At 37.4% G+C, this 288,358-nt stretch overlaps 1 protein-coding gene across 8 annotated transcripts; it reads left to right on the top strand.

The window, feature by feature from the left end:
- The first annotated feature begins 66,192 nt into the window (after positions 1-66,192).
- On the top strand, positions 66,193-285,058 carry KLHL13 (kelch like family member 13). 8 transcript variants are annotated; one of them, XM_055106640.1, is made up of 10 exons: positions 69,922-70,009; positions 126,595-126,652; positions 153,740-153,902; positions 154,340-154,413; positions 237,314-237,455; positions 262,457-262,589; positions 263,109-263,305; positions 272,727-273,522; positions 280,930-281,043; positions 283,474-285,058. In XM_055106640.1, exons 4-10 carry the CDS (start codon positions 154,364-154,366, stop codon positions 283,959-283,961), a joined length of 1,920 nt encoding a protein of 639 aa, XP_054962615.1. In that variant the 5' UTR covers positions 69,922-70,009; positions 126,595-126,652; positions 153,740-153,902; positions 154,340-154,363; the 3' UTR covers positions 283,962-285,058. The 8 variants fall into 8 exon arrangements, with proteins under 8 accessions (XP_003814328.2, XP_063457730.1, XP_003814332.1 ...); XM_063601660.1 differs by lacking the exons at positions 69,922-70,009; positions 126,595-126,652; positions 153,740-153,902; positions 154,340-154,413 and adding exons at positions 66,253-66,584; positions 197,872-197,937; XM_003814284.3 differs by lacking the exons at positions 69,922-70,009; positions 126,595-126,652; positions 153,740-153,902 and adding an exon at positions 66,461-66,584.
- The last annotated feature ends 3,300 nt before the right edge of the window (positions 285,059-288,358 follow it).

The following is a 288,358-nucleotide window of genomic DNA, read 5'->3' as shown; positions in this document are numbered from 1 at the left end:
AAGTGCTGGGATTACAGGCGTGAGCCACTGCATCCGGCCCAGGCTTGTTTTTTTAGTAGCTGCTGGCTAGATATTATTTGAATCTATATTTGTTTCAGTTGATAATTTATTTACATATTCAACAAATATTTATTGAGGGTCTTTTAACGTGACTGACACCATTTGGTTGTTATTGGCTTTGTTCCTTTTGGTGTTGTTTTGTTTTTTAAGCAATATCTTGAGCTTAAAATCTGTTTTCTTTTTCTGGAGCTCATAATTATAAATACAAACAATTCCCAGAACAGAACTTCTAAGTAACAAATGTAAGCAATTTTCTAGATTAAACTATAAACTGGATTAATCATATTCCTTAAGTAGGTGGTAAGTGATTTAGTGGTTCACATACATCTTGAGTTAACAGACCAACAAAATTCAAAGAAAAAAAATAGACCGACCAGCAGTTGCCAATTTTTTTGTTATGCTAAGTGAGGATGTTAAAAAGAGACAACTGCCACAAAAAAATAAAGAACATTTCATTGCCAAGAAAAAGAAATGGAAAGGAAATACTCATAATAGACTTATAATATAGGAAAGTCTTTAAAACTGAATGTAAATTTAAAGTCATGAAACATTCCCTTCATTATCTTCTTGTTTGTCTTTAAATTTTGCCATGGACTTGTGAAAACATTGTCACAGACCAGTTGAAGTCTGTGGACTGGTGTTCGGGACTCACCATTTTAGGACGGGAACTGCATTTTATTCTGACTTGTGTTCTCACTGTGGTAGGCTCCAAGAAATAATTGACAAATTCAATAGAAGTCCATCTTGGAGTTAATGTGTTTTAACAAAAGCATTATTGTTTTAACTTAGGAGGTGATGTGTTATGCTCTGAATGAACTGTTGAAGTATAATGGCTTTGTACACAGTTTAAGTATTTGTAGCCCAGATTTTACAGATGATGAGACACAGAAAGGTTAAATGAGTTAGTCCCCTCACTCGGTGAGTCAGTAAAAGAGACAAGAATAGAACAAGACTCTGGACTTTAAGGACCACATAATCACTTAATTACAATCAGAAATTGGAACAGATTAACTGTTTATGTGATTTGCAACAGTGTTGGCTGAATAATTACCCTAATGATGCAGCATGACTTTTCTAAGAAATATGCATGAGTTTATACCCTAGTCCCAGGCTGAAATTAGCTTTATCCTCATTACACTTGGCTGCGGACTAAATTCACATTTTGCTCCAGCTATGGAGAAGAGGATGAATTTTAGCAATGGTCTTTCAAAGTCCCAATCTGTGAAGATGTACAGATACATGGGATCTTGACAATGAGTGATTTTCTCTAGCATCCTTGAAGCTCACTACTGCAAACTGGACTAGTCTTAAAAGACTCTCTCAGCTCAGAGATCCTAGAATTCTATGATTTTCTACATCTTCTGACCTACAGGCCAATACTCAGAGTCCACTAAATCAGGGATTGTCCATTTTAACAAGGTATTTCCAAAATGTCTTGAAATGTGTGAAGATTTTGTGTATATTCGTGTCCAAAGCCATGTTTTCATCAGGAGAATCACTGGGAAGATTTTGTTTTGTTTTAATTTTTGTTCTTTCTTTTGTTTTTGGCACAAACATATGAAGAGTTTGCAGGGAAGTATGTTAGATCCCATGACATATTATTAGAAATAATATCATATTATTCTCTCTAATCCTAATCTAAGAATTCTATGAGGTTAAATTTTGTCCCTTTTTGAGAAGAGAAAGCTGAGTCTCAGAAAGGTGAAATTTCAAGTAGCTCTTGGAGGATGGTAAGGCTGTCAATAGACGGGTGTTAAGCAATGACTACCACCCCATCACCCAACCCAGTCTCTCCTCATCAGAGGATGTGGTCTCTTTAAGACTAGGAGGGGCTACCAGGGAAGACCTGAGCTAAAAATAAGGCCAAGATCCACAGACTTTGTTGGCATGGCCTTATTTCTTAGTCATTCTTTCTTTCTTTCTTTTTTTTTTAACCGTAATTTCCCTGGCATGAATCCCAGTCAGTTCGGCCTAGCAGGTGCCAGCCTCAGCTTGTATTTGCTCATGTCAGCTTGAGAATCCTTGGTCGCCATTTTATCCTGAACCTACCTACATATTCACTCCCAACTCTTAAAGCTATGTCTGCCTCATCCTAGCCCTGGGTTTTATATAGCTTCCATTAGGTTGAGGAGCATAATTGGTTATTTAACCCATATCTGTTCATTGACATTTATTTATGCACATCCATTCATTCAACATACATTCGTTGAGTACCTATTAGTCACTGTGGTTGGCACTGAGGACAAAGCAGTGAAAAAGACAGTCATGGTCCCTGCACTCGCGGAGTTTAAAACTTAGCAAGGGAAATGGCCATTAATCTAATAATCACACTAATGAATATATAAATATAAACTGAGATGACTTCTCTGAAGGAAAGTTTACTTTGATTGGGGTGGAGGGTTGGGGTCAGGAAAGGTGTCTCTTATAAAGTGATCCTTGAGCTTAGATTTGTGGAAGAAGAACTGATAGAGAAGATTCTAATGGGGGCCATTAGAATGTGCCTGGAAGACCTCCTAAAATAGAAAGTGTAATTGACAGAGGGCCTCAGCTGCTGTGTTCTGGCGCTTCCTATGGGCTGTCGCCTCCCATAACTGAGTACTGTGGAGAGAGTAAGACAGACTCATTCCTGGGCGACATGTGGACACCTTTGTTGGGCAAATTTGGCTCAAGAATTTGCAGAAGCTTCTTTAGTCTACCCAATAGTCTAGGATGCTTCCACCCAACCTCCTCTTCCTCTCCCTCATTCAGGGTCAGACTTTCATCATAGCTCCCTCCTGATTTTCTTTCATACGGGCATTTCTCCTGATACCATCTTTCCATGTTTAATATGGTCTTGACATATACTCCTTGGAGGAACTGGAAAAACACAAGTGAAGTGGGTATTTTAGATGTAGGGAACAGTGTTTATTTCCAAGGGCTAGATATGACTTGCATGACCTGGTGTAATCCTGAAAAGAACACCGAAAACTGTGAGGCTCCAAAAAAACTAATTGTTGATAGCTGTATGTGCAGGGCCAGATTATCAGGAATAAAGTCAAGAGAGGTGAGGGGTAGATGCTGTGGGCTGACAGTAAGCCCTGCCATCCCTTCTGCCATTCAAAGGCTAGGGAAAGGTCTCTGAGCGGTAGGCTTGGGGACACTGCTGTCTTTACCCGCCACCATCTTGCATTGCTTGCTCTGGTCTGCCTTTTTGGCCACAGCTGTTACTCTTTTGCTCCAGCCGAGTTGCTACAATTACCGAGTGAGGAAATACTGATAACAGGGAATTTAGAGTTCCAGGCTTTACTGCTTTCCTAAAGGTTATCTTAGTCAAAGCCTGCCTTTCAGCTTCCTAAGGTCTTTTTTTGTTTTTTGGTTTGAACTTTTCCACAAGTTCTTTGCCATATATTTTGTCTTTCTAAGCCTGAAATGTTCTCTTTTCTTCACTTAATTTAAATGCCCTTCGGCTTTCAACTCTCTACTTGAAGAGGCAGTGAGTGTTCTAGACAGAGTTCAAACTCAAAGTCAGACCAGAGATGAAACCCCAGCTCCATCTCTTTCTATATGTGAGTCTTTGGGCAAGTTATTTAATTTTTGATTCTAAATTTTGTTATTCATAAAATAGAGATATTGGGATTGCTGTGAGAATTACCTGTGAGAATTACACGAGTTATAGTATATAAAAGGGCCTGGTATTGGCACTCAGTAAGTGTTGGTTCCCTTTTAGCTCACTTCCACCCTTCCTCTTGGCATTCTTTACTTTTCTTCTCTCCTTGGATGCCTGGCTCTCACAGCAGATTTCCCCTTACCAAGACAATGAGAGCCCTGGGAGAGCTATTTCCTTTTAGATTTTTCCACGTCTTATTTATCTAAGCACAAATACGTCCTTTCCCTTATTCATTACCTTTCATTATTCAAAACTTTGGTGCATTCAAAACTCATATAAAAGGATTCAACTCATCATAGAGATGGAGCTTACAGGGCAGCAGAATTTAAAAATGGAAAACTACTGATGATAAATAGAACTCATTCATTCATTCATTCACCAAATATTTCTTTTTTTCTTTTCTCTGTTTTTAGCAGTCCTTATCCCAACACTGAAATATTTAATTCTCTATTATGTCTCCACTGCATAGGGTATAAATGTTACAAGCTTTACTTTTTCAGGATAAATCACAGTATAGAGTAGGAGCAATGTAAAATTTGATATAAAATATCAGGGTTCCAGAAGATTCCTGGCCACATCCTATTATAAAGAATTGTTGCAGTACTTTCTCCTTAGTTCAGCTAAAACTGGGCTCTTGTCACATGACCAAGAAAGATTAGGCTCACCGACAGATAGAAGGGTGAGGAAAATGGAATTTATTAGGCAAAAAGAAAAATAAAAAATAGCTCTTAGCGAAGCGAGAGAGAGTCCTGCTAGCAGGTTTCCTGCGTCACAGATTGAATCCCAGGTCACTACACAGGAACAGGAAAGGCCAGGCTCCTCCCACCTGCAAGGGGTGAGAACTTCCCGAGGCGCCACCCTATGCTCCCAGTGCGCAGGTGGTGGCCTTATTCAGAAAGAATCAGTTAGGAAAGGGTGGGCTTCATCCCAGTCCAGCAGTCCAGTTTTTCAGCCTTCAGGCTGTTTTAGGCTTGAAGGCGCAGTTTCTCTGGGGGACCCTTGGCTGTCTTCTGTCTCTATAAAGAATGTCCTACTGGTAGCTCGCTCTCTTGTTAGGCCCTAGTATCCCACCATGTTGTGGGGGGCTGCTCTTACTCCACAGCTTTTCCATTTCCTAGCTAGGGCAAGTTGCTTAACCTTGAAGACTTCATTTTTTTTTCATTTGTAAAATAGAGTGAATTAAAATATTTTCCCCACAGTGTTGTTATGAGGAGTAAATGAACTGACTTGTGTACAATGCTTAGCACAGTGTTTAGCACATAATGAGCACCCAATACCTGTCAGCCTATTGCGAACATTGTTATCAATGTTATTATTCAGGTGAAGTGAACCTAAGAGCTTGTAGGCCCAGATTTTGAATGTTCACACTATTTCCCCCTTTCATTTGGAGAAGTTAGAGGGGGAGACAAGTATGACTGCCCACTCTGTTACTTAGTATCTGTGAGATCTTCAGTAAGTCATATAATGTCACTGAACTACAACTTACAGATCTGCAAAATGAAGAGACTAATGGTCACTATTTCATAAGACTGTTAGGAAGATTGAATGAAGTAATGTGGAAAGGCACTTAGCCCCATGCCTGGAAGAACATAGTAAACATGCACTGGAAGTTAGCTATTAGAATTACACAGTTAATTTTTTACCATCTTCATCCTCTCTTCTTGCACTCTCTTTCCAGCTCCTATTTCTGGGGCTCTGTTCAGGGGAAGCAAAAATAATTTTGCACAAGAACAATCTCTTTATCCCGAGAAAGTTCTCCTTTCTACTTTGTTATGCAGGCAGTTAGACCCCTTTGACTAAATCTCCCCATTTCAGACTGTGCCTCAGGCTTTGACTTTATCACCAAAGCGTGTATAATGGTGTTGTACTAGACAGACAGAAGAACAGCATCTCTCCTACTCCCTCCAGGTAAATTCTACTGCCCCCTTTCCCATGTGGAATATATATGTATATAAAAATTTTTAAAATTTTTTTTTATTTTTGAGACCGAGTCTTGCTCTGTCACCCTGGCTGGAGTGCAGTGGCGTGATCTCAGCTCACTGCAACCTCTGCCTCCTGGGTTCAAGCGATTCTCCTGTCTCAGCCTCCCAAGTAGCTGGGATTATAGGCACCCGCCACCACACCTGGCTAATTTTTGTATTTTTGGTAGAGACGGGGTTTCACCACGTTGGCCAGCCTGGTCTTGAACTCCTGACCTCAAGTGATCCACCCACTTCAGTCTCCCAAAGTGCTGGGATTACAGGTGTGAGCCACATGCCGGACCTAGATTTTATATACTTTTAAGAGCAGTTTTCCCTTCATGCAATACAATGGATCAGTAAAGATGAGATTTCAGGCATCAGTCTCAGACCAAGAGGCCTCATTAACTACACTGTGAATTCTCCCCACCTTCACCAATTTCAATCTAGAAGCACCTCTGACCCATTAATGTCAAATGCAATGTGCTTAGCCTCCAACAATCTCCACCAGTCTGTGTGAGGAGGCTTTGGCCTTCAGGTGCATTCATGCCATTCTGATGGACAGAAACCTTCTAGCCAGGGTGTGTGGGGAGAGAGGAGAAAAGTGTATATGTGGCAATGGGGGTGGGAGAAGAACAGAAATTACTGAATTATAAAGCACATACTTGCCAGGTTATAAGAAACATTAAACTAAATAGCCTGAACAGTCCATTTGCTGAAAAGACATTTAATTATTTCAGCAAGAACTAGTCAGAGATGAGAGCCCATAAAATAAGCAAAAAGACACTAGTATTTGATTTTAATGTCTTTCTATTTTGCCACAGGCCACAATTTAATTAAAATTCTGAATAGAAATTTTAAGACAACACATTCTCCTCCCTAGAAGCCAGACAATGAAGATAAAACATCCCCAATATCTTCCTGGAATTTTGGCCTTTTTAGCTAAATGCCCAAAGCTAGGCAATCTTTGCCAGCTGCCCCCACTCCCACCTCCCAATAACGAAGGCATTGATGAGAGATGTTTGCAGTTACTAAGCCAAGTGCCCAAGGGTCATAGAGTCATAGACACTTTGTTATTTATTTTAGAGAAAAATGTAGAACTGATTATTGAAAAACTGATCAAAAGAGGTAGTAGAGGTGAGTGCAGATGTTGGGGAGAGATGTGGTTTTATCTGTGTGATTTTCATTGGTACAGAGAGTGCTGAATTCTGGGTTCTAACCCTGGCTCTAATAGTTGAAAGTTGTATTTTAAACTTCTTGTCACTTCAATTTTGCCATCTGTGAAATGGGATAGGATAGGCCAGTGATCCCTTATGGTCCCCCTGTCCTAATATATCATGCTTTAAATATAGTAAGATAAATATGGCCTTAAATATAAATTACCACAAACCCAAATATGTTGGAAAAGATGGCAGTTCTTCTAACTGTGTTGATCAAGTTTCAGAAAGAATTACATAAACATCGTTTTTTTTTCTTGCTCATTGTACCAAGAGCCAAAAATACATCTTTTTTTGTTGTTGTTGTTAACATCCAGTGACTAGAGCAATGCCTGGCTCATATAGGTGCTCCATAAATATTTGTTGACTGAATATATGAATCATCCATGAGTTTTAGCTCTCAGTTTTAATTACATATCTTCCTAGCCCATATTGTGAAGATGTTAAAGATGTTTTCATGTACTTAGTAAGAAAAATAGGCCAGGTGTGGTAGCTCCCGCCTGTAATCCCAGCACTTTGGTAGGCTGAAGCAGGAGGATCGCTTGAGTTTGAGATCAGCCTGGACAAGATGGTGAGACCCTGTCTCTAAAACAAACAATAAAAGAAGTATGTTAAATAATAAATTATAGGCCTTTTTAAAGAGACAGAGTCACTTGCCATGTTGCCTAGGCTGGTCCTGAATTCCTGGGCTCAAGTGATCCTCCCGAGTAGCTGGGCCTACAGCCATGCATCACCATACCGGACTGGGCCACTGCATTTTAACTTGTTTTTTCTGTCAGTAAATTGCAGCCACACAGGATTTTAGAAATTCTATCTAGACACCAAATCTGTAAAATCCTAGAAAGACAAATGATTTGTATCCTACCTTTGCATAGGTTGTGTTTTTGTTTAGCCTTTTAGGCCTTTAAAAACCAAAGGCCTAAAAATGGTTTCTGTTGCATTCTCACTTTCCAATCATTTTTTATATTTACAGCAATAAATGTATTTAATTTTTTTTTTGTTCCACCTTGACAGTTCAGGAAGCTCCTCTGAACCTGAGAAAACCTTTATGTTGGAAGCTCCAGCCATATCACCCTTTATCGGCAGGAATCATAAAATCTCTGTCTTAAAAGTTATTTTGGCCGGTATTTAATCAGATACCTGGCTCCATTTTACAACACCTCCAGTGGAATAATATTTTCTGGCAATGTTATATACCATCGTATGCACAGCCCCTTTTAGCTATGGTTTTCCCCTCTAGATATTCTGTTTCCTTTCTTCCTGCTCTAGCTAAGCTAACTACTTGCCTCTGCTTCCTCACTCCCGTTCACTCTTTAATGTGTTGTGATCTAGTACTGACACTGTTCTCACTAAGGTCACCAGTGACCTCCATATTGCCAAACCACTGGACAGTTTTCTTATCTTGCAATGCATTACAGCATACGAAATATTAACCACTCCTTCTTTAAAAATCTTCCCTCCTTTGGCTTCTGTGATAATCTTTGGTTTTTGTTTATTTATCTTACCTCTTACCTCATTCTCTGGCTCCTCTTCCTTGGCTGACACCTTCAGTGTTGTTTCACAAAGCTCTAACCTTGGCCTTGTACTCTGTCCTGTATTTCTCCCTGAACAGTCTAAACACGATCTTTTATATACATGTGACTCTGAAGCTTAACTTTAGCCCAGTTTTCTAAGCTCCAAACCTGCATGTCTGACTGCCTATAGAATATCTCCACTTGGATGTTCTATAGGCATCTCATCAGGCCCCCACTGGATCATTGCAGCAGTCTTCAGTTTCACCCCTATTTTATTAAGTTCTCCACACTGCTGGAAGAGTAACTTTTAAAAAATACAAATCTGTTTGGGTCATTCTCGAAGTCGAAATTCTTTAGTTTTGTGGTTCTCCATTGCCTATGGTATAAATCTAAACTTCTTTGTAGGTCATATAAAGTCCTTCATGATCTGGGCTTTATCTTTTTCTCTAGCGTTATCTCCTCTACATCTATCTTTTCATGCTGTAGCAACATTGAGCTGAGTCCCCAGATAATTCCATGTCCTTTCATATATCCAAACCTATGCCAATGCTGTTCCCCCTTTTTTCTTTCTTTCTCTCTTTCTTTCTTCCTTCCTTCCTTCCTTCCTTCCTCCCTCCCTCCCTCCCTCCCTTCCTTCTTTTCTTTTTTTTTTTTTGAGACGGAGCTCGCTCTGTTGCCCAGGCTGGAGGGCAGTGGCGCGATCTCGCCTCACTGAAACCCCCGCCTCCCGGGTTCAAGCAATTCTCCACCTTCCGAGTAGCTGGGATTACAGGCGCCTGCCACCACGCACAGCTAAGTTTTGTAGTTTTAGTAGAGACGGGGTTTCACCATTTTGGCCAGGCTGGTCTTGAACTCCTGACCTCATGATCACCCACCTTGGCCTCCCAAAGTGCTGGGATTACAGACGTGAGTCACCGCACCTGGCCGCTGTTCCCTCTTTCAAATGAACCCAAGCACAGCTTCCTCTGGGAAGGATTTTTGCACTCAGATTCTCCTTCCTCTTGTATCCCATTGTACCATGTATCAACCTTCATTATAGTTGATATTGTGTAATGATTGCTTCTATTATGTGTTGGTTTGATTATATACTCATTCCTTCATTGCACAGGTGAAGCAAAGAGCAGTCTTGTTAGATGGGTGGACCTTTAGAGCACGACACAGATTCACAGTGTATGGAGAGAGCACAAGCAAATTTGATGATACCCTCCATTCTCCTGAGTTCCAGTGGAGAAGATAAAGGGACATTCTCTAACCCAAAGGGAAAATAAGGGTGACATTTTCATTCTGCTTCAAGTGAGGCATGCTGTTAATAGGGTAACAGATTAGGTGGAGTTGTCCTAAATACCCCATGGGCTCTCAAACAAAGCTGAGTCCTTTCTTGGCCCTCTAGCAAAGTGATAACACTTTGTCAGTAAGTTCCAACAGTGGAATAAACCTTATTTGTGTCTGTTTCCTCTGGCTTTCCCTCCTTTTAGTGACAGCTGGATGTTGTTATGGAGGAGGGAGAATAGTCAGAAAAATAGTCTGAGCAGCCTGAGCACATTGAAGATGGCAAAATATTTAGGGGTTGGGCTGCCCAAGTACATTGAAGAAGGTCCAGTATTCAGGAGCTGGAGCTCCCCAGACAAATCTAACTCCCCAGTGCTAAAAAAACATAAAAAGACTATTACGTGAGATCAAAATAGTGGTTACTTCATTGTGGTGCAGATGGGATTGATCTTGTGGTACAAGAGAGGTTTCTGGTGTGCTATAATATTTTCTAGCTTGATGTGGGCAGTGGTTACATGGGTATACACATAAGTAAAATTTTATTGAGTGATTCACTTGAGATTTGTGCACTTTACTGTATGTAGGTTATATCCCAATAAAACTTAAAAAAGAAATGAGGGGAAAATATATATGGCAGAAAAAAGTAGCCTATCACAATTTATATTTCAAACACAGCATTGGCACCTCAATTCAAACTGCTGTATTATGTTTTACCTAAGGCCTTTTAGGCTTTAGCAACTTTAGGGGGAGAAACTGGTGACCAAAGAAAGAGAGATTCTTTACAAAATGATATTTCCTTAGAGGTGCTTAGGCCCTTGCAGAGAGTTGTAATTGTCTATTTACTCCCATTATATTGTCTTTCTAGTTCAGGGAGCATGTCTTTCTACCTGTCTCAAGTGTGCAACACACAGTAAATGCTTCATCAAGTTCCCTCTGTAACAATTACACTCTGTTCTGCAAAAGAGTGAAGCAGACAAGGCTATTTTTTTTTTTTTACCTTTTACTCTTTTTGTATAATTTATTTGAGACAGGGTCTCACTTTGTCACCCAGGCTGGAGTGCAGTGGTGCAATCACAACTCACTGCAGCCTCAAACTCCTGGGCTCAAGCGATCCTCCCACCTCAGCCTCCCAAGTAGCTGGGACCACAGGCACGTGTCACTATCACTGGCTAATTTTAAAACATTTTTTATAGACACTAGGTCTCCCTCTGTTGCTCAGGCTAGTCTTGACCTCTGGGCCTCAAGCGGTCCTCTCAAAGTGCTGGGGTTACAAGTATGAGCCACCGCTCCCGTCTGCTTTTTTGCCTTTTACTTTTCCATGTTCCTCTCCTGCATCTTGGTGCCCCTGTGCCCTGCCTGTCACCTCCAGTTCCCTGCTGTTACAGACATAGAAACCACTTACCTGGTGGAGGGACACTGTTCCTGTCACATAACAGGCACTTAATAGATACTTGTTGACTGAGGCAGATAAGCAAGGATCTGGGGCGTTGCTGTAACTGGAAGGCTGAGTGAGTTGAGGAAGTCAGTGGAAAGCTGTATTGGACCACAGGTGGAGCTGCTGCCAGAACCAGCACACTAGAGGAGAAAGTTCACGAAAGAGCACTAAGACCTAGAACCTAAGACCAAGCCTGGGGCTCTGGAACCTGAAATGCCAATCCAGAGTATCCGGTCATAGAGGCCAAAGCCAAGAAGAGCCAGGGACAACCAGAGGAGATTCATGCTAAAGTGTTAGCCTGCCTGAAGAGACTCAGTCAGGTGGTGGCCATCTCTGCCCAGGCTGACAGTTTTGAATTGCCTGTGACATAATTCGTGCGTGTGTGTATGTGTGTGTGTGATGGGGTCTCACTATGTTGTGAGGCTGGTCTTGAACCTTGAACTCCTGGGCTCAGGTGATTCTTCCACTTCAGCCTCCTGAGTAGCTGGAACTACAGGCATGTACCACCATGCCTAGCTTGTGACATAATTCTGTTTTGGACTATGCCTTGTTGGTCTATCCACCTTAAACTGGCTGCATACATTTCTCTGGTTGTTAACTAACTTATCTAATCTTACCAGAGGTTTAGCTGATCACAATAATACCTTATAGTTGTATAATCTTTTAAAGTCTGCAAAATGCTTTTGCAACCATTAAATTCCAATGACAATCCCATGAGGGAGTTGCAGAAGGTGTTAGCATTGCCATTTAACAGATAAAGAAACCAAGATCCACTTGTTTTGCCCAAGGTCACATAGGTAATAATTGACAGAGTCAGAATTAGAACCCCTCTTCTAACTGGAAGCCCAATTTACTGTTTTAAAAATCACACTGTAGATGCCTGATAATTATTTAAGAGATTACCTTTCTCAGTGACACCTTTTCATAGGGGATTTTTGAAAATGGAAAAGACTCTAAGATATAGAAAAGTGACTTCCTTTTTTTTTTTTTTTTCTTTGAGACAGAGTCTTGCTCTGTCACCCAGACTGGAGTGTAGTGGCACGATCTCGGCTCACTGCAACCTCCTCTTCCCAGGTTCAAGCAATTCTCCTGTCTCAGCCTCTGGAGTAGCTGGGGTTACAGGCGCCCAACACCACGCCTGGTTAATTTTTGTATTTTTAATAGAGACAGGGTTTCACCATGTTGGTCAGGCTGGTCTCGCACTCCTGACCTCAGGTGAACCACCCACCTCGGCCTCCCAAAGTGCTGGGATTACAGGCGTGAGCCACCGCGCCTGGCTGAGAAGTGACTTTCTAATGGTGGAAATTTGGGGTATTTTTGCAGGAGGCGAGAGAGATTTTTGGGCAGGAGATCCTGTCCAGCTCTTCTCAAATTATAACATGTAGTTGGTAGCCTAGTATGTGTTCTTTTGATAATCACCCTGCTATCTGGGCTATATGTTATATGCCATCTGAACCAACGTGCATAATACAGGATAGTTAGTCCTTTGCCTCTTGCTCTACAGATCAGAAAGCATAATGTAATTGTTAAAAGCAAACACTCTGGAGCCAAACAGCTTGGGTTGAAATTGCCGCTTTGCCATGTATTGACTGTGAAACTCATGGCGAGTCCCTTTACTTCTCTGTGCCTCAGTTTTCTCATCTGTGAAATGGCAATAATAACAATATTTACCTCATGAGGATTAATTATTTAATATATGTAATGAGCTTAGAATAGCTCTTGGCACACAATAAGTGCTATGGAAGTGTTACCTATTTTTAATTATTTTTAGTACATATTAGATGTCTTTCTGGTGAGAGCTGTGTTGAATACATGTGTAAATATGTGTGGTCTCTGGCAGGCCAAATCAGGTAGGGTGAGAAGTAGGGTCTTTAGACAGATATGCACCTTGGTAGGGAACCCAGCCTATGACCCCATACATACCTCAGGACTCTTGAACATCAGTTCTGCCAAGAGTTAAGGCACCTGAGCAAGTTATAGACACAGTTTCCCGGGCTACAGACAACAGATCATTTCAGGGGCAGTTGCTTCCATCCTAGTGAAAGCCATGCAATTATAGTCGCCAACATTTGACCCCTCTGGACCCCAAATGGCCAAATGTTTTCACTTATCAGGTATAAAGATTTAAATTTAATCTCCTGAAATTTTTATGAGATGGGATGTTCGTTCATTTGCTGAGTAGCTGTATGGGAAACAGGCTCCCTTTTTACCAAGCTTCTGGGAGGGTAGGCATGATCACTGAGAAACAATAGTGGAAAATAAGTCATTCAGGCATGCAGAATTCCAGCCTTCTCTTCTCTGGCTTGCTCCAGGAAAACTTTCCCAGTTGCTACAGTGCCCAGTGATCCCTCTGCCTCTGATCTCTGAGAGCACTGACTGCCACTCAGTTTGGCACTTAATTATTTACCACCTAAGGGAAATCTCCCCAATTATAGCCCAGTTCAAGTACACCCCTGTTCTCTCAGTGAAAGACTGACTGAGACAGTTGATATTTGAGAGGGAGAGTCAAAGGCATAAATTTACCACTTATTCCCCAGGATTCTCTAAGTTATATCCCTGTATTTAGTCCATTCACCAGAAATGCTACCCAGCTGAACTATGTTGCTTTGTTCTCCACCCTCATTACACCCCATCCCCTTAAAATTGCCATTGTAGAATTGTGTTTCGGCTGGGAGCGGTGGCACATGCCTGCAGTCCTAGCGACTCAGGAGGCTGAGGCAGGAGGATCTCTTGTGTCCAGGAGTTCAAGACCAGCCTGGGCAATATAGCAAGATCTTGTCTCAAAAAACTCCCAAAGTTGTGTTTATCGTTCTCTTCTGTTGTTTTCTGTTTTCAAATGAAAGCTATCCCAAATCCTTGATAGGAGAAAGGAGCCTATACATAAATATTCAAAGTGAATTATTGTTTAAATTAGACAAAATTAATCCTACCATTTGAGTCCTGTACATGTTAACAAAGATGAGAAACTCTGAAGGGTTTGTTTGGTGGGTAAGCTGGAAGCAGGCAGAGAGAGAGAGCTGTCAGGAAATGTGGGGCTTTTGGATGCCTGTGGCTTCTGAAATATCAAAAAGTATAAAGAAGTTGTAAAAAGTAGAAAAAACTTAGGGCAGTAAATGGGACAAGGTGCTGGCTGCCTGGGAAAGGGTGAGAAAACTTCTCTTTCTTCATCTCATTCCTTCTAAATATCTCCCAGCTCAGTAATTCTAAATTGGACTGCTGCTCTCTCCCTCCTGGCTTCCAGACATCCCCTGTGGAAAATTTGGCTGCCGTTTACCAGTGACTCCAGTGTATGTTGGCCCATTCACACGTTGTTGATTGCACTAGAATGTAAGTGTCCTGCAGCCATCTTGGGTGCCACATTTGGTGCCACTTTTGGCACATGATTCTAGCATTTATCCCTCTGATTAGAATGTGTACCTTTACCTGGTATATGATCTGTGATCTGTGCTTGGAATAGGCATAAAAATATCTCTGTGGCCAGCTTGGTCATTTTTTTGGTAGTCTTGGTTCTGGGGTGGTAGCTTATTTTAGATCTGTTGTAGAGTGGGATCCTGATTGTCAAGGCCTTTTGAGATTCTATGGCACTATGTGTCAGTAACCAGGAACTGAGACAATTCTAGCTGATTGTTGCTATAATGCAGAAATGATAAGATTCTGGCATGATCTGGTCATGATTTTGTACTTCTGGGAATTGGTAGAAAATATGTTACCATTTTTCCCTTAAAGTAAAAGCAATGTGTGGAAATCCAAATTTTGCAAATAAATTAATGGGTGGTTATTTGCTGTACAAAGTGTCTGACAGAGTTTCCTTTAAATAGCAAGCTCCTCTGGCGTGCTTAAAATGTGGGCCAATTTATTTTTAAAAAGCCTTTTCACGTGCAGCACATTTAGAAACAAGTCTGTTATATAAAGAAAGATACATATGCATGATGGTTTGGGGTTTGGTTTTGAACCAACAGACTTCACTTGTCCGAATGAATTCACTTCTATCTTTGTCCAGGAAAGTCTTATTTTGACTTGAGAACTGAAGGTAATTGGATTAGGATCCTTAAGAAAATCAACAGAGAAGTACCATTCATTCTGCCTCCTGTGGTGGTCTCAGACAAGCAGATTCTTGTTACGGGAGAGTCATAATGGTCTCAATAGTCCTTTCTATGTACTTCTTCTCTGGGGGGTGTTAGTAGAAAGTGTAATATTTAAAAACTTTTGCTGAAATATGTAGACACTCAAAAGGAAGTCAGAGACCTCTGGTAATGTGTGAATCACATGGAAAAAAATATGATTGTGTTTTAGACAAAAGGTAACCTCCTTGAACATCCCAGGAAGATTGGTACTTAGTCTTAAATTCTTTTTGAAGTTAGCGTTAAGATCTTTGTTAGTGTCAGCCACTCTGAAAGTCATGAGACCACCATTACCTGAATGTCTTGTTCTGTCTTTTAAGTCAAACCCATATGTACTCAGCTGTGAGGCATGCTGAGATTCAGTGGAGATGGGGAGGAGGCCAAGATTGAGCTGAATCAGCAGTTAAGGCTCTCATCCAAGGATAGTTGCCTGCTATCCACATCCCAGCATCTGAGGAGATGGGGCAAATTTCACCTGGAATTGGCAAGTATGTCCAGAGGGTCTCATCTGATGGTTTGGGCCTAGTAGCACAGGTGGAGCTATGACTGAGGCACATGGCAATATCATGCTTTGGGGTAGATGGCTGGGTATGGATGACCATCTAATTTCAGCAGGAATTCAGCTAGTAGCTAGGGGGAGAGAGAGAGAGAGAGAGAGAGAGAGAGAGAGAGAGAGAGAGACAGGTCTAGTCCAAGAAGAAAAGCAGTGGTTAGGGTTAGATGGGGACTGAGGGTCATAGCCAACCTGGTTGGGGTTCTGACAGAAGACACTGGGCATGATTCAGGAACCATGGAAGAAGCAGTCATGCAACTAATAGTAATAGCTGTTCTTTATTAATCACTAATCTGTATATCACAGGTTATTTTATTTAATCCTCACAACAACTCTGTGAGGTAGTCTATTTTTTGTGTGTGTCTTGTTCTGCCTTTTAAGTCAAACCCATATGTACTCAGCTGTGAGGCATGCTGAGATTCAGTGGAGATGGAGAGGAGGCCAAGATTGAGCTGTATCTGGTGTCAAATACAGCAAATACAGGATGTATTTTTTCAAACACACACAAAAAAGTCTCCAATTCACTGTGGTCATCAACTGGGTGTCCAACAATTCAATTAAATTCTGACACTAGCTACCTGAAGTTAGTCCAAACCTCACAGTTTAAGGGCTTCATCACACAAAACTGCCCCCACTTCAGAAACCAGCCACAAATGGGATTCTCAGATGACCTACACTTCTGCCCAGCTGTCTACCAGTTCAGGGATTCCCACAACCCCTCTCAGCTTCAATAATTCCATAATTCACAGAACTCAGGCCAGGCGCGGTGGATCATTCCTGTAATCCCAGCACTTTGGGAGGCCAAGGCAGGCAGATCACTTGAGGTCATAAGTTTGAGACCAGCCTGGCCAACATGGCAAAACCCTGTCTCTACTAAAAATACAAAAATTAGCCAGGCGTGGTGGCGGGTACCTATAATCCCAGCTACTCGGGAGGCCGAGACACAAGAATCGCTTGAACCCGGGAGATGGAGGTTGCAGTGAGCTGATGTAGTGTCCCCGCACTCTGGGCAACAGAGTGAGACTCCGTCTCAAAAAAACAAAAACAAAAACAAAAAACCAACCAACCAACCAAACAAACAAAAACTCAAATAACTCAGGAAAACATTTTACTTATGATTACTGGTTTATTATGCAACTTGGGAACAGCCAAATGAAAGAAATGACATGAGGGCCTGGGGTGGGGCCTACATGGAGCTTCCATGCCCTCCTGCCCAGCACATCAACATGTTAACCAACCCAGAAGCTCTCCAGATCTCCTTTTCCAAGAGTTTTTATAGAACATAATTTCCAGCCCTCTTCCCTTCCCTGGAGGTCTGGGAGTGGGACTGAAAGTTCCAACACTCTAGTCACATTTAGTCTTTCTTGTGACCAGCTCCCATCCAGAAGCTATCTAGGGGTCCTACCCTGCATCAGTTGAATAGAATAAACCCAGGTCTGTTTGAAAAAGATTCGTTATGAATAACAAGACACTCCTATCACTCAGGAAATTCCAAGGGTTTTAGGAGCTTTGTGCCAGGAACCGGGGACGGAGTCAAGTATATTTTTTTCTTATACCACTGGTAGGTATTGTTGTTATTCTTATTTTATAGATAAGGAATCTTGGGCACAAAAAAGTGAAATAACTTAAGGTCACACAGCTGGGAAGTAAGTGGTAGAGCCAAGAATTGAACCCAAGTCTGGTAGCTGTCAAAGCCCTCCACTTAGCTAGCATCTTGCCTGTACTATGTTGTATATGTCATGGCTGAGGTTGGAGGGAAGGATTGCCAAAACTCAGGCAGCCTCCTACACTTATACTGCTTAGGGCAGGCAAGGTCATATGTATCAGAAAATGGAGAAAATACAAACCCCAAGCCAACAAAGCAAAAACCAAAGTCAGCACTGCTAAAAATCCAGCATACCAAAAGTCATAATGCTGAAGACCATCTTTCTTTTGCATTTATTTATTTATTTATTGATATGGAGTCTTGCTCTGTTGCCAGGCTGGAGTGCAGTGGCACGATCTCGGCTCTGCAACCTCCACCTCCTGAGTTCAAGCAATTCTCCTGCCTCAGCCTCCTGAATAACTGGGACTACAGGCACATGCCACCACGCCTGGCTATTTTTTTTTTTTTTTTTTTGGATTTTAGTAGAGACGGAGTTTCACCATGTTGCCCAGGCTGGTCTCGAACTCCTGAGCTCAGGCAATCTGCCTGCCTCGGCCTCCCAAAGTGCTAGGATTACAGGAGTGAGCCACCACGCCCAGCCTCCTTTTCTTTTAAATTTAAGGATAACTGAACTCCATACGACTCCCAGTCACATGTCCTGGAGAAGATTGGGAAGCAGATTTCAAGTAGCAAGAGGAAGTTGAGTTAATTACACCTTTGCGGAGTGCTTGCCGGCTATTTGCCAGGCACTCTGCTAAGGTTGTCCAGTGAAGAAAGGTAAAATGAAGAAGAAATCAGGCAGAAGTTAAACCTATAAAAAACTCTAGTAAAACGTGACCAGATCGTTAGGATCAAAACCAGTCTCTCTCTCTCTCTCTCTCTCTCTCTTTGGTAGAGACAGAATCTCACTATATTGCCCAGGCTGATCTTGAATTCTTGGCCTCAAGTGATCATCCCACTTTGGCCTCCCAAAGTGCTGGGATTTAAAACCAGTCTTTTAAAAATTATTATTATTATACTTTAAGTTCTGGGGTACATGTGCAGAATGTGCAGTTTTGTTACATAGGTATACATGTGCCATGGTGGTTTGCTGCACCCATCAACCTGTCACCTACATTAGGTATTTCTCCTAATGCTATCCCTCCCCTAGCCCCTTACCCCCCAAGAGGCCCCGTTGTGTGATGTTCCCCTCCATGTGTCCATGTGTTCTTGTTCAACTCCCACTTATGAGTGAGAACATGCAGTGTTTGGGTTTCTGTTCTTGTGATAGTTTGCTGAGAATGATGGTTTCCAGCTTCATCCATGTCCCTGCAAAGGACATGAACTCATCCTTTTTAAGAGCTGTATTACTCATCATCAGTCATCAGCTTGTGAACTAGTCTTGCCTTTCCTAAGCAATGGGCTCCCTAAGTCTCAACTTCCCAACCCCTATAGTTGCTGTTGTGTAGGAAGGTCCTGAGAATGGGTCAATCTAAATTGGTTGTTATCCAAGGATGCATGAGGCTCCGTTGTCAATACAGAGAGGCAAAGTTGTAGTTACTCATTTGATCCATTAGTCTGCAATTCCACACTGAATAGTTACCGAGGGCCAGATACCACAGATTATTACCAGGAGGAAAATAACATTATGTAGCTGTAAAGGGTTAGGTGGATACAGAATATGATGAGTAGCAGAGCCAGCAGCCAGTATAGTTTAGAGGTGAAAAGAGCTGGAGCCCTGGTGCAGACAAGGCAAACAGTTGAGAATGTATCCTTTTGGGGAGGGCCTGGCTGCTTAAAAGACCCTTAATGGTGTGTATACACATCTCAAATTGTTAGGCCAGACATGTTAATAATTTTTTACAGCCTCAAGCTCAATAGAGTCTATTCAAATATAAAGATGTGCCCAGAAGCAGCATGGTATAGAAGAAGGAGCACTGGATTGGGAGCCAGGAAATTTGGATGCTAATTCAACCTATGCCACTAATGTTTTGTATAATTTGGAACAAATTTCTTAACCTGCATGGCTCCTAGATTTTCCCTTTGTAATAAGAAGAGGTTTGGGTTTCATTGATCTTTCCAAACAGCCAGTCCATAATAGAGCAAGTCAACATTTTAAATCAACTCCTGGCTCTTGCCTTGCCCTTCCTCACCTTCCCTATCTTATTCCTGCTGTCCAGGGTAAAGAATTTCAATATTAACCTGGACCACAATACAATCTAAGTTGGGAAACCTTGGACTAGGTGATATTGATATTTCAGGTACTCTCCAGCTCTAGAATTCCATGATTTTGTGTCAGTCTAACTGTGGGCTTTAGATATATTAATTTCATCATTTGTAAAGATTGGCAGTTGACCAGAAGTTATGTTCAGGCCAGATATGGGGTCGGGGGTGGGGGATAGGGCTGGCCAAGTAAAAGACCTTGCAGAAAAAATTGGAATTATTGTACCTAAGTTGATGGAAACACAGCAAGTGTGAGGATCTCATCTGTCCAGGTGGATATAAATTAAGTGGAGAAAACTCATAATTGTCATTGCTGTTATCATTTTTAGTTATCTTTTAATAATCACCTACTGTGTGGCAAGCACCCAGCCAGGTTCTCTATATTAAAATTACATCTTTCATTCTCGTGATAAATCTATGAGATATTTATTGTTTTCTTATCCCCATTTTTCAGATGAGGAAATTGAGACTTAGAGAGGATGGAAACTTTCCCCACACAGCAAGAGAAAGGAAGCTTGTTAAAGAAGGGCTGACAGCTCCAGGGACCTTGGTAGATCAGGCTTAGGTGACTGAGGAGAAGATGCCTTGTGTTTGAACAAGGATAGGACCTGGCATCCTCGAGGGAGGGCTTGTGTCTCCAATGACTGGGTTAAATGTTAGCTGATTAACCTGGAGAAGAAACAATAAGAATCTAATGGTTGTGAGTCAGACTTATGTGTGAAGATATCGAATTTGTTTGACTTTGTTTTGCTTGGAGGTCCCATCATTTTCTTCAAAAGACTATTTTTTGTTTTCATTGTGAATTCTTTGTTAGTAATAGAATACATAAACTGGATTTCTATGGCTTGCCTGTAGAGAGGAATGTACTGTTTCTGTACAGACATGTTTGCCCACGTAGATGAAGTATTGAGTCTAATGATAATTCCCCATTAGGGATACACTATACTAAATTTATTGTCTGACTAGATGTTCACTACAGTTTTGGTGCCATTTAAATTCATTGATCTTTAGAGTCATGCTTTGTAGCTTATGTCTGGGCAGCAATCAATAATTTTATATTTAGTGTGAATTTGACTGTAACCAAAAGATGGAGTGCTACTTTGTCATGGTTCTTTATTGTAAGTAGAATTTGTGCTTTCTATGTAGTGTCAGAATAAATGAGAAGTGAAGTTTTCAGTATTCCTACTATGCTCTCTGAAAAGTCACAACCACTCATTCACAGTCAGGCTAGGAGGTGGTGAATTCAACTTGTCATGAATATGAAATTTATAGATTCGGCTTAAGTGTGAAGGAAATTATTTAGGAATATGGTGCTCATCATACTACTCTATTTCAAAAGATCCTTTAAAAAATCTCTCATTAATACCATTAAGAAAAAATGCATCTGCTTTGATAAGAGCTTAATTATACTAATTTGATTCATTGTTCATGAATATACTTTATAATTTCCCTTATGTGTTTATTTTTGTTACCTGCTGAAAAATGTCTATTTTCTCTGATCTTTAATGGATGCCAATAGGAGAGAGTATATACTATTCATGAATTTGTTCATATATTGATTGTAATACATTCTATATTCTACTTGTATAAAGTAATTTTCAGAATTCTCAACAAGGTTATACATTACTGCTAATCAGCTCAGCCTCCAACACTTTTGATCATCCCGAGAAGTCTAGTCTGGCCCACCTCTCCTCTGGTCACTCCCAGTGACCCCCACTTCTTGATCTGCTCTGACATTCTCACCGTAAAGTAACTCTGGAAGGCCATGCTAGAATAAAAAGATATTCGCTGGAAAAGGGAGGTGGATCCTGATTATCATTTTCTAGCCATTTCAAGATGGTTTATCAGATTAGCTGATTGTTACCTTGGAAGACACAAAGTGCTTAACCCTGTAAAGATTTGCTGTGTCGTGAATGATGGTTGGAAAATCAGGAGATCTAGAGTGTAGGCTCTGCCTGCCACTAACTGAGTACTTGACCTGGGCCAGGTCACTACCCCTTTCTGGACCCCAAACTTTTCATTTATTGTGGTAGGCTGAATAATGCCCCTTTCCAATATGTCCATGTCCTAATCGTTGGAAGATGTGACTGTTACCTTATACAGTAAAAGGGACATTGTAGATGTGATTAAATTAAGCATCTCGATATGGTGGGATCAGCCTAGATTATCTGGGTGAGACCAGTATAATCACAATGGTCATTATAAAAAGAGGCAAGAGGATTCAGAGGAGGAGGAGGAAGCAGTGTGATGATGGAAGTAGAGGGTGGAGTGATGTGCTTTGAAAATAGAGAAAGGAGCCACCAGCCAAGGAATACAGGTAATCACTAGAAGCTGAAAAAGTCAAGGAGAAGGGTTCTCTCCTAGAGCCTCCAGAAGGAACCAGCACTGCCAACACTTGGACTTTAGCCCAGTGTGACTGCTTTTGGACTTCTAGCCTTATGAACTATAAGAAAATAAATTTGTGTTAAGTCACTAAGTTTGTGGTAATTTGTTAGAGCATCAATAAGGAACTAACACATTGTAAAATGAGGGAGTTGGACTAGGCAATCTCTAAAATTGTTTCTGGCTATAATGGTCTATGGTCTAGGATAAATCTAGGATAAATGTTTTGGTGGATAGGAACAAGGACCATTTGAATGGATGGAAAGGAATAAGATATAGAAACCAGGTATAGTCTTAGTAACCACTTATGGTTTTATCCATACCTGGCAGAACTAACTACTAATAAAAATGACTGTAGAAGAGGTAATCTTTAAAAAATAAGCATGACTGGGAAGGGTGGCTCATATCTGTAATCCCAACACTTTGTGAGGCGGAGGCAGGAGTATTTCTTGAACCCAGGAGTTTATGACCAGCCTGAGCAACATAGTGAGACCCTGTCTCTACAAAAAAATAAAAGAATAGCCAGGAGTGGTGGAATGCATCTGTGGTCCCAGCTACTTGGGAGGCTGAGGTGGAGGATGGCTTCAGCTCAGGAGGTTGAGGCTGCAGTGAGCTGTGATCACGCCACTGCACTCCAGTTGGGGCAACAGAGTGAGATCCTGTCTCAAAAAATAAAAATAAATAAAAAATTGAAAAGCATAATTAGTGTTAGCAAACTTTATAGTACATTGAAACATGGTCTACTCTAAAAGTAATCAAAGGACAGAATTTGGATACCAACAAACTATGTTCTCTCCAAAATTTATATCCTCAATTGTATTGTAAGTTGTTGGGCCAAGGTTGGGTGGAAACAGAGCCCAGTATTTTAGGCAGTGCCTTTTAGAACTAGTGTTCACAGGAGATGATTACGAGGCTGAACTAAGAGACAAATTACTGGTGAAACAGCCTGCTGGGGTGAGGTAGATCTCAGAGTAGCAGGTGACTTTGATCATGACTGACTGAATGGTCTTATATATCTATATCTGTGTTGAACTAAGGAACTGTATTTATGCCTCATCTAAGTGTGAAAAACTCATTTTTTCTTTACTACCTTCACTTGCTTTTGTAGCCAGATTTTTAACTCCACCTACAGGTCCTCAAAGGAGAAATGATGAAGCAAGAGAACAAAATGGTTAAGCAGTGATGGATGATGAGAGAGAGTCATTCATTCTCTCATCCATCCATCCATCCATCCATCCATCCATCCATCCATCCAATATAGTTTGAGTACCTGCGCAGGGCAAGTCTCTGTACTACGTGCCATGAGAACATCAAGATGAACTAGACACAAATAATATTTTCAGCCAACTTGAGGTTGAATGGGAGAGTTACAAACTGTCTAATACGTAATAGAAAAATGATATATACTATAAAAGAGTTCTGGGCAAAATATTAAGCATATAGGAGTATATCCGTGCTTGTCAGTATTTCGTGCCCTCTTATTGTGGAAGATACCAAAGAGCAGCATAGCATCATTTAAATTCCACCCTCAGAGTGAGAGTTTATTATACAGATAAAATCAACTAGAGGGTGTGTGTGTGTGTGTGTGTGTGTGTGTATTCCTTGTGGCATTAGATACATTAGATAATCCTAAAATGGATTAGATATGCCTACACAACTGGGGCATTTTAAATAAAAAGGATCAGCACCATAGGAAAGGTAAACAAATAAAAAAATTAAAAGGAAAGAGGTCTTTCCTTTTTTCTTCCTTTCCCTTCCTCCTTCCCTCCCCCCTCCCTCCCTCCCTCCTTCCCTCCCTTCCTTCCTCCCTCCCTCCATCCCTCCCTCCTTTCTCTTTCTCTCTCCCCTTCCCTTCCCTTCCCTTCCCTTCCCTTCCCTTCCCTTCCCTTCCCTTCCCTTCCCTTTCCTTTCCTATTTCCCTCCTTCCTTCCTTTTCTTGTAAGAGACAGGGTCTCACTCGAGTGCTCAGGCTGGAGTGCAGTAGAACGATCATAGCTCACTGAAGCCTCGAACTCCTGGGCTCAAGGGTTCCTCCTGTCTCAGCTTCCTGAGTAGCTGAGACTATAGGTGGGCACTACCCTGCCCAGCTAAGGAAAGAGTTTTATTGCCTAATTTCCTGAGTCAGCATCTGTTTAAATAATAGAACAGAAGAAAATTCTGGAATCTAAGTAGGCACTGTCCTCTTAGCTGCAAAGGGCACTAGGACTAATATTTGTTCATTTAAAGCAGAAGTGGCAACTCAGATGCCTGTCAGGGCAGATAGGTAATTTAAATGAGTGACGCCAGCCAGATTGTATTTTCATGAAAGACACATTTGTTTTGCATATCGAATATATAGTAATATTCTTCACTTCTGTAAAAAGTGCTCTTCTCCCCATTTTTTTCTTGAAATACAGAGTCCATATTTATCTTTTGTTTTCTTATTTTTGTTAGGCATGGATAGGAGAAATATTTCACCTTCTTTACTGGAAGGAAAAGAACAGTTCAAAATGCAATGATAAAGGGCTCCTGATACCCAACTGCAGTGTCAAGGAGGCAGTAGGGAATGGCAAGGAATGTGGCTACCTCACCACATGCACAGAGAATACACGTCTGGTCTAATGGGGCAGCTTCTTTTCAGCTCTGGCCAATCATTGCCACAGGAAAATATGGGCTCAGTATTGCCTGACTTTCTGATTTTTCAAGAAAAGATGGAAATATAGATTTTCATGTGAAATCTCCCACTTTTTAAATGTTAGTACCTTTTACAAAAAAGATACAATAAACCATGTGCACCACATAGACAATGCCTGTAGGCCTCCAATTTGCATCATTTGATTTAAATAATATTTTATAATTTTTATCTTTTCTATGCCAGCTTCCATCACTGCCAAGTACAAATTCTAGTGTCTTAGTTTGAGATGAGAGTGGGAATAAAAGCCAGCCTGTGTTAGAGGTAAGAAATGAAGTTTGAGGCCCATTGCAGTGGCTTGTGTCTGTATTCCCAGCACTTTGAAAGGCCAAGGCAGGAGGATCACTTGAGTTTAGGAGTTTGAAACCAGCCCAGGCAAGATGATGAGACCCCTGTCTCCTCCCCGCTCCACCAAAAAAAAAAATTAGCTAGGCATGATGCTGTGTGCCTACAGTTCCAACTACTCGGGAGGCTGAGGTGAGCGGATCGCTTGAGCCCAGGAGATTGAGGCTGAAGTGAGCTGTGTTCATGCTACTGCACTCGAGTCTGGGCAACAGAGTGAGACCCTGTCTCTATTTATTAAAAAAAATAAATTTGAGGGGAAGAAAAAGAAAAAAACCTGAGATACTTTTGTTCATCTCCTCACCAAATAAATATTGTCAGGACTGTCTTGTTCTCCTCGTGGAGAACTAATATATGTCTCGGCCTAGTACTTACATTTTTGAAACAACAAATTGGGACACGTGATCTGACAGTAGGACATAGTATTGAAATGTGGGAATGTCCAGGACAATCTGGGACACATGGCAGACATTCTTACAGAAACCCAAATAAAGTACCTTAGTGACTCACTACGTTGCTTACTTTCCAGGCAGCAGCCTTCTGTCACCAGGTCTTTTTGTATTTTTGTCTTTTTCAATATCTTGGTAACTAAAACCCCTTGGATGGACCTGCCTTCTAGTGAACTGCAAATACACAGAGGCTCCTGTGTTTGCATGACTGTCTGAACCTTCAGCTCTGGCTGTTGGCAGCACCGAAACACCTTGCTGACCCCACCGTGGCTTGCACTGGTCCCCTGTCTGCAATGGAGAGAAAGACCCATGGGTTAGTACATAGGCCCACTTGAAAGTGCTTTCCCACATTTGTTGCAATGCCAAAGTATAGAAGGAAGTGCAGGGGGAAGTACTGTCAGGCCCAAATTAAGAGTCTTCTCAGAGAAGGCTTGAGCTGATTTTGGATAGCGGCTGGTGAAAAGGCTGGTGGCTGCAAGGGGAGGGAGACTAGAGGGCAGCAGTAGTGTCATGGGAAAGTCTGGTCTCTGTCTTAGCTCAAACTCAAGAGTGTTTTGGCCCCAGGCTATTCAGTGGAAGTCCAGGACTGGTGACTACCTGGAAGAACAGGAGGGCTTGTGCTGTTATCAAATATATTTTTAAAATCCACCATTTCTTTAAATCTATGCTGATCTCACAAAACGTGCTGAATACAATCCACTTGCTACCAGTTGGAGCCCTGGCCTAGTTCCTCTCTGAGGGCCCTCTAGCTATGACCCCTCATTATTTGGTAGTATTTTAAAAACCCAACCTGAAAGCTAAATGCTTTAAACCCCTGAAATGAGGTCAGGTGGGTGTGTGGCCAGACAGCATCTAGAAAGAAATGCTGTTGCTCTCAGAGAAAACTGAAGCGGAGCCAAGGACTGAGCAGGCATCCACTTCTTTTCCCATGTGGACTTTCTCACCTTCCTATGTGGGCCTGTGTTCTCTTAACTTTTTGTTTAGACCATGGTAGATTTAAATCCAGATCATATCTAAATCTTTAATAGTAATTGACCACATTCTGTTCAATGCTTTCCCACGTCTGCCAACATGCCAAGTGGGGTTTGGTAGATTGGATCTGGACTTGTGACAATCTCTGATATGACTTTTGAAGTGCTAAAGAATAATCTTTTGTTGGAATGGGGTGGGAGGAGGGTGAAGTGGTGCTGTTTCTTGGAATTTGAACTCTTTCTCCTCTCTGTTGACAATGAGAATATGGAGTAAAGTCCATTTGTTTAACGGGGTTTTCCCTGACTGCGTATTCGCTTACACAGTGGTGGTGGTTGTTAACTGTTTCAGATATGTACATGCACTGAGTGGCTTGGCTATGAATGTGGGTTTTATAGACTCATAGAATATCAGAGCTAGAAGGAATATTTGAGAGATCTTATCCACCGAAGTCCTCATTTTACTGATGAGGAAACTGAGGCCTAGGGAGGGAAAGTGACACAGTGATTTAGTGGCAGAGCTAGTACAAGAGCTGGGGTTTCTTTCTTTTTTTCAATCCAGAGCTCTTCATCTTTATTATTTGCGACTGTGGAAGAGCTACATAGATCAGTTGTGGAGATCAATCATCCCCTCATCCATGACTCTGGTACTTTCCTTCCTAAGAAGTCAATAAATAATTATGAACCCACTATAAATGAGAGCCACTATGAAAAATGCTGCCAGTAAAAATTATGCTTCCTAGATGCAGACTTATTATAGCCAATGAGTTCACAGACTTATCAATCAGTAGGGACACTTAAGATGTTCATATATTTGCCAGCTCCACTGTCCCTAATTGCTACCAGCACTGTTTTTAGTTGGTTAGATAACTATAATTGTGGTAACTGTTAAAAACATTTTCATGTTTAAAAAACCATGTTTGGTGAGTAGGTTGACCAAAAAAAGAAAAAAAAAAAAACCTTTCATGTTATACTTTTTGCATTTTAGTACTGAATATGGAGTAGGTACTCAGTAAGTATGTATTGAATGAAATAAATGCTTCACTGCAATTTCAGGGTTTTGCTGTTCTTTCCGCTGGCCCAGGCTTCTTTGGGGAAGTAGTTCTGCCTACATTCTCTTAAGGCCTCCAACTACAACATATTTTCTTTAAAAATTTTTTTAAATGTATTTTTTATTTTATCTTTTATTTATTTATTTATTTGTTTATTTATTTATTTATTTTTAGCAATGAGGTCTCTTTCACCGAGGCTGGAGTGCAGTGGTACCATCATAGCTCACAGCATCCTTGAACTCCTGGGCTTGAGCCATCCTCACACCTCAGTCTCCGGAGTAGCTGGGACCACAGGAACATGCCACTACAGCTGATTAATTTTTTATTTTTGTAGAGACAGGGTCTTGCTATGTTGCCCACATTGATCTCGAACTCCTGGGCTCAAGTGATCCTCCTGCCTTGGCCTCCCAAAGTGCGTGGATTATAGGTGTGAGCCACTGCACTTAGCCTGACACCTCTTTATTTCTAATCTCCTCTGTTCCCCTCACAGTTCAGAAGTTTACCTGGACATAGTGCTTCTCAAATAATTCTACTTCTTCTAATGGTAAGGGAAAGTATATACCCTCTGGCGAGTCAAGGAGTAGTTTAAAGTGGCTTCTTGCAAGTACTTAATTTCTGTTAAAGCTTGTCTTTTACTGTCTAAATATATGAGAACTTTTAATTCTGCTTCATCCTTTGTTTGAATAGAAAATTATTATTTACTCTCAAATTTTGGGGTAAAATTGCTGCTCAGGAAAATGTGTCATTTTAATATTCCATGGCATTCCCTAGGACTCCCAAGCCACATCATAGGATCCCAATTTGAGGAACATGGAACTAGAAAGTATCTAGTATAGCTGGATGCAGTGGCACATGCTAAGATGGGAGGATCACTTGAGGCCAGGAGTTCAAGTCCAGCTTGAGCAACATAGTGAGAGCCTGTCTCTTGAGGAAAATAATTTTTTAAAAAAGGAAATATCTGGTGGATCCAGCCCCTTGAAGCAAGGTCATTGTTCTTAGCCTGGGGAGGTTATGATATCTAATTTCTTTGGAATTAGAGCAGTAGTTTTCAAAAAAAAAAAAAAAACTGGCTGGGCATGCTGGCTCATGCCTGTAATCCCAGCACTTTGGGAGGTTGAGGCGGGCAGATCACGAGGTCAGGAGATTGAGACCATCCTGGCTAACATGGTGAAACCCCGTCTCTACTAAAAATACAGAAAATTAGCCAGGCATGGTGGCACGCACCTGTATTCCCAGCTACTCGGGAGGCTGAGGCAGGAGAATCACTTGAACCCGGGAGGCAGAGGTTGCAGTGAGCCAAGATTGCACCACTGCACTCTGGCCTGGGTGATAGAGCGAGACTCCATCTCAAAACAAAACAAAACAAAAAATACTATCCAAGTAATGTTTCCTTTAAAATAAGGCTGGCATGGAAGACCAATATGTAAGATTTGGGTCTTTTCTGGTAAAGGCAGGGGATTGGAGGTCCAGAACCTTACTCCTTTGGGTCCCTTCCCCATGTAGTCTCTGAAAGCAGTTTAAAAAGTTTTAAACTAGGGTGAAACCATTCTTCATTCAAATCTGGCATCTTTCATTCATTCAACATTTATTCACTTGATGTTTGTTGAGTGATTACTGTGTGTGAGCTAGCTTTGTGGAGATCTGGTGAAAGAGCCTTCCAGGTGGAGGGAAGAGCAAGTACAAAACCTTGAGGTGGAAGGGAAAAGAGAAAAGAGGAGACAAGAATGGCACTAAGGTTTGTTTTTTCCCCAAATATATTACCATATTAGACACTAAAGTTTTTGATCTGAGCAATCAGAAGAATGAGGTTGCCCTTAGCTGAGATAAGAAGACTGAGGGAAGAGAAGGGTTTGTGTCTAGGGGGTGGGGTAGGTGGGGGCAGAGGGAATATCAGGAACTCATTTAGACATGTTAAATTTGAGATGTCTGTCCTATATCCAGTTAAAGATGTCTGGTAAGCGGTTGGATGTATAAATCTTGAATTCAAGGCAAAGTTCAGGCTGGAGATTGACATTTTCCCACATCCCTGTAATAAGAATGTGGAAATACATCAGAAATACATCAGCAAACTGTCTTTCCACAAATGGCATGCACCCAGAAGGTTCATGGCTTCTAGTCCTAGTCACTTGAGGCTGCTGCATTCCAGTTGGCATATGTACAGACAATCCATTGCTTTCACCCTTAACAAGTGAGTTGGATAAACATGTCCGCACTTTCTTTCAAGGATCCCTAGGGATGACTTGTGAAGCTCAGAAACACAGTTCCAATGGAACTACATTTCATGATCTCAGATCCAGAACATTGCTTTTCAGTTGTAATGGCCTCCTTAGAGGGCCACAAAAACTTTGAAATAAAGCAAAGAAAATTTGTTTAGCCACCAAGGCTGTCCTTGCAGAACCCAGGACAGATCACAAAACTGGCATTATCGCACATTATGAATGACTTATCAAGAGGAAATCCTCTTCAAAGGAATGTCAAGGGCAGGCTTGAGGGGAAAAGAAGTTAAAAAAGCAACAGGGAGCCCTGGGAGCAGGGGTGCAGTGTTGGGGGGGTGGGGGGAGGAGTGGCAGATTGGCTTTGCCAAGATCGCAGAAGGAACAGTTTTCTTGACTTGTGTGCAGAGGAGCTCCAGTTTTTACTTAGTATCAGAGCACCAAGCCACCTCCCTCTATCCCAGTAGCTGCATCCTAGAGTAACTGCTCAACCCCAGGTCCAAAGCGTGGGAACTGGAGAAAGGCCACTAGTCACTCAGCACTGACAAATATAGTAAACTCCTGCTGTCTTTGTCAGAGTGTGGGAGGCTGGGGAAGGGAGGAGGGTGATACAGGATAAGGGAGTAGATGAAAAAGTACAGGAAAGAGTATTATTGGGCGTTCTAGAAGGGAGAGCTGAAAATGGGTTAGAGAAGACTTTCAGGAGTAGGTGGCATTTAAATGACAAGCAGGATTTGACTAGGCAGAAATGGAGAAAAGGGAAATCCTAGCAAAGGAAATGGCATGAGCAGAGGGAGATGTCTTCAGGGAATAGTAAATTAAAGTGGGCAGAGTTAAAGTAAGTGAAAGAGGGCACGAAAAGGAAAGCCATACAGTGTTGTGGTTAAATACATAGTCTCTGGAGTCAGACACATTGGTGTGAAGCCAGGCTCTGCAATTTACTATGTGACCTTGGGCAAGTTACTCAACCTATTTTATCCTCTGTTTCCTTAATGTAAAATGAAAATAATAAAATTAATTGCATAATAGGGTGTTTGTGAGTATTTAATGAGATAATATCTAAGTGCTTGGCACAGTTCTATTTAAGTGCTTGGCATAGTTCTCTATAACCTAACTATCAATCATACTATGAAGGAAATTACACTAAAACATTTATAGTAGTTATACTTGGGTTTAGGGATTAAGGGGAATTTTTCTCTGTTTTATTATTTTCTTTTCTTACATATACATTCTCACAGCAATAATTAGAAAAAGCAAAACAACTTTTCTTTCTTTTTAAGCATGTGTGAAAGGGCCGGGCGCAGTGGCTCATGCCTGTAATCCCAGTACTTTGGGAGGTCAATGCGGGCGAATCACTTGAGATCAGGAGTTCGAGACTGCCTGGCCAACATGGCGAAATGCTTTCTCTACCAAAAAATGCAAAAATTAGCCAAGCGTGGTGAGACATGTCTGTAGTCCCAGCTACACTGGAGATTGAGGCATCAGAGTTGCTTGAACCTGGAAGGTGGAGGTTGCAGTGAGCTGAGATTGAGCCACTGCACTCCAGCCTGGGTGACAGAGTGAGACCCTGTCTCATTACAAAATATGTGTAAAAGGCAATAGAAAACAATAAGATAAGAAAAATAGATTGAGGCTAGGCCGTCAAGCACATTCTTTTATGGCAAGGGTTTCAAATTACATTTCATGAGCTCTAAGATTCTATATAAGTGCTTCTGGAGTCTACAGATACTTGGTTTAAATTTCTCCTTTAAAAATATATGGTGAGGCCAGCGTGGTGGCTCATGCCTGTAATCCCAGTACTTTGGGAGGCTGAGGCAGGTGGATGGTTTGAGCTCAGGAGTTCGAGGCCAGCCTGAGCAACATGTCGAAACCCTGTCTCTACAAAAAATACAAAAATTAGTTGGGTGTGGTGGCGTGTGCCTGTAGTCCCAGCTAGTCGGGAGGCTGAGGCAGCAGCATTGCTTGAGCCCAGAAGATGGAGGCTGCAGTGAGCCCAGATTATGGCACTGCACTCGAGCCTGGGCAACAGAGCCAGATCCTGTCTCAAAGTATATATATATATTTTCAAACTCTAATAAAATTAAAACTATGTAAAATACATAACAATTAGCATAGTAGAGACAATTAAAATTATGCTACCTCTTGACCCATTTTGTGTAGACTTTATAGTAAAGTGTCTTGTACAAATAAAGTATCTTACAAGATGAACTGCTAAAATTGTTAGCATTTGCAGCTACTTATCTATGGGTAAGAATTTTCTCAATACTGTACCACCAAAATAAAAAAACAGAAATAAGTGGGGCATGGTGGGGCATACCTGTAGTTGCAGCCACTCGGGAGATTGAGGATTGCTTAAGCCCAGGAGCTCCAGGCTGCAGTGCGCTATGATAGTGCCTGTGAATAGCCATTGCACTCCAGCCTAAGACCCAGCTCTATTATAAAACAGAAGCAAAAACAGAATCAAATTGGATGTTAATATAAGAATGTAGTTCCCTAGCCCTTGATTTCAGGTTTTTGTGTTTATCAAAAGAGCCCCATTTTTCTCACTGATTGATTTCAAAATACATAGATGTAATGATTTTTAACTTACAAAAGAAATTCATGTTAATAATGTAATCACCCAATGGGCTCACCTTGCCTGCTGCCTAGACAGAGCCGATTTCTCAAGACAGGGGAATTGCAAGAGAGAAAGAGTAATTCGTGCAGAGCTGGCTGTGCCTGAGACTGGAGTTTTATCATTACTCAATTCAGTCTCCCTGAGTATTCAGGGATCAGAGGATAATTTGGTGGGTGAGGGAAGGCCAGTGAGTCAAGAGTGCTTATTGGTTGGGTCAGAGATGAAATCATGGGAAGTTGAAGCTGTCCTCTCTTGCTGAGTCAGTTGCTGGGTGGGGGACACAAGATCAGATGAGCCAGTTTATTGATCTGGGTGGTATCAGCTGATCCATCAAGTGCAGGGTCTGCAAAATATCTCAAGCACTGATCTTAGGAGCAGTTTAGGGAGGGTCAGAATCTTGTAGCCTTCAGCTGCGTGACTCCTAAACCATAACTTGTAATTCTGTGGCTAATTTGTTAGTCCTACAAAGACAGTCTAGTCCACAGGCAAGAAGGTTTGTTTTGGGAAAGGGCTATTATCATCTTTGTTTTAAACTATATACTGTAAACTAAGTTCCTCCCAAAGTTATTTCAGCCTACACCCAGGAATGAACAAGGACAGCTTGGAGGCCAGAAGCAAGATGGAGTTGGTTAGGTCAGATCTCTTTCACTGTCTCAGCCACAAACCTGCAATGGCAGTTTCAATAAGATATCACTTTTTTGTGTTTTATACACCGGAGTTCTGTGACAGGTTTTTGTCTAAGATAGCATTCATTTGATTTTGAAAAATAAAAATGTCTGAAAACCAATATTCTATAGGAATTGGGGGCCTCTGAAAGTTTTGGGGTTGGGGAATATAAATCTTATATCTGTGCGTCTGGAAAGTTTATTTGGCAGCAATGTGAGAGATGGATTGATGGGGAGAAATTGGAGACTAGAATTAGGGAGAATAGTGCCTAACTAGAGGATAGGGCAGTGGATACGGGGAGAAGATGGATGACAGAGATGCTGAGGGGCAGATTGACATGACTTGACAGAACATGACAACTGATTACTTATGAGAAAGGGGAGTCAAAGATGATGTGCTGAAGTTTAAAACCCAAGTCCCCAAGATGAAAGCATTGCTGTCCTCAGACATCATAGACACAGGAAGAGGAATAGATTTAAGGAACAGAGGCAGGAGATGATGAGTTCATTTTGGAGTATGTTGAGTCTCAGGGGTCTATGGACAGAAAAGTAGAAGAGATGCCATTCAGCAGTGGGAGATATGAGTCTAGAACTCAGGAGATTATTCTGAACTGGAGATGGAGATGAAGATTTGGGAGTGATCCACTTAGAATAGATAAGGCCCAAAAATTGGTAATGCAAACTATGAATAGAAGTATAGTGAGATTATTGTTTTTTAAAAACTTTTTTTTTTTTTTTTTTTAGAGACAAAGTCTCACTCTGTTGCCCAGGCTGGAGTGCAGGGGCAGGATCACAGCTTACCATAAGCTTGAACTCCTGGGCTCCAGCAGTTCTCCTGCCTTGGCCTGCCAAAGTGTAGGATTACAGACATGAACCACCATGCCTGGCCTTGGCCAATACTCTTTGTGTAAAATTGCGTCATGATGCCAATTTACAAAGTTTTATTTCATCTTAAATGAAGTAACATAGTTGCTCTCAGTCTGTGCTAGATAGTGAGTTGGAATTGCACTGGGTAGTGTTTTTCCAGCTTAATTTTAGAGGCAGGACCTAGGTGGACCTTGGAATACCCATGTCAGAACATTGACTCAGCTTCACCTGGTAGAATTAAGTAGGCCTAAGTGGATCACAGATGAAGATAATACAGCTACATGCCCAATCTGCCACAGACTACAAGCGGTTTATGTTTCACTAGTAGGAATATTTAGATAGATGCCAGAATGATGTGAATTATAGATGTCATGCAAAAATCCCGGTGCTGCTAGAGAAAAAGACTTATTTGCTAACAAAGAGCTGTCACTTAACATATTGTGGTATGCTTGCAGTTTAGAATCTGAAAAATAATGAAATTTTAGAACTCAAATGCCCTATGGAGTTCTTTTATTTCAACTTTCTAATTTAACATTTAACCCAAAATCTTACTTGGTAGCAGAGCTCAGAACTGAGGTCAGCCCAGTGTGCTTCCCGTGATATTGCATTCCATCCAATTCCATTCCTTTAATTTTAAACTACAATATAGTAGTTCTCTAATTCAATGAGATTTGAGGCATATAAAGGAAATTAACCTTATCTCTAAAAGGATGTATATGTATCATGCAGTGCTTGACCTGAGGTAAGATGGGGAAGCTACAACTGTTCCATGACTTTTTACCTGTGTGATTAAATTACTTCCTTATTTCTCCTCATATGTATTTGCATTTATAGAATGCAGTTGAAGAATGTGGATTATACAAATGGTAGCTAAATTTGCAAGGAAATAATCTATGCAACTATGTTGGCTGGGTGTGGTGGCTCATGCCTGTAATCCCAGCACTTTGGGAGGCCAAGGTGGGCACATCACTTGACGTCAGGAGTTCAACACCAGCCTGTCCAACATGGTGAAACCCCGTCTCTACTAAAAATACAAAAATTATCTGGGTGTGGTGGTGCACGCCTGTAGTCCCAGCTACGTGGGAGGCTGAGGTGGGAGGATCACTTGAATCTGGGAGGTGGAGGTTGCAGTGAGCCAAGATTGCACCACTGCACTCCACCCTGGACCACAGAGCAGACCCTGTTTGAAAAAAAAAAAAAAAGAATGTCAATATGCTAAAAGTTAAGGGGTGGTTGGTGAGAAGGTGGTAGTCACACTTGAAATGTGTGGAAACAAGCAGTGTGGCTGGACTACCTCTTCCTTCCTTCCTTCTTTCCTTTCCTTTCCTTCCTTCCTTCTTTCTTTCCTTCCTTCCTTCCTTCCTTCTCTCTGTCTCTCTCTCTCTCTCTCTCTCTTTCTTTCTTTCTTTCTTTTTGGGAGTTTCGCTCTTGTCCAGGCTGGAGCGCAATGGTGTGATCTCGGCTCACTGCAACCTCCGCCTCCCAGGTTCAAGTGATTCTTCTGCCTCGGCCTCCTGAGTAGCTGGGATTACAGGCATGCGCCACCACGCCCAGCTAATTTTGTATTTTTAGTAGAGATGGGGTTTCTCCATGTTGGTCAGGCTGGTCTTGAACTCCTGACCTCAGATGATCCACCTGCCTCAGTTTCCCAAACTGCTGGGATTACAGGAGTGAGCCACTGCGCCTGTCCATGGTCTCCTTCTTTCTTCACTAACCCTTACTAAGCCTCTCATTTATAACATCTTAGAAGTGGTACTTATTTCAAGGTGGTGAATGAAATGTAAGACAAACTTAAGTCAAGAGATGGTTGTGTGATCAGAGTGCAATTTGCAATTTTGTCTCAAAAAGAGTACTAATTGGGAGAGACTGACTTTTATTGACCCAAGTTAGAAATAATCAAGTAGCATCTTTACACAATTAAAATAGTATAATCACAGTTAGATTTTCAGTGTCTCTGAACTTTTCTTTTTCACAATCTTTTTTTTTTCTTTTCTTTTTTCATTTTTAGAGATGGTCTCACTGTCACCCAGCCTGGAGTGCAGTGGCACCATCATAGCTCACTGCAGCCTGGGCTCAAACAAGTCTCCTGGGCTCAAGCAAGTCTCCCACCTCAGCCTCCCAAGTAGCTGAGACTACAGCAACGTGCCACCATGCCCAGCTAATTTTTTTTATTTTTATTTTTTGTAGAAACAGGGTTTTGCTATGCTGGCTGGTCTTGAACTCCTGAGTTCGATTGATCCTCCTGCCTCAGTCTTTCAAAGTACCGGGATTAGAGGCATGAGCCACCTCATCTGGCCTTCTTCTGATTTAAAAAACATATAATCATTATAGAACACTTATAAAAACACAGGAAAATATAAGAAGGAAAATAAAGCCCATTCATAATCCCATTTCCCTTGTTTTTTGGTCCGTCGAGGCATTTTATTTGTATGTATTTATTACATGCCTAGAAAAAAAAGTCTCAGGTTTTCCCTCCTGTGTGTTTTCATCTTGTTTCTTCATGGTCCATGATGTTAGCTGAAGTTGTCAGTACAATGAAACCTAACTGACAGATGGGAGCAGATTATTCTGTCATTTTTCTAGATCTTGTTAAGGCCTGAGCAAGAGTACTATCTGCCCTCCCCCCCTCCTTTTTTTTGGTTGTCAAATGATTCTTTATTGAAATATTTTCCTTTGTACTTCTTAACTAGCTGGGCATTCCACTGTACCACTGTTGATGTCCTCTATGATGTCATGACAGTGGTGGCGGCCATCAACATTGCAGCCCACAGATTGGGAAGTCCCCACGATCTCTTTAATGGTACCAGAGAGTTCTCTGGCTAAAGATCAGTGCCACGCCTGTCCAGCAAGTTGATAATCTCATCAAAAGTGATATTTCCATTGTGTCTAATGCTTTTTGTTTCTTTCTGTCTTTTGCTGGTCCCTTGAGGGCTTCGATGACCAGGGCAGAGACAGAAGGTACTGCCTCAGTCTGGGCCTGTCTCTTCTGATGGTCAGTTTCACTGTAATCCTCAGACCCTTCCGGTCACCAGTTCCCTTGGTGATGTCATATCCAGCCTTTTTCTGGAGACAGATCCAGGGTGCTGATCTTGGGAGCCAGGGCAGATGTGTCACCGACTTCATTACTAGTGCACCTCATGTATATGACTTAGATCTCATTGGGGTTGAACTTAGGTGGCATGATGAGGCAGCTGGTGTTAGATGAACCCAGATTCAGGATGACTGAAGAAGGTTGCACCTTGGCCTTCTCTGAGCTGGAAACTGAAAGGGTACCTTTCTGAAATGATAAAATTCACATATAGGAGTGATTAAAAACAGTAAACATAGAAATTCTCAAAGTAAAATTGCAGGCTAAATTTATAAAATAATAAAAGTCCACACTTTTATTGATCCAAGTTAGAAATAATAGTACTTAAATGATTATCATTTGACCTTTAGTATACAGATGCCACCCATCGCAGATCTCCTTCTGGTCCACCTCTCAGGCAGGCAGGAAGGAAGCAGAGTGATACAGAAGCTAGCTGGAGTGTTGCTAACCAGCAGGGTGATCTTTAGGGCCCAACAGCTCATAGGGCACATTGTTATTGAGGTCACTATGGTGGCAGAACAGCCTGGTTCTGCAATGAATCTTTTATCCTGACTGTGTCCTCCCATTTCAACTTTAAGTCAGTCGGTTGACATCTGTTTATTGAGCACAGCTGAGGTAGGCATTTAGGATACAGAAAACATCAAAATCAGATATGTTTCCTGGCTTTATGGAGATTGAAGACTAGTGGGAGTGATCAGCATTAAATAATTACACCAATAAACAGAGTAACAGAATAGATGCACTTCTGTGATTTCTGTTCTGAACAACCTTCCTTTTATGTAGTTAAAATATGGAAAGTTATATTTTCCCTATATAACCTATTATGTATAGAATATTCCTGTTCACAGAATACATTTACATACAAGGTAGTACTTACAAACCAACTATATGCTATTTTATGGGAGATTTAAGTGGTTATTAATAGTAATCTTGACTCTGCTATTTTTACCCCATATGCTGATTTTAGAACTTAACCTTTGGGTAAACTGGAGCTTCATTGTGATAAAGGTCTTAGCACCTGAGGGAACACAGGTGCTAAGAGACAAAGTAACCAAACGACTCTATTTAGATTGGGGAAACAGCAAAGTCTCACTGCTTCTACTCTTTGCCAACCCCTTTGTAGATTCTCAGAGACCCCAACTGGGTCTTTGCCAAGATCTGGAATAATTGTCTCAAAATGTAGCTCTGAAGCAGCAGTTCAGCTTTGTAGGAAAATAAGGTATTAATAGGAATGAGACACTGAAGAGGTATCTCAGGCAGTAGTTCTGAAGGAGTTCAGAAATGTTCAACCCCACTCTTTATACAGAGCTGCTCTTTGTTTCATGTCTGATTTCTTCTACATGAATAATACCCATTCTTGAATTCAGATACAACAATCTGACATTCATTGTCATGATAAAAATAGAAAACGACAGGAATTGATTTTTCATAGCAATTAGTCCTAGGTCTGTTTTCTGATTTCTTGAGCACATATAGGCAAAAGAGGCAGGGCAGTAATATGGAAGAGAGTGCCTCATGCATTTAATAGGAGATCGTTGTGTTGCCAATCAGGAATGATGAAGGATACTTTTTTTCATAGAGTTTTTTTCCTCATTTCAGATTTAATTTTTCCTCATATATAAGCAACATCTTCTGCTAAGAGCAGAATTGTATAGTTAACAACAACAACTTTATCAGGTGTTTTAAAATTCTCTTTTCATGCTTACCATCTGAGGGACCATTTTTCAATCCCATGTGTTTTGATTGTACCAAAAGGACCTGATAAGATCAATTACAATAATGTATAGAGTAGCATTTTTGTAAACGATCACATGTTTTAGGATGATAAGGTACTATTACTCTTCATTCATTTTACAACTATTTATTGAGAGACTACGCTGCACCAAGCACTGCACTAGATGCTTGGAAAAATGCAAAGAACAAGGCAGGCAAAGTCCAATTTGAGACCTCAGAGAAATTACATGTCAGAGGGGGTGACAGCCAGTAACCCAGAGTATGGGATAAATTCTGGAGACTTCACTCCATCATCTAGATAACTTGCCATTCAAAATGCCATTCAATCATTACTTCCCTCAACTAGTATTCCTTCCTACCATGGCGTGTGCACATTTGCATCATAGCACTTATCTCACTATAGTGGGATAGGTCTTGGCTTACCTACCTAGCTCCTCTGTTACATTGTTAGCTCCTGAAAGCCAAGGGACATGTCCCATTATCTCCTTGGTATCTATAATTTTTTACTTGCACATACAATGTACTTAATTAATGTTTGTAGTAATAGATCAGTTAATGCGATGCATGGTGATTAACCTTGGCTCTGAAATTATGGACTATTGCACAAGAACTATAAAATAGGAAGTGCTATCCAAAATCATATAGTCTAGCCTCCCTTCGCATACGAGGAACTTGAGCTCTGCTGATATGCTGTGCTTTGGGCAGAGCAAATCATTCTGTGTTTTAGTGTTCTCAACTGTAAGCTAGAGATAAGAGAATTTTGGAGCTGAAAGAAAGTTCACAAAGATTTCCTTATCCAAACATTTCATTTGAGAGGTGAATAAGTTGAGGCCCAGAAAAATGAAGCAGCTTCTCTAAATTTCCACAGCAAGTTAGTAGCAGAACCCAAAGCAGGTCTTCTGGCACCTATAATAATTCTTATTTCACAATCCCATGTCCTTTCTCCCTGTAAACCTTAGTATTGCCACAAGATTTCTGTGAAGTTACATGGAAAGAATAGGTATGGATACTGTGGCTAGAGTATAAATTAGTGTTACCACTTTCAAAAACACTGGTATTATCTAGTGAAGATGTACATCCTCTACGACCCAATGGTTCAACTCCAGGGAATACTCCTGAGAAATTCTTGTACATGTAAATAAAGAGGCATGTACAAAAATATTTAGAGCAGCTTTGATAATAATAGTAAAAAAAGAGAAATAAACAGCCTCAATGTTCAACACTGATATCCAATGACAGAAAATAGATAAATAAATATATGTATAAACATAAGATGAAACATGATGTGGGAAAGAAAACAAATCTCATAAACATAATATTGAGTGAAAAAGCAATTTCACCTCCAGTGTCAACATCCAGAATGTTTCATGTAGTATAATATCATCTATAGAAAGTTCAGGCTGGGAGACCTTGTCTCTCTAAAAAAAAAAAATTTAGCCAGGCGTGGTGGCACACATCTGTAGTCGCAGCTACTCAGGAGGCTGAGGTGGGAGGATCACTTGAGGCTGTGAGGTCGAAGCTTCAGTGAGCCATGGTTGCACCTCTGCATTCCAGCCTGGGCAACAGAGCAAGTCCCTGTCTCAAAAAAATTATATGTATGTATGTATGTATGTATGTATGTATGTATGTATCTATATCTATATCTATATATATTTAAAAATTAAAAATGGAACGTTCGATTATGAGCAAAGCTAAGCAATATATGTGGTAAAACAATAAATAGCAATAAAGAAATGACAAATACAAAATACTAAAAGGTCTAGTGTAATATTCAGCCCAAACCAAATATCATCATTGTAGAATGAACTTGTGAGATAAAAAAAGTCTGAAACTTCATTTAAAAAATGTATTATTGCTATACTTCCATTATTAAACCGTTTAATATCCAAATTGTTTTAGTTTTACCTTCAGTATAGGAACAGTGTTTTTTTTAACACTGTTAACTGTTAGATTGCTCCTGATCTACACACTTATGAAACTAAATAGATGTTCACTGTCAACTGAGGTCAGTACAGAACCAAGCTATTTTTAGGGTACTTCTATTTTCTTTAATATTTTCATCTTTGTTATACTCTGCATATTCTCTATTATGTATGTGGTTGAAGATGATTTGTCATGGATGTAGTTATAAATGATTTTGGAGTTTTCCTTCTTGTGAAACTTAGAGGTGACAATGCTGATTTTTAATTCATCATCACAAAATACTAAGGCCTCAAATGGGACTTTTCCTTAAAAGGCTTATTTATGGCCTATATGGAATTAGATACTTGAAAGTTAACTTCATTCCTTAAAGATGATGTTGTTTCATGTGGGAAACACAAGTACGTCAAACTAATAAAAAATATTTGAATTACTATCCAATCTAATTTATACTATTTGCTCTGGAATTATTATGTAATTTTTATAAACATTCATTAGCTTGAAAAGTATATAATTTTTTCATATAGTTATCAAGTAAACACACTCTTTTAAAATATTTATACTAACTCTCAACCTATTTGCCTATTGTTCATTTTTAAGAGATAGGATCTTGCTCTGTTGCCCAGGTTAGATTTGAACTCCTGGCGTCAAGTGATTCTCCTGTCTCAGCCTCTGAGTAGCTAGGATTCCCTGTTAATTTAACTACTTGATGTGCATAGTCATTGTGCTTGTACATAAATTTAACAGCTTCCTCAATCATTATTTATTAGTGCAGCATTTTACTCCTGCAATAATAGATGTGTATTTAGGCTCCGAGTGATTGAGAATTTTGACATCTAGAGAACAGAGCCAATTTTCAGTCCAATTATCATCTAGAATGCTTACATTTGAAACTGAATATTTTGATATTTTGATATAATAATTCCAAATGTTGTTCTCTGATCATGCACAAATTCAGGGAAACCGAAATGATGTTGATGTGGGCATTGGCTATTCAGCTTTCCAAAGACCTAGCCCAAAATCAAAACCAAATAGTAGACTTGGCCAGAATACAGAGGCCAAAAGCAGACCTCCGTCATCTCCTTGATGGACATTGGGTTTACAGGTATTATGGCTATACTTTATAATTTGCAGACACATTGCAGACATTCCATTGTAGGTATCTAACATTTAATAATTAAAAATTCTAAGGACCTAGAGGAATTTTGAAAAATAAGAATATCCTATAAGGGTAATCCAAGTTGTAACCCATACCTCCTTTTCCCCCTTTCTTTTTGACATGTTGAAGACAGTTTCTTTCAAAAGGCCCGATCCACCATGACTCTCATATTCAGCACTCTAGTGCTCCCCTATGTTACTCACATCTGGGACTGGCTGGCTCCCCTTGGCAGCAGGTGTGCCACTTAGCAGCATTCATCCTTAGGCTGTGCTCTGGTTGAGACTTACCCTGTACTTCTTTGGGTACCACATATGCCCTGGCAGACATACAGATAGGCATATGAATGTTAATAGACCCTCCCTTACTGCAGATTATTCCTAAGAAGATTTAATGAGCTAAGCATATTAACATTTAATAGCTTAAGCACCATTCATATTTACAGTCATCTCCCTGGAGGTAAAAGAACATTTATGTAGGAATTGGCTGAATACCTTCGAGAAAAGTATTAATATCTGTTTGCTTGTGTTTATGGGCCCAAAGACATAAAGAACAAGCTGGTCAACTCTGTGAGGCAGCCAAGGACATACCAGGTAATCCTCTCCCTCCTTTTTTTTTATATTGGGGGCTGAGGACAAGAGAAGTTTTCTTTTCATGGAAGATGAACTGAGATAGCAACTAACAAGTGGAGAGGGGATTTTTTTTTTGAGAATTTTCTATGGCCTTTGAACTTAAATGTATGCATTGGTAGCAGGAAGAGTCTACTGTGAATATTTTATTGGTATTCTTAGGAGTATGGATTATTAGAAATAGAAGAATAAACTGTTCTTGTTTTTTCTAGAGACAGGATCCTGCTCTGTCACCCAGGCTAGAGTGCAGTGGTGTCATCATAGCTCACTGCAGCCTTGGCTCAAGGCTCAAGTGACAGCCAGGCTCAAGTGATCCTCCCACCTCAGCTTCCCAAATAGCTGGAACTGCATGCACACGCCACCACTCCTGGCTAATTTTTAAAATTTTTTTGTGAGACGAGGATCTCCCTATGTTGTCCAGCCTGATCTTGAACTCCTGGGCTTGAGGGATCCTCCCACCTCAGTTTCCTGAGTCGCTGGGACTATAGGAGCATACGACCATGACTGGCTAATTTTTTCTTTTATTTTTTGGAGAGACAGGGGTCTCACTATGTTGCTCAAGCAGGTCTCAAATTCCTAGCCTCAAGTGATCTTCCTGCCTTGGCCTCCCAAAATGCTGGGATTACAAGAGTGAGCCACTGGCCTGGCCCAGTATGTGTTCTTTATGTGAGGTACTTCTGGATAACAAAGATCCATTATAATCACATGTAGCAGTGGAATACAAAAAGCCAAAACCATGTTTTATTTATTTATTTATTTATTTGGTTGGTTTGAGAGACACAGTGTCTGTCACCCAGGCTGGAGTTAGTGCAGTGGTGTCATCATAACTCACTGTTGCCTCAATCTCCTGGGCTCAAATGATTCTCCCACCCCAGCCTTCTGAGAGCTAGGACTACAGGCTCACACAACCACAACTAGCTAATTGATAATTTTTTTTGCCTGTAATCTCAGCACTTTGGGAGGCTGAGGTGGGTGGATTACAAGGTCAGGAGTTCGAGACCAGCCTGGCCAACATGGTGAAACCCTGTCTCTACTAAAAATACAAAAATTATCCGGGTGTGGTGGTGGGTGCCTGTAATCCCAGCTACTTGGGAGACTGAGGCAGGAGAATTGCTTGAACCAAGGAGGCGGAGGTTGCAGTGAGCTGAGATCGCACCACTGCACTCCAGCCTGGGTGACAGAGCAAGACTCCATCTTGGAAAAAAAAATTTTTTTTTGCAGAGATGGGGTCTTGCTATGTTGACCAGGCTGGTCTTGAACTCCTGGCCTCAAGTGATCCTCCCACCTCTGCCTCCCAAAGGTCTGGGATTACAGGCATAAGCCACACTCAGCCTTGAAACCATGTTTTAAATCAAGAGAAAGAAGAGTCTGAGTTTCGATTCAGACTTTCTTTGAAAGAAGAGTTGGCTAGGTGCGGTGGCTCACGCCTGTAATCCCAGCACTTTGGGAAGCTAAGGCAGGTGGATCACCTGAGGTCAGGAGTTTGAGACCAGCCTGACCAACACGGTGAAACCCCGTCTCTACTAAATACAAAAAATTAGCCAGGAGAATCGCTTGAACCTTGGTGGCGGAGGTTGCAGTGAGCTGAGATTGCGCCATTGCACTCCAGCCTGAGCAACAGCAACAACAACAACAACAACAACAACAACACACACACACACACACACACACACACACACACACACACACACAAAAGAGTCTGAGCTCAGTTGTTGGGGGAGCAATGCTAGAGGAGGAACAAAAAGGAGAAAAGAGTTGGCAGCCATCAGTGAATTATTTTAAGAAAATGGATAGAGGAGGAAGAGGCTGTCAACTCTGTCAACTTAACAATTTGTAAAATATACGAATGTTTACGTAGAAATTGATAAGTTTTAGAGGGATTCAATATGGTACTGGAAGGTCTAACAAGAGTAGTTACGCTGGAAAAAGAAAAGGCATCCAAATTGGACAGAAAGAAGTAAAATGATCGCTGTTCATACATGACATAGTCATATATGTTGAAGACTCCACAAAAAAACCTGTTAGATGAATTTAGCAAAGTTGCAGAATAGAAAATAAACACCCCAAAATCAGTGGCATTTCTATACACCAGTAATGAGCAATGTGAAAAGAAAACACTTTAATTTACCATAGCATCAAAAAGATACTATACTTAGATAAAATACTTAGGAATAAATTTAACCAAGGAGGTGAAAGACTTGTACACTAAAACTACAAACATTGCCAGAAGAAATTAAAAAAGACACCAATAAATGGAAAGACACCCTGTGTTCATGGATTGGAATTCATATGGAATTTCAAGGGACGCTGAATAGCTAAAATAATCTTGAAAAAGAAAAAAGTTGGACATCTCACATTTCCTGATGCCAAAACATATTACAAAGCTGTAGTAATCAAAATGGTGTGGTTCTGACGAAAAGGCAAACACGTAGAACAATGGAATAGAATAGACAGCCCAGAAATAAGCCCTAGTGAATATGGTCAAATGATTTTTGACAAGGGTGCTAGATCACTCAATTGAGAAAGTACAGTCTGTACAAAAAAAAAAAAGGTTTTGGGAAAATAATATCTGCATGCAAAAGAATAAAGTTGGACCCCTACCTTACATTATATACAAAAATTAACTCAAAATGATTAAAGATCTGAATGTAACACCTAGAACTATAAAACTAACCTGCTAGAAGAAAACATAGAGGAAAACTTCATGACATTGCATTTGACAATGGTTTATTGGATATGGCACATAAGTACAGCCAACAAAAGCAAAAATAGACTAAATCAAACTTTAAAACTTTTGTGCATTATAGGTCACAATCATTAGAGTGAAAAGGCAACCTATGGAATGGGAGAAAATATTTGCAAGTCATATATTCAATAAGCGGTTAATATCCAGAATATATAAAGAATTACAACTCAACAACAAAAACAACACAGTTATAAAATGGGCAAATGACTTAAATAGGCATTTCTCCAAAGATGATGGACAAATGGCCAACAGGCACATGAAAAGATGTTCAGCATCACTAATCACTAGAGAAATGCAAATCAAAATGTTAATGAGGTACCTCCTCACGTCTGTTATGATGATTACTCTTAAAAAAAATAGAAAATAAAAGTATTGGTGAAGATATGGGGAAACTGGATCCCTTATACACCGTTGGTGAGAATGTAAAATGGTGTGGTTGCTATGGAAAACAGTATGAAATTTCCTCAAAAAATTGAAAATAGAACTACTGTATGATCCAGCAATTCCACTTCAGACCATATATCTACAAGAATTAAAAGCAGGGTCTCAAAAGAGGTATTTGCACACCCATGTTTATAGAAGCTATTCGTGATAGCCAAGAGGTGGGAGCAAAGTAAATATCCATCAATGAATGAATTGATAAAGAAAATGTAGTGTAGACTGGGCATGGTGGCTCACCCCTGTAATCCCAGTGCTTTGGGAGGCTGAGGCAGGAGGATTGCTTGAGCCCAGGAGTTTGAGACCAGCCTGTGCAACATAGAGACCCAGTCTGTGGGGGGGAAAAAAAAGCCAGGTGTGGTGGTGTGCTCCTGTAGTCCCAGCTACTTGGGAGGCTGAACCAGGAGGATAGCTTGAGCCCAGGAGTTCAAGGTTGCAGTGAAATATGATTATGCTACAGCACTCCAGCCTGGGCAACCGAGTGAGATCCTATCTCTTAAAAAGTTATTTAAAAAAGAAAATGTGGGCCAGCCACGGTGGCTCACATCTGTGATCCCAGCACTTTGGGAGGCCGAGGTGGGTGGATCGCTTGAAGTCAGGAGTTTGAGACCAGCCTGGTCAACATGGTGAAATCCCATCTCTACTAAAAATACAAAAATTAACTGGACTTGGTGGCACACGCCTGTAATTCCAGATACTCAGGAGTCTGAGGCAAGAGAATCGCTTGAACCTGGGAGGCACCGGTTGCAGTGAGCCAAGATTGCACCACTGCACTCCAGCCTGGGCCACAGATCGAGACTCCATCTCAAAAAAAAAAAAAGTGGTGTGTATACATAATAGAATACTATTCAGCCTTAATAAAGAGGAAACCTATTATTTGTGACAACAAGGGTGAAACTTGAGGGCATTATGCTAAGTGAAATAAGCAGCCAGTCACATTTTATTTTTTCATATGGTTGATTATCAGTGTGCAGGAAATAAGCCAGTCATAGAAAGACAAATACTGTATGATTCTACCCATATAAGGTAACTAAAGTCAAATTCTTAGACACAGAATGCAGAATGATGGTTGTCAGGAGCTGGGCAAAGGGGGGAAATGGGGAGTTGTTGTTTAATAGGTATAAAGTTTCAGTCTTTCAAGATGAAAAATTTATGGAAATTTGTTGGACAACAATGTGAATATGCTTGACACCACTGAACGATGCATTTAAAAATGATAAAGTTGGTAAATTTTATGTTATGTGTTCTTTACCACAATTAACATTTAAAAATATTAAAGGAAACTTAGACATTATCTATTTTAACTCACTCATTTTGTAAATGCTAAACTGAGTCTCAGAATAGGGAGGCAAATTGCTTAATGACCTATAGCTACTCTGTCAAAGATTTAGGATTTCTGAACAACATAATAATGAAAAATGTGTGTGTTTGTGCCCTAGGAAAACATTTATGGTGTTAAGTCTCAGTGTTGTTTTGCTCTTCTAAAAAATAATTTATAACAAATCTTGAAACTATAAATGTCATACAGGAAGCAAAAAATAAAAAACAAACAAGCCAAATACCCCAATCCATGTGCTATATGCAACTTTAATTTGGTCTTACATTTCTCGCAAGATGAAAACAAAAAACAAAAAACATCTTTCAAACATAATTAGGCTTTGTTATGGTCCCTGTGCAAACCATTTTTTTTTCAAATGAATTTTGTAGGCATAGACTCAGGATAAAAACTCTCTGACATCAGCAACTTTGGATTCAAATCCTAGGCTCTTAGCTTGAATGTTTGCTTTATTATAAACTGCTATGGTGTGAGCCTCAGAGTCAGAAAAATACATTAGCTGCTCAATTTTTAAAAAGAATCCTTATTAATTTTTTTCTCCCTTTTTTTCCTAGATTTTTCTTTTCCCATCAAAAATAGCTTAGGAGTGATTAAAAACCTGGAAAGTGAAGGACTGTTAAATGCAAATATGCATGTGTGTACACACACACACACACGCATGTGCATGCAACTTTAAAATCCTGCTTAGTTGTTTCGTCGTGATTTAGTGGATTCAACAACCCTCTCTCTTCCACCCTGATTCTCTTATTAGTCTAAACTCCATCTTTCTCTGTCCTGTTTTTCTTTAAACACAATTTTGGTTTAAGAAGTTTAGCTTTGGCCAGGTGTGGTGGCTCATGCCTGTAATCCCAGCACTTTGGGAAGCCTAGGTGGATGGATCATGAGGTCAGGAGATCAAGACCAGCCTGGCCAAGATGGTGAAACCCTGTCTCTACTAAAAATACAAAAATTAGCCAGGCAGGGTGGCAAGTGCCTGTAATCCCAGCTACTTGGCAGGCTGAGGCCAGAGAATTGCTTGAACCCGGGAGGTGGAGGTTGCAGTGAGCTGAGATCCTGTCACTGCACTCCAGTCTGGGTGACAAAGCAAGACTGCATCTCAAAGAAAAAAAAAAAAAAAAAAAGAAAAAAGAAGTTTGGCTTCCACAGTCTGTTTCAAGGCTCAGACCATTTTACAATCTCATCTACAGACATGATTACAACTTTCAATTTCTTTTTTGCTTCCATTTGATCCTTATGCACAAGTGTGGTTCACTCATTCTTTCATTGAGTCTGTCAATTTGTTGAGCACTTATTATGTGCCAGATACGTGCTATATGCTGGTGAGGTAGCAGTGAACAAAAAGTTCCTTACTGTCACGAAACTTACCAACAGGTCAGGAAAGCAAAAACTAATCCTCTAATCATACAAAGAAATAAAAAATGACCACTGTGATATATGTAATACGGGAGAGGTATGTGGCCGCTTCAGAGCATTTTATACATCTTTGGTCAGGAAAGCATTCCTTGGGAAGTGAGGCTTGAGCTGAAAACCAAAGGAAAAGGTGCAGTTACAAAATGGAAGCATTGGTTGGGCGCAGTGGCTCATGCGTGTAATCCCAGCACTTTGGGAGGCCAAGGTGGGTGGATCGCCTGAGATCAGGGGTTTGAGACCAGCCTGGCCAACATGGTGAAACCCCATCTCTACTAAAAATACAAAACTTAGCTGGGTGTGGTGGCAGGTGCCTGTAATTCTAGCTACTCGGGAGGCTGAGACAGGAGAATCACTTGAACCCAGGAGGCGGAGGTTGCGGTGGGATGAGATCGGGCCATTGCACTCCAGGCTAGGTGGCATGAGTGAAACTCCGTCTCAAAAAAGAAAAACAAAAAAGCATTTCAGGCAGGCAGAACAAGGCTATGGGAGGCTATGGGGTGAGAGGAAGCAGATTGGGTGTAAAGGAGTAAGAGAAGGCTAGTAGGCTAGTAGGAAGGTGAAAGAAAGTACAATGGAAAATTCATTTGTGGCTTCATGCTGAAGAAATTCATGCACTGCCTTGTTCTAGTCTATGTTAAGCAGTTTTGACTTTATCTTAAGTGCACTGGGAATCCATCAGAGCGTTCTGTGGGTGCTTGTGTGTAGTGGTGGTGCGGAGGATATGATCATATTTATTTTGGAAAATGGCACTTTGGCTACAGTGTGAATAATGAAGGGGGGTGAGTGAGAATGCAGATAATATTTTAAAAGCTATCATTGATGTAGCACTTACTGCGTTAAGCACTGTTGAAAGGGATTTATATATATTGTCACTGAATCTTTGCAACAACCCAGCAAGGTAGCTACTGTTATTGTCCCCACTTAACCTATGAGGAAATTGAAGTTCAGAGAAGTGAATACACTTGCTGAAGAACACACAGCTGGAATGTGGGAGAGCCAAGATTCTATCCCAGGAGGCTGTTCCAGTATTCAAGATCGGAGGTGGTGGTGTCTGGGACCAGGTTAGTGGTGATGGAGTGAAGTGAATAGATTAAAGAGATATTTACCAGGTAAACTTTATAGTAATTCATGGTAATTTGGACATGGGGCAGGGGTAGAGAAAAATTCTAAGTGTCTAAATTTCTGGTTTGCATAACTAGGTGACTGGTGGTACTGTTCTTTGAGCTAGGGAACATTGAAAGACAATAAAAGGAACTTGCAAGAGAAGACAGAGAAGGAGTAGCCAGAGAGGCAATAGGCAAAGCAGGAGATTCTATCCTGGAAATCTAGGGGAGCGATGGGGGGATGATTCAACAAGAAGTGATGGTGAACAACAATGTCAACTGCTGCTAAGGATTTTCTGTTCAACTTGATTACTCCAAGTTCTGGTGTATGTGCTGCGGGTAATAATTCTCAAAGGTTCAACCCAATTCGTCATATTCTCCAGGGTGCCAAAGTCAAGATGTCCCTTCATTTGTATGTCTAGAGCTGTTTGCCTTTTTGGATGAAATTGCCATCAGGTGCTACCTGTTTCATAGCCCCATTGCTTGCCTCCATAGACAGGAACTAACTTGCTTGCCACCCACTCACAGATCCAATCCCACCTGTGTCCCTGGACCAATCCTGACTTTAGACAGGGGCAAGTCAGGCAGTTCCAGACTAGCCATCTGAGTTTCAGTATTGGGTTATCGTTGTTGCCTTGACATCATTTCACCATTTCTGACAACTGGGCTTCTTGCCTTCTTCCATGTGTCTGAGTCCTCATCTCTGCCAGGTGAAATAATGGCTATGAAAATGCTTTGAGGGCTGGGCGCGGTGGCCCACGCTTCTAATCTCAGCACTTTGGGAGGCCAAGGCAGGCGGATCATCTGAGGTCGGGAGTTCGAGACCAGCCTGACCAACGTGGGGAAACCCCGTCTCTACTAAAAATACAAAATTAGCCGGGCATGGTGGCACTTGCCTGTAATCCCAGCTACTCGGGAGGCTGAGGCAGGAGAATTGCTTGAACCCAGGAGGTGGAAGTTGCAGTGAGCTGAGATCGCACCATTGCATTCCAGCCTGGGCAACAAGAGTGAAACTCCATTTAAAAAAAAAAAATTGTCATCCAGTATATAAAAAATATACATCAGCTAAAAATGTGTCTTTCATAGGTGTCTGATTTACAAACTAGGCACTGTTGGACAAATCTGGTTTAATATTGTATAGAAATGTATTTAAAATGATTTTATTAATCACCTTTGAAAATCTTTTTTTGTAGTACATTTTTGTGTTAAGATCATAATTTTAGAATATGTGATTCTCATACAAAGAAAGTCCCTTCGTGATAGAATTAAAGTAAGACTTATGAAATATATCACATTTGTATTGTTTATAGTGTATACTTCTCAGTTTTGTTCTAGAAGGTGTAGCTGAATCCACACTCAAATATGGATGTACTTGGTTCTGTGAAAATATGATATTCAGGAATCAGATCCTGCAGAATGGATAAGTGAGATTGTTCATTTCACAACTGGATCATTCATTTTTCCCTTTTTCCCTTTTCATATACTTCCATAATCTGTGCAAGCTGGCACAGGCTAGTGGAGAAGGGGTAGAACATGAAAAAGGAAAAAAAAAATTAAAAGAACTAATGGGTCTGTATACTATCTCCCAAGGACAAGGAAACAAAGGGAGTGGTGTTTGGTGAGAAAGCTTTCTAAACAGCTAAACTGTTGTAAATTCTAGCCTTTAGGAACATCCATGTAGTGTTGTTTGGAGTTGGGTAAATAGTTGCTGTTGGTAAGTTGAAACAGCACCAATTCATGGGGGAAGGGGAGCATTTGGGCTCCAGTCAGGTAAAAGCTGGACTTCAGGGCAGGGATTGAACCTCAAATTGAGGAACTGGAGTGAAAAATCAAGAATCCAGGCCAGGTGCGGTGGCTCATACCTGTAATCCCAGTGCTTTGGGAGGCCAAGGCAGGAGGAATGTTTGAGGCTGGGAGTTCAAGACCAGTGTAGGCAGCGTAGCAAGACCCCTGTCTCTCCAAAAAAAAAAAAAAAAAAAAAAAAAAAAGGCCAGACATGTTGGTGCATGCCTGTAGTCCCAGTTACTTGAGAAGCTGAGGTGGGAGGATCGCCTGAGCCCAGGAGTTCAAGGCGAGGCTGCAGTGAGCCATGGTCATGCCACTGCACTCCAGCCTGGAGATAGAGCAAGTTGAGATAGAGCAACTCCTTGACTTTAAAAAGAAAATAATAAAGAGTCCAAAGTTCAAAGCAGTATGCTCAGGCTTCACTTCAGGTCTTCCAGCTTGAGAAGAGCAACAGTTACCTGACCATTAATCTCCCAGGTGTGAAGCATAGGGTAGCTGAATCTACCATTTATTGGGTTGTTTGCCTTTGTTTGGATTCCTCAAAAACTAGCAGGACTGGACTACAGGTGGAAAGACGTTAGTGCATGAAGCCCCATGGGGCTTCTATCTATAAAAATTATATGTATGTACCACTTTCCAGGAATATCTCTATTGCTCAAGAAATATTTGTTGGTGATTGGTTGTTCTGATAGTTAATTTTATGTGTCAGCTTGGCTAGGCCTTGGCACCGAGATATTTAGTTAAACATTATTCTAGATGTTGCTGTGTAGGTATTTTTAAAAATAAGATTAACATTTAAATCAGTAGATTTTGAGTAAAGTAGAATATCTTCCACAATGTGAGTGGACCTCATCCAATCTGTAGACCTGAAGTGAAACCTGAACATACTCACTCCGAGTTATCCTTCTAACCCCGACTTGGTTTGCTCAGTCTAAAGAAGTAGCCTCCTGCTTTGGGTTCTTGATTTTCACTCCAGTTCCTCAATTTGAGGTTCAACCCTTGCCTTGAACTCCAGCTTACATGATCTGACCTACAGACCTTAATAAAGCAAAGACTCACTACCACCCTCCCAAGACGGAAGGACTCTGCCAACAGACTGCCTTCCACTGGAGCTTCAATAGCAACCCTTTCTTGGGTCTCCAGCCTTCCGTCCTCCACAATCAGGTGAGCCAATTCCTTAAAAATAAGTTTCTCTCTCCCTCCCTCTCTCTCTCTCTGTGTGTGTGTGTGTTTGTGTGTGTGTGTGTGTATATATATATTTCCCCTATTGGTTGTATTTCTCTGGAGAACCCTGACTAATACAATTGTGTAATATAAAGTTTACCTGAATTTCACTCCACTGAAAGGCATCACTTGCTTATGTTGTATTCCATCCAAACTATTCCATTAATAGTATCTCTACCTCCCCACAATCTGGTTCTATAAGGATAATAGAAAAAAGTAGCAGAGTTGGGAAACTTCATATGAAGTACATTTTAAAAAATCTACTTTAAAAACCTGCTTGCTTTTGATATCAAAATTTGACCATATTTCTCCTTGCAATTCTATCAAAAAAGGAAAAAAAACCTTCAGTATACTCACAAAAATGGGTGGAAAAGTATTCACTTGAGAATGAGATGCTGAACCCTGAAGGATATTTAAAGACATTGTGGACCTACTTGAACTGATTCAGTTGTGAAAGCTCTTTCACACGACCAGGAGGGGAATACATGGATACATAAATGCGAGTGGTGATCTCTCATGATTGACCAAACCTTTCTTCTGGCATTGTGTGCAGCATGATGTTATGTAGTTGCTTTGCGTTATGATTTCTATCAGGACATACAGTAGTTTGCTAGCCCAATACAGATTAATATTAAAAGTCCTGTGTGGTCTTTGTTTTAAAATGTTTTTGTGTCCATCATATCACCAATGTAGTTAAAAGCTTGAGAAATGAATTAGTATGAGGTAACCTAAAATATGAGTGACTCTATTGTGAATTTAGGCCAGATACTCTCTTAGTAACTAAACTGCTAAATATTGAAACTTTTTCCCTGAAGGCATTTAAATCTTAGTTTTGGTTGGACATCTTCCTGGTGGCTGAAAGCTAATGACTATGGACATTCCTAAAGCTATTTTCCCAAGTTTCCTGTATTTTTCTTTTAACTTCTCATTTACTCTTTCCAGCTGTTTGTATTTGATCAGTTGTTTTCTAAATGTTCACTTTCCTTTAACATATTCAGTAGAAAATTTGGATTTCTTGATTAGAGAATATTGCATTTATAAAAATTGTTTTATTACATATGAAATTAAAGTTATCCATTAAAACCTACTTTTGGTTTCACCATAGTATATTGATAATGTTCTTATATGGAATACATTTATAGCCAGCACCTAGGATCGTGCTTGAGAAGGGACTTAATAAATACATCTTCAGTTACTTAATAAAACCCAGTAGCAAACATGCTATGCAGAAATTGTTCTCTTTTAACAAATGCCATCATATCTTCCCCATTTTGCCCCATTCGCTACTTCAAAAACCATAAAAATATAGTTTTGCTGATTTAGCTCTCAAATAAAAAATACAAATTCTGAAAGAATACATGAGAAATAAATAATAATAGTTATGTAGGAGGGTCATCCTAGGCGGATAGGACAGAAAATTTTAACTAGATAACTAGTTAGTTAACTAGATAACTGATTTTTATTTCACTGACTTTTTTTCACTGTGAAACTGATTAACTGATTTTTTTTCACTATGAAAATGCTTTAATGGTGGTGTCTGTACAGCATGGGATGTGGACAGGGAAAACAGCAATTGCACACACAGCAGGACAGGCCACAGGACAGGCTGGGAGTGAATAAAGAGTTCACACTGCTTCCCTGCTTTCCCGGGTGACTGGAGGCTCTAGGCCATCTCCTCCTCGGCCCCCTCCTTGAACTCATCCTCCTCCTCGGCCGTGGCATCCTGGTACTGCTGGTATTTGAACACCAGGTCGTTCATGTTGCTCTCGGCCTCGGTGAACTCCATCTCGTCCATGTCCTCACCCGTGTACCAGTACAGGAACGCCTTGCGCCGGAACATGGCGGTGAACAGCTCGGAGAGCGCTTGAACAGCTCCTGGATGGCCGTGCTGTTGCGGATGAAGGTGGCAGACACTTTTAGCCCCCGGGGCGGGATGTCACAGGCAGCATTGTTTTCTTAAAATATTGATAATAAACTCAACTCATAACTGGTCAATTCTGTACACAAATGAAAACTAGTGATAAGTATAACTATTGTTGTACTCAGACTTAAGATTTTAGCATCACTTAGTCATTTAAAATACTAAGACAGATCATATCATTGCCTTGCTCCAAAGCTTTCTATGGTTTCTTTTTATTTTTTCTTTTCTTTTTTTGAGATGGAGTCTTTGCTCTTTTGCCCAGGCTGGAGTGCAGTGGTGCAATCTTCACTCACTGCAGCCTCCACCCCCCGGGTTCAAGCGATTCTGCTGTCTCAGCCTCCCCAGTAGCTGGGATTACAGGTGAGGGCCACCACGCCCAGCTAATTTTTGTGTTTTTAGTAGAGACGAGGTTTCACCATGTTGGCCAGGCTGGTCTCGAACTACTGGCCTGAAGTGATCTGCCTGCCTCGGCCTCTCAAAGTGCTGGGACTACAGGTGTGAAACACCGCACCCGGCCTTTCTATGGTTTCTTATTGCAATTAGAATAATATCAAAATCTTCTGATATGGTGCACAGACCCTAAATGATTTTGTTTTGATCGACCTTTATGACATCATGTTCTACCACTCTGCCCATAATTTACCATTCTTCAGCTATAATGGCTGTTTTTTATTTTTTCAATGCATGGAATTCACTCCCACCTCAGGGCTTTTCATTTGCCATTCCTTCTCTGGAATGATTTTCCCTCAGATCTTTGCTTGGATGACTTCCTTTCAGCATTCAGGGCTCGGTGTAAATTTTACTTCTTAAAAGCAGTTTTTCCTGACCACCTCTTCAGAATTAGTTTCTCCCATCCCAGGTCACTCAGTATGTATACTACTCACTTACTATAAACCATTTCCTTGTTTTATTTTGTATGACACATATCATTACCTGGAATTATCATGCTATAGTATTTCTTGATTATTATCTTACCCTCCTAGAATATAAGCTTTTCAAAGTCATAATTTTGTCTCTTCTGCACCATCTCGAATACATAGTTGGTACTCAATAAATATTTGCAGAATTAACTAACTAACTAAATGCCTGGCATACTGAGTGTTGATCCAGAGATCTTCACTTGCAAGATAAAGAGGTTGGATCATCTTTAAGGTTCTTTCCAACTCAAAAATTTAACACTCTTTATTCATATAATTTTTTAAAATTAACATTATTTTTTAAAATTAAAATCTATCTATTAAATATCTATCTATCTACCTATCTATCTATCCATCCATCAATCGGAAGACAGGGTCTCACTCATTTTCCCAGGCTGGAGTGAAAATGATCAAATGATCCTCCTACCTCAGCCTCCCAACTACTTGGGGCTACAGGTGCACACCACCATGCCAGGCTATTTTTGTTTTTTATTTTTAGTGTAGACTAGGTCTTGCTCTGTTGCCCAGGCTGGATTTGAATGCCTGGGCTCAAGCAATCCTCCCGCCTCAGCCTCCTGAGTAGCTGGGATTGCAGGCATGTGCCACCACGCCTGGCATAACTCAGTTTTTATTTTTATGTTTGAGACAGGGTCTCGCTCTATTGCCCAGGCTGGAATGTAGTGGTGCGATCTCGGCTCACCGCAACCTCTGCCTCCTGGGTTCAAGTTCTTCCCTGCCTTAGCCTCCTGAGTGCCTGGGACTACAGGCACCCAGCACCATGCCCAGCTAAATTTTGTAATTTTAGTAGAGACGGGGTTTCACTATGTCGGCCAAGCTGGTCTCAAACTCCTGGCCTCCAGTGATCCACCCACCTAAGCCTCCCAAAATGCTGGGATTAGAGGCATGAGCCACTGTTCCCGGCCTCAGTTTTTAAATGTTAAGTTTGAACATGGAAAAAAGAGCTGTCAATAACAAGGAATGTGGGGATAAATTGATATTCTATATATAATTTTCATGTTGTAAAGAGAATCTTCCATAGTAATTTTCAAATACATAGAGCATAGGTAGAGATTAGGAAGAGGAATGATGATGAAACTTACACTGAAATAAGATAGATGTTCCATTGGCTATGTTTATACCCAATTATCTTCAGTAAAAGTAATATAATTTATTAATTTTTCCTGTTTCACTGAGAAGGCCAGAGCAAAGTGGAAGGTGAGGGAAAGCCCTCCCCTGAGTGACACCAATATACTAACATTTTCATAAAAATGTTGTAGCATAGGCTCTGGAGCTTCCCTGCCCAGGATTGAAGCCCATCTCTGTCTCTTAATACTTGTGAAACCTTAAGGAAGTTATGTAACTTCCTGTGCTTCAGATCTCATCTCTGTGAAGTGGGAACATTAACGGCATCTACCTCACTGGATTGTTTCAAGGACTAAATGAGATAATGTTTTTAAAGGGCTGAGTACAGTATCTGCCATATCATAGCACTTAATAAATAATAAAGTCAACTCATTATTCCCATTATTAAGAATAATCAAGGAAATATCAGTAGATGTCAAACCCAAGAACGACAAGTACTGATTGGTGAGCAGGCTGGGGTGAGGAGTGAGATGGGAGGCCTGGAAGAGTTCAGGACCTTTCTGACACTCAAATGAGGCTACACTTCTAATTAGCATAGTGTTGACGTTGGGCAAGATGAGTGTGGATACTTAAAGAGCAGCCTCTGGCTGGATATAATTTATAATGTAAGGAAACAGTTGTAAAAAAAAACAATTTTACTAAAAGTGCCAATAAATTACAAATGCCATTGAAATGTAATTTCCTGTATCTTGAATGTATGAATGTGGGATTTATACCAAAATTCTGTATTTAGGCGGCTAAGGTACACAGGGCCTGAATCAAAAAGAGTTGCATAGTTAAAATCATTCATGTTGAGTAGACATATCACATTCTGGAACTTTTTAATCCCTGAAATGAAGTGGTTGTTATGAAGTTTCAAGAATAATCTAATCAGGATGCAGTATAGCTTCATTAATGTGTACTTCACTCGTTGAGAGTCTGAGAATATTTAGACAGAAACTGAGATTTTGCCCTATCTGTGGAAAAATAAAAGCATTGCCAAGAACATCAGTATTATAGACAAGATTGTATCGGGAGAGTATAAAGAACTTAGAAGAATAAATACTGTTGATGTCCTCTTTTAGGTACAGTTGGTATGCTAATACAGTTAGTCCATCACACAACGTAATTCTTTAGTGATTTGAGTTAATAAATTAAGTCAACAATATTTATTTGTGCAGTCCCAATGTGACAGGCTTTGTTTCAGACACTGGGATTCAGTAACGGAACAAGACAGACCTGGTCTTCATGGGGCTTACATTCTAGCAAGAAGATAAATAATGGTTTACATTAACAGGATGACATTATGATTTGAGGAGTACAGGGTGCTTTGTGAATATTACAGAAATACTCATTCTAGTCTAAGGTATCAGGAAAGGTCTTCTGGAGAAAAGCACTAAGCTGAGACTTGAAGACTTGTAGAAGTTGTCTAGGCAAATAGGGCTGGGGGATAGTGTCCTTACAGGAAACAATATATGAGAAGACTTGGATACCTTACTTGGCTGATTATCTTTCTGATTAGTATAGCGGGTCTATTAAGGGTTTCTATGAACTCTTAGCCTAATTTGCATTTCTCTATATACTTGAAAGTAATGTAATTTTTTTTTCTTAAAAACATTCTGTGGTTCCAAATCTTCACAAATGTAGACAGAATATTGTTTTATTTTAAAAATGTGTTCAGTTCTGGGCCGGGCGTGGTGGCTCATGCCGGTAATCCCAGCACTTTGGGAGGCCGAGGTGGGCGGATCACGAGGTCAGGAGATCGAGACCATCCTGGCTAATGCAGTGAAACCCCATCTCTACTAAAAATACAAAAAATTAGCCAGGCGTGGTGGTGGGCGCCTGTAGTCGCAGCCACTCGGGAGGCTGAGGCAGGAGAATGGCATGAACCCGAGAGGTGGAGCTTGCAGTGAGCCGAGATCGCGCCACTGCACTCCAGCCTGGGCGACAGAGCGAGACTCCATCTCGAAAAAAAAAAAGTGTTCAGTTCTAAACTTTATATACTCAGTAAGCAGCTCTTGCTGCCTATCTCTCTTCTGACTGGTCAGTAATATAACTGCTGGTGTTTCATGTGCAATGCAAACCCTTTATAATTTTCATTTTTTTTCTATAGAATTCTTAACATTTGGTATAATATGATGTCACTGTAATTTATGAGTGGTATTTAGTAAAATCTCTAATGTATGGACAATAAAATGGCATTTTCTTTACTCGGGAGGCAGGGGAGGGAGGCTCACTTGAGTCCAGAAGTTCGAGGTTACAATGATTTATTTATTTATTTATTTATGTATTTTTGAGACAGTTTCACTGTGTTGCCCAGGCTGGAGTGCAGTGGCACGATCTCAACTCACTGCAACCTCCACCTCCCAGGTTCAAGCAATTCTCCTGCCTCAGCCTCTGGAGTAGCTGGGATTACAGGCACGCACCACCACACCCAGCTAATTTTTATATTGTTAGTAGAGAAGGGGTTTCACCATGCTGGCCAGACTGGTCTCAAACTTCTGACCTCAAGTGATCCACCTGCCTCAGCCTCCCAAAGTGCTGGGATGAGCGCGCCCAGCCTACAATGAGTTCTTATTATGCCACAGCACTCCAGCCTGGGTGACAGAGGGAGACCCTTTGTCTCAAAATAATAAAATAACCCCCTGAACTCTAACATTGTCCATGTCATTTTCTGTGTTCCTAGGGTGTTGTGTGAGGGGAGCAATGACCCCTCTTGCATTAAGTGGCATCCCAGATTTCTTGCTACTTACAACAGTGTAGCTACTTATAGTGAGAATGATATGCCCTTTGTTCAATTTGATTAAAAGCTAGTCTTTCCCATTGTTCTCTATTTAATGGTCCTAACTTCAGAGCATGGGTGGAAAACTATGTGGTAGGGTGACAACAGAAGATAGGAGGCTTCCTTTTTCTTAAATTTCTGGATGCCCCTGTTATGTATTCTACTAAATATGGTAGAATTTGAGTTTACAATGAGGACCATGAAATATGTTTTTATAGCAAGAGGAGGCCTCAGGAGGTCTTTTGGTGAGACCTTAGAAATTGTGGTTGCCTACTTGATGTCTCTAGCTTTTGCCTGATATCTCCATTACAAATGCTAGGTGATTTTGTTAGAACTCTTTTGGTTGCAAATAACAAAAGCCTTCTTGGAGCTAACTGAAGCCTCAATACTGACTTGAAGTCATGACCACTATATCCTCAAGTTATTATTATTATTAGTGTTATTATTATTATTGTGACAGGGTCTTGCTGTGTTGCTCAGGGTGGTTTCCAGTTCCTAGCCTCAAGTGATCCTCCTGCCTCAGCCTCCCTGCTAGCTGGGATTATAGGTGTGAGCTACCATGCCCAGCTTGTTTTCCCAAATTCTTAACAGCTAGGCTAAGACTTTCTCCATCTAGTTTAGATTCAATCTAGGCCAGAGATTGGTTCATTGATCCAGAACTGGGTACCTGATACCAAAATGGCCAGTCAGAGAGCCTCCAGTGGAATATAGAGTTAGGTTTCAGAGATTTCAGCCTCAGTCTGTCTGGTCTGTTGAATAGAGGAGATAAAACCCAGGGATATGTGACCAACTGAGTCCTATCATGCAGCCTGGAAAGCATAAAATCCTCTTCTGTGATAAAAGAGAATAATGAAGTAGATTTCCTGGTACTGTGCAGAAAAGAGACAGAGATAGTCCTGCCGGCACTCTAGTCCCTGATTCCAAACCATTCCTGAGCCTTGACTGTATTCCTGTCTTTGTATTCTTGTTCACAAAAAGGGAGTAAACTAGAGATACTGCAGTTTGTCAAGGCACATGACTAATTTTAACAGCTTTATTGAGGTATCACTGACATACAATAAACTGTGCATATTTAAAGTGTACAATTTGATAAATATTGACATGTTTTGTGAAAACATTACCATAAAAGCAATGAGGAATATACTTATCATCCCTAAAAGTTCTCTTGTACCCAATTGTCCTTTCTGCCCTCCCTCCAATCTCATCCCTAGGCAAACACTGATCTGCATTCTATCACTACAGATTCATTTTCATTTTATAGACTTTTATATAAATGGAATAATACAGTGCATACTTTTTTGTGTGGCATCTTTCGCTTGGATATAGTTATTTTGAGATTCATCCATATTGTTATGCATATCATATTGTAGTACATTCATTCCTTTTTGTGGCTGGGTAGTATTCCAGTGTATGGATGTACTGGTTTATCACTTCACTCGTTGATGGACTTTTGGGTTGTTTCTATTTTTAGTTAATAACTAATACATCTGCTATGAATATTAATGTACAAGTCTTTGTATGGACATATGCTTTCATTTCTCTTGAGTAAATACCTAGGAGTGGAATGGCCGGATGATATGGTAGGTGTATGTTTAACTTTTTAAAAGAATGCCAAATTATTTTCCAAAATGAGTGTACCATTTTTCATTCACAGTAGCAGCATATCAGAGTTGTAGTTCCTTGCAAAAACTTATTATAATTATTCTTTTTAGTGCTAGGTATTCTAGTACATTGTATTGTTATCTCATTGTGGCTTTGATTTGCATTTCCCTAATGACTAATGATGTTGAGAATCTTTTCATGTGCTTGTTTGCCATGCTTCTTTGATGTAACTTCTTTGGTGGTGTCTGTTCAAATAGGTTACCTTTTTTTTTTAAATTTGTTGTTCATCTTCTTGTTATTGAGATTTGAAGGTTCTTTATTCTGTATGCAAGTTTTTTAATATTAGATATGATTTTTGCATATTTTCTACCGGTCTGTAGTTTCTTTTTTCATTCTGTCAACAGTGTCTTTTATAGAAGAGTTGTTTCTTTTCAATTTTTATCAAGTTCAACTTATTAATTTGTCTTTTTGTGGACCATGCTTTTCGTGTCATATCTAAAAAATCTTGGCTTAACCCAAGGTCACAAAGGTTTTTGCCAAAATTCTGGAAATTTTATAGCTCCAGATTTTACATTTAGGTCTATGATGCATTTTGAATTAATTTTTGTAGATGGTATTAGGTATGGATCTTAGTTCACATGGATGTCCAGTTGTTCCAGCACCATTGTTGAAAAAAGCTACCCTTTCTCCACTGAATTGCCTTTAAATTTTTTAAATGGACGAATAATAATTGTGCATATCTGTGGGATACAATGTGAGGTTTGCGTCTATGTATACATTATAGAAAGATTTAATCAAGATAAATAAAGTATCCATCACCTCACCAACTTATCTTTTTTTTGTGGTGAGAATTTTAAAAATCTATTTTAGCAGTTTTGAAATATACACTATTAGCTGCGGTCACCATGCTGTGCAATAGGTCACTAAAATTTATTCTCCAGTCTAACTGAAACTTTGGACCCTTTGATCAACATCCTCACTTTCCCCATGCTTCCTCCTCCTTCCCCTGCCTCTGATAACCATTTTTCTACTTTCTGTTTCTATGAGATTGACTTTTTTAGATTCCACATATAAGTGAGATCATACAGTATTGTCTATGTCTGGCTTATTTCACTTAGCATAATTTCCTCCAATTCTTTCCATGTTGTCATGGATGCAAATGACAGAATTTCTTTTTTAAGGTTGTATAGTATTTCATTGTGTATATGTACTACATTTTCTTTATCCATTCATTCATTGATGGATTCTTAGATTGCTTCCACGTTTTGACTACTATGAATAATGCTGAAATAAACACTGGAGTGCAGATATCTCTTTAACATACTGATTTCAATTCCTTTGAATATATACCCAGAGGGGGGAAAGGAATCTGAGCAGACATTTCTCAAAAGAAGAGATACAAATCGCCAACAAATATATTAAAAAATGTTGAAAATCTCTAATCATCAGGGGAAATGCAAATTAAAACCACAGTGAAATATCACCTCACAGCTGTTAGAATGGCTATTGTCAAAAGGATGAATAGCAGGTATTGACGTGGATGTGGAGACTGTTGGTGGCAATATAAACTGGTGCTCTCACTATGGAAAGAAGTATGGATGTTCCTCAAAAAGCTGAATTGCTTTTGAATATTTGTTGAAAATAACTTGCCCATATATGTTGTGGGTCTGTTTATGGACTCTATTCTGTTTCATTGATCAATACCACACTGTCTTGAATATTGTAGCTTTACAGTAAAAATTGAAATCAGGTAGTATTATCCCCCTAATGCTCTTTTTAAAAGTTGTTTTGGCTATTTTAGTCAATTTCCATATGAACTTTAGAATCAGCTTGTCAATTTCTACAGAAAAAGCCAGCTAGGACTTTGATCGGGGTTGTGCTGTAACTATAAATCAATTAGGAGTGAATTGACATCTTAATGATATCAATTCTTCTGCCCTATGAATACAGTATATTTCTACATTTATTTAAGCCTAAAGTTTTCAGGACAGGTCTTGCACATCTTTAATCAGATTTCTCTCTAACTTCTAAAGCAAGACCCTTCTGTGTATGCTACCCAAAGCCCTGTGAGGGTTTTTTTTAAAATAATAGATTCCATTCAATAATAGGCTCCATTCAATAATTGATGAGATGAGTGTTTTGAGGAAATGCAAATTTACCAGAGAGACAAAATGTATCCTAAATAGTTTTCAATTTGTTTTTTAGTCAGAGTTAATGCAGTTGAAATCTTTTAGTTTCACATTAGGCACACAGCAAGCTTGCAAATGCTTTTAGACCGATTAGGGATCAGCTACCAGCTCTGTGCACTTTGGGGTGTGTGTGTGTGTGTGTGTGTGTGTGTGTGTGTGTGTATGTATGTATGTTATGTGTGTGCCCACATCTGCCTGTATGGTCTCTTAGTTAATTTTTATAATTGTATAATTAATTGGTGCTGTCAAATCTTTGGGGCATGGTAGGGAGAATTCTAAGATGGTCCTAAGATTCTTGTCTTCTCTTATACATTCTCCACTTAGGTATGGTTGGGACCTGTGAATATGCTGGGCTATCACTCTTGTGATTAGGTTACATTATGTGGCAAAGGTGAAGAGATTTTGCAGATGTAATCAAGGCACACAGTTAATTTTTGAGTTAATCAAAAGGGTGATAATCTTGGGTGGGCCTGACTTAATCTGGTAAAAGACCTTAAAAGAGGCACTGGACCCCTCCTGAGGAGAAAGAAGTTTTTCTGTTGGCCTTGGCTAAGTAGAACAACCATGTTGTCAACTGCTAATGGAGAGGGGCTGCCTCTAGATCCAGTAAATGCTACGGGTCTTAATTCTGTAACTGCAAGGAACTGAATTTGGCCAACCATCTGAATGAGTTTGGAAGAAGATTCTGAGTTGCACATGAGAACACAGCCCAGCCAAAAACTTGATTGCAGCCTTGTGAGACCCTGAGCAGTGCACCGAGCTAAACCATACCTGGACTCCTGACACATGCAAACAGATAATTAATGTGTGTGTTTTTAGCAATGAACAATAACTAAGTCAGCGGATACTCTAGCTGGCATTTGAAATGCTTCCCATTATGTTCGTTTGCTAGACCTGCCATAACAAAGTATAACACCATAGACTGGGTAACTTAAACAACAGAAATTTATTTTCTTGTAATTCTGGAAGATCAAGGTGTAGGTAAGTTTGGTTTCTTCTGAAGCCCCATCTTGTCTTGCAAGTGGTTGCCTTCTCACTGCATCCTCACATGGTCCTTCCTCTATGTGCATATATGTCTAAGTCCTAAACTCTTCTTAAAAGGACACCAGTCGTATTGGATTCGGGCCCATCTTAGAGACATTACTTTAACTGAATTACCTCTTTAAAGACCTTTTCTCCAAATGCAACATACTCTCCCATGTGTTATCTTATTCGAAACCCAAAACAATGCTGTGGGGCATATCAGACCAGTATTATTTTGCTCCCCACTGGAAATTTGGGAAAACACTCTCAGAGCACTAACTTAATGTCACATAGCACATAAATTGTCTTCTGACTCTGAGTCTAGTGCTCTATCCAGTAGATTAAGTATTCAGATAAAGCATCCAAACCCAAACAGCAATGGACTTCTATTGGATAAGTATATTTGTAATATATTTTTGCCAGTTCTTTTTCTTTTTTCTTTTTTTTTAAACTGAGAATCTGTGCAAGCTACTGGCAGTTCAAATGCAGATCCTGTAGTTGCCCCCATCTCAACACCCTTGCTATGAGGGTTTTCTCTTTGTGTAGATAAGGGCTGCTTGGCCCACACTGGATTATCCCATTTTTACTGGCATTTCTGTGGGAGAAACTTATTATAAAGTAACCCCACTTTAACCTTTTTATGGCAGGACAAAGCAGTGACTCGAGTGTACACCAGCTCAGTTTGTACTTATTTTTTTTTTAACCTGTGTGCCAGGTTTTTGATACATGCTAAAAGTGATTGTTTGGAATATATCACCTCAGTGAGATTGTAAACTTCTGTACAAGGTGCTTTCTACCCAATAAGTATTTAGTGTGTAAGGTAGGTATACAATAATTATTGAATAAGCATAGTGGAGAAGCCAGTGGAAGCATTCCTGTTAACAAAGGGGAATTGGGTTCAATACACTTGCATGTAAAAGGTAATAATGCAAATTCTATGTATATTTGGAGTTCTTTGATTATTTGGTAAAGTCCAACAATGTGGTATTATCTTTAGTTCTAGCAAGTTTTTGAGTAGCTGATTATTCTCAAATTTACCTAAAACCTACTACTAGAATTTCAGTGTATGTAAGTTGAAATACAAAGTCAGCAATGTTGAAGATCTCAGATCCCAGAGGGAGAAATCCTAGAAAACATAAAGATTCCACACTCACCGCATCACTTCCTTAAGAAGAAGAAAAAAAAACAGCCAAAGAAAAAAAATCACAACAGTGATTAAACTGGTCGCTAAGAGCAAACTCCCTTTATTTTCCCAAGGAGGAGTCTGGAATTATAAGTAGAAAGGGCAAAGGAATAGGTGTAAGAAGGTGGCCCCAGGCTGTAACCGTCAAGAAGGCAAAGAATGAATAGAAGACAAGCAAGGGGAAAAACAGGCTTGACTGGGGTTTTTTTGGGGGCTAGGCTGATAGAGCAGAATCAAGATTCTGACTTAGAAGAGCAGTCCCACCAGAGTTTGGAAGCAGTTTGCATAGTGGTTAAGAGCCTGGGTGCCAGAATCACACCGCTTGGGATCCTGAGTCCCGCTCTGCCACTTACTATTTATGTAACCTCTGGCAACTTGGTTAACCTATACACCTCAGTTTTGTCACTTGTAAAATGGAGACAATAGTGTGTAACTTGTAGAGTAGCTGTGAATTAGGTAAGTTGATGCTTCAGTGCTTGGTTCATAGCAGACGCTCAGTAAAATGTTAAACTGTTATTTGTAGTTTTTATCCTTCCTCTTTCTTAATGTTGTGTGCTGCAGCAGGGAGGGGGAGGGATGAAGCGCTTATCCCACTAGAAGAGTGATATTTGTGTGAGAGCCTGGGTCAGGCTTATTTTGAGACGTGGGCCCCACTGAGGTGAGGTGGCACCGCTTCCAGGGCACACCCTTTGCTCGGGCCCCGCCGTGACTATGAGGAGGCCGAGGCCACGGCTGGCAGAATGCACGGGTGGACCTCCTTGGAGTGGCTAACCCGGGGCGGCTGCACTGTTGTCCCTGGATACTTGACACTTTGCACTTTTTCTGCCTCCCGGCACTAGAATCCATGTGGGCTCACACCAGAGCCTCCCGGTTTCCGAGGCGTGAGGGCCACTTAGCGGTCATTCAGCTTCAGGGTCCGGCCCTGTCACGCTTTGGCTACAGCCTGGGAGTTCCGTTCGGACCCCACACACTGTCCTAGCCCCAGCTCCCCGCCACCCTGCCTCCCGCGCAGGCGCCGCCGGGGCCACCCCCGCCGCCATGTTTCCCCCGCCCGCGCGCTCCCCCCCCCCCCACTGCCCCCTCCCTCCCCAACTGGGTTCCCGCTCCCCTCCCTCAGCAGCCCCCCCACACCCTGGTGAGGTCAGGCGGAGGCTCTGCCGCTGCGGCCGCAGTAGCTCAGCTCCTATTCCTGGGAAGCCTGGAACGGGGACTTTTGAAAATAACTGCAGCGGCATTCGGGTTAGGGTCCGTGCTCTCCGCCTGCGCCAGGACAGCGTGAAGTGGTCGGGGCGAGCAGAGGGTGCGAAGGTGCGGGTGCTCGTGCCTCGCAGCAGGAGGGAGCCCCGGCTGCGCCGCGCGACTCCCTCTTTGGCCCTCGGAGCGCAGCACCCGGCGGACAAGCGGCGGGACGCCAGGACGCGGCGAGCAAGGTGAGGCAGGGTCCTGAAGTCACAGGGGCTCCAGCAGCCGCTTCCCTGCCTTCGGACCCGGCGCTGCGCGGTGCGCGGCGAGGAGTTGCAATCTGTACCAGGGGCAGAGGAGCAGGGAAAACAGCTTCGTTTTGCCCGCCGCCCCCTCTTTTTCTCCCGCGTGCTGGTGCGCGCCCTCATCCTTACACCTTCGCATCCCTTTCTGCGGGTCCCTCTGGCTCCGTCGGACGCCTGGGTTCTTCTAGGACCCCAGAACCCGGCTTTCCTGTGCTTCTTTGTCATCTCTCCAAGATCTTCTCCTCTGGGCCTCGCTGTTGCTGCCCTGACGGTCTGGGGTCCCGCTGCCCGCCCCGGCCCTACTGTCTCTTGCCCTCTAACAGTTTCTGCTTTGTGCCTCCTAATCCATCTCTCCTTCAGAATCTTCTAATTTAGGAGGCTCCTCTGCTGGCTCCCAAGTCAGGAGCACACTCCTCTTCTTCCTCGAAGCTTTTAACTTAGCTCTGAATGTCTTCAGCTCTGAATATTTTGACTTTTTTGTTTGTTTGTTTGTTTAATTACAGTTGACTAATGATTTTCTTGGAGGCTTATAGTCTAGGCTACAGTTTACTGAAAGTGATGAGATCATTCCTTCACTAAATAGCCTTAGTAAATATCAACTAGGGAACTTTAAAGTTTCTTTCTAGGTTTCATTAACTTAGTCCAAGAACAATAGCCACTTAAAATGTATGTATATATGTTGGTACGCAATCTTCGTACATGGTCCTAAATCTGATTCTTCCCTGGCTGCTGAGCAGGCCTGAGAGAGAGGATTGGTGGGAATTGTGATGCCTGGCTCCATTTCTCTAATTGTAAACTAGGATGTTAATCGTTTTAATGTAGTCAGAGGACTTTAGTGGTTTGGGATAAAGTCGCTCAAGTTAGCATAGGCTGGTAACTAAGCACATTGAATGGAGACTAAGAGACGCTGGGATTTAAAACTGTCTCTGGAGGGCACCTGCTTTTTTTTTTTTTGAAGCCACAGTTTCTTAACAGTAGATTTCATGTTTGTATAAACCCTCTAAAAGCAGCATATTTTAAAACCACGTAGTTACAAAAAAGACTACTCACTCTTAGCGATATCGCTTTCTCCCCATGTAGTTGTGGTGTTAGCTCCCATACTGAGGTTCATTTGCTCACTTTCATACTGCAATTAGTGTGTGAAGAAAGCTGAATGGAGAAGCACAAAGTGGAGGCAAATACCAGTGAACAAGCACATGCTGACATACGCAGCTGTGTTTTTGGAAATAGACTGTATCTAGTGTTCAAATTTAAAAACTGAGAAAAATGAAATAATTCAGCATTTATGACATCATTTTACATCTAAAAATATTAGCTCCCTTAACTGCAAGTTCTTATTAATATCCTCATACTTAACGGTAAAAGACTTGTTTGCCTGATGTATGACCAAGTGTTGCCATTGACACAGTGTGCACTAATTGGCAGCAATCTCAGAAGAAACCAGGTTGTGAATGAAGATAATGGCTAAATTTCACTGTCCTGGTAGCACGTCTTATGGCAGTGAGATGAGAGTAGTTTCTGCTGCAACATCAAATGATGTATTTAAAAAACAGATAAATAAGAGCTTCAATTATTAAAAAGCCCAAGGTTTTCAATCTGCCATTTTTATAAGCACACTTCAAAAAGTGTAGTGTGATTATATAAGGCTCAGTTGATGTTCTGAAGAAAGTAGTTTTCACAAGAAAAGTAAAGCCTATTGCTTATCAATTTAGTTAGATAACTTGCAGATGATTTGTAGTTTCCCAATTGATTTGGTAAATTCCTGAGTTTACTTGAGGTTTATTAAAAAATGGAATGTAGTAGGGAAAGGGTACTTATTCTAATAGGCCCACCTTTCTAAGTCTGTAATTTTCTTGGCAAACTATTCTCAAAATACATAAAAACTTACAACTTTTTCAAGGAAAAGAGTTTATACTATTTTCTTACTTTTTTCTTTTCATGCTTATTATTGATACAAAATCTAAGCTAAGATTGCTGCTAATGTGATTGCATAGTAAGACTATTTATATTTGCCAGGAAAAGAATAAAGGTGGATGTGAGTTAGCCATAAGCATTTTGCTCTGAATCTTCAATATGACTCAATATGTGTTTGATAGTCCATCTGGTACACCTAGAGGTTAGCAGACTGGATATTTCTGATATTACTAAATGTAACTGCACTTACTTATTGGATTATCTTCTTTCTCATTTTATGTACATTTCAAATTATGCTTCTTCATGTAATTTGACTTGCAGTAGTGAAATGAGACTGACCAATTTTCAAATTGTTTGATTTTTATTGATGTTTGATAAACCACTAAAACCTCTTGAAAATATGTTTTTCTTAAATCCACTGATTGAAACCGATGTATTTTTATTGCTATGAAATAATACAACAAATTTCCAGGAATTATTTCAGAAAATGTGGACTGTAGAGAAATGAATAGCCCTAGAGAAAATATCTCAAAATTATAAAAATGGCTTTCTCAAGTTACTGATATTCATAACAATCAGGTTTTTATGTATCATTAATTCATTTACTAATTCATTTTACAAAATCTACTGGGTACTTGTGTGCCAAGGCCCTGTGTTAGGCACAATGATAAACCTTATAAGGCATGATCTTTGCTCTTGTGGAGTATCACAGTGCTTATATTCTACCAGAGAATACAGACAATAAACGAGCAAACAAATGAAGAAGATCCTTATAGACTGTAGTAAGAGCAATGAAAATAAGTAGGGGAATATGATACAGATAACTAGGAAGGGCCTACTTTAGTGTGGGAAGTCAGAAAAGGCCTTTCAGAGAAGATGATTGAGCAGAGACCTGAAAGAGAAGAGAGAATAGGCCTACCTTGTCAGGATCTGGGAGAACATTCCCGAGATAACATTCTTGCAGAGAGAAGAGTAAGAGCCAAGGCCTTGAGGGGGGAAAAAGAGACTTGGCGTTTTTGAAGAGCAGAAAGCAAGCCAGCATGGCTGGATCCTAGTGAGCTGGTAATGATTAAAGAAGATGTTACAGAGCCTAGAAGCAGCTCAATAACCGATAAATAGGACTTGGAGGTCCTGAGAAAGAATTTGGGTTTGATTCTCAGAACAATAGGAAGCCACTGAAGAGTCTTTCCTGGGGAAGGTCATTGGCTTAAAAAAATTATCCAGGGAAATTAAAAAAAAAATGTTTTGCAGAGGATAAGTAGAATGTCTACTCATTCAGTCATTTATATTGATACCTGAGAATAAAAAAAACTCTATGATCAGTATGCTAAATAATCATGTAATTCGGTTCCTCTACTCTGTTTAGGTAAAGGGATGGGGGAATGGGAACCCTGAGGTGAGTATGTTAAAAGGCAGTTTACTTTCCACTGTCACATTGTGACTTGTGCTACAAGGTAAGTTGTCACCAACTTTATTAAAAATCAGATCATTGTTCAACTTAAGAATTTATTTTTCAAAGAATGATATCTTATTTTCTCATGGAAATATGTTTCCTTTGGAAGGTTGGAAATTTTATTTTGTATAAAGGAATAACCTAGGTTTTAGAAAGGGCCTTTGGAATTTTAAGAAGGGCTTATCATTTTCTTTTACCTGTTGCCTCTCCAACATTTTCAAATGGCCATACCTTTATTCCTTGAGAGATTAGGGTTACTGTATTTCCTGAGGCTTAAATGAATTTATTGCCCTAAGCCCTTCCTTGAAAGCAATCCAGCTTTGAGGTCTAGTTGGTCCCAAATAGGAATGCAGATGATTATTGACATTCCATAGGAGTAAATCCTAATATTGTGGGGGAATAACCTGCAAAATAACCTTCATCAGTGCCTGCAGGGTCAACTTGATGTGATCCCAGCCCACTTTCCCATATGTTCTTATTATTCCCTTTCACAAATCTCTATTGGTTTAAACTGATTTTCCCCAGTTTGGAACTTTTGTGCTTAGCATTATTCCTGGCATAGAGTACGTGCACAGTGGGTGCTTGTCAAATGGATGCCATGCCTTTCTTTTTTGTCATTTCAAATCCCAGGTCCTATTACACTTTTCCCCATTGAACTAGATCTCCCCCTCTGAAGGTGAGCAGCAGTCACACACTTGCCCTGTTGTGTCATAATTGTGCTTATTTGATGCCTGGCCATCTCCCCACTTGCCTCTGGCTTCATGAAGGCAACCTAGACCTCATCTGGTTTGCTCATTGTATTCTGAGCACCCAGCACATGGTATGCACTTTATAAATAGTTATTGAATAATGAATAAATACTGTCTTGTGATGTTTCTCCTATTAATTTTTTGATGTTAGATCATTTAATACTGTTTTACTTTTCACGTGTTTGGTGTTCCTAAGTGGTTTCTGAGAGAGGTTGTAGAGCATACTTGTTAAGAGCTCAAGCTCTGGAGCTAGGCCACCTAGGTTTCAGTTCCAGCTAGGAGACTTAATAGTTGTGGGACACTGGGTGAGTCAGTAAACCTCCCTGTACCTCAGTTATCTCATATGTAAAAAAGGGATAATAGAACTTGCCTCTTATGGTACTTGCAAAGATTACATGAATTAGCTAGGCCCACTTTTTCTTTTTTTCTTTTTCTTTTTTTTTTAGATGGAGTCTCGCTCTTTCACTCTATCGTTCAGGCTGGAGTGCAGTGGCATGATCCCGGCTCACTGCAACCTCCGCCTCCTGGGTTCAAGCGGTTCTCCTACCTCAGCCTCCCGAGTAGCTGGGACTACAGGTGCATGCCACCACGCCAGGCTAATTTTTTGTATTTTTAGTAGAGACAGGGTTTCACCATGTTAGCCAGGATGGTCTCGATCTTCTGACCTCATGATCCACCTGCCTCGGCCTCCCAAAGTGTTGGGATTACAGGCGTGAGCCACTGCTCCCGGCCTAACTTTTTATTTTTAGTAGAGACAGGGTTTCACCATGTTGGCGAGGCTGGTTTCAAACTCTTGACCTCAGGTGATCCACCCACCTCGGGCTCCCAAAGTGCTGGGATTGCAGGCATGAACCACCTCCCCCGGCCTAGGCCCACAATTTGTTTGCAATTTTTAAATTTCTAAAGCTCTGAAAACTGAAAAAGATTTTATTTGGTAACTTAGATGCCAAAACTCATGTGGTGGCAAAACCTGACTTAAACTGACATAGGGTATTTATAGTCTTTATTCTACTTAATGTTGATCTTTATTTTGTTTTGCTATAGAATTACTAATATGTTTATGGGGTTGCACCATAGACCCTAATGGTGTATTACATAGCATATGGTATATAAAGTATATTTCCTGTCTAAAGGTCTGGACATTTCTAAATTCAGAAACACATCTGGCACCAAGATTTTTCGATGAGATTGTACACCTTGCAGTAAACTGCTTAAATCAGGGCCTTGCACATAGTATGTTGTTGCTGTGGGTGGTGGAGATTAGGGAGGTAAATAAACTACTTTATCTTTCCCAATAGCTTGCTCATAATAGTTACCATGTAAATATATACTGATTTACTCATGAAATAACTGTAAATAGAGGACTGGCTGTGTGGTTCTCATGTCATAGGAAAATAGATATGGCAGGGTCATGTAATTGAAATGAGCCAAGACTCGTCTGTTAGTACTCTCATCTGGTACCATTCAGAGCAGTTTAGTTTTTGTTTTTCTGTTGTTATTTAAACCAACCTATGCTTCTTTAGCACAAGAGAGTCTTTTGTTGGGGTGGGGGTAAGAAATTCAGTTAAGAACTTATTTAATGTGGTTAGACACTTATTTTTTTGCAGTTGTTGAACATTTATTGAACTGCTAATGTGTATAGAAATCTGTATTAAGAGCAAGAGAAGGCCGGGCATGGTGGCTCACGCCTGTAATCCCAGCACTTAAGGAGGCCGAGGCGGGCGGATGATAAGGTTAGGAGATCGAGACCATCCTGACCAACATGGTGAAACCCTGTCTCTACTAAAAATACAAAAATGAGCTGGGCGTGGTGGCATGTGCCTGTAATCCCAGCTACTTGGGAGGCTGAGGCAGGAGAATCGCTTGAGCCAGGGAGTTGGAGGTTGCAGTGAGCCAAGATCGTGCCACTGCACTCCAGCCTGGTGACAGAGCGAGACTCAGTTTCAAAAAAAAAAAAAAAGAAATAGAAAAGTAGAAAAGAGAAAGGTAGAAAACAAATGAGACATGATTCCTGACCTTCCTTAGCCCCAGCGCCCTGCATGGTTACATGGGGACATGAGTGTGCGTTACAATTCTTTATTTTCCTCTGTAAACTTGACATCGTTAAGATTAAAAACATGCAAAGGAAAACCCAAGAGTTAATTGAAAACTCTTCTTAGCGTCCACGATATGAATTGGGTTTTAATTATCCTAACACAACCCCCCTCAGTATTATCTTTATGTAACATCTTGACAGCCTTTTCCTTTCCAACTAAACTAAAACAACATGGATTTTCTTGTTCTTTACCGATATACAATTGGTGTATTTTCTTTTGTTTTTGGTAGAGATGAGGTCTCACTATGTTGCCCGGGCTGGTGTTGAACCCCTGGCCTCAAGTGATCCTCATGCTGTGGCCTCCCAAAGTATTGGGATTACAGGCATGAGCCACTGTACCTGGCCTGTTTTTTTTTTTCCTTCGGTTTTGTGGGGTTGCCAGTAATTACATGTCTCAAAGGATTTTTTCTGCAGTTTTCTTGCAGTTGAAAACTAGTCCTTGAAACTATTCTGCCAATTCATTCAACAAATACTTATTAAGTGCCTATTATATTCCAAGCATTGTGCTAGTCTAAACAAATAGAATCTCTGTCTAGTGCTCTTTCCATTACTTTGGGTCCTTCAAAGTGGAGCACATGTACTGATTGAGCAGGGTGGTGACAAGGTGGTGCGCCCAGGAGCCACAAAATAAAGCAGCTTGTATTTTCTTGAAGCATCTGTTTTACACAGAGATTTAGGAGAACATTAACTGGTAGCTGTTTAAAAATCTTTAAACAAATTCAGATACATTCTGCCTTAGAACGCAATATTCATAGAAAATCTGAGGCAAACCCCAATATTTCAGAGAAAGTCTCTGCTTGCAAGGGCAGCTGTGGTAACCCTGAGATGACCCTTTGGAAAGCACTGAGGTGGTGCTGTACTGCCCGAATCTGTTCTTTTAGTCAAACACCCAAACATTTTCATAGCCATAAATTCCCATGATGACCTGTGGAAAAGTTAATGGACATAAATGTTTTTCTCTGTTGCGCAATTTCAAGGGTACATGTTGGTTACCCTTGGTCTAATGGTCTAAATCTAAACGTGTTGAGTTCTTACAGAGTTTTTAATGTTGGTGGATAATGGCTGAGTGACTATGAAGGACCTGCCTAGGGAATGATATCTTCAGAATAGGGGTTATTAGGCCCGACGCAGTGGCTCACTCCTGTTATCCCAACACTTTGGGACGCCTAGGCGGGAGCATTGCTTGAGCCCAGGAGTTCAAGACCATCCTGGGCAACAAAGCGAGACCCTGTCTCTATAAGAACAAAAAAAATTTAAAAATTAGCTGGGCATGGAGGCACACGCCTATAGTCTCAGCTACTCGAGAGGTTTAGGCAGGAGGATCCCTTGAGCCCAGGAGTTCAAGGTTGCCGTGGGCTACAATCACACCACTGCTCTTCAGTCTGGGTGACAGAGTGAGACCCTGTCTCAAAAAAAAATTCTAAAAAAATTTTTAAAAAAGGCTAGAGGTTATTAGAACACAAGGACCACAAACTTAAAGCAGCACAGTTCATGGTGTCAAAGCTTTGCCTTGTTCTGTGCACACTTGCCTGTCTCACTGATTTGAAGTTCACTTTTGCTAACTTTAAAGCTGCTTTCATTTACAACATAGTATACAAATTGGTTTGTTAATTGCTGGCCACTGAAATAGTTAATACTAGAAGAAAGTTGTCAAGGATTAAGTGCTTTGAGGTTGATAAAAGGTTTCTACAGTTTGAGATGGTTTTGAAAATAGGCCAGCAGAGCATTGGAGGAATGCCTGTTACAACGTGATGGTTTAATTTGCTCCAGATGAGAAAGATGAAGAAGAAAAAGGCAAGTGAAGAAAGGGGGTGAAAGTAAATGGAGTAAGTCAAACACTAAATCTTTCAACTGATTTTCATTATTGCAGTCCCACTTTCATTGTTGTTGTTCCATGCCAGACATAGTTCACAAGGCCTGACATTGTTATATTGTTGTGTTACTGCTCAAAGCTTGTAAGGACATGGGTATAGAGGATTGTGATTAGTGGATGGTCTTTATCGTCTACAGGTGAAGTGCTTTTACAGTCTATTCAGTAAAAGGAGATAAGAGTTTTGCTTGTAGTTTGTAGAGTTTTCTTTCTTGGTCCCACTTTTAACAAAATGGTGATACATTTCTAAAGATCACTTCATTTCAACAAAGTTTTCTGTTCCACTCTTGGATGTTTCTTTTTTCTTTTAAGACAGGGTCTCATTCTGTCACTCAGGCTGGAGTGCAGTGGTGCAAAGTCAAGGCTCACTACAGCTTCAACCTCCCAAGTTCAAGTGATCTTCCCACCTCAGCCTCCCAAGTAGTTGGGACTACAGGTGCATGCCACCACGCCTGGCTAATTTTATGTATTTTTTGTAGAGACAGGGTTTCACCATGTTGCTCAGGCTGGTCCTGGGCTCAAGCAATCCTCCTGCCTCAGCCTCCCAGTTTGCTGGGATTACAGACATGAGCCACTGCACCTGGCCTCACTCTCAGATATTTCTTAGTGGAAAGGCAGTAGAGCTTAATGGCTATGATCTTGAACCCTGGAATCATAGGCTTGGGTTCAAATTCTGACTGCCTTTTGTTGGGCAACTTGCTTCACCTCTCTGAGCCTTGTTTATCTCCCTTGTAAACTATCTCATCTAGTTTAAGGATTAAATTAATAATGCGTATAGAGTGCTAAGCACACTTAAGCCACATATGAAATATAACTATACTTATTATTGACTGTTTTCATAGATTTGTGGCTAAATTACTTGATAACTTGGAGCATACTATAGGACCGTGGCCAATCATATATGAAGCAGAAATGTGAGGGGAAATTGTGTGTCTTCTTTGCTTATATTGTCTTAATCCTAGCTGGAATGCTATTTTTCGAATGTGCATCTCGTAAATGGTGAGTAGACTGTTTAGAAGTAACACTAGTTTTCTGGCAGACAAGAAAGTTTATGGTGAATGTTGGCTTATTACTTACTCAAATATGGCATCACATTGATTCCAAGAAAAATGTCAGTTTTTAATACAATTAGCCCAATATATATTTAAATGTGATACTGTTTGGTTTAATAGGATTTTAAATTTTAATATCCATTTTGAAGGAAAAGGGATATGCAGGATAATGTATACTATGAACAATGTTATCTTTTAAACATGAAAACATTTGGTTTTCTGATAATCACAGGGGTCACACATTTTTCTGATTTATCTCTAATTGTTCCAGATTTTAAGTCCCCAAAGAAGAAAATACTGAAGCATTTGTAATAGTTAAGCCATTGGGAAGAGGTATAATTCTGTTGTGAATAATGTCTTCCTATGGATTTTGAGTTGTTATGGTTATTTCAAGTTTTTATCATGGTTACTGTAATAACAAATCAAATAATACCCTAAGAGAAGATAAAAGTTTGATAGTACCTTTGATAAATGAATGGATAAGTCTAAATGGAGTATTGAGAACAGCTTTAGGTGTTAGAGGGATAGACTAATCTTTTAAGTTGAGAGTACATGAATCTACCTTTCCTACTTTCTTACATGATGCCCTTTAGTTCCAATGTCAGACAAATGATGAGAGAGATAATCCTTGGTTATGAAATGCCACAGGTGCACAGAAGGGAAAAGACCAGGTAACATATTGGTCATATACTGTATATTCACAGGTTTTTATGACCGTTATTAAGATAATGTATATTCAAGTGCTTGAAAAGCTTAGCTCACTATATTGATGAAATATATTATTTATTAGCAGTGATATCTACATTTATAAATAGTGATCATTCTCAGTATCATTTGATGATAAGACAGTGTTCAAATTTATATATTTTTTAGAAAAATTAGACTTACTCTACCATTAGGTCATTAGCTCAAACCTTAAATAAAGATAATACCCTTTATTTTTAGAGCATCTTTCTTTTGAAGCATGATTAACTGTCCTTATTCTGTTTATTCCTGTGGAATATGCACAATGAGTTTAAGTAAATTGCAGAAGGGTTACATCCTGTGAGGTGGAGCTAAGAGTAGGCCTTTAGTTTCTAATCCAATGCTTTTGTACTAATGATATAAAAAGCTCTTGGCCGGGCGCGGTGGCTCATGCCTGTAATCCCAGCACTTTGGGAGGCCAAAGCGGGCGGATCACGAGGTCAGGAGATCGAGACCATGGTGAAACCCTGTTCTACTAAAAATACAAAAAAAAAAAAAAAATAGCTGGGCATGGTGGCAGGCGCCTGTAGTCCCAGCTACTCGGGAGGCTGAGGCGGGAGAATGGCGTGAACCTGGGAGGTGGAGCTTGCAGTAAGCTGAGATCGCGCTACTGCACTCCAGCCTGGGCAACAAGAACAAAACTCCATCTCAAAAAAAAAAAAAAAAGCTGTTTAGACCAAAGGATCCTTTAATATCTGTAGCCTTTCAATTGATGGGGTTAAAGCAAAATGTCAGTAATTGTGATAGCAATTTGGTATTTATCAAAATGAGTTTTGGATTCAGTAAGAATTTTATAAGTACTTTTGGTATCATATAGGTACAGTATCCACGTGAACATTTATGAACAAGCAATTATACGTAAAGCACTCTACTAGGAGGGAGAAAATGTATTCACTGCCCTGAAATAGGTTACAGTCTTGCCAGGGGCAACAGAGAACATGAGTCAATTTGATATCGGCCAATACTAATATTATTACCAAGCAGCCAGTGACTAATAAATCATTATTGCACTCATTATGAGCCTGGGACCCTTCCAAGTGCATCTGATGCATTGATACATTTAAACCACATAACAATACTATGAGGTAGAAACTATTATTAGCCCCACTTTACAGATGAGGAAACTGAGGCACATAGATGCTGGATAACTTGCCTGTGGTTACACACCTAATATGTATAAGAGCTAGGAATAAAATCCATGTAGTCTGATTCTTGAGTCTATGCTTTTAACCACAACACTTCCTTTCATGCTATCTCTGACAGAGGCCATTATATAACAGAGCATGATATCTAAAAAAGGCATGTTAGAAAACAGATTCTAGAGAAATAAAGAGAAATGATCAGATGAGGGTGTTAATGTTGGAAAGATAGTTTGAAGAAGGCACTTTTAAAGGAGGCCTTATTGAAAAGCAAGGAACGTATTTCTGAATATTTCAGTGCCCAAAGCTATGTGTACATATGTGCATGTGTGTGCACAGGTGTGTGTCGGTATATGTGTGTGGGCGTGTTTATTTTAAACTGGAAAAAAACTTTAGAGGTTAAAACAAATTGACAGTCTTTTTACTGACAGCTAATCAGAGCTCTGTTTTTGTCTACAATATTTTGACTTCACAATCCTGTGTCGAAAAAAATATTTAACGGCTTTATTAAGATATAATTCACTCATCATACAATTTACCTGTTTAAAGTAATATAATTCAGTAGTGTTTAGTATACTCACAGAGCTAAGCAGCTGTCACCACAATTTTAGAACATTTTCATCACCTCAGAAAGAGAAATTTGTTTTGAAACAAATGTGGCCACAAAGAGGATGGAACTAGTGTGTCTGTTGGTACTACTGCTTGTCTATCAAAATGTTCATGATTTATGCTCAGTCTAACACAGACCTCATGCTGTTTTTCTGCAGTCTAGCTCCAAATTGCTATAGAGCTCCTCCTCCTTTGAATTTAATTTTGATCGGTGACAGTCTTTCAAGGCATTATGTATTGATCTAATTTTGAATTCTCAATTCAAGTTGATTGTATATTTGTATTTGTCATAAAGGTATTGATCTTAGTTCTAAATAGCAAAGCCAGACTCGTATTTAAAACAAAACTGCTAAACCCACTAGTATGAGTGGCTACCTCCTTGTCTGTGTATGCTCTATAGTGGGCCAGAGCCAAAGATTTCTGAGAAATTTTATGTGTATACACTGATATTTTTAATTACTTCTAAAAGTTATACCTGATACAGGTTACTAGTGGACAGATGGTTGAGGTAAAAGCAACTCCTCCACACCATTTTTTTGGCTGGGGCATAGTATTGGGGTGGTGTGTTATGGAAAATGTCTTTTTTTTGAGACAGGGTTTCATTCTGTTTTCCAGGCTAGAATGCAGTGGCATGATCACAGCTTACTGTAGCCTTGACCTCTGGGGCTCAAATGTTTCTTCCACCTCAACCTCCTGAGTAGCTGGGAACACAGGCGCACATCACCATGCCTGGCATTTTTTTTTTTTTTTTTTTTTTTTTTTTTTTAGTGGAAATGAGGCCTCGGTATGTTGCCCAGGCTGTTCTTGAACTTCTGGGCTCAAGTGGTCCTCCCACCTTGGCCTCCCAAAGTGCTGGGATTACAGGTGTGAGCGACTGCATGTGGCTGAAAAATGTCTTATAAAATGTATTCCATGATACTATGTACAGATAGTATGAAATAACTGGAATTAAAAAAAATTCGGCCACTGACTTTTCAGCTATTTAGGGTTCAAAAAAGATACAGTTAGTGTTTATAGTCAAGGACTGTGTTTCTGTCCAGTGGGAGTTACCAAACCAAATATCTCTGTGTGTGTTGGGAGAGGCAGGCTGTTCCCAGGTCTTCATTAAAGTAATAAGCTACAGTCAGTGTTATCTTTCAGACTAAATAATTACTATTTCCTTTCTATTATTAAAAAATGACCTTCAGACATAATTAAATGTCTTAAAGAACATAGGTGTCTTTTAAAATGTGTTAATCTTAGGTTGCTCTCTTTTTCTTCTTACGATTTTTCTTACTTTTAATTTTACCGAATTTTTCTTTCAGAATGATCTTGAAATGTCATTTTACACTTTTTCAGTATTTTTAAATCCCTATTATCTACTTGGGTTGTTTCTACTCAGGGGCCAAAGTAGTTTTAGTTGAAGTTAAAGTGAGTTGATAAAATGATTTCCTGTGAATCTTAAGTAAAGTTTTTATTTGCATAGATGGAATTTCTGCTTTGCCATGTATGGCAAAAGGTGTAGTGATCTCACAGCTAGTAGGTAGGATAAAATCAATTAAGGTGGCACTGCTGTCACTAGAATAAAAAATCTAAGCATACCTTTATATTAATTAGATGGAAGCTCCTCTTTATCACTAAGCTCAACAGTTGACATCACCTGGAGTCAGGGAGTCAGGTGCCGTGGAGTTAAAAACAAAAAGCATGCTCGATTTAGAAATTCTGGCATATGTGTATGATGCTACCTTTTCTCACAACTAGATTTTGGTTATTAAGCCATTGTGATATTGGGCTATGTTAAAAGACATTAGAAACCTGTTCATTTAAGACAAGCCAAATTGGTCTGATATAAGAGGGTCATGCTGAATGAGAAAGTATCACATAATTTAGGAGAGAGGATTTTGAGTAATGTGAATATTGAGTTTTCTGTGACTTGGTATATCATTTATTGATTTTAAAAAATGAACCCATTACATTATACTCATAAACTATTACTTCACAATAGTTTGATTTTCTGCTTAAATCAGTGCCTAAAATGGTAAAGTCTTAAATGGTTTAGAATGACTCTGCATGTAGGTTAGGTCCATCTACCTGTTTTATATGGGGATCTGCTTTATCTGCACATAAAGAAGATTCGCTAGCTTTAATTAGCCTTACTATGTAGGGCAGCACTTTCTCTAATGAGAGAAAATGAGGTATTTTACACAAATTAATTCAACAGAAATTAGTGACTACCTTCTTTAAACCAGGTGATGGGGATGCAGTGGTGAACAAAGTTCTATCTTCATTCTATGAGGTACTCACAGCATTATATGCACTCTCTTTGTTCTTTTCTAAGAACATTCCATTCAAAGGAATAGGAAAAGTGGCAGGAGAAAACACACTCCTTTCCTTTAAGGATGTAGTTTAGCATTTGCACACATCACATTCACACATATCCCACTGGCCAGAACTTAATCCTATGGTGATACCTAAGCTGGAAAATGTGGCCCTTCACTGCATGGACAAGCAAAAATAATTATTACTATATGAGCCGGGAAGAACAGATATTGGGGAATAACTAATAGTCTCTGCTATACATTGTCCCTAATGTAAACCTTTAATCATTCATCAATTTCTTGACTTATCTGGAGATATTATCTCTATGACATCAGCTACACATTTGCTTCATGGTAAAAATTAAAACTTCTCAACAGAGTATACAAGTCCATCATGACTTGACTCCTGCCTGTCCCTCTAGCACCTCTCTCACCCCATCCAAAGTTGCAGCCTTATGGGGACTACTTGGACTTCCCCAAACTAGCCATGCTTTCTTACCACACATTTGTACTTGCTACTTGTATTAGTTTGTTTTCACACTACTATAAAGAAATACCCAAGACTGGATAATTTATAAAGGAAAGAGTTTTAATTGACTCATAGTTTTGAGGGGAGGCCCTCAGAAAACTTACAATCATGGTGGAAGGTGAAGGGGAAGCAAGCACCTTCTTCACAAGGTGGCAGGAGAGAGAAGAGTGAAGGAGGAACTTCTAAACACTTATAAAACCATCAGATCTCATTAGAACTATCACGAGAACAGCATGGGGAAAACTGCACCCGTGATCCAATCACCTCCTTCCCTTGACACATGGGGATTACAGGTCCCTCCCTCCACACTTGGTTATTATAAATTGAGATGAGATTTGGGTGGGGACACAGAGCCAAACGATATCACTACTCATCCTAAACTGCTGCCTACTTTTTGTCCTTCAGGGTTCAGTTTAGATAGCACCTCTTCTAGGAAGGTTTTCTTGAGCCTCCTGTACCCCACACCCATGTTATGTGTTTCTTTCATGTATTTCCATAGTATTGTTCATGACTCTCTTTAGCAACCTGTATTACAAGTAGTGTTTTTCCTTCTCTGTCTCTCTCCCTGGATTATGAATTCCTTGAGGACAGGGGCTAACTCAGTTATCTGTATTGTCTGGCATGATACCTGCTCCAGAGTTGAGTTTACTTAATGTTCGTTGGTAAGAAAATGAATGAATGAATATTTAGTTTACTAATTATGACTCCTTGATTAAGACGTCAACTCTTCCTATTTACCATCTGGAAACTGCAGTACTTAGAGTATTTTCCAGTAGCTAGGACTGGGTAATTTTGTAAGAGGTATTGATAAAATAATTTGAAATAAACATCAGATGATTAATATATGAATTATAGAAGGCACAAACAATTGATGTGTAAGAGTTAGGAAGAGCCCTAGGGATCATTTAATCCAACCCTTCTAGAAGATTTTAAAAGGACACACGACTAATATATAGAGAGAAGTTAAATTACTTGTTCAAGGGCCTCCACTTTCAAGGATCTTGCAATATCGTTAGACAGATGATATGTATAGACATGAAAGAGGTGATTGAGAAAAAATTGCCGAAGGAGTAGAAATGATTGGAATAGTCAGGGTAGGTTTGATCAAGGATCTTGGCTTTGCAGTGAGCCTTGGTCACTGGGTAGGATTTTGATATGAGAAGACATTCAAGATATAGGCAATGTATAAATAAAAGTGGAAAGACAAGGATATACGGGAGAATTTTGGGATCTCTTTAGTTGAGTGATATTTAGTAGTAAGAGAGAATACAGAAAAATTGGGCCAGAAAATGGAGGGATTTAAATACCAGGCTGCTGAGGGAAACCATTGGCAGTTTTAAGTAGGCGAGTAATACAGTTTTTGTATGTTGTATCTGACTGATAGGTGGGCTGGGTTGAAGGCTGAATGGGTCATGAAACTGGCATATTGTCTAATGTGCCAATTTAAAAATATGAACTTAATGGGTTCTCGTTTTTGCTCAAAAGCAAAAACATGATATACTATCAATTCCCATGATAATTAACATAACAATATCAATGTTTTTCTTAATGGAGAAAGTGAGTGTAAGTAGCAAGCTTATAGTATTAGTATTGCATATGTATTAGTCATGACATACTATAGATAATTGTATAAATTTTCATGTTACGCCAATAAACTGTAAAAATTCCAGAAGTATCTGAGAACGTGGTAGCAGCTGCAGCATCAGCCCATGCTATTTTGCCAGCCATTCGGAGACTGGGTAAATTAACTAGTGGCATGAACTCTCCCGGTGCATTTTGGAGCCATTTTATTCAAAAATTGTTTTGTAGAAAGTGAAAATGTTATACTGTATTTTGGCAAAAATACAAAGAACAATAAGCAGAGCTCTCTTTAGTGTATTAAGCATCATCTAAAAATGAAAAGCGTGAGGGGAGAACCTTTACTTCATGTGCATGTGAGGAAATTTTGACTTTGTATAGACAAAAAGTATGTACACAGAGAAAGATTTGTTATATAAATAGTATAGCTCATTTGTATAGTCAAGGGTGTCTTCCTTTCCTTCCTTCCTTCCTTCCTTCCTTCCTTCCTTCCTTCCTTCCTTCCTTCCTTCTCTCCTTCCTTCCTTCTTTCCTTCCTTCCTTCCTTTCTTCTTTCCTTCCTTCCTTTCTTCTTTCCTTCTTTCCTTTCTTTCTTTGTGACAGAGTCTGGCTCTGTCACCCAGGCTGGAGTGCAGTGGCACCATCTCAGCTCACTGCAACCTCTGCCTCCAGGGCTTAAGGAATCCCCCACCAAGTTGCTGGGACTACAGGTGTGTGCCACCATGCCCAGCTAATATTTTTTTAAAATTTTTATTAGAGAAGAGATGTTGCTGTGTTGCCCAGGCTGGTTGGTCTCGAACTCCTGGCCTCAATTGATCCAGCTGCCTCGGTCTCCCAAAGTGCTGAGATTATAGGTGTGAGCCACTGTGCCCAGCCGAGTGCATTTATTTAATAGCTGTGTACACTTGGACTTAACTCATGGCTTTAACCCATGGCTGGCTTTAACTTAGCCTTTTGAAAGTCTCTAAGTTTATAGCTTCAGACACATATTAATACTTACTTTTTAGGACCTAATGAAAACAGTTTATATTATCATTTGTCTTTCTCCTAGGAGTTGGAAGGAAATTTTCAGTTTAATGAAGTTTTAAGTTGTATTAATTTGAGTCTAGAAAATTTGTACAACTTGTTTTGGGAAACCTTCAAAAGTATTTCTTTCAGATGGTGTAAAATGAAATGCATAAATACCTATTTCCATAATATCTTTGTACTTGAAAATAATATAAAGTTAACTTTATGTACCCTTCTGAAAATTGAAAGCATTTAATAAAGTATAATTTTTTAAAATTTTATTATTATTATACTTTAAGTTTTAGAGTACATGTGCACAACGTGCAGGTTTGTTACATATGTATACATGTGCCATGTTGGTGTGCTGCACCCATTAACTCATCATTTAGCATTAGGTATATCTCCTAATGCTATCCCTCCCCCTCCCCTCTCCCCCCTCCCCCCTTCCCCCACCCCCCTTCCCCCACCCCCCTTCCCCCACCCCACAACAGTCCCCGGTGTGTGATGTTCCCCTTCCTGTGTCCATGTGTTCTCATTGTTCAATTCCCACCTATGAGTGAGAACATGCGGTGTTTGGTTTTTTGTCTTTGCGGTAGTTTGCTGAGAATGATGGTTTCCAGCTTCATCTATGTCCCTACATGTACGTGAACTCATCATTTTTTATGGCTGCATAGTGTTCCATGGTGTATATGTGCCACATTTTCTTAATCCAGTCTATCATTGTTGGACATTTGGCTTGGTTCCAAGTCTTTGCTATTGTGAATAGTGCTGCAATAAACATACGTGTGCATGTGTCTTTATAGCAGCATGATTTATAATCCTTTGGGTATATACCCAGTAATGGGATGGCTGGGTCAAATGTTATTTCTAGTTCTAGATCCCTGAAGAATCCCCACACTGTCTTCCACAATGGTTGAACTAGTTTACAGTCCCACCAACAGTGTAAAAGTGTTCCTATTTCTCCACATCCTCTCCAGCACCTGTTGTTTCCTGACTTTTTAATGATTGCCATTCTAACTGGTGTGAGTTGGTATCTCATAGTGGTTTTGATTTGCATTTCTCTGATGGCCAGTGATGATGAGCATTTTTTCATGTGTCTTTTGGCTGCATAAATATCTTCTTTTGAGAAGTGTCTGTTCATAGCCTTCGTCCACTTTTTGATGGGGTTATTTTTTTCCTGTAAATTTTTTGAGTTCATTGTAGATTCTGGATATTAGCCCTTTGTCCAATGAGTAGGTTGCAAAAATTTTCTCCCATTCTGTAGGTTGCCTGTTCACTCTGATGGTAGTTTCTTTTGCTGTGCAGAAGCTCTTTAGTTGAATTAGATCCCATTTGTCAATTTTGTCTTTTGTTGCCATTGCTTTTGGTGTTTTAGACATGAAGTCCTTGCCCATGCCTATGTTCTGAATGGTATTGCCTAGGTTTCCTTCTAGGGTTTTTATGGTTTTATGTCTAACGTTTAAGTCTTTAATCCATCTTGAATTAATTTTTGTATAAGGTGTAAGGAAGGGATCCAGTTTCAGCTTTCTACATATGGCTAGCCAGTTTTCCCAGCACCATTTATTGAATAGGGAATCCTTTCCCAATTGCTTGTTTTTCTCCAGTTTGTCAAAGATCAGATAGTTGTAGATATGCGGCGTTATTTCTGAGGGCTCTGTTCTGTTCTGTTGGTCTATATCTCTGTTTTGGTACCAGTACCATGCTGTTTTGGTGACTGTAGCCTTGTAGTATAGTTTGAAGTCAGGTAGTGTGATGCCTCCAGCTTTGTTCTTTTGGCTTGGGATCGACTTGGCGATGCGGGCTCTTTTTTGGTTCCATATGAACTTTAAAGTAGTTTTTTCCAATTCTGTGAAGAAAGTCATTGGTAGCTTGATGGGGATGGCATTGAATCTATAAATTACCTTGGGCAGTATGGCCATTTTCACAATATTGATTCTTCCTACCCATGAGCATGGAATGTTCTTTCATTTGTTGGTATCCTCTTTTATTTCCTTGAGCAGTGGTTTGTAGTTCTCCTTGAAGAGGTCCTTCACATCCCTTGTAAGTTGGATTCCTAGGTATTTTATTCTCTTTGAAGCAATTGTGAATGGGAGTTCACTCATGATTTGGCTCTCTGTTTGTTATTGGTGTGTAAGAATGCTTGTGATTTTTGCACATTGATTTTGTATCCTGAGACTTTGCTGAAATTGCTTATCAGCTTAAGGAGATTTTGGGCTGAGACAATGGGGTTTTCTAGATATATAATCATGTCATCTGCAAACAGGGACAATTTGACTTCCTCTTTTCCTAATTGAATGCCCTTTATTTCCTTCTCCTGCCTGATTGCCCTGGCCAGAACTTCCAACACTATGTTGAATAGGAGTGGTGAGAGAGGGCATCCTTGTCTTGTGCCAGTTTTCAAAGGGAATGCTTCCAGTTTTGGCCCATTCAGTATGATATTGGCTGTGGGTTTGTCATAGATAGCTCTTATTATTTTGAGATACGTCCCATCAATACCTAATTTATTGAGAGTTTTTAGCATGAAGCGTTGTTGAATTTTGTCAAAGGCCTTTTCTGCATCTATTGAGATAATCATGTGGTTTTTGTTGTTAGTTCTGTTTATATGCTGGATTACGTTTATTGATTTGCATATATTGAACCAGCCTTGCATCCCAGGGATGAAGCCCACTTGATCATGGTGGATAAGCTTTTTGATGTGTTGCTGGATTCCATTTGCCAGTATTTTATTGAGGATTTTTGCATCGATGTTCATCAGGCATATTGGTCTAAAATTCTCTTTTTTTGTTGTGTCTCTGCCCGGCTTTGGTATCAGGATGATGCTGGCGTCATCAAATGAGTTAGGGTGGATTCCCTCTTTTTCTATTGATTGGAATAGTTTCAGAAGGAATGATACCAGTTCCTCCTTGTACCTCTGGTAGAATTTGGCTGTGAATCCATCTGATCCTGTACTTTTTTTGGTTGGTAAGCTATTAATTATTGCCTCAATTTCGGAGCCTGTTATTGGTCTATTCAGAGATTCAACTTCTTCCTGGTTTAGTCGTGGGAGGGTGTATGTGTCGAGGAATTTATCCTTTTCTTCTAGATTTTCTAGTTTATTTGTGTAGAGGTGTTTATAGTATTCTCTGATGGTAGTTTGTATTTCTGTGGGATCGGCGGTGATACCCCCTTTGTCATTTTTTATTATGTCTATTTGATTCTTCTCTCTTTTCTTCTTTATTAGTCTTGCTAGCAGTCTATCAATTTTGATGATCTTTTCAAAAAACCAGCTCCTGGATTCTTTAATTTTTTGAAGTGTTTTTTGTGTCTGTATTTCCTTCAGTTCTGCTCTGATCTCAGTTATTTATTGCCTTCTGCTAGCTTTTGAATGTGTTTGCTCTTGCTTTTCTAGTTCTTTTAATTGTGATGTTAGGGTGTCAATTTTGGATCTTTCCTGCTTTCTCTAGTGGGCATTTAGTGCTATAAATTTCCCTCTACACACTGCTTTGAATGTGTCCCAGAGATTCTGGTATGTTGTGTCTTTGTTCTCATTGGTTTCAAAGAACATCTTTATTTCTGCCTTCATTTCATTAGGTACCTAGTAGTCATTCAGGAGCAAGTTGTTCAGTTTCCATGTAGTTGAGCGGTTTTGAGTGAGTTTCTTAATCCTGAGTTCTAGTTTGATTGCACTGTGATCTGAGAGACAGTTTGTTATAATTTCTGTTCTTTTACATTTGCTGAGGAGAGCTTTACTTCCAACTGTGTGGTCCATTTTGGAATAGGTGTGGTGTGGTGCTGAAAAGAATGCGTATTCTGTTGATTTGGGGTGGAGAGTTCTGTAGATGTCTATTAGGTCCGCTTGGTGCAGAGCTGAGTTCAATTCTTGGATATCCTTGTTAACTTTCTGTCTCGTTAATCTGTCTAATGTTGACAGTGGGGTGTTAAAGTCTCCCATTATTATTGTGTGGGAGTCTAAGTCTCTTTGTAGGTCACTAAGGACTTGCTTTATGAATCTGGGTCCTCCTGTATTGGGTGCATATATATTTAGGATAGTTAGCTCTTCTTGTTGAATTGATCCCTTTACCATTATGTAATGGCCTTCTTTGTCTCTTTTGATCTTTGTTGGTTTAACGTCTGTTTTATCAGAGACTAGGATTGCAACCCCTGCCTTTTTTTGTTTTCCATTTGCTTGGTAGATCTTCCTCCATCCCTTTATTTTGAGCCTATGTGTCTCTCTGTATGTGAGATGCGTTTCCTGAGTACAGCACAGTGATGGGTCTTGACTCTCTATCGAATTTGCCAGTCTGTGTCTTTTAATTGGAGCATTTAGCCCATTTACATTTAAGGTTAATATTGTTATGTGTGAATTTGATCCTGTCATTATGATGTTAGCTGGTGATTTTGCTCGTTATTTGATGCAGTTTCTTCCTAGCCTTGATGGTCTTTAGAATTTGGCATGTTTTTGCAGTGGCTTGTACCAGTTGTTCCTTTCCATGTTTAGTGCTTCCTTCAGGAGCTCTTTTAGGGCAGGCCTGGTGGTGACAAAATCTCTCAGCATTTGCTTGTCTGTAACGGATTTTATTTCTCCTTCACTTATGAAGCTTAGTTTGGCTGGATATGAAATTCTGGGTTGAAAATTCTTTTCTTTAAGAATGTCGAATAATGGCCCCCACTCTCTTCTGGCTTGTAGAGTTTCTGCCGAGAGATCAGCTGTTTGTCTGATGGGCTTCCTTTTGTGGGTAACCCGACCTTTCTCTCTGGCTGCCCTTAACATTTTTTCCTTCATTTCAACTTTGGTGAATCTGACAATTATGTGTCTTGGAGTTGCTCTTCTCGGGGAGTATCTTTGTGATGTTCTCTGTATTTCCTGAATTTGAATGTTGGCCTGCCTTGCTAGATTGGGGAAGTTCTCCTGGATAATATCCTGCAGAGTGTTTTCCAACTTGGTTCCATTCTCCCTGTCACTTTCAGGTACACCAATCAGACGTAGATTTGGTCTTTTCACATAGTCCCATATTTCTTGAAGGCTTTTTTCATTTCTTTTTATTCTTTTTTCTCTAAACTTCTCTTCTCGCTTCATTTCATTCATTTCGTCTTCCATCGCTGATACCCTTTCTTCCAGTTGATCGCATCGGCTACTGAGGCTTGTGCATTCGTCACATATTTCTCGTGCCGTGGTTTTCAGCTCCATCAGGTCCTTTAAGGACTTCTCTGCATTGGTTATTCTAGTTAGCCAGTCATCTAAGTTTTTTTCAAGGTTTTTAACTTCTTTGCCTTGAACTAAAGGAGGAGGTTCGAACTTCCTCCTTTAGCTCGGAGTAGTTTGATCGTCTGAAACCTTCTTCTCTCAACTCGTCAAAGTCATTCTCTGTCCAGCTTTGTTCCGTTGCTGGTGAGGAGCTGCGTTCCTCAGTTGGAAATGCAGAAATCACCCGTCTTCTGTGTCGCTCACGCTGGGAGATGTAGACTGGAGCTGTTCCTATTCGGCCAGCTTGTCTCCACCCCCGAGAGAAAAAGTATAATTTTTCTGTGATTCCTTTTCCTACTCTGTTGGAACATCTGCTAAACTTTAGCCCATCATACTTCTTATGCTTGTATAACAACATGAAAATCTGTAATAACCAGTTTTTGGCATCATACATTATTATAAGACTTTGTCATAATATTTCAGGGAAGTAATGCTGTTGAATGTACTAATAAGTTACAAAATTAGTTTAGATGATTTCCTAGCTATAACCTATTGAAAATCATTTGTTTTGGTTTCCAATCTGATTGAAATCCTAAAAATACTTAAAATAATTTACAGAGTAGCATGTAATAGGAATCATTCAATATACATCAGCACACATCCTGTGTATTCATTACATGAAATGATACTTGAACATTGTGAATATAAAGTTATGGTATAGTTTTAATTAAGACTGTGGACTCTAAACCTGACCTAAAATCTGATTCTGTCACTTGCTACTTGTGTTACTTCATTTTATTGCATCATGGTTTCCTCATCTCTAATGGAGGAACAAGAGATTTTATAGAAATTATATAAAGTAGTGTATGTGAGTGTTAAGCATAGTACCTAGAATATGATAAGATTTAATAAATGTTATTATTTTATATAACTAGTATTATCTGGTTATGAAAGGAACTTTGGCTTTTAGTTTCAAATTTATCTTTCTAGCCATTTTATTTAAGACGTTTATACAAGAAGAAATACATAAAGAATGAAGTAAATGACAAATTAGCAATTTAATAGTTATCAACTAGTGGAGGCACTTTTAGCAGGCAAATTACTCATTATTATGGTCAATTATTTTGGCAAATATTTAAAGAAAATGAAAAAAGAAGACCACCAGACTATGAATGACTTTGCCTTTAACTGATGCTGATAGAATTTGTTTTAAAATTGTTTCACTATCAGGAAGTAGCCTGGTTTTGACTAAACTTTTTAAAAAGAAAAAAAAGTTTGTTTGAAATAATTTCAGATTCACATGAACTTGCAAAGATAGTACAGAGAGGTCCTGGGTACCTGTCACCCAGTTTCCCCAAATGACTACATCTTATGTAACTATAGTATGTTTTCATAGCCCAGAAATTGATATTGGTACAATGTGTGTATATAGTTCTGTGACATTTTATCACATTATGGATTCATGTAACCACCTCCACAATGATGATACAGAAATATTTCACCATAACAGACATAAATTACAGAACTCAAGAGGAGGGGGAAGGAAAGAAAATTTGTTGTATTGATACATATTTTGCTTACCATGTTCTTTCTTCCTTCCTGATGTTCCAAGATACCCTCTTTTATCATTTTCTTTTGATTTAGATAACTTCTTTTAACTAATAGGGTAGGTATGCTGGTGACAAAATCTTAGTTTTCCTTTATCTGAGAATGCTTTAATCTCCCCTTTATTCCTGAAGATTTTGTTTTTGCTTGATATAGGATTCTGAGTTGACAGTTCTTATCTTTCAGCACTTGAAAAATCCCGTGTGTCTCTTCTTTATGGCCTCCATGGTTTCTGATGAAAAATCTGCTGTCATGTGAATTGTTTCCCCTGATAGGTAAGGTGTTTCTCTCACTGCTTTAAAAATTTTTTATTTGTTAACAACTTTCAAAAGTTTGATTATGATGTGGTTTAGAGTCAATTTTCTTATTTTATTTATGTATTTTTAAATTTCAATAGGTTTTTGAGGAACAGGTGGTGTTTGATTACACGAATAAGTTCTTCAGTGATGATTTCTGAGATTCTGTTGCACCCATCACTCAAGCAGTGTACACTGTACCCAGTGTGAAGTCTTTTATCCCTTGCCACCCCCATCCCTTTCTCCTGAGTCTCCAAAGTCTAATGTATCATTCTTATGCCTTTGCATCCTCATAGCTTAGCTCCCACATATGAGTGAGAATACATGATGTTTGGTGGTTTTCCATTCCTGAGTTACTTCACTTAGAATATTCTGATATGTATATAATGATGCTACCTTTATCCAGGTTGCTGTGAATGCCATTATTTCATTCCATTTTATGTCTGAGTAGTATTCCATGGTGTGTGTGTGTGTGTGTGTGTGTATATCTCCACATTTTCTTTATCCTAGAGTGGATTTTCTTGGGTATATTCAATTTGGGATTTGCATGGCTTCTCGATTCTGTAGGTTTCTTATCTCTTTGAGTACTTTTTCAGCCCCACCCTCTTTCTCTCTCCTTCTTATCTCTCATATTGCAAATGTTAGATCGTTTGTTATAGTCCCTAAAGTCCCTAATTCTGTATTCATATTTTTTTCAGTTTATTTTATCTTTGTTTTTAAGGTTGGATAATTAGTGTTCTTCTGTTTTACAGTTCACTGATTTTTCCTCTGTCTTTTCCATTCTGCTGTTGAGCCTATCTGTTGGGTATTTTATTACAATTATTGTATTTTTTGCTTTTAAAAGATCCATTTGGTTCTTCTTTATATCTTCTATTTCTTTACTGAGACTTTAGGTTTTTGCTGAGGCTCTTGGTTTCAAATGTTTTCATAATTACTCATTGAAGCATTTTTATGATGGCTACTTAAAAATCTTTGTCAGATAATTCTAACATCGCTGTCATCTTGCTGTCAACATCTATTGATACTTTTTTATTATACTTTTAAGTTTTAGGGTACATGTGCACCATGTGCAGGTTTGTTACATATGTATACATGTGCCATGCTGGTGTGCTGCACCCATTAACTCGTCATTTAACATTAGGTATATCTCCTAATGCTATCCCTCCCCCCTCCCCCCACCCCACAACAGGCCCCAGAGTGTGATGTTCCCCTTCCTGTGTCCATGTGTTCTCATTGTTCAATTTCCACCTATGAGTGAGAACATGTGGTGTTTGGTTTTTTGTCCTTGCGATAGTTTGCTGAGAATGATGGTTTCCAGCTTCATCCATGTCCCTACAAAGGACATGAACTCATCATTTTTTATGACTGCATAGTATTCCATGGTGTATATGTGCCACATTTTCTTAATCCAGTCTATAATTGTTGGACATTTGGGTTGGTTCCAAGTCTTTGCTATTGTGAATAGTGCCGCTATAAACATACATGTGCATGTGTCTTTATAGCAGCATGATTTATAATCCTTTGGGTATATACCCAGTAATGGGATGGCTGGGTCAAATTGTATTTCTAGTTCTAGATCCCTGAGGAATCGCCACACTGACTTCCACAATGGTTGAACTAGTTTACAGTCCCACCAACAGTGTAAAAGTGTTCCTATTTCTCCACATCCTCTCCAGCACCTGTTGTTTCCTGACTTTTTAATAATCACCATTCTAACTGGTGTGAGATGGTATCTCATTGTGGTTTTGATTTGCATTTATCTGATGGCCAGTGATGATGAGCATTTTTTCATGTGTCTTTTGGCTGCATAAATGTCTTCTTTTGAGAAGTGTCTGTTCATATCCTTCGCCCACTTTTTGATGGGGTTGTTTGTTTGTTTTTTCTTGGAAATTAGTTTGAGTTCATTGTAGATTCTGAATATTAGCCCTTTGTCAGATAAGTAGATTGCAAAATTTTTCTCCCATTTTGTAGGTTGCCTGTTCACTCTGATGGTAGTTTCTTTTGTTGTGCAGAAGCTCTTTAGTTTAATTAGATCCCATTTGTCAATTTTGGCTTTTGGTGTTTTAGACATGAAGTCCTCGCCCATGCCTATGTCCTGAATGGTATTGCCTAGGTTTTCTTCTAGGGTTTTTATGGTTTTAGGTCTAACATTTAAGTCTTTAATCCATCTTGAATTAATTTTTGTGTAAGGTGTAAGGAAGGGATCCAGTTTTTTTTTTTTTTGAGACAGAGTCTTGCTCTGTTGCCCAGGCTGGAGTGAAGTGGCATGATCTCAGCTCACTGCAACCTCTGCCTCCCCGGTTCAAGCGATTCTTCTGCCTCAGCCTCTTGAGTAGCTGGGACTATAGGCGCACGCCACCATTCCTGGCTAATATTTGTATATTTTTTTTCGTAGAGATGGGGTTTCACCATGTTGGCAAGGCTGGTCTCGAACTCCTGACCTCAAATGATCCACCTGCCTTGACCTCCCAAAATGCTGGGATAACAGGTGTGAGCCACCACACCCAGCCCTATTGATACTTTTTTAATGCAGCTGAATCTTCCTGGTTCTTGGTATGGCAAATGATTTTTTTGATGGCAACCTGGACATTTTAGGCATTATATCGTAAGATTCTGGATCTCATTGAAACTTACTTACTTACTTTCTTTCTTTCTTTCTTTTTCTTTCTTTCTTTCTCTCTTTCTTTTCTTTTCTTTTCTTTCTTCTATTTAAAATCTTGCCCTATGAATGAAACTTTCTGTCTTAGCTGGCTTCATCTGATACTGCTGTGTCAGGGGAGGGAGGGCACTGCCTCATTACTGCCAGGTGGGTCTAGACAGCCAGGTTTCCTAATTGACCTCTCTTGATACCTAAGAGGGTGGTTTTTCCTTACTGGTGGGTGAGGGTGGAAGTCCTGGCTCCTCACTAGACCTCCAGTGATATCTCCCTGCCTAAGAGGGCTAAGAGTGCCTTGTTACTGCTTTACACATAGCCTTCACTGACATCATTAGGGGGATGGTCTCACAGCCACTGGATAGTGGTGAAAGTCCTGGCTCTCCACTGGGCCTCTTCTGACCCCATCCCAGGGCAGAAAGGAGTGTGTTTCATTACAGCATTGTGAAGGTGGAAGTCTAGGATTCCCACTAAGCCTTTGGTGACGTGGATGAGGGTGCAGCCATATTTTTTTCTGTAGTGTTTAGCTGGAGTAGAGTAATTATTGTCTAAAAATTTTCTGTCCTAATATTCTGCCCTTTTTCTGATCCTCTGGCTAGAGAAAGCAGACTTTTCTTCTTCTGTGTTTTTGGTTTGTGCTCACTGTCATTTCTAGGTTGCCAACTTCTTCAGCTTTATACCTTGAATATATTAGGCAAAAAGAACGCCCAGGAAAATCTCCACTGTGCTATTCCTTGGGTCCTGAGGTCCCTAGCCCATCTGCTTCTTCCTGCCACCTTTCAGAACCATTTTATGTTTTTATATACAATATCCATGATTGTTAGCCGTATTTTGTAGGAGAAATAAGGAAAAAAATGCATCTACCTCATCTTTCCAGAGGAAGTTTGACTTATTTTGGCCTTGCTGAATTTTTTGTAAGTTATTATAGTTTGATTATATCTTGAAACCAGAAACTATTCCTTGTCCTAACTCAGGAGACATTTTGGAGTGACTTTATATTCTATTTTGCTGCTTTGTCAATAGAGTTATTTAAAGTTATCATTATGTAGGCAACAGTTCCTTAGTTTGTAAGGCAAAATGCTAAATCTAAGAAACATGTACCACATATGTGTCTGTTATATCTGTAAGAATTTACTTATTTAAAATCCTGTTTGCGTTAAGGGCAATAAAAGTGAAGTGATATATAGATGACAGATTTCATGAGAGAAAAATTTTGAAGTCAGAATGGGGATGAGTATCATACTGAATTCAGTAATGTATTATATATAATGCTTAAGTAATGATTAACGTACACATTATTGCAGTACCGGTTAACTAGTAATCACATAATTCTCATTGAAATTGTTTAGACACATAAAATATTGGCACAGGGTATTGTTTTACATTCTTTGAAACAGTAAATGTAGATTGGATTGAGGAAAAGGCTATCTGCTTTAACAATAAATTTCCTAGGTACTTCAGTAGCTTAATGTGAATTTACTTTGCCCTGTCTGTTGTATTACTCTTAAAGGAGTTAGAGAATATGGCTTCAAATTAATATCAGTGGCATTGCTTTCCCCTGCTCTTGCAGGTGAAATCCACTGATAAAGGGGAAGAAGATCCATTGATGGTCATAAATAAAATTTATCCTAAAAGTGTAAAATATTCAAAGCTGAATACAGCTCTCTATATATCAGCCCTCTGAGTTTATAGATGAGGAAACTGAAGCCCAGCAATGTTAAGAGACCTGGGAAAAGTAACAAGCTACTTAGAAGGAACTGGGACTTGAATTCAGATTCTCTGATCCTGGGGCCACTATATTTTCCATTAGCTGGTACAGTGAGGGAAGAATCAGACCTAGAAGCTGCCCTCAAAGAGTCTACTGGAGCAGATGGGAAGGGCAAAAGTAATTGTAATACTTGGTAGAAAGTGACCTTTCCCATAAAAGAGATTTGGATAAAGTTTTTTGAAATGTAATTCTTTAAGCATTTAAACTGTACTTTAATTTTGTACTATGCATACATAAAAGGAAAGAAGTCAGAAATCTTATTTCCAGACTCTTTTAGATAAAGAGGTCCCCAAATTTATTAATTTTTATTTTGAAAAAGTATACTCGGGATAAAAATGTGGATGATTATGTCTGGTTTAGAGTGTTTCATAATTTAATTAACCTAAGATAAATTTATATAAGTAAATAGATAAATGAATAAATGTACTCACAGAAGATATATATATGTATATATATATATATTTTGAAGAGTAGATTCAGTGGATAGAAGTTTCAAAGAGTTAGATGTCACCTCAGTATAAGGAGATTTTTCTGATAAAGCTATTGAAGTACGGAATGGGCCATCTCAAATTATAGGGAGTTCACATTACTAGAGGTGGTTAAGGGAAGGCTAGTTAACTTCTTAACAGGGATGAGAGTTTAGAGGGAAATTAAGCATTGTGTAAGTGGCAGGACCCATTTGATCTGTAAAGTTCCCTTTGAACTTTGAGATTTTATGATTTGAATTATTTCAAATTTTGCCTAAACTTTGGAGGCTTGGGAATAGTTTAAATATTGTATTTTTCTCATTTTCAATAAGAGAAATCCTTTATTTTCCAATTTTTAGAGTATTTAAATGTCATGTCTAGCAGTAAAAAATAAAAGTTTTTTTTGTAGCGTAACATCCTTATTTGTTAAGGTTATGTTTTATGATTTCACCAAATTTGTATTTCATCATAGGTACATATAGGACTAACACATTTTAATACATGCCTCATAGACTGGAAGAATTTCAATCTACATATTTCATATACTTTCTATTTTTTTAATTATAAAGGCATCTAACACACATGGCAAAACATTTACAGAAACCCAAAGTATCCATGAAAAATAAGTCTTCTCTCTCTGGAGGCAGCCATTGTTATCATTTTGTTTATTTGCTTTGCTTACAGATGTTTTCTATGCAAATACAAGCATGTGTGTATATCCTCTTTTAAACACAAATGGAAGTACGTGATACACATTGATCTATGGCTACTTAACAAAACTTTATATTATAAATATTTCTATATCAGGACATAAATACCTACCTTATTCTTTTATTTCTCATATAATTAAAATTGAGATATAATTCACATACCATACAATTCACCTTTTTAAAGTATTCAATTCAGTGTTTTTTTTTAGTATGTTCACAAAGTTGTGCTGTCATTACAGTGATCTGATTCTAGAACATTTTCATCAGTGAATGCCTATATACTGTTGGTGGGAATGTAAATTAGTACAACCTCTAAGAAAAACAGTCTAGAGATTTCTCAAAGAACTAAAAGTAGGTCTACCATTCAGTCTATCAGTCCCACTATTGGGTATCTACCCAAAGGGGAAAAAAAAAGCCATTATATAAAAAAGACATCCGGGCGTGGTGGCTCACGCCTGTAATCCCAGCACTTTGGGAGGCCAAGGCGGGCAGATAATTGATGGCAGGAGTTCAAGGCCAGCCTGACCAACATGGTGAAATCCCATCTCTACTAAAAATACAAAATTAACCGGCTGTGGTGGCACACTCCTGTAGTCCCAGCTACTTGGGAGGCTGAGGCAGGAGAATTGCTTGAACCCGGGAAGCAGAGGTTACAGTGAGCCGAGATTGTGCCATTGTACTCCAGCCTGGGCAGCAAAGCAAAACTCCGTCTCAAAAAAAAAAATCCATCTTCATGCATATGTTTATTGCAGCACAATTCACAACTGCAAAGATAGGGAATCAAACTAAGTGACCATCAACTGATGAGTGGATGAAGAATATATGATATATATATATATATATATATATATACACACACACACACACACACACACACACACACACACACACACCATGGAATATTACTCTGCCATAAAAAAGACTGAAATAATGTCTTTTGCAGCAATTGGATGGAACTGGAGGCCATTATCCTGAGTGAAGTAACTCAGGAATGGAAAAGCAAATATAATATATTCTCACTGTTAAGTGGGAGCTAAGCTAGGGGTATTCAAAAGCATACAGAGTGATATCATGGACACTGGAATCTCAGAAGGAGGGAGATTGGGAGGAGAATGAGGGATGAAATACTGTCTGTGGGGTACCATGTACACTATTTGGGTGACAGGTACACTAAAAGCCTAGACTTCACCACTATACACTTCATCCATGTAACCAAAAGCCACTTGTACCCCCCAAACTATTGAAATATATATATATATATCCTTTTACTCATCCCATTTGTTCTATAATAAAGTCTATCTCCCCTCTCCCCAGTTCCTGGCAATTATGATTCTGCTTTCTGTTTCTATGGATTTGTTTATTCTAGACATGTTATATAAATGGAATAATAGGATAAATGGCCTATTGTGTCTGGCTTCTTTCCCTTAGCATAACGTTTTCAATGTTCGTCTTAGTTATAGCATGTATTAGTACTTTCTTCTTTCTATGGATGAATAATTCTACAAGGTATGAATATACTACTACTTATGTTTATTCATTTATCGGTTGATGGACATTTGGGTTATTTTCACTTTTTACTTATTAATAAAGCTGCTGTTAGCATTTGTGTATAATTTTGTATGTGGTATTTTACCTCATTATTATTATTATTATTATTTAGACAGAGTCTTGCTCTGTTGCCCAGTCTGGAGTGCAGTGTCATGATCTCAGCTCACTGCAACCTCTGCTTCCCAGGTACAAGTGATTCTTTGCCTCAGCCTCCCGAGTAGCTGGGACCGCACCACATGCCACCACGCCTGGCTAATTTTTCTATTTTTGTAGAATGGGGTTTCTCCATATTGGCCAGGCTGGTCTCAAACTCCTGGTCTCAAGTGATCCATCCGCCTCGGCCTTCCAAAGTGCTGGGATTACAGGTGTGAGCCACCATGCCTGGCCTATTACCTTATTTTTAATAACTCCATAGTACTGTGTCATTTGGATGTTTTATAATTTATCTAAATAGTCTCCTACATAGAGACATTATGGTTAGGTATGGACTTTGTGATTGATATTGAAAACAGCCTTGCACATTTCTGTGTACAATTGTGAGATAAAAGTTGAGAGTTGGAATTTCTGCAGCAAAAGGCATGTGCATTTATAAATGTATCCTCATTGCCCCTCAGAGAAGTTTCATCAGTTTATTCCTCTAAGTACCTGTTTCCTCACAACCTTTCTTAAAATCTTTTGAATCTCTGTAGCATTGTGATGTTAATTTTTATTTCTAATATATTCATGCTATCTCTCTTTTTCTCGATCAGTCTTTTAAGAAGTTTGTCACTATTATTCAGCTAATAAAATCCTCAGCAACCCAACTTTTTTTTTTGAGACAGGGTCTCACTCTGTCATCCAGGCTGGAGTGCAAAGGTGCAATCATAGCACTCCTGGGCTCAAGGGATCCTCCTGCCTCAGCTTCCCAAGAGCAGGTAGGACTACAGGTGCATGTGACCACTTCCAGCTAAGTTTTTAAACTTTTTTTTTTTTTTTTTGTAGAGACAGAGTTTCATTATGTTGCTCAGGCTGATCTCAAACTCCTGGCCTCAAACAATCCGCCTACCTCGGCCTCCCAAAGTGTTGGGATTATAGGCGTGAGCCACTACAACAACCCACATTTTGATTTTCTTGATCATTTATTGTTTTAGTTTTCTATTTCATTTATTTTTGTTTTTTATTATTTCTCCATTTGTACTTTCTTTGATTTTTATAACATTGTTTTTCTAGCTTATTAAACTAGATGCATAGTGCATCTATTTTTAGCCTTTTAAAACAGTTTTATTTTGTTTTAAATTGATACATGATAATTGTTCGTATTTATGGGGTACAATGTGATGTTTTGATACATATATACATTATGTAATGATCAAATCAGGGTAATTAGGATATCAGTCATCTCAAATACATGTCATTTCTTCATGGTGAGAACATTTGAAATCCTCTCTTCTATTTTAAAATACATTATTGTTAACTGTAGTCACCCCGCTATGCAATAGAACACCAGAACTTATTCCCCCTATCTAACTGTAACTTTTTGTTGAGCAACCTCTCTTCGTTACCTGCCCCCCACTCTCGCCCAGCCTCTGATAACCACTATTCTACTCTCTACTTCTATGAGATAAACTTAAAAAATTCCTCATTATGAGTGGAATCATATGGTATTTGTCCTTCTGTTCTTGTCTTATTTCACTTAGCATAATGTCCTCTAAGTTCATCAATTTTGTCACAAATGACAGGTTGCATTCCTTGTTATGGCTGAATAGTATTCCATTGTATATGTATACAATATTAAAAATTAATTTATCCATTGATGGACACTTAGGTTGATTCCATATTTTGGTTATTGTTAATAGTGCTGCAGTAAACACGAGGGCGTAGGTATATGATGATAGATACATATATATACTTGGAATTGTGATTGCTAGATCATATGGTAGTTTTATTTTTAGTTTTTTGAGGAACCTCCATACAGTTGTCTATATTGGCTACCCAAGGTGATCCACAGAGTCAATGCAATCCTACCAAAATACCAATGATAGTTTTTATAAAAACAAGAGAAAAACAATCTTACAATTTGTATGGAACAACAAATGACCTAGAATAGCCAAAGCTATCCTTAGCAAAAAGAACAAAACTGGAGGAATCACATTGCCTGAGTAAGGAAAACAGCATGGTACTGGCATAAAAACAGACACATAGACCACTAGAACAGAATACAGAACCTAGAAACAAATGCACATATATACAGCCAACTGATTTTAACAGAGGTGTTAAGAACATTCAGTGAGGGAAAGGAAAGTCTCTTCAATAAGTGGTGCTGGGGGAAATAGGATATCCATATGCAGAAAAATGAAAAGTAGACCCTTATCTCTCACCATATACAAAAAAATCAAATCAAAATGGATTACAGAATTAAGTCTAAGACCTGAAACTACTACAAGAAAACATAGGGGAAGTGCTTTATGAAATTCTTTGGGGAAAGAAATTTTTGGCTAAGCTTCAAAAGCATAGACAACATAAGCAAAAATAGACAGATGGGATTACATCAAACTAGAAAGCTTCTACACAGCTAGGAAACAATCAAGAGTGAAGTGGCAACCTACAGAATGTGAGAGAATATTTTCAAACTGTGCATCTGACAAGGAGATAATATCCAGAATATATAAGGAACTCAACTCAATAGCAAAAAAGAAAATAATATGATTAAAAAATTGGCAAAAGAGCGGAACAGCTGTTTCTCAAAATAAGATATAAAAATGGCCGACAGATATATTAAAAAAATGCTCAACATCACTAGTCATCAGAGAAATGCAAATCAGAACCACAGTGCAATATCATCTCACCCCTGTTAGAATGGCTATTATCAAAAAGACATGAAATACATGCTGGGGATGATGTGGAGAAAAGGGAACTTACATATTGTTGGTGGAGTTGTGAATTAGTACAGCCACTGTGGAAAATAGTGTGAAGGTTCCTAAAAAGTCTAAATAGATCTCCCATGTGATACAGCAATCTCACTGCTGACTGTATATTCAAAAGGAGGGAAATCAGTATATTGAAGAAATATCTGCACTCCCATGTTTATTACAACACTATTCACGATAGCCAGGATATGAAATCAACCTAACTGTATGTCAAAGGATGACTGGATAAAGAAAAGATGATATATGTATACACACACACACACACACACACACACAATGGAATACTGTTCAGCCTTAAAAAGAATTAAATCCTGTCATTTGTAGTATCATGGATAGAACTGGGGGTCATTATGTTAAGTGAAATAAGCCAGGCATGGAAAGACAAATATTGCATATTCTCACTCATATACAAAAGTTGACTTCATGGAGGTAGAGAGAAGAATGATGGTTACTAGAGGTTGGGAAGGGTAGCAGGAGGAATGAAGAGAGGTTGGTTAATGTGTACCAACATACAGTTAAATAGGAAGAATAAGTTCTAGTGTTTAATAGCACAATAGGGTGACTGTAGTTAACAATAATTTATTGAATATTTCAAAATAGCTAGAAGACTTGAAATGTTCCCAGCACAAAGAAATGATAAATGTTTGAGGTGATAGATAACTAAGTTACCCAGATTTGAACACTGCACATTATATGCTTGTATCAAAAATATTATGTGCACCCCAAAAATATGTCCAATTATTATGTATCCGTTAAAAAAAACAAAAAATCAACATCACTGTAACAAATGGTATTTGTATTCTTATTGTTTTATAGATATTGACAAGTTGTTCCAAAACCCATGCTCCCATGATGAGTGAGTTTAACTATCTGCCCACCCCCTTGACATATCTGATGTACTTTTTTTTGGCACAGGTGTGCACACAATTTGATAGAAAAATAATTTATTCTTGTTAGGGAGTATTTAAAAATATTTTCAACTTTTATTTTAGATACAGGGTGTACACATATGCAGGTTTGTTACATGGGTATATCACACTCAGGTAGCGTGCACAATACCCAATAGGTAGCTTTTTAACCCATGCCCCACTCTGCCCCTCACCCCTCTAGTAGTCCGCAGTGTCTATTGTTTTGATATTTATGTCCATATGTGCTCAATGTTTAGCTCCCACTTCTAAGTAACAATATGCAGCATTTGGTTTTCTGTTCCTGTGTTAATTCGCTTGTGATTATGGCGTCTAGCTGCATCTATGTTGCAGCAAAGGACATGATTTTTTTCTTTTTTATGGCTGCATAGTATTCCTTGCTGTCTGTGTACCACATTTTCTTTATCCAGTCCACCATTGATGGGCACCTAGGTTGATTCCATGTCTTTGCTATTATGAATAGTATGATGATGAACATACAAGTGCATGTGTATTTTTGGTATAATGATCTAATTTCCTTTGGGTATGTACCCAGTAATGGGATTGCTGAATCAAATGGTAACTCTGTTTTAAGTTCTTTGAGAAATCTCCAAACTGCTTTCCACAGTGGCTGAGCTAATTTACATTCCCACCAACAGTGTATAAGTGTTCCCTTTTCTCTGCAGCCTCACTGACATCTGTTGTTCTTTTACTTTTTAATAACAGCCATTCTCACTGGTGTAAGAGGGTATCTCATTGTGGTCTTGATTTGAATTTCTCTGATGATTAGTGATGAGCATTTTTTCATATGCTTGTTGGCTGCTTGTATATCTTTTGAGAAGTGTCTGTTCATGTCCTTTGCCCGTTTTTTTAATGGGGTTGTTTCTTGCTGGTTGATTTGTTTAAGTTACTTATAGATTCTGGATAATAGACGTTTGTTGAATGCATAGTTTGCAGGTATTTTCTCCCATTCTGTAGGTTGTCTGTTTGTTGATAGTTTCTTTTGCTGTGCAGAAGCTCTTTAGTTTAATTAGGTCTCGTTTGTCAAAGTTTGTTTTTGTTGCAATTGCTTTTGGGGACTTATCCAAAAATTCTTTGTCCAGGCTGATGTTGAAAAGAGTATTCATGGGTTTTCTTCTACACTTTTTATAGTTTGAGTTCTTAAATTTTTAATCCATTTTGAGTTATTTTTGTATATGGTGAAAGGCAAGTATCCAGTTTCATTCTTTTGCATATGGCTAGCCAAGTATCCCAGCACCATTTATTGAATAGGGAGTCCTTATCCCATTGCTTGTATTTGTTGGCCTTGTCAAAGATCTGATGGTTGTAGGTGTGTGGCTTTATTTCTGAGTTTTCTATTCTGTTCCATTGGTCTGTGTGTCTGTCTTTGTACCAGTACTATGCTATTTTGGTTATGTAACCTTATAGTATAATTTGAAATCAGGTAGTGTGATGCCTCTGGCTTTTTTCTTTTTGCCTTGGCTATTTGTGGTCTTTTTTGGTTCCATATGAATTTTAGAATAGTTTTTTCTAACTCTGTGAAGAATAATGTTGGTAGTTTCATAAGAATAACGTTGAATCTGTAAATTGCTTTGGGTAGTATGGCCATTTTAATGACATTGATTCTTCAAATCCACGAGAATGGAATGTTTTTCCATTTATTTGTGTTGTCTTTCATTTCTTTCAGCAGTGTTTTATAGTGCTCCTTGTAGAGATCTTTTACCTCCTTGGTTCTTGGTGTTCCTAGGTATTTCATTTTCTTTGTGACTATTGTAAATACGATTGTGTTCTTGATTTGACTCTCAGCCTGGGTGTTATTGGTGTATACAAAGGTTACCGATTTTCGTACATTGGTTTTGTATCCCAAAATCTTGCTAAAATGGTTTATCAGTTCTAGTAGCGTTTTGGTGGAGTTTTTAGGGTATTTTAATAATAGAATTATATCATCAGCAAAGAGGGATAGTTTAACTTCTTTTTTTCCTATTTGGATACCTTTTTTTCATTCTGTTTCATGATTGCTCTGGCTAGACTTCCTATACATCTTTTAAGCCTTATTGTATGTCCTGATATTTAGCTAGAGATGGCTGAATCTTTTCTTACGCTTCTCGGATATTCACATTTCTTTTTCTGCGAATTTACAATTTCAAATCGTTTGCCCTATTTGTGCTTTTTCTTTTGAATTTTATGAATTCTTTTTCTCCTTTGAATTTTTATTCTTAGTCACTTTTGTATGTTACTATTATTTTATCCTTCTTTGTTGATTGTCTCTTATTTTTAGATGATCAATTTTACTGTGGTATAATTTACCTGCAGTAGAATATGAGATACCCCTAGGAACCTACTAGAATGTCTAAAATTAAAAAAAGAATACCTAACTGACAATGCGAAGGTGCTGGCAAGGATTGTGAGCAAGTAAAACTCTCATACATTGCTGATGGAAGTACAAAATGGTACAGCTACCCTGGAAAACAATTTGGCAGTTTCTTACAAAGTTAAATATACACTTAACATATGATCCAGCAATCTCATTCAAAGGTATTTACCATAGACAAGTTAAAGCTTATGTTCACAGAAAAATATGTATACAAATGTTTATGGTAGCTTTATTTATAATTGCCTTAAACTGAAAACAGCCTGAGTGGTTTTCAGCTGGTGATAGAATAAACAAACAGTGGTATATGTACACCAAAATATACTACTTAACAATAAAAAGGAACAAAGTACTGATACATACAAGAATTTGGATGAATCTCAAAGGCGTTAATGCTAATCAACTAAAAGAGGTCAGACTCATTAAGGCTAAATATATTATGATTCCATTTATATGACATTCTGGAAAAGGCAAAATTATAGGGACAGAAAACAAGTCAGTGCTTGCTGGAGAATGGGGGTGAAAAGTGGATGATTCCACATCAAGGAAATTTGGACAGTGATGGAATTGTTCTATGCTGTATCTTGATTATGGTTGTAATTATGACTATTATATGTTTGTCAAAACTCAGCTGTACACCTAAAAAGTGTGAATTTTTCTATATGTAAATTACACCTCAATAAACCTAATTAAAAATTTTAAAATTAAACCCATGTGATTTGCATTATAAATTGGACCACCATTTGTGATTATGAAATACGAACTTGCCAATAAACTGCTACAGGTGACGCTAAACTATAAGGAGCCCCTTCTGCTGCGTCTACTAATTAAATACTTTGAATGAGGTTCAAAAATGGCCAATTTGAAAATAAAAGTTACTTTTAAAACAAAAGTTGTTACACAAATATTCAATTGCAGAAAGAGTAAGAACTTTGCTCAAAAACTTGAATATGACATTCACATAATATCCACTGTTTCTAGGAAAAAAACTTATAATAATGTCTGCATCTGTACATTACTTTAGAGTTTGTAAGGTACTTTTATATATGCCATCTCATTTTGAATTATTGCAAAACAATGCCTCACTAGCAAAGAATAAATGTTCCCATGAAGCTGCAAGCCCCTATGACTATGAATACAATTGTGAAGTAGGGATTGTCAGACCCCAAGGTTCATTTTCTCCCTGAGTGACACTTAACCCAGAGGTAAAAATCAGTCTCAAATAGTAGAACAGGCCAAGTTATGTGGTAAGGCTGTGGTGTCCCCAAACAGAAGCAGCTTTGATGGAAGAAAACAGAGAATACATGTAAACATGTATTTGTGCACATTTGTATTACATGGCTGCTGAGAGAAAACAGCAGGCTGTTTCCTTTCTAGGGCCTGTTTATTTCTGAGCATATCTTCTTGGTGAGTGCTCCCCACAAAATACTGGTGCATAATACGTAACATCTTTCCTTAATCATAATGCACCCCCTACGTCCCTGGTCCCAGGCCTTTTCTCACCATGTTCCCTCGTTTTTGAATATAATTTTATACTCCCACACCCTCCACAAGGCAGTAATTTAAACCTCATCCATCCTTAAGGACCAGCCCCAAACATCCTCATTCACCCAAGCAGAAGTAATTACTTTTTGTAGATTCCCACTGCATGCTGCTTAACTTTCTCTTATAGAATTGATCACATTTGGCATTGCCTCATATAGATGTTTGATTGCTTCCAGTTGTAAACTCATTAAGTACCTAGCCTAGTTCATTGGAGACCCACCACACCAGCTAGCAGTGTGCCTTGCTATACTGTAAGGTCTTAGCACTTTCACTGAAGTTCAGGCATAATCAAGTGTGCCACATGATTCCAGAAAGCACCAAGCCAAGAGGAAACACAGAGGTGGATGTGGAAAGCAAAATACAATAATAAAGCAAAAGTATGTTTCTCCCTGTGTTAATCGGGGTTGTTCAGAGAGAAACGGAACCATTAGGAGATTATCTATCAAGGGGTGGGGGTTGAGAGAAGGGGAGAGAGGGAGAGAGAGAGAGAGAAGAAGAGAAGAGGAGAAGAGAAGAAAGGAGAGAGGTGAGAGAAAGAAAGAAAAGAAAAGAAAGAGAAAAAAGATTTTAAGGAACTGTGGAAGCCTACAGGCTGGAGACCCAGGGAAGAGTTAATATTGAAGCCCCAGCCAAAGGCAGTCTTCTTGTTTGGGGGTGGGGGACAGAAAAGGAGCAGTCATTTTTCTATTAAGGCCTTCAAATGATTGGATGAGACTCATCAACATTAGGAAGGATAACCTACTTTATGCAAAGTAACCTGCTTTACTCAGAAACATCTAGAATAATGATTCACCAAATAACCATGTTGACACATAAATTAACCATGAGACCTTTTTTTCTCTACAAGATGCTCCACAAGTCTCTTCTTCCCAGTCCTTCTCCCAATGCAACGACTGCAGTGGGAGCCACCTCCTTAAAAAGGAAGCAGTTTTATCTAAGGCATGCTAAACAAATTCCTGGAAAGGTCTAACTAAATGATAATGCTTTAGAAACTATAGTGATCACATAACCAAAAAAATTCCAAGTTATTTTAAAGTTGCAGATAAATCTCAATTGTGTATAATAATTTATCTTGTGATTGGTGAGTTTTGTTACATTGCAGTCACATTTAAAAAAAATCTCTCAGAAGAATTAATTTCAAAATAAACCTCAATCCTGGAACACATTACAACATTCTCTTCTTATGCTACTCTTTCTAAATAAGGTACCAGTGACCTCAACTGAAACTGCAGTTTAACTTTATTAAGGAAGAAGAAATAGAAGGGACAAAAACTGTTGTAAAATAAATTATAAATATTAATAATCACTAATGCTGAAATTTCTAGTGCGCAAATAAACATAAAATTAGAAACTGGTCTGCTCTGCCTATGGAGTAGCGATTCTTTATTCCTTTACTTTCTTAATAAACTTGCTTTTACTTAAAAAAAACTGTCTTAACTATTTTAATGAAGTATTTGAAAACAGTTTTTTTCCCACAAATATCTTATGACACAGAAATAGAACCTAGCAGACTATTACACTAGTGAGCAAATAATGAACTTTTGGTAAAGCATACCCAACCTTCAGTTAGAATATCTCCTGATAATAAGAAAGATCTCATTGAAATTTATTAATTCTTTTGTGTCTAGTAGATAACTTGGATGGCACACAGTGCCTTGATTTTTACCTGCCCAGAATTTAACTCCTCATCCTATCCTACATGATTTTCTTTTTCTTTTCCCCCTTCCTCTTTTATTCCATGGCACTGGGAATGGCAGGTCTTGCACCAAGTAGTGCAAGCCAGAAACCTGAGCTTTAGTCTTTATTCGTCCCCACTTTTCACTCCTGCATCCATTCTAGTAGTGAAACCGTTCAATAGCTTTCAATTCATCCTTCCTCTCTCTTTTTTCTTAGTTCAGATTCTTTAGTTTGAATTACTCTATCAGTTTTCTAACTTATCCACTGACTTCAGGACTTGCCTTCCTTCAGTTTGTTCAACTGCATTTTGAGAAATACTGCTAATGCTATTCTGAAGTCACTCTTGCTTGAAAGTATTTCAGTGGCTCCCCAGTATCATCAGTATAAAAAAATCTTTTTTTGAGTTACACATAAACCTTTCAGTATGGACCTGATCACTTGCTAATTCTCATCGTCTTCCACACACAGCAAACAAACTGACTTTTCTGCTGTAGTTTTTGTTTTATCTCCCTTATGTGGCTCCCTCTGCCTGGAATGCCCACTCCGTTCCCCACTTTGCCTAGTTAACCCATATATGTTGTCTAATAAAGACTGAAATCAACCTTTGTCACCTCTCAGAAGCTTTACAGACACAAGAATATTAACTGTAGTGTATTGAACTTGGGAAAAGAGCAATGATCTGAGATACTGAGTCAAAAAGCCTCACAGATCATCTAAACAATTTCCAATCCAAAGGGGCTGAACCAGTAGTTTACAATGTATTATTTCCCCCATACTATTCATATGTGTAGTGCGTTCTATCAGTAACTCTCAATATAAGTAGTGAATCTCTAGAAGGGAAGGGAACACTTCGGGAGGGATAATTCAATGTGCACATGTTGGGACAGAGGAAAAGAAAGAAAAGAAAGAGAAGCAGCCTCACAAACCTAAGAAAATCTTATCAAATTTTTATAGTGAAACAGTTTGGGGGTGGGTGGCATTGAATCAAAAATGACTTTACTGGAGGTCCAGTTTTCAAATGTAGATAATAATTATGGGCACAGAGATTTTATATAGAGTTTACAACTTGACATAAGCTCTTACAAAATCGCCAGTGGAAAATGTTTGCCATGGTCATAAATTCAGTGACCTGCTTGAAAGATGTGTGGTATTTACCCTATCTTGCTCCAGCCAGCTCATACAGAAAGCAGTAGCATAATCCAAAGGAGTGGGGACATCCATGGAAAATTTCCTGGCCTGGCAGTTTGCATGATAAGTGAAGAAAACACGATTTACTAAGAAAAATGCAGGTGGAACCCCCACAGCAGGATGAGGCCAGCAAATTTATTACACTAGGTGAAATACACATGAATGTCTGCTGCCAGGTCAGACTCATAAATATGCATTAAAAGAGATTCTGAACCCTTATGAGAACCAGTTTTTTCTCAACCTACAAGGGCTGACAGATTTATGGTTGAGGGTTTTACTTCACAAACAAACCCTTAGGTAGAACCTACATTTCTGCTAAGGTCATAGTGTTCTTTCACACCAAGGAGACTCCTAAGAAGAAACAAACAGTTTTTTAACAGTTTATACAGGTAGAACATTCCAGTAATCAGCAGATAGCAAAATCTGTGACTGTAATGAGCAACTAAAATGGAAAAAAGCAGAAAAAATAGGACAAGGGAGTCAGAAAGGACAGACATTTTTTCTAATCTCTACTTTGCTACAAATTAGTTAGCTATGAGGACCCCAGTTTCCTCATTTATAAAGTATGTTAAGGGTAAGAAGATAATAAAATCTTTTAAGGTCTGTCCCAGCATTGAAACAGTAGGATTTGATCTAGAGTGACCTCCCTGACAGATACGAGGGTGAAATAGAGGCAGGCTCACATGACAGTTACTGGCAAGGAAGAGAAATGGGTAGTCATGACTGGTGGAAGTGAGTAAAAGTTATAAAAGTAAGCTGGACATACAGTCTGGGTAGCCAACTTTATATTGTTAGAAAGTTTAACCATTCTTTTCCAAACATCCCTTCCCACAACTTTCAAAATTATTCCTTAACTCTTCTATGACTTTCTATTGTTATATTCTACATTTGTATCACAATAATGTTAACATCAACCCCTAGTACAGATAGGGCTGAAATTTCAGTCAGTCTGCTCTTATATCCACAGCCAAGTATATGTAGAGAGGATGATATTGGGGGATGATATGGTTTGGCTGTGTCCCCACCCAAATCTCATCTTAAATCCCACGTGTTGTGGGAGGGACCCAGTGGGAGGTAATTGAATCATGGGGGCAGGTCTTTCCTATGCTGTTCTTGTGATAGTGAATAAGTCTCATAAGATCTGATATTATATAAAGGGGAGTTTCCCTGCACAAGCTCTCTTTTTGCCTGCTGCCATCCATGTACGATGTGACTTCCTCCTCCTTGCCCTCCACCATGATTGTGAGGCTTCCCCAGTCATGTGGAACTGTAAGTCCATTAAACCTCCTTATTTTGTAAATTGACCAGTCTCTGGTATGTCTTTATCAGCAGCATGAAAACAGACTAATATAGGGGAGAAGGGAGAAATAGAGGGAATGAGGACTTCTTTCTTCATTTGTGGGGTTTTTTCTTTTTTTTTTTTTTTGAGAGAGAGTGTCTCACTCTGTAACCCAGGTGATAGTGCAGTGGCGCAGTCTTGGTTCGCTGAAGCCTTGACCTCCAGGGCTCAAGCAATTCTCCCACCTCAGCCTCCTGAGTAGCTGGGAATAGAGGCACACACCACCACACCTGGCTAATTTTTAAATGTTTGGAGACATGGGGAGTCTCACTGTGTTTCCCAGGCTGGTCTCAAACTCCTGGGCTCAAGTGTCTTCCCACCTCGGCCTCCCAAAGTGCTGGGATTACAGGTATGTGTCACTATGCCCAGCCTCTTTCTCCATTTGACATCATGATATAGGCTTCAATTCATCAGGAAGAGAAAACAATTCTAAACTTTTGTGGATCTATTGCATAGCTTCAGAATACATAAAGCAAAACTGAGCAATAAGAAAATGACAAATCTGTTCATGTCCTGACGCCCACTTTTTGATGGGGTTGTTTGTTTTTTTCTTGTAAATTTGTTTGAGTTCATTGTAGATTCTGGATATTAGCCCTTTGTCCAATGAGTAGGTTGCAAAAATTTCCTCCCATTTTGTAGGTTGCCTGTTCACTCTGATGGTAGTTTCTTTTGCTGTGCAGAAGCTCTTTAGTTGAATTAGATCCCATTTGTCAATTTTGGCTTTTGTTGCCATTGCTTTTGGTGTTGTAGACATGAAGTCCTTGCCCATGCCTATGTCCTGAATGGTAATGCCTAGGTTTTCTTCTAGGGTTTTTATGGTTTTAGGTCTAACATTTAAGTTTTTAATCCACCTTGAATTGATTTTTGTATAAGGTGTAAGGAAGGGATCCAGTTTCAGCTTTCTACATATGGCTAGCCAGTTTTCCCAGCACCATTTATTAAATAGGGAATCCTTTCCCCATTGCTTGTTTTTGTCAGGTTTGTCAAAGATCAGATAGTTGTAGATATGCGGCGTTATTTCTGAGGGCTCTGTTCTGTTCCATTGATCTATATCTCTGTTTTGGTACCAGTACCATGCTGTTTTGGTGACTGTAGCCTTGTAGTATAGTTTGAAGTCAGGTAGTGTGATGCCTCCAGCTTTGTTCTTTTGGCTTAGGATTGACTTGGCGATGCAGGCTCTTTTTTGGTTCCATATGAACTTTAAAGTAGTTTTTTCCAATTCTGTGAAGAAAGTCATTGGTAGCTTGATGGGGATGGCATTGAATCTATAAATTACCATGGGCAGTATGGCCATTTTCATGATATTGATTCTTCCTACCCATGAGCATGGAATGTTCTTCCATTTGTTTGTATCCTCTTTCATTTCCTTGAGCAGTGGTTTGTAGTTCTCCTTGAAGAGGTCCTTCACATCCCTTGTAAGTTGGATTCCTAGGTATTTTATTCTCTTTGAAGCAATTGTGAATGGGAATTCCCTCATGATTTGGCTCTCTGTTTGTCTGTTGTTGGTGTATAAGAATGCTTGTGATTTTTGTACATTGATTTTGTATCCTGAGACTTTGCTGAGGTTGCTTATCAGCTTAAGGAGATCTTGGGCTGAGACAGTGGGGTTTTCTAGACACTTCTCAAAAGAAGACATTTATGCAGCCAAAAAACACATGAAAAAAATGCTCACCATCACTGGCCATCAGAGAAATGCAAATCAAAACCACAGTGAGATACCATCTCACACCAGTTAGAATGGCAATCATTAAAAAGTCAGGAAACAACAGGTGCTGGAGAGGATATGGAGAAATAGGAACACTTTTACACTGTTGGTGGGACTGTAAACTAGTTCAACCATTGTGGAAATCAGTGTGGCGATTCCTCAGGGATCTAGAACTAGAAATACCATTTGACCGAGCCATCCCATTACTGGGTATATACCCAAAGGACTATAAATCATGCCGCTATAAAGACACATGCACACGTATGTTTATTGCGGCATTATTCACAATAGCAAAGACTTGGAACCAACCCAAATGTCCAACAATGATAGACTGGATTAAGAAAATGTGGCACATATACACCATGGAATACTATGCAGCCATAAAAAATGATGAGTTCATGTCCTTTGTAGGGACATGGATGAAATTGGAAATCATCATTCTCAGTAAACTATCGCAAGAACAAAAAACCAAACACCGCATATTCTCACTCATAGGTGGGAATTGAACAGTGAGAACACATGGACACAGGAAGGGGAACATCACACTCTGGGGACTGTTGTGGGGTGGAGGAAGCGGGGAGGGATAGCATTGGGAGATATACCTAATGCTAGATGACGAGCCAGTGGGTGCAGTGCACCAGCATGGCACATGTATACATATGTAACTAACCTGCACATTGTGCACATGTACCCTAAAACTTAAAGTATAATAATAAATAAATAAATAAATAAAAATATTTAAAAATTAAAAAAAAATGACAAATCTACCAATTGGAGTGGAAAATTGTAAACCACCTCTCTCAGTAACTGATAGAACAAGCAGACAAAAAAAATCTATTATGGTTATACATAATTTGAATACAATTATCAAGCTTAATTTATTGCGTATGCATAGAATATTTCAGCAAGTGGAGAAAATGTCTTATCACAAGTACGGACAGAACATTTATTAAAATTGACCATATACTAGGGCATCAAACAAGTCTCAACAACTAGTGAAAGGACTGAAAATTAGAGTATATTCTCTGGTTACTGTGCAATTATGCTAAAAATATGAAACAACTAAAAATAGCCATGTATGGATATTGAAAAACATTTTTAAACAACACATGGGGTGAAAGAAATCCTAATAGAAATGTAAACTACTTAAAACTGAGCAATAACAAACACTGCATAGCAAAACGTGTGAGGTGCAGCGTAAGCAAAACTTACAGGAAAATTTGTAGCCTTAAATGCTTCCACAGCCTTCATCACTTAACGACAGGTATACATTCTGAGAAATGCATCCTTAGGCAATTTTGTCATTGTGTGAATATCATAGAGTGTACTTACACAAACATATGTGGTATAGCCTACTACACACCTAGGCTATATGGTATAGCCTGTTGCTCACAGGCTACAAACCTGTAATGCATGTGACTGTACTGAATACTATAGGTAGTTGAAACATAATGATCTGTATTTGTGTATCTAAATATATCTAAGCATATAAAAGGTATGGTAAAATATGGTATAAAAGATAAAAAATGGTACACCTGCATAGGGCATTTATCATGAATGGAGCTTGCAGGACTGAAAGTTGTTATGGGTGTCAGTCAGTGAGAAGAGAATGTGAATGCCTAGGATATTATTGTACACTACTATAGACTTTATAAACACTATACATTTAGGCTTTACTAAATTTATAAAAAATATTTTTTCTTTAATAATAAATTAACTTACTGTAACTTTTTACTTTGTACACTTTTTAATTTTTTAAAACTTTTTACCTCTTTTGTAATAACACTTAGCTTGAAACAAAAACATATTGCACAGCTATACAAAAATTCTTTTTTTATATCCATACATATATACATATAATTTCTTTATATAAGCATTTTTCTTTTTTCATGAACTGGAAGAATTAATATTGCTTTTTATTTGTATAAATGTAAGGGGTACAAGTTCAATTTTGGTACATGGGTATATTGTATAATGGTGAAGTCTTGGCTTTTACCATATATATGCCTTTTTCTATTTTTAAAATTGTTATTATTTTTTTTTTTTACATTTTAAACTTTTTTTTGTTAAAAATGACCCAAGCATATACATCAGCCTGGGCCTACACAGGGTTAGGATAATCAATTTCACTGCCTTCCACTTACACATCTTATCTCACTGGAAGGTCTTCAGGGCAATAACGTGCATGGAGCTGTCATTTCCTATGGTAACAATGCTTTTTTTCTGGAATACCTCCTGAAGGGATGTGCAGCTGCTCAGCTCAGCAAAGGCACCAACTCCCAAGAGGGCAATTTTCAGTTTCAGTTCAGGTGAGGGTGTGTGTGTGTGTGTGTGTGTGTGTGTGTGTGTGTGTGTGTGTGACTCTTCTGGATGGCCCTGTTTTCACCAGGATGCAGGGCTCCACCAAAGCACTGTTTGCTCAGCAGCAGAGTGCAGATTCAGCTCAGGTCCCTAGGAGCAGGGTGCAGGCATGGCTGAGAGAAGATGGAGCTGTTCTGCCAAAGTATGGGTTCCCCAGGAGGGACTGCGCAGCCTCAACTCTGCCTGAGGGGATGGGGGAAGGAGCGGGTGGAGCAGTTCCACCATTTCTTGGCCCCACAGGGAAGGGACAGTTGTTCACAGCTGGACTTGAGGATATAGGGCCACTAAGCAGGGGTGGTTTGAGGGCAGTTTAGTCTCAGGGAAGAAGATGTGCTGTGACTACTCGTACTCATCCTGGGGCAAGACATACTCTAGCATTAGCTCTCAGTGCAGTAGCCCTGTGGGCCACTTGGGGTGGGGCACAGTGTTGGCTTCTTATCTGTGGGGGGAGCACAGCTTTGTGGTCTCTAGGCAGCTCCCTCAGCTGAGCTTAATGCTAGTGAGGACTGCAGGGGACCCCAGTAGTGAGGATTGTAGGTATCCAAAGGGTTGATGGGGGCTGCTGGGATCCTCTTGCCTACCTTTGCACCATAGAGAGAAGTTCCTTCTGGTTCCCAGGTGATCTCACATGGGGGATGGGGTGATGGAGTCCTGGTATTTCCTTCCGTTCTTTATGTGACTCTTCTGAGTTTCTGTGCTCACCAAGGTTTGTGTTACTCGTTTGACGTACCCTGGTGTTCTCCATTAGTTATTTTCATTAAAATATAGCTGTTTATTTGTTGTTTTGCTTGTCTTTATGGAAGGGAGGAGGGCTAGGGGCTTCTAGTTGGCCATCTTCCTCTCTACCCATTGTGCTTTTCTAGTGATACTGTTCTGAAGGCTGGATCCAACAGAAATTGTGTGTGTGCAGAGATGTGTAAATAAGAATGCGATATTATAGTCATGTGTCACATAACCTTTCGGCCAGTGATTAACTGCCTACGAAATTGTGGTCCCATATGATTATAACGGAGCTGAAAAATTCCTATTGCCTAGTGAAGTCAGATCCCTCCTAATGTTGTGGTGCAAAGCATTCTTCACGTGTTTGTGGTGATGCTGGTGTAAACGACCCCACTGTGCTGCTTCTAGTGGTATAAAGGTATAGCAATACTGTTATATATATAGTACATAATACTTGATAATAAATGACTGTGTTACTGGTTTATATATTTACTATACTTTCTATTGTTATTTTAGAGTGTATTCCTTCTATGTATACAAAAACCTAACTGTAAACAGCTTCAGGCAGGTCCTTCAGAAGGTATTCCAGAAGAAGGCATTATCATCATAGGAGATGACAGCTCCATACACGTTATTGCCCCTGAAGACCTTCCAGTGGGATGCGATGTGGAGGTGGAAGACAGTGGTATTTATGATCCTGACCCTGTGTAGGCCTATGTGCTTGTGTCTTAGTTAAAAAAAAGTTTAAAAAGTAAAAAAAAAAGTAAAAATTGAATAAGGATTATAGAATAAGGATATAAAGAAATACAATATTTTTTTACAGCTGTGTAATGTGTTTTAAGCTGTTATTACAAAAGAGGCAAAAAGTTAAAAAAAATTTAAAAGCATATAAAAAAGTTACAGTAAGCTAAGGTTATTATTGAAGAAAGAGAAATTTTTTTATAAATTTAGTTTACCTAAGTGTACAGTGTTGATAAAGTCTACAACAGTGTACAGTAATGTCCTAGGCCTTCACATTGACTTACCACTCACTTACTGACTCACTCAGAGCAACCAACTTCCAGTCCTGCAGGTTCCATTCATGCTAAGTGCCCTATACAGGTGTACCATTTTTTATCTTTTATACCGTATTTTTACTGCACCTTTTCTAAGTTTAGATATGCTTAGATACACAAATACTGACTATTATGTTACAGTTGCCTACAGTATTCAGTACAGTCACATGCATTACAGTTTGTAGCCTGTGAGCAATAGGCTATACCATATAACCTGGGTGTATAATAGGCTATATCATCTAGGTTTGTGTAAGTGTATTCTATGATGTTTGCATAATGATGAAATCACCTAATGACACATTTCTGAGTACCTATCCCCATTGTTAAGTGATGCATGACTGTACTTATAATGAGAAACTATTGGAAACTCTCTATGTATATACCAATGGGAAGAATAAAGAATTGTCTCATTGTGTTCATGGGCACGTACCTTAATGACTAATGATTTTGAGCATCTTTCCATATATTTATTTGCTATTCCATATATCTTTGAGTATGTGTTCAGATTTTTGCCCATTAAGGAAAAAAACTAGATTTTCTTTCATTGTAGAGTTGTAATTTTTTTATTGATTCTGGATGTAAATCTTTCATCAGATGTGTGGGTTGCAGTTTTTCTTCCTGGTTTGTGGTTTGTCCTTTCATTTTCTTGGTAGTCTTTCTCAGAACAAAATATTTTAATTTGATAAAGATCATTTTGTCAGGTTTCTCTTTCGTGGATCATGTTTTTCATAGCTACAAGATCTTTGCCTAACCTAAAATCCTGAAGATTTTCTTCTATCTTTTCTTCCAGAAGTTGTATATTTTTGGGTTTTATATTTAGATCTGTGATCCACTTTGAGTTAACTTAAAGCAAATAAGATTTATTTGCTAGGAATACTTTTATTTGTTTAACTCATAAAATAAATATGTTATGAAAATGTGTTACTAGGAGTTATTGCCTCCAGTTGGTATTTTGGAAGCATGGGATTGTTAGTGACATTTAAGCTCTTTTGACCCTGGCCAGAAGTTAGAACTATAGTTGATTTCATAATTTAGTGACTTAAAAGTGTGTAGTATCTGGAGCAAATTGTTTCATGAAAGAATTCTTACCAATATTTATTTTTACTATTTTACCCCTGTAGTTCTGTTTCATTAAAAATAAACACTTGTCCTGACCCACTAAACAGATTTCATGTCTCATGACTGGTTCCAGATAATTTAAAAAGCATACTGGCTTAACTGTCTTCCTGAATTGGAACTCACAATCTTCACCACCTCCACTACTAAATAAATATTACCTGTCATTACCCTTTTCTGTCTGCTTTGTAACAATTCTACTTGGTTTTTCTCTAAGCACAGTTTAATTTTTGTTATGACTTTACAAATTTTTAGATAATATACTATCAGCTATGTTGTCAGAAAAAAAACAGTAAATGGAGTAATAGAAGGAACTTATTGTGATACTGTAGAATTTTAGTATCTATTAAAATAGCGATGTCCAGCCCTGGAGGAGCTATAACTCTTCCGTATTTGTGTTTCATTACCTATTCCTGTCTTAGTTGAGTTTCTTTTACTTCTATGTAGCAGAAACACACTGGAGCTTGCTCTAGCCTAATGGAGCCTAGGGAGGCCAAGGGCAGGAAGCTAGAAGGGCTCAGTAACTTTGGAAGCTCTTCTTGCTTCTTGTATCATTTGTGTTCCAGGCTACGTTGGCTCTGTTTCTTTTTATGTGAGTCCTTTACACCTCTGTCTTTCTGAAGACTGGCTTTCTCTGATTCTCTGTGCATATGACTGCCCTGAGACCTTGGGATTACTTCTGGCCAGACTAGAATTGCTCTGCTCCAATTCCCAGGAGAGATAGTATATATAATTAGTTTAGGACAAGTTCCACTTCTGGTCTAATCAGCATGGCCCAAAGGTAGTTAGATCGGAAAGAACAACCCATGTTTGCCTTGTGGGTAGATGGTATGCAGTTCTCAGAGACTGAGAAGGGTGTTGGGTCTACTGCAAGTTCACAAAATGCTGGTTGGTATACATTTACCTTTTAAAATGAACTTTAATTAATTTGGTTTTCAGAATGTAGAAGTTTATAAAAAGTTCATTGTATATTGAAAAAGACTGAGTTAAGGATTACAAAACTAGAAAAGTCACACTGACATCAAAGGATGACTATTCTTTTATTACTTTCATGTTAAAAATAATTAAGCTTATATAACAAATTTAGTCAAATATATTGACCACAGAGTGCTCTTTATTTTCAAAGGTGGTAGTCATCCACATACTGAACGTCTTGTCGATCCAGCAGTTGAAGGTGTTATAGGCTAAAGAAAATTAATATTTAAAATATTAGACATGCATTACAAATTTACCTCTGAAGAGTTTTCATTTAGATATATTAAAATTCCAAGTTGTAGGGAAGGGAAGATATGAGACCCAACATTTATTGTGTTTCTGCCTAGTCAGTCACTTAACATATTTTATTCCATTCAGACCTTATAGCCACCCTTTGAGAAGTAGGCGTTGTTATCCTAGAAGCAGTGAAGAAATTAAAACACACAGAAAACAGCTAGCAAATATGTAGTGAGGCTAGCATTTAAGCTCAAGTCTGTGTGACTCTACAGTTTCTTGTCTCTTCACTCTACTGTTTGGGGGTATGAAAGTATATTTATTAAACTTTTCTAAAAGAGGCTATAAGTAGGACTATACAGAAGCTATTCAGTTCATTTTCTTGTCTGTGTGCTTAAGACAGTCTCAGTGTCAAACATATGATAATCATTTCTCCATATCTGGAGCAAAAAGAGAGTCATATCAGTTATCTAATGTTAGTCACTTAAGCACATGGATTTTTTAGAGGTCATTACAGTGATAAATCAATATTTAAAAATAGCAGTGGCTTCTTCAGTTTGGAGAGAAATGTTTTTTAACCTTATATTCTAAACCTTAATGCATGCTAAATTGGGAATTGGAGGGAAAAAGGGAAAGCTGACCTTTCTTTTTTAGTCTGAACAAACAAGAAGAGGAAAGCAAAGACTGGCTAAATAGTATAAGGCAGTATATTAAGCTTTCCATGTTTATTCACTTGAAACCTGTTATTTTTCAAAAACACATTTTTAAGTGAAAAATCAGAAAATATATATGCTTTAGAAATTATTGTTAAAGACAAATTTTGTAACATAAATGCTTTATGTAATAGTTACATAAAACAAGTTTAAGTTGTCTGGTATTGATGATATAGAGGAAAAACTATCCTTCAAATATTTGTGAATTTTACCTGTGAGTTAATGATGGTTTACCTTCTAATTTATCAACCTAAATGGCCTTGTCCAATACAATTAAAATGAACAATTATTTGGTTTATTGTAACTTCAGACTTAGTCGGAAAAAAATATATAACAGCTGCTAGGGTGTAATTGCTAAAATAACTATAATAATTTTTGTCTCTGCATGGTGAAGAATATGCATTAAGACTTTAGCAAAAGATAAGACTGTGCTCTCTTTGTAAGTAGTCTGATCAAATGTGGCTCATGACTTAAAATTAATTTGATATAAAGTAAATCTAGCTTAATGCTTTATTAAGAATTCACAATGACCTTTTTGAAATAGAGGAATTTGAGATGAGGATGAGCTAGATGCTCCAGAGTTCACATTGCTGCTACCCTTTAGGGCATAAAAGGAGCAACCAAAATCATGCTATTTTAGTTCTTTAATAGTTTGGCTATTCCTTTACAAGCTATCTTTTCTAGGGACAAACTAATATAGCATGACATACTTTAAGCATCAAACATAAAAGAGTTTTGACCAAACTGCTCTCAGCATTTCTGTTCTGAAAGTACCTAATTAAAAGTAACCCTGAGTTACTGGCCCAGATATTGGCCCAGCGTAGGGGAAATGAAGCCCACTTAGAGTTAATGGGTTGAACCAATTGTCCTCTGTAGTTCATTTCAGTACCTCGAATGTTTTTCTCATTGGTAAGCTTTGAGACAGGATGGGAGCTTATTAGTGACACAGTTTTCTTCTTCTGAAGCTAAACTCTTGGTATTGTGATCTTTTGACCTTTTATTCGCTCTAACTTCTTGATTCCCTTTTTCCACTCCTCTAAAGTACAGCACATATACAGGTTCGTTGATGTACAACCAAATTTTACTGTAGTGGTGAGCATGGTTTATGGATTTAATTAATTGACCTATTAGTGAAATCCAGCTTATTGGCAGTCTTTCACGATTGAAATTCTAACTAGTCTCTCTGCATATCTATTTAGATCATCCCTTAACCCCAATGCTAGGCTGCTGCTAGGTTAGATCTGAAAGCACTACTGGCAGTTAGTTTTGCATATTCACAGTTAATTATTTGGTTTCTTATAAACCACTTCTCTATTTTTTTCTTTTACTTATTCTTTGCTTCCAATTTCTTGGCTACAGTTTCTTAGTTCTGTTTGCTGTTTAGTCAGAGGACCAGTAGAAAAGAGCATTTTCCTTTTCCTTTTCACCAGATTCAGGGACAGTTTCTGTGTTCTCCTGGTTCAGGTCTCTGTAAGTCACCATATGTAGCTTTCAACCCTGTCAGACGTTGACCTTACCCTTTTAAACATTTTGTAGCAGTTTGTTTAATTAGTGGGAAATAGAATTCATAGATAGTGTGACCTACTTATATACATATAACAAAATCAATACCATGATTATAATATAAAGAATAAATAAATATAATTTATAATGAAACTGTACGTATTTCAGGATATGACTGTGAGGGCCCAACTGTACTAGAAGATGTAGTGAAGTAGTGAATGCTTGTACCTACTTCTTTTTTTAAAAAACAAAAAGTTTTTTAATGTCTGTAGCCTAATCTTGGAAATGAAGCTTGTACCTACTTCTAAAGAATTAAGTTCAGGTTTATGAGAAGTAACAAGGTAATTCTGTATAGAAAACTACAGAAAATGAAAAATTAGTGGTACATGTGGACCATAAAATAAAAATGTTAGAATAAATAACCACAGATGAGACTTGTTTGTATATAATAAGAGAAAGAAGGAAATACTTGAAGCCGAGAAAACATGTCATGACAAATTACAGACTCTCAAAATGAAGAAAATGAGGAAGTACGATATTCTCACAAAGGACTTGGGCCATATTTATAAGGGTACTGACAAAGTAATTTCCTATATTGTGATAGAGAACAAGACCCTGATGAGGTATCACAGAAAGCATATTTCCTATTTTGAAATACTACCACTTTAAGACATGGTTTAGATTCCTGGTGCCTCAAAAGACCTTGATGACCAAATTCTTCTCTAGGTGATGAGAAATAGAGAGGATGGATTAGAAAGAGAAACAATAAAACAGTAAGGTATGGAGAAGATGGGGCAGTAGATGTCTCTATACCAAAAAGATAGAAAAATAACAGGCAATCACCAAATGAATACTTTCAATATGAGTTTTTACAGGATATGTTTCTTAGTGTTACAAAACATTTTTTTAACACATAGAATTTCGTAATTTGAAACATTTAAGTAATTTTTATTCTCTTAAAAAATTTGCTCTTCAAAATTCAACTTCAGTAATTTTTATTGAGATCCCTGTGGTTCATATGTCTCTACGAATTTAATAACGCTTTGTTTGTAATCTTTAAGAATGGACTCAAATATCCTCTGCCATTTTTGCAGAGGTTCCATTGCTTTTGCAGTAACTGCACTATTGTACTAAACTCTTTTCAACAAATATATAATTAGAAATGCTCTAGTATGTAGTGCATAGAGTGGATATATAATTTAGTTTTGAGACAACATCTTTATTTGATTCAAGCTTCTGCCTCCGTAAAGACTTTGTCCTAAATTATTGGGCTTTTTTTCTTAACTTCTTGTCAAATCTACCTGCATTAGTATACACAGTTCGTATACTACCTGTGTATTAGTATACACAGTTCCTGGTGTTTATTGTGTTAAGTTTCACCTGGCAGAGTATTTCCCTCTTCTGGGAAATGAGGCCATTCTTTACTGTTTGGGACTGCTCCATGTATTCCATAACTCTTGCCTCTGCCCACCAAATGCTCGTGGTTTCTCTCAATAATTTTGAGTGGTAAAAGTACCCCAACACATTTCCAAAATGCTCCTCAGGGGCATTGGACTCATTGGCTATTCCTAGCTAAATGTATATGCTTATATTTCTTAAAAAACAACCTCCACAAATTTTATTTATGATTTAAAAACACTTAAGATTAATCCCCATTTTCTCTTGGAAGAGGAGTCTTTTTTCAGTGTGACTGTTGTGGATTGAATTGTGCCCTCCTGAAACCCAGATGTTGAAGTCCCAACCCCACCAGTATCTCAGAATGTGGTGAAGTGTGGAGATAGGGTATTTCATGGTAGACTCTAATTCAATGTAACTGGTGTCCTTTTAAGAAGAGGTTAGGACATAGGCAGGTTCAGAGGGAAGACCATGTGAAGATGGCCATCTGGAAGCCAAGGAGAGAGACCTCAGAAGAACCCAACTGTGCTGACATGTTGAATCTGTTGTTTAAGCTGCCCAGTTTGTGGTACTTTATTATGGCAACCCCAGCAAACTAATACAATGACTGATTGATACTTCTTAATATGTGTTATTTCCATGTTAGTATACCAAGATAGCAGTATAATTTAGTGGTTGCAGTTCAGATTTTCAAGGTTAGAATTCTGACTCAGCCACTTAGCAATGGTGACCTTGAGCATATTAATAAACTCTGAGAAGCCTCTGTTTTTTTTAATCTGTAAAATGAGGGTAATAATACGTTCTTCTCTGGGTTGTTGTGAGGATTTGGTAAAGTAACTAATGTAAAGTGTCTGGTATGTGGAAGAATTCTATAAATAATACTTCTTTTTTCATCTGCTTCCATTTTTAGGTGTACTTTGCATTTTCAAAAATGATGTAATGGCATACTTGTTAGATGGACATTTATTGTGGGGATTTCAGGCTGCCTGATTTGTGGATGAGGGAGAGGTTTGCGGGTCGTAGGGCTTTTTCAATACCTTTATACTCAATAGTATGCATTTAACACTTTACAAAGTCATAGTACCTCACATCCAGGTCTACATGATGCACAAGGATTACCCTCATTGTGCCTCAGGAGATATTATTGTAACCTTTGTTTTGCTTACATAACTTCCTTTAAGACACAGTATACCTGTCCCCTGGGAATATGCTGAGATAAGTATTCTTCCTCTGTATTGCATAGTGCCGTAGCACACATACCTTCATTCATAGCATTTATATGCTCTGTTATGTCTGTTTTCTCCATGAGACTGAACTCTTTGAATGTAGTGACTGTTCCTCGTTCATATTTATATTCCTAATGTTCTGCACGGTGCCTGATTCTTTGTAGATGTGCTATAAATTACATATTACCAACATTTATGAGTAATGCTAAGTGCTAGATGCTGTCTCTGTCTCTGTTTTACAGACAGTAGTTAAGTGCTCACGGTAACACAGTTCAGTGGTAGAGCTGGAATTGAACACCATGATAGCTTATTTGCAGGGCCCATGCTCTTAACCATTATAATATAATGTCTCTTCCCTGAGAATGGAAGGGTCATCATCTGGTATACTGTAGGTCAGTGTAGCCCAGAGAGGGAGTTTGGAACATTTAATTGGTAGGACCAAGAACCTGAAGCACGCCTTACCTGAAGGCAAGTTGGGGGTGTGTGTGCATGTCCTGATGCTTGGAAAAGAAGTTATATTTTAATGCACATAGTCTGCTATATTATTTGTACTACTGGTATTGAAGGTTTAGATAAAATTTGTATCTCTGAAATGCACTTTCTTCATTAAAAATGAATTTCTATAGTGATATAGAGTGAAATTTCCTACTAAGCCCCCAAATCGCTTAAAATGGATGTCATCATTGACTGTGCTCCCTTATACGTTGATAGCAGGGTTAAGATGATTGATATAGCTTTAGGGAATTTGCTATATTTGTAGTGGAAACAGCGTGAGAAGAAAAGTGAAGATGCTGCTCGTAACAGTTAAAACTTCAGATTTCTTAAATGCTTAGGAGATGAACTGTTCCAGAATTTTGTTTTATTGTATTTTTATTTACAACTGATTTTATCTCCTTAACATCAATGTATTTTTCATTTTCAATACTTTGGTTAAATTTTTTCCTGCTGACTCATGGCTATCATTACAGCTGTTACAGTAAAGTGTTTTAGAGATGCTGTAGGATCTGTTGAGACTTGTAGAACTATTTGCTTCTACAATATATGATCCCGGATTGTTGTACTCTTCTTATGTTCCTTGAACAGCTTTTGCATTTTCTTCTATGTCATGCCTTAGTGTGCCTTCCTTCAGCTCCTTATCTCCTTCTTCTGATTTTTTGCATGCTCAAAACCAGTTGGCCAAACAGATTTAGAATTGTACATGAAGGACTAAGGTGTGTGTCAGTTACTAACATGAATGTGCATTTGTGCTTGAGCTTTGTGATATCTATTCTGTCTCTGAGGCCTCTTTTTTACTTGTTTCTTTACTGTGTTTTGAATAGATGAAGTTACTGCAAAATTGGTTCATTCTAGACATACTATAAAATGCTGTCAATTTTCAGTCTGTCTATTAAAAGGGATAGTTTGGCTTAATAGTCAGAAGTTCAGGTACTTTTCCAGTAGATTGTTTTAGTGACATTTTGCAATTGATTATTATTGGAAAGTAAAATTCTTTCTGCCTTAATGAAAGAAATTGTGCTTTAATTTATCCTGTTTAAAAGGAAAAGTCAACAAATATTTTGGGTGATAAATTCATGACCAGCATTCATTTGGGCACGTTGCATAACTGAGCTATAGTTATTGACCCAGAAGAAGTAATACCTCATCAGGATAGCAAAGGATTATAATTGTTTTGAAAGATCAAGACGCTAGCCATGGATTTAAGAGTGGAGAACTATGAAAGCACTTGGTGTTTAGGAACTCTGAGAGGAACTGTAGAATGAAATAAAATAGAGCATAATAGGAAGGTGGAAGCTGATAAAGACAGAGCACTAAATTAGTGTGGCATACTTTAATTAATTAGTGTGTGTAAGAGAAATAAAAATGGGGGGGAGTAGGGGAAGGGATTTCTGGAGATATTACTCTGTAGTTTCATATTTAGAAGACAAATCAAAGCTGTTAATAGACTGTTGACTTTGAGCTGCAATTATTGATATCAGTATGAGAAACAGTGGGCTGACATCAGAATTTAAAGGGCTAAGGTGGTAACACTATGTAATGGAGAGGCTTTAAAATCAGACAGTCCTGGGTTAGATTCCTGGCATCATCACTTCTGGCTATTTTGACATTGGATAACTTCATGTTTTCTAAAAAGCCTAGAAAACGTGTACCAGTGCCTGTCTTTCTCTTTGTATTCATCATTTTGGCAGATTACTGGAAGATGACTGTTAGGGCCTAAAGGAAGCTGTCCAGTTTTAAATTGTTGTTGTTGCTGTATATCCTTACATATAATTTATTGTCAGGTATATGATTTGCAAATATTTTCTCCTATTCTGTAGGATTTTTCACTTTTTTTTTTTTGAAATGGAGTCTCGCTCTGTTGCCCAGACTGGAGTGCAGTGGCACAATCTCGGCTCACTGCAAGCTCTGCCTCCCAGGTTCACACCATTCTCCTGCCTCAGCCTCCCGAGTGGCTGGGACTACAGGTGCCCGCCACCACACCCGACTAATTTTTTTTTCTTGTATTTTTAGTAGAAATGGGGGTTTCACTGTGTTAGCCAGGATGGTCTCGATCTCCTGACGTCGTGATCCACCCACCTTGGCCTCCCAAAGTGCTGGGAGTACAAGCATGAGCCACGGCACCCGGCCGATTTTTCACATTTTTGATAATGTCCAGTGATGCACAAGTTTTACATTTTGATTAAGTCCAAATTATCTATTGTTGCTCATGCTTTTGGTGTCATGTCTAAAAATCCTTTGCCAAATGTGAGGTCATAAAAATTTGTTTTTATCTAAGAGTTTTAGCTCTAACAGGTTTTTGATCCATTTTAGTTAATATTTGTATATGGTATATACAAATGTATATGTATATGGTGTATACCTCATTCTTTTGCATGTGACTATCCAGTTGTGCCAGCACCATATGTTGAAGAGACTTTCCTCTCCTCAATGAACAGTCTTGGAACACTTATGGAAAATAGTTAACCATAGACACGTGGCTTTATTTCTGGACTCTCAATTCTATTCCATTGATCTATCCTTGTGCCAACACCACACTGTTTGATTACCACTGCTTTATAGTAAGTTTTGAAATTGGGAAGTGTGAGTCTTCCAGCTTTGTTCTGCTGTGATTACCTTTAAAGATTAATCTTTGCTGAAAAAAAGTCCCAAGGAACAGGGACAAAGTACAGTGTGGTTTTGACAGGGGAAGAAATACTCTGGGAGGCTGTAGCTGAGATAGATAGATTTAAGTGCTCGGAGGCTGATAATAAAGAAATGAATAAAAAAGTAAAATATATTGAACACCTATTATATGTCAGCTGTTCATATATCCTCACAACAAACTTGAGGAAGTGGGTATTGGCTCCCCATTTTTACCTAGTAACATTCTGAGAATTAATGAGATGAAGTAATTTGCTTGTGCAGCTAGAAAGTGACAGCTGAACCTATGTCATTAAGCTTCTAAAGGCCTATTACCATGCTGCCTTGATAATGAAACTACCTGAATAAATGTATCAACCAGGGTCTAATCAAGAGAAAGAAATCACATGAGTTATTTGAACAAAGATAATTTAATATAAATAATTATTATGTAAGTATATTATCTACTGTAAATTAATTGAAAGGGTAAAAAGGTATTTTTTTACCCAGGACAGATAAGGCTTTCCTGTCCGATACAATAGCCACTAGCTATATGTGGCTTTTGAGTACTTAATTATGACTTTTACAATTAGCTAGTCAGTTTCTACAAATAAGTCAGTTGAGAATCTGATGAGGATTGTGTTAAATCTGCAGGTCACTTTGGGGAGTATTACCATCTTAACAATATTAAGGCTTCCAATCCATGAACATGGTATGTTTTCCCATTTATTTAGATCTTATTCTGTTTTTCAGCAATGTTTTATAGTTCCCAGAATATAAATTTTATACTTTTTCTGTTAAATTTATTTCCAAATATTTTATGTTTACATTGATGGAATTGTTTTAAATTTCATTTTCAGATTGTTTATTGCACATGTATAGAAATAAAATCTATTTTTGTATATTGATCTTGTATCCTGCAACTTTGCTGGACTCATTTTTTTAGTTCTAATAGTCTTCCATCAATTCTGTAGGATTTTCTACATACAAGCTCATGCCATCTGCTCTGAAAAAATAAAGTAAAAATAGTTTTACTTCCTCCTTTCCAATATGGGTGCCTTTTTTTCTTTTAAAAATTATTTCCCTGAGTTTTCCAAAGTGAATTTCATTTCCTTTTCTTGGTTAATTTCCCTGGATAGAGCTTCTAGCACAATGTTGAATAGAGGCAGTGAGAGCAGACATCCTTGTTTTGTTCCTGATTTTAGGGGGCAAGCATCTAATGTTTTATCATCAAGTATAGTGTTGTAGACTTTTAAAAATATTACATTAATTTATTATTCATCTTTCTTTCTTAGAGCTGAGGGTCTTGCTGTGTTGGCCAGGCTGGTCTCAAACTCCTGGGCTCAAGTAATCCTCCTGCCTCAGCCTCCTGAGTTGCTGGGATTTCAGATATGAGCCACTATGCCTAGCATATTCATCTTTATTACTGAATTTTTTTTGCAACCCCTTAAATTTCTGTGGTTGAGGTGAGACCCTCACTTACTTTACATCAGTTTTGGCCCTGTGGTTATAGAAGATTTGGGGGAAATTGTAAAAAGTCCTAAAGATTCTGAATTCAGATTGTTTTGCGAGTGTCTTTATATTCTATATCTGTTTTAAAGAAACCAAATCTGTAACTGACAGTTCATGCATTCATCATGGTAGTGAGGTTAATTTTAAGATGCCATGCCAAGATTTAATTAACAGGCATTTGTGCAAATCAACAGCCTTAGTTCTATATCAAATGATAAAGTAAACCATATCCTACTTTAACTTTTTTGATCTATTGTTGAACTGTGGGTCTGAATGTGTTCCATAAGATGGTTTCTACTGTGGCTATGAAGATTGTAGAAAAGATAGAGCTACCTACACTTCTCTTTATGTCTTCTGTCATTTTCTTAAATTTGCTAAAAATGTTTGTTATAGATACAGAAAAACTGTTACCTTTATTCAGACCTGCATGCTGTACTCCCTTGAATCCCTTGCACAGTAAAAGTAGAGTGACCTAATTTAGTAACATGGTGATTTCTGCTGGAAAGATTTGTATCTGAAATACTGCTCTCTAAGGAGTTCTGATTGGTGATTTGCCAGTTTTTTTTTTTTTTTACCATATTTGAAAATCACTTACTAAAAAAACTCTAGTACATTGACTATATGAATTTTATCAGAACAGGTTTTAATTGTTTTACATTTAATTGACTTGTGGCTTTTGATCGAATAGGATGTTAAACAGTATTTCATCTATTTAGAGGGAAATGCTTTGTCTTTTTAATGTAATATTGAGGAATATGATAAACTCCTAAGGAGGCAGTTTATAATTTAATACAGTACTCACAATATTTCTAAGACTGATTGTGGTGTATAAATCAGAGTGGACCTTAAAGAGGGTTCTTAATTCATATTAGCCTATGTCATTTTAGCAAATGATTAATACTTATTTTTTAAGAAATGTGATAATAAACTTGTCATTGATAAAGAAATACTTTTATGTCTTCTTGTTGTTATTTAGATGTTGCTTAGTGTTTGAGCACGGACTTTAGATTTCAGCTATAGATTCACTTAAAAACCAGAATCCTTCAGCTTAAAGACCTCTTGCACAAAGAAAGCAAAATGATGGTTTTTTTCTTTTACTATACTAGAAGAATATCATGTTATAAAAATGCTGCTTGCATCTAGATTTCAAGAGTTACTTGGAACTTAATAATATTTTATTATATTAGAGATATAGGCATTTTTGTTTTAAGATAGTTTGTGAATCTCATTTTGCTTGGATAAACAGCTTTCTGATAAGGTGATTACTGTAATATAAAAGCACTTAAGAATTTTACCCTTTGGAACATGGAGGGCAAATTGAATTATAGCTTGTTAGCATGGAGATGAGGAAAAAAAGAAACAACCTGCACCTGCTTGCTTAAACTCATCCCAAATTGAAAGCTTTAATACATGAAGCCACTTAATTTTCCCTATAAAATGCTCAGCAGTTTTTTATCTTCACTCACTTTATCTATAGATTTCCACTTAAAATCTTTTGTAAGCGTTTTTCTTCTTTCTCCTTCATTGTCTTTTTCTTGTTTGTAATTTATTGTGGGAGAAATAGGATTTTCCGTGGTAACTAGGACCCTGAGAGGTGTTTTATATTCTATGGTTTCAGATTTTCTCTTGGTTTCTCTCTCTCTCTCTCTCTCTCTCCTCTCTCTCTCTCTCTCTCTCACACACACACACACACACACACACACACACACAAATTGAGATTGGACATCTTTTCTTATGCTTATTCTTTTTATTGCCATTCTTCTGTGAAAGGCCTGTTGAAATATTTGCTCACAGGATTGCTCACCTTTGTTTCATTATGTTTTTTTTTTATTATTATACTTTAAGTTTTAGGGTACACGTGCACAACGTGCAGGTTTATTACATATGTATGCATGTGCCATGTTGGTGTGCTGCACCCATTAACTCTTCATTTAACATTAGGTATATCTCCTAATGCTATCCCTCCCCCCTCGCCCCACCCCACAACAGGCCCCAGTGTGTGATGTTCCCCTTCCTGTGTCCATGTGTTCTCTTGTTCAATTCCCAACTATGAGTGAGAACATTCGGTGTTTGGTTTTTTGTCCTTGTAATAGTTTGCTGAGAATGATGGTTTCCAGTTTCATCCAAGTTCCTACAAAGGACATGAACTCATCATTTTTTATGGCTGCATAGTATTCCATGGTGTATATGTGCCACATTTTCTTAATCCAGTCTATCATTGTTGGACATTTGGGTTGGTTCCAAGTCTTTGCTATTGTGAATAGTGCTGCAATAAACATACGTGTGCATGCGTCTTTATAGCAGCATGTTTTATAATCCTTTGGGTATATACCCAGTAATGGGATGGCTGGGTCAAATGGTATTTCTTCATTATGTTTTTAGAATATTTTATGTATGATGAATATTAAACCTTCGCCTATGTTGCACATCTCCTGGCTTCCAATCTCACACCCCCCTGCCTCTTCTTAATTATGTTTATGGTGTTTTGTACCATATACAATTGCAACTTTTTGTAACCAGCAAACTTAAACATTATTTTCTTTATGGGCTCTAAGTTTTGTGTCAGCCCTTAGAAAGATTTTGTGACTCATTAAAAATTGTTTTAAAAAATTCTCCTTTATCTGTCTTCTATTTTTTTTTTTTTTTTTCTTGAGATGGCGTCTTGCTTTGTCGGCCTGACTGGCATGCAGTGGTGCGATCTTGGCTCACTGCAACCTCCACCTCGTGGGTTCAAGCAATTCTTCTGCCTCAGCCTCCTAAGTAGCTGTGATTACAGGTGCGCCCAGCTAATTTTTTGTATTTTTTTTGTTTTCAGTAGAGACGGGGTTTCACCATGTTGGCCAGGCTGGTCTCAAACTCCTGACCTCGTGATCTGCCCACCTTGGCCTCCCAAAGTGCTGGGATTACAGGCGTGAGCCACTGTGCTCGGCCTCTACTACTTTTTTTTTTTTTTTGAGACGGAGTCTTGCTCTGTCGCCCAGGCTGGAGTGCAGTGGCGCATCTCCGCTCACTGCAAGCTCCGCCTCCCAGATTCATGCCATTCTCCTGCCTCAGCCTCCTGCCTAGCTGGGACTATAGGCTCCTGCCACCACGCCCGGCTAATTTTTTGTATATATATATATATTTTTTTTTTTTAGTAGAGACGGGGTTTCACTGTGTTAGCCAGGATGGTCTCGATCTCCTGACCTTCGTGATCCGCCCGCCTCAGCCTCCCAAAGTGCTGGGATTACAGGCGTGAGCCACCGCACCCGGCCCTCTACTACTTTTACGATTTTATTTTTTCATATTGCAATATTTAATCTATCTGAAACATATGGTATAGATAGGATTTTAATCTCCTCTCCCCAGCATAGCCAGTTTCCCCTAAAGTGTTTTTTGAGAAGTTTTATCTTCCTACTGATTTCAATTGCCACATTCATGATATAGTTAATAACCATATGTATTTTGATCTATTTTTAGATTCGATTCTGTTCATTCCTCTGTCTGTTCCCACACTAGTACCACACTGTAATAGTTACTATATATATTTTTTACTACATTTTAATATCCACTGGAAAAAGTTTCCTTGCCTCTGCCTCCACAACCACCCTCCCCAAACACCAGCCATGATGTTTATTGCTTATTTTTCTTTTTTAAGCTTATTGGACAATTTTTATGTGTTCAGTTCTCCCAATGAACTATAGATTCAACGTACAAAATATCCACCTTCTCCACAAAATATCTGACTCTTTTAGGGAATTTGATTGAAATTGTATTGAATTTGTGTATTCAATTTGAGGGAAGTTTGCATCTTTATGATTTTGAGTTTGTCTGTTCCTGGATATGGTGTGTGTGTGTGTATGTGTGCGTGAGTGTGTGTGTTTCCATTTATTCAGGGTCATTTATTCTTTTATGTGCTTCCATAAAATTTTATTTTTCTTTTTATTTATTTAGTTATTACTTTTTTTTGAGATGAAGTCTCACTCTGTCGCCCAGGCTGGAGTGCAGTGGTGCAATCTCGGCTCACTGCAAGCTCTGCCTCCCGGGTTCACGCCATTCTCCTGCCTCGGCCTCCTGAGTAGCTGGTACTACAGGTGCCCGCCACCACGCCCGGCTAATTTTTTTGTATTTTCAGTAGATACGGGGTTTCACCAGGTTAGCCAGGATGGTCTCGATCTCCTGACCTCGTGATCTGCCCACCTCAGCCTCCCAAAGTGCTGGGATTACAGGTGTGAGCCACCGTGCCTGGCCATAAATTTTATTTTTCATATGTCTTTCATACATCTTTTAAAGCATATATGTAAGTTTTTTTTTTTTTTACAAACTTTGCTGCTATCAGGTAGGTGGTATTTTTTCCAGTACTTATAGAATATGATATTGGTGGAATATAAGAAATCCTTGTTTTCATGGACCTGACATTCTTGTAATGGGCCTCTCATTGTGCTAATTTTTCAGTTGATACTTTTGCATTTTCCATAAACCTTATGTTACCTATAAATCATTAATTTTTAGACAATCATTTATGATCCTGCAGCAGCAACATTCCTCAGGAACTTGTTAGCAATGCAGATTCTCTAGACCGATCCCACACCAACTGAAGGAGAAACTCTTTCCAGCAATTTGTGCTTCACATGTCTCCAAACTCTGATGTATGCTCAAGTTTGGAGACCACTGATGTAAATAATAATTTTATGCTGTCTTGCTTATATTTTCATTTCTCACATTTCTTAAATTGCAAGATGTGTGTGTATCAGGGCTCAGTGGATTACATAGAATGAGCACAGACTGAATAGGCTGAGACAAATCGTTAACATCCATGGATAAGATGGGAGGGGAATGATGAGACATGAATTATTCCTTAATTTCTTAATTCCTTAATTAGGTGAATAAGGAAAAAGTAAATCAGAGAGAGAGAGAGAAGGAAATAAAGAAGGAAATTAAGTATACAATTTAGGGTGAGGATTTTAGTGGTTGACAGAGGGAAGTCTGATTCAAAGATCACTCCTATAGATAAGTAAGAATTGTAACATTATGAAATTGAAAGAAATAAAGACAGCTAAGCCTAAGCCTGGCATTTGATACTTAATGAATGTTTGTAAGATGAAGTTCAGTCTTTGCCATATGAGGGTCACCACCATTAGAAAATCATATAGAATTGCATTAATACAAGGATAATACTTTCAATATTGGAAAAAAAGCCGATTGCAATGTTGAGTCAGATGATACCATGAGCCAACAATATACCTCAAAGGCATTCCTAAAGCCTATTATGAATGACAACATGAGAAGGGACTACCAAGGGATCTTGTCAGGAAAGAAGGAGGCCAGGTGTGGTGGCTTATGCCCATAATCCCAACACTTTGGGAGGCTGAGACAGGAGGACTGCTTGAGGCCAAGAGTTTGAGACAAGCCTGAGCAATATAGTGAGACTCTCCTGTCTAAAAAGAAAAAAAGAAAGAAAGAAAAGACGGGAGGAATGATATTAAGTAGTGGAACTGCATGGTGTATGGTATATACCTATAGCCGACATGAAGTACAATGATAGTGACCGCATGGTGGTGACATGGGCAGATTGCTTCAGTGACTATAGAAGGGAAGCTGAAATTGTTGAGAAGAGGGTGTCAGCCACTCTGGCACTTGGCCAGGAAAAGGGAGAAACCTAAGAAACATGGGAATCCAGTCTTTTTGGTAGGAGTTTAGACCTAAAAGTAGCTGTGAACATACCTCTCTGGACCCCCTAGTTGTAGCATAAGATGCTGGTCAAGGGGAAACCAGGCAGGCTGATCATGTGCTTAAAATGAGCGTTCTGAAATAGGCTTTAGCTGCAACCTTTAGTATAGTGCAACTGTTATTTTGTTAGGGTGCGTGTGTGGGAGCATACCAGATAGACCTATCAATTTTTAGATTTACTGTAGTGAAAAATCACCACTCAATGCAACAGTTAGTGCTCAGGTATTTTAGGATAAGACCTCTTTAGTGCCACAGGTGGGAGGGGAGAATAAGCTAAATGATTCTATGATCTAACACTCTGGGACATTTAAAAAAATCAACTTTTGTCTAACAAACTATTTTTTAAAGAACACAATTCTGTTAAACTTCAGATTTTGCATTTTCAAGATGATTTTGAATTTTTGTAATGCTGCTATATATAATTTAATTTAGAGGAGTGCAATTATGTGCAGTTTTTCTAGATTTTGTGGTTTTTTGATTTTGTCGTGTTTAGCATTTTTCACTAATCCTTTCTGTCAGCTTTCTTTTCTTACCACAGTACTTATCAAAATTTTATTTGAAAACAGAGTACTAGAGAAACTCCTAAAATTTCTTTTATATAGCATCAGTTTAATTCATAAGTGAGACTTACCTTATGTAGTGTGAAATTGGCTAAGGATATCTCAAATCTGATTATTTTAAAGCTATTAGTTTTTGGACAGAGTAGGAAAGAGTGATACAGTGGGTTTTAATTAAACGCTAGGTCATAAACTGGAATCTTTATTTGAAATATCTAAGATAGGTGCTTGAGAAATATTAGATTTGTGAATTACTTAAATACTTATGAATAAAATTGCTTGAACTTATGCAAGATATCTCAACTATCATAAGCAGTTTTGTCAGTTTTGTTTCTGGTGAGCTATATTGAATATTTTAAGGGCAAAACTACAATTAGGTCGTTGGCAGGTATGTGCTCTGAGTAATGATTAGTTTCCCTTTTATTCATGAGGGTGTCATGACCGGGGAAAGTGTGCATTTTTAATTACAATACTTGTCTCGTTATATTTTTGTTCTGTCTGGTTTTATTTCTTTGAAAGCTCTTTAAAAAAAAATGTTGGCCTTTCTATGTCATATCCTGTCTGCACATCTACATAGTCCCGACTTCAGGGCAGAAATAATATTTTCTACTTTTTTTATTTCTTCTTTATTAGAAAATTCCAAACATGCAGAAAAGTACAATATAACAGTTGCCCATGTAGCCACCATGTAGCTGTGTAAAACCTCAAAATTTTGCCATTTTTGTTTTAGATCCTCAACAAAAAAAGATACAGGTGAAGCTCCTAGAGTATCCTTCCACAATTGCATTTTCCTACTATCTTCTCCTGGGGGAACTACTGTCCAAAATTTGGTGTTTATCATTTCCCTTATTATTTTTGTCCTTTTTCTATATCTGTGTGTATGTGTGTGTGAGTGTGTATGTATATGTGTGTACATGTGTGTACTTGTTTACTTCTTCAGTTTACATTTTTGTCTAATGTAATGCTATTCAGATTTACCTGCTCTAGTATCTCCTATTATGAAAACAAAATAAAACAAAACATTAACTACTTGTACATTATGTCTCATCCAACTGCCACCCATTTCTCTACTCTCTATTAAAGGAACACTCCTTGTAAGAGTTGTGTACTTATTTCCTCTCTCCCTTCTAATTCTTAAACTCATACTAATCAGCTCATCTCCATCACTCCACACAACCCAGTCTTACTTAACAAGGTCTCCAGTTGCCTCTCTGTCACTACACTAAGTTGTCATTTCTCACTTCCTTACTTAATCTCTCAGCAGCATCTGACACACTTGCTTACTCTTTTCTTCATATAACACCTTATTTTGTCTTCTGGGTTACCACACCTTCCTGGTTTCCCTTCGAGCCCACGGCCTCTCCTTACTCTTTTTTTACCAGATCCTTTTTGTCTTTTTATTTCAAAATAAATTGAGCAAAAAAAGTAAACATCTCTCCCATCTCATATTCCTTCTCACAATAAAGGCTATAAACAGGCTTTATGTGTTGTGCATGTGCATACACATGTGTGTGAATTCATAGGTGAAAACAGTGCCTCAATTAAAATAGCATTTATTTGTTTCCTGTTTCTATTATGGTTGGTGCGAAAGTAATTGCGGTTTTTGTCATTTAAAAGTAATTGCAGTTTTAATGGCAAAAACTGCAATAGCTTTCACACCAACCTAATATTGGTTTTATATGTGCTTCTTGCTTATATTATTTCCTTATTTTACCATTATATGTTATTGTTTTCACTAATTTGTGTAAGTTAAAATTATTAGCCCTTTGTTGCCTGTCATGTGTGTTATGAATTATTTTTTCCTAGTTTATCAGTTGCCTGAGGGCCTTGGCATATTTGAAGCACAGAGTTTTAATTTTTTTCTATGATCAGATTGAATAGTCTGTTATGATTTCTGATATTTGGGTGCTGCTTGCCTTCACTGCATGATTATAAATAATTTCACTTAGGTTTTCTTTTGGTACTCTTTCAGCTTCATTTTGTTACCTTTAAATTTTGATCCTTCTGGAATGTATTTCAGGGCAACAAGTGAAATAGTGGATAACCTCTGCTTTTTAAAAAAAATAAACACAACCAAATGGCTACCCAGTTGTCCTGAAATCACTTATTCAATCATCCCCCCTTCTCTTACTTGTTTGAAAGGCCATCTTTACCCCAGAGTAACTCCCTGCTGTATTTGCATTCCTCACAAGATCTTGAAATAATTTATTTATTTTTGTTTTGTTTTTCAAGCCAGTGCAGTAAAGTTCTCCCCACTGATATTGAAACTGCTCTTGGTAAAGGTCACCACTCATATTATAATTGTTAAATCAAGTAGATGTATCTTACTTGGTCTTGAATTTGTTGAATGCTGTTGAACTACTCTTCTTTTTTAGCTTTTATCTCACAATTCTCATAGTTTCCCTCCTACCGTTCTCTCTGTTTTCCTTACTAGTTTGTATTCTTCCATTTCTTTGGGATTCCACCTTCTCATGGGGAATATATTCTTTTTCTGCTTTTTATTTATTTATAATTTTTGTGGGCACATAGTAGGTGTATATATTTATGGGATACATGAGCTGTTTAGATACAGACATGTAATGGGAAATAAGCACATCATGGAGAATGGGGTGTCCATCCCCTCAAGCATTTATCCTTTGAGTTACAAGCAATCTAATTATACTCTTTAAGTTATTTTAAAATGTACAACTAAGTTGTTATTAACTATAGTTGCTCCTGTTGTGCTATCAAATAATAGATCTTATTTATTCTATCCAACTGTAGTTTTGTACTCATTAACCATCCCCACTTCTCCCTACCCAACTACCCTTCCCAGCCTCTGGTAGCCACCATTCTACCATCTGTCTCCATGAGTTCAATCATTTTAATTTTTAGCCCCCACAAATAAGTGAGAACATGTGAAGTTTATCTTTCTGTGCCTGGCTTATTTCACTTAACACAATGTCCTCCAGTTCCATCCATGTTGTTGCAATTGACAAGATCACATTCTTTTTGTAGTTAAATAGTACTCCATTGTGTATATGTACTACATCTTCTTTATCCATTCATCTGTTGATGGACACTTAGGTTGCTTCCAAATCTTGGCTATTGAATAGTGCTGCAATAAACATGGGATTGCAGATACCTCTTTGATACATAGATTTTCTTTCTTTGGGGTTTGTAATTAGCAGTGGGATTGCTGGATCATATGGTAGCTGTATTTTTAGTTTGTTGAGGAATTGCCAAACTGTTCTCCATAGTGGTGGTACTAATTTACATTCCACCAACAGTGGACAAGGGTTTCCTTTTATCCACATCCTTGCCAACATTAGTTATTGCCTGTCTTTTGGATAAAAGCCATTTTAACTGAGATGAGATGATATCTCAGTGTAGTTTTATTTTTATTTTTATTTTTTGGAGACAGAGTCTCACTCTGCTGCCCAAGCTGGAGTGCAGTGGCTCAATCTCAGCTCACTGCAATCTCTGCCTCCCGGGTTCAAGCAATTCTCTTGTCAGCTTCCTGAGTAGCTGAGATTACAGGCATGCACCACCACACCCATCTACTTTTTTTGTGTGTACTTTTAGTAGACATGGGTTTTCATTATGTTGGCCAGCTGGCCTCAAACTCCTCACCTCAAGTGATCCACTAGCCTCAGCCTCCCAAAGTGCTGGGATTACAGGCGTGAACCATCATGTCTGGCCCTCAGTGTAGTTTTGATTTGCATTTCTCTAATGATCAGTGATATCAGCCACCTTTTTATTGGCCTGTTTGCCATATGTATGTCTTCTTTTGAGAAATGTCTATTCAGATAGTTTGCCCATTTCTTTTTCTTCCTTTTTTTTTTTTTTGACAGAGTCTTGCTCTGTCGCCCAGGCTGGAGTGCAGTGGCGCGATCTTGGTTCACTGCAAGCTCCACCTCCCAGGTTCACGCCATTCTCCTGCCTCAGCCTCCCTAGTAACTGAGACTACAGGCACCTGCCACCATGCCCGGCTAATTTTTTTGTATTTTTAGTAGAGACAGGGTTTCACTTTGTTAGCCAGGATGGTCTCGATCTGACCTTGTGATCTCCCTGCCTTGGCCTCTCAAAGTGCTGGGATTACAGGCATGAGCCACCACACCCAGCCTGTTTTGCCCATTTCTTAATTGGATTATTAGAATTTTTTCTATAGAGTTGCTGAGCTCCTTACATATTTTGGTTATTAACCACTTGTCAGATGGATGGTTTACATGTGGGAAAAAATAGATGCAAATTATCCATCTGTCGTTGTCTCTTCATTTTGTTGATTGTTTTCTTTGCTGTGTAGAAACTTTTTAACTTGATGTGATCCCATTTGTCCATTTTTGCTTTGGTTGTCTGTGCTTATCAGGTATTGCTCAAGAAATCTTTGCCTAGACCAATATTCTGGAGTCTTTCCCCAATGTTTTCTTTTAGAAGTTTCATAGTTTGAAGTCTTAGATTTATGTCTTTAATCCATTTTGATTTGATGTTTCTATATGGTGAGAGATAGGGGTCTACTTTCATTCTTCTGCATATGGATACCCAGTTTTCTCAGCATGATTTATTGAAGAGACTGTCCTTTCCCTAATGCATATTCTTGGCACCTTTGTAAAAAATGAGTTCATTGTAGATGTATGGATTTATTTCTGGGTTCTCTATTCTGTTCCATTGGTCTATGTGTCTTTTCTTATTCCAGCACCATGCTGTTTTGGTTACTGTAGCTCTAGAGTATAATTTGAGGTGAGGTAATGTGATTCTTCTGATTTTCCTTTTTTTTTTTTCCCTCAGAGTAACTTTGGCAATTCTGGTCTTTTGTGGTTCTTATTAATTTTAGGATTATTATTTCTATTTCTGTGAAGAATGTCATTGGTATTTTGATAGGGATTACATTGAATCTGTAAATAGCATTGGGTCGTATGGACATTTTAGCAATATTGATTCCTCCAATCCATGAAGATGAAATATCTTTCCATTTTGTTGTGTCCACTTAAATTTTTCATCAGTGTTTTATAGTTTTCATTGTAGAGGTCTTTAACATCTTTGGTTAATTCTTAGGTATTTTCCTTTATGTGTGGCTATTATAAATGGGATTACTTTCTTGGTTTCTTTTTCAGATTGTTCACTTTTGACATATAGAAATGCTACTGATTTTTTATGTTGATTTTGTATCCTGCAGCTTTACTGAATTTATCAGTTCTAATAGTTTTTGGGTGGAGCCTTTAGGTTTCTCCAAATATAAGATCATGTTATCTGCAATCAAGGATAGTTTGATTTCTTCCTTTCCATTTTGTAAGCCTTTATTTCTTTCTCTTGTCTGGTTGCTCTATCTAGGACTTCCTGTACTATGTTGAATAACAATGGTGAAAGTGGGCATCCATATTTTGTTCCAGATCTTAGAAGAAAGGCTTTCAGTTTTTTCCCATTCAATATGATACTAGCTGTGGGTCTGACATAAACAGCCTTTATTGTGGTGAGGTGTATTCCTTTTATACCCAGGTTTTTGAGGGTTTTCTTTTTATCATGAAGTGATGTTGAATTTTATCAAATACTTTTTCATTATCAATTGAAATGATCATAAGGTTTTTGTCCTTCCTTCTATTGATATTATATACCACATTGATTGATTTATGTATGTTGAACCATCCTTGCATCCCTGGGGCAAAACCCATTTGATCTTGATGAGTGGTCTTTTTAATGTGTTGTTGAATTCAGTTTGCTAATATTTTGTGGAGGATTTTTGCATCAATGTTCATCAGATATATTGGCCTATAGTTTTCTTTCTGTGATGTGTCTTTGTTTGGTTTTGGTATCAGGGCAATACTGGCCTGGTAGAATGAGTTTTGAAGTATTCATTCCTCCTCCATTATTTGGAATAGTTTGAGTAGGATTGGCATTATTTCTTCTGGAAAGGTTTGGTAAAATTCATCAGTGAAGCCATCTGATCCTGTACTTTCCTGTGCTGGAGACACTTTATTACAGTTGCAATCTCATTACTTGTTATTGGTCTGTTCAGGTTTTGGATTTTTTCATGGGTCAATTTCACTAGGTTGTATATGTCTATAAATTTATTAATTTATTCTCCATTTTCCAATTTATTGTCATGTATTTGCTCATAGTAGCCAGTAATGATCCTTTGAATTTCTGCAGTATCAGTTTTAATGTCTCCTTTTTCTTCTTTGATTTTATTTATTTGGGTCTTTTCTTCATTTTTCTGTCTGGCTCAGGGTTTGTCAATTTTGTTTCTCTTTTCAAAAAACCAACTTTTCATTTTGTTGATCTTTTGTATTTTTTTTTCATTTCAATGTCATTTATTTCTTCTCTGATCTTTATGATTTCTTTTCTTCTGCTAAGTTTGGGTTTGGTTTGCTTTTTTTCTATTTCTCTAAGATGCACTGTTAGGTTGTTTATTAGAATTTTATATCTTTTTGATGTAGGCATTTATAACTATAAACTCTCCTTTTAGTACTGCTTTCACTGTATCTTATAGGTTTTGTATGTTTTGTTTACATTATCATTTGTTTCAAGAATTTTTTGAATTTCCTTCTTAATTCCTTTTTATAAAATCTGCTGTGAGAGAACAGCTTCTAAATTTCTTCATTGACCCACTGATCATTCAGGAGTGTATATTTTAATTTTCATGTGTTTGTACAGTTTCCAAAATTTCTCTTGTTATTGATTTCTAGTTATATTCTATTGTGGTCAGAGAAGATGCTTGATGTAACTTCAATTTTTTTGAATGTTTTAATACTTGTTTCGTGGCCCAACATATGGCCTGTCCTTGAAAGTGATCCATATGCTGAGGAGAAGAATGTGTATTCTGTGCTGGTGGATGAAATGTTCTGTAAATTTCTATTAGTTCCATTTTCTATAGTGCAGATTAAGTCCAATGTTTCTTAGTTGATTTTTCAGTCTGGGTGATGTGTCCAATGCTGAAAATGGGTTATTAAAGTCTCCAGCTATGATTGTATTGGCATCTATTGCTCTCTTTAGGTCTAATAATATTTACTCTATATGCCTAGGTGCTCCAGTGTCAGGTGCATATATGTTTACAATTTTATATCCTCTGGCCGACTTGACCCCTTTATCAGTATAAAATGCCATTTTGTCTCTTTATAGTTTTTGTCTTGAAATATGTTTTGTGATATAAATATAGCTATCCTTGCTCTTTTTTTGGTTTCCATTTGCATGGAATATCTTTTTCCATTCCCTTATTTTTGAACTAAGTATGTCTCTACAGGTTATGTGTACTTTTTGTAGGCAACAGATCTTTGGGTCTTGTTTTTGAAAACCATTCAGCCAATCTGTGTCTTTTGATTGTAGGATTTAGTCACGTAGATTCAATGTTGTAAGGACTTACTCCAGCCATTTTGTTATTTGTTTTCTGGTTGTTTTATGGTCTTCTCTTCCTCCTTTCCTTCCCTCCTGTCTTCCTTTAGTGAAAATAATTTTCTCTGGTTGTATATGTTAATTTTTTATATATCTGATATATGTTTTTTGATATGAGGTTACCATGAGACTTTCAAATAATATCTTATAACTCATTTAAACTGTTGACGGCTTAATACTGAATGTGTAAATAAACAAATAAGCAAGAGAAAACCAGAGAAAACCAATAAAACTCTACACTTTAACTTCTTCCCCTAGCTTTTTAACTTTTTGTTGTCTCTTTCTTTTCTTTTTGAGATAGGGTCTCACTCTGTCATCCAGGCTGGAGTGCAGTGGTGTGATCTCAGCTCACTGTAGCCTCAAGACCTCCTGGCCTTAAGTGATCCACCCACCTCAACCTCCCTAGTAGCTGGGACTATAGGCATGCACCACCATGCCTGGCTAGTTTTTGTGTTTTTTGTAGAGACAGGGTTTTGCCATGTTGCCCAGACTGGTCTTGAACTCCTGGGTGCAAGTGATCCACCCACCTTGGTCCCCCAAAGTACTGGGGCTACAGGCATGAGCCATTGTGCCTGGCCTGATGTTTCTATTTATATCTTGTTATACTGTTTATGCTGTGAAAAGTTGTAATTATATTTCACTGTGTTATAATATTCTGTGGTTTTCAGTGTGCTTATCATTACCAGTAGGTTTTGTACCTTCTGAAGATTTTGTCTTGCTCAGTAATATCCTTTTCTTTCAGATTGAGGAACTCCCTTTAGCATTTCTTCTAGGACAGATCTGGTGTTGATGAAATTCCTCAGCTTTTGTTTGTCAAGGAAGGTCTTTATTTCTCCTTCATGTTTGAAAGATATTTTTGCCAGATATACTACTCTAGGGTAAAAGTTTTTTGCATTCCTTCAACACTTTAAATATGTCATGTCACTCTCTCCTGGCCTATAAGGTTTCCACTGAAAAGCCTGCTGACAGATGTATTGGAGCTCCATTGTATGTTATTTGTTTCTTTTCTCTTGCTGCTTTAGGATCCTTTCTTTGTCCTTGACCTTTGGGAGTTTGATAATTAAATGCCTTGAGGTGGTCTTCTTTGAGCTAAATCTACTTGATGTTCTGTAACCTTCTTATACTTGAATATTGATATCTTTCTCTAGGTTTGGGAAGTTCCCTGTTATTATCCCTTTGAATAAACTTTCTATCCTCATTTCTCTATCTACCACTTCTTTAATGCCAATAACTTCTAGATTTGCCCTTTTGAGACTATTTTCTAGATATTGTAAGTATACTTTATTCTTTTTTATTTTTTCTTTTGTCTCTCTGTCTATTTTCAAATAACCTATATTCAAGCTCATTAATTCTTTCTCATGTTTTATCAGTTCTACTGTTGAGAGACTCTGACTCATTCTTCAGTATGTCATTTGTATTTTTCAGCTCTCGTCTGATAGGATTCTGAATTCTTTCTCCGTGTTATCTTTAATTTCATTGAGGTTCATCAAAACAGCTATTTTGAATTCTCCATCTGAAATGTGACATATCCCTGTCTCTCTAAGACTGGTCTCTGGTACCTCATTTAGTTTGTTTGGTGAGGTCATATTTCCTGGGTGGTCTCAATGTTTGTAGATTTTCGTTGGTGTCTGGGCATTGAAGAGTTATGTATTTATTTTAATCTTTGCAGTGTGGACTTGTTTTTACTCATCCTTCCTGGGAAGGCTTTCCAGGTATTTAAAGGGACATGGGTGTTGTGATCTAAGTCTTTGGTCACTGTGGCTATATTTTCATTAGTGGGCATCTCAAACCTCGTAATGCTGTGGCTCTTGCAAACTCTTGGAGATACTGCCTTGGTTGTTTTTGCTAAGATCCAGAAGAATTCTATGGATTACCAGGCAGAGAATCTTGTTCTCTTCCCCTAATTTCCCCCAAACAAATGGAGTCTCTATCTCTCTCTTTTCTGAGTTGTTTAGAGCTGAGGGAGAGGTGACACCAGCACCTCTGTGGCAACCACCACTGGGACTGCACTGGGTCCCACCTGATGCTAGCACAGCCCTGGGTTTTGCCCAAGGCTTATGGTAACCACTTCCTGGCTACTGCTTATGTTCATTCAAGGCCCAAGTGCTCTACAATCAGCATGTGGTGAATCCAGCCAGGCTTGTGTCCTTCCCTTCAGCATGGTGAGTTCTCCCTGGCCCTGGGTGTGTCCAGAGATCCTGTCTGGGAGTTAAAGCCTAGAGTCGGAAACCTTAGGAATCTACCTGGTGCTGTAGTCTGCTGTTACTGAGCTGGCACTCAAGTTGCAAGACAAAGTCCTCCCCACTTTTCCCCCTCCTTTCCTGAAGCAGAGGAGCCACTCCTTTTGGCCATCCTTACCCCAGGGCTGTAATGAGTACTATCTAGCTACCAGTGATGTTCACTCAAGGCTCAAGTGCTCCTCAGTCAGCTTGTGGTGAATGCTGCCTGTCCTGAGTCTTTCTCTTCAGGGCAGTGGGCTCCCCTCTGGCCAGGGCAGGTCCAGAAATACCGTCCAGGAGTCAAGGCCTGGAATTGGGGACTGTAGGAGCCTGCTTGATCCTTTACCCCACTGTGGTCTCTCCACATAGCTAACACATCTAGGAATGTTCTGGGTCACATGTGAAGCCAGCATGGCTCTGAGTCTCTCCCAAAACCCACAGTGAGTATTGCCTCACTACCACTGCTGATTTTTCAGGGCCCAAGGGCCCTTTAATCAGCAGATGATTAATCCTGCTTAGGACTGGGTCCTTCCCTTCAAGGCAGCAGGTTTCCTTTTTGCTCAGGGTGTCTGTAGAAATGTCATCTGGGAACTAGGGCCTGGAATGGGGGCTTCAGAACTGTGCCTGCTGTCCTAGCCTACTGTAGGTAAGCTAGTATGCAAGTTGCAAGACAAAATCATCTTTTTCCCTTCTGTCCTCAAGTGGAAGGAAGGAGTCTCTCCTGTAGCTGTGAACGGTGCTGCCTGGGGTTATGGGAGGGCTGATGCAAGCACTCCCTTGGGTGCACCAGCTTGTGTCTCACTGTGTCATGTGCACCCCACATCCACTGGCTTTGATCCCAGCATAACACCAGGACTTGCCTAGGAATTGCAGTCCTAGTGGCCTGGACTGCCTTCTCACTTTATTTAGAATGCCAGAGTGCTTTAGCCCATGGTAGCAGGGCTTGATGGAACTCAGGTTCTAATCATTGGGATAAGCAATTTATCTCTTCCTAGGCCTAGTCTAAATGCTCCCTCCATGGTCGTTGGCTGAGTTTTTCCCCTTGTTGCTCTCTGACAGGGTAGCACTGAGTTCCCATGGAAAGTCCCACCATTACTGCAATCTCTCTCCTCTAGTGCACAGATTCTCCCTCTGCACAATGTGGCCACTGCCAGGGGATGGAGGGGTGGTGGTGTAGGCGATTAAGGGCTGTATATCCTACAATCTTCAGGGCCTTTTTCCTTAATTTGATGTTAAAACAAGGTATTGTGATCATTCACCTGATTTTTGGTTGTTATGAAAGTTCTTTTTTGTGTAAATAGTTGTTCGATTTCGTCTTCCTACAGGAGAGATGATCACTTGAGGCTTCTATTCAGCCATCTTGCTCTGATTGCCTTCACTTGAGTAACATTTCCCAATCTCATCACTTCACTTGTTACTTAATTGGCTAAATATTCCTACATTGACACTTCTAGTTCCAATCTAAATCTAGATGTAATCTTTTCAGTTTTCTGTTAGACACTGTTTGGTGTGTCCTATGGTACAAAAATGTGTGTACATCAAACAATTGTTCTCCTTTTTTCAATATTTTTCCTTATTCTCTACATGCTACCTCACTTGATATCTTCATCCTCATCCCAGTTATTTAAACAGATTTTGTGATTTTGTTTGTGATCTCCTTATCCCTGTAATATCTATTCATGATCTTTTAGTCAATCAGTCCTAGTTCACTCTGGCTATCCTCATAGACCTTGTCTGGGCTCTTATCTCAGTTCTTGACTGTAGAAGAACTTTCTTAACTAATCTCTAGATATCTAGTCTATCTCTCTTCCATCCCCATATTGGAGCCGTGCTAATTTTCTTTTCTTTTTTTTACTTCTTATTATACTTTAAGTTTTAGGGTACATGTGCACAATGTGCAGGTTAGTTACATATGTATACATGTGCCATGCTGGTGCACTGCACCCACTAACTCGTCATCTAGCATTAGGTATATCTCCCAATGCTATCCCTCTCCCCGCCCCCCACGCCACAACACTCCCCAGAGTGTGATGTTCCCCTTCCTGTGTCCATGTGTTCTCATTGTTCAATTCCCACCTATGAGTGAGAATAAGCATTGTTTGGTTTTTTGTTCTTGTGATAGTTTACTGAGAATGATGATTTCCAATTTCATGCGTGTCCCTACAAAGGACATGAACTCATCATTTTTTATGGCTGCATAGTATTCCATGGTGTATATGTGCCACATTTTCTTAATCCAGTCTATCATTGTTGGACATTTGGGTTGGTTTCCAAGTCTTTGCTATTGTGAATAGTGCCGCAATAAACATACGTGTGCATGTGTCTTTATAGCAGCATGATTTATAGTCCTTTGGGTATATACCCAGTAATGGGATGGCTGGGTCAAATGGTATTTCTAGTTCTAGATCCCTGAGGAATGGCCACACTGACTTCCACAATGGTTGAACTAGTTTACAGTCCCACCAACAGTGTAAAAGTGTTCCTATTTCTCCACATCCTCTCCAGCACCTGTTGTTTCCTGACTTTTTAATGATTGCCATTCTAACTGGTGTGAGATGGTATCTCATTGTGGTTTTGATTTGCATTTCTCTGATGGCCAGTGATGACGAGCATTTTTTCATGTGTTTTTTGGCTGCATAAATGTCTTCTTTTGAGAAGTGTCTGTTCATGTCCTTCGCCCACTTTTTGATGGGGTTGTTTGATTTTTTCTTGTAAATTTGTTTGAGTTCATTGTAGATTCTGGATATTAGCCCTTTGTCAGATGAGTAGGTTGTGAAAATTTTCTCCCATTTTGTAGGTTGCCTGTTCACTCTGATGGTAGTTTCTTTTGCTGTACAGAAGCTCTTTAGTTTAATTAGATCCCATTTGTCAATTTTGTCTTTTGTTGCCATTGCTTTTGGTGTTTTGGACATGAAGTCCTTGCCCATGCCTATGTCCTGAATGGTAATGCCTAGGTTTTCTTCTAGGGTTTTTATGGTTTTAGGTCTAACATTTAAGTCTTTAATCCATCTTGAATTGATTTTTGTATAAGGTGTAAGGAAGGGATCCAGTTTCAGCTTTCTACATATGGCTAGCCAGTTTTCCCAGCACCATTTATTAAATAGGGAATCCTTTCCCCATTGCTTGTTTTTCTCGGGTTTGTCAAAGATCAGATAGTTGTAGATATGCGGCGTTATTTCTGAGGGCTCTGTTCTGTTCCATTGATCTATATCTCTGTTTTGGTACCAGTACCATGCTGTTTTGGTTACTGTAGCCTTGTAGTATAGTTTGAAGTCAGGTAGTGTGATGCCTCCAGCTTTGTTCTTTTGGCTTAGGATTGACTTGGCGATGCGGGCTCTTTTTTGGTTCCATATGAACTTTAAAGTAGTTTTTTCCAATTCTGTGAAGAAAGTCATTGGTAGCTTGATGGGGATGGCATTGAATCTATAAATTACCTTGGGCAGTATGGCCATTTTCGCGATATTGATTCTTCCTACCCATGAGCATGGAATGTTCTTCCATTTGTTTGTATCCTCTTTTATTTCCTTGAGCAGTGGTTTGTAGTTCTCCTTGAAGAGGTCCTTCACATCCCTTGTAAGTTGGATTCCTAGGTATTTTATTCTCTTTGAAGCAATTGTGAATGGGAGTTCACTCATGATTTGGCTCTCTGTTTGTCTGTTGTTGGTGTATAAGAATGCTTGTGATTTTTGTACATTGATTTTGTATCCTGAGACTTTGCTGAAGTTGCTTATCAGCTTAAGGAGATTTTGGGCTGAGACAATGGGGTTTTCTAGATAAACAATCATGTCATCTGCAAACAGGGACAATTTGACTTCCTCTTTTCCTAATTGAATACCCTTTATTTCCTTCTCCTGCCTAATTACGCTGGCCAGAACTTCCAATACTATGTTGAATAGGAGTGGTGAGAGAGGGCATCCCTGTCTTGTGCCTGTTTTCAACAGGAATGCTTCCAGTTTTTGCCCATTCAGTATGATATTGGCTGTGGGTTTGTCATAGATAGCTCTTATTATTTTGAGATATGTCCCATCAATACCTAATTTATTGAGAGTTTTTAGCATGAAGGGTTGTTGAATTTTGTCAAAGGCCTTTTCTGCATCTTTTGAGATAATCATGTGGTTTTTGTCTTTGGTTCTGTTTATATGCTGGATTACATTTATTGATTTGCGTATATTGAACCAGCGTTGGATCCCAGGGATGAAGCCCACTTGATCATGGTGGATAAGCTTTTTGATGTGCTGCTGGATTCAGTTTGCCGGTATTTTATTGAGGATTTTTGCATCAATGTTCATCAAGGATATTGGCCTAAAATTCTCTTTTTTGGTTGTGTCTCTGCCCGGTTTTGGTATCAGGATGATGCTGGCCTCCTAAAATGAGTTAGGGAGGATTCCCTCTTTTTCTATTGATTGGAATAGTTTCAGAAGGAATGGTACCAGTTCCTCCTTGGACCTCTGGTAGAATTCGGCTGTGAATCCATCTGGTCCTGGACTCTTTTTGGTTGGTAAGCTATTGATTATTGCCACAATTTCAGCTCCTGTTATAGGTCTATTCAGAGATTCAACATCTTCCTGGTTTAGTCTTGGGAGAGTGTATGTGTCAAGGAATTTATCCATTTCTTCTAGATTTTCTAGTTTATTTGCGTAGAGGTGTTTGTAGTATTCTCTGATGGTAGACTGTATTTCTGTGGGATCGGTGGTGATATCCCCTTTATCATTTTTTATTGTGTCTATTTGATTCTTCTCTCTTTTTTTCTTTAATAGTCTTGCTAGCGGTCTATCAATTTTGTTGATCCTTTCAAAAAACCAGCTCCTGGATTCATTAATTTTTTGAAGGGTTTTTTTTTTTGTCTCTATTTCCTTCAGTTCTGCTCTGATTTTAGTTATTTCTTGCCTTCTGCTAGCGTTTGAATGTGTTTGCTCTTGCTTTTCTAGTTCTTTTAATTGTCATGTTAGCGTGTCAATTTTAGATCTTTCCTGCTTTCTCTTGTGGGCATTTAGTGCTATAAATTTCCCTCTACACACTGCTTTGAATGTGTCCCAGAGATTCTGGTATGTTTTGTCTTTGTTCTTGTTGGTTTCAAAGAACATCTTTATTTCTGCCTTCATTTCGTTATGTACCCAGTAGTCATTCAGGAGCAGGTTTTTCAGTTTCCATGTAGTTGAGCGGTTTTGAGTGAGATTCTTAATCCTGAGTTCTAGTTTGATTGCACTGTGGTCTGAGAGATAGTTTGTTATAATTTCTGTTCTCTTACATTTGCTGAGGAGAGCTTTACTTCCAAGTATGTGGTCGATTTTGGAATAGGTGTGGTGTGGTGCTGAAAAGAATGTATATTCTGTTGATTTGGGGTGGAGAGTTCTGTAGATATCTATTAGGTCTGCTTGGTGCAGAGCTGAGTTCAATTCCTGGGTATCCTTGTTAACTTTCTGTCTCATTGATCTGTCTAATGTTGACAGTGGGGTGTTAAAGTCTCCCATTATTAATGTGTGGGAGTCTAAGTCTCTTTGTAGGTCACTCAGGACTTGCTCTATGAATCTGGGTGCTCCTGTATTGGGTGCATATATATTTAGGATAGTTAGCTCTTCTTGTTGAATTGATCCCTTTACCATTATGTAATGGCCTTCTTTGTCTCTTTTGATCTTTGTTGGTTTAAAGTCTGTTTTATCAGAGACTAGGATTGCAACCCCTGCCTTTTTTTGTTTTCCATTTGCTTGGTAGATCTTCCTCCATCCTTTTATTTTGAGCCTATGTGTGTCTCTGCACGTGAGATGGGTTTCCTGAATACAGCACACTGATGGGTCTTGACTCTTTATCGAATTTGCCAGTCTGTGTCTTTTAATTGGAGCATTTAGCCCATTTACCTTTAAGGTTAATATTGTTATGTATGAATTTGATCCTGTCATTATGATGTTAGCTGGTTATTTTGCTCATTAGTTGATGCAGTTTCTTCCTAGTCTCGATGGTCTTTACATTTTGGCATGATTTTGCAGCAGCTGATACCGGTTGTTCCTTTCCATGTTTAGAGCTTCCTTCAGGATCTCTTTTAGGGCAGGCCTGGTGGTGACAAAATCTCTCAGCATTTGATTGTCTGTAAAGTATTTTATTTCTCCTTCACTTATGAAGCTTAGTTTGGCTGGATATGAAATTCTGGGTTGAAAATTCTTTTCTTTAAGAATGTTGAATATTGGCTCCCACTCTCCTGGCTTGTAGAGTTTCTGCCAAGAGATCTGCTGTTGGTCTGATGGGCTTCCCTTTGTGGGTAACCCGACCTTTCTCTCTGGCTGCCCTTAACATTTTTTCCTTCATTTCAACTTTGGTGAATCTGACAATTATGTGTCTTGGAGTTGCTCTTCTCGAGGAGTATCTTTGTGGCGTTCTCTGTATTTCCTGAAACTGAATGTTGGCCTGCCTTGCTAGATTGGGGAAGTTCTCCTGGATAATATCCTGCAGAGTGTTTTCCAACTTGGTTCCATTCTCCCCGTCACCTTCAGGTACACCAATCAGACGTAGATTTGATCTTTTCACATAGTCCCATATTTCTTGGAGGCTTTGTTTCTTTTTATTCTGTTTTCTCTAAACTTCCCTTCTCACTTCATTTCATTCATTTCATCTTCCATCGCTGATACCCTTTCTTCCATTTGATCGCATCGGCTCCTGAGGCTACTGCATTCTTCATGTAGTTCTTGAGCCTTGGTTGTCAGCTCCATCAGCTCCTTTAAGCACTTCTCTGTATTGGTTATTCTAGTTATACATTCTTCTAAATTTTTTTCAAAGTTTTCAACTTCTTTGCCTTTGGTTTGAATTTCCTCCCTTAGCTCGGAGTAATTTGATCATCTGAAGCCTTCTTCTCTCAACTCGTCAAAGTCATTCTCCATCCAGCTTTGTTCCGTTGCTGGTGAGGAACTGCGTTCCTTTGGAGGAGGAGAGGCGCTCTGCTTTTTAGAGTTTCCAGTTTTTCTGCTCTGTTTTTTCCCCATCTTTGTGGTTTTATCTACTTTTGGTCTTTGATGATGGTGATGTACCGATGGGTCTGTGGTGTGGATGTCCTTTCTGTTTGTTAGTTTTCCTTCTAACAGACAGGACCCTCAGCTGCAGGTCTGTTGGAGTACCTGGCCCTGTGAGGTGTCAGGCTGCCCCTGCTGGGGGGTGCCTCCCAGTTAGGCTGCTCAGGGGTCAGGGACCCACTTGAGGAGGCAGTCTGCCCGTTCTCAGATCTCCAGCTGTGTGCTGGGAGAACCACTGTTCTCTTCAAAGCTGTCAGACAGGGAGATTTAAGTCTGTAGAGGTTACTGCTGTCTCTTTGTTTGTCTGTGCCCTGCCCCCAGAAGTGGAGCCTGCAGAGGCAGGCAGGCCTCCTTGAGCTGTGGTGGGCTCCACCCAGTTCGAGCTTCCTGGCTGCTTCGTTTACCTAAGCAAGCCTGGGCAATGGCGGGCACCCCTCCCCCAGCCTCGCTGCCGCCTTGCAGTTTGATCTCAGACTGCTGTGCTAGCAATCAGGAGACTCCGTGGGCGTAGGACCCTCTGAGCCAGGTGCTGGATATAATCTCCTGGTGCACCGTTTTTTAAGCCCGTCGGAAAAGCGCAGTATTCGGGTGGGAGTGATGCGATTTTCCAGGTGCCCTCTGTCACCCCTTTCTTTGACTAGGAAAGGGAACACCCTGACCCCTTGTGCTTCCTGAGTGAGGCAATGTCTTGCCCTGCTTCGGCTCGCGCACGGTGCACCCACCCACTGACCTGCACCCACTGACTGGCACTCCCTACTGAGATGAACCCGGTACCTCAGATGGAAATGCAGAAATCACCTGTCTTCTGCGTCACTCGGCGCTGGGAGCTGTAGACCGGAGCTGTTCCTATTCGGCCATCTTTGCTCCCTCCGCTAATTTTCAAATATATATTTGTCTATATATATGATCTGGCTAAAAATTTTAGTTATATATATATATATATAAAAGTAAATATATGTATATAACTAAATATATATGTATAACTAAATATATATACATAACTAAATATATATATAACTAAATATATATAACTAATATATAACTAAATATATAAATATATATGTAACTAAATATATATGTGTATATATATATATATCTAAATATATATATCTGTATATGTTCCCTGGCTAAAAATTTTAGTTAAAGTTAAATCCCACATAAACTTGATCACATGTGTTTACTTCTCCCTTCCTAACTTCATGAAAAAGAGAGTAAGGTAATGGAAAAACTCAATAAGACAAAGAGAACAGGAGTAGGAGCATTGATAGATGTAAGGTTCAAACTAACTTTTACTTATTGCAATGGAAGTTTCAACTTGAATATCTCCTTCTACATGAACTTCTGAGAGAAACCAACTAATTCTTCCCATAGAACTCCTAATATTTTAAGACTTGGAGGTACCTGGTCTGTGGAAGGCAGGAATGTGTCATGAGATTGGATACATGAGTTATTTGTTGAAAATCTTTATGATAAGTGGCTGCAGTTCCATATCCTATCACCTACTCCCTGCTCCTCAGGAGACCAAATAGTTTATTTTCTGGAGAATCTGAATGAGAATGTCCCAGACTCAGAAATCCAGGCACAGTAGGAGGATTGGTTGAAATAAGAAGACTGTGTTATTCTGTTTTGTGCTGCTATAACAGAGTACATTATAATTTATATATAACAGATTGATTTACAATGAGCAGAAATTTATTTCTCACAGTTCTGGAAGCTAGGACGTTCAAGATAAAGAGGCTGGCATCTGACAAGGGCCTTCTTGCTGTGTCATCCCATGGCAGAAGTTGGAAGGGCAAAAAGAGGCAGAGGGAGAGAGAGAACACACAAGAGGAGGATGAACTTGAACTTGTCCTTTTATAAGGAACACATTCCCATGATAATGGCATTAATCTTCATGAGGGTGGTGCCCCCATGGCTAAACACCTCCTGTTAGGCCCCACCTCCCAACAGTGTTGCATTGAGGTCAAGTTTCCAACACATTCGTTTTTGGGGGCACATTCAAACCATAGCAGAGATTAAGAGAAAATTTGCATACCTAATTTCAGGACCTGTATGTTTCATCCTAGATGCAATTAGTGAAACAGGGCATGAGTTATTTAGTTTTACATTATCAGATTTCTAGTAGTAATCTAGATATAGATTTTTCCCTTTTCAACATCTTCTAAATAATTGTATAGTCTAAACATAATTAAAAAATTTTAACATCTCAAATTCTCTCATCACTTTAACATGTTTTAGAAAAGGTAAATCAAAGGTCAGTTCATGTGAGAGTGTGTAAAATATTAATTTCATTTAACCTACTCAGTTTCTTTACTTGTAATAACAGAATTATAAGCAGAAAAATGATTGTACAAATAAACATAAATGATGTCATTTGATTTATTTGCTTTTTAGAATTATGAAAACCCAATAAATAGAGTTTTTTTTCCTCTTCTATTTCTTTTCCTTAAATTCAGGGGCTGGAAGAGGGCTGACGACAATGAAGAATCCCTCCTCCTGCTTGCTTAATTATTTTAGATCTTCACATAACTTTTTTTTCTTTTTCTTTTCTTTTATTATTATTATTTTTTGAGACAGGGTCTCACTCTACCACCCAGGCTGGAGTGCAGTTCTGTGATCTTGGCTCACTGCAACCTCTGCCTCTTGGGCTCAAGAGATCTTTCCACCTCAGCCCTCTGAGTAGCTGGGACTACAGGCACATACCACCATGCCCAGCTAATTTTTGTATTTTTATAGAGATGGGGTGTTGTCATATTTTCCAGGCTGGTCTCAAACTCCTGGACTGAAGCAATCTGCTCGCCTTGGCCTCCCAAAGTGCTGGGATTATAGGCATGAGCCACTGCACCCAGCCAACATAACTTTATGAATAAACTAAATTTCATATTATGCATTTTTATTTTCCCAGTGTAATAAATTGATTTTATTAACAAGAGATATTTAAGTAAAATATACATTTTGCTTCCCAATATATCTGAAACGAATAGAATAAATACATAAAATATATTCTACCTTCCCAGTGTTATACATCGGCATTACTAAAATGTAGATATTTTAGATATAGTTGAGTTTACCAAAACTCACCTACTCTTTTCCTACAAAAATAATCACCAAAACAAAAATTCAGTGCAGGCCAAGAAAATATTTCTATCCGCTATTTTATGTCTTTGGAATTTCAAAGTACTATACCTTTCTAGCTTATATTTTTTTGCAACCAATTCTAAAATTGTGTTCCCTGTTTATAGTCTTCTCAGACCCCAAGTTCCTGAGGTAACATGGGAATCAGTGCTGTCTCTATGTGTGTGTATCTATGTGGCATGTATTTGCCTCAGCTCCCCCCTTCTAACTTCTCTTGTCTAACCCAACTTCATACAGACTCCTTAGGTCTTCTGATTCTCAGTTTATTCCAATTTCCTGTATAAATAGTCCCTCTTGTCTGCAGGTGGTATGTTCCAAGACCCCCAGTGGATGCCTGAAACCGTGGAGAGTACCGAACCCTATATATACTATGTTTTTTTGATAACTGAGACCCCTACTAAGTGGCTAGGAGACAAGTGGCATATATAGCATGGATACACTGCACAAAAGGATGATTTACATCCCAGGTGAGGTGCAGCAGGATAGTGTGAAATTTTATCCTGCCACTCAGAATGGTGTGCAATTTAAAAACATGTGAATTGTTTATTTTGAGAATGCTCTGTTTAATATTTTTTGAACTGCAGAAGGCCAAACCATGGATAAGGGAGGACTACTCCACTTGGTTGCTTTTCCATGGATAATCATTAGTTACTGATTTCACATGAAATTTAGTCAATATATTTAGTGATTCGTTATTAAATTTCATAGATATTTTTACTTTCAGTTTTTTAAATAAGATTCAATTTCTTAATTTTCTTAAGATGTAATATGGACATTAAGTACAGGGGCATATATTTTTCCTTTAATTCAACCATGAAAAGTATAAAAATATTATAAAAACAGAAGTTGAAAATTCCAGTGTTAATCTTCATAGTAAATATTGGCTTCTTTTCCTCCTGAACAGGTCATTATCCAACTTTTAGAGGTGATGGATCATCTGCATAGAGGGGAATTGGTTGCTGCAATACTTCGTAACCGGTATATTTATGGAAATAGTTTAACTTATATAACGTCTTTCCTATTTATATACCTAACATAGCAGGCATTCAATAAATATTTGTTGAATACTTGGTATAAAATAAGTATTTACTGTATGAATGAATTAGAGAATGACTAAGTGACAAAGAAATTGAATAAAGAGGATGTTAGTGACAATGTGTCCTGAGATAATGAAAAAATAGAGAATATATTTAGAAAATATAATTGGTATAAATTATGAGCACCTGGAATACAATCAGTGGAGATATTTATTTGAATTTTTAGTTTTAAAGGCATATCTGAATAAATACAGGTATCCATAGCTTAAGAATAGATGTGCCAACAACACATTTTTAAAAATAGGATTGTCCTGTGATTGTATATATTTATATTATTTAAAAATCCAGTTAAAACCTTTTCAGGGAGTTACTATGAGATATTTAAAGCTTCTTCTGACAAATTAGGATTTTAAATTTATTATTTAAAGAAAAATAGCCTTGTTTTGCAGGTGTGACAGAGTCTGTCTTATTCCCAGTAGCTTGATTGTACAGTTTGGATGAAACGTTTGGAATAGTATGTTTGAGTTGTCTGTATCCTGGCTCTGATGCTTACTAGTGGTATAGCGTTGGGCAAGTTTCGTAGTCATTCTATACCTCAATTTCCTCACCTATGAAATGGTGTTAATAATAGTACCTACATTGCAGGGTTGTTGTGAAGATTAAATAAGTGTGAAAGGTGGGGGATGTATGAAAGTGTGTGTGTGTGTGTGTGTGTGTGTATGTGTGGAGAGAGAGAAAAAATAGAGAGCGGGTGTGAGTGAGTGAGCTGGGCATATAGTAAGCAGTATATATGAGCTAGTATGAGGGAACTTTTAAAAGTTCATGGAAAAAATGGAAATAAAAGATAAAAATAAAAAAAACTGTTTCTTAATATAAGCTCCACCCAAATCAAGTTGCTTTTACAAGTGTTGATACCAGCCATTTAAAGAACTGAGGGTCCTGGGAATTTAACCATATCAATGATGTTTCTTTTACATTATTAAGTGAAGAAAAATGGGTGCTCTTTAAAGGGTTTTTAAGACTAGGAAACAAAAAGAAGTCAGAAGGAGCCAAATTAGTACTGTAAGATGGGTGCTTAATGATTTCCCATCAAAACTCTCACAAAATTGCCCTTGTTTGAGAAATGAGCAGAAGCATTGTTATGGTGAAGAAGGACTTTCTGCTGAAGCTGTCCTAGGCATTTTTCTGGTAATATTTTGGTAACTTTCTCAAAACACTCTCATAATAAACAGATGATATAGTCCTTTGGCCCTTCTGAAAATCCTCAAGCAAAACGTCTTGATCATCCCAAAATAACTGTTGTTGTGACTTTTGCTTGTGACCAGTCTGCTTTTGTTTTGACTGGGTTACTTCTACCTTTTCCTAGCCATTGCTTTGATTGTGCTTGTCTTCAGAATCATACTGGTAAGGCCATGTTTCATTTCATGTTACAATTCTTTGAAGAAATACTTCAGGATCTTGATCCTACTTGTTTAAAATTTTCCATTGAAAGCTCTTTTCTTGTCTGCCGCTGATCTATGTGTAATTGTTTTGGTAGCCATCAAGTGGAAAGTTTGCTCAACTTGAATTTCTCAGTTGGAGTTATGTCAGCTGAACCAACTGTGGTATCTATGGTGTTGGGTATCATGTCTGCTGTTATTCACTGGTCCTCTTTAATTAGGGCATGAGCAAGATTAATTTTTTCCTTGCAAATTCATTCGGATCATCTGCTGCTGAGGGCTTCATCTTTAACATCATCTCATCCCTTTCTAAAATGAGTTATCCGTTTGTAAACTGCTGATTTCTTTGGGGGCATTGTCCCCATAAACTTTTCATAAAGCATCAACGATTTCATCATTCTTCCACCCAAACTTTGTGATAAATTTGATGTTTGTTCTTGCTTCAATTTTAGCAGAATTCATGTTGCTTTGATAGAGGCTCTTTTCAAACTGATGTCTTATACTTCTTAGTGCTTCAAACTGGGTCCTGTTCAGGCATGTTATAACACATTACTATGAGTTTATTTTCATGCAAAAAAATTGAAATCCATGCATAGTTTTTTTCAAAATACACATTTTGCATGAACTTTTTGAAGATCCCTCATATTATTCAAATATAAAAGTGAGATTTAATTATTTTGAAAATGTAGTATTTGTGTTTTTCAATTCCGAGGTATTTGAAAATACAGGCATGTTGTAAAATGAACAGAAAACGTAGGAAAGGTTGAGGTAGGAAGGGAACATATATAAAGTTACTGTTACTTGACAGATACCATAGAAGGAATTTTCCATAATAATCCAATTAGAGAAATAATATGATGGGTGCCTGTTTGTTGGAATGTATACAGTAGTCCCCCTTTATCCATGCAGGATACATTTCAAGGCTCCAAGGTTGCCTGAAACTGAGGATAGTACCGAATCCAACTGTCATCAATCAGAACATATTTCTGCTCATCTCTTCTACTCACAAATATAAATATTTTCCATCTTAACTAAGCACTTTTCATACACTGTGGTCATAACTTTTGCAGTTTGAGTGTGACAGCAGAACTAGCACAAGCTGCTTCTTCCTTCTCCACAATTTCACCAACAGATTTCTTTCTTACTGTTGATCTGAGCAACCTCAGCATGTGATTTTTAAAAATTAATTTTGTTTTAAGTTCTGGGATACATGTGCAGGATGTGCAGGTTTCTTATGTAGTTAAAACGTGTGTTCTGGTGGAGGGAGAACATACTCTTGTAAGTCAAGAACTTTGACCCTTTCACTTAAAGGAAACCCTTTATGGCTTCTCTTTGATATATCCAAGTCACCAGTATCACTATTCTTGCACTATGGGCCATTATTAAGTTAAATAAGGGTTCCGTGAACACAAGCACTAAATACCTCAGCAGTTGATCTAATAACTGAACTGGCTACTAAGTGACTCATGGGTGGGTAGCGTTTACAGCAAGGATGCTGGACAAAGAGATAATTCCCGTCGTGGGTGGGGTGGAGTGAAGTAGGATAGTGTAAGGTTTCATCATCTTACTCAGAATGACACACAATTGAAAACTTATAAATTGTTTATTCCTGGAGTTTTCTATTTGATATTTTCTTTAGAATGTGGTTGACCATGGGTAACTGAAACCAGGGGAAAGTGAAACCATGCATAAGCAGGGACTACTGTACTATCATCTGGGCTAGGGTGGAATATTCAGCTTAGGGGCTGTAAAATAGACTTGCTCACAGATACAGAAAATAGGGGAATCATAGCAGGGATAATATGTGGCCATGTTGGGTGAAAACAGGAGTAGATCAGGGGATGGTGAATTTATAGCTGCATGTATCAGTAGTTCCTTCTTTATTGTTGCTGTGTAATATTTCATTGTTTAAATATGCAACGATTTATTCTATCTATTTTCCTGTTGATAGTCATTTAAGTTGCATCCAGCATTTGGCTATAATGCATAAAACTGTTATTAGAATTCTTGTATAAAATTTATTTTGGCCACATGCACTCATTTTGTTTGGATTTACAGTATACTAGAAGTGGAATTGCTGGGACATAGAGTAAGCTACTGTTGTTTAACATTTGTAGAAACTACCAAACGTTTTTTGAAAATAGTTGTACCATTTTATACTCCCACCAATAATAAGTGAGAATCTTTACTAACACTTGATATTGTTAGCTTCTTTAATTTTAGCCATCTGTGGGTGTGTAGTACTTCCTCATTATGGTTTTCACTCTTCATTTTCCTCATGTGTAATGATATGAATAGGTTTTCTTATGTTTATTAGCTATTTGGATATATTTTAGAAGCATATGTTCAAGTGTTTTGGCCATTTAAAAATGGGTTGTTATTTTATTTTGATTATTAGGAGTTTTTAGTTCACTCTGGATATATAAGTATTTGTACTGTGAATATTTCCTTCCAGTCCATGGCTTACCCTCGAATTCTGGTATTTGTGTCTTTTGATGAGCAGTAGTTCTTTTTAAAATGAAGTTCAGTTTATCATTTTTCTTCTGTTATGCTTGGTGCTTTTTGTATCTTGCCCAAGAAATCTTTGCCCTTCCAAATTTGAGGTTTTCTTCCAAAAGTTTTGCAGTTTTAGCCCTCACATTATAAATGCATTCTTGACTGCAAACCAGAGAAGTGAATGTATGGCCTAGATTCCACATAAGATCTAAGTGATTAATAAGACCACTTTACAGAAGAAAAGTTCTTTGTACTTTTAATTCTAAGCTAATACCTTTGTAAATGGCAAGGTAACTGAATGATAACTTGAGCTAAATCTGGCATTGCAGAGAGACCTAGTCTTATGGCCCCTAGTTTATAACACAATGACTTTTGAGTCTTCTCTTGTAACCTTTCTTATAAATAAAGCCCCTTTGAAAGAAATATAATTCTGATTCTAAGTAATGTGATCCAGAACATAGAAAATAATGGGAAGTTGCATAGTTCAAATGTCAAAACCTGAGAAAAACATTGCTTGCATGCATATACAAATTATGGGTCAGTTTCAAATTCCAAATAAAATAAAACCAAAAACATTCAGAAATATATGAAAAGGCTCACATCTGGAATCACAGCACTTTGGGAGGTTGAGGAGGGTGGATTATCTGAGGTTAAGCGTCCAAGACCAGCCTGGCCAACATGGTGAAATCCTGTCTCTACTAAAAATACAAAGAAAATTAGCTGGGCATGGTGGTGCACACCTGTAATTCCAGCTATTTGGGAGGCTGAGGCATGAGAATCACCTGAACCTGGGAGGCGGAGGTTGCAGTGAGCTGAGATCGTGCCACTGCCTTCCAGCCTGGGTGACAGAGCAAGACTCCGTCAAAAAAGAAAAATGGAATATATGAAGGGAATAAACTCTTTTTGACTAAGAAAGTTTTATCCCAGCATGAGAATGGTTTAAGATCGTGAAAGTTATTCATAGAATGCATAGATGTAATGAGAACCAAAAGTGAAAATCCAAAGGTGTTTGAAAACAATTACATGCTCATTTTAAGAATAGAAAAGAGCCCTTAAAAGACATGTACCCTAAAACTTAAAGTATAAAAAAAAGATTAGTGACAGAAACTTGCACTTATAATAAGAAAAAATTATCTCTCTGAAACAACAATTCAGCATCACACTTAATGGTAATATATAAGAGTTGTTCCTTAAGCAGCAATAAAATAAGAATGCCCACAATCAACATAATATTGAATATATATCTATAAATTCTGTCCAATATCAGTAAAGAGGCATAATTAATGGAAGGAAGAAGAGAAAATTACCAATTCCTAGAAGATAAATAGTGCTGGGAAAACTGTATATCCACTTGCAAAAGAATGAAACTGGATCCTTATATTACATTGTACACAGAAATAAACGCAAAATGGATTAAATACCAAAGTGTAAGGCCTGAAATCATAAAGCTTCTGAAAGTAAACACAAGGGATCAGAGCTATCAGGAAGAGCTTGACAAAAAAGAAAAGAAAACACAAGGGAAACACTCCTTGATATTGGCCTTGGCAATGATTTTTTTGGATATCACCCCAAAAGCTTAGGCAACAGAAACAAAAATAAACAAGTTGGGACTACATAAAAATCTTCTTCATGGGAAAGAAAACAATAAACAAAACGAAAAGGCAGCCTACATATTGGGAGAAAATATTTGCAAACCATATATGTGATGAGGGTTAATATCTTAACATAGCTTACATAACTCAGTAGAAAAGAAACACACCAAATAACACAACTTAAAAATGAGCAAAGGACCTGAATAGATATATTTTTAAAAATAATACATAGAAATGGCCAACAGGCATATAAAAAGGTGCTCAACATCACATCATCAGGGAAATGTAAATGAAAACCATGATGAGATATCACCTTGCACCTATTAGGATGGCCATTATCAGAAAGACAAATGATAGCAAGTGTTGGAGAGGATGTAGAGAAGAGAACCCTTACACACTGTTGGTGGGAATATAAAATGATGCAGCCATTATGGTAAACAGTATAGAAGTTCCTCAAAAACTTGAATACAGAACTACCATATGACCCAGTAATCCCACTTCTGGGTATATATGCAAGAGTAATGGAATTAGCACTTCCTCGAGATATCTGTACTTTCATGTTCATTGCAACATTATACACAATAGCTAAGATATGGAAACAACTTTCAATGGATGACTGGATAAAGAAATTGTGATACACACACACACACACACACAAATGGGATATTATTCAGTCTTTTAAAAAGGAGATAAAGCCTAGAGAAAATTTTTACAATCTACCCATCTGACAAAGGGCTAATATCCAGAATCTACAAAGAACTTAAACAAATTTACAAGAAAAAATCAACCCCATCAAAAGTGGGTGAAGGATATGAACAGACACTTCTCAAAAGAAGACATTTATGCAGCCAACAGACACATGAAAAAATGCTCATCATCACTGGCCATCAGAGAAATACAAATCAAAACCACAATGAGATACCATCTCATGCCAGTTAGAATGGCAATCATTAAAAAGTCAGGAAACAACAGGTGCTGGAGAGGATGTGGAGAAATAGGAGCACTTTTACACAGTTGGTGGGACTGTAAACTAGTTCAACCATTGTGGAAGACAGTGTGACGATTCCTCAAGGATCTAGAACCAGAAATACCATTTGACGCAGCCGTCCCATTACTGGGTATATACCCAAAGGATTATAAATCATGCTGCTATAAAGACACATGCACACGTATGTTTATTGCAACACTATTCACAATAGCAAAGACTTGGAACCAACCCAAATGCCCATCAATGATAGACTGGATTAAGAAAATGTGGCACATATACACTATGGAATACTATGCAGCCATAAAAATGATGAGTTCATGTCCTTTGTAGGGACATGGATGAAGCTGGAAACCATCATTCTCAGCAAACTATCACAAGGACAGAAAACCAAACACCGCATGTTCTCACTCATAGGTGGGAATTGAACAATGAGAACACTTGGACACAGGAAGGGGAACATCACACACCGGGGCCTGTAGTGGGGTAAGGGTAGGGGGGAGGGATAACATTAGGAGATATACCTAATGTAAATGACGAGTTGATGGGTGCAGCAAACCAACATGGCACATGTATACATATGTAACTAACCTGCACATTGTGCACATGTACCCTAGAACTTAAAGTATAATAATAAAAAAAAGGAGATAATGCCATTTACAACAACATGGATGAACGTGGAGGACATTATGCTAAATGAAATAAGGCAGATATCGAACAAAAAATACTGTTTTTTTTTATTATTATACTTTAAGTTTTAGGGTACAAATGCACAATGTGCAGGTTAGTTACATATGTATACATGTGCCGTGCTGGTGCGCTGCACCCACTAACTCGTCATCTAGGATTAGGTATATCTCCCAATGCTATCCCTCCCCCCTTCCCCCACTCCACAACAGTCCCCAGAGTGTGATGTTCCCCTTCCTGTGTCCATGTGTTCTCATTGTTCAGTTCCCACCTATGAGTGAGAATATGCGGTGTTTGGTTTTCTGTCCTTGTGATAGTTTGCTGAGAATGATGGTTTCTAGCTTCATCCATGTCCCTACAAAGGACATGAACTCATCATTTTTTATGGCTGCATAGTATTCCATAGTGTATATGTGCCACATTTTCTTAATCCAGTCTATCATTGTTGGACATTTGGGTTGGTTCCAAGTCTTTGCTATTGTGAGTAGTGCCGCAATAAATATACGTGTGCATGGGTCTTTATAGCAGCATGATCTATAATCCTTTGGGTATATACCCAGTAATGGGACGGCTGGGTCAGATGGTATTTCTAGTTCTAGATCCCTGAGGAATGGCCACACTGACTTCCACAATGGTTGAACTAGTTTACAGTCCCACCAACAGTGTAAAAGTGTTCCTATTTCTCCACATCCTCTCCAGCACCTGTGGTTTCCTGACTTTTTAATGATCGCCATTCTAACTGGTGTGAGATGGTATCTCATTGTGGTTTTGATTTGCATTTCTCTGATGGCCAAATTGTCTCAGCCCAAAATCTCCTTAAGCTGATAAGCAACTTCAGCAAAGTCTCAGGATACAAAATCAATGTACAAAAATCACAAGCATTCTTATACACCAACAGCAGACAAACAAAGAGCCAAATCATGACTGAACTCCCATTCACAATTGCTTCAAAGAGAATAAAATACCTAGGAATCCAACTTACAAGGGATGTGATGGACCTCTTCAAGAAGAACTACAAACCACTGCTCAAGGAAATAAAAGAGGATACAAACAAATGGAAGAACATTCCATGCTCATGGGTAGGAAGAATCAATATCGTGAAAATGGCCATACTGCCCAAGGTAATTTATAGATTCAATGCCATCCCCATCAAGCTACCAATGACTTTCTTCACAGAATTGGAAAAAACTACTTTAAAGTTCATATGGAACCAAAAAAGAGCCCGCATCACCAAGTCAATCCTAAGCCAAAAGAACAAAGCTGGAGGCATCACACTACCTGACTTCAAACTATACTACGAGGCTACAGTAACCAAAACAGCATGGTACTGGTACCAAAACAGAGATATAGATCAATGGAACAGAACAGAGCCCTCAGAAATAATGCCGCATATCTACAACTATCTGATCTTTGACAAACCGGAGAAAAACAAGCAATGGGGAAAGGCTTCCCTATTTAATAAATGGTGCTGGGAAAACTGGCTAGCCATATGTAGAAAGCTGAAACTGGATCCCTTCCTTACACCTTATACAAAAATCAATTCAAGATGGATTAAAGACTTAAACGTTAGACCTAAAACCATAAAAACCCTAGAAGAAAACCTAGGCATTACCATTCAGGACATAGGCATGGGCAAGGACTTCATGTCTAAAACACCAAAAGCAATGGCAACCAAAGCCAAAATTGACAAATGGGATCTAATTAAACTAAAGAGCTTCTGCACAGCAAAAGAAACTACCACCAGAGTGAACAGGCAACCTACAAAATGGGAGAAAATTTTCACAACCTACTCATCTGACAAAGGGCTAATATCCAGAATCTACAATGAACACAAACAAATTTACAAGAAAAAAACAAACAACCCCATCAAAAAGTGGGCGAAGGACATGAACAGACACTTCTCAAAAGAAGACATTTATGCAGCCAAAAAACACATGAAAATACTGTATTTGTAAATGTCAAATAGAAACACAGGGGCAGGAGTGGGAAGAAATGGGAAGAAGAAGGTCATAGCATGAAAATTTGCAGTTAGGTGGGGTGAATAAGTCTAGAGATGTAATCTATGGCATGAGGACAATGGTTAATAATGATATATTGTATTCTGAAAATTTGCCAAGGAAGTAGATTTTAGATGTTCTTACCACACAAAATGGCAACTCTGGAAGGTGATGGATATATTAATTTGTTTAACTGTAGTAATCATTTCACTTTATGTGTACCAAAACATCATATTGTACACTTTAAATATATGCAATAAAAATAGAAATAAATAAAAACGTTAGGCTTGTATATCTATAAAAGCTAAGTCTTAAAAACAACCCCTTAGTGCTAGAACTAATGAGTTATAAAAAATAGTTGGATATAAATAAAAATTTTTAAAAACAGTACCTTTTGTCTGTATCAGAAATCGCCATTTGGAAGATATAATGGAAAACAATCAATTTATAATAGCCATAACAAAAATGTCTAGGATTTATATTATGAATATTTAAAAATTCTGCTCAGAGACAGGAAAGAAGACATTTTAAATATGGAGAGTTATACATACCATGGTTCTTGATAAAAGACTGAATGCTAAGAAGAGATACATTATTTCCAAATTGTCCTATACATTCTACATAAATTTAGTAGGATATTTAAAAATTTGGCAAAGCAAATCTTCAATAAGTTAATGAATATCTGAAAGAAATTTATCTCCATTATTAGTACATTGTCTGCTATGTAGTAATTGCTCTTTAATTTACTAAATAAAGGACTAGTAAAAAATCTATATTTGTTCTGTTTATGATGCAACAAATACTTATTGTGTAATTGGTAAGAACTAAACATTGTCACGTGCAAAAGCATGATGAAAAGTGATGAGTTCTTCTACTCATTGACCTTCTTCTGGGGGTGTGGTGTGGTCAGATAATAAATATATATCACGGAGAAAATCGTTATGAAAAATTAATAAGGCAGGTGGAAATATAAAGAGTTAAGAGTGAGCGGAGGTCAGTGTAGAAGGGCATTAACTTCTTATTAGCCTTGCATGTGTTTAGTCTTGTAATCTATCATCCGTCATATATTTTACCCTATATGAAGTTTTATTCTAGTGCTTTATGAGCTATAGGGAGAAGTCAGCCACATGTGGTTTGCTTTGATGCAAACAGTATACTTATCTGAACATCCTCATGCATGCATTATGGTAATGTCTAGGAGGACACGTTGTGGTGAGAGTCACCAGTTTGTTGTTGTGGCGGGATTTTCTGATTGCATTCCTGGAGCTAATAGCATTTCTGTAATGCTCTGACAGCGTTTCAGTCTTCTAAAAGTAGTCTTTCGTAGATGAAACACAGTATAAAATATCGTCTGGTATTTCCAACACAGGAGAAAGAGTGCCAAACACTGTACAATCATATTTTTATCATTTTAACAAATATTATTCGCCACTTACTGGGTAGGGTGCTAGGGATATAGCAGTGAATGTTAATACATGGTTTTCTGTGTAGTGGGGAATACACACAAATAATTGTGTTTCTTAAGTGCTGTTGAAAGGACGTATGGGGTGCTACTGACTGTGTATAACACATATATACACCGGGTCTTGGGGGTGTCAGGACAGGCTTTATGAGTGAAGTCATGTTTCTTCTACTTCTCTCCATTTCCACTCTACTACCACCATCTTAGTTCAAGCTACTCTCATCTTTTGCCTGACGTCCTGCAATAACCAATTGGTTAGTTCATTTTTCTCTAAGTTCTAATTAGAGTTCTCTTTTCAGAATTCAAATCTAGCCATGTTGCCTTTTCACTTTCAAATTATTCTATAGCTGTATCTTAATTTTAGGATAACGTCCAATGTGAATCTCACATTGCACTACTATGCATGAAGGCATGAAAAAGCATGATGCATTCACAGAGCTATAATCAAAATCAGATGATTATTAATTATAATAATAAGGAGCAAAGTAAGAAAAGGCTGGAGATGAGTTAGGAGAGGGAGGTATGGATCAAGTTAAGAAGCATTTTATGTTTATGCTAAAGAGTTTACATACTTCACAGACTGCAGAGATCTACTGAAGCTTACAAACAGAAGAGTGATGTGATCTGCCTTATACTGCTAGAAAGATCACTTTGGTGGCTGTGTGGATTATTTGGGGAAGGAGGATGGGAAAATTAGGAGACCAGTGATCAGTCTATTGTAGCAGTCAAAGAAAGAAATGAAAAGAGTCTGAACAAAGGTGATGGCAGTGGGAATGAATGAAAGGGAATGCATTTGTGAAATACTTAGGGATGAATTTTACAATGTTTGGCAACCAACTCGTTTCTTCACACTCTAGTCAGAAGGTTCTTTTAAAATTGTTAATCTGATAATGTCACGTAGACTGTCCTTTCCTGTTTATGACTATTAAAATCCTACTTGTTCCTCAAGACCCATATTGAATTCCATACCCTACATAAAGCCTCATCTGATCAATCCAATCACATGATCAGGAGAGCTTCTTGCCTCTGAACTGCTTTACCACTGCAATGAATTTTATCATGTTTGGTTCTGCATTGAAGTAATTTGAGCCTTTATTTGCTTATGCCTAAGGGAGCCCTTTCAGAGAGTGACTGGCTGTATCTAATGTATTTTTATATCCTGTATTGTACATAATGCAGGATTTTGCACATAGTAAGCTTTCAGTAAATACCTGTAGAAGCTGTACCATTTATCAACAATTACTGGATGGTGATTTTATTCAGTAAAATGGTTTAGAGTAGTTTTCTTTTGTTTCCCACAGTTAACTCTTACTTATAGTTAAGTAATTTAATATTAAGTGACAGTCTTTAAGACTGTAAAGTAGGCTAATTGAATTTAGTATAGATTCTAGGAATAAGCCCAGACTTTTTTTTTTTTTTTTTTTTGAGACGGAGTCTCGCTCTGTCGCCCAGGCTGGAGTGCCGTGGCGCGATCTCGGCTCACTGCAAGCTCCGCCTCCCGGGTTCACGCCATTCTCCTGCCTCAGCCTCCCGAGTAGCTGGGATTACAGGCGCCCGCTACCACGCCCGGCTAATTTTTTGTATTTTTTTTTTAGTAGAGACGGGGTTTCACCGTGTTAGCCAGGATGGTCTCGATCTCCTGACCTCGTGATCCGCCCGCCTCGGCCTCCCAAAGTGCTGGGATTACAGGCGTGAGCCACCGCGCCCGGCCAAGCCCAGACTTTTGTACTGACATAATGTATAATCATGTCTTCATGGTGTAGAATGTCAAGGGAATACAGGGCTGGGAATCAGGTCATTCCATGTTTAAAAATATTTAGCCTTTACTATTTGTCAAGTGGTGTCCTCATCTGTCACATGTAAGAATTGGAAGATGGAAATCTTTCTTTTCATTTTAAAAGTCTAAAATTATATTTTTAAGCTGAAGCACATAGTACATGCTAAAGAAACACATATGTGATTAACTTCATATAAAACAAATTTAACAAGGTGATCAGCCATTGGAGATAAGTCCTTTTATTAATTTATCATAATTTGGTTTTCTCACTTTCAATGAAGGTATCTTTTCTGTGTTTTTTGAAGATTAAAAACTTGTGAGGGTCTGGTTTTATCATGGGTGAAGTAAGCGTGGCAATAACTGTAAGCCAAATCTTTGGCTAGAAGATCTAGCCAATAAAAATAATAAGAGGGTAACACATGAAATTCTGAGACTAGTTACCTTTTATACATTGGAATTATTTTGGTCTAAAAATTCTGTAGGTTTTGGTTATCCACTATTATTGTCATAAGATCTTATGGTAGACACACATGAAATTTATCACCATATTTGTTCCTATAACTGAAGAGTTGCATGTTTTCATACAAAGGATATGGGCTTGTTAGTAATGTTGCATGTTTTATATATTTGAAGGAATTTTCCAGTTCATAGAAAGTACATCTGTTCTTGGGGAGAATAATTGCTACTCCAATTTCAGTCATCCTACCTATCTTGAGTGTTGCTGTTCATATTTACATTCTTCCTGTGCAATCTCATCTACCGCAATTATTTCAGTCCTTGCCTACATACTGAAGACCTTTCATTTATAGCTCGAGTCTCAATTTTTTCTGAGTCCCAGACTAAAAGTTGTTTATTTTCTCCCTCCACAATTTTTTGTTTGTTTGTTTGGACTCTACAAGTAATACATATTTATTACAGAACACTTAGAAAAATAGAAAATTATATATATGCAGGGTAAATAATCACATAAGATAGCCTCTGTTAACACCTCGATATATTTTCACTCTAGTCTTCTGATACATTTTTAAATGTAACTAAGGTTTTACTTATTGAATATGATCTAGTTATAGTAGTGTGGTTAAGGGTGAGGCTCTGAAGTCTGCCAAATATAGGTTTCATTCAAACTCTGCTACTTACTAGCTGTGTGAAATTTGGAAAGTGTCTTAACTCCTATGAGTCCATTTCCTCATCTATAAAATAAAGTAATATCACTGTGTGGGATTGTTCTGTGGATTAAATAAAATGTTTGTAATATGGTTAAGTTCCTGGCATATGGTAAATGCTCAGTAAATGGAAGCGCTTACTGTTTTATTATACTATATATCATGTCTGTACCTCCCTGTTTTTCTTATTAGATTTTGAATATTTTGACATCAGTAAAGACTTGTAGTTATAATAGCTGCATGGCATAAGCCATTCTGTGGTACAAACAATGTCTTAATATTAGATATTTAGGCCAATTCCATTTTGGGGGTATTGGGGGAATCAGCCCCCAATATTTCAATGTAGGTTCTTTCCTATTTTCCCTAAGTGTCAGCCAGTCTGAGAAATAAAGAGAAAGAGTACAAAGAGAAGAATTTTATAGCTGGGCCGCTGGAGGCGAAGTCACATATCGTCAGGTTCTGTGGTATCCACTTGAGCTGCAAAACCAGCAAGTTTTTATTAGGGATTCTAAAAGGGGAGGGGGTGTATGAAAAGGGAGTAAGTCAAAAAGATCACATGCTTCAAAGGGCAATAAAAGATCACAAGGCAAAGGCAAAATTAGAATACTGATGAGGGTCTGTGTGCCACTGTGCATGCATTGTCTTGATAAACATCTTAACAGGAAACAGGGTTCAAGAGCAGAGAACTGGTCTGACTAGAATTTACCAGGCTGGAATTTCCCAATCCTAGTAAGCCTGAAGGCACTGCAGGAGACCAGGGTGTATTTCAGTCCTTATCTCAAACCCATAAGACAGACACTCCCAGAGCAGCCATCTATAGACCTACCCCCAGGAATGCATTTCTTCACCAGGGTCCCAGTTATTAATATTCCTTGCTGGGAAAAGAATTCAGTGATATTTCTCCTACTCACACTTCCATCTATAGGCTCTCTGCAAGAAGAAAAATATGGCTCTATTCTGCCCAACCCTGTAGGCAGTCAGGCCTCATGGTTATCTTCCCTTGTTCCCTGAAAATCACTGTTATTCTGTTCTTTCTTAGGGTGCACTGATTTAATATTGTTCAAACACACATATTTTACAATCAATTTGTACAATAGTGGTCCTCAGGTGACATACATTCTCCACTTACGAAGATAACAGGATTAAGAGATTAAAGTAAAGACAGGCATAAGAAATTATAAGAGTATTGATTGAGGAAGTCACAAATGTCCATGAAATCTTCACAATTTATGTTCAGAGATTGCAGTAAAGACAGGTGTAAGAAATTATAAAAGTATTAATTTTGGGAACTGATAAATGTCCATGAAATCTTCACAATTTATGTTCTGCCTCGGCTCCAGCTGGTCTCTCCATTCGGGGTCTCTGACTTCCTGCAACATGGGGGTATTAGTTGTAGTAGTGCCTTCCATATCTGTTATAATTTATCTTTTTTCCTTCTATTTATTGATTTTTGCTCTATACTGTGTCAAATCCTCTCTTTACTCCCTTTAATGTACATTTTGTTTGTCACATTGGTTTAGTTTCCTTTAGTTTCCTCGACCAACGTAATTTATATCTTTCCTCATCTTATCTTACTTGGCTTTCTCTTCCTGGCTTATTGAAGTCATGTTTCCTTATTCAATAAATAGTGTTTTTCAATATATTTCCATTGCTGCTTTCCATGCTAGTTGTTTTTGTTTTTGTCTGTTCATTCTCAAAGGAAGAAAGATTCCCTGAAAGGCCTTTGTACTGTTGTTTAAAATGTTTTTTGTTCATGGTGTTTATGTGGCTGACTCTTGTTGTCTAGATCTTTACTTAAATATCCTCTCCTCTGAGAGGTTTCCTTTGACCGTCCAATCTAAAGTGGCCACCTGTATACTGTCTATTGTCACACCATCCCAATTTAATTCTCTCCATAAGACTCATCATTCCAACTATTAGATATTTTCCTTCTTTATTTATTTTCTATCCCCTTTCACTGGAATAGAAGCTCCAAGAGGCCAGGCATCTTGTTCAACTTGTTTACTGCTTTAATCGCAGCACCTACAACCATTTCTTACAGACAAGTTACTCAATAAATATTTGCTGAATGAATGAATAAAGGAATTAACCATTTCCCCTCTGTCTGTGCTCTTGTGCACTAATCCCACCCTTTTCTCTGATTTTTATCCATGAGTCAATAGTAATAGAAATAAACGATTGAATAAATAAGTAGGGTAGAAGAGACAAGTCTTCCTTACAGAAGAATTCCATATTTTATTTGTGAATGTTTGTTTGTATATATATCTTCTTTAGAGGCTGGAACTTTATTCTCCTTCCACTGGGTGTTAATTTAATGATTCACTTACAAAGAAAAGAATGTGGAATGGAAAAAAAATGGTAACTTTATAGTGAAGAAATCTGACAAATACTACCAGCAGTAGACAGAATACCCCCGCCCCCCACCCCCACCCAGGATGGCCACATTTTAATCCCCAGAACCTGTGACTATGACACTGTTCATGGCAAAGTGGACTTGCAGATGTGATTAAGTTAAGGTCTTTGAGATGAGGATATTATCCTGGACCATTCCGGCAGGCCCATTGCAATCACAAGGATCCTTATAAAAGGGACACAGGTGCAAGTCAGAAAAAGGAGATGTGATGATGGATCCAGAGGTTGGAGTGATGCTCTTTGAAGATATAGGAAGGTGCCACAAGCCAAGAATGCAGGTAGCCTCTAGAATCTGGGGAAAAAAATAACAACAACAAGAAAACCATCTCTCCCCTGAAGCTTTGCCAATACTTAATTTTTGACTTCTGACCTCCAGAGCTGTAAGATCATCAACTAGGGTTGTTTAAAGCCACCATTTGTGATCATTTGTCACAGTGGAAATAAGTTAATATGCCTCATTTTCAGAGTCTGGCACAAAGGCTTCCTAATATATACCAGGAGCTGTAATTTCTGACTTGATATAAGCACAAAGAGGAATTGATGGTGGTGGTGGTCAGAAAGGGGCACACAGTAAAAGGTACTAGAACTCTGGCTGCTTTAAAAAGCAACAACATTGCCAGGTCTCAGTTTCAGTGCTGGCACTGGTTTTCCTGACTCTGTCTACAAGATATTTAACAGTAAGTTGGGCAAGGTAGGATCAGAAGTAACTAGCTATTTGTTATTTAAAATTGAATATTCAAATATTTATCTATATTTTTCTTATCCAATTGTATAATTTATGCTCATTGAGAAGTATTTGGAAAAATTATAGGAAAGTATAATCCCACTGCACTGAAAGCGCTGTTAATATTTTGGATCTCATAAATACAAATGTTTATTCAACACAAAGATTCCCCAGTATTGTAAACATGACATATCCAATGTCCAATCCCATGTAATCTTAGCCCTGAGTACCTGCCTTCTCATCTATATTCTTGGTATTGTTTGATGACACCACCATTCACTCAGGTGTCTGACTCAGAAACTGGGGCATCATCCTGGACCCTTTCTCATCCTTCACACTCAGTTAGTCACTAAGTCCACTTCTCCTTCCCAATTATTTCTCCAATTCACTCCCCCTGCTGTTTTATCCTTATTATCACTTCCTTAGATTTGGCCCACATAATTTGTCAGCTAGATCATTAAAATATGCTTCTAATCTGTTTTTTTTTTTTTGCTTCTAGTCTTAGCCCTCCCCTTCTCCCCTGACAGTTTATCTCTCTCTTTGCAGCCATAATGATCTTTCTGAAATGTAAATATGGTCATATTGTTTTCTTGTTTAGATTTCTTCAGTGGCTCCCAGTGTGACAAGGTCTCTTATATGGCTCCTGTCTACCTCACCAGGCTTTTCTCCTGCACAGAGCATGCATTGCAGCCTTCCCCAACATTGGAAGATGACACGTTCCCTCATATTGCCACCCTTCTTTCTGGAATGCTTTCTCTCATATGTTGGGCCTAACCCATTCCTGTTTATCATTCAGGACCTCTCTGTGAAACTTTCACTGAAATATATGCCATGCCTCTTCCAAGCAGAATTAGGTGTCCTTTTCTTATTTATTTATTTATTTATTTATTTATTTATTTATTTATTTTGAGACAGCATCTCACTCTGTCACCCAGGCTGGAGTACAGTGGCGCAATCATGGCTCACTGCAGCCTTGACTTCCCAGGCTCAGGTGATTCTCCCACCTCAGCCTCCTGAGTAGCTGGGACGACAGGCGTGTGCCACCATGCCTGGCTAATTTTTGTATTTTTTTTAGAAATGGGGTTTTGCCGTGTTGCCCAGGCTGGTCTTCAACTCCTGGGCTCAAGTGATTCACCCACCTCAGCCTCCCAAAGTACTGGGATTACAGGCGTGAGCCACCACATGTGGCCAAATATCCCTTTCTAATGGCTCCCCTAGCATTGACTCTTACATTTTGGTGTTGTTAGGGGGGATTGAAGTCCCAGTACTCATAGTAGTTGTATTGGCAAGAGTCATTATAATAGCTAACACTTAAATAGCGTTACTTTGTACTAGGTACAAAACCTTTATGCATATTAATTTATGTTATTCTCATAATAACCTTATGAAGTAGATACTCATCATTATTATTCCCATTTTACAAACAAGGACTTTGAGGCACAGAGAGATTAAGTAAATTGTCTAAGGTCACACAGTAAATAAGCATGGATCCAGGGTTCAAATGCAGGAAGTCTAGCTCCAGAGTCTTTGCATTTAGCCATATGCCAGTCTTTTTCCTTCCCTGGAACGCAAACTCCCTGAGGACAAGGGTTTTGCCTGTCCTGTATCACCTCTCCTGTGTCTCATTACCTAAAACTAATTCATGGCAGTAATAAATACTTCTCATGATGATCTTTTTAGAGAGCGCAGGAAGTGAATGTAGAGGAATGTGTCCTCCTGTCTCTCCCAAGCAGAATTAGGTGTCCCTTTCTTACAGCTCCCATAGTATTAGATCTTATTTCTGTGGTGTCTGTAGTAGATATTAAAGTTCCAATACTAGTAGTACATTGGTTGTATTGGCAAGAGTCATTGTAATAGCCACCCATGGCGTTTACCCTAAGGCCAAGCTAGTTCTGCTTATTTTGGGTGTGCATACATTTACGCTGATAGGTTAAGTACTATTAATGAGTTGGAAGCCTGGAAGTTGATAAAGGTAATTTTTTCTTTTAACAGATGTTCACTTCCCTCCTTTTTCAGTCTTTTATTTTTTCCCCTTTTCATCTTCCCAGCAAACACAGTTACAAGGTGAGCGTTAGAAAGATTATGTAAAATTTTCAAAGGCTCCTGAACAACAGTTGTGTAATGTTCTATTTTGGGTTACATGTGACCAGGAATATGGACCCATGAAATAATTCAGAGCCTTAATGTGGATGCTTTTAAAAATATATAGCCAAAGGACAAAGTTTTCCTTTGTCTTTCTGGTTATCAGTGCTGTGTGATATTTTGACCCCTTCCCTCCATTCGACACTTGGTTTTCTTTGTACCATTGCTTTGTTTCAGATTAAAATGAAAAGAAAAAGATTAATACATTTTTTCCCTGGAAGATCTACCTTTTCATTGGATTATAGTTTCCATGCCTGTCTTTGGGACTTATTAATAGCTATGGCAATTTAAAGGCTTTGTGATCCACAGATAGGCATACTATGATTCTCTTCTAAGAGTCCTTAATCCACCATTGAGAGAAGGGCAATGTGTCCTCCTCCCTTCCTGAGGCCCTCTGTATCCATGGTGTGTTATGAAATGCATGATCCTGAAGGTAAAGATGTTTTCCTATATCAGCACAGCATGGCATAGCTGACATAGATATGAGCTATAGATAGCTAGAATAAAATCCTCTAGTGACCTTTGCAGTCTGTTTTAGGGGAAACAAATAACAGAAGCAGCAGAGTGAATCCAAATTAAATTTAATGTTGTTTTTGACAGGAAGAGCTGTGCCTGGATGTAGACAGTGTCATTTCTTTTTCCCTGGCACATTATTGAAAATACTAATATATAACTTTGTCCAAATTTGGCTGAGATCAGCCATTGTCCAGGGCTGGCAGGTCTCTCTCTGTCTTTTTTTTTTTTTTTTTGACAGGGTCTCCTTCTGTTGCCCAGGCTGGAGTGCAGTGGCTCAAGTGATTCTCCCACCTCAGCCTCCTGAATAGCTGGGACTACGGGTGCACATCACCATGCCTGGCTAATTTTTTCTATTTTGTAGAGATGGGGTCTCGCTATGTTCACCAGGCTGGCTTAGAACTCCTGGCCCACAAGCGATCCTCCCACTTGGGCCTCCCAAAGTGCTGGGCTTATAGGCATGAGCCACCTCACCTGGCTGACTCCTACTTTTGACTTCTCAAACTTGGGAGGCTACTCAAATCAGTGGGAGGTCACTTAGAACACACTTTTCTCTCTAGATTCCCTGAAGCAGTGTTAAGTCTAATAAGGCCTCTAGGGAGCGATAATTATTTGATCTCTGGCCCCCAATGCCTGCCCCTTAATGTTACATTTATCCTTTACTCATGTGATATGAAGGGGAAAGTATATTAATACTAGCTTTCAAGTATACTACTATACTCCTTCCCATTTCCCTTTAAGGGTAGTTTATTTACCTGATTGACCTTTCTGTTGTAAAGGCAGAATGTGATACTGAGTGTGGAGTTTGAAAACCACTGTTTTCTGGTCTTGACTCTGCCAACTTAACAGTGGTACCAGTTTCTTTCTTCTTCCTTTTTTTTTTTTTGTTTTTAGAACAGAAATACTTTCTCCTGTCTTGAAAATTAATGAGGTAATATGCTTGAATCACTGTGTTCTCCCTGAAAGGTGGACCCTGAATAAATTCAAGCTGATTTTTTTGAAAGGAGCTGAAAGCAGAGTTAAGGCTATTTGTTTTTCTAAGAATAGCTGTGGCTCCACAAATAACATACTACACTTTTTTTAGAGAGGAAAAGATTGTAGAGATAGTGTTAACCCTCTCAAATGTAAAATGACAGGGAATCTGATATTCAAAGGTGAGATCATTTGTCCAAGTTCATGTAGCAAGGTAAAGGGCCAAGACATGAGTACCGAGAGGTTTGGTTTTTCTTTTTTTTTTGGCACAATTAAGAGTTATTTTTGCCTCAGAAATCTGCATTTCACATATTTAATGCAAAATAAAACCCTTCTTTGGTAAAATACATTCTGTTAGACTTTCACTATTGTACAGTCCATGTGATGAACTTAGTATTTATAGTTAAATTAGTATAGCCTTTACCACTATTTTTGTATGTAAAATACTTTCCCTCTTATCTAAATAGTTCCAGTAGTTTCTTTTCTGTGGGTTGGATAGAAAGTAAGTATTGATCTAATAATCATTGGGTGGTAGGGAGATGGATAAAAATAGAATGGAATGGAAACTCAACCCAGTCTGTTCTAAACTTTGCTATGTGTGCAATTCTGATGTATTATATGGCCTTAAACATATATTTAATGACACATCTACATCCAGGCACAGCCCTTGCTGTTAACAACATTGTTAATTCAGTTACGCTTCACTCTCCTGCCTCAGTTATTGTTTTCCCTAGAAAAGACTGCTAAAATCATTACACAATTTCTTTCCAGCTATTTATAGGCCCATGTCTTAGTTTTCTATTGCTGCTGTAACAAATTACCATAACTCCAGTGCCTTAAAAGAACACTGATTTGTTACCTTACAGTTCTGCCGGTCATTGGCCAAAAATTAAAGGACTGTGTTCCTTTCTGGAGGCTGTTGGGGAAAATCCGTTTCCTTGCCTTTCCCAGCGTCCAGAGGCCACCTATGTGCCTTTGCTTGTGTCTCTCTTCCTCCATCTTCAAAGCCAGCAGTGCTGGGTCAAATCTTTCTCACATCTCCTCACTTGAACCTCTGCTGCTTTCCTCTTCCAATGTTAAGGAGCACAACTGAATAATCCAGGATAATCTCCCCATCTCACAGTCTTTAACTTAATCACACCTGCATCATCTCTTGCTATGTTAGGCAACATATGCATAGGTCCCAGGAATTAAGATGTGGACATCTTTGGGGACCCATTATTCTGCCTACCACACCCTATATCTATGTCAAGTATACCATACTGTGAGTTTTCTTTTGGAGGGTATTAAGATAATGGCTGTTTTCAAGTTAAAAAATTATTTTCAAAAATATTTATCACAAATCTTTGTCCCAGTGCCCTCCATGCAAGATAGTTTCCAGCCATTATGAATAATTGTTTAATATTTTATATATACAGTCATCTGTTGTTATCTGTGGGGCATTGGTTCCAGGACCCCCTGAGGCTGCAAAAATCCACAGATGCTCAAGTCCCTGATAACATTAATACATTGTAATCAAAGCCCATTCAAATTTTTTCCAGTTATCCCAAAAGTGTTATTGACAGCAGAAAGCTCAACTTCAGAATTATGCATTGCAATTAATTGTAATGTCTTTTTAGTGTTTTTCTATCTGGAACACTTTCTCAGTCTTCTCTTGACTTTCATGACCTTGACACTTTTGAAGATTACAGGCCAGTTAATTTGTAGAATGTCCCTCAGTTTTCATTAGTCTTAATTGTTCCTCATGATATTATTGAGGTTTTGCTTCTTCAGCAGGAATTGCACAGACATGATCTTCTCATTGCATCCTATCAGGTGGCACCTGATATTGATTTGTCCCATACAACTTGATAACTTGATTAAGGTGGTATCTGTCAGGCCTCTCCACTGCAAGGTTACTTTTTCTTTTATTTCTAATTAATAGTATTTCTGATGAGGTTGAGAATACTTTGAGACTATACAAATATCTTATTCCTTATCAGACTTTCAATATTTCATTTATTGCATCAATATGGAATCATAGTTTCCTATTTTATTGTTATAATCCTTGATTTATTTTGATGCCAAATGGTCTCATATTTGTATGATCCCCTTTAAGCTGGTTTATGTATCTTTTTCACAAGTCTCAATCATCCTTCCTTATGTTTGGAGTTTATCTTGTACTTTCTGAGTGCTTCATTACATTCCATTTCATCTTGTACTTTCTCTGCATTAGCTCTGGAATCAGGCATCATGGTACCTTTTAGTGGATAATCATATCTCGAACCAAAATCTGTTTGCTAGGAGTGCTCATTGCTATTCCAGTATTGCTGTTCCAAGGCCCTTTTGATGGAGAGAGCTAGGAAATATTTGTATACATGTATATACACACATAAATACATATACACATTTATACATATATGTTTATATCTTTATCCATTGAAACCATGAATTCTCACCAATACCTTCAATTTTAATCCAATACCATAGAGTTCATTCTAGTTTTCTCCCTTTTCATGATTTCACTTCTCAATTGGTAACATTAAGAAACATGTCTCTTATTATTTGACCAGTTCCTTCACATGTAGCCAATGCCCTGTTGACACACCCTTGCCTCCCCGACTGTGACTTCCAGAAATCCTGGCTGTAGCTGCCACCTCCCTGCATGAATACCCTCATTTTGTTTGCATTTCACCTTACCACATCAGTCCACCATTGATGTAGTCTTCCTGCAATGACACCTTCCTCATCTTCTCAAGCCCCACAAAGAGTCTCTATGGTGCCCTCTTCATAGGGCATGCCTACTTTGCTTGGTCCCACTAATGGATTGAACTGTTCAGGAAGGGGAAGGGAAGGAACATTTTCTGTACTTTGACGAGTTGTTGCGACCTTTTTCCTTACAACCATGGTAAGGATTACTACCCTTGTACTGGATATTTACTTGCTATTGTTGTAGTTCCTATAAATTCTGCTTTCCTGTAGTCAACATCCACATTTTAAAATTATAATTTATGAGATTTTTGCTTGTCAATTTGAGTCCTTTTCTTCAGATTAATATTGTTTACTGGTTTATTATTATTACTGGTTTGATTTTTGCCTAATAAGGTGTTAAAAATGAGGCAGCTGGAAATAAGATGATTTTCACGTAATTATGGTATAATTTATAGAAACACTACTGCTTTCTCATAATACTTCTTTTTGTTATTTTTATGTTTTTCATTTAACTTTTTTTCTTTTCACTAACCAAACAAACAGCAGTGATAAATATAAACTATCAGCAAAGCTGGCTTAGAAGAAAGAGTTTAAAAAAAATGAGACAGGATCTCTATGTTGTCCAGGCTGGTTTTGAACTCCTGACTTCAAGTGATCCTCCCACCTTGGCCCTCCAAAGTGTTGGGATTACAGGCGTGAGCCACTACGCCTGGCCAGAGTGAAGCCTTTCATTTTTGAATAGAGGTATTTTAAAAACCTATTGCACAGTAACCTATTCCTGGTTATTTAGGGTTAGGAACATGAGTTCAAAAAGTCTGACTTCCTTAGCATGGCATAGAAAGCTCTTCACATTAGGTTCTCAGATTTCCTTTCTAGCCTCAGTTTCTGCTGCTTCTCATTTTGGTACTCTGTGCTATTACTGTACCACATTATTTTCCCTTCGCCAAGTGTGCCACATTCTTTTGTATTTCTGTGGTAGTGTGCGATTACCCAGAAGGTAGATCAAGCACATGCTTGGAACACCAAACAGACATAGGTACCAAACAATGAGGAAGAAAAAGAGTATTTGATGTTTCATGTCATCATCAAGGAAATTAGATCTTTGTTGGACTTCCTTACACTTAATTCATAATTTAGAATTATTTATATTTTGAAATACATGTGAGGGAGCACCATAGCCTTTTCTGTAATTAAGGCCCCTGTACGTTATTTTAGGCCCTTCTCTGTGCCTTTGCTTTTGCTGGATCTTAGCACTGTGAACTCTGCCTCTGAGAGAATTACATGATATTCCATCCCATAGCATTTTACTTATTTATTTATTTATTTATTTTCGAGACAGAGTTTTGCTCTTGTTGCCCAGGCTGGAGTGCAATGGTGCGATCTCGACTCACCGCAACCTCCCCCTCCCAGGTTCAAGCAATTCTCCTGCTTCAGCCTCCCAAGTAGCTGGAATTACAGGCATGCAGCACCACGCCCGGCTAATTTTGTATTTTTAGTAGAGACTGGGTTTCTCCATGTTGAGGCTGGTCTCGAACTCCTGACCTCAGGTGATCCGCCTGCCTCGGCCTCCCAAAGTGCTGGGATTACAGGCGTGAGCCACCGCGCCTGGCCTCCATCCCATAGCATTTTATTGCACATCTATCATAACACTTAGCACTTTGTATAACAATTTTTAAATTATCTCTCCTGACCAAACCATGAAGTCCATGAGGAAAATGACATCTTCCCATCTAGCCATCTATTTCATGCATCTAACCCGGTGATTTAGGCAAAGTAGAGACTCATTAAGTGTTGTTAAACTGAATAATTATTGTCTTGTTTATAGATGCAGGTGGTAGCTTTTATAGCAGAGATTGAATTATGTCTCTTTAACCGTTACTGCACTTGATTCATTAGTATCTGTTCGGATAGAATTTGACATGTCCAGGCAGTCCAGTTTGTTAATATAACAAACTGTTCAGAGAATTGGCAGTGTTCAGAAATAAGAAATCTGAAAAATCTGTAAGATTCATATGCAACACGATGATTTACTGGAGGCTTTTTTTTTTTTTTTTTTTTGACGGGGTCTTGCTCTCACCCAGGTTGGAGTGCAGTGGCATGATCTTGGCTTGCACAATCACTGCAACCTCTGCCTCCCAGGCTCAAGTGATCCTCCCACTTCAGCCTCCTGAGTAGCTGAGACCACAGGCATGTGCCACCATGCCCAGCTAATTTTTCGTATTTTTGGTAGAGACACGGTTTCATCATGTTGCTGTGGCTGGTCTCGAACTCCAGAGCTCCAGCAATCCACCTGCCTCAGCCTCCCAAAATGCTGGGATTACAGGTGTGAGCCACCATACCCGACCCTACTGGTGGCTTTTTCTTCCATCTTGTCCAGTGTTCTGACAATCAGGATTTAGCCTTGTATACTCATGTTCATTCAATTGCATTAGTTCTTTAAAAATCATAGAATCTTTTCAGTTAGATTTGGATTAGAGTTGTAGGTGCTTTCTGATTTGTTCACTTTAAGCAGTTCAAGGAGAAAACAATGAAAAATTTTGTTGTTGGATGGATATCACATTGGCTCTTTTACTGCTTAAATATCATCTATCCATGGCCTGCAGGAGCTATAGAATATCTTAACTCGTTGGGGTCCTATTACGATAGTCCTGCCCTAGACTACGAAAAGGTTCCAAAGGTCATCTTTTGAGTTTGAAGCCATCTGAGTAGAAAGTTTTCTAATGGCAGTGGTTCCCAGATGCCAGTTAGTTCATGGAAGCTGGTTTGTTATGGATATTGTCACAGGTCTGCAGTGATGTATGAGAAACAACAGTGTAGTGATTATCTACCAGAAAGCTAACTTTATTGATTGCAAAGGACCATCCTTTATTCTGAGATTGTTCTTTACACTTTTTGCTTGTTCAAATGCTCTTTTGTCCTTAATTTAATGAAATTAAATTTACGATGGTAATCAAGGACTGTATCTGTATCTTTATATGAAACCCTTGAGACAAGGTATGTTTCAGAACTTACATTCTTTTTGGATTTTAGAAAGGTAACAGTCTGTATATCCTATATTACATAACAGCCCCAGCAGGGTTTGAGGTGACACCCCATAATCAGTTACAGTAACGTTACTGCAGTGAAATATAAGAATATTTATATTAAGTGAGAGAAAAAGCCTGTGAATAGCCTCATGTCAGTTCAGGTCAAGCTTGACTGCCAGATGAGTTCATATCAGTTCAGATTTTGCTGCCAAATGAGTTACAGGCAAGAAAAAATTGATTTCCAAGTGTTTGAATTTTGAAATTGTGGATAAGGGGTTGCCTTTTAAAATGTCCTTACTTTGTAAAATAAAGTTGAGTATCCTATGTAGGACCCCAAAATGTTTTTGAAATTTCATTGGTCCACAAAATCCAAAACGTGGGAAACAGCCCTTGAAAGCTATTGAAGTGAGTATAACATTACTGTTACACTCATCCCTAGCCAATAATAATTTTCCTCTCTATTTTGTTTGCAAGGAAATACATTGTTGTTGGTTATAATCTTTGGATGTTGTAAAAATCTCCAAATATACTTTTAATCAAAGTAGATTGAAATTAAGTTTATCTTGTAGCAATTTTAGGACGCTGGGGCAGGAGAGAAGGTTGCAGCCTGAATCCATCCACAATTCCCAGTGATGGATTAGGATTCTGTGATAGGGATGGGTTCTAGCTTGACAAGTCCTCCCGGCTGCATTTGTTTGGCCAAATAGATTAGTGAGGAGATTGGTCTGTTTTGGGTAAGGGCAATGGTAAATACCTACATGCACTTAGGTTAACTGATTAATCTTTGGTATTTGTAGCTTAGGTTTCTATCCATCAGATGGGGTTAACAGTTCCCATCTCACAAGTATAAAATGAGTTAGGAGCTATGGAAGTACTTTGACAATGAAGATCACGTTAGCATATAAAATAATAATCTTAAAGAAGAAGTTATGTAGTATGAACTAATAGAATCAAAACAACACAGCTGCACAATTCTTGTCCTAGTAAATTTGTCTAGAAAGTAGACTTGGTAAAACAATTATTTGACCTAACTGGGCTATAATTTGGCTCTTGCTTAAAAACAGTATTTCTCCGTTCTATGTGACAGTTATTTATTTATTGGCCCTCAGCTTCAGATTCACCATGTGTTGCCTGCTCTGCGAAAATGGACCTGAACCTTTTGTTTTCTATTTATTTATTTATTTATTTTTAATAGATTTTTTAAATTATACTTTAAGTTTTAGGGTACATGTGCACAACCTGCAGGTTTGTTGCATATGTATACATGTGCCATGTTGGTGTGCTGCACCCATTAACTCGTCATTTACATTAGGTATATATCCTAATGCTATCCCTCCCCCGTCTCCCCACCCCCCAACAGGCCCTGGTGTGTGATGTTCCCCTTCCTGTGTCCATGTGTTCTCATTGTTCAATTCCCACCTATGAGTGAGAACATGCGGTGTTTGGTTTTTTGTCCTTGTGATAGTTTGCTGAGAATGATGGTTTCTAGCTTCATCCATGTCCCTACAAAGGACATGAACTCATCCTTTTTTATGGCTGCATAGTATTCCATGGTGTATATGTGCCACATTTTCTTAATCCAGTCTATCATTGTTGGACATTTGGGTTGGTTCCAAGTCTTTGCTATTGTGAGTAGTGCCGCAGTAAACATACGTGTGCATGCGTCTTTATAGCAGCATGATTTATAATCCTTTGGGTATATACCCAATAATGGGATGGCTAGGTCAAATGGTATTTCTAGTTCTAGATCCCTGAGGAACCTTTTGTTTTTATCTTTTTTTTTGTTTTGAACCTTTTGAATGGTTGCTTCCTTTACCACCTGACACTGAAGTTTTGTCAGTAGAGGGTGCTGGAAAGGCACATCAGGAAGGAAGTACTTTGACAATGGTGACCACTTTAACATATCAAATCATAATTTTGAGGAATAATTATATGGTACAAATTTATATAGTATTTATATGTTCATATAGTTTATATAATATTTATATATTTATATAGTTGTTATATATAATATGTATAATTTACATAGCATTTATATGGTTTTGCTTCATGGTTCCCTGTGTGCTTGCTCAGCAGGCTGTTTTTTGAGCATCTTCACCAGTGCTCAGCTTCTTTACCCAGTGGTCAGTAGCTTCTCCTGGTGCCCCCAGAGACAGTTTTATAGCAGAGTATTTCTGGTAGGACACTTTCCAGAAAGTGTATTTTGAGCATGTCCCAAAGGGTGGGTTTCTGACAGATTCCAGGTAATGAGCACCACAGCAGCTTCTCTACCCTTCATTGTGCTGTGGCTGTGCCCTCTCCAATAATGTCTGGATCTCAGCCTTGAGCAGAAGTCACTTTCTTTGGTGCTCTTTCTCAGCCCTAGGGGTAGTTGCTCCTGGTATCTGTGATTCTTTGATTCTTGTGTTTTTTTAAGAATCTCTTTACTTATTACTAGCCAATTTCTCATTACTCCAATTTCCTGTTATTCCAACCCTCTGTCATAGTTAATAATTTCTTATGTACAACTCTCCCTGTTCAAATTACTATGCGGTTTCTCTCTCCTGAGTAGACCCAGACAGTTGCAACCAATTAAAGATCTCTCTGAGCCACCATGTATCACTGGCAAGCCAATTCTTAAGAGATGATATCGTTGTATCTGTAGTTGAAAAAATTCAAATATCTTTTAGGGAAATGTCTCAAAATCCAATGAAGTTTAGCTGTTCTTCCCATGGGGTCTCTGTGTACCTATGTATTTGTCTCTCTTTCTCTATCTTCATGTCCCACCACCTTAACTGTGAGTTCTCACTCTTCTCTCCTTCTCCATCTATTTGCCTTCATACACTTAGTTTCCAACCCCAGCATTGCTTTTGGCTTCCCTGTGTCTCAATTTCTGTCTTGGTGAGGCAGCGATATAAAAGATCATAAATTAATGAAATCAAGGACATGAAAGTGCTTTGTAATTAGTAGAGTACCATACAAAGTGGTGATATTACTTGTGTTTATTAAATAGTTTTCTCTTCTATGTTTTCAAATGTTCAATTATGTTTTATTTTAAGAGCTTTGTGGGTGCCTTCAGGGGTACTTACAAACTAGTAAAATAGATACATCAATACATAGAATTATTAGACAAGACTGAATGTGCTGGGTGCTAAAATAGGGGAACAAATGAGGAGCCCTGAAAATTAGAATTTAATTGTGGTCTGAGGATTCATGGATTATTTCCAAGGAGAATCATCTGACCTTGAAGGACCTTACCTGCAATTTATTAAATGTTTGTGGCACAAATGAGCCTTGCGATACGTACTTTACATATATTATCATATTGAATCTTTACATTCATCCTTATATTCTTAAATTATTTTATGTCTTAGACTGATTTCAAAATATTGTGCTTGAAGACAGATTTTTGTTCATTTGTTTTATTTTTAATTGAAACTTACCTCCAGTTATGTGTGAAAACTCAGTGGCAGTAAAATCTACAAGATAGAACATTATGTTGCTTTTCAGGTATTTTCTATTTTCATATTCATTCATGGATACCTACATTTTAAAAGATGGTTGAACACTTTGCACCTGAGAACTAGAGTAAATATATGATAATCTCTATATTGAAAAAGGGAAACATTTTGTTTAAAAATTGATGACTCAGTCTCTTTTTTTTCATAAGAGAGTGTGTCAGTAGGCTTCTAGGAGATGGCATACTTTATGAAAAAATGTAGCATACTATTTAAATTAGAGGTGGTTATGCTTTGAATGCAAAGTATCCTGTCAAATGACAGGATGAGTGCATCTCCCAGTGGAAGATGTTGCAAAGTGCAAGTGAGTATGAGTCTTCCCGAAAGCATTTGTCTTTATAGCTTGGCTTCTATGAGATGCCCACCAAAGACACTTAATCTTTTATCTTAGAAAGTCAAGATGGATGAGTCTTCAGATTTATTAGGAACCCTTCTTTAGTTTTGAATATTTTGTGATGAATCCATACTTTATCTTTTTGCAGATGAGATGGAAATGTCCTGTTTCTTTGGCAAATAATATGTGAGCATAGCACATGTAGCTTTTTTTTTAAAAAATAGGCTATGATTTGATCAGTGTTTTCTGAAGTATTATGTGCGTGCTACTGGTGGTATACGTACCCGTAGAAATAGACAGACTAACACAATTTGAATATATTTGTTACTTATTTTAACGCTGATTAGGAAAGAAAGCCTGGTATATCACCCTTGTCATTTCTTAGATACTACTGAAGTTAAGACTATGCAGGTAACAACACCTCACCCAGACCAAGTGAATTACTGGTGCAGTGTTCAGGCATGCCCAAGAATGTATTGCTGCATTCTTTTCATAGATACAGCAACACTCTACTACCAGAAAATAGTAATATTTAAATATACAAAGTATTTATAACATACATAATTACAAATTGGAATCGGTTCTATGCTCTTTTTTTGTTTTGTTGTTGAGGTCAGCATGGATCAATGGATAAAAATTGAATTTTTAAAATGTAAAGATGCAGACTGTGAGGGAAATCTTATTAGGGGATGATTTTGATGAAGTTAGTCATGTAGCTTTAGACAAACTTGAAGACCAAATTTAGCAAACTGTCTGAATCATCTGCTACTGTTACAGAAGGACCAACTGCAAAGAAAACAACTATCACACAAATTTGATGAAAGTGTTTGAAATTTGTATTTTCATAAGTATGATGAGAATGAACCTCTTTCCTTGTATGTCAGATGTGTAGAGACACACATTCTGCTGTGAAACCTTTCAATCCTGTGCTTTTTTGAAACACAAAGTGTGCTATACAAAGTCCACCTGAGAGGTTCCTTAAAAAGTTGAACATAGAGTTATCATATGACCCAGAAATTCAGAAACTCCTAGGTGCATATCCCCCCAAATTAAAAACTAGTACTCAAACAAATGTACACCCATGTGCAGGGAGGGACTATTCACAATACCCAAAGGTGAAAAGAGCTCAAATGCCCATTAACTGATGGATGGGTAAATAAATTGTGGTATGTACATATAATGGAATACTCAGCCATATAGTATATTAGAAGTATCAGTACTTCTAATATACTAGTAAATAGTGGATGAGCCTCCAAAATATTATGTTAGTGAAAGGAGCCAAGCACAAATGATTAGATACTATATGATTCAATTTATGTGAAATACTAAAATAGATAAATCCATAGTGACAGAATGCAGATGCAAGGGGCTAGGGGGAGGGAGGAGAGAATGGGGAGCAACTGCTTAATGGGTATGGGTTTTATTTTGGAGTTGATTAAAATGTTTCACAACAAGATAGAAGGGGGTGTTGCGCAACATTCTGAATGCACTGAATGCCACTGAATTGTTTACTTGATAGGTGCAGCAAACCACCGTGGCACATGTATACTTATGTAACAAACCTGCACATTCTGCACATGTATCCTGAAACTTAAAGTAAAATAAAAAATTAAAAAAAATCACCACTTTTATCTTATGTGGATTTCACCTCAGTATGGAAAAAATAAGACTTACCCAGTAGTGTGGTATGTGTGACATTTTATGGGGAATAGGATGATGTTAGGTTGTGCATAAGCATTTCTTATTACAGGAGTTAAGTATGTATTTTTACAATTGCCTTCTTTTTATGAGAAATTATTAGTTTCCTATTTGCAGTAATAAGTTTTCCTTTAAAGATAAATGTAAGTTTTAAAGAAAAAATAAGATGGTACTGATATGACACATGAAGGCAGTTCACAAGTGAATGAAAAATGGCAGCTTCAAAGAGACATTTTGTTTTATGTTCAAGCCAACTAATTTTAATTTTTATTATGTTATTATTATAATTATTATTGTTTTAGAGACAGAGTCTTGCTCTATTGCCCAGGCTGGAGTGCAGTGGCACCATCATAGCTCATTGCAGCCTTGAACTCTATGACTCAAGTGATCCTCCCACCTCAGCCTCCCTCACAGGCATGTACCACTACTCCTTGCTATTTTTTTTTATTTTTTATACAGACGAAGTCTCACTATGTTGTCCAGGCTAGTCTTGAACTCTTCCCACTTCAGCTTCCCAAAGTGTTGGGATTACAGGCGTGAGCCACTGTGCCTGGCCAATTTTTAGTGAGAACATATTGGACACTAGTTGCTGTTTATGAAAGTTGAACGAGATGTGACTTTTGCCTTAGGAAAAACTTCCAACCTAAAGGTGATAAGCCAAATCTATAAATAATTCAAGGAAGAAGCTGAATGTGCCCAGTGAGACTGGAACAGAGGACAAACAGACTGAGGCCAAGACCAGGTACCTGTTTGGTTTGATTACCAGTACCATTTCAGAAAATGCTAGAATAGGCTTCTGGGTGTAGTGGCTCATGCCTGTAATCCCAGCACTTTGGGAAACCGAGGATGGAGGATTGCTTGAGACCTGGAGTTCAAGACCAGCCTGGGCAACATAGCGAGACCCCATCTCTAAAAAAATAAAAAAACTAGTGGGCATTGTGGCAAGCATCTGTAGTCTCAGCTACTCAGAAGACTAAGGTGGGAGGATCACTTGAGCCCAGGAGTTCGAGGCTGCAGTCACCTATAATCACACTACTGCACTCCAGCCTGGGTGACAGAACAAGACCCTGTCACTAAAAACGGGAAGGAAGGAAGGGAAGAAGGAAAGAAGGAAGAGGGGGAGGGAGGAAGGAAGATGCTAGGATATATAGGAAGAAGTTAAACTAAACTCTATGTACAAGTGCAAACAAAACCCCAACTTAATATTGGCATTCATGGTTGATGGAAAGATGGGAGTTGGTGGAAAACCATTTTAGAGCAAAATTTGCTTTTGAAATTAGAAACAGGGAGAAAAATTACTTAATAAATGCAGCAGCCCAGGCGTGGTGGCTCACGCCTGTAATCCCAGCACTTTGGGAGGCCGAGGTGGGTGGATTACCTGAGGTCGGGAGTTCGAGACCAGCCTGACCAACATGGAGAAACCCCGTCTCTACTACAAATACAAAATTAGCCGGGCGTGGTGGCACATGCCTGTAATCCCAGCTACTCAGGAGGCTGAGGCAGGAGAATTGCTTGAACCCAGGAGGCAGAGGTTGCAGTGAGCCGAGATCATGCCATTGCACTCCAGCCTGGGCAACAAGAGCGAAACTCCAACTAAAAAAAAAAAAAAAAAGCAACAGATAATGTAATCAAGTTTCATATACTGTGGTCCTTTTTGCCTCTACCTTTTTCTCTCTCAGTAACTTGGCAGTCCGCTGGGCTTCCTCTCTCCCTAAAAATCTCACATTTAAAGGTAGCATAGTAGAGGGCTTGAGAATATATGCTCTGGAGCTAGACTGCTTGGGTTCAAATTCCAGTTCCAATATTTACAGATCGTGTAACCTTAGTCATGTCACTTGATTTTTCTATGTATTTGTTTTATCTTCTGTAAAATGGGATGTTAATAGTAACTGCATTATAAGGCTTTGGTAAGGATTAAATAAGTTAAATGATTAAATGTGGTAAGCATTTATAACACTGCTTGGCACATGGTAAGTGATCAAACAAATGTTAGCCATTATCATCATCTCCAGTCAGTAAATCCTGTCAATTTTGTCTCCTAAAAGTCTTTTTGAATGTCACCCACTACCACTGCCTTAGTTTAAGATCTTATGTTGTCACAATTGCAATTGTGCCTTAACTAGTCTTGCACCCGCACCCTCTCTCCTAACCATCCCCTCTGTCTCACTTGACTGCCTGACATTTGCTTATTCTGAAATACTCAGCTCAGATGTCACCTCTGTGAAACTTTCCCTGATCCTCTGTGCTAGTCCACTTAGGGCTCTCCATGTGCACTTATATCCTTTGGAACATATCTCATTTATAGCATAGCTTATATAGTACTGTGACTGTACCTGATGTTCCCTGGGTTGTGTCCACCTTGAAGGTGGGAAACTGGGTTTACTTAGTTTTGAACTTCCACCCTAAACACAGCCCCTGGTACAAAGTAGATGCTTATTAAATGCTTGGGTGGATTATTGAATGGGCTCTGCCTGTAGAAAGCTAGTTTACAGTCTTCATTTGGGAAGCTAAGTTGAACACACCTAAGAATAAATAACTATGAACATTGTGTAGTAAGTGCTGAAAGAGTTTAGAAAGAAAAGGGGAGTGCTGGGGGTAATCAAATTATACTTCAAAAAGGTAGAGCTTGATTTAGAACTTAAGAATGGGCAGAACTTGTGTGAACAGAGAGGCAGCCACAATCTACTATGCAAAAGGGATGTTTTATGAGTTGAATGGGTGGTGACAGAAAAAAAGAAAGAAAAAAAAAAAAGCCCAGCCTTAGCAAAACAGAGAAGAGACCAGTCTAATTAGGGTGTGTGTATGTGTGTTGATGGGGGGAAGGTATATGTTGAAAAGTACAAGTAGATCATAACCTATAAACAGGGTGTGTTCTAAAGATTTATTTACAAATCATTTGTTTGGACATGACACATAATATACATGGTTTCTAGCCAGCTCAAAATATTGTATTTAACCTACTTAATAGTGAACTATCCCAGGGACAGTGTTCCAGAGCCTGGGAGCAGAGAGTCAGGAAAGGTGCGATGGATTCTGGGCTAGAAGACAGAGTGATAGAGAAATTGAGATTTGTTGTTCTCCTATGACCCTTTCTGCTTTTTTTTTTTATTTTTATTTTTTTACATCTCAGTTTCTCTAAGAGAAAGTTTCTCTATCCCTCAAGGCACCCCATGCTGCTAACTTCCTTGAAACAGAACCCCACCCAAAGTTGCTAGGGCTCTAAAAGGCTCTCTCTCACCTCCAGCCTGCCTCATTCCCTCAGGGCAACAGCTCTTTGCTATTTGAAGAAACTTGACTAAACTCATTCATGCCAATGTGTGAATAACTGATAGCCACCTCATCCTGGCAGCTGTACTTACTTTAATTTTAACAGCCTTCTTGTTAGCTCAAATGAACCTGTAATTGCTGGAATTTCTGGCACTGGTACAGAGCAAACAATGTGGGAAGGGGCTGAGGGTTACAGAGAGAGAGAGAGAGAGAGAGTGAGAGAGTTTCACTGTAGGAGAAGATATTTTGAGACAGGGAAAGCTTTGGCCAAGAGCTTTGCCTAATTTTCCTTTCTTCTCCACCTCCCTCCCCCAAATTGTTCTTGTGTATTCCTCTTCACAGGTTTACTATAGGCTGCAAGTTGTTTTTTATTATTACTTTTTAAGAATAACTTCTGTAGCAGTTCTGGGTATGGTGGTACTGTGTTTTTTAGTTGTGTGCAAATCTGGGATTACCTGTAATGGGAAATAGGGTTGAATAGATAAGGTGGGGCTGGGGGTTGAGGGGACCTTGAAAGTGGAGTCTACAAATACATCCATAGAAGTAAGTAGTCATGGAAAGTTTTTGAATAAAAGCTTAAGATGATGAAACCAATAAAGGTGGCAAAATGAATTCTAAATTTCGAATTAGAAATGATGGAGTATTATGTTTACTCTTGGCTTGGCATTGGTTTATACAGAATCATATTTCTGGTTACCATTTTTCATGGTTCTGGGCATTCACCTTTAATTGTTAGTATCTCTCTCCTTGGCTGTCTGTTCTCTGTGGCTCCTGAGCCAATCTTTCTTCAGGATTAATATGCTCCTAGAAGCTTTTATGACTTTTGTATTACCAACTAGCACATAAGGGCTTATACATTCTGTTTCTGTGTCCCAAAATTCAAGTCTAATGTTAGCAAAACACAACTCTCATTTATAAGACTTTTTTTTTTTTTTTTTTTACTTTTTAATGAAAATTTCCAGCCTTTCCAAACATACCCCAAAAACACACTGGAGATAGTGGTTAATGATCTGCATCAGTTAGCCCTCAGAGCTGCAGGAACCTCCACACCCACTCCCTAACCTGTGCATGTTAAACCATGTTGTAGATAAGCTCTTCCCTTTGGGGAACCCCATTGTCTTTTATTCTTTATATTGTTCATTATGTAAATATTCTTGATATTTCTCCTCCACCAGTCTGCACAAAGGAGAAGCCAGAAAATGGGGTGAGAAAGGGATTTGAGACATTTCCTTAAGCCTAAATTATAATTCTCTCATTGGAACAGGATTCATAGATCTTTAATCAAATATGTTTATTTTTCTGTTTTGAACGTTAAAAGGGCTTGTTCGCATTGGGCCCTCTTGTGTGTCATTTGTATATTTTGCTCTTGACTGCTCAGCATACCATTTACATTACCAGGTATTGGTGATGTGCAGTGACTTGCTTGGTTGAATTTGCTATTTCATTTTTTTGCTCCATGTAGTGCAGCAGTGATTGTTAAAATTGGATTTTGTGGTTTACTCTTTCATCATCACTTGTAGCAACAGTAATTTAATAGGATTTAACAGTCCAAAGAATATACTTTTTGTCCTTTTCATTTACCAGTCCACAAAATGACTGCTTTTAGGAGATATTGTTTCATTTTTCAATATTCCCTGGCCTAGGTGGTGACAAACTAATAAAATGCATTCATTTGCTTTACCAATCCTATCTTGACTTAGAAAATTGATTACTGACATTTCCCTTCCTTATGGTAGTTAAGTGTTTTCCTTACTCAGTTCGGTTCAGCAGTCACCTATTGATCCATTCACAGCCCCATCCTCATTCATCTATCATAAAGTTATTATATACCTACTATGCTGGGCACCCTGCCAGGCACACATAGGGTCTGTCATGCAAACATCAAAAGGAGCCATTTAGGTATGCTATGTGCAATTGTAACATTTTATTTTTTCTTATGATTCAAATCTTAGTTTTGGAAGGAAAAGGCCCTTTAATGATTTCTTATTTAATTATCATCAGAAAAGTGTAGTTAGGCATGGAGGAGGGAAGAACCTACCTCTGCTGGCTTGATTTCACCAAAATCGCCTCCTATAATTGGGTTACTATGTGACAGGCACTGAGTTAGGTATAATACAAACATAAGGGAGGCCCAACCTCAGTTCTCAGGAATTTATAGTCTAGGGAGACATAGAAGCAGTTTTAACCCAAAGAGAGAGGAGCTATAATATTCAAAGTATCACAGGAGGATAGCAAACCCATTACCTGTATCTTCTAAGGGATGTGAGGGAAAGTTTCACTGAGGGAGGTTTGCTTGAACACTTAAGCATGACTAGAAGTTTGCTTGGTAGAGTAGAAGGGCAGGGAATTCCAAGTGGAATCAGATGTGAAGTCACTGAGGCATGAAGGAGTATGACATGTTTGAAATGTATGCCAAGAAATTGCTAATTACTAGATGAAAGAGAACTCTGTGGAATTGGCATTGGGAAGATATTTCTGGTACAGGTATAGGTTGATCATTTATGTAACTTTTGTCATATAGCTATTCTGTAGCTTCCATTAACTATTCCTTACTTCTCTCCTCCAGCCATTTATGTGAAGACTTTTTTTTTTTGGAGGGGAGGTGTTTAGGAGTCATATTTGTAGTTTTCCCTTAAAATGAATATTAATATAAATATTAATACAATACAGAGGTGACTAATAAACACCAAATTAGGTATCAGGAGACCTGGCTTATTGTTTTCCACTTCTCTCAGCGGCTATGTCACTTGAGCCAAGGCATTTAACAGCTCTGTTTCTTCACGAGTAAAATGGGAATATTAATGCCTGCATTGCCTACCTCAGGATCAGGTTGAAAATGAAAATGAAACTGTTAAAAATAAAGAGGTATAATAAACTCTTTTACTTGGAATTCTGCTGGCTGAGATTAAACTGACATTTAAAGCAAGTAAAATACTTTGTGGAGTATCTGGATAGAAAAATTAGGTTGGAAAATAATTCTTACTTCCTCATTAACCCTCTATGTCTGCCCTTTAGTCTTTGAAATGTCATTTAGCTTATTTCTATGTTTCCAAACTAACACGATAAAAATTTTAAACTTCCTAATGTTCTGGCATGTATATCTTGGCCCTTTCAAATTCTCAGTGTAACTATTAAATAGCAATTGATTTAAGATTTAGGTGAGTAAAATATAAGTTGGTATATTTCATAGTCAATCTTGAATAATTCATACCTATTAAGTAGTTTGAATTACTAATGAGATACTGTCTATCATTTCTTGTTCCATATGGTGGTAGGACACGAGTTTTGTTCCATTTTAGAAATGTATAAGAGGGTCCTGATTCATTCAATTAGGATTGGGAGGTTATGAGACTTTGGCCTTCTGCCTTCTTTGCCATTTTTCCTAATTCAGTGACAATGCAGGCAGCAGTTATTAGTAGCAGCAAATGACATTTCCATTCATTTTATTTCCTTTGACCCCCATCTTCCCCATTAGATTGAGTGGTAATCTACTGAAATCTGATAAATCACCTGAAACATGAACTTCTAGACTATAGGAGCATGAGCAATTGCTTCCAATATAAATACGCCTGGCTAACCCTTCTTTAGATCAGTGGTTCTCAAAATCTATCACTATGGATATTTCAGCAGGACAGAAAATTCTGTAAACCACTTAAGTCATCCTGCTCTGAACCATCTTACATACATCAGAAGAAAGGGAAAGAGTACTGCTATGGATGAGATAACGCAATGGTATTTTACATGGAATGTAACTGAATTATTTATACTAGACTAGTATTGATCCTGTCATCATAATCACTATTATATGACACCTGTGGAATTCCAAGAGGTAGTTACCCCTCCTCCCTTTCTGCCTTTGCAACTTAGAGATGAACTAGTTATGTGAATTTGGATAAAACACCTATTCTAATCAAAATATAATATAAAATGGTTGTTGAGATTTTTCTACCAGGCCCTAAGGAAATAATCTGTCAATTTGTCTGTTTTTCACAAAACTAAATGAGGAAATGGTCTGGCTTATTTTCTCTTTGTTTTAAAATCTATGGTGCCATTGATACCCAGTTTAAAAACATTCTTCTGAAGGTGCTGTTGATTAAATCATTTTAATGTCCCCCAAGTACTGCCTGGTTTTGAAGATTATTTGGAAAATGTGGCACATTCACCAACTCACATTCTCCTCTTATTCTGTACTTGCTTTTTTTCCTTATAAGTTAGTGGAAAGGCAACTGGTCAGTTTTTTCACTCAATAAAAAAGAAGGAAGGTGTAGACAGCTTTTATCTGGGAATGCTTTAAGTCATTGAGAGAATATTTTTAAGTGTTAACTACTTTTTGAAATTATTGGCAGAATCTTTTAATCCATTTTAACATAAAACAATTGACTAAGATGGAAAGATTTTTATTGTTTACATAAAAGAAATCACCATGGTTTTTGCATCATTGCATAAATCTAAGAGATTGTGCATACATAAAAAGGATGAGACAAAGCTGAATGTTAAGTGCCAAAATCAACGAAAGCTTGCGTACTTACTGGGTATTTGACACTGAGCATAATGGAATGTGGTTCCACAGAGAGAGAATACTAAATATTTACACCCAAGGACATGTTTCTCTGATAGCTTCTTATCCTAATCTCCTAGCTAACATTATTAACCCTTTTTGAAACACCTCTTTCTTACACTTAGATTTCCTCCTATTAAAGCTCACCCTTGGAGATTCTAAACCTTCTATACCCAAGCACCTACACTCACCCACTCATCTCTTTCTGAGATCTTCATGAATTCCTTTTGTTTATTATATGGATCTTTGGGTGAATTATCTTGGTTTACTATGAGTAGTAAAGCACAATCACAATTTCTCTCCACTTACAGCTCTATTTTTCCAAAGGTCACAGCTCCATCATTCAGCTCTTCTGTCGGTATCCCTTTCTCATCGATTCCCTGGAATTTTTGAACCAGAGCTGTGAGGTATACAGCCAGCAATGTTGCATAGTACTTTAGAGTTGCTGCCCAACACAGGTCCATCTCTCTTCACAATTCATGTTTGTTCCTTTTCAGGCTCAGAGTGGTGAAGGAAGTTACTGAGATTAGTGTGCACTATGAAGTCTGGGAGGTGGGCTTTCAGGGACCTGCTTACTTACTCTGAGGCTCTGACCTTTGCCTTAGTGTGATTTTCTCACCATCCTCTTTTATTTTGTGGGCAAAGGATCAAAAAGATTTCTTCAACGTTGAGTGCTAAACATTAGCAAGAATGCATGGTTTCTGGTCCCTGTGATGAAAGAATATTTTTAAAACCATAGACTCAAATTACCATGTAAGATATCACAGAAACAAATGGAATTTGAGCTGGATCTGGAAGAATGGGTTGAGTTCAGGAAAGTGGAGTTTGGAAGAGATTTCATGCAAGAGGGACCTCTGGAGCAAAGGCGAGAAAGAACAAAGAAAGCTTTTGACGTAGAGAACTGGAAGTTGGTGTTATGATTTACTACAGTAAACTGGAAGAGTAGGTTGGCCGGTATGTACTGAGTTCTTAGTGCTAGGCTTAGTTACTTGATTAATTATTTGATTGATCTACTCATTCAACAGATTGTTTCTCATAGCCCACAGGATAAAATCCAAACCTGTTTTCTGGCGTGCATGGTCTTCTGTGATGTGGTTTCTGCATACCTTAAAATCTACTCCACTCAACACTATGTACCCACTTTTCAGTAATATTGAACTCTTTTCAGTCATATCGAAGAATTTGCTGATCCCTCCAACATGTTGTATTCCTTCACGTTTCTTTCTTTGCACAGGCTATTTCTTCTAGAGTTCACTTGATGTATGCTTCATTCTTCAGCCTCAGTTGCAACGGAATTTTTGTTATTCCTCTGCTGCTGTAGAATGCTAGGCTTATATCACTAAAGCTTCTACACCATATTTTGTATTGTCAGAATACATGCCTGCTTCCCTCACTCAGCTTATGAGCTTCCTGAGGGCCAGGGATTGTGTCTGGTTCACCTTTACATCCACACCACCCAACATAGTACCTAACATGTAGCCAATTCAATAAATACATACTTACTGAAAAATTATTCATTGATCATTTACTTTACATCATGTGTAGTTTTATTTTTAAAAAGCGATCTAGATGGAATGGGATTGACAGATTGAAGATGGGCAATGCAGGGAGATGAGTTATATGTATTTTTGAAGTAGCTCATTTGTTTAAAAAAAACAGTAGGGGCTAGATTCCTGGGGGATTGATAAAGAAAAAAAGATAGGACTTAATGACTGGCAACTATGGGCAAGAGAGAGGGAAGAATTAAAGATAATAAAAAATAAAGATAATACAACAAATAGCAGGATAGTGACCCTTAAAAAAATAAGGTTACTTTCAGGTAAGCATGTTTTTTTTTCTAAGTTGGATTTCCTGGTGTTAGTATTTGTCTCACTCTACCTTTGCTCCAAAGATGAACACTTTGTTCCTGTTCAGTTTACCAGAACTAAGTTCAAGATATATGTGCTTCTCATTTTCATATCTGGCCAGCAGTTTAGATATGAAATATAAATAGTTCAACTACACTGACTACAATTTCCTATCAAGGGAAGGTATGCAGTACATAGGTTTTTTTTTTTTTTTTTTAAATATATAAAGCCTGTTTCTGCTTTTGGGAGCTACAACTGAAGTGTTGTACCAGGCAGATGCACTGGGGTGCGCTACTATGTAGCAGAGCCTAGCTGTGCATCACAGCTCTTAACTTTAAAACTCCAGAGAATTTGATGAGAGAGGGATCCACAAGAACATGACAAATGATGAGAGTTCAAACCTTAAGAGAAAAATGGGCTTATTGGTAAGAGACCTTTCTTTTCCTTTATTTACTGCTGTTACTTACTCATTAAAATAGCCAGCCTGTTATTTCCATATGTGGCTGTGAAGCGATATACAAAAATCAATTTTAGATGTATTGTAGAATTCAGGAGACATATTGGTAACCATGCAAAAATCATAGGAAGCATGTACAAAGCTTGATTTTGAATAAGATTTCTAAGGGAATTTTATTTTACTTCAGACTGTGTTATAGATTTATTTATATAGCTTAAATGTAATGCAGGTAAGAAATATCTATATATACATATATTTAAAAAGTTAAAATAAAGAATAGTGACTTATGTAGAAATACATAATTTCACTCAGTTGCCAGAAGGTGGCATACCAGATTTTTTTAAATGCACAAAGAAAAGGAATAATATTAATAGGGATATAAAATAAGCTGTATTTAAAGACATTTTGATGCATTTTAAAGCAAAGAAATAATATAATTGTTATTTTTTGGTAGGGCTTAATTGTAAAACATGACAGATATGAATTTGACCTATTATAACTTTTTATCATTCAACAATAATGTTTATGTGTATAGCATTTTAAAAGTATACTTTCAAATAGTACTGTCATTAAGGAGATGCTGTTTTGAATTTATCATTCCAAAAAAGAAAAAATATTTTCCACCTACTTTTTTTCATAGGAAGTTATTAGATTTAGTATCACATTTTGGATAAGGTCTTTGTCAAGGTCTTTCTAAAGATATTATTAAACTATGACTTTGATATAGTTATGGATTTAATAATGCAGTAGTGCTTGTGAGATGACCCAGAAAAAACCAAGACAGTTTATTTTGAAAAAAAGTGAGATAAGGCTAATGCTTACTTTCTATATGCTGATAACAACATAAATGAAATAAATGGAAATAAATGAAATTTTATATTAGAGCTCATCAAACATTTGCCAGCATACTTTAATTTTTTAAGAGAGTTGACTGTCAACAGCCTATACTGTAGTGCTTCTGTAGTAGTCTCTATTTTTAAAACTGGATTCCTGAGGCAGTACCAGAAGTATGTCTATCCAATGTTGCTTTTTGTATTAGCCCAAAAGAGCTAGATGTATGACAGAACTTAACAAAAACCAAATCTTCTGGTTAGGAGACAGTATATCTATTTATGTGTTTTTATTAGTTACAAGCAGTATGAAAATAAAAAGAATTGGTAGTAAATGAACCTAGAAGAACATTAGCCATCTGTTCTCTGAAAGCTTGTAATATGTGTCATTTGCTTTCAGGTTTTTATGGCAAAGAAGTATATCAGCAAAGAATTGACCTTTAGGCTTAAAAAGCTACAAAATGGCAAATTATTCCAAGGGGCGAGTATATATTTACTGGAAAAGTGTCTCCTTGTGTCCAAATTTGGCTAGTTTAGTCTTTTAGATCAACTGCCAATCATTGTTATGCTTAATGCCCATCTTTATTCCAGACTTTCTGAGACATTAAGAAAGCTTCTAAAAACAAATAGAATCTTATGGCTTTCTAGTTAAGGGTTTTTAAAAGTTAATTTACATAGTTTAAAATTGTTATGTGTGGTTTTAACTGTTCAGGATTTATAAATATGGTTTATTAATTTACAGCTAAAATGCTGTCAGGGTATGCTTTGAAAAATTTGAACTAAATATAATAAAACTACAATTAACCAGGTTTCTTTTTGCACTCCACTTTCAGGAGACGGAGGCAATTGTCATTAAAACAAGCCGATTTCAAGGATATATTCAAAAAATCAACTTCAGGGTATGTCCAGGGGTCTACATTTTTCCTCACCTTTTTTTTTTTTTCAGTGCGAATTGGTTTTCATGAAAGACCCTGAGAATACTAGAAGACAGTTATCAAGTATAGTTACAGTAATGTCTAGGGCACTGTGTTTATTAGGAAAAAAATATGTAAATCATGCTGTTAAAAATGCCACGCATCATTGTATTGTGCCTTATATTTTCCAACATGCTTTCACAAACATAAATTACTTTGGTTTTCATAACAACACTGTGAGACGGGCAAGGAAAGCAGCATTTTCCCTATTTTACAGATGGGGGAAGATAACACTGGAGGTCAGAAAGCTAACCAGGGACACAGCTGCAGTTGGACCACAGATGCCTAGCTCTGTACTCTTCTGCCTTCTTCCTCATGGAAAAAGTTTGAAACAAGTTTTTAACTTTTTAATCTGTATTACACAATCAAGATAATTTGTTTTCTAATTGTTGTACCTCACAGTTTCCCACTTCGCATCTGTCTGTCTGCTCTGTGCCTGTCTGCCAGCTGGAGACCTTACTTTCAGACTCTCCCAGACCTAGAAGGATCTGGAGTGTGGGAGGGCAAGATAATGGCTGTACAGTTTGCTATGACAACTGGTGTTGAGCAGCCAGTGTTCATATGCTAAGGCAGGCCAGGGACTGAGAAAGAAGACAATCTTACTATAGCTAAGGGATATTCAGCAGGAATTAGCAACCTTGACTTTAAAGCAGTGTTTCTCTAATAGTTTAGTAGACCTGGTGTGATAATCAGCTGTAGTACTTGTTGAGAATGCAGAGTACTGGGCCCCACCTCCAGATATCTACATTTAAAATAATCACCTCATGTGATTCTTATGCACACTAATGTTTGAGCACATCTGCCTTAAAGGTAAAGAACTTTTCTTTTGGTATATGTATTGCAGCATAAAGAAAAGAGCCACTTTTCTCTCAGCAACTTCTGTGTTCCATGTCAAACCATATTAACCAGGGCAGTGGGGAGCAAGGGGCAAGCAAGAGTGATGAATGACAGATATTATTTGCACACATTGCTGGATATACATCTGAAGCATGTCACAATAGCTACTGTTCATTGTGGTGACTTTGACGTATTTTATAAAGGTTTGTGTCTATTTTAGACATGAGGGGCAGAAAGATTTCTGCCAAAAGGTGAAAAATAAGTGAGTTTTGATATTTTAATAACATCTTCCAGTTGTTTTTATTGTAAAGTAATTTTTAAAACTGTATAGAAAACTAGGCTATTCAGGGTTCTGGTAGTTAAGGGTTTACTGTAACAATGTATTTACACTAATTTGTGTTTCCTATGTGTATATCTAGTCTGCCTGATTAGATTATAATGGTCTTGTGGCCAGGGAACATGTGTTCTTTTGTGTATTTGTAACATCTAGCAAAGTCATAAGTTATTGATACTTATTGATGACTGAAATAACTCACTCAGCATGTATCTCCTTTCTAGGGGTTTTGGGCTAGGCAGAGTAAGTTGATTGATTTCATTTGTGAAGTTAAAGGAGACAATCTTACACTGTCAGTAATGGTTAATATACTAAGAAGTTTTCAGTTGAAATAACTGCATTTTAGTTGACAGATGTGAAAGTGTGGTCCTAATTAATAAATGTGCTTTTTCCCTGTTTAGAGTATCCATTCAAGCTCGATCTTGCCTCTTCACCCTTTTTGGAATACATGTTATGTTGTTCTGTGCTTTACAAATCTGAATCTGAAAAATTGATATTTCTAGAAACCCCTAAACATAAATATTTTTGTTTAATTTCTGAACAGTATCATAGAAATTTAAACAAATGCCTAGACCCTGTAGTGGAAGATTCATAAAAATGCTCAAGTGTCTCTGACTTAAATCAAGCTGAATAAGGAATGAATGAATAAATATATGCTAGCTAAAGGGAAAATGTAGCTTCAGAATTCTATGAGAAGTAACTGATTATTTAAAACATATATTTGATTTTGAAGACATGAAGTGGTTCTGAACTTATTAGTTGAAGTAGACAGACATAGAAAGGAAGTCAAGAAACCCAGATTTAGATTACCTCTAGCTTAAATCTAGATTCAACCTAGAAGATGAATTCTGTTTTTATTCAAAATGGAATTACTTTAGTTAGTAGTAGACCATGAGATAAAGGAAAAGAAATGATTTCCCTTTCATTGGATAGCCATTGCATCCAAATAATAAAGCTAAACCTAATGCCAAAACAAGCTGTGATTATTTTACAACACATGAACACTTGATGTGGCATGTGCTAATGATGTTGTACATCATGGGATTTTAATTGAATTTCTGTTTGCAGGCATAGCAATTTTAAATTACATACTTTTCAGCTAGAGTCTACAATTTAGACCTATGACCATACACTTGGCATCTTTCAGTATAACTGTCTCTGTACTCTTTAGCTGTTTGTAGAATTTAAAATCGCTAAAGAGAAGAATTCTAAATTGGAAAACGAAAAGGATCTGGAAATAGTCATGAAAATAGAAGTATTGACCAGGTTGCTAAGTCTCTTGGATAGTGGCATAGTGGGCAAATAACATTACTGTAAGGACATCTTTAAGAAAACTGTTGGGTTTCATATTATGGCAATGGGTCACAAGGTTCAAGTTTGAAATTGAGCCTTTTTTGAAGTGTAAGATTTTCTCATTCATTATTTGGTCAAAACCTTTTATTTTTAGATGACAGTAGTTTCTGTGGGCATATGTATATGAAATTCAGTTTTAATGATTAAACCTAGGAAATGGTAAAAGTTAAAGCAATTGAATATAAATGGCTCTTTCTCATAGAAAATTTAAATAGTGTTAAATAGTCTTAATTAGTCATTAGGATTAGCTTTCTGTGAAAGTGCTGCTGGTTAGCAAAATGTTATTTTGATTACTCTATAAGTATTTTTAACCAATATTTATAAATAGGAAGAGGAAGAGATTGGATAACCAGGTGATCTTCTAACCTCATTTTTGGTTATAACATTTATGATGCACATGTGAATGTTGTAATAACTTTTTGGATGTAAATATACATTTTTCAAGGTAGTAGTACTATTTCATTAATTTAAAATTGGGATGTTGAAGAAAATATACTCTTCTAAAGATCTTTCAGAAATTCAGACTTTTATAAAAGTATAGGTATTTCTGAAATAATATAGAATATGGCAAATGGTGAATTTCTGTAACTGGCATGTCTTTTGAGATTTGGTATGTGATATGCTTATTACTGAAAAAATTTTCAACTATCATAAATAAACATTATTAGAAGTTGTTTATTCTTACCAAAATAGTGCAGGATTTACAAATATAAAGATTTCAGTATTCCTTACATTGTCTTCATGCCACTTTGGCAGTCTTGCTTCTATATTTGATGCTACCAAAATTAAAAAAAAAAGTGAAACTATTTGGAAAGCTTCATATGAATGTATTTTCATTCAATAGAGCCATATTCTTAACTGTTCAGTTGCACTGTACATTTTAAGTGGCTTTTTATTTTGATAAGTTCACAGATTCAATCAGAAAAGCTAACAATAGCTTGACTATTTTATTTACTCAAAGTAGTTTAAGGAGATACTTAGGAAGTTGCTGAGAGATGACTAAACAGGTGAGTGATCACTATTTCAGGTGATAGAGATTTTTTTATTGGAATATTTATTTTATTTAAGAAAGTATATATATATTCTGGATGATTTCCTTCAATATATGCTTATTTTTAATAAGATAGTATGTTTCTACATATTTTTTCATTTTAAGGAGATTATAGCCTAAAATTATCAAATTAACAGATAAATATCCCTCTTGACCTCTGCTTTTGGTAATAGCAGGTTTAACAACAGTGTTTTAAAAATCTTTCAGGATATATTCTGGCTTCAATATATAATTCTGATTTTCACTCCTCTGTTTATAAATTTCCCTTTCAATTTACTCAACAAATACTTATTGAGTGCTTTCCAACGGGCCAGGAATGGTGCTGGATTAGGAAGATACAAAGATTTAGGGATTCCTTCTTGAAGGACACAGGAATTTGGGAAAGACATCTTGGGCAGATGAAGTAAAATAGCTATAGCACAGGGTGTGGTAATAGCATGGCCTCTTTTTGGAGCATTGGATATATTACCCCTACTGATGATGATAAATCGTCTCTCTGTATTGCTCTTACCAAACAATTTAAAAATGGTAATCTAAAATCACATATGTAAATAGTACATAGTATATATACTTAAAAACTATTGATTTGCCAGGTGCAGTGGCTCACGCCTGTAATCCCAGCAATTTGGGAGGTCGAGGCAGGCTGATCACCTGAGGCCAGGAGTTCAAGACCAGCCTGGCCAACGTGGTAAAAACCCATCTCTATTAAAAATACAGAAAATTAGCCGGGCATGGTGGCGCATGCCTGTAATCCCAGCTCTTTGGGAGGCTGAGGCAGGAGAATTGCTTGAACCTGGGAGGCGGAAGTTGCCGTGAGCCAAGATCGTGGCACTGCACTCCAGCCTGGGCTACAGAATGAGACTGTGTCTCAAAAATAAAAAAAAAAAAATAAAATAAAAACCATTGATTTCCACTACCACAACCCCAAGCATACACAAACATCCTGGTTTGGAGTTTAAAGCATTTTTTTTTTAAACAGATGGGAATACTTTGAAGCATACACGGGTAGAAAAAAAAAAAGAAAAGCCATAAAGAGTATAGATAGTGCCAGAAAACAAAATGAAGAAGGAAGGGCAAGAACTTCTGAATTTCCCATTCAGTGTTACTCCTTTTTACAGCCTTAGTGAAGGAGTAAAGTTAGTCAGAATCTGTGGATCATTGGGTCCCCAACAACTGGATCTTTGTTCTCTGCTCAGTCTCTCTGTATTTTTGCCCACTCATCCCAGCTCCTATCTTAGCCCCATAACCTCTTTCATCTGACACCCAACTATAAAAAGTATTATGTAAATATCAGGAATTACTACCACTCTGGCTTTCCTTTCCCCTTACAGCCAGCCATTACCTTCCTCACCCCTATTGTCTTCTCCTTTGGATCCATTACCTAGTGTTCCTGCCTTTTCAACACACTAGCATCTCTTACTGCTGTTTTTTCTCTGCCCAACATGGCACCCTTCTTATCTTAAGGAAATGTTACAGATAGGAAGAATTACTGCCCTTCACATTGCTTATGCCATCATGGTGTGAGGAATTCTCTACGCATATACATGAGTGTGTGCCTGCATAACATTGTTTGTATTGTTTGATGATTTTGACTAATTTATATTTCTTGATACCTTTGATATAAATCCAAGGCATAGTCATAGCTACAAAAGGGAATGTCTTTGTAGATTCCCTGTTGGCCTACTAGGTTTCACACAGTTCTGTTAAAGAAATTTCTAATGTAAAACTTTCCAATGTAGTTGTCTTTGAGAAACATCTGGGATTTTCCATTTTTTATTGTGGCAAGACTACATATCTGAGTATCTAGTAAGAAATTTTAAATGTATCTGATAGTTTCCTGAAACAAATAAAGGAGACACACATGCACGAATATATAGTCATATATGTGTATAAAAGATACACACAAACACACATGCATGTAAGTGTATAAGTGTACATAGCCATGAATGTGAACAATTTTATTTCCTGTAAGAAGGAACCCTTAATGTATCAAGAATTTTGCTTTGCTGTCCAGAATTTTGTGTGTGTTTTAAAGGGTTTAACCGTCCTATTTGGTTGCTATCCAAGTACTTTTACTGATTGGTGGAACATAAACAAAGCACACAATTTGGCATGATCTGCAGTCTTGTCTAAGCATTGTGAGTAACATGGATATTTTAGATTAATCTGAAGAGACATTTCAGAACTGAAAAGATTACACAGTGCCTGTTCATACAAACTCTGGCTAGGGCTATTAGTCTTTAGCTGTACCTACCACAGGATTAACCAAAACTTGCATGAAAAAGTAGATAATTTCTTAGGGGACATCAGGAAAAAAATGGAGCAAGAGATTAGAAACACGATATATTAGTTCATTTGGTGAGGTGGTACTGGTGACAAACTGTACTAGTCAGTTAGCAAATTAAGTTTTACTATAAAATTATTTAGGAACATATACATTGAGAAAAAAATCAGAGTATTGGCAATATATTTACTTTTTCTCTTATACTGTGACTGCTTAAATTATATTTTCTTCCTGAACATTCTTAAACATCTTCTGGAATTAAGATTTTGGAAATGGTTCTTCATGCACAGCTTTTCTTTTATGGTGTTTTTCTCCCACTTCTATTTTTCAGTGAACATATAATTGGAGGAGTTGATATCTCTTTGTAATCCTGTTTCTTTAGAATACATTGAGACATTTATAGAGTGTGATTCACTTCAAATAGAAACATGCATCTTGTGGAATGGTCTCATTGGGAAGAACAGTAGGGATTCTACAAGAGTCCTATACTAGGAGATTGAAATTTGGTTTCTAGTTTCTCTTTTGCTGCTAGCTTGTGATACAACATTGGGCAAGTTAGCTTCTCTGGGTTTCAGTGTTTTCATTTATACAATGAGGGTACTGAGAAAAATGAATTCTTAGAGTCCTAAAATTTCAACAAATCTTCTCCTTTTACATTCTAAGAGTTGGCTCTTTTTGTAGCCTTGGCCAAGACCCATCATTGTCCTTTGTTTGTTACGTCTCTGAACTGTGCATTTCACAGGTATTTTTTAACTGATTAGTTAATGTTCATAAAATGCGTCAAAGAGCTTTTATGTATGTTGTCTTTCTCTCCTGTTTTATGCAATTGTACATAATAGAAGCCAAGTGTTCTGTAATCAAAGTAAGTGTTTCCTACGATGTGACCAAGGGTTTTTTGACATTTGCTATTCTAAATATTAAAGTAGTGGGACACTGAGCCTGCATAAAATTATATTTAAAATATATGTTGAATCATTTTTGTTCATTCCATAGGTGAACATATTTTTAGTTCTAGAATGTAATGGGAATTATAATTACACTCCATAGTTATGACTGGATTCTCCACCAGGGTAGTAACATCTGATTTGTTTGGATGCTGCCAACTTGTAATTAGGATGATTTTACCTGGCTGAAGTTTATTTCTAAATAATATGTGAGGAATAGTGTTGTTAAGTGAATTAATAGTGTAAAGTGTTGTTCATGAACTGTATTTCTGATTAAAGGGATTATTTTTAAGGACTTTGGCATAATAGTTGTTTGCTCATGAGAGGTAATTATAAGTGACAATAATTTGTTAAAGGAAAAGTAAGAACTGAATATATATACATCTCCACCATCAGATATAATGCTTTTAGGGTTTTAGGTGTTTTAGAGTGCTGAGGATGGGGTGTAGGGAGGCAGCCTTACTTTCTTTTCATGCTGAACAAATATTAAAATTATTGGGGTACCACAAAAACAAATATTAAATATTAAGTCTGCAAGAAATCTAGACTGAAAAATTGACCTGGAAGATTCATGGTATTAGATAGCTTCTTTGGAGCCCAATGAAATTCGACAAAAGTATGTTGTTTTTTTTGAATCAGTTGATTGTTTATAGAAGAATAATAACTTATAGAAGGATATTCTTATAGAAGAATAATAATCTTTACAATAAAATGATCTTCACTTGTTTGTGGTGGTTCCCTTTTTGGGAATTTGGAAAACTCTACCTTAACTTGCCCGTTTTCCACTCATCAATGTTTGAGAAGTCTTCATAGACAGATAAACTCCTGGAAACACTTCACTACCATGTTTTTTACACAGGTTTTTAGATCTTCATTCTCAGAAGGTGAAGTAGACCAGGCACGGTGGCTCACGCCTTTAATCCCAGCACTTTGGGAGGCCAAGTCGGGTGGATCACCTGAGGTCAAGAGTTCGATACCAGCCTGACCAATATGGTGAAACCTTGTCTCTACTGAAAATACAAAAATTAGCCAGGCATGGTGGCAGGTGCATGTAATCCCAGCTACTCAAGAGGCTGAGGCAGGAGAATTGCTGCAACCTGAAAGGCAGAGGTTGCAGTGAGCCTGGATTGTGCCACCGCACTCCAGCCTAGGTGACAGAGGGAGACTCCGTCTCAAAAAAGCAAACAAACAAAAAGATTCATAAGCTGGAAAATGATTGAGTCTCTTTTCTAAAACATCACCTCCTTACTACATAATATATAGCTGCTTTATGTTTTATATTTTTAAATGTTTGCAAATGCTTCGGGTTTTGAAAATTTGTTTGAAACTCACTGTGGAATAAGACATTTCAAACTTGATGTGTGCATACATGTGTGTGGCGCTGTGTGTGTGTGTGTGTGTGTGTGTGTGTGTGTATGTATGTATTTCTCCTTCTTTGGATTTCAAACAAGTTGCCCCTGCTGATTATACTTGAGGCCTTTTTGCTATATAACCATTAAGGATTATTGCAGAAAGCCTTCTAATGTAAAATATTGACTATAATTTATGTGTATTAATGACAGGTTAAAAAAAACTTTTAAATATATTTTGGCCACTAGCGCATTGATAAATATTCCTTTCTCTGACTCATTTGACAATTTCTGTGAGTCTGTTTTGTGTGCAAGTACTAAAAGGAGTTGGATATATAATTTAACCCTTTAAAATGCTTGACTGGGTTTTTGGGGGCTGTTTCTTTTGTATGATAGGTTGAATAAAAATTGTATGTAAGGTAATGATGGTTGACATAATTTTAATATTTACAAAGTTCATATATTACTTGTCAATCTTTCAAAATAAGCTTTCTCTTTCCATATATGTATGTAGGTGTATATGTACATACTGCATGTACATATATGTTTTGTGCTTCACAGGAAAATAGTAGTTTGTCTTTTTGCCTTGATATTGGTCTGTATCTTAAAAGGAAGGCATTTGTGATTATGTTAGTTGATTTCATGCTGTATTTCTTATATATTAAATTTGGTATTTTGGAATTTTTGAAAATAGTTCCTTACTGTAGAAACATTCATGTGTGTTTCTAAAATACAGATGAAAAAGCCTCTTAGGGGACTAAATCTCAATCTTTAAAAACTAGGAATAATTTGGAAAGAATATTCGAACGCCAACTATTTAAGTTGGAAGCATGAGTTTATTGTTTGGATACAGACTTGAAAGTAAATATGAACTTTGTCCCTGCAGTGATTTTTTAAAAATAGGTAGTTGCTTTCATGTCAATCATGATCTGCCTTTACTAAGCTTACATTGATGGAAATGGATAATTCTGTTTTTAGGTAGAAGCAGAAGGGTACTATGATTGTGAATTGCCTATATCAGAAGTAAAATTCTTCAGCCTGTAAATAAACAGTTCAGCATAATACTCATTTAACCTATATTCACTTTTTAGAATTGTGTAGAAAATTTGTGAGTTTGTTTTGGTGCTTAAAACAGAAGCTTAAAAGTCACTTTCAGGGCATTTACAACGCTATTTTCTGGCAGTATTTTGAAACAATATAGATGAGCCCTTTATTTGCCATTGCTTTCATGAAATACCTCAAGCTGCCTTTGACAGCAGCTTCAATTTTTGAACCTCCTTGACAATCGCTAATCCCTATAGGTTACTGGACCCGCTGTTGGGCTTTGGAGTGGTCCCTGCTGGACACCTGCTTGGCCAGCAGTGTTGGTCTTTCCTCTAGGCAATTTGTGAGCTGTCTGCGGGGGAGGGAGGGGAGGAGTGGGGGGTGGGTGGTGAACAAGAGGGGAAAGGGGAGAGAAGGGGAGGGCAGTATTGAATTAGATTGTTGATAGCGTCCCTCTGAGGACTGCTATTAAGAGCATGCTACTCTGTACTTCGCTGCTGCAGAAGAGAGAGTGATATTTGTGTTACTACAGCATGTTGTAAATGTGTGAGATTTTGCTCATCTCAGCTTGGAAATAAGAATAGGGAAAGGAGAGCAACTTGAATCAGAAGCTACTAGAAGAGCCTGCAGAGTTCTGAAGCAGTTTATATTCTTCTTACATTTTGCCTTCTCCTAGCTGGAAAACAGAGGGACTGGAATTTTTGAAACGGGCTTTTCCCATAATGGCGTTCTTGATTTGTGTGGCCAGAGCTTGCACAGGAGGAAAGCAGGCTGCTGAATTTAGTCACTGATCTCTATTAGCGGTGGCCTAAGGCTATGCTGAGGTTTATATCCCATTTGTATTGTTGCAGCTCAAAAGAAGATTGTTCAGAGGATGACAAGTGTATTCTGAGTAGGTATGTTGTTGTTTCATTTTCATATGAAACCCATCTATGTTTTTTCTTGCTACTATTGGTCAGAAATCAGGTTAATAGGTGCAGAATATAGTACAGTGCTGCAGTATCCCTGTTAAGGTAGAACAATGGTATTGCAAGCTTAAAAAAAAAAAGCCTGGCTGCTTTTATTAAATAAAGCTGCATTGTATGGTATGCACAGTGCAGTCCTAAAAAAATATACTGCAGTCAACGCTTTTCTGGCACTATTGTTGAGTTGGAATGATAGAATCATCATATTGCTTTAGGGGACAGAAGAATTTAAGGAGGTACCTTACAGCCCTATTTTACAGATTGGAAGCATCGGTTTAAGGGCACTGGCAGAATCCTTTGCTTGTTCTCCGCGGCAGCCACTGCTGTGTCAGTACAGTGTGGAATGGAAGTCTTAGTTAGTAGTCTGTTATGGAAACGCTCTTTACTGTTATTGTAGTACCGTGGTGACAACATGCCATTGAAATGGAAAACGAGCTCTCCTGCTATCTGGAAATTCCCAGTTCCTGTGCTTAAAACATCCAGGTCAACTCCACTTTCTCCAGCATACATGTAAGTGAGAGAAAATAGGATATTAAAGTGGGATTTCATTCATGAATCTACCTTGTGGCAAAACGGGGGCGGGGGAGCCCCCAAACAGCAACATCCAAAAACCTACAGGATTAAAAACCTCAAGCTTGCTTACATTTAAAGATGTTGGCATGCCCACACTTCATCATTGTTTTGTTTTTCTAAAGTTTATGTTTATTTAAAGTGTTTAATGGTAATCTAATTACCAGTGTGAAAGTACAAAGGCATACCTAAGGAATTGCAAAATAATTAACTTTAATATTTAACATATGTTGGATTTGTTTGAAGTTTTGAATATCTAAAACACTTAGGATGACTTCTTTTGTGTAATGGCATTAAAAATTGATGATTGATGGTGGTGTGTTAAATATGGTAATGCCTCTTTACTATTTTTTCATGAATTAAAAACAGAGTTAACATTGATCAGAAAATGAGTCTTTTAATTGAGACTTTTATACTTTAGTTGTGTATGAATATTAATATGTTTGATAGTACATCTTTCTCAGTTTTATCATTCAAGTTCTGAAGTGTAAGTTTGAATTTGTGCAAATTATATCTCTATGAGCAGTTATATTATGGGGATTGAAAAAGTACTCTACAAATGTCTGTTTTAAAAATGTATTTTAAGTAAATACGTACTGAAGTGCACTGGGAAGTCTTTCTAGAAGTTTTCAAAATTTTTGAAAATCTTTTTAAATTTGCAGTGTTGCTTTAAAGGCAAAATCCAGGAGATATAATAAAATGTTCTTTTAAAGTATTGTTCATGATCCTTTTTGGTGGAGGAAAACCGAATCTTTTTTTAAAGAAAATATTAGTACGAGAAAAGCTTTTGAAGAGAATGTTTTAAATTTGAGTGTTATTTTTAGAATATTTATCAGTAGGAAAAATGTGGAAAACTTCTCCTGCCTTAGTTTAATTGTGTATTTAGAGCTGTGGTGAGTTGCCATTTTTTAACTTAGTTTTTGTTTTATGTGAGGTAGAGATGCACAATTATATCTGTCTCGTTCTTTGAATCCCTTTCAGATGCTGAGGAAGTGTAGTTATGCTCTCAGTCCAAAAGAAGCAATTCCCTGGAAAGTGTTGAAAAATGAGGCCATTTCAGAGTTAAATCCTGTGGTCATTTTATTTTCAGATTTTTTAATGCTCCTTTCCGTTTATGCTCCAGGATATTTTTATCTCTTTGGGTGTTAAACTTTATGAAGTAAAAAAAAAAATAGGCTAGTTTGTAAAAATAAACCAGCTATATTTGTTTTTCAAAAACTGTCAAAAGCACAAATTAATGGAGGTGACAAGTTAATGGAGGTGAGAAGTTAATGGAGCTCTTTCAAATAATTCGAGAAAATAGGATGCTTCCTGACTTTATGCATCTTAACTGGCAAGAAATGACTAAAGATTTACCAAAAGCAACTTTATTATAAAAACAAAACAAAACAAAACCTCACTAAAATCAGGTTACAATTATAATAGTTATTAATGTTTCTAATATTCCTACTATATTTGATTGTCTAAAAGATCCAAATTGCAGCCCTTATTGCCCCTGATTTGTCGATTTTTAGAGATGGTGAAATAAATCCCCATGTTTTATTAAATTCATGCCAGCCACAAGCTCAGATACAACTCAACACAACATTTTAAATTAATCACTTTCTTCCTTTTAAGTGCTTACCTCTTTGACCTGATGATATGAGTGAATCAATTTAGAAGATAGAACCTACAAAATATAATAGATCTTGCATGTTGACTATTGGTTGTTGGTAGTACACATAGGTAGAATGGAAAAATATATTCGAAGAGCTTATGGTAGGCTGAAGTATTTTGACATTGTAACAGACTATTTTGACATTATAACACTCTATATTATTGAATTGGTCTTAACTTATTTTTCTTTTTATGTATATTAATACTTAATAGCAAGTAAATATGCACAGATAGAAATTTATGTGAAATGTAGGAAGACTAGCTTGGGGAGTTTAAATCAGGTTTTTAAATATGTTGTTTAGTTTTTGACCATTTTAGATCACAGTTCATTGCCTCACTTGGCCAAAAATAAAAACATGTTTAACATGTTTTTCTCATCAGTTCTTCTCTATATTCCTCAACATATTTACACACAAAATGATACTTAAGTATAGCATAATTCCACTTCAAAAATGATAAAGACTAAATTAGATTACTGGGTCAAGTAACATTATATTTGTTCTCACAATTGTTTGGCTGGCAAACATAGGTTTAAATGGTTACTTGTGTCTTTTGGGTCTAAACTCTTTGCACTGAAATGGAATTGTTCAATTCTGACTCCTCAATAAATTGTGATATATAGGAAATTTACCTGTAAAATAATGTATAAGTATTTAAAGTAGTATTTTGAATATAGAATTCTTCATAGGTGATATAAGATCTTTTTGTATGTATGCTTGTGTAGCATCAGTATTGGTTTGTAATGTTTTATCATTACTTACCGTGCTTTGTCAAATATACATTACGTGGTTTTCATTGAAGACTTGAGTACTTTGTCAAAGACTGAAATTTCAATATGAAGTATTTTAGGTAGTAGTAAAAATGTGTTATAGTGATTGAGCATGTGTGGGAAAAATCTAAAGGCTCCATGGTCTCTTTCTAAACCCAGTGTATGTGCTGCTTTGCTGTAGCTCTTCCGTTGATGCTACAGATAGGGCAGTACTGCTGTGCTAGTGAAGGCTACAATAGAGAACATTTTACTTACTGCAAACATTGAGCAGCAAGACTATTACTTTTTTCCTTGTGGGTTTAAAGTCCATGTTTGTTTTCTTTCTGTTTGTTTAGAACTTGAATGACAGTTGAAATGTCCCAACATTTTTAAGATTTCTTTATGATGAAGACTATAGTATTTGTGGCAATATTAGTAGAAATAGCATCTTATATAGTATAAAGCACTTAAAAAATTTTGCTGTAATGTCATACTAGAAAAGTGGGATATCTTAAATACGAAAGATTCAGGAAAATAATACTTCAGTCTCTAGATTGATTGATGATCAAATAGTCTTTATTGGGTAGACATATTCTTTCAGCTTTAGATTTTAGCATTGCAGGGTGGTGTGCCATCTATGTGGATTTCTGAAGGGATTGTCTTGATAGAAATAGAGTGCTTGGTGACATGTGTTTGCTTTGCACTCTGTTCAACAGTAGGTTGAAGTTCAACCTTAGCCTGAGGGAGGATCTCCTGGCCAGTGTAAACTGCATTAGTAAAGACTCTGCCCCTGACAGGTTACTCTGTCATTTAGCCTAAATTAATAAAGCTGAAAGAGCAATCACATCTAAGTGTTTTTATGGTGTTTAGGTATTCATTGTTTTAAAACAGCAAATGGTTCCTTCAGGCAAATATTATAGGGTTAATGCCTTGTTAGATGCTAAGGACACACTGAAATAGAACAAAATTAGCACTAGTGATCCTTTCATCTTTTCTTTTCCAGCAGCGAGTTTTGACAATAATAGTGTGGCAAAGAGGAAGGCAATTAGGTAAGAATTAACCAGTGAAATATAACAGTGAATTCTAGCAAGACAGACCCTGTGAGTTGTTTTCCTTAGAATGTTACCTTTCTCAATCTAAAAGACGATGAATGTTAGTGAACTAGACTTGTTCTCCTTTAGTCCCTGCACTTACATTCAGTTAGCTTCCTATTTATGATTTTTTTGATATGTAAAAAATATTTTTATAGTAAATGCCAAAAAACACAGCATTCTATAGCAATTGCCTCTGTAATGTCTTCAATAAAATTCAGTACCTGGCATTTCCTGAGAAAATATTGTGTATATTGTATAAATGCTCCTTGTTTGTAGGTGATTCACAGCACAGACATAATAAAAATATGAATTTTCTAAATTTGACATGTTTCTATCCCCTAAGATTGTCTTTTTTTTCTAATTTAGTAAATAAAAGAAAACTTTGTGGTTACAGAAATCTTTCTTATCTAGCAAAATACTTATTAAATTGATAATCATTTGTGATTAGAGAAATCTTTCTTTTCTAGCAAAATACTTATTAAATTGATAATCTCAAAATAGAAAAGAATGTTTAGTTGCTTTGAGAACATAAACTTTTACTTGCTTTGTGTCTACTTAATTTTGTTTTTATTACTTATGCACAATTTAACAAAATTATGTGGAAAAATAACACAACTAACACCTAAGATAAATTTTGTGTTAGTCTGCAACCTTTGTGGCATGTTCTTTGGGAATTTGCATTGTCTGAGCTTGCAGAAGGACTAGGTTGTCATTTATTAATGGAAAATCATAGAGATAGAAGTGACCTTAAAAGTCATTTAGAAAGTCCAAACCCCTTTTAACACAGGAACTCATTCCATGACACCTCTCGAAGATGGCATTGCATGTCCTTCTTGAACACTGTCAGTGACAAAGGGCTCACTACCTCACCAAGGCTGCACCCTTCATTCATGGACAGCTTTTCCTTGCATTGAGCAAAATCAGTTCCTTGTATGTTTTCTCTCCCGTTCCCAATGCAGCCTTATAGAGCTATATAGAAAAAAAAATTCTATTACATACACGCTTAGGCGTCTTCTCATGTGACATGGTTTTCAGACCCTTCACTCTCCTGGTTGTCCTCACGTGGATGGTTTTTTCATGTTAATCTTTATGTAAGACACTACATTTGAATGTGATGCTCCACATGGGGCCCAAATAGAAGACAATTCTCTTCCTTTAAGCAGAATCTCTGCTTGTCTTAAAGGGCCTGAGATTATATTATTTTTTTTTAATTATAGGATTCACACTGTCCCCTAGTGAATTTACAGTTTGCAAATTGCCTTTTTGAAGGCCTTACAATCAGATTGCTTGCTCCTCACTGTCTGTGTTTATTCTTTTAGCTTCTTCAGATCTTTTAGTCTGAGGAAGCCTGGCATGTGCAAATGAAGTTAACATTTTGTTTTAAAGCCTATTGTGTATTTTTTAAAAAGACCTCTTGAAATCATTTAATATAACAGAAAAATATTGCACACAAGACACTTGCAAGACAAAGAGCTAGTGTTCCTGTCACTTTCAGATATTTCAAAGACATTCACTGGTCAATAATTTATCTAGATTCCTTTTTTTATACTTAGTGTATCTTCCAAGTAATCGCTTCCCCCACTGCAAAGAAACCACTTTCTACAGAGGGAAGAGAGGCAGAATTTCATATCTCCATACCATCATGGGAAGTACGGAGTTACTGAGAATTTCATACATTCTGCTTGAAACTTAGAATATTTAGTTGAGACTTAAGTATGGCCAAACTTTGGGAGATGGAGCGATGAGAAAGAAGTATGGGATAGGCAAGTATGTGTGCTAATAACTTGCAGTTGAAGAGTTAAGAATTACAAACAACATACATGATAAAATTTCAGATTGACATGGCTGCCATGATGTATTGCTTTATATCCTCAAGACTTTGAGAAAGGTGGTATAAACATGAGATTCTTGGGGAATCAGTACATAAATAAGTTACTGAGTAATTCATTTTAGAAAATGCTCAGTTCTGGATATTAGCCCTTTGTCAGATGAGTAGATTGCAATAATTTTCTCCCATTCTGTAGGTAGCCTGTTCACTCTGATGGTAGTTTCTTTTGCTGTGCAGAAGCTCTTGAGTTTAATTAGATCCCATTTGTCAATTTTGTCTTTTGTTGCCATTGCTTTTGGTGTTTTAGACATGAAGTCTTTGCCCATGCCTATGTCCTGAATGGTATTGCCTAGGTTTTCTTCCAGGGTTTTTATGGTTTTAGGTCTAACATTTAAGTCTTCAATCCATCTTGAATTAATTTTTGTATAAGGTGTAAGGAAGGGATCCAGTTTCAGCTTTCTACATATGGCTAGCCAGTTTTCCCAGCACCATTTATTAAATAGGGAATCCTTTCCCCATTGCTTGTTTTTCTCAAGTTTGTCAAAGATCAGATAGTTGTAGATATGTGGCATTATTTCTGAGGGCTCTGTTCTGTTCCATTGGTCTATATCTCTGTTTTGGTACCAGTACCATGCTGTTTTGGTTACTGTAGCCTTGTAGTATAGTTTGAAGTCAGGTAGTGTGATGCCTCCAGCTTTGTTCTTTTGGCTTAGGATTGACTTGGCAATGCGGGCTCTTTTTTGGTTCCATATGAACTTTAAAGTAGTTTTTTCCCATTCTGTGAAGAAGGTCATTGGTAGCTTGATGGGGATGGCATTGAATCTATCAATTATGTTGGGCAGTACGGCCATTTTCATGATATTGATTCTTCCTACCCATGAGCATGGAATGTTCTTCCATTTATTTGTATCCTCTTTTATTTCCTTGAGCAGTGGTTTGTAGTTCTCCTTGAAGAGGTCCTTCACATCCCTTGTAAGTTGGATTCCTAGGTATTTTATTCTCTTTGAAGCAATTGTGAATGGGAGTTCCCTCATGATTTGGCTCTCTGTTTGTCTGTTATTGGTGTATAAGAATGCTTGTGATTTTTGCACATTGATTTTGTATCCTGAGACTTTGCTGAAGTTGCTTATCAGCTTAAGGAGACTTTGGGCTGAGACAATGGGGTTTTCTAGATATACAATCATGTCATCTGCAAACAGGGACAATTTGACTTCCTCTTTTCCTAATTGAATACCCTTTATTTCCTTCTCCTACCTGATTGCCCTGGCCAGAACTTCCAATACTATGTTGAATAGGAGTGGTGAGAGAGGGCATCCCTGTCTTGTGCCAGTTTTCAAAGGGAATGCTTCCAGTTTTTGTTCATTCAGTATGATATTGGCTGTGGGTTTGTCATAGATAGCTCTTATTATTTTGAGATACCTCCCATCAATACCTAATTTATTGAGAGTTTTTAGCATGAAGGGTTGTTGAATTTTGTCAAAGGCCTTTTCTGCATCTTTTACGATAATCATGTGGTTTTTGTTGTTAGTTCTGTTTATATGCTGGATTGCATTTATTGATTTGCATATGTTGAACCAGCCTTGCATCCCAGGGATGAAGCCCACTTGATCATGGTGGATAAACTTTTTGATGTGCTGCTGGATTCCGTTTGCCAGTATTTTACTGAGGATTTTTGCATTGACGTTCATCAGGGATATTGGTCTAAAATTCTCTTTTTTTGTTGTGTCTCTGCCCGGCTTTGGTATCAGGATGATGCTGGCCTCATAAAATGAGTTAGGGAGGATTCCCTCTTTGTTTATTGATTGGAATAGTTTCAGAAAGAATGGTACCAGCTCCTCCTTGTACCTCTGGTAGAATTTCAAACAAATTTACAACAAAAAAACAACCCCATCAACAAGTGGGCGAAGGATATTAACAGACACTTCTCAAAAGAAGACATTTATGCAGCCAAAAGACACATGAAAAAATGCTTATCATCACTGGCCATCAGAGAAATGCAAATCAAAACCACAATGAGATACCGTCTCACACCAGTTAGAATGGCGATCATTAAAAAGTCAGGAAACAACAGGTGCTGGAGAGCATGTGGAGAAATAGGAACACTTTTACACTGTTGGTGGGACTGTAAACTAGTTCAACCATTGTGGAAGTCAGTGTGGCCATTCCTCAGGGATCTAGAACTAGAAATACAATTTGACCCACCCATCCCATTACTGGGTATATACCCAAAGGATTATAATTTATGCTGCTATAAAGACACATGCACATGTATGTTTATTGCAGCACTATTCACAATAGCGAAGACTTGGAACCAAGCCAAAAGTCCAACAATGATAGACCGGATTAAGAAAATGTGGCACATATACACCATGGAATACTATGCAGCCATAAAAAAGGATGAGTTCATGTCCTTTGTAGGGACATGGATGAAGCTGGAAACCATCATTCTCAGCAAACTATCACAAAGGACAAAAAACCAAACACTGCATGTTCTCACTCGTAGGTGGGAATTGAACAATGAGAACACTTGGACACAGGAAGGCGAACATCACACTCTGGGGACTGTTATGGGGTGGGGGAAGGGGGGATGGATAGCATTAGGAGATATACCTAATGTTAAATGACGAGTTAATGGGTGCAGCACACCAACATGGCACATGCATACATATGTAACAAACCTGCACGTTGTGCACATGTACCCTAAAACTTTAATAAAAAAAAGAAAGTGCTCAGTTCTTTTTCAATCACCTTGTGTATTAAGTTTATAACATTCAGCAGTTACTCAACTGTCTATTATGTGCCAGGCATAACTCTGCTGAGGATTAGGGGCATAGTCCTTGTGATCATTCAAAGTGATTATTTTTTATCTTCCATATTATCTTCATTCATAAGCAATTAAATAGCTTAATTTATTCTCCTGCTGTGAAAATTTGGAACCAAGACAAACAGGTTAAATAAATTCTTGCTTACTGTGCTTTCAATATTGATAATGGATTTAAGGGCAATGGAAACACCTCAGAAGAAAAATTTGTCTGGACTAAATGAGGAGACTTGAACTGGAGGTAGATAACACATGTTAAAGTGCATATTGCACAGGATGGAAAATGAAGCAATTTGTGTTTAAAGTTCGTAGTGTCTTTTTAAACAACAAGAATGGAATACTATTCTTTACATTGGACAGGGAATAATTTACTGTTTAGGTGCTTTATAGCACACAAGTTTACATATATTACCTTCCAAGCAGTAATAATTTGATCTCAAACTCTGAGATTGAATCTTAGTTTAAAATAAAATTATATTGTGTTTTCAATTATACTAAAATATTTTTCCCAGCATAACTTACTATGATGAGGTTATCTGTTGTTTTTACCCATTTTCCCCCCACATTTATGTCATGCTAAGGCAAGAACATGCCCAATTTGTTGGAGAGGATTTCTTATAATATAGTTCAATGGAGTAATGAAGTAACTTATCTTCAATAACAAAAAAATAAAAACAAGTTTCAGAACTTTAGATTAAATTTTAATCTAGCATGTATAACAGATATTCTAAACTTCATGAGACATATTCCAAATTTTTAAAATGTCCTAGTTTAGCATAGTTAAATGTAATACAATTTATTTTCCTCTATTATAGAAGTGCTAAGCACTTAATTTCATTCCTCCCAAAAAGCCCTGTAAGTGTACATCCTCTCCCTATTTTACGAATAAGGGCACAAGTTCAGAGAGGTTAATTGCTTAATGTTACACATAAAATTACAAGTTGAGCCAAAATTCAGATTTAGGGCCACGTGATTTCAAAGCTTGTAATTTCTCCAATGCCTTTTCATTTTTATAGACTTTTGCTACTTTCATGCCATCTATTAATTATATAATACCTTACTAGGGTTAGAAGAAAAGGGAAATATGGTAGATGGGAAAAGCTTTTTGAATTGGGTGGTGGTATAGGAAGAGGTTAGAAAGCTTTACTTGCGTACTGTCAAGTGGTGAAGTTGAAGGAAAATATTGAGGCAATTATCTTTACTTGCTCATATGATATCGGGATTAACTCCATTGTCTCTTGATGTTTCCATAGTTCCTTGAAGCACTATTCCATCTTCATTGATTACACACATTTCCCACCCATGGTAATTAGCTACCACGGACAGTGCTGTAGCTGGTGTACTCTTTTTAGCACGTTCCAAGGGTTCTACCCCAGTCAGTATATTTAGTACTTTCCTGCAGACATTATCCTCCCACTGCTTAATTGCATGCAAATACTCAATGAAAAAAAAAAACCCAAACCTCTATGTATTTCTTTTCTATTGCTGCCATATCAAATTACTGCAAACGAATGGCCTAAAATGTCACACATTTATTATCCTACACTTTTTTTTTTTTTTTGAGATGGGGATCTCACTGTGTCGCCCAGGCTGGAGGACAGTGGCATGATCATGTCTCCCTGCAGCCTCGACCACCGGACTCAAGTGATCCTCCTGCCTCAGCCTCCTCAGTAACTGGGACTACAGGCACGCATCACCACACCCAGCTTATTATTATTATTATTATTATTATTATTATTTGTAGAGATGAGGTCTCACTGTGTTACCAGGCTGGTCTCAAACTCCTGGGCTCAAGCTATCCTCCCGTCTCAGCCTCCCAAAGTACTGGGATTACAGGCATGAGCCACCATGCTTGGCATATTATCTTACAGTTTTTTCAGATCAGAAATTTGGTACTGGTCTCACGGGGCTAAAATAAAAGTGTCAGCAAGGCGGAGGCTCTAGGGGAGAATCTGTTTCCTGCTCATTCCTGTCATTGACAAAATTGTGTTCTTTGTGGCTGTAGGACCAAGGTTCCTATCATCTTGTTGGCTATAAGTTAAAGGACAATTTCAGCTCCTAGAGATTGCTTGCATTCCAGCCCCATTCCTCCCTCGTCTTAACGAGGCCAGCGACAGCAGGTTGAATCCTTTTCACATTGCTTTCTGGCTCACTCTTCTGCCTTCCTCTTCCATTTTTTCAGGACTCATGTAATTAGATTAGGCTACCTGGATAAAACAAGACACGCCCCATTTCAAAGTTCGTAACCTTTATCACATTTTCAAAGTCTCCTTTGCCATGTAACAACATATCCACAGATTCCTGGGGTTAAGATGTGGACATCTTTAGGAGGTCATTTGTTGTATCTACAATACTCTAGTTGAACACAATCATGTTGGGCTTACACATGCGTTGTAGAAAGTGTTCCAATTAACCCAAGTGGTTCTACAAATTTTGCATTCCTGTAACTAAACCATATTTATTAATCTCTGGATCAGTAGTTTTGTTCTTGAAAATTATAATAAACATTACATAGGCAGTTCTTAGCCCTTGCAACAATGATTTCCTGGAAATCTTATTAAAAAGTGGAATTATCCAGTAACAGAACTATAATCTGGGGTTGTGTTGAAAATATCATGAAAACAAGTTTCTCCTATTAGAGCTTTTATTGTGCTCTACATTTTATAAAATAGGCACAATTATTTTGATTACATCGATTTTGCAAGCATATACAATCATATAAAATACAGATATGAGTGAAATTGAAGATGCTAGTTATTTAAAAACTATTTTTTTTGAAAATTCAGTCTATTTTGAGATGGTTCACATAGCCCAATTCTCTTATTAAAAGTTAATAAGTAATAGTGCTACCTTTTGAATAAAATCATGAAATTAGTTTTCTTAATAAAATTTGATGCAACAAGCAGAATCATTCAGAATAACTCCACTGTTATCAGAGCCATTTAAAAAGTACTAAAGTGTGTGCATATTACAAGTTGGTTGATGCTGATTGCATTTTATTGCATTGAAAAAAATTTCAAAGGACTCTACATTTCTACCTTCCCAAAACATTTTCAGATTATTCAAAAGACTGTTCAAAATCAGATTGAACATAAAGGCTACCAGAAAATAATAGTTAACAACCAGAAGGTCTTTGCATGTCTCTGGAAATTCAAATAATACAGGTTGTTGAGAACCTTAAAAATCTTCAAAACATAGTACTGAATTAGCTAGCAGTGGCATATGATTATGTAGTTGTTGCTAATGCACTTTAGTGTTTGGTATTTGGCAGGTGCAGGGGGCAAATATTGAAATTTTGAGTGTCAGGTAACATCTACTGAGTGAAATAAGACCAGTTAAATAACAGGTGAGGACTGTCTATGCTACTCAGTCATTGACCATTATGTTTGATTCTTCAGCAAGTTATGGCCTCAAAAGTGGCATTTCTAAACTTGGAGGTGCATCCAGGAAAGTTCTGATCTCAGATCTGGTTACCAAACTTTCTAGACATTGTCTGGCTCCTATTATGGCAGGTGCAGGGGCTTGATGGTATTTTAATTTATTATTTTTACTTTTTTTTTTTGTAGAGACAGGATATTGCTATGTTTCCAAGACTGGTCATGAACTCCTAGCCTCAAGCTATCCCCTTGCCCCCAACCTGTGCCCCGCAAAGTGCTGGGATTACAGACATGAGCCACCACACTTGGCCTTCTGATGATATTTTAAATTTAAAAGGTTTAGATTGAAAATATTGTGTTTTAGAGCACTAAAATTTAGAGAACCAAATATTATGAGAATGATGAATTGGAGTGGCAAGCTCAGTTGAGTGTATGTGGGCAATTGGGCTTAATTTGTGCTTATGCGATCCCTCTGTACCTAACTGCACTCCCTTCTTGCTTCCCACATTTAAGTCTCTCACTGCAGCTGTTTCTAAAAGTTCTAAATGAACTTGCTTAATCATTTACAAGTTGCCCTGTAACATCTTTTATTTTCACTTTTTTTTCTGGTTTCAAAAATATAGAGCTTTTCACTGATCAATGAGATAAGACCTTGACATCATATAATGTGCATAATTATCTCAATCAGGGTTCTTTCAATCCACAAGCTGATAGGAACCTTAGAAATCACTCTTTTGGTCATACCATTTACCTTGAAAGAGAATGTGATATTAATGCTTGATCACTTTTCCTCCATCTGTGTACATTTGTATTTGATGATTTAACCCAGTCTTAATTTATATTTCCTTTTTAAAATACCATTTCTTCAACTGCATTAAAATTAATATTAAACACCAGCTCTACAAAATCTTAACTAGGTTTCTCTTTATTAAATGTGATTATATCAGAGCTCTTCTCTTGTCTGACAGTGAAACATGTTCTTAATTAATAGTCTGATCTAGCTTTAGTTTGAGTGGACCTACAAAATATTTGAAATACAATTTTGAAAAGTATATGGATGACACTAAATTGTGAATCATTGTCCAATAGATAACCCCTTAGCATCACCAAATTGAAGTGATTTTCTCATTCGTTACGATCACTTTCCTACAGAGGGTGCGTGCATGCAGTCATTTCTGAATGATTCACAGCTAAACAAAGTTCGTGAAACTGGAAACAAAGGTTTGGTTTTAAGTAGACTGGAGACTTGGTTCATTAATATACTTTTCATAGAAATGTTGCTGAAGCATATAGATAGATGCAATTAGAGTGTTTTTTTTTCAAATGATGTGCAGTACTATCACATCATCAAGAGTTTTGACTTTCTTCCATATAATTAAAATTGCAGCTTATGTTTTTGAATAGTGAATATTGTGTGATTGCTGATCCAGCCCTGCAGATAGCCTGATCTGGAACAAATAACCCTTTAAAATAATAGTAAGGAAAGTTGATATTATTTATTTATTTTTATTTGGTGCTTATATGCCAAATATGAACTGATACCCTTATGGATTAGAGAAAAAAGTTGGCAATTGTTTTGTTCTTGTGGTTTCTATGAATTATACAACATGATATTTGTTAGTAAAGAGTGGTAAGCATTTATTATAATTTTATATCATTTAATTATTTGGAAAGTAATTGTTTTTTATTATCATCTCTTAGCAAGCAAGTATCCTGACTGCTCTTTGTTTTATTATCATCTCTTTGCAAGCAAGTATCCTGACTGCTCTTTGTTTTCCTATCATCTAGTGTGGTGCCTGGCACATAGCAGATGCTCAATAAATGTCGATTTTATAAATGAATTTAGAGAATAGTTTTTAGGTCTGTACCTCTGTGCAGATCACTTCACATGAAAGTGTTAAGTTTATTCATCTGATATATGCAGTAATTGAATATAGTAGTTGTCCCTTATGCATGATTTCCAACTCCTTGGAATGAGTTACCCATGGTTAACCATGGCTTGAAAATAGGTGAGTACAGTATGATAAGATATTTTGAGAAAGAGAGAGAGAAAAAGAGCATTCACATAACTTTTATTAAAGTATATTGTTATAATTGTTCTATTTATTATTAGTTATTGTTGATATCTTACTGTACCTAATTTATAAATCAGGTAGTTATGTATGTATAGGAATAAAACGTAGTGTATATGGAATTTGGTATATCCATAGTTTCAAACATCCACTGGGGGTCTTGGAATGTATCCACCGAATAATGGGGGCTATTGTGTATCATGGTCTTGTTAGAGAATAAGTTATGACTGTATTTCCTATGAAAAGAACTAATCAAAAATCCAGATTCTGTTCATTGTTGCTGAGAAATACCATGATACTGGCACAGACTGAAAGTAATTTTACTAGAAGCAATCTACCAGTGACCAAAATACTTTAGTCATGGTTCATCAAATTGTAACTGATAAGGAAAATAAGGTTTTTTAAAAAATCTGTTCTACGATAGAAACTACTCTCAAAGTTAAGAGTTATTTGACTTATTTTTGCATGCTGTTCATCATAATGGAGAAAACTATTTGAGATATTTATGTTTTGAAGCTAATATGCTTTTACTTAAATGATAATGTGTTTTGTGTGTATAGTTTGATAAAAGAAATCACTGACTAGGAGAAAAAGAAGACCTGACTAGGGTTTAGGAGAAATAAATTAAAAATTAACACTCAAAAAAGTATTTACATTTATGTCCTGAATTTTTTATACTTAAAGGGCTTCAATCTAACCGTAAAGGTTTAGCTGATATTATATTTAAATTAAATGAATTTTCTTTGTGTTAAAAATGATTAAATACAATGGTTTTACACATTACTTGTTTAGCAAGAGACAAAAAATGCATAGCTGTGAATATGTAAAAGCAATATATTCCAAAGCAAAACAATTGGTAGTTTGTAAGTAAATTTGGATTTTCGTTTGATCTGTTGTCATTAAACAAACATTTATTGTGAATAATTTGCTGGACTGTGCAATTAGTTAAGGAGGGTGAGGCCAGGAAGCCTTGACTTCAAGAGTGCAGGATTTGGCTTCTGTTCGGCAAGCAGTGACTCACTGAATACCTTTGAGCAAGGGAGTGCTTTTCTGAGCTATAAATACAATCACAGTATGTATAAAGACCATTATGTATGTGAAAATTATAATTAAATCCAGGTAAGAGGTAATACAGACAAGAACTATGGTAGAGGCAGTGAGAGTGGATGGGGGTTGAAGGATAGGAGCATTCTAGAGAGAGATTCAGTTGAACTTAGCAGTTGATTGGACATGGGAAATGGGGAAGAAGCAAGGGTCAAAGGTGGTCAAATAATTTTGGTGAGAGCAATTGCCTTTTAGAATCCAAATATTTTATCTATAGTTCTTTTGAATGTATAATATCAGGATACATCGGAGATTTCTGAAATTTCTTCTGACTGACCAACATTTTAGGAATGGTCATTAAGAAATATGTATGTAGTCAAATTCATTACCATTAAGCATATCTTTGACATATGAAAAGATTGGATTTTGAAGATGTAAAAATGATGATTGCTTCAACAAGTATCTCATGGAGATGGAGTGAGTGAGGGTAGTAGCATTTTCCGACTAGCTAGGGAAACTTTTAACACCTTGACTCCCTGCTACTCTCATCTACATGGTGACTCTTCTCCCCTTTTGTCTGCTTCTCACCTGCACTGAGAGTCAGAAATTATAGTTTGGGGTGTGAAACACTGGTTTAAAGGACTGTATAAAAGGAAGGAAAGGAATACTTCTCTTTTTTCATTTATCTCACACAGATTAAGGTAAGTACTTCATTACTACTTCATAATTCATAGATTGCTTCTGCAAAACACATGTACACACAATCTGAAAACGCTCCAGTTATCTTCAATTTAAAATTCCCATTTAAATGACCAGGAGATTTGAATGCTTGATGCCTACTATGTCATTTTTATCACAATGGTATGTTCTACCCAAGAACACATAGCCTTCTTTTAGCCAGAGAACATGGTGTTTCTACAAATAAACATCTTACCCCTAAAGAGACAAATTCCTTGATGATTTATAATTTGGAATAGCCCCTCCCCAAATCATCAGTCTGCCTTCCAGAAAAACATTATAAATTTTGTAAATAATTTTTAATATTTTAGGTAATGATGTATAGTTGTGACACATAAATATTTTGCCCGAATGAATCCTTCTTTAGAATTACTGCACCATGGATAAACACTTATGGTAGTTTTGGTAGAGCAATTTTTGTTATTCACATTAGCAGAGTTGTCTGTGGCTAGATACTGAAATTGCTCTGTGATATGGACTGGAATATTATGGTGATCTTAATTAAACTGGCTTTCTAGGAGTGTAGTAAAATGGTGGATCCTAAAACATTTTAGGTGAAAAACCAGGAACCAGTTCTAGAGCTAAAGACCACATATATACTCTTGGAGTATGATAACTGTGAATATGTAGATAGGTGAGTGGGCTGTAAGTAACAGTGAAGACTTTTTGCATCTCCTAACAACCTGAGAGCTTATGGCCAGCAATGGATATGTTTCTTTATGGGAAGCATAGTACAAAAGGGATAAACTGAAGTCTTATAATAAAGTTTTGTGGAAAAAAACCCTTAGTGGTGAGGCAGATATGCAGAAAAGGGACAATAACTTTAATGTTAAAAAATGATACTTAGAGTCTTTGCTTCCATTGAGCCACGTATCTGTGATGAGCTTGAAAGAACTATCCTAAGAGTGATTCCCAGACTCATTAGGTTGAGAGCCTGTCTTCTTTTTTTGTATTATTCTCCCCTGTCTTAAAAATACTGGCTGTCATATTGAAAACGTATGACTGATTTGATACTAATTTTTTCCTACATTCATTGAAATAATTAGAGATGACTCCAGGCCATTACAAAAATCAAGACTGAGATTTGGTAAATTTATTACGGGCTTTGAATACATAGAGTCATTGGGACTCTTAGGGCTGCCAACTATATTTCTTAAAACATGGAATGCAACGGTTACTACTTTATGAGTGTTACTCTTAGGTTTTTTCATGTTTCCCCTTAAAAGATAAATAAACATTCTCTTAAGACCTGGTCATGAATTACTGACTTTGTGAAGTTGAATAGAACTGGGAAATTCAGGAAAGGATAGGATTTTCACCACCTTTTAGCAGTTGATTAATGAGTCTCCTGTTCCCAAATCGATTTGTCTCAGTTATTTCTAATTGGTTTTGAGTTTGTGGAATCTGCTTTAATAATAAACTCTAAAATTGGGTAACTCAGATGTTTGAATATTTAATAAAAATCTTAGGAAGGTGAAACACAGTTCTTTCTTAACATGCTTTTTGATTTTAATGCACCTTAGCAAAAGAGTCAAATTTTAAAGTTGATGAGCTACAGATAATGGGAGTAAAATGACACCTTGGTTAACAAGTCCTCTGGAAGCAAAGCTCCTAGAAAATTGGCCTGGGCATTGAAGGGGTTGGAATACCCATTCCAGTTTCTTCATTTTTGGATTAAAGAAAGAGAAGGCAAGCTCACTGCTGCAGATATAGAGACTTCTCAAAGGGCAGGCTGGGTGCTAGCTGTAGGGCGAAGCATCCTTCTAGAGGGCCTATGCTTCACCAGAGGATTGTAACTATTTCCTCTGTGCACTGGGAAGGGGACTCTTGACAGTGATGGGAGCACATGCTGTTTCTCCTAGCCCACTTCTACATATTGCCATCTCCCTACCACCATTACCACATGTGCATTCTTTCACCTATGTGGTTTTATAAAAGCAAGGAAGATTTGAATTCACTTGTTTGTATAGAAGGTATGGAATCAACATTTAGAAATTCATTCATCTTCTAATTATTTTTAAATTACTTCATTAGAAATAAAATAATTATCTCATTCAGAAAATAGAATGGATTCTTACATACCTTATCTACCTACCATTCATCCATCCATGTATCCATTTATCCATCCATCCATCCATCCATCCGTCTACCTATCTACCAATCTACCCATCTGCTTATCTTGCTTTCACACAAATATAAGAAATGTGGAGAATGAGAAATAATATATAAACTAAGCTTTCTAAATAGAAAACATTTTTGGTCAAGATGAATTGGACATGATGCGGTTTAACTGGTATATAAATTTTAAAAGATGAAGGGACACTAAAGTCTTGAAATATGGTAAGCAGAGGGAGCAAAATATTATTTTGAAGTTCTTTAAGGACAAGATTGAGATATTCAGTGGAAATGCCTTTTGATTTGGGTAATTAACTTTCATCCTGTTATAGTTATCTAATGGAGTATCATTTGTCTATCCCAATTCCCTTATCTACGTCATAGTGTTATATCTGTTATTGTGATGGTTGGCATTAGAGTTCAGAATGTGTTCTTTTAAATGTTGATATCAGTATGTGAAATTCTCCCCAAATTTCATCTGAGTTATTTTCTAGGATTTACTACCTCCCTACCCCATATGTGTTGGGAGAATAGCATGAAAGATTTTTAGTGTTGGTATTGTTTTTATGGAAATAGAATGGTAAAAGTAAGTGATCTTCAGATTGAATTAATTAAACCAGAAAATTACTTGCCTATAACAGAATGTATCTCTCTGATATCCTCCTTGTGCTTATAAATTAAGCATTGAAATGCTAAGTGACTTATAGCCTCTACTGTCTGCTATTTTTAATTTTTTAGGCTTGGTATAAATGGGAACAATGTAGGCTCTGGATTCAGATGTGGGTTCAAATCATAGTTACTAGACTCATGGTGAGGCCTTAAACTCTCCGAGCTTCAGTTCCCTGTCTTTATTTTATTTTATTTTTTTATTTTATTTTATTACTATTATACTTTAAGTTTTAGGGTACATGTGCACAATGTGCAGGTTAGTTACATATGTATACATGTGCCATGCTGGTGCACTGCACCCATTAACTCGTCATTTAGCATTAGGTGTATCTCCTAATGCTATCCTTCCCCCCTCCCCCACCCCACAACAGTCCCCAGAGTGTGATGTTCCCCTTCTTGTGTCCATGTTTTCTCATTGTTCAATTCCCATCTATGAGTGAGAACATGCGGTGTTTGGTTTTTTTCCTTGCGATAGTTTACTGAGAATGATGATTTCCAATTTCATCCATGTCCCTACAAAGGACATGAACTCATCATTTTTTATGGCTGCATAGTATTCCATGATGTATATGTGCCAAATTTTCTTAATCCAGTCTATCATTGTTGGACATTTGGGTTGGTTCCAAGTCTTTGCTATTGTGAATAGTGCCGCAATAAACATACGTGTGCATGTGTCTTTATAGCAGCATGATTTATAGTCCTTTGGGTATATACTCAGTAATGGGATGGCTGGGTCAAATGGTATTTCTAGTTCTAGATCCCTGAAGAATCCCCACACTGACTTCCACAATGGTTGAACTAGTTTACAGTCCCACCAACAGTGTAAAAGTGTTTCTATTTCTCCACATCCTCTCCAGCACCTGTTGTTTCCTGACTTTTTAATGATTGCCATTCTAACTGGTGTGAGATGGTATCTCATTGTGGTTTTGATTTGCATTTCTCTGATGGCCAGTGATGATGAGCATTTTTTCATGTGTTTTTTGGCTGCATAAATGTCTTCTTTTGAGAAGTGTCTGTTCATGTCCTTTGCCCACTTTTTGATGGGGTTGTTTGTTTTTTTCTTGTAAATTTGTTTGAGTTCATTGTAGATTCTGGATATTAGCCCTTTGTCAGATGAGTAGGTTGCAAAAATTTTCTCCCATTTTGTAGGTTGCCTGTTCACTCTGATGGTAGTTTCTTTTGCTGTGCAGAAGCTCTTGAGTTTAATTAGATCCCATTTGTCAGTTTTGTCTTTTGTTGCCATTGCTTTTGGTGTTTTAGACATGAAGTCCTTGCCCATGCCTATGTCCTGAATGGTAATGCCTAGGTTTTCTTCTAGGGTTTTTATGGTTTTAGGTCTAACATTTAAGTCTTTAATCCATCTTGAATTAATTTTTGTATAAGGTGTAAGGAAGGGATCCAGTTTCAGCTTTCTACATATGGCTAGCCAGTTTTCCCAGCACCATTTATTAAATAGGGAATCCTTTCCCCATTGCTTGTTTTTCTCAGGTTTGTCAAAGATCAGATAGTTGTAGATATGCGGCATTGTTTCTGAGGGCTCTGTTCTGTTCCATTGATCTATATCTCTGTTTTGGTGCCAGTACCATGCTGTTTTGGTTACTGTAGCCTTCTAGTATAGTTTGAAATCAGGTAGCGTGATGCCTCCAGCTTTGTTCTTTTGGCTTAGGATTGCCTTGGCGATGCGGGCTCTTTTTTGGTTCCATATGAACTTTAAAGTAGTTTTTTCCAATTCTGTGAAGAAAGTCATTGGTAGCTTGATGGGGATGGCATTGAATCTATAAATTACCTTGGGTAGTATGGCCATTTTCATGACATTGTTTCTTCCTACCCATGAACATGGAATGTTCTTCCATTTGTTTGTATCCTCTTTTATTTCCTTGAGCAGTGGTTTGTAGTTGTCCTTGAAGAGGTCCTTCACGTCCTTTGTAAGTTAAATGAGATTATTACAAGGATTAAATAGGATACTAGAATGTGCCTGGCACAGTGCTTAGTACACAGCAGGTGCTGGGTAAATGATCTTATTCCTATGTTAAAACAGACAGAAGCTATTTATTAATACTGTTCTATTTTAAATGTGACAGACATATGCATATAAGAAGCCTGTGCAATAGCTTTTTATAGCCCGTGCAATAGCTTCTTATAGACTTGGAAAGATAGCAGCTATTTTATAAAATCTCATCTGTAACTAAAGAGTTCCATTAGTGAAATGATTTCGGGTAGACAATAATATATTTATGTCATTAAAAAAACTACAAATAACTAACAAAAGCTTTATCTTTCTTGATTCCTTTCAGGCAAACACCTCATTAAGAAGATATATTCTTTAAACAACAATTAATTTATGCCTTATTAATAGATGTTACTTTCAAGCTCACTCTTGTTGGTATTTGAAAAAGAAAAAAGAGAGAAGTTGCTATGATATTTATAATTTCTTTGTGTAATGATACTATAAATGACATTTTAGTTGGGGGACAAATCTTTCAATATTTGAAATTTTAAGTTTTTAATTTTTTTCAACAAAAATGCCAGGCTTATTTTATATACATTAGTTTACTTCATGAGTTGGAAAGTTTGTTCCCGATTTTTTCAAAACATGTTCCTTTTTTTCATAATGAAAGTTGAGTATGTGTACACTCAAACGTTTGTGGTATCATTCAGCTTTTGTCTGGGAAGTGTGGAGAAAGAGAGGAGTAGAAAAGCTATTAATATCTTTCGAATTCAATGCAGTATGAATACTTTGACTCTATCTTAAAAAGCCAATGGAAAATGGCTTCTACCATCTTAAGTTTTTAATTTATTTCTCAAGGGTGGAAGGAAATACCTTGACAGATTTAGCCCTGAAATTCAAATGAGTATGAGAACAGGTGGTGAAATTTCTTCTCCACCTGCCATGCAACTTTATCACAAGAAATGTTTCATTTAGCAAATGCTGCTGCTAGCGGACACTTCTCTGTTTCAGAGCAGAAAAACAAATGGATGGAAAGTACTTTGAAGAAAGACTTTTTCTTGATTTTCTTTTTAAATTGTGAGTGTGAGCAATATGTATTTTATTTTCCTGGGGGTTGGGTAGTGGATAGTCAGTGCCTTGATTAACCAACCTGTTTTGTTGTGTTGTTAAACCATTCATAGCTTTCTTGTTTTTGTTTTCATTTTGTTTTGTTATTGTTGTTGTTCCTGTATACCAACCCACTGACACCAACTTTAGTTAAGGTAATATTATTAATCTGGGGAACTTGAAATATCTATATTATACTTTTGACACTAATGCAAGAGACTTCCTTTTTTTTCTTTTCCTTTTTTTGAGACGGAGTTTCACTCTTTCACCCAGGCTGGAGTGAAGTGGCACAGTCTCGGCTCACTGCACCCTCTGCCCCCCAGGTTCAAGTGATTCCCCTGCCTCAGCCTCCTAAGTAGCTAGGATTACAGGCACCTGCCACTGCGCGCGGCTGATTTTTGTGTTTTTAGTGGAGACGGGGTTTTACCATGTTGGCTGGGCTGGTCTCGAACTCCTGATCTCAGGTGATCCACCTGCTTTGGCCTCCGAAAGTGCTGGGATTACAGGCGTGAGCCACCACGCCCAGCCTGGGACTTTCATTCTTTTGTTGCAGTGAAATTGAGTTTTTAGCATATATTGTTAGATTTAACCTTTTTTGGTAATGAAATGATGGCAGTTAAAGCACTATGAAACAAATGAGGGAACTAAATAGAAAAGTGTTGTTCATATACTTTTACCTTTCTAGCTTTTCTCTAATTCATTTCTTCTTTTTTCCCTTCAGAAATTACGAACAGTACAGGCAAGTGTAGAGAACAGTCTTTTATTCATAGCAGTATCAAGATGTTGCTTTTTATTTGATGTGAGCTAGACATTAATGTACCAGTGCATGAATTGGCACACATAACCTCTCTACCAAGAAAAGTTAAGTGCTTTTATTGTGTTTTCATGATGATAATCTCAAGAAGCACCAAAATGTTCCCTTTTCCTTGACAATGAAATTTGACCACACCTGGGTTTCTGTATAACATGAACTGCTATTTGCAATGATAGAAACCAAGAAATTGAGGTACACATTTTATAATTGATCAAGATGATATCTTATTTTTTAAACACAATGGTACTGGTTTCAGTGGATTGTCGTGGGATTTATTTAGGTATGGAGATTGAGGAGCATTGGAAGATTATTTGTGGCTTTTGAGCCAAATGATGCAATTAAGAGATGCTTTTTCCTTCCTCATATAGCATTCCAACAAACATTTTTACTATAATGAATTCTAAGAGTATATGGTTCTCTATAGAACGTCTACCAAATTAAACCTCTACAGAGGGATTCATTGAAGAAAACACATTTAAATCAGATCAGCAGAGCACTCTTGCTTTGGCCCACCTACCAGGACATAGATACCAGGACACAATTCTTCATTGTCATGTTGCTTGCTATTAAAAAAAAAAACCACATTTGTCCATTTAGTGAGTTTTAAATTTCCTTTGAAAAAATCCATTTGGATGAACAATTCTATGCAGACAGTAGTAGGAGTTTATGACATGTTTGCACTAGCAATTTTGAGAGTATATCTTGTACTCTGATAATTTTGCAGATAGATAGAATCTTTGTGCATATTCTGGAATACTGATGAGGTTGAACATTTTTCTATCTGCTAACCATTTGCACCTTGATCTTTGTGAATTGTGTGCTCATATCACTTACATGTTTCCGTTCGGGTAATTTTAAATATGTGGACATTTCGAGGCAAGATTACAATGTTGGCAGCCCTTTGTTAACATATGACAATGGCTTAGGCTTTTTTTCCTTTTGTCTTTAAATGCAGTGCAGAGAAATGCCACAGTCTGTGTACGTTTGGTTTGACCACGTTTACAATGCTTTCAGTAAAATGATCAGACAGTGCCTCCATCTCTAAGCTAATACTCATCAAAAAGTAGTTGTTTTCTTTGAGCAAGCACAGTTGAGTGATTCACGTACACTTTGTGAAAGATTGCTCTTGTGCTTTATGGTTGGTCATTGTTTCTTTTTGTTTGTTTGTTTGTTTTTTTTTTTTTTTTTTTTTTATTATACTTTAAGTTTTAGGGTACATGTGCACATTGTGCAGGTTAGTTACATATGTATACATGTGCCATGCTGGTGCGCTGCACCCACTAAATCGTCATCTAACATTAGGTATATCTCCCAATGCTATCCCTCCCCCCTCCCCCCTCCCCACCACAGTCCCCAGAGTATGATATTCCCCTTCCTGTGTCCATGTGATCTCATTGTTCAATTCCCACCTATGAGTGAGAATATGCGGTGTTTGGTTTTTTGTTCTTGCGATAGTTTACTGAGAATGATGGTTTCCAATTTCATCCATGTCCCTACAAAGGATATGAACTCATCATTTTTTATGGCTGCATAGTATTCCATGGTGTATATGTGCCACATTTTCTTAATCCAGTCTATCATTGTTGGACATTTGGGTTGGTTCCAAGTCTTTGCTATTGTGAATAATGCCACAATAAACATACGTGTGCATGTGTCTTTATAGCAGCATGATTTATAGTCATTTGGGTATATACCCAGTAATGGGATGGCTGGGTCAAATGGTATTTCTAGTTCTAGATCCCTGAGGAATCGCCACACTGACTTCCACAATGGTTGAACTAGTTTACAGTCCCACCAACAGTGTAAAAGTGTTCCTATTTCTCCACATCCTCTCCAGCACCTGTTGTTTCCTGACTTTTGAATGATTGCCATTCTAACTGGTGTGAGATGATATCTCATAGTGGTTTTGATTTGCATTTCTCTGATGGCCAGTGATGATGAGCATTTTTTCATGTGTTTTTTGGCTGCATAAATGTCTTCTTTTGAGAAGTGCCTGTTCATGTCCTTGGCCCACTTTTTGATGGGGTTGTTTGTTTTTTTCTTGTAAATTTGTTTGAGTTCACTGTAGATTCTGGATATTAGCCCTTTGTCAGATGAGTAGGTTGCGAAAATTTTCTCCCATGTTGTAGGTTGCCTATTCACTCTGATGGTAGTTTCTTTTGCTGTGCAGAAGCTCTTTAGTTTCATTAGATCCCATTTGTCAATTTTGGCTTTTGTTGCCATTGCTTTTGGTGTTTTGGACATGAAGTCCTTGCCCACGCCTATGTCCTGAATGGTAATGCCTAGGTTTTCTTCTAGGGTTTTTATGGTTTTAGGTCTAACATTTAAATCTTTAATCCATCTTGAATTGATTTTTGTATAAGGTGTAAGGAAGGGATCCAGTTTCAGCTTTCTACATATGGCTAGCCAGTTTTCCCAGCACCATTTATTAAATAGGGAATCCTTTCCCCATTGCTTGTTTTTCTCAGGTTTGTCAAAGATCAGATAGTTGTAGGTAAGCGGCGTTATTTCTGAGGGCTCTGTTCTGTTCCATTGATCTATATCTCTGTTTTGGTACCAGTACCATGCTGTTTTGGTTACTGTAGCCTTGTAGTATAGTTTGAAGTCAGGTAGTGTGATGCCTCCAGCTTTGTTCTTTTGGCTTAGGATTGACTTGGCGATGTAGATGCAATAAAAAATGATAAAGGGGATATCACCACCGATCCCACAGAAATACAAACTACCATCAGAGAATACTACAAACACCTCTACACAAATAAACTAGAAAATCTAGAAGAAATGGATAAATTCCTCGACACATACACTCTCCCAAGACTAAACCAGGAAGAAGTTGAATCTCTGAATAGACCAATAACAGGAGCTGAAATTGTGGCAATAATCAATAGTTTACCAACCAAAAAGAGTCCAGGACCAGATGGATTCACAGCCGAATTCTACCAGAGGTACAAGGAGGAACTGGTACCATTCCTTCTGAAACTATTCCAATCAATAGAAAAAGAGGGAATCCTCCCTAACTCATTTTATGAGGCCAGCATCATTCTGATACCAAAGCCTGGCAGAGACACAACCAAAAAAGAGAATTTTAGACCAATATCCTTGATGAACATTGATGCAAAAATCCTCAATAAAATACTGGCAAACCGAATCCAGCAGCACATCAAAAAGGTTATCCACCATGATCAAGTGGGCTTCATCCCTGGGATGCAAGGCTGGTTCAACATACGCAAATCAATAAATGTAATCCAGCATATAAACAGAGCCAAAGACAAAAACCACATGATTATCTCAATAGATGCAGAAAAAGCCTTTGACAAAATTCAACAACCCTTCATGCTAAAAACTCTCAATAAATTTGGTCATTGTTTCAAGAGTAAGACGTCTGCTGTGGTGATTGGGTAGGCGGGGGGTGGCATGCAAGCAATATGCAGACTATAATATTGTAGGGAAAAGAGAGGTTTAATTTTTAGAAACAAAATTCGTTAATATAGTCTCTCCCATGAATAATCTTGTAGGGTTGGTGAAATGGGACTATTTAGACAGAATTTGCCAGATTCTAACTTAACATGTAAAAGTGGATCCAAATAACAACTGTTTTATGCAGATTTAGGAAATTATTATTCTTACATGAACTTATGTAAAACAAAAGCTTTGCTGCATAATTTTCTTATAAACTTCAAAGCCATTATCTACTTTTTTACTCTTAGACTTGAGTTTTCAAATTGATGGGCCTGTGGAGAGCAGAGATATTCTGTTAGGTAGCCTTGGAAGAATTAGTGATAATTAATAATCCTGCTGTGTTTCATATTGCTAGCATTACCTCATGGATTCAACCCTATGACTGGGAAATTATTTAAATCATGAAATTGCTTGAGAAAAATTTTCATGAGACAGTAAATTCCTCTATATTAGGATTTCTCACCTTTGGCACTTGACTTTTTTGCCTAAGAACAGCTTTGACCTAGAGAACTGTCCTGTGTTTTGTAGGATGTTTAGCAGCATCCCCAGTTGTGACAGTGAAAAATGTCTGCAGACATTATGAATCATGGGGGTGGAAGGAGGGGCAAAATGCCTCCTGCTCCCCCTCCCCACATTGAGAATGACTTGTATGTATATTGTATTTAACTATACGAGTTGAAAAAACATCAGATTAAAAACTGTTATTTTTTTTCTTGGAATTACTCAGATAATCATTCCTTTAAGCATAGATTGATATAATTGTGGCTTGGGGTTTGCAGAGAAGTGTTACCTCCTTGCAATGTTGAAGAACAGTGCTCTTCACATTCAATCAATAAACTTAATAAAGGGGAGATAGATGGGAATATTGAATCTGCTAAGAAGGTTAACATGGCATGTACTGTTACCAAAGCAGAAATTAGTAGGGAGTGTTTTGAATGTTAAAAAGTCAAAAGATACTGATAAAACATCATGAAAAAGATAATTTTAGTCTAGGCTTCTTCAGCTTTTGAAGTAATTAATTAAAAAGGCAAGCATATTATGTTGGCAAGAAAGGGCTGCATTTTCACTTTTTGCTTTCTGTTTTTAAGAGCAAGAGACAAATGACAAAGTAAATAAGTTGTTACTTGTAGTTTACTCAAAAAAGCAATTTCCGGGATATGTCATTGTGGCAATGTGAATTCAGCTTTACTCCTATCCCTTTTACATCTGCAGTTTTATAAGAATGATAATTGATGGTCATTTAAGCACTGCATAATAAAGAAATGTCTTTGGAATGATCTACAGAAAGAAGATTCTGTATTCATTCAGAGGACATATATTAAGTCTTTCGTGCTAGGCTCTGTGCAGGGAATACAGAAACTAATAAAACAGTCTGCTTGAATATCCTATTAATATAATCTGGATGAATAGACATTTTCTGGTTAGGGATAACAGTCACCATCAATCAATTTCTGACTTTTCCAATTGATTCTGTAATTTTAAACGTCTGTCCACAAAAGTTGTTTAAAATTGTGTGTGTGTGCTATATATCATAAATATAACTTAATTCTCTTTAAAGCTATCTCTGAAACTCTGGTGGAAGGCTATATCCATTTTCTTTTATGCTTTTTAAAATCTTAAATTATTCTCTTCTTTATTAAATATCTATCAGAATTGAATTAAACATGGTTATATATTATTAATTCATTTTTGGTTATACTATGGCTCTAATATCATTAAGAAGAATTGATGTCATCCTTAAGGCCAGAATTTTTGCTAATTATTGCAAGATTTAAAACCACTTGGTTGGTGTCATAATTCAAAAAGCAGAATCTTTAGTATGGTCTTTTTCTTGTTAAAACTGATCAACTTGGGGTTTTAGGTATGACAGGAAAAAAAGGTGAAACCTTTCTGATATTGGATAGCTCAGTTAGACAGTTAGAAAAGCAAATAATTCAAAATTGAGGAAATTACAGAAAAAATGAAGAGTTCCAGCACTTGAAAATCTGCTCTCCTTCTTTTTTCCTAATGTCTATTTTAGCAGTCTTTTTAGCAGTCTGTATCATGAATGCAGAACCAAATTCATGAGCCATGGGCTCCCCACTCTTAGGCAGGTGATCCAGAGATTATTTTAGCAATGTATACCTATGGAGAAACACAAGATCTCTTCTAAGGAATGATGAAAGGTTATTAATAATGGCACATTTTTAGTATAACCTAACTGAGATTTTTAAACTATCAAATGTATTGTCATATTCTCTTTGCAACTAAGTGACCTACTGACTAAGGTTCTCCTATTCTTACTTATGCCCCTTGAAAATACTATTCCTGCAATACATGCAAATACAGAATTGCCTGTATTTATATTTTTAGTATTCATTTCTTTGAAAAGATGGAAATGTGACTAGATTGTAGCTATTAAACAATCCCAAACTGGTAAGTGAGAGATACTGCTAGAAAAAGAAATTATTTCATGTGAAAAATTTTGTTCAGTTGGGGTTGATTAGAACTATTACTAATAACAGAAGATAAAGTAATGCATTAATATATAACAATTAATCTTTTACTTTTATTAATGGGGGTTTGGAGTGGGAATCAGACTAGTCCTAGATTCAAACCCTGGGCCAACCACTTTAATAAGTGGTTTCTGACCCTTCTTTAGTCTGTGTATAAAATTATTGGCAAGTACCTGCTATATAATGACTATTCAATAAATGGTAGCTATCATTTTTATCTTTTCAAAATTAGGTGTTCCAAATTAATTTTAACTATATGCAGCATAATTTGATGGCATTGCTATCTAAATAGTAACATATCAACAGTAATTACTGTGGCCTTTAAAAACTCTGTGACTATAATTTTGAACCACCTTTTAAGTTGATTTCTCAGTTATCATCTGTATATTCTGTACTTGGAAACCATTTTACAAATATACATTTCTTCTAAGATAAAGAGTGGTACAAGCGTATAATATAGTGAAACAATATTCACCATATTGCATGGTCATATGATTGCAATAGTGACTGATTATTTTTCTAAATAATCTCATTGTAAATTGTACAAGTTTTAATTTCCCCTTCTTTCTTATGTAAAAAAACTTTCAGATCTCTCGTGGAAGAGGAAGACCAACACATGAAATTGTCCCTTGGAGGCAGCGAAATGGGCCTCTCATCCCATTTGCAGTCTTCCAAGGCAGGACCTACACGCATCTTTACCAGCAATACCCACAGTTCTGTGGTGTTACAGGTAATTTAAGCTGTCTCTTTGGTAGTGTTTACATAGCTTTAAAAAACCCACCATGGATTTTGTGATGCAGGATGTCAGTAGTGGAGGTTGTGGGTGTGTATGTGTGAATAGGAAATGTATGGTAACTATTTTTTGCTCAGTTTTGCTGTGAACCCAAAATGGCTCTAAAAAATGAAGTTTATTAAGTAAAGAAACAAAAGACAAAAACTAACCAGGAGAGAAATCTTGATGGAGGAATGCACACATTCCTGAGGTTAAAAAATCCTCAGAATCAATTTTTTGTTTGGTGTGTATAAAGGACATTTTGCCAGTATGCCACTTTCTTACAGAATACCATATCTGATTTCATTCCATAGCAATCAAAGTAAGTATTACAAGGTCCCTACACTGAATTTTCATAGTTCCTCATTCACAGCCTGTTTTACTATCATCTTTGTAATGGTTCTAAATATTATATTTATTTGGTGTCCCAACTCGCATTGGTAGTAGTAACTGTGGGAGTAGAGGTTAGGACTGCTGGATGCAAACCCTCTGATACATGTAATAAGTAATAACTAAAATAAAAGCAGGGGACAGAAACACAGTAGAAAGCCAAAAGAACATGAAACACAGCAATCTGGAGCTATTTAGCACGGGGATTAGAAGCCTAAGTACTTCTGACCTTTGTGGACATTTTCTGACTTCTGTGGGCATTGCTGAATTAGAGAGCAATATGGTACTGGATGTCCATTAATGTCTTCTAAAGATAGTTAAATTATATCGGTCCTCTTACTACCCTTAATAAGATAAGGAAAATTTGCCTTTCTAAATGCATATTTAAAAGAAATCTCCCCAGATGGATTTCATGCATATCCCTGATCAAGAACCATTATAGTAAAGCTGTATATAGAATATAATATAATGAGGGACAAGGTTTATACTTGCTGTGCCTCCTCTGTGTTTAAATGTAATTTCACCGGATTTCATTTTCCTTATCTCCAAAATGTGACTCTTGACTAGCATACCTCTAAATTTCCTGCTAGTTTCAATCTTTGAATTCAGTAAAATCCCATTTCCCCAGTATTTCCGTTTCTAATTGGAGCTGGGGTCTATCTAAGGTTCATTGTCCTGTGGGTATCATCAATAGATATGTGAGTCAGGAACGAAAATCTTTCCATCTCCTGGCATCTTAAAGCTGTGTAGGGAAAAGGGAAGATGGCCGAATAGAACAGCTCTGGTCTGCAGCTCCCGGCAAGATCAACGCAGAAGGTGGGTGATTTCTGCATTTCCAACTGAGCCCCCACTGGTGATACCCGGGCAAACAGGGTCTGGAGTGGACCTCTAGCACCTCTAGCAGATCTGCAGCAGAGGGGCCTGTTAGAAGGAAAACTAACAAACAAGAAAGGAATAGCATCAAGAACAACAAAAATGGCATCCACACAGAAACCGCATCTGAAGGTCACCAACATTAAAGACCAAAGGTAGATAAATCCACAAAGATGAGGAAAAACTAATACAAAAAGGCTGAAAATTCCAAACACCAGAACACCTCTTCTCCTCCAAAGGATCACAACTCCTCGCCAGCAAAGGAACAAAACTGGACAGAGAATGAGTTTGACAAACTGACAGAAGTAGGCTTCAGAAGGTAGGTAACAGCAAACTCCTCCGAGCTAAAGGAGCATGTTCTAACCCAATGCAAGGAAGCTAAGAACCTTGAAAAAAATTATAGGAATTGCTAACTAGAATAACCAGTTTAGAGAAGAACATAAATGACCTGATGGAGCTGAAAAACACAGCATGAGGACTTCATGAAGCATACAAAAGTATCAATAGCCAAATCAATCAAGCAGAAGAAAGGATATCAGAGATTGAAGATCAACTTAATGAAATAAAGCAAGAAGACAAGATCAAAGAAAAAAGAATGAAAAGAAACGAACAAAGCCTTCAAGAAATATGGGACTATATGAAAAGACCAAACCTAAGTTAGATTGGTGTACCTGAAAGTGATGGGGAGAATGGAACAAAGTTGGAAAATACTCTTCAGGGTATTCTCCAGGAGAACTTCCCCAACCTAGCAAGAGAGGCCAACATTCAAATTCAGGAAATACAGAGAATGCCACAAAGATACTCGTCAAGAAGAGCAACCCCAAAACACATAATCGTCAGATTCAGCAAGGTTGAAATGAAGGAAAAAATGTTAAGGGAAGCTGGAGAGAAAGGTCGGGTTACCTACAAAGGGAAGCCCATCAGACTAACATCAGATCTCTCTGCAGAAACCCTACAAGGCAGAAGAGAGTGGGGACCAATATTCAACATTCTTAAGCAAAAGAATTTTCAACCCAGAATTTCATATCCAGCCAAACTAAGCTTCATAAACAAAGGATAAATAAAATCCTTTACAGACAAGAAAATGCTGAGAGATTTTGTCACTACCAGGCCTGCCTTATAAGAGCTCCTGAAGGAAGCACTAAATATGGAAAGAAAAAACTGGTACCAACCACTGCAAAAACATACCAAATTGTAAAGATCATTGACACTATGAAGAAACTGCATCAATAAAGGGGCAAAATAACTAGCTAGCATCATAATGACAGGATCAGATTCACACATAACAATATTAACCTTAAATGTAAATATGCTAAATGCCCCAATTAAAAGACACAGACTGGCAAATTGGATAGTCAAGGCCCATCGGTGTGCTGTATTCAGGAGACCCATCTCACATGCGAAGACACACATAGGCTCAAAATAAAGGGATGGAAGAATATTTACCAAGCAAATGGAAAACAAAAAACAAGCAGGGGTTGCAATCCTAGTTTCTGATAAAACAGACTTTAAACCAACAAAGATAAAAAAAGACAAAGAAGGGCATTTCATAATGGTAAAGGGATCAATGCAACAAGAAGAGGTAACTATCCTAAATATATATGCACCCACTACAGGAGCACCCACATTCATTAAGCAAGTTCGTAGAGATCTACAAAGAGACTTAGACTCCCACACAATAAGAGTGGGAGATTTTGTCACCCCACTGACAATATTAGACAGATTAATGAGACAGAAAATTAACAAGGATATTCAGGACTTGAACTCAGCTCTAGACCAAGCAGACCTAATAGACATCTATAGAACTCTCCATCCCAAATGAACAGAATATACATTCTTCTCAGCACCACATTACACTTATTGTAAAACTGACCACATAATTGGAAGTAAAACACTCCTCAGTAAATGTAAAAGAACAGAAATCATAGCAGTCTCTGAAACCACAGTGCAATCAAATTAGAACTCAGGATTAAGAAACTCACTCAAAACCATACAAATATAGGGAAACTGAACAACCTGCTCCTGAATGACTACTGGGTATATAACGAAATTAAGGCAGAAATAAATAAGTTCTTTGAAACCAATGAGAACAAAGATAAACATACCAGAATCTCTGGGACACAGCTAAAGCAGTGTTTAGAGAGAAATTTATAGCACTAAATCCCGATAGGAGAAAGCAGGAAAGCTAAAATAGACACCCTAACATCACAATTAAAAGAACTAGAGAAGCAAGAGCAAACAAATTCAAAAGCTAGCAGACGACAAGAAATAACTAAGATCAGAGTAGAACTGAAGGAGATAGAGACACGAGGAACACTTCAATATCTCAGTGAATCCAGGAGCTGGTTTTTTGAAAAGATCAACAAAATAGATAGACCGCTAGCCAGATTAATGAAGAAAAAATAGAGAAGAATCAAATAGACACAATAAGAAATGATAAAGGGGATGTCACCACTGATCCCACAGAAAGAAACTACCATCAGAGAATACTACAAACACCTCTATGCAAATAAACTAGAAAATCTAGAAGAAATGGGTAAATTCCTAGACACATACACCCTCCCAAGACTAAACTAGGAAGAAGTCAAATCCCTGAATAGACCAATAACAAGTTCTGAAATTGAGGCAGTAATTAATAGCCTACCAACCAAAAAAGGCCCAGGACCAGACGGATTCACAGCCAAATTCTACCAGAGGTACAAAGAAGAGCTGATACCATTCTTTCTGAAACTATTCCAAACAATAGAAAAAGATGGAATATTCCCTAACTCTTTTTATGAGGCCAGCATCATCCTGATACCAAAACCTGGCAGAGACAACAAAAAAAGAAAATTTCAGGCCAATATCGCTGATCAACATAGATGCAAAAATCCTCGATAAAATGTAATCCATCACATAAACAGAACAAATGACAAAAACCACATGATTTTCTCAATAGATGCAGAAAAGGCCTTTGACAAAATTCAACACACCTTCATCCTAAAAACTCTCAATAAACTAGGTATTGATGTAAAGTATCTCAAAATAATAAGTGTTATTTATGACAAACCCACAGCCAATATCATACTGAATGGGCAAAAGCTGGAAGCATTCTCTTTGAAAACTGGCACAAGACAAGGATGCCATCTCTCACCACTCCTATTCATCATAGTATTGGAAGTTCTGGCCAGGGCAATCAGGCAAGAGAAAGAAATAAAGTTTATTCAAATAGGAAGAGAGGAAGTTAAATTGTCTCTGTTTGCAGATGACATGATTGTATGTTTAGAAAATCCCATCATCTCAGCCCAAAATCTCCTTAAGCTGATAAGCAACTTCAGCAAAGTCTCAGGATACAAAATCAATGTGCAAAAATCACAAGCATTCCTATACACCAATAATAGACAAACAGAGATCCAAATCATGAGTGAACTCCCATTCACAATTGCTACAAAGAGAATAAAATACCTAGGAATCCAACTTACAAGCGATGTGAAGGACCTCTTCAAGGAGAACTACAAACCACTGCTCAAGGAAATAAGAGAGGACACAAACAAATGGAAAAACATTCTGTGCTCATGGATAGGAAGAATCAGTATCGTGAAAATGGACATACTGCCCAACGTAATTTATAGATTCAGTGCTATCCCCATCAAGCTACCATTGACTTTCTTCCCAGAATTAGAAAAAAGCTACTTTAAATTTCATATGGAACCAAAAAAGAGCCTGTGTAGCCAAGACAATCCTAAGCAAAAAGAACAAAGCTGGAGGCATCCCACTACCTGACTTCAAACTATACTACAAGGCTACAGTAACCAAAACAGCATGGTACTGGTACCAAAACAGATATATAGACAAATGGAACAGAACAGAGGCCTCAGAAGTAATGCCACACATCTACAACCATCTGATCTTTGCCCAACCTGACAAAAACAAGCAATGGGGAAAGGATTCCTTATTTAATAAATGGTGTTGGGAAAACTGGCTAGCCATATGCAGAAAGCTGAAACTGGACCCCTTCCTTACACCTTATACAAAAATTAACTCAAGATGGATTAAAGACTTAAACGTAAGACCTAAAACCATAAAAACCCTGGAAGAAAAACTAGGCAATACGATTCAGGACACAGGCATCGGCAAAGAGTTGATGACTAACACACCAAAAGCAATGGCAACAAAAGCCAAAACTGACAAATGGGATCTAATTAAACTAAAGAGCTTCTGCACACCAAAAGAAACTATCATCAGAGTGTACAGGAATCCTACAGAATGGGAGAAAATTTTTGCAATCTGTCCATCATACAAAGGGCTAATATCCAGAATCTACAAAGAACTTAAACAAATTTACAAGAAAAAAACAAACCACCCCATCAAAAAGTGTGTGAAGGATATGAACAGACACTTCTCAAAAGAACACATTTATGTGTCCAACAAATATATGAAAAAAAAGCTCATGATTACTGGTCATTAGAGAAATGCAAATCAAAACCACAAGGAGATACCATCTCATGCCAGTTAGAATGGTGATCATTAAAAAGCCAGGAAACAACAAATGCTGGAGAGGATGTGGAGAAATAGGAACACGTTTACTCTGTTGGTGGGTGTATAAATTAGTTCAACCACTGTGGAAGACAGTGTGGTGATTCATCAAGGATCTAGAACCAGAAATACCATTTGACCCACAATCCCATTACTGGGCATATACCCAAAGGATTTATAAATCATTCTACTGTTAAGACACATGCACACGTATGTTTATTGCAGCACTGTTCACAATAGCAAAGACTTGTAACCAACCCAAATGCCCATCAATGATAGACTGGATAAACAAAATGTGGCACATACACACCATGGAATACTATGTAGCCATTAAAAGGATGAGTTCATGTCCTTTGCAGGGACATGCATGAAGTTGGAAACCATCATTGCCAGCAAAGTAACACAAGAAAAGAAAACCAAACACCAGATGTTCTCACTCATAAGTGGGAGGTGAACAATGAGAACACATGGACACAGGGAGGAGAACGTCACACACCAGGGCCTTTCAGGGGGTGGGGGGCTAGGGGAGGCACAGCATTAGGAGAAATACCTAATGTAGATGATGGGTTGATGGGTGCAGCAAGCCACCATGGCACGTGTATACCTATGTGACAAACCTGCATGTTCTGCACATGTATCCCAGAACTTTAAGTATATAAAAAAAAAAAAATCCCTCTAATCCTCTAATATATGAAAACGAGTCTTCGGCTATTTTTGTTTGTTATACATCTGAGGATAGATTTTTAAGGTGCTCAAAAAAAAGCTGTGTAAATGGTTTACTTGTTGATTTTTCAAGTTATGGGAAGAGAGAATAAGGGGTCAAACAGATAGGAAAAGTATGTGAGGAAGAAGTGTTTTTGGTATACTAAAGTGCTCTCGCTAAAGAAAAATAAGAAATACCTCACTACTATACTCCTACCTAATGTAATGCCCATAGTAGTCATGAGTTAAAGCCAATTATTGTGGTCCTGCTAATTTTTAAAATTTACTAGAAACCAAACAATGATTGCCACTGTAGTGCAGTGAGAGATATTTAAAGCAATGGTTCTCAAATTTTAGTGCATGTCAGAATCATCAGGAGGGCTTGTTAAAACACTGAACGCTAGGTCCCAAACCAGAATTTTTTAATAAAAAACTCTGGGGGATAAGGCCCAGGAATTTGCATTTCTAACAAGTTTCTAGATGATGCTGCAGATCAAGGAACATAGTTTTAAGACCATTGTTCTAGAGGTGGGACCTTCTTCCACCGAGTCATGGCCTTTTCTTTTCTCCCTATATATTTTATGGAGGTTATAAATTATTGTTACAATGGATAAACATTAGAGATAACTTAAATATCTATCAGTAGGTGAATCGTTGCATGAAATATGTTGCACCAAAACTATGCAATGCTGTGCAGCCACCAAAAAGAGTAATATCTGTACATATTGAATGGAAAGAATATAAGATACTAAAAAAAAGTAACAGGGAAAATGTGATACATCCATGCAATGTAATATGATCCAGCTATTTTAAAAGATGAAGTACTAATACATGCTATCGTATGGATGAACTTTGAAAACATTATGCTAATTGAAAGAGGCTAGTCACCAAAGTCTGTGTTTTATGTGATTTCATGTTTTATGTGATTCCATTTGTATGAAATGTCCAGAATAAAGAAATCTATAGAGACGTAAAGTAGACTATTGGTTGCTTACAGCTAGGGAAATTGGGGGGATATGAGAGTGAAAGCTAAAGGTACAGGATTTCTTTTTGCAGTGATAAAAATATTCTAAAGTTGACTCTGGATATCATTGCATATATCTGTGAATATACTAAAACCATTGATTTGTGCACTTTAAATGGGTAAATTGTATGGTATTCAAATTGTATCTCAATAAAGCTATTAAAAATGTAACAAGGCAATATGTATTGTATAATCCTTTTTATCAGTAGAAAAATTATACAATATGTATACACATGAATGTGAATGCATAGCAAATGGTATGGAAACACTAGGGAAGCTGAGGAATAATGTCATCTTTTGCTCTGTAAAATCCTACAATGTTTAATTTTTATTTACAATGGAAATATTTTTCTGCATAACCTCTGTAATAAAAAAATATATAACAGCTGACAAAACAAGTGTAACTGGGTCTCAGAGCCCTTAGCTCTGCCATGCCTTAGCTCATTGGTCCAGGCTGAGAAAGAACAGTGATGTGAAAGTAACCGGAAATTTTGTGTTACTTGAAGATAATTTTTCTTCAACTGATTTTTTATGTTGTTACAATATTTCCTGTGGTAGCATAGAGATACTACTCTATGTTGCTATTAAAACCCTTCTATGCTCTATTTAAAAGTCTATTAAAAATTATGTTTTCACAAATTGAGATTTTTAAGGCCAAGCACTAACAGGGAACATTTTTGTATCAATCTTAGGTGTGTTGTTGTCAAGAGAACAAGCTAGAGAAGTGTTTAATGTGTAAATGTTATCATTGTTTTAAAATTAGCAATAACACATACTCCGGCTTCAAAAGGCATTGAAAGTAGCTGTCAGGGGAACTGATCCATGGGGAGAAACTGTTGTAATAAGCCTCACTCTGCAGGATTACCCACTACCAAATTGTAGTGAGAAGGACATGGGTTTCAGCCAAAACTAGAATTCTAATCGTGCCCCTTATTAGCTAGCTATGTGACTTTGGGAATGTCATTTATACTCTCTGGCCCAGCTTTTTTTATTTGTAATCTGGGTAAGAGATTTGAGGATTAAGTGTCACAATTTATGGAAATAAGGTGCATAATAAATATTCATTTATTTTCCTTCCACTTGAGGTAAATGGAGAAGGTCTCACAGGGAATAGAGCTGATCAGAAGTTATGGGTATACCACAGGGAACTCCTGAGCCCCTGGGTCATTAATGGACCAGGCTCTGGCTATGGGATGTGGTTCCTCTCAGACTAGGGTCTTTCCTCTTTCTCTTTAAGTCTCACCTAGACAGAGCAGAACAGTGAGGGTAGGAGTCATGGTGTCTCCCACTGGATAAGATTGGGCAGATGGATGAGGCCACTTATTTTCTGCCATGACTATTGAAGAAAACAGAAAATAGTTAATGAATTAAATGATTATGTATTAATGTGATTATATAATAAAAAAAGAAGTTATGGGTATACCGAATAAGGTATCCATCTGGTTGGCTTGAGCAGGCGGTTGGCTTGAGCAGGTCTAGCAGGTTACTCATCTCCATTAAATGGCTTCAGCAAACTAGGCTGTCAAAGAAAATTCCTAGAAAGTCATTTGATACCTAACAGGCTTGGATTCCTAGAATCTTGAACAAGTTCCAGGATAATCCATGACTGAGTTGGCAGGGCAAATGACTTTTACTCAAGTAAGAAAGATTAACTAAGGTTAGCTTAAGTAGTGATTGGTAAAATCAAGGATTATTTCATTTCCCTCACTCCTTGGCTACTACTACATCTGTGGTTATTTCTCATGGAAACCTTCTATTCTTTCACTTCTCCCTATTATTCCAGGTTGTCAGCATCTTTCTCTTACTGTCCTATCATATGGTAATTCACTGAATGATAACTTTCCTAGCACCTTCAGTTTTTAAAATAATAGCTTTATTGAGATATGATTCACATACCATATAATTCACCCATTTATTGTGCAAATCAATGGCTTTTAGTATATTCACAGGATTGTGCAACTGTCACCACAATCAATTGTAGAACATTATAATCACCTCAAAAAGAAGCCCATATTTGTTAGCAGTCACTCCCCAGTTGCCCCCAACTCTTTTCTCAATATGGCAACTGATTGGTTTGGCTCTGTGTCCCTACCTAAATCTCGTGTCAAATTGTAATCTCCAGTGTTGGAGGAGGGGCTTGGTGGGAGGCAATTGGATCATGAGGGTGGATTTCCCTTTTGCTGTTCTCGTGATAGTGAGTGAGTTCTCAAGAGATCTAGTTGTTTGAAAGTGTGTAGCACCTCCCCCTTCACTCTCTTCCTCCTGTTCTCACCATGTCAGATACGCCTGTTTCACCTTCCGCCATGGTTGTACGTTTTCTGAGGCTTCCACAGCCATGCTTCCTGTATAGCCTGTGGAATGATGAGCCAATTAAACTTCTTTTCTTTGTAAATGACCAGTTCCAGGTATTTCTTTATAGCAGTGTGAGAATGGATTAATACAGCAACCATTTATCTTTTCTCTGTTTCTGTAGATCTGTCTATTCTGAGCATTTCATATAAATGGAATCATACAATATGTGGTCTTTTGTGACTAGTTTCTATTACTTACCATAATGTTTTCACCGTTCGTCTATATTGTGGCATATAACATGCTTCCTTCCTTTCTGTGTTCAAATAATATTCCATTGTGTAGGTATTTTGTTTATGTATCCATTCATTGATAAGCATTTTTTTCATACATTTTGGCTTTTATGAATAAAAGCTATGAATATTCATGTGTAAATGTCTGTGAGGACATGTTTTCATTTCTTTTTGGTATATACCTTAGAGTGGAATTACTGGATCCTATGGTAATTCTGTCTAATTTTTTGAAGAACTGCCAGTGTTTTCCAAAGTATCTGCACCATTTTATATTCACACTGGCAGTGCATGAGGGTTTTAATTTCTCCACATTCTTACCAGCATTTATTAACTGTCTTTTTAAAATTATTATAGCCATCCCTGTAGATGTGAAGTAGTTTTGATTTGCATTTCTCTGATTGCTAATCATGTTGAATATCTTTTTTTTATGCTTATGGCCATTTGTATGTGATTCTGGAAGAAAAAAAATCTTATTCTTGTTCTGTGCCAAGTCACCAGGAAAGAAGAAAACAAACCAAAACAAACAGAAAAAGAAATCCTTTACCCATTTTTCAGTTGGGTTGTTTATCTTTTTATTACTCAGTAGTAAGGGTTCATACACACATATATATTATATTACATATATGTGTATATATATATTTTACATATATATGTATTCTAGATACAGATCCCTTATCTGATACATGATTTACAAGCATTTTCTCCAAGCACCTTCAGCTTTATGGTCCCTTCTTGTTCTGCTAATTGCTTTGCCAATCTCCAATTCTTTATCCATTCAGCCATATAATCTTTACTTCTGTATTATCTTGGCAAAGTTAGTAGGAGAGACGGTCAAGGAAAATGCCTAGAAGGGTTTGGATTTTTCACTATTCCCTAAACATATATTGTGTGTTCATATGCCAGTGCATTTGTACACATTACCTCTCCCTGGAATGCCCTTACTTCACTTTTCCTGTCTGATAAACCTCAATTTATTTATAATGACCTTTCTTTCTTTTTAAAAATTATTTATTTTTAGTTTAGATTCAGGGTGACGTGTGCAAATTTGTTACATGGGTATACTGTGTGATGCTGAGGTTTGGGCTTCTAATGATTCCATTGCCCAAGTAGTGAACATAGTACCCAATAGGTAGTTTTTCAGCCCTTCTCCCATTTCTCCCTTCCTCCTTTTAGAATCCCAGTGTTTATTATTTCCATTTTTGTGTCCATGTGTACCCAATGTTTAGCTCCTACTTATAAGTGAGAACATATAGATATTTTAGTTTCTGTTTCTGCCTTAATTTGCTTGGGATAATGGCCCCCAGCAGTATCCATGTTGCTGCAGAGGACATGATTTCATTGTTTTTTATGGCCGTATAGTATTCCATGGTGTATATGATCCATCTTAAATGGATGGTACCTCTTCTGTTAAACTTTTCTTGACCCAAGCAGAGTTAGTAGCTTCTTCTATTCATACATTTTATCTGTTATAAATATCACCTATCAGTGAGCTCCTCAAGGTCTAGGATCTAAGTTGTTGTTTCTGTATGCCTATGATCAGTACATGATGCTGCTTAATAAATGTCCACCTTTTGTATTATTAGCATACTAGTTATCATTAAAAGAGATGCTACTTTGCTATAAAGAAGCTTTTTAGTTTGATGTACTCCCATTTGTCTATTTGCTTTTGTTGCTTCTGCTTTGGAGGACCTATTAAAAAAATCCTTGCCCAGCCTAATTTCATGAACATTTATCCCGTATTTTCTTCTAGTAGTTTCAAAGTTTTGGATTTTACTTTTAAGTATTTAACCTATTTATAGTTGGTTTTTGTGTGTGGTGAGAGACTAGTTTCATTCTTCCATATGTGGATATCCAGTTTTCTTGGCACCATTTATTGAATAGACTGTCCTTTCCTCATGTGTGTTCTTGGCACCTTTATTAAAAAAATCACTTGGCTGTAAATACATGGATTTATTTCTGGGTTCTCTGTTCTGTCCCATTGGCCTGTGGGTCTGTTTTTATGCCAGAACCAGGCTGTTTTGTTTACTATAGCTTTGTAGGACATTTTGAAACCAGACAGTGTAATGACATCAATTTTTAAATTTTTGTTCATGATTGCTTTGGCTCTTCAGGCTCTTTTGCATTTCCAAATGAAGAGACAACCTCCAGAATGGGAGAAAGTACTTGCAAACTATGCATCTGATAAGAAGTTAATATCCAAAATGTATAAGGAACTCAACAGCAAAAAAAAAAAAAACATAAATTATCCAATTAAAAATGAGCAAAAGACCTGAATAGACATTTCATTTCTCAAAATAAGACATACAAATGGCCAACAGATATATGGAAAATTACACAACAACACTAATTATCAGAGAAATGCAAATCAGAACCACAATGCAAAATCATCTCATCCCAGTTAGAATGGTTATTATAAAAAAGACAAAATATAACAAATTCTGGTGATGATGTGGAGAAAAGGGAACTCTTAAATACTGTTGGTGAAAATGTAAATTAGTACAGCAATGATAAAAAAATAGTATGGAAGTTCCCAAAAAACTAATAATGGAACTACCATATGATCCAGCAATCCCATTACTGGGTATATATCCAAAGGAAATCAGCATGTTGGAGAGACATTGGCACATTCATGTTTATTGCAGTAGCGTTCACAATAGCTAAGACGTGGAATTAAACTAAATGCTTGTCTACAAATGAATGGATAAAGAAAAAAATTTTATATCTACATCTATATATAAATGTGATACAGATAGATAGATACAATGGAATACCATTAAGGAATAAAGTAGAATGAAATCCTGTAATTTGTGGCGGTATGGATGAACCTGGAAGACATTATGTTAAGTGAAATAAATCAGGCAATGAAAGAGAAATACTGCATGTTCTCATTCATATTTGGAATCTAAAAACGTTAATCTCATAGAAGTAGGGTAAAATAGTGGTTACCAGAGACTGGGGAGGGTAGGGGAGAGGAGAGGACTGGGAAAGATTGGTCAATGAGTACAAAGTTACAGTTAGGAAGAATAAATTTTGGTTTTCTGTTACACAGTAGGGTGACTATAGTAAATAACAATGTAATATATATTTCAAGAAAGCTACAAGAGAAGATTTTGAATGTTATTGCCACAAAGCCACAAAGAAATGATAAATATTTCAGATGATGGATATAATAATTACCCTGATTTGATCATTATACTATGTATACATGCATTGAAACATCACATTGTACCCCATAAATATGTACAATTATTATGTGTCAATTATAATTAAAAATTAAATTTTAATAAGAAATAATACATATAAAGAGCTTAGCCCTGGGATATAGAAAGTACTCAGTGTCTTTTTAATGCTATTATTGATGTTGTTTGTGAAATAAATTAATTTGGATGGCAGCTTATAAATCACTTTCATATATACTTTCCTCATTGATACTTGAAAAAAATGCTATGAGGTACAAAAGGCAAGAATTGTTATCTCCATTTTATAGATAAGGACGCTGAAGCTCAGGGAGATTAGGAGGCTTGCCCAAGTTCACATAGCCAGTAAGTGATAAATACTGAGACAGATTTGATGATGGTGTAGTTTTGTATTTTTATTTCTACTAGTCTTGCTCTAAATTGTCTTACCTTTTAAAATACAATGTCTATAAATATTGTGTTCATTAACTATAAATGTAAAAACATGTATTAGCAAAGGCTAAAAGATAGTTTGGAATGAATGATATAATAAATATTTTATTCTTGATAGAAACAGCAGAATTACACAGAATGTCTTCTTGCTGGCTTGCCTTTCTTCCGTTCACCTACTGAAAAGAAAAAAAAAAATCAGGGAGAAAAATGTTAACTGCCAGTTGAAAACATCCCTTTCATCCTTAAGACCTGGAGGCCATAACGAGGGTATCATGCTTCAGCTGGTGGCAGTGTATATTAATTACAGAATACTTAGGTATATGGAAACAAATCATTTCCTGATTACTGGCGATACTCAAACCTATAAAGGTGGAAAATGCCTCGTTACTCTGGCTATGTGGGCCTCTAGTTGACATTTTCTCATTTTAAGATTGGTGCCTATTGGACTGCTCTTTTTGTGTTTTCCTCATTTATAGCTATTTACTTTCTCTCTTCATTTTTAGTTCTAAAGTCAATGTAGGATATCATTTTATAGTCTTATCCTCTAGCTAATAGAATGTTAAAGAAATGGGTTATTGTAAGAGCCTATACAGATTAACATGTGTTGCCTTTCCCTGGGTTAATTTCTCTGAATGTTTATCCTGAGGTAAATGCTTGGGTTGCTGATAATGTCATGTTGATGAAGTATATCCTTTTTCTCAACATTATGATCATAAAATAAACAACTTTAAAAATATAATGTTAGTACGTTGTTAACATAAGAAACAGGCATAATGATTAAGATAATTTACATTTTATAAAATAAGAGTTCAAATAGTCTAGATTCTTGTGGTTTTTATGAAAATGATACTTTTAATTTCTTTTCATTTCCTGAATGGCAGCTGGAATATAGGGAAATGAGTCTATAGTTTTTCTTGGGCATAGCTCTTGGGGCACTCAGGTTGGGGTACAATAAATTATTCTTATTCTTCGAATTGACTGTGCATCTTTAGGATAGAAGTTGGAAGACTGTCTGCTGCTTTCCCTTTTTAGGCCACTTCAGTGTGTTCTTGTCCTGCTCTCTCAATTGAGTATTTTTGGTTATTTGCTAGTGTCGAAGTGATAGAGAGGGCTATCACATACCAACTTGAAAGTCAAGTATGCTGGAATACATAATTTGAATTTCTGATTGTTGCTAGTATATAGTAATACAGTTTGTTATTAATTATTGATCTGGCATTGTGCAACCTTGGTAAACTGACTTATCAGTTCTAGCAGCTTTTTTGGTAGATTCTATAGGTTTTCCTATATAGGCAATCATTTTGCCTATAAATAAGCCTGCCTGCCTGCCTGCCTGCCTGCCTGCCTGCCTGCCTTCCTGCCTGCCTGCCTGCCTGCCTGCCTGCCTGCCTTCCTGCCTGCCTGCCTTCCTTCCTTCCTTCCTTCCTTCCTTCCTTCCTTCCTTCCTTCCTTCCTTCCTTCCTTCCTTCTTTCCTTCCTTCCTTCTTCCTTTTCATCCTTTCTTGCCCTCCCTTCCTTTCTTTTCTTTCCCCTGTCTTCCTTTCTTTTTCTTTCCTCTTTTCTTTTTTTTTCTTTTCTTTTTTCTTTCCAGTCTGATGCCTTTTTTTCCTTACCTTATTGCACTGGATAAAACCTCTAGAAAAATGGTGAAAGCAATCAGTCTTTCACCATTAAGTATGATGTTATCTGTAGGTTTGAGGAAGTTCTCTCGTATTCTTAGCTTGCTAAAAATTTATTTTAATTTTCTAATTTTTTTTTTGAGACAAGGTCTCATTCTGTCACCCAGACTGGAGTGCAGTTGCATGATTTTGGCTCACTGCAACCTCCACCCAGGCACAAGCAATCCTCCTACCTCAGGCTCCAGAGTAGCTGGGACTATAGGTGTGTGCCACCACACTCGACTAATTTAATTTGTTTTTTTTTTTTTTTGTAGAGACGATGTCTTACTATATTGCCCAGGCTAGTCTCAAACAGCTGGGCTCAAGCAATCCTCCTGCCTCAACCTCCCAAAGTGCTGGGATTACAGGCATGAGCCACCACATCTGGCGAGTTTACTTTTTTAAAAAACAGGAATGGATGTTGGATTTTGACAAATGCCTTTTTTTTCTGTAGTCATTAAGAAATGATCTTAGCATTTTTCTTTTTCAGTCTGTTAGTATGGTGATTTATATTGATTAACTTTTGATTGTGAAAGCAACCTTGCATTGGAGGTATAAACTCTTCACTTGGTCATGATGTATTTATTATTCTTATATATCAGTAAATTTGGCTTGTTAAAATTTTGTTGAAAATTTTTACATCTTTGTGCCCGATGGATTTTGATCTTGGCTTTCTGTGATTGTCTTGTCTGGTTTTAGTATTAGAATAATGCTGGCCATGTAGAATAACTTGGGATATATGCTCTCCTCCTAATATTCTGGATTTCTTTGTGGGGTATTGGTGTTCTTTCTTCCTTAAATGTTTGATAGATTTCATCAGTGAAACCATTTCATCTTAGAGTTTTCCTTGGGGAAACAATTTTAAATTAAAAATTGATTTTATAGTAGACATGTAGCTATTTAGCTTATCTGTTTCTTCTAAAACTTTAGTAGCTTGTGTCTTTCACAGAATTTGTCCATTTAAACTGAGTTGTCAAATTTATTGGCATGAAGTTGTTCATATTTCCTTATTATCCTTTTAATACCTGTAGAATCTCTAGTTTATGCCACTTCTATTCATCCTGGCATTGGTAATTTGTATATTCTGTCTTTTTCTCACCTAATCCGTCTTGTTAGAGTTTTGTCAGATTTATGGATCTTCTCAGAGGAACAGCTTTTTGTCTTATTGCTTTTTCGTTTTTCTGTTTTCTATTTCATTGATTTCCACTATGATCTTTATTATTGCAATTCTCCTGCCTAATTTGGGATAAATTTGCTCTTCTATTTCTAGTTTTTTAAGAAGGAAACAGATCTTTCATAGGAGGTGTTTCTTCTTTTTTAGTATAGTCATTGACTGATATAAATTTCCCCTAAGTAGAGCTTCATCTGCACTCCACAATTTTTGATGTTATATTTTCATTTAGTTCAAAATGCTTACGAGTTTTTCTTTTGATTTCTTTATGGGTTATTTAGAAGTATGTTTTAGTTTCAAAACATTTAGGGATTTTCCAGAGATTTTTCTATTTTTGATTTCTAATATAATTAAGCTGGGGCCAGAGAACATATTAATAATTTGTATGACTTGAATCCTTTTAAATTTTTTAAGACTAGTTTTATGGCCCAGAATATGATCTATCTTGTAAATGTTTCACATATACCTGAAAATAATTTGCATCCTACTGTTCTTCGGTGAAGTATTCTGTAAATGCCAATTAGGTCAAGTTGGTTGATAGTGTTGTTTCAGTATCCTTGCTAATTTCTGTATATTTACTGGTTTTTGTCACCTTTAAGAATGGTATTGAAATCTCCAATTATAATTGTAAATTTGTTTATTTCTATTTGTAGTTCTCTCAGTTTGCTTCATGTATTTTGAAACTCTGCTATTAAACACACAAACATCTAAGGAATTTATGTTCTCTTGGTAAACTGACCTTTATTATGAAGTTACCTGATTAATTTTTGGTACTATGCTCTGAGATCTATTTTGTTTGGTATTGTAGTCAAGCTAGGTTTATTTTAATTAGTGTTTGCTTTGTATATCTTTTACCATCCTTTTACTTTTATTTTTGTAAATTAACATACAGTAAAAGTCAATTTTTTATTAGTACATACTTTTATGAGTTTCAACATATATATTGTTTCATTTAATCTCCAGAATTATGACACAGAACCATTCCATGACCTCAGCATACTCCCTCCTGTTACCCCTTGGTAGTTACACCCACCACCATCCCTAAACCCTGGAAGCTACTGATCTGTTTTCTGTCGCTTTATTTTTTGTCTTTTTGGAAATGTTACATAAATGACATTATATGATCTGTAAGCTTTTGGGGCTGGTTTCTTTTACCTAGTATAATATTTTAAGATTCATTCATTTTGTTGTGTATGTCAATAGTTTGTTCCTTTTTACTGTTGAGCAGTATTCCATGGTATGGAACTTTGTGAGGTCTCTTCTTCATTCTCCTCCACCTGGACCATCTTCCGAATTCTTTCCAGTTGCTAGGGCTCTATTTTGGCCCCTTGGCCTGAAAGCTGGGACCTTATTTTCCCTGCTCTGCCACACAGTTATCATGGCTGCACCCACATCTTGGCCCAAAGACAAAGAGAGAGGAACTGAATTGAATATTCACCACAGAAAGACAATCACTGCTTCTCTGACCAAGGAGAAAGGTTCCTCTTTTTCAGGGTTTTAGGCATCTGCCACCCCCACTGTCACCATTGTCACTCTTGCTACCAATGCCTTGAAATTGCCTTGGGATCCAGGCCAGGCCGGGAGGGGCGGGGTGGGGCGGGGCGGGGCGTCCTCTCCAAGCTCTCTGAGCTTTGAGAATCTTCTTCTCTTTAAGAAAGAAGTGGCCGGGCGCGGTAGCTCAGGCCTGTAATCCCAGCACTTTGGGAGGCAGAGGCGGGCGGATCACGGTCAGGAGATCGAGACCATCCTGGCTAACATGGTGAAACCCCGTCTTTACTAAAACTACAAATTAGCCGGGCGTGGCGGCATGCGCCTGTAGTCCCAGCTACTCGGGAGGCTGAGGCAGGAGAAGGGCGCGAACCCGGGAGGCGGAGGTTGCAGTGAGCCGAGATTGCACCACTGCACTCCAGCCTGGGCGACAGAGCGAGACTCCATCTCAAAAAAAAAAAAAAAAAAAAAAAAGAAAAGAAAATAAGTAGGGGGCTTCTCCTGGAGCTTTTTCTGTCTGTTGACAGGTGACTGTTTCCAGCTTACGTGATGCCCTAAGTCCAGGTCGGGGTAGACTGGGAAATATAAGATAGGGGGTGGGGTGAGGTGGGGACTCACCATCAGCTTGGTGAAAGTTTGCATTCTGATTTTCTTTCTTAATTCATCTGCTCTCATTAACATGTGGTTTTCATTTACTTTTAAGCTTTGTGAAATTGCACCAGGCCAGCATTTATTCTAGAGCAAACTTTCCCCCAGTACTGAGGCAGAATCCTTTTGACGATGGTGACAGTGGGGGTGGCAGATGCCTAAAACCCCAGCCTTGTAAGGTTTCCACTCATGGTTTGACTAGAAACGACTTCCAGCCCTTTGTGAACCTTGGAGAGTATTCCTTGTGCTCTTTTTTGGCGGTTCTTTCTGCAGACAAAGATGCTTATCATTACTCGCTGGAATCCTTGAGGGTGACTGTTTTTCGAGCTCTGGAATCCTCTCTGTGTGCTGATCTCTCTTCTTATATTCTGTCCTATCTGCCTTGATGTCCCCAGACTCTCAGCTCTAGGAGAATACTAGGTTTTGCCTGGGTTCCCACTCCCTGCACCTCTGTCTGAAATCCATAGGCAGTAAATTTAGACAGTCATAGGGCTCACCCAATTTGTTTCTTATCTTTCACAGATCCCTTTCCTTCAATGTTTTTAAACTTTTTTTCCATATATTTTTGTTTGATTTTAAAGAGTTTCAGGACGTAATGTAAATCGAATCTCTCTTACTGGAAACATAAATTTATAGGATATAATTGAATAAGTAATGGTGAAATCCAGACTAAAAATGCCTAATTATTTTAGAGATGATTGTGTGAGAGATAGCTTTACAAAGGAGGTGGAATTTGGGCAGGTGTGGTGACTCACACCTGTAATCCCAGCATTTTGGGAGGCTGAGACAGGTGGTGGTTGGGGGGCATCCTTGAGGCCAGCCTGGGTAACATGATGAAACCCCTTCTCTACAAAACAACAACAACAAAGGAGGTCCAATTTAAGCTAGTCTTTGAAGGAGGAAGGATATTCCAGGTGAAAAAAAAATTTTATCACCAATGTGATAGTTTGGAGAACAACCTGATAAGACGGGTCAGAGTATATAGGGAACTAATAAAAAATAAGGTTGGGATCAGATCAAAGAAGTCTCTGCAAACCAGAAGTTGTGCTATATTGCAGTGATGGAAAGTCTTTACGTTTTTAAAGTCTAAGCAGTGTTATATAATAATGAGCACAGAGTTTAAAATTAATATAAACATTTATGTCCAGCCTATATATTTCTTTTAACTTAAGTGCATCTGTTCCTTTTTCTGTCCTTTGAATAAAATGAAGAGCAGCCTCATAAAAACATGGCTGGTATTGTTTTTATCTAATACATTACATTTACATAACATTGGAGTAAAGCCATTTCTTAACTTTCTTTAGTTCCTTAATCTTTGTTCATAGAACATATTTTCCATTATAATTTTAACTACTCTTTTCAGGATGTGTTTCGTTTTTTCTCTACTTAAAATGACAATGATCAAAACTAGATATAATATGCTAGTAAGTTTGTTCTAATGTAGAATTTAGTTGAATGATTTATCAAATTCCTTTTAAATACCTGACAGTATCAATGTAGCTTTTTTTCACAATAGCATTATATTTCACTTGAAAGCTATTGACATCCAAGTAATTTTTATACAAATTATTCATAGCTTGTCTGGTTTCCATGTTATAATCCTGTAATATCAAGTCATATTCTATTCTGTTTTAATATGATCATTTTAAAATTTATCAAACTCATTAGATGTTTCAGACTTTCTTTGTTTCCTGGTATTAGATATGTACCTCTCTCTATTTAATAGAGGTTGAAGTTTTGATACATTGGATAAGTTTAATACAGTGAAGAGAAAAAACATGTTTTTAATGCTGTTTTCCAGCATCAAAATAGCATTAAATGACGCTATTTTTCCAGGATATGGAGAAGAAAATAAAGGAAGATATGGGGAGATTTATAGAAGAAGAAAGGGAAATATTAAAGAAATTGAGGACAGACAAACCCCTCTTAAATCAAACCCAAGGCACAGAGACAGAAAAGTAGAGAACTAAGATAAGTGTTGAGATAGAGAGACTGGAAAGATGATGAGTTTAAATCAACAGAAGCAGTTTTAAGGACATTCTGAAAAACTAATTAGAAACTGAACAATTTGCCTAAAGCAGAGCTGCATAGGTATATGGTATACTAGCATATGGAAACAGACAAAAATGTTCATGTAAATCTTTCAAGAAGAGTGAGTACAAGTTTGGTGAAAGAAAATGATTTTACAGTAAAAGGACTTATTTCGAAGTGTGCAGGAATCTTTGAAAGGCTTCTTAAATAGGGGAAAAGATTTATGAGTGAAAGCAAAAAGTAGATATATAGAAGGCAGATGAGAATTTTGGAAGATAATGAACCTCTCTCTTTTTCTTTTAATGTATGCATACTTCACTAGAAGATTAGAGAATAAAAGGTGTTTAGAGAAATGATTGCCTTCTTGTACACAACAATGTGTATAGTCAGAAGGAGCTTCTCTTTAGACAGAACTGGGATATCCGGAAAATAATATACAAACAGGATGTTTAGAATTTGTTTGAAAACAATCTGAATTGACAGATATCATTTGGATAAAGATAGACATAACGTAGAATAAAATTCACTAATATGGAATTGGATAGTGGGGTCGTTCATTTATGCATATAAAAATAAAGGTTATGAAATGTTTAGAAAGGGACACTGTATGTTGTGAAAATAAATGTAAAACCTTACAAAAGCAGATAACTTGCCAAAGGTAGATACATTAAGCGTGGAATAAAAGACACTCCGAATTTGTTAAAAATGCTCTAGGTGCCTTAACTTCTTTTCTTTTGGGACACCAGATTATACTGAGAAAGGTTAAAGGATTTTTTAAAAACGATAGTGTAAAGGGACACAAAATGATAAAATCTGTGAAAAGAATAAAAGCTCCCGGTGTCTTAGCTGAGCAAAGCTGTCCAGATCTTGAGCATTGATTACATACCTCCACAAGCAGTTTGAATGGAATATGGACAAAAGAAGAAATTACACAGCTGACGATACATGATGCACAAGCTACTCCTCTTTTCAGAGGGAAAATAAAGTAATATGTAGTAGGAATGGAACATACTGACATTATTCAATTCCAATTGTAAAATATTTGCAGGAATATTTTAAAGGCAGGAGGCTAGCAAATAAGCCAAGAAGGTTTTTTTTGTTTGTTTGTTTTTGTTCTTTAGTGGAAGAAAATAATGGATCAGATACAATCACTGCTTTTGAATAAATAATCCAGAATTGCTTTATAAAGATATTGTCTACGTATGCTTTAGAGAAGAAGAATAAAAAACTATTTGATAAATAAACATAAAGGGGGCATACAGTAGCTAGACTCATCTCATTAGTATCTTGACATCTCTTTTTTATGCCAATGCCCAAGGTATGTTATTTCTCCCAAGAAAAATCAAATCCTTTAACTTGCCATTAGCTATTCAAAACTTTAAAAATAAATATCCTTCGAACCAACAACTTCAATCCTGAGAATATCTCCCACAGATATACTTAGACAACTAAATGTATGTACAAGGAAGTTAATTGCAGCATTGCTTATAACTGCAGAATTTGAGGGAAAACCTGAGTGTTCAACTAAGTGGGAATGGATAAATAACTTATGACATGCCCCTACTGTAGATTAGTGTGCATGCACTAAAAGAATGAAATAAATCCTGTGCACTGAGATAGAAGACTATCTGTGTTATCTGCTCAAGTGAATTTTAAAATGCACAACAGTATGTATAGTAACCCACTTTAAAGAGACCTTTATATATTTTAACACAAACATAATGTAGATTATGATATATAGAGAATGAGGTCTTGAAGTATGCTTACTAAACTGTTAACAGTGGTTACTTCTAGTAAGTGAAAGAGGTAGCCTTTAAGTTTTTAACTTATATCCTGTATTTTGACTTCAAAAAACATACAAGCACATATTTAATTTTTTAAACCTGAAATTTATATGAGGGATAAAACAAACACAAGTTTGGGAGTCAACGTTTTCTCCCCAACTCCTGGTTCACTACCTTTTCTCTTACCTTAACCTTTACTACTACCACAAACTACCACAAACGAACACTTTAAGCACAACTCATTTTATTATTGGGAGAGGTTTCACAAATAAGTTCCTGGTTTCCAGTTAACTTGTTGCAAAGTTTACATCCTACCCAATGTGACTACATGGCTTTAAAGTTACCAGTGGTAGCTTCTGAGTAAAATTTTGTTTGTTTGTTCATGCGTTAATGGAACATATATTAAGTACCAACAGTATGCCAAACACTGGGGAATTCAAAGATGCTAGTCTCTCAACTGTTTCAGCTGATGCTTGACTATCCTCTCCCACACCCTAGTGTCCTCATTCACTACTTCCCAGTACTCTACATTTGAAAGGTGATTCCCACAAATTTATTGCAATTTAGACCCCATATATCAATGCCGAGATCGCGCCACTGCACTCCAGCCTGGGCAACGGAGCGAGACTCTGTCTCAAAAAAACAAAACAAAGAGCTGAAGTGACTCTTCTCATGCCTTCAGCATGAGAATATTCCCTTAAAATTGGCATCTCTTTTTATAACATGAGCTATTATTATTTTATTTCTACTTTTCTAAATAACAGAGACAGCAGACGAATTAGCAATGGAAAATAAAAATAGTGGCATAGGATATATAATGTTTGGGTTTACAAAGAAAAAGGGGCATTTGTGAAAGATTTGATATTTTTTAACATAAACATGTCAATCATTGTTGGAAAAAGAAAAATATGATATATAATCTTGTTTTAAACTGTATGTATAATGTATAAATAGTTTTGGAATAAAAATATTCATCTCTTTCCCTAGAGGGAGAGTGACTGGATCAGATCATCTCTTTGAAGTTCCAGTTCTGTAATTCAAGCATTGTCTTTAAAAAGCTTTAAAATTAAAATGAGAAGCTTAACTAGGGTTTATACTACACATATGTGTAGGATCAATATTTTTTAAACTGCTTTCTTAATATGTTATACCTTTTGCTCTTTAAATCTGTGAAACAAAACATAGTTTTATTTGAAGTCATTAAAATATGAAGGGGACAGAGTAATCAATGCTATTGGTTCTTATTGTATTATATTATTAGAAAGCAATTTGTGTTTTTTGTGTATCTGTCTTCCTGATTTTTTATAATGAAACATTTCTATCTTTGAAACTACAGACTCAATCTTGCCAAAATGTTCATTTTTTGTATCATTGTTAAATTGCATATTGTTCCCTTTTGGTGTACTTTACTAGCCTGTTACAATCTTTTTAAATTCATTATTCTTAATCGACAAATAAACATTATATATAATTTGTCATGTAAAACATGATATTTTAATCACATCATGGTAAATGGGGTATCCATCCCCTAAAGCATACATCTCTGTACCCACAAAAATTAAAAATAAAAGATAAAAAACGAAAAACATGATGTTTTGAAATATGTGTATGTTGTAGATTCATCCTGTTATAATCTTAAAAGTGATTGTCATTCTTCCAACTTATATCAATAGAACAACTGTCTATTTGTCGTTAGTTGAGACCATCAGGGTGTAGTGAAAAAGCTAATCAACAAGGATTCTTCTCACCAGAGCTCTGTCACTCCTCTGAATTGTGGCTGCTAGCCTGTTAATTCTCGACTAAACCTTTAGGCATTTGGAGACAATTAAGTCTCATGTTGGGGTTTCCTGGGCTTTTTTTTGTTTTTTTCAAACAAAGATAGTTAAGTCTCAAACTTGAAACTTGAAAGATATTTGGCCAGACAGCAGCAATGTACTGAGTATAGGCTTCTCAAAGAGATGAAATAATACAATTAGTAGAAAGAACTATCGTGTACTTAATACAGTTGCTCTCTACTTTTCTTTCTCAACCTCCCCCAAAACAAAACAAAACCAAGATGCTTCAGTCAAGCACTATAAAAGGACTATTAAATTATCGCGAAAAGGAATGTTGGACAGTCTAATACTCTCATTCTGCAGATGGGAAAGTAGAAGTGCACATTGTAATTATTTTTTAAAATAAGGTAAAAGCTGATAATTGTGTAAATAAGCAAAAGTATATACTTTTTCCTTAATCGTTTTTAACCTAAATTAGTCTTAATTTTGTGTTATTCCTACAGTGAAAGAAAACATGCATTGTCACATATCAGGAAAGTTGTGCAGTTATTTTTTCTTCTCCCGAATATTCTGTTGGCTTTGTGTTCCACATATGTTGCACCACATTAATATTCAAACAATTTTAGCACACGAAGATTTGTAACCTCATTTTACCTTGATTAGTGACTCAACTCATGTTCTTGTTGTAGGGCTTTGACCAGCTTCGACTTGAAGGATTGCTTTGTGATGTGACCCTGATGCCAGGTGACACAGATGATGCTTTCCCTGTGCATAGAGTCATGATGGCATCTGCTAGTGATTACTTCAAGGCTATGTTCACAGGTAGTTTGCCTTTTAAAACTCTGAAACCACATTAAAACAATATGAAAAATCCGTGTTTAAACCTTTTTTATTTCTAACATGAAATTTAGTTCTTTTGGAAACAGCTTCAAAAGAAGTACACAACAGTATGTATGGTTTTCGGTGGTGCTGTTTTAACATGGAAAATTGATGCACTTTTTTCATATTGTCCATCTTTATCTCACAGCTTTTCTTTTTCAAGCTCATATCTAGTGGGCCATCAGAGACTCTGTGTCCTCCTAATACAATCTCTACTCTATGTCAAAAGATAGGAAGTGAGAACATTTTGGAAGCACTTGCATCATATATGACCTCCATTAGTATAGAGATTATCTTTTTTAAGTACTTTCTTTTAACGGTAAAATGTGCAGCAGACTAACTCTATATGACTGCTTATATAAAATAAGACTTTCCTTTGATTTTATTGCATCTAATTAGCAGCAGAAGTGAGTTTGACCATAATTGTCCACCTTCATTTAATTGAATGTCTTTTTATTTAAGGTGGAATGAAAGAACAAGATTTAATGTGCATTAAACTTCATGGTGTGAGCAAAGTCGGTCTAAGGAAAATTATTGATTTCATTTATACTGCAAAGCTTTCTCTTAATATGGACAACCTTCAAGACACGCTGGAAGCTGCCAGTTTCCTACAGATTCTGCCAGTTTTGGACTTCTGTAAAGTATTTCTCATATCTGGGGTAAGATATTTTGAAATCTGATTTTTCCTGTGGTAGACTCTGATGTAGCCTGTTTAGATTAGGACTCATGAAATCTGCAGTGCAGGAATGTGAAACTTGCCATTAGACAGATGTGTCTTGTAGTATGTGGTCTGTAAGCAAGGTGAGATTGAAACAGGTGCATTTTTATGAAATAGAATCATTTAATAAAAGCCTCTGTGTTGGCCGGGCATCGTGGCTCACGCCTGTAATCCCAGCACTTTGGGAGGCCGAGGCGGGCAGATCGCCTAAGGTTGGGAGTTCAAGACCAGCCTGACCAACATGGAGAAAGCCCGTCTCTACTAAAAATACAAAAATTAGCTGGGCATGGTGGTGCATGCCTGTAATTCCAGCTGCTTGGGAGGCTGAGGCAGGAGAATCGCTTGAACCTGGGAGGTGGAGGTTGTGGTGAACTGAGATTGCGCCATTGCACTCCAGCCTGGGCAACAAGAGTGAGACTCAATCTCAGGAAGAAAAAAAAAGCCTCTGTGTAATCAAATGACATGAGATACTAATAATGTTTGATGAAGATATATACTTTAACTGTTTGATAATGGTATATACCATAATCTGGTTTTATTCACCTTAATGACTATACAAACAGGCTTCTTAAATGTAATTGAATGGAAAAGTAATCTGAGCTTCTAGAACTCTTTAAAATTTCTTCTTTTAATATGGGAGCTAGATCTTAAGAAGAACTGATACCTATGGGCAAACCTGTAAGAATGTAAGTCTTGATTCCATAGAAACATATCACCTACTGAATAGTGTTTAGCCATTTTTTAATAGATAAGATAGGACACATACAACTACCAATCGATGAAGTACTTAATGGTAGTCACCCAGTTCCTGAAGAGAGTTTTTTATTTTAGTTGAGACCTTTAAATTTTACTTCTGGGGAGATAAATGGCTACATTGGACAGAAATATTGCCAAGACTTCCAGAGGTCTTGGAGCTTGTTTTTCTGATTAAGAATTCTGGCAATATTAATTTTTGGTATATTTTCTAACTCATTATGTTGATGGATATGTTTTCTATAATTTTTTAACTCATATCAATCTTAATATAGGTAAATAATTGCTGTTAGATCTTTACAACTTACATTTTTTGAACATGGAACTTTCTTTAAAACACTAAGTTTCAAGAGAGCATGTCCTTAATTATTTTATTATTAAGGTACTTACTATCTTAAAAGTCAGCCAATAACTAATTTAACTGGCCTATTGAAAGTATGTTTTTTGTATGTTTGATTTTAGAAAACTCAGACTACTGTCTCACAATTACTTATAAAATTTGAACTAATTGCTACTTTTAAGGGTTTTTATGGCAGCATGGTGCTATATTGTTGACTTGTATTGTCTTCTTTATTGCGCAAGTAGCCCAAGTGAAGTTGGTTAATTCCCATGCTATTGCTTGCCTCCATTACTGAATTTAGGTGCTAAATTTTATTTAAATTTGATCATACAAGGCCCATCCCCTCAAGAGCTATTAGGATCTCACCTCTGGTTGTGTCACTGGCATGATATAACAACTTCATTTCAAGGAAAAATGAATCATATTGAATGTGATTTTCAAAATGCCTCAAGTCCAGAATTTAATTTAGTAGTAACACTTAAAGCTTGTACTTATAGACTCTTAACATTGCTTTACACTGATCTTAGCAACACATGGTCATCCGGAGCCAGATTAAGGAAAGTGCCATGATTTCTTTGGAACTAATCCTTAACAAGAGACATTATTGGCCTATCCTCTAATACAGAAGTTTAGTACTTAGAACTTCAGATATTGATTGTGATCAATTCCTTTACCTGAAAGAAAATGACCAAACTGGATAATACACAATACAAAAAAGTTATAGTAATATTATTGTCACAATAATAGAAAAGAATTTTGTTCTAGATAACTGTATTTAAAGCAATTTTATTTAAAGATGAGACCATAGTCACTTTGTATTGCTAATTTCCAGTAATTAGACTGTTGGTTCCTTAACCTGTGTTGAAACATTTATTATAATTGTTTAACAATTTAGAAATGTCTTCATTTTTATAAACACTTAATATTGCCTTAAATATCATGTTCATTTTTTTTTTGCATCCTTTGCAGACATCCTAAAACCTATTTCTAATGGAGAAGAGGCTTCTCTGTAGCAAAGATTACTTGTGATAGAGTTTACTCCTACCTCTCAGTTTTAGAATTTTCTTGCCTATGAACTTTTAGGAATTACCTCTTTTCTTTGCATTATTCTACCTTACTTGTCCTTCATCCTTTTTTGCAGAGGATATGTCTGTATGGTTTTAGAGTAGAAATCTCTTCCCTCTCAGAATCCATTGTAATTTTTGAGAAAATCTGGCAGATTATTAGTTCCAGGAACATGCAAAACCCAAGTTTTCCTTTACCCTTCTTTCATGCATTCTGTTTTTTTAGTTAAACCTATGTTCAGTCTTGCTCTATTTATTTCCCCTTTCCTTCTCAGCAATCAAGTGAAAAAGGAAAAATAGTAGCCCAGTGTATTTTCTACTTATAAAAACTGAACATCTCAAGATACTATATTTTTTAAAGGAGGATTTTTTGAAGTTCTTCCATGAGCTAAGTTATTATAGATAAATTTTAATATAATGTTCTCATGTTTAAGAACGGTGTGCTGAAATAAGATGTTTTAGAGGAAATAGGCTTTATGTTTTTAATGATATAGTGATATTATAGTTCACATAATCAAAACACTATTTGGGTTTGAACTTTTAGACAGAAAAATTCCCTTCTAATACAATTCTGTTCTATCCTATTCTCAATCATTTGTGTGGAGGAAGAAGAACAGTGGTACGTAAAATGTGAATCAGTAACAGTGGTATGTAAAATGCGAATCAGTAAAGAACCCAGAAAACATGTATGTATTAGTTTTGAATGATAACTCTAGATATATTAGTAAAGCCACACTCACCTTTGGTGGGATAGAGATACCAGTTTTCTATAACAGAGCATCAGTGTTAATAGAACAAGAGCCAACCTCCCTTCTAACTTTGCCATCATTTGCAGTGTTACTTAGTGGTTTATAGGATGTGGCATTTTTGTTTTTGCTATGTTATTTTCTTGGAGTTATGGAAAAGAGGACAATGAAATGAATACAGAAGGATGACAATGAAGGATAGATATGAAGCATAGTAGGTAAAAATTTCTGTAAAACTAAAACCACTTTTATATACTATGGAGATAATGGAAAATTGCCTTTGTTTAGTCATACCTAAAAATTGCATTGGCTTTGTCCTTATGACATTGTATAACTACAACATGTTAAATACTGTGCCCATTAGCTAGTGTTTTTTTTGTTTGTTTGTTTTGTTTTTTGAGGCAGAGTGTCGCTGTTGTTGCCCAGGCTGGAGTGCAATGGCAGGATCTTGGCTCATCGCAACCTCCGCCTCCCAGGTTCAAGCGATTATCCTGCCTCAGCCTCCCGAGTAGCTGGGATTACAGGCATGCACCACTGTGCCTGGCTAATTTTGTATTTTTAGTAGAGACGAGCTTTCTCCATGTTGGTCAGGCTGGTCTCGAACTCCTGACCTTAGGTGATCCACCCGCCTCAGCCTCCCAAAGCACTGGGATTACAGGCGTGAGCCACCGCGCCCAGCTCCATTTGCTAGTTTATAAGAAAGTTGTGTAAATTTTGTTTATCCTTTGTTTGCAATTTGAAATTTTTAGCATCTAGCATTTGCCCCACGGAACTTTTGTTATGGAGGATTTTAGGCTAGTTCACAAAACAACCTAATTTAATGTTAGGTTGCTGAAATAGGGCATCTGTAATTGAACTCAAAAGATTACAATTTAAATATACAAATATATAGAATGAACAAAACAGAATAAAGGTGAGAAAGAAATCACTTTATGTTTGTATAAAAGCATTTTTTAACAAGAGAATGAGATATGTCATTGGGCTTTAGACTTGGGGATAATCTTTCTTAAAATAATTTTTTAATTGTGTTTTCCCCCCTTGATGCAGATAGATTACTGGTTTCACCTGCACATTTGTTATCAGTGATGGGGTGGAGAGCTTACAATGAAGTAGAGAGAAAGTTTATTGAGGTGACTGGAGGTGATGAAGAGTTGGAGACAAAATAAAGGAGGTACATAAGTGGGAAGGAGACAAGAGAGAGGAATAGGGAGAGTATGTTTCTCTCAAAAGAAAAACAAAAAGAATCAGAAGTCATTGGAGAAGACAGTTCCTTTTACTTTGCCTCTGTTACTAAATTACTGAGGATTTCCTGCATAGTACATATATTTCACATTCTTCATTTAATCTAAATTGTATTTACCCGGAAAGATTAACAGACATGTTTTTTAAGATTTTTTTTTTCACTTTGAGGGCAATTTAATGCAAGTTAGAGACAAATTGTATAGATAATTAAAATTAAAAATGAATCAAAATTATTTCCCTCCCCACCAAACCAGTCTTGACTTCCTTATTGACAGGGCTGATATTGGGCAAATAGTACATAGAAGGCCATCCCCGTTGCTTATGGTCGGCCATCCATTCTGATTGGTTGATACCCATCTTGTGTGGTTTTTAAATATTCTAAATATCCCTCCTATAACCTTGAGCACCCATTCTTGCCTATCTGCTATCTGGGACTCTGTCTGGGAAGAAGAGGCCTAGCCTGGGCTCAAACCTCTTCAACCTCACAAAAGCCATTGTAATAACTAACATTGCATTCAATAAAGGAACTGCATTCAAAGTGCAAATAAATAGAGAATTGAATATTTTGGGCTGGAGACACCAGTGGCATTCACCTCAAATAGCATTTAGAAACTGAAGAAAGACAAAGACTGAAAGAGAGAGAGGTGTTTATTATTTAATTATCCCTTTGTTCTTACCAAAGTGTCTCTTCTTTGTGTCCTGTGACGGTCTCATCTGTGGAAGGAGGCTTGAGAAAAGATACCTGTACATTCTCTGCCTGCTAAAGTAGCTTGTTTGATTTCTTCCTAGTCTTATTCTGTGGACATGGTTTCATTCTCTGCATTGATTGTACTAGATATCAGGCTGTCATTTTAATAAACTAGATAGCACCAAGTAGAATTTGGCGCATTGAATGGCTAAGGAGTTCCCCAAATTTTTGCCAGATTTCTTAGTCTTTGCATTTCCCTTGAGAGTACAAAAGCAGATACTGGCTGGTCCGAGTGCAGTGGTGTTTACAACTAATTGATCACAACCAGTTACAGATTTCTTTGTTCCTTCTTCACTTTCACTGCTTCACTCGGCTAGCCAGGAAAAAAAAAAAAAAAGCAGATACCCATTTTTTCCTAAATGGGAATTTCTTTGTATAAAACACCAATCTTTTAAAAAAAGTCCTAGATTTCAGATGAAATCTTCCATTAAAATAGCAAATTATGTTAATGACAGTGTTTTGGGTACATCAGTTATAATTTGAATAGTACAGCAGCAGTGAGGACCAGTATGTTATTGAGAATACCACTTGCAATGTTATGATGTTGGAAGTGCCTTTAGGATGACTATGACTGTTGTTTGGTTATAAAAGAATAATTTATAATAATTTATATCAAGGAAATGTAAACGAGCAGTTGATTATTTTAAGAACAATTTTATAGGTTCCCACAGGTGCTTGAAGAATTTTATCCCTTTTTGTTGTTCTTTTTTTTTTTTCTTTTTTTTGATGGAGTCTTGCTCTGTCACCAGGCTGGAGTGCAGTGGTGTGATCTTGGCTCACAGCAACCTCCACCTCCCGGGTTCAAGTGATTCTCCTGCCTCAGCCTCCCAGGTAGCTGGGAATACAGGCGTGTGCCACCACATCCGGCTAATTTTTGTATTTTTAGTAGAGATGGGTTTCACCATGTGGGCCAAGATGGTCTCGATCTCCTGACCTCATGATCCACCCACCAAGGCCTCTCAAAGTGCTGGGATTACAGGCGTGAGCCACCACCCCCGGCCTTGTTGTTCTTTTTAAATGCCAATGTAGTTATTTGGATTAACTTCTGTTATAACTCTGTTTTTACGTGAACCTTCTTTGGAATTGTGGCCAGGTTTTCAGATGAAATAAAAGATGAACTCAGATGAAATTTCTACTTAGAAATTTTTAAAATAAGCTTTAAACTTCATATTTTATATTTTCAATGTGTATTCTATTATATATGTAAATTGCATTATAAGTCCAATTATCCATTTATGGATATCCAATTATCCATTTATCCTTTTATGTATCCAGTGGATAAACAAACACATGTATCCATTTAAAAATACTGTCTAGGCTTAATGTTTGGAGATCTTCTAGCTGAGTCACTTTTAAGAATCATGATGGAGAAGTGGATTAAAATGAACCATAATAGAATATTATGTATTTCTCTGAATATTGTTTACTATAATTCCATCAGTTTTGGTCTATTTATATTGTTAATTATTACTGTAGACTTTGCTTCTTTAATTTCTATATTCTATGATTAATTTTTAAGCTTTGATTACATATACTTGCTAAGAATTAATTTCCTATTACATATTTTTCTTGTCTGTGTCTCATTTTGAAATTAATAAGGTTTTAGTAATTTGCTACATTAATTCAACAGGTATCCTATTTTTAATTGCATCTATCATCGTATCTCTACTTTTTATATTTTTGATACTTGTAGTATTTAGCCTTTGTTGTATACTCACAGTATGGTAGCTGTTGTATATGAGCTATAGAAAATACTTAGTCTTGGGTACCCCATAAATATGTATACCAACTATGTGCCTACAAAAATTAAAAACTGAAAGAAATAAAAAAAGAAAATACTTAGTTCTTCTGTCAAGAAGATAACAGTTCGGAAGGTTATGGAATACCTTTCTCTGGTGATTTTAAAGAAAAAAATAGGCAGCTATTTGTATTGGTTAGATGGTCTGTCAAAGTCTTTTCTAGTCTTGTGTGTCTGTATATATGAACGTATTGATATACAGAAGGTATTTTCCAAATGCCTGTAAATAAAATGTAAGTTTCTTTCTCATGTTATTCTAGCAATCGTTTTCTCACTGGATAAATTTGAAGAGGGAAAAGGTGAAGGAATTAAATACCTTGATCCCATTTCTAAATTATACAGTTTGGCTTTTAATCTTTAATCTTGCTCTATTTTACATGCTATAAATTTAGATTTCAGTTTGGTGACTGGCAACTGGTAGTATCATTTTGTCTTCTTAAAGTACCCATTCTTTGTTGTTTTTTAGTAATCATATCAATAATGATGAGAATTTGCATAGTTGGGAATTATATTTGTGTTGTCATCAACTTTTGCTTAACTGTACTAATAAACATCTTCAAAAGTATAAATCACCTTCACTCTGGGGACGAGATAATTCTTACTTGTCTTGGGAAGTGAATTCATGACCTCAGATTCCTTCCACTCAGGGTGAATTGGGAAAACAGGTATTGACTGTAACTCCATTTACAAAACTTAAATTTTTGAACCACCGACCTGCAGCTCCTCAAATTGGATTAAATGGACTTTTTATTAACCACGTTAGAAATCCAGGGTATTTATACAGTGTTATGCTGTCTATTTCTAGAGACTCATAATTTGTTAACTTATTTTTCTATTTTTTTATGTTACAGTTATGTGTTAGGTATTTTAAAAATATGTAGCTACTAAGTAAAATAAGCAATTAAACATTTTTGTAAAGCAAATCAGCTACTTAAAAGAGCACAAATTCTTTTTGAGTAATAAATCAATGATAGACTGGATAAAGAAAATGTGGCACATGTACACCATGGAATACTATGCAGCCATAAAAAAGGATGAGTTCATATCCTTTGTAGGGACATGAATGAAGCTGGAAACCATCATTCTCAGCAAACTAACACAGGAACAGAAAATCAAACACCACATGTTCTCACTCATAAGTGGGAGTTGAACAATGAGAACTCATGGGCACAGGGAGGGGAACATCACACACCAGAGCCTGTTGGAGGCTGGGAGGCTAGAGGAGGGATAGCATTAGGAGAAATACCTAATGTAGATGACGGGTTGATAGGTGCAGCAAACCACCATGGTACGTGTAATACCTATGTAACAAACCTGCACGTTCTGCATGTATATCCCATAAGTTAAAGTCTAATTAAAATAATCTATGAAAATAACAATGTGTGTGTATGTTAACCTTAGAGATTTCAGTGATATTATATCCTAACTGGGCTGTCATTTTATGCGGAGGAGTAATGTTTTTAGCTTTATTTCAGTTTTTAAAGAAATGTCAACAGGAGGATTATTTTATTTTCTCTTAACCATCTGCCAAATCTGTTAACTATACAGGTGTGAGGTTAACAATACATTGATAAAGTTTGTGTGATATTGAGGACACATAACCTTACAAAATTTTAAAAACAACCAAACATTTAAGTCTTTTGCCTGTGATCCGTGTCTGTTTGTATACATACACACTGGCATTTTTTATGGTAGGCTTGTTTTTGTGGTTTGTTCTTTGTATTATATTTGCTAATTTTTTTTTCCTATTTTTCCTTTGACGAGTCAGTTATTAGAGCATTGAAAAGAGGTTCTACTGAGGAAAGGCCTCTCTGTCACTTCTCTTCTTTGTCAGCTTTTCACTTTATGGTATATTTTGCTCTATGGTGGGGAGATGGTTCTGGGCTCACGTTGACGCCAGAGAGAAACAGAATGTGCTGAAAGTAAGAGTGGCTAAGGAAAGCTGTGTTGCCCAGATGGAAGCAGTCATCACAGATACCAAAATCTCATTTACATGAGAGATTTGTTGTAGATATACCCCTCTGCCCTTAAGAAAGACATTTCCTTGCTTATATTTCCAGATAAATAATGTTGAAAATTAATTTACCCTAGGAATAATTATCTTATTAAATTGTTTTCATTATGAGTGATAACTTTGAAGGAACCAAAATGAATGATAGTAATGAGTGATGCCTATTTACGTGAAAGGGAAATCCAGGGATTGGGTATTAGAGCTTTTCTGTTCATGGATCTGCTAGCTGTGTGGTATTTTTAAGAATAATGACTAAGAAGTGGATTGAGATGAATCATAATAGAACAACCTTCTATTTTCCCAAGTTTCCATCTGGCAGGAATTTTATCAGTACTTTGGGGGTGGGGGTGGGATACATTTTTGAGGAGAGAAGAGTAACTGGTTTGGCCATATTCCAGTTATAACATTGTTTCTTAGAGTAGCTTCTAACTTACTGACTTTGATCATTTTCTTTTAGTCAGCCTTCTAGTGGATTAAGTAAAGGTGGTTTGCAAATTATCTGTTTGTAGATCATTGATACATTTAGATAAGAATCCTATTTGTATCTATTTGAACATTAAAAGCATAATTTACTCTTATTCTAGAACAGGTATTTGTGCTATCAAGATGTGATTGCCATGAAAGTAGTCATGTTTTAATTTTTTTTAATTGGCTTAATAGGTCACTTTAGACAACTGTGTTGAAGTTGGACGGATTGCCAACACCTACAATCTAACCGAAGTGGATAAATACGTTAACAGTTTCGTCTTGAAGAATTTTCCTGCATTGCTGAGCACAGGGGAGTTCTTGAAACTTCCTTTTGAGCGTCTTGCCTTCGTGCTTTCCAGTAATAGCCTTAAGCACTGTACTGAACTTGAGCTCTTTAAGGCTACCTGTCATTGGCTTCGCCTGGAAGAGCCTCGGATGGACTTTGCTGCAAAATTAATGAAGAACATACGATTTCCACTGATGACACCACAGGAGCTCATTAATTACGTGCAAACGGTGGATTTCATGAGAACTGACAATACTTGTGTGAATTTGCTTTTGGAAGCCAGCAATTACCAAATGATGCCATATATGCAGCCAGTTATGCAGTCAGACAGGACTGCCATTAGGTCTGACACCACTCACTTGGTTACACTAGGAGGAGTGCTGAGGCAGCAGCTGGTTGTCAGTAAGGAATTGCGCATGTATGATGAAAAGGCCCATGAGTGGAAATCGTTAGCCCCCATGGATGCCCCAAGGTACCAGCATGGCATCGCCGTCATTGGAAATTTTCTCTATGTGGTTGGCGGACAGAGTAATTATGATACAAAAGGAAAAACGGCAGTTGATACAGTCTTCAGATTTGATCCTCGATACAATAAATGGATGCAAGTTGCATCTTTAAATGAAAAGCGCACCTTCTTCCACCTAAGTGCCCTCAAAGGATATCTGTATGCAGTTGGTGGGCGAAATGCAGCAGGTGAACTGCGTAAGTACATTTATATTAAGCATAGAGACAAATTTCTTCACTCAGAAATTCTTATCAAATCATAAAATAAGCAGTCCTGTAAAATCAGATAAAAATGTAGTTAGGGTTTTATTTTAAAACTATTTTTCTGAGAAAATATTGGAGACCATCTTTATGCCTTATCTGGGCATATATCGTTGGCAAGGGAACAAATTGTATGTTACAAATACATCAGTATGTTGTAGCATATTTCACCTGTGCAGTATATATGGTCTTCATCTTGAAGGTTCATCTAAAGAGTATACTTAGCTCATTTAAATTATAATAAGGTCTTGGATAGAAGTTTGGCATGTTTTCTCATTTTCTGCTTTTAAAAGGCCATATGATATTTTACTGAACAGGTTACAATCCTTCATTACAGAAAACTTTCATTGTTTCTTCTTTTACAAAATTTGTTACCTATTAGTGGCCACATAGATAATTTTCTTTATAGATTAAATGTACAAAGTTCAACATTATCCAAAGTTTGTTCACTGTGAATATTATGATCTATGACTGTTTTAAAAATAATTCTCTTGACGTAATATCAGATAGTTTTCTTTTCCATAAGCCCATCTGGTAAGCTTTATTTGATGGTCACCTTTTTGTCTTCCCAGTATAAAATTGGTCATAAATGTACTTTGATATAGAATACTTTGGCTATGTAAATTAACCCAAAAAGGTAAAATTTTATTATTTCAGATAAAATTGGGATAGTATAATTTTTCCAAAAATAAAGGCAGGAAGTCCACATTTTATGTTGTGACATATATTTGTCATTACCATTATTGTTTGGCCTTGTTTTCAATTCTTTTATTCTCTATTATAAATAGAGTCTGTCACAGGGAGGGAAACATCACACACCAGGGCCTGTCTGGGGCTGGGGGGCTAGGGGAGGGATAGCATTAGGAGAAATACCTAATGTAGGTGACAGGTTGATGGGTGCAGCAAACCACTATGGCACGTGTATACTTATGTAACAAAACAGCACATTCTGCACATGTACCCCAGAACTTAAAGTATAATAATATAAATAAATAAGTAAATAAATAAAAAAATACAAAAAAGACAGAAAGACAGACACAAAGAAAGAAAGAAAGAAAGAAAGAAAGAAAGAAAGAAAGAAAGCAAGCAAGCAAGCAAGCAAGCAAGCAAGCAAGCAAGCAAGCAAGCCAGATGTGGCTCATGCCTATAGTCCTAGCTGTTAGGGAGGCTGAAGCAGGATTGCTTGAACCCAATAAATAAATGAATAAATAAATAAATAATGTCCTTGTAGTTGACCAATTCCAGGCTCCATAGAGCTGGGAAAGTTCAAAATATTGGCATTGGCTCTGGATAAGTTCAGAGTAATTCCCAGTATCTTTATTTTTCAGTATTCTAAGAAATAAAAGATAGTTTAATGTATTTGAGACTAAGCTATTTATCAGAGAAAAGAATAACTGTTCTCAGCTTTTATACTTTCCTGTTTATAAAACCCTTTCTTGTTAGTGACATGGTCTTTTCCTGATCTTTTCTACCCAAAGTTTTTTTTTTCTTTGTTGTTACAATGATATTTTTTTCTAAGACCAGATTGTCTAGATTGTTGGACTATGTTGCATGATCATGAACTGCATAGGTTTTCCAATATATTTTAATAATTGGACTTTTAAAAGCAGTTAAGGCATAAGTGTCCTTAGTGTACAATTGTTCTTTAGGCCTCCTCAGTCAACCTACACACATTATTTTCACGTTATTATACTATTTTAAATTTGCGGTATCTGGAAATATCTAGAAGGTGCAAGTAGTGACTTGGTTGTTTCTTAGAAAGTCCCTGTATAAGATAATGTTTTCTTAAATATTTTCTTCACAAATAATAGGTCATTAACTTGGTCAGTCTTCTTTTCTCAAAGGAAGTAGCTCCGTTTTTCAAAGTCCTTGCTTGTTGATATTATCACCCCTGTTAATATGCGGCTACTTAGCTTTCAGTATATAGTTCCTAATACTAATTAAAAGCCATGTTCTTCTGGGAGTTTTTAATCTTCAGGCCAAGGAGAGTCATTACATAAAACCAAGATGCTGCAGGCTTCTTTCTTTGAACCTATCCCAACTCTCTTTCAGTTGCTCCTATGGTATACCCGTCTAGGAACTAGAAATAGACCACCCTGTTGGGCAAGTGGCTCATACACAGGAATCCTTGCTCCTGACCTTCAGAAACCACCCCTCCATCTCTGATTAAAAACAGTCTTCTGTGTTTCATTTTGAAAGGGAAAAGAAACAAGGAAATCATGCTTTTCTTAGGGTATTCCTAAATTCATATTTAGGCTTTAACAATAAAATTTCTAAAGCTTAACCTAAGGATAATGACTTAAAAAAATTTCCCCTCTAATGGTAAATATAGGTCCATTTTAATCTTATTTCATAAACTGCATTTAAAAAATGCACATGTCATTATAATACAGGCACAAACCATCTATTCCAAGAATTCTAATTCTAGTTATCATCCAATTATTTGATATTTTATTCCATTTGAAATGATCTATAGATTACAAATCTATAATGACCTTATAGATTTGTAACCTATAAGTAGCTAAACTTTTGTAGAAAATGATTGCGTCCCTTAAAATCAGCATACCCATCAAACGCATTCTGTACTAAACATTTTATTATACAGTATATTGGAAGTTTAAAAAATATTTTGTCATTGACTTAGTAAGTGCATTCAAATTTAGAGTCTTGATTTCAGGAGAAAAAAGGCCAAAAAGAGTCATTAGATAAAGCCAAGAAGCAAGAGGTTTCATTTGTTTCTGATCCACTCCACCCCCTTTGAGTTCTTTCTATGTTATACTCAAATAGAAGCAAGAAGTAGATTGTCTTGTCACGTCACATCCTATATTACTGAGGTAACCAAACTTGATGAAACCTGCCTTGATTACTATTGCTCCCAAAGAATAATATTAATGAAATTTCCTGAATTCTATCCATGATCGTGTTTCTCTTTATATAAATAAAAAGTGAATTTGTGTTAGTTGGCATTTCCAGTTTTCTTGGACCCATTGTTTTTGCAGAATAGCAGATTCTGATTCTAAAGAAACTCTTGCCTATATTTCTGAATGTTCCTGCCAGAAACTGAGTTTTTAACATTTCCCCTACCCTACAAGCGCTTTTTAAAAATAGAATTCCTCCTTCAACGCACACATTAACATCTGTTATAATAAATTAACATTCCCATTGTAACTGATTAAGTTGAGACGTTCATATGCCTATGTAAATAGAAGGAGGTGATGGGAATGGGTGGCAGGAAGAGGGGATTGCTGGGAAAGTCATTTAACAATTTAATAGGTTGATTAGTACCAGTATATCACTTCATACACACAGTAACCATTGCCTGTATATAATTATAAAAAGAAAAATTTGATGGGTACAAAAATAGTTAGAATGAATTAATAAGGCCTAGTATTTGATAGCACAGCAGGGTGACTATAGTCAATAATAATTTAATTGTATGTTTTACAATAAGTATGAGTATATATAATTGGATTATTTGTAACACAGAGGATAAATGCCTGAGAGGATGGATACTCCATCTTCTGTGATGTGATTATTATACATTGCATGCCTGCATCAAAACATCTCATGTACCCCATAAAAATATACACGTACTATGTACCCACAAAAATTAAAAATTAAAAAAAAACAGTGGCAACATTTGCAAGACAGTTTAGATCACTTTAATGCATTAGGCCTTTTAAAATCTTTCCATGGGGTACTTGGACCAAAGGAAACCTAAGCCCATTGTTCATCAAAAAAAGACTGTGTGTGTGTGTGTGTGCACGCACTAGCACACATGTGCTCACCTGGTTTAGTGCTGAAATATAATTCCTTCAAAATGCTGCTTTCCTTTGACACTGGTTACAATGGGAAACTAGGGGAGGCTTAGAGTAGCTGTCACTTAAGTGTAAAAGGAGTCAGTTATTTCTGGCATCTTTCAAAATTGTGTCATATAAGAAATCAATCTTCTATTTAGGCTTCCTATATTGAAGAAGAATATGACAGCTCCAATGTCTTTCACTTCAGTTAAATATTAATAAGTTAAGGTTTCAAATAATGAAATAACTTATAGAAAACATGTTAGATGTTTTTCAAATACATGCACAATAAAACTACTAAAATTTATTAAATGCCTCTATACCCCCCAAAGGATTTGGGGGTTTCTTGATCACTCACCAGCGTTCTATGTTTCTAGAGTCCATCTCCCCTGTATGACAGCCATCATTGTTTAAATGATTTTCTTTAGGCTGATCTCTTTCCTATTCTTAAAGAACAAATAAATTCCACATCCTCTTCTGGGACCGATTCTGGATTCCTATGGAATTATCTCAGAAAATAAGAACTCCTGATATATGTGAGATAACCAACCTAAGTATAATTCTTAAATTGGAGAGATTCTTTAATGTAAACACTAGGCCACCAAACTACTGAAGTTAATTCTCTAGATTAGGGGCCAGCAAACTTTTGTAAAGGGCCAGAAAGAGTATATTTCCAGCTTTGTGGGCCATTCAATCTCTGTCACAAGTAATCAACTCTGCTGTTGTAGTGTAAAAGCAACCCTACATAATCCATAAACAAATGAGTGAGGCTGTGCTCCAATAAAGCTTTATTTGTGAACATGAAATTTGAATTTTATAGAATTTTCATAAGTTACAAAATAGTCTTGATTCTTTTTCAATGTGTAAAAAATGTAAAATCATTCATATTTCTATCTTTTGGGCCCTACAAAACAGGAAGCAGACTGGATTTGGCCTATGGACTGAGGTTTGCTGCCACCTGCTCTAGATTTTTCCAGTTGCCTCTTTACCATTTCCAACTCTTATAGACTACGATTGAAGCACTGCTTTGTGGCTCCAACTCTTTGCCTTGCATCATCCCTTACTCCCTCTTCCCATCAGAGTTGTTGGTACTAACCTATATCTGAGTGTCGTGTAAATATGGAAAATGGAAATAAGAGCATGTGTATCTACTTTGTAATTAGATGTATTTTATTTTAAAATAAAATACTATTGATTTTACTGATAACAATAGCAATTCTGCATGGAGAATTGCATGACAATAAAAGTTGACAATAAAAATTAAACGCCTGGAACAGCTAAAGGAGATGCATTTTTAGCTGGAAAAAAGCTTAAGAATGATGGACTATTATATAGTAATTTTGTTATTGGTGGTTAATAGCTATCTTGAACTGAGGGCCTCCTGTGTGAGAAAGTACAAATGGATTCTTATAACCACTATTAGGGGAAAATGCAATTAAGTCACTGACAGAGGAATTATCTTTCTACATAGGAAAATATTAATAATAATAAAAAGTGAATAAGTATTCAAATTCTAACTCCACTATAAAAAGAATAAGAAGAAACTAATGGAAATCACATTGGAACAGTTTGAATTAAACATAAGAAAGGACAGTTACAATCCAAAAATTTCAAAGTTTAAGTCAGAGTCCCGCATTAAGAAAAGTGTAAAACTATAGTGAATCCTGTCTTTGGCTTCAAGCAGATGGAGATGATATCTGGAAGTCTTTTTAGACCCCATTTCTGATAGGATGTGTGGTTTAATTACTTCTAAAACCTTCCCATTAATGGCTTTGCTGATGCCAAGTACCAATCAATGCACTAGGTTTTCTCTTATGTGGCGAGAGAGAGAGAAGGAGAAAGAGAGAGAGAGAGAATAATAATGTAGGATTTTGCTTGTCCGTTAGGTAAAAGTCATGCCAAAGGCAAATGGAAATGAACATTTGAAAAGGCATCCAGTGACTGGAAATAGTAAAAGAAAAAAAACAGTACTGGGACATGTGGCAGTTTAACTTGTTATTAATTTTAGAAATAGGGTTTAAAAGAAATAGAATTGGCAAGGATCCAGGCCTAAAGCAATGAACAAAGCCAACAAAGCAGTAGGTAAAAATGAGAATAGTAAAAGCCTTTGAAATAAGACTGAAAATTCAAAGCTAAAGTAAGTGGAAAAGGAAGTCAGTAGAGAGATGCAAGAAGTGGCATAATATAGGTGTGCTTGGAGGAGAAAAGCATACTTTGCGTAGTGAATTTGATGATGAAATGAAATTATTGAATAGAGCGGAAAAGTAGTCTTTCTCTCTCTGTCTCTCTCTCGCTCTCCTCTCTCTCTCTGTGTGTGTGTGTGTGTGTGTGTGTGTGTGTGTGTGTGTGTGTTTTGCCTGTCACCATGTTATCTTTTTTTTAAGTAGAGAATCTCATTCAAAGGTTGATTCATCAGGATTGCATTTGGTTGCAAGTAGCTAAACCTAATTCCAGTGGCTTGATCAAATTGTCCTACTCAATAAACTTCTGCTTACCCGTCGCTGCCCAGAACTATATCATATGGTGGACCAAAGCTTCAAGGGAACCTGCTAAATTAAATTTCGTTTTTAGCTTGGTGTAGTGCTTCCCTAAGCAGTGTTGTGGTTCTGTTAGTTTAAAAAAGTAGGGTTGGGGGACGCAAGAAATTGGATTAGCAGTTGGCAGTGTCTGCAATAAATAATATGAACTTTTCAAGTCAATCTAGACCTCATGCTTTTGATGAGTTCTCTTAATAGCTTTTCTGCCTTTTAAAAAGTGATTACATTTTCCATCTTTCTTGGTGACATTGTTCTGTTCTTGAGGTTATAACAGACTGATTGAAAGATACTTAAGTGAGTTGAGGTCACTTCTCCAAAATACATTATGTTAAAAGATGATAAATACATTACTGACAGGAAGTATTCTTAATAAAGATCTTCATATTATGCCGCCAACCATCTTCAGGTTAAGAGTAGTACTGGCTGCAGTGATGGTGGGTATATACGAACTATTAGCTTTAAAGTATAAATGTAGAGAAATTATTATCTGTGTCCATTTTGTAGTCTGTATATGAATTAAAGCAGTGGGCTTCAGAACATAAACCAAGAAGTGTGTATATTTTCATTCTCAATGTAAAAGTTTGCTTCTTATGTATTAACGTTTGTTTCTATCAACATGGGGACCCAGAATTGAGGAGTTTTTCATTTCTTTTGATTTTTTTCATCATTTCTTGCTATGTTTTTAGAGCAAAGAAAATGGAGAAATGTCAAATTATAAATATGTAAGCAGATTACAGAATAAATCTTAGTGATTTCTGCAATGACAGAAATTTGTTAGATTCTTACACTATCTAGTCTAATGTAACATGTACTAATGGTTTATATTATTAATATAGTCTCAATAATTACTGTAAGAGCTCCCCCCAAAGTCTTACACATATCTATCATAGCTATAATAGATATGTTTCAAGTGTTTGGATATTATTACTGTTCCACTTAAGAGAAAAATAATTAATTGCTAAATTTGAAGTTAAAAATAATTTTCTTTTCTTTTTTTTTTTTAACAGCCACAGTAGAATGTTACAATCCAAGAACAAATGAATGGACCTATGTTGCCAAAATGAGTGAGCCCCACTATGGCCATGCTGGAACTGTGTATGGAGGAGTGATGTATATTTCAGGTAAACAAGTATCATGTGAACACAATATAATATATAAGCTTTTAACTATATGGTTATCTTTCCATATAGTGGTAGTAATAATAATAATTCAGGCGTCAGGAGTTTGAGACCAGGCGGGCCAACATGGTGAAATCCTGTCTCTATTAAAAATACAAAAATTAACTGGGTGTGGTGGTGCACGTCTGTAATCCCAGCTACTTGGGAGGCTGAGGCAGGAGAATCTCTTGAACCCAGAAGACGGAGGTTGCAGTGAGCCGAGATCGCGCCACTGTACTCCAGCCTGTGTGAAAGAGCGAGACTCCATCTCAAAAAAAAAAAATCCAGAAAAACGGAGAATCAAAATATAATTTATGTTGATTTTAGAAACTATTTTTGTGTGTATTTGCATATGAATGCCTTGGGCATTCTGTAAATTTATGAGTACTAGTAAACCAATCCTGTTGTAAGGTATAACTTAGAAAAAATTGGAAAGCATTCAAATTTTGCTTTCCAGTCCCCATGCTCTGTATTCTGATAAACACCATTCATAGTTTCTGTAGCAACAATTAATTCATTTTATTTAAGATTTAGCTAAACTATGTGAAGGAGTGTATCATTATATAACATATAAGTTCTCCTATGCATAAAACGTGCTTCCAATATGCATAATAGTACGTAATAATGTTCATTCTCTCTTTCAGTATAGTCCATAATATGGGTTTCCTTCTTCCTTAGCATTATAGGGGGATTCTACTATGGTGTCATTGCATAAATATTTCTGTGCTGATTATCTGTATTTTATGCACATGAAGATATATTTTTCTGTTAAAAAATTCTGAAATGGCTATAGTTTGTTCACAGTGTCCCAGCAGCAACTTTCATTCTCAAATTGTTGGTGTTTAAATCAATCTACTGTAGAATTTCTTTCTTTTTTTAATGCATTTTCTGCTTTCATTCTCCTGTAGAATTTAGGAAGAAATCTCACTTTAATGTAATGACCACCTCTGGTATTGACATTTAACTTTGTTAGTCAGGTTATTATCATTTGGCCCTGACACACTCTGCCTGGGACAATTCTTCCCCATATGAAGGCCTGCCAGTGCCAGGCCAGCAGTTACATTACTAGAGACCAAGGGTGTAAAGGCACTATTTGTGACCTGATTGACCACTGCCTTATGAAATTTTTAATCAATAAGAATCAATGAAAGGCCTGTAGTATATGATTGGCAGGTTTCTGGTGTTAAATTCATGAGCAACTACAGAATGTCTTATATTGGAAGAGCCATCCAGGTAATAAATATGCTCCCATTAATCAATGATTTACACCATCTATCTATTTTATGTGGGCAGCTGCTGTACCATTATAATGAGAGCTCCAACTCCTCTGAGAAAAATGACACCTGAATTGTTTTAGTGGTGTTTTGGCATAACTGGCGTATATTGCAGAAATGACCTTCCCAATCAAGAGTGGTTAGAAACTATAGCTGATTTTCAAAACAATGAACACTGTTTTGCTTTCTGGGAATTCTGTAAAGCACAAGGAAAATATTTTTAAAAAGCAGAAGGAAACAGTGATAGTGATTGGCATCTGGCCATTTGACAGTAAAGCTTTGAATGGTTTGACTAAAGATTAGCTTACTTCTTTCCCTTGTCTACAGAAGGTATCGTTTAATACTTTCATTGTAGAGACTGGTTTATATGTGATCTAAGAGTACACTTTGTAGATGATACAGACTAAATTAGATTAACAACAAATTGGTGCATGTATAAAATTCCACGTATATTCAGCATTCTAATTCTTTAGATTTTTAAATATGCATTCTGATAAGAGATGACATTATCCACCCTCACTCTGCCCACAGAAAACTCTATAAACATAAACAATTCTGAATATTCTTATAAGCTTTTACACATGTGCAAGACTTTCAACTTTTTCAAAGCATTTTGATAAATATCTCACTTCAGAGTCACAATCCTGATGCAATAACTAGAGTAGATATTGTTTTGTGACAAGTGAGGAAATGGGAACCTGGAATTTAATGTGCTCTAGCCCAGTGCTCAGTACCCAGAGGGTACCCACTAAAAGGCAGTAAGTAGTGAATGATGCTTTGTAGTTTGAATTTACTACAGACCCAACTGTATCAGTGATCAAAATATATTTTCCTTCAGCAAAGCCTTTTAAATACCAGGGATCTACATTTGAGAAAGTCATTGCAATAATGTAAGTGATTGCAAAAAAAGTAATTGTTTTGTTCTTTAAGAAGATGAAAATGCTATTTTCTTTACTTTTAATCCAGAGAATGTATTTATAGAGGGAAGACAGTCCTAAGAACAGTATTGATAAGGTATATGTCATAATATGTGACTAAAAGTTATCTGTGGCAGAGCTCCTTTAATTACTTTTGCATTTCTATAATTATTTACTTCAAAACTATTGTTTTCATTCTTTAGGAGGAATTACTCATGATACTTTCCAAAAGGAGCTCATGTGCTTTGACCCTGATACTGACAAATGGATCCAGAAGGCGCCAATGACCACTGTCAGAGGTCTGCATTGCATGTGTACAGTGGGAGAAAGGCTCTATGTCATTGGTGGCAATCACTTCAGAGGAACAAGTGATTATGATGATGTCCTAAGCTGTGAATACTATTCACCTATCCTTGACCAGTGGACCCCAATTGCTGCCATGTTAAGAGGGCAGAGTGATGTTGGGGTCGCTGTCTTCGAAAATAAAATCTATGTGGTTGGGGGGTATTCTTGGAATAATCGTTGTATGGTAGAGATAGTGCAGAAATATGATCCAGATAAAGATGAATGGCATAAGGTTTTTGATCTCCCAGAATCCCTTGGTGGCATTCGTGCTTGCACACTCACAGTTTTTCCACCAGAAGAAACCACACCATCACCTTCTAGAGAGTCCCCTCTTTCTGCACCTTAAGATCATCTCTACAACTAAGATGCTGTAGTTCTGTCTTTGCAATGTGTCATAAATTCTCTTCTTTTTCCCCCTTAAGTAGTATATATGTTAGGATTACCCTCTGGTAATTGATACAGATATTGGAAAAAAGACAACATTGATGTTATTTGTGCTCTTTGTTTGGCCTAGAATGTTTATAAAGTGGTAACACAACCATTCTGGAAATGTATCCCCTAGAAGCTGATGTTTAAACATATGAAAAAAAAAGTATTGTCTATAAAATGTTTCTTCAGTACTTTTTAAATGCTGTGTATTGGGTGTAAGGTATTTGTCATCTTACATTAGTAAACCCAATAAGCCAAGTTGAAGGTGGATTATAGTAAATGTACAACTGTGCTCACTAGGCTTCAAGTAAAAAGTTTTCCTTTCATCTTTGACTGTAAGATGTCAAAGGGAGGCAGCCTGCTTGAACAGGAAACAATACACAAAAGGTTGCCAACTCGCATGAGCTACCTCCCTCTTTTCATAAAGTATTTTTGACATATCTGTCAACCCACTTGACTGTGTGGGTGCATTGAGAACACAAAGTTTCTTAGACACACAGGAGAAGTAGCTTAAATTCACTAATATTAATTTAAAAAGCAGCATGAACCCTCTACTTATAAACAAGGGTTTGGTGTTTTTAAAGTATGTATACATACATACACATACACACATACACATATGTCAAATATAATTTTTTTAAAAATTGAGTGGCACATCAAAGAAATATGAAATTAAAAAGAATTCTTCCAAAAAAGCAGCTTCCATTAAAATGGGAATTCAGTATGCACATACTGAATGCATATATGTAGAACCATACAGAATTTAGGTGGATAAGGGCTAGAAATTTTGAGCAACAAAATTTGTCACTTGACCATATTTTATCTTCAAAAACTGTATTCTACTCCTTCTCCTTTGCTGTTGAGGTAACTTACATATTATATGTATTCTGTATACTCAGTTCATAAGGTTATTTAGCACAAAGTATAGCAGCTTCACCTGGAGAGCTGCTTTTGCTCAGTAAATTCAACTTCCATGTTTTATCTTTTTTTGTTCAATAAAAACATTTAATGTCATTTTGGTCTGAGACATCCCATTATTGTCTGATTTGACTTCCTTTGATTAAATATCTATATTTTTGGCATGGCAAAATGTGATCAGAATTTACAGCTCTGAGCAGCTTGGATGAGTGAATATGCCTTTTTATTCAAGGAAAAAAAGAATTTGACAAAATCTAACCTTATTCATCAAAACTCATTGCTGGTTGTGTTTGGGGAATTAGATTATGGAAGATGCTAACTGACTTTTCATCACCACAGAAGAACTGCCAGCCATGTCTAAACCAGAAGAGCAGTTACAATTCCGAGTTTAGTCTCCCTGATCTTCAAGAGGATCCATCTTGCCTGATGAGAAGGGATTGTGTAAAATTACCTTAGAGATTTGTCTTGACCTGGGATCCCAAAGGAAAAATGTTTTTGTGAAAGATTATTTGAGAATTATATTAGCATCATATTGTGATCTTCTCTACTTTATCTGCAGATGATCAGATTAAATCTGAGCCAAAAATTTAGGGCTATGATAATACAACTAGTGAGACTCCAAATGTCACTGCGTCTATCTTGAGTTAAATAATTAAGGAAACAATTTTCTCAATAGGAAAAGCTTGGTATGAATTTGAAAATCCCTCTTGAGCATTATTGTGCTTAAGTCCGAGCAGCTGGTCAATGGTATCAGTTCTCTGCTTATAGGCAGAGTGAATTCAGGCATTTGCACATAGTTAACACCTGTCTGAAAATGGAGGCATTATATGGTTTGACTGTGTCTCCATCCAAATCTCATCTTGAATTGCAGCTCTCATAGGGACCCGGTGGGAGGTAATTGAATCAGGGGGACGGGTTTTTCCTATGCTGTTCTCGTGATAGTGGATAAGTCTCATGAGATCTGATGGTTTTATAAGGGGCAGTTCCTCTGCACACGCTCTCTTGCCTGCCACCATGTAAGACATGCTTTTGCTCCCCCTTCACCTTCTGCCATGATTGCGAGGCCTCCCCAGCCGTGTGGAACTGTGAGTCCATTAAACCTCTTTTTTCTTTATAAACTACCCAGTCTTGGATATTTCTTCATAGGAATGTGAAAATGGACTAATACAAGGAGTATATAAGACAGATTGATAATTCAGAAACAACGATCAGGCATGGGGGCATGCCTGATCAGGTGGCTCTTCTCCGAGCAGCAAAGGTTCTTTCCATCTTGTGGCCTCCCCCTTTTAGGTTCTCAGAGTCCTCTCCAGTCAGTCAGAAGAAGAAAAATGGAGGATTGCAGGTGGGAGGGCTATAGTGGTCAGGCTTGAAAGAAGCATACATTACCTCTATCCACATCACCTGTACCCACATTCTAGTGGCCAGAAGTCAGTTCTGTGGCTACATATAAACACAAAGAAAACTAGAAAATATCAGAAAGCTGTGTGCCCAGAAAGAAGAAGAAATGGGGCTGGTGATCTTCTAGCAGTCTGCCACAGGGAATAACACAAGACATACATATCCACTTCTTTTTGACAACGTAGCTTTTCTGCACCTATGTATGTTATTTAGAATAGCAATTTATTTCACACTTTACTATAGATGCTGTTACTAAACAATTCTAACAGCTGGAAAATTATTACACATTTTGTTTTACAGTGAATTAACTTTTATTTATGAAAAAATACCTGCCAGTTATTAGTTGGCTTTGTAAGCATTTCTCATATTTGCTCTTAAGTTCTTAGCCTACTTGAAAGAGGAGTTACAGAATTCACTAAATCTCAAAAGGTTTGTGATTTTCCTTCTTGGTCAAGATTACTGGAATATGAAAAATTAAGAAAGAATTTGCCTATTTCTATAATTTTTAGAAAATTCATCTGATAATCAGTATTTGCCCTGAAAAGTGAAATTACGACCTGAAACTCCTTCCTTTCTAAAATTACTTTAGAGACTAAAATATACATGCATACTTAAATACATACCTATGTAATATTTCTTTGGGAGTTGCTAAAATAATTCCATATTAGCCCATGACAGGGTGCACCACAGGGCAATTAAGTAGTGTCTTACTTAATTAGTTCTACCATGTGACCTTTTATTTTCTCATTTCAAGGGCCTTTGCGTGTTTTCCTCCCACAAGAATAGTAAGCAAACATTCTTGTGTGGAAAGTTGGCTGTGCCTCTAATTTTATTCTTAGCTCCTATGCCTTTCCTTGTGTTTTTCATTTTCAGCCACAAAACCACAGGTTTAGTCCTTTGCACATCAAATAGCTTTGTGAGTAGGCAGGAAGAAAAGTAAATGCAAAGCAAGTTCTTAGAGATGGGGAGTTTTATTTTAAATTGGTCAAATAATATGGAGTTTAAAACTTCTGGTATTTATAAAAATGCAAAATATAGAAAAATTGAAAAGTATAAGAAGGAAGAAAAAAGTCATGGTCTTCCACATATCAAGATAACTATTGCCAATTATGAGTACATTGTTTATATACAACTATTTAAAAATCAGCATTATTTTTGTATATACTATATAAAGTATGTTCTGATACATCAATACATCATTTTCTGGTATAAAATACGTTCTAATACACCAATGCATTAACTTCTGATACAAAATACATCAATGCAATATTTAGGATGCAATTTTGTAATGTGTAGTAAGTGAAGTTCAACAATTAGGTAATGTGTTGGGCATTTGTCAGTTTAAAAAATACTGAATATTGACATGATCAAATCAGATGTTTGCATAATTAAGCAATAGTGATGCCAGACAATTAAAACATTTATTTCATCAATGAACCTAATTTGCATAATTCATATCTCATAGTGGATATTTCATCTCTATTTACATTTAGCATTCCTTACTAATCATGTGTTATCAAGTATTATCAAATCTTTGTCAAATGCATCTTTACCTTGTATGTGTTATTTGGCAATGTGATTAAGATAAAAAAAGATTGAATTAAAAAAGTGAGACTAAAGGCCATACATTTATCGAAAGAAAAAAAGAGGGGATATTACAACAGGGCTTGGCAAACTTTCTGTAAAGAGCCAGCAAATATTTTAATCTCTGTGCGCCATATGGTCTTCATCACAACTACTCATCTCTGCTGTTGCAGTGTGAAGGCAGACACAGACAATATGTAAATGAATGAGTGTGGATGTGTTTCAATAAAACTTTATTTATAGACACTGGAATTTGAATTTCATATAATTTTCATGTATTACACAATATTCTTCTTTTGACTTCTTTCAACCATTTAAAAATGTGAAGGCCATTCTTAGCTCATGAGCCATACCAGATTTGGTCGACAGGCTGTAGTTTGCTGACCTCCCCCCATTACAAAAGCATATTTCATT

This window comes from Pan paniscus, chromosome X, assembly GCF_029289425.2.
Source record: "Pan paniscus chromosome X, NHGRI_mPanPan1-v2.0_pri, whole genome shotgun sequence".
NCBI lineage: Eukaryota > Metazoa > Chordata > Mammalia > Primates > Hominidae > Pan > Pan paniscus.
This window is presented reverse-complemented; position numbering and strand designations above follow the sequence as displayed.

Bases quoted from the DNA above. Each gene is read 5' to 3' on its own strand.
- KLHL13 (XM_003814280.4), top strand. From the start codon at position 66,193: ATGTTTCCCCCGCCCGCGCGCTCCCCCCCCCCCCACTGCCCCCTCCCT. The intron at 66,585-237,313 runs GTGAGGCAGGGT...AAAAACTTTCAG, and splicing joins GCCAGGACGCGGCGAGCAAG to ATCTCTCGTGGAAGAGGAAG. The intron at 237,456-262,456 runs GTAATTTAAGCT...TTCTTGTTGTAG, and splicing joins ACAGTTCTGTGGTGTTACAG to GGCTTTGACCAGCTTCGACT.